This window comes from Diadema setosum, chromosome 18, assembly GCF_964275005.1.
Source record: "Diadema setosum chromosome 18, eeDiaSeto1, whole genome shotgun sequence".
In the NCBI taxonomy this organism is placed as follows: Eukaryota; Metazoa; Echinodermata; class Echinoidea; order Diadematoida; family Diadematidae; genus Diadema; species Diadema setosum.
Genome location: NC_092702.1, coordinates 24,008,611 through 24,223,489, shown reverse-complemented (window position 1 = coordinate 24,223,489; position 214,879 = coordinate 24,008,611). Strand labels below are relative to the sequence as shown.

General features: G+C 38.8%; 3 protein-coding genes and 3 non-coding genes across 6 annotated transcripts; 2 read left to right on the top strand and 4 right to left on the bottom strand.

Annotated features, from left to right (window-relative positions):
• The first annotated feature begins 17,894 nt into the window (after positions 1-17,894).
• Positions 17,895-140,558, top strand: LOC140242075 (polycomb group RING finger protein 3-like). The gene is made up of 8 exons (XM_072321835.1): positions 17,895-17,946; positions 62,765-62,870; positions 78,471-78,567; positions 107,738-107,793; positions 111,659-111,724; positions 119,484-119,683; positions 120,639-120,719; positions 140,461-140,558. Exons 2-8 carry the CDS (start codon positions 62,765-62,767, stop codon positions 140,503-140,505), a joined length of 651 nt encoding a protein of 216 aa, XP_072177936.1. The 5' UTR covers positions 17,895-17,946; the 3' UTR covers positions 140,506-140,558.
• A 10,870-nt stretch (positions 140,559-151,428) lies between these two features.
• LOC140241598 (nucleolar protein 56-like) lies at positions 151,429-166,302 on the bottom strand. The gene is made up of 10 exons (XM_072321333.1): positions 166,198-166,302; positions 162,650-162,851; positions 161,504-161,674; positions 160,462-160,660; positions 157,966-158,153; positions 156,576-156,727; positions 155,466-155,566; positions 154,375-154,523; positions 153,061-153,182; positions 151,429-152,330 (listed from the first exon to the last, which is right to left on the bottom strand). Exons 1-10 carry the CDS (start codon positions 166,198-166,200, stop codon positions 151,857-151,859), a joined length of 1,761 nt encoding a protein of 586 aa, XP_072177434.1. The 5' UTR covers positions 166,201-166,302; the 3' UTR covers positions 151,429-151,856.
• LOC140242195 (small nucleolar RNA SNORA57) lies at positions 155,202-155,336 on the bottom strand. The gene has a single exon (XR_011902135.1). It is a non-coding gene; the product is annotated as a small nucleolar RNA SNORA57 (small nucleolar RNA).
• LOC140242193 (small nucleolar RNA SNORA57) lies at positions 157,409-157,547 on the bottom strand. The gene has a single exon (XR_011902134.1). It is a non-coding gene; the product is annotated as a small nucleolar RNA SNORA57 (small nucleolar RNA).
• LOC140242192 (small nucleolar RNA SNORA57) lies at positions 158,670-158,808 on the bottom strand. Its single transcript, XR_011902133.1, has one exon. It is a non-coding gene; the product is annotated as a small nucleolar RNA SNORA57 (small nucleolar RNA).
• Positions 166,303-166,555: 253 nt separating the features above from the next.
• On the top strand, positions 166,556-186,071 carry LOC140241536 (rab9 effector protein with kelch motifs-like). The gene is made up of 8 exons (XM_072321271.1): positions 166,556-166,591; positions 167,887-168,109; positions 169,379-169,531; positions 170,177-170,335; positions 171,021-171,170; positions 172,397-172,546; positions 174,519-174,773; positions 183,061-186,071. Exons 2-8 carry the CDS (start codon positions 167,896-167,898, stop codon positions 183,210-183,212), a joined length of 1,233 nt encoding a protein of 410 aa, XP_072177372.1. The 5' UTR covers positions 166,556-166,591; positions 167,887-167,895; the 3' UTR covers positions 183,213-186,071.
• Positions 186,072-214,879: the final 28,808 nt, after the last annotated feature.

Here is a 214,879-nt window from a genome sequence, read left to right as displayed (position 1 = left end):
ATGTGAAACTGACATCTCATACTGTCAAGATGTACTACAGACCAATTGAGAGAATAATGCGATATGGCAGAGGCATGCATTTATACCAGTTGCCAAAGTGACATTTCTAGTTTCTCCACTTTGATTTATGTGCTGGTATCTATTAGGATGTAAAAATATAGCTCCACCCTTGATTAGAGATCATGTTCAAAGGCAAAAGAAACAATCATATTGCAATATTCTTGGAAGGACAACTACAGAATGGACATAAATGTGAATATCTGATGATATGTTCATGACCAAACCACTGAAGTCTAGATGAAACAATTTCTTGTTTGTTTGGGATTTTTTTCAAATGTCATCAAACAAGTTTGTCAATGTTTGGGCTGCTCTTTGCTCACAATGTGAACATGCATCCCAGTTGATAGTGTGGCGTTGTTCCGAAATATTGACTGCTCTGAGTCACATGGCAACATCAATGACATAGATACACTTGTTAGGTGAGTGGCCACATTTCTACAAGCTTGTCTTTTACGTGGGCCTCTCTTTTCCAATAACACAATTATTTTGAACATTAGTTTCACATGTATATGTATATAATTATATCGTAATACATTGTACTTTTCTCTCTTTTAACTTGTATCAACAAAAATGTGCTATTGGAAATAAAACCTCATTTGCTTGGAACTGAAGTGAATTGAATTGAATTGAAATGAATTGAATTGAATTGAATTGAATTGAATTGAATTGAATTGAACTGAATTGAATTGAATTGAATTGAATTGAATTGCATTGAATTGAATTGAATTGAATTGAATTGAATTAAATTGAATTTAACTGAATTGAATTGAATTGAGTTGAATTGAATTGAGTTGAATTGAATTGAATTGAATTGAATTGAATTGAATTGAATTGAATTGAACTGAATTGATGGGCTCTGACTCCAGTTCAGCTGTACTCAAAATTTACACAATTGGGGGGGGGGGGGGGAAGGGGAGGCTATGACATCTCTCCCCATATTCTTACCATGCAAAGACATGAAAAAAAAAAACTCATTCCAACCTGAAGACACCCTCTTTCTATGGCATTCAAATATATGGAAAGCCAGTCACCTCAGGAACTAGTCACAAGCCATGAAACAAATCTGCACATCCTGAAATGCAGCATACTTGCATCAGTAACTGCTGTTGCCATATCAGGCAAGGCACAAGACCAGACTCATTGCTGACACTTATGGTTATTACAGTATCAATTTGAGATCAGTTATCAGTTCTGAGTGACCACGCTGATTACACAAATTGAGTGGCAGATCCAGAGGGGGACGCACCAGGCGCGCGCCCCCTCTTTAAGTTTTTGTTAAAACAAAAGAAATAAACAGAAAAAAAAATGGGGGGGGGCGTGCACACCACCCCCCCCCCCTTCTTTAATTTTGTAAAGGCGCCTCCCCTTTCAGGAATTCCTGGATCTGCCCCTGCTTTAATCATAATGTAGATAATAATGTGAAAGGTAAACCTAAACAAAACTTTTGTGTCCATCAAATAATAGCTGGTTGGTTACAAGTACAGTTTAGCATACTAGTATTTGCTGGTACACTGTAGTGTAGTATGGTAAGTATGTGGTATGTATAGTAAGTTTAATGGTGTGTGTATCCAACTTTTGTCTCCATTATCAAGTTTTATTTCTTTTCATTTTCTTTCCCAGCATTCTTGTTATTCTCTTCTTCGTCATATTTCTTTTCTTATTCCTATTACCTCTATACTGCTGTTCTTATGATTAGTGCTATCATTTCATCGTTGCGCCAGTAAATAAGGAGAAACATCAGACGATCTTGGTATATGATGTTCAAGAGTTTAATGGCCGTGACCGAGTCAACTGCACACACGTAACACATAGCGTGCACAACACGTGGAAACCGATCAGAGTATGGAAAGCCACTTGATACAACATAACTATAATTATAATCATAATGGCGTGATCCCTTTCTTCTTTCCTCTCATTACTTAAATGATGATACAATGTACTACCTTGTACCAAATCTACTCGAAACTACTGTTTCTGAAACAGCCTTGATCAACAATACGGTGTCAGGCTATGCATGAGTAAAACAACAATCACAAGCACTATCCTTCACACCACATAGGGCCTAACTTTGAACAATGTAACATATACAATGTATAAACAAAACAACTATCAATATCCTTCTCACTGAAGAACTTATAGCTGTTACACAACTATTATCTATAGCGGCCAACTCTAAAAATAGATGTTGGTCACATATATAGAACAAAACAATCGACAACATAACATTAAACCAATTAAGATTGATTATGCAACTAGCACATACATACACTATCACAAACACATTACATAATCAAGCCTACCTTACTCACATAGTATTTAGCTTGTATAACATCACTCAAAACACGATTACCATACATGTACTAAAATTATTCTGATTAAAACACCTCCATTAATAAATAATCACTCTTTACCAAACATCAAAATAATTGACACATTTATAACTGCTTTAGCACACAGCGTAACGCATAAATAGGTTACACTAAACCCCAAACTTTAACAGAGTAAAATCAATGAACGAAATGTTGAGAACAGGTTGGTACTTTGCATAACAAGCAATGGAAGTACATATACCTACCTACCTCAATACTTACCCCTATAAAGAATACTCAAGGAACACTTCCATCACGCCTAATGGAAGTACATACATGTGTAACTACAACTGTACCTATCTTACTACATACACTGTACATCTATCATAAACACTCAACACTTACGGCACGCCTCACTCCTATTTTCCTTCTTAAGCCAAACGCATACTTACAATGAATCAGCTTATGCAATAAGAGGAATAGCGTGTAACAAAAACAGCAAAAATTAACAATATTATTGTAACAACAATTAATGGGTATAAGATACTAGAAAAAGGGCCATAAACATACACTGTATGTGTATACATGGGAGAAGTGGGGAAAAAAAACCCTAACCTATAGTCCAAGACTATAATGAACAATAAACATAACCACATGCAGTACAGAAGTCCATAAAACAAAACATTATCCGATACACACCAAGGCCGAGTGTGAAATCTATAAAGAATAAAAATTGTCCTGAAGTATGGCTGTACAAGCAAACTACATTGTACTGTGATATACAAAAAAAAAAAAAAAAAAACATTAACATTCATGAAACAGTGTGTTACGGATATCCGCATAGGATACTACGAAAGGTGAACAGAGGGTCAGGCCGGGAGAATGGGTACATGTACCTGCCCCTCAGAAAAGCTGCGTTTGTAAGCAAAATTTTCATATATCAGGTACAGATATTATGAAAATGATTGGCAGGTATAAGAAGCAATGATCCGGTATACAATATGAAAACTGTGCCTAAAGATGACACCTCTTACAAATTACACTGTACATTGAAAAAAAAAATGCAACAAGATGTAATGAAAATTCAAGGCATACAGGCACCACCATGGGAGAAGCTAATATACAAATTAAAGTCATTGTGATAATCCAGAAATAAAATACAGTACAACCTACGAGTACATCACAATGTGAATTTACCAGCAGCGAGTACCAACAGGTATGAAACTTGGTACATATTGAAAACCAGCACAGACATGTACACTGTAAAAGACTTCATCACCCAGTAGAAAGAGGAGAATGTGCGGTCCCTTCCGGAGAGCAAAATACGCGTACAGCTGATGTCACATCTGAGGAAAAAATACACCCTTGGACTTGATACTAAGGTAAGTATGGAAATAATGGGAGGTATTTGACTCTTCAATACATGTATAAAACATGCAGACACAAGATATGCTGCAAGGAGCTGGCAAATAAAAAAATGTACCCGGTAACAAAGTTTTATGTTCATAACTTACTATTGACACTGAGCTGCAATAAGACAATGATAAAACACTTAAACATATAACTTGACATATTCCCCTCATCTGTAAAAAGGAAAGAGTCATAAATTTTAAGGAAAAAAATGGCACATTTGTGACAATAGTGAACACAATTAACATAACCTTAATGCCACTTTGAGAAACAAAATATCCTGCAATGCAGAAAATATGAAGTAATAGTCCACCAACATGGACCTGTCAGAATTATGTCTACAATTATACTAACCATGGTTTAAGGAAAAGTAAAAAACAAAACAACATATAGAGTAATACACTGCTTTAAGCAGTAGAAGATGACAAGGGGGTAAAATACCCTAATTAAGTCCTTCAACCTGGAGTGACTGGGGACAAGGGAGCGTGGGACGGCACTGCGAGGCCAGTAAAGGCTGGGGGTGCTGGGGGATGCGCGATCCAAGGCACAGGAGAGCAGTTGACGTCCGCGATCAACCAGTCGGTGATTTCATTGGAAGGAGCTTGGTGAACAGGATCGCTCTTGGTGGTCATCATCCAGCTGGCAAGATGCAGATCACCATCAATGGGGTGAAGGGAAGGACCTCCTTCAACAGGGATTGAAGGCAGGCGGTGGCCAAAGGTCCAGGGGAACGAACTCCAGGTTGGGCTAGCGTCAAAGCAGGCAGGGCCAGCACTATCCAAGGACAGGTGGAGGCCCAGGGTGTCATCATCGGCATTGGGGGTTCGTGACTGGTCAGCAGCGAGGATAGAAACCGCAGTCTGACTGGTTGATGGACAGACGTATGGTGATGGAGTATGGCAATCCAGCTGATGGACAGGATCACGAGGCTCTCCAGCAACAACCAGGGCTGACAGCTGGTCACTCCGGTCAAGGGCAGACCGACACTGGTAGCTAAATGCTGCCATGTCACGATTGGCGTTGTGATGTAGCGGAGGCGAGACAGCCACACCATCTCTGTTGTGGGGAACTCCTGGCGTCTCTCCATCAGAGCTGATGATGGGCCACTTCTGATGATCATCAGGAGGGGTGATGTACTCGGGATACAAGGGGGGAAATGTCTCACCAGCACTGGGAAGACCAACACTCTCAGGAGATGGGTGGAGTCCCATCAGTGTATGACCTATGGGATTCCCAGAGCGAGGCTCAGTGATGAACACAAGCATATCAGGACTAACCTCAGAAGTACATGCAGGGGGATCAGAGCTAGGCTCAGTGATGGAAGTATCACACGTGATATCAACGACTGGGGATTTAGTGTGTGTACATTCATTTAGGGAGGACCCAGAACTATCCATGGAAACTAAGGAACAGATGCTATGTTCACTAGAAGAGGGAGCAGCACCAGTCCCACGAGAGTCACACTCAGAGGTACGCTCAGTAACCATGGTAACACTACTGGCCTCCGTACAGGGAAAAGCAGAGCTGGGCTCAGTGACAGGAGTAGCAGTGGGACGGTCAACCTCAGATCCACTGCATGGAATGGTCAAAATACCAGAGGACTTACTCCTATGTGTAACTGGAAAATCGTCCAACCCATCACCCTTATCAACAAGGTCAAAGCCAGGATTGTCACCCTCAGACTGGGTACTAATGCCACATTCATCTTCCCTCTCATTCTCAGGAAAGCATTCACATGTAACAGACTGACATACTCCAGACTGACCACCAGTGTCACTTTCTTTCTCCATACTTTCGAGAAACCACTCACAACTACCATCGGGCTGATCCCCAACACATTGCTCATGTGCCTCACTCTCTTTGCACTTCCGGGCAGACATAGTAATCTGAGCATTGTCATGTTCAGACTCGATCGACTCAGGCTCATGTGACCGCTCATACCCACATGCACTAGTACTTGTTGCAGTCTTATTCATCTGCACAGGGATATCACACTCCCCATAACCTGTATGTTCAGATGTAGCCTCACATACACACTCACACTCTGTCTCCATCTTCACTACATGGACAGTATCACTCATCACTGTGTGCACAGGCATATCAACACAACCTACGGTTACCGTCGAATCAGTGTATGTGAACACAATCTCGTCACCAAACATGATCTTGTGTTTCAATGGCCTAATAGACAAATCGTTGTGTTCCATGAATGGAGCACCTGCTGCGACCGCAGCATTCATATACCCATCCTCAACCACAAAGCCGTCAAACCACATCTCATAACCACTGTGGACCAGTCGGAAAGAAGTGAAACCAACAAGGCATGGTGGGAGGGCAAACGATTCAGCAAAATCAACGTAGTCGTCATAGCCAAAATCGTCAACAACGATATCCAAACCACACGCTTCAGCAGTTGACTCACTCACCAAATTAATGGGAGAACCAGAATGCATTTCTACCTGTAAAATCTCGTCATCACCTCCCCGAAGGGTAGCAGGGAAATGAGGGACCTTATCGTCAGGCTTGCGTGTCACTTCGAAGTCCGAAGAGGCATTGTCAACCGGGAGCCAGGGCTTGGCTTTCTCCACCTACCTCCGGCTTCGCGGAGGCGGCAGCGCAACGCCGCTCGCGCTCGGATGCCGTGCCGTTACGAGTGGGCTCGGCCACAGCCGCGCATCGCTGCGTCGATGCTGCGGGCATTGCAGTGCGTAAAGCTGCGGCAACTCAATAAACTCGAACTGTAGTGTCTTTAACCTCGATTGTCACACCAAATTATCTGGTGAGCGTCTGACCCCTATTGATTGGGCTGGATTCACCTTAAACTAGGATCCTGGTAGCGTCTATTGATGATTCACGGATTCGAATCAGCGCTGTCACCACGCCAGTAAATAAGGAGAAACATCAGACGATCTTGGTATATGATGTTCAAGAGTTTAATGGCCGTGACCGAGTCAACTGCACACACGTAACACATAGCGTGCACAACACGTGGAAACCGATCAGAGTATGGAAAGCCACTTGATACAACATAACTATAATTATAATCATAATGGCGTTGCCATCATCAGTCATCATCATCATCATTATCATCATCATCATCATCATCATCATCATCATCATCATCATCATCCCCAACTATAGCATTATCAATCTTTGCTGAATATTGCAAATCACCATAGGGGTGGCTTTCTACCAGTACAGTCACTGGTGTGTACCATCAACACTCCCTCCTCCCCCCCCCCCCCAACTTTTATGGACATGGACTTTGTCAAGGTTTGAGATGATTGATGGGGCTTTTAGCATCAAAATTTACTCAACATTGTTAGAAAGTCCAAAAGCAAACCATCAAGTTCATGGGGGGGGGGGGGAAAAGGTTTCCTTGAGATCTAGGCCTCGAAGAACAAAATCTAGTCTATGCATAAGACCAAAGTCTAAGCAATGTCCTGTCACAGAAGCATTATTATTATATACAGGGTGCAAGCCTGATTCAGGATTGAATGTATGTCTGTCTCCAGCAATCATATAAAGGGATAATTCAATTTCGGTTGAGATAGGGCTTGAGGTCTCCTTTTTTTATGATGAATTTTTGGAGATAATGAGAAACTTCTACTGAAATATGAAAGAGCATATAATTCTAAGAGGAATTCAAAGTTTATTTGATGAAAATTGGTTATGAAATGGCTGAAATATCCAGAACAAAGCAATCCTAATAAGAGATGGGGCCCACCTTTTATTATGATCACTTTTTTTTTACTTTGTTTTTGGATATATCAGACATTTCAAGATCAATTTTCATCAAATTAACTTTGAATTCCTCTCAGAATTGTATGCTTTTCAACACTTCATAAAGTGTTTTTTTTTTCTAAGTATCTCGCCAAAGATTAAAAGCTGAATTCTCACCTCAACCAAAACTACATATCCCTTTAAAGGTAGGGAATCCCATTTGCATGCCTTAAAGGAAGAGTTGTTTAAACACAGTGGTATGTTGAAGAGAGTATCATTTTAGAAACTCCCATAAAGTATTGAAAGTGGAAGGTAACATTTAGTACATTCTTATTGACCGTTAGATTTTGAATTGAATTCTTTTGGGGGCTCACCGTAAATTCCATACATTACTAGGCTACCTTTGCAGACTCATGCACTGCATGTGTGTCCATCATGTATATTTTGTGAATAAAGTTCATCAAAACTTACAAACATTTCTATATACATGCTTGCCACACACTCTATATGTTATTACATCAGCTCTTATACTTTTAGATTTGTGTTTATAGATTAAAAAAATACAGAAGACTGCAACAAAAAGGCTTAAGTGTGGCTGCCACATAGAACTACTGAGTAGTTGAGTTTTGTGCATTATTCAAACTGTAGATAACTGTTGACTTCCAAATTTCTAATCAGTGGCCTAAACAAGTCCCCTGAGGTTCATATTTAATGTTTTGCTGCATTTTGGGAGTTCTGTAAAAGGTATCCCCTACCTTTAAGTCATCAAATTGAAGGAGCAGTTACATGCAGATAGTTAACATTGTCCATTACCTTGCCTACATTTAATCAGGACTTCAAAATGATGGAGGTGTGGCGTGATGCAGCGATCACTTACTGACGATCTCAAAGTGTGACGGTTTTTCAGTGTATCCTTTAAGTTCACACATACTGTAAAAAGAGGGAGAGAGGGAGAGAGAGTTGGAAATCTGTATAATATACATATTTAAGTAGTGTTATATATGTGTATTTATCTTATGTCTATTCATTTATATATATATATATATATTTATATTATGGTATTATTATCCATGTGTTGGAATAAGAGCATGAAGACAATGAAGACAAACAAGTGGACATAATGCATTAGATTCCAACTTCATTTATTTGTAAACCCAATTTTACAAATGTTACCCTGAGGAAGATCCGTGAAAGGGTCGAAAATTTGGTTTACAAATAAATGAAGTTGGAATCTAATGCATTATGTAAACTTGTTTGTCTTCATCGTCCTTATATTTATATTATATATATATATATATATATATATATATATATATATATATATATATATATATATATATATATTCATTTATTTATCTATCTATCGATCTATCTATGTATGTATCCATCTATTTGTTTGACTTATTTGTTAGTTTGTTTATTTACTTACTTATTTACTTACTTACTTGTGCAAATACACATTCATACATACATGACTGTATTAAGCATATTAGAAACACATATCAATGGGGCTAATGTTTTGATGAGTAACTTAAAAGCTGCAACTATTAACAATCTCTTCAGCCAATCAGTTTATGGAGAACCCAAACCACTCTAGACACCTCCCATGTTGCCCTCTGTGACCCACTTTTCAATTGTGATGTCGGCGATATGTCATTTCACACCTTCACAAATAATTTGTGTGTAGTATAGCCAGCAGGTGCAACTGTGTGTTGGCATGGATACGAGTGGGAATGATGCTGGTGTGAAATTCCATGCTAATGTGCGGTGTGATCGTGATGGTATGATGATTTTGAGGCCAACAGATCACTTGAAACCTTGTAAATTCGGTCCATTTAAAGGGGATTTCCAGATCAGTTAAAAGTTGGTTTGATAAAAGCAAGTTAAGTGTTATTTATTATATGAATGCATCAGTGAAAAATTGATCAAAATTGGAAAAAAAAAATCAAGGAAGTTATAAAATAAGTAAGTTTCACCCCTTTTAACCAAGCATGTCTTGGGCAATCAAAAATGAATATTGGTATGTAAATGAGTAGGCCCTGTAAGTTAATGATTTTTTGTATCATCGCCTGACAAATTTGCCATATAGATTGTATTCAAAATCTTGAAATTTCCGCCGGGATGTTTTGTTTTGTTTATGTAAAAATAATAATGCTCCAGTCTCAATTCTGATATATCTGACTAATCATTATTTTGAAGTTATTCAGGCAGAAATCGTGTTATGTTTATGTTTATGTTACCCGACATCTACTAACCCTAACCACACCCCTTCCTCTTCTTAAAAGGTTAAACTTTACTTAATAGCCATCTTTACATGGCTACGATAGAGTGACTTCTGTGAATCTTCAGCCACACATTCCTTAGAATAAAATAAATGAAGCAAAGATTTGACGGCAAATTTGTGTCCACAAGTGATTTGTGACAAATATAATTATAAACATCATACCATGGATCTATGATGGTTTAGAATCTACAACCTCGTACCCTGTCTTCCTCCCCACCTCCTCCTCCTCCTGAAGGTAATCATTGCTACGTTATTGCAGTACAACAACAATGTGAGAGCTATACGTTTTCTGTGTTTTTTAAATCTCAGAGTAACAAGTTTTGATGAAGACTTGCCTGAAGGTAAGTGGGAGATTTTGTGGGGCAAGAATGCCATCATCCTTTCATCAGATTGCTTATGTGGTTGCTACTAATATCACTGTTTGCCGATAGCATATATTTATGACACTTTAAGATTTAAAGGGATGGTACAGTATTGGTGGAGATAAGAATTGGGCTTTTAACTTTTTGCGAGATACCAAGAAAACACTTACGATATAGTACAGAGCATACCATTTTAAGAGGAATTCAAAGTTTATTTGATGAAAATCGGGTATGGAATGACTGAAACGTCCAAAAACAAAGTAAAACAAAGCGATCGTAATAAAGTGTGGGTCCCACACTTTATTAGAATCACTCTTTTTGGGATATCTCAGCCATTTCAAAACCAATTTTCATCAAATAAACGTTCAATTCCTCATAGAATTACATGCTCTTTCATATTTAATAAGAGGTTTCTCAATATTTCATCAAAAAATGTTAGAAACCTGAAATTAGGTCTCAACCAAAACTGTACGATCCCTTTAAACAAAAAGATTTTTTTTTTAATCATATTTGGAGTCCGATTTTTATGAGACCTCTTCTATTCTGTTTGCTTCATTTGAGTCTTGTGCACCAAAGCCCATGCCGACTTGACTTGATCAGGGAGGTGCCACCTCCACCTGCACCGCAGGCTGTCACCGAAACATCGTACACATGGACTCAATCACGGCAAGGGGGTCAAAACTGCTATGTCTCCCTCTATCGTCTGAATGATTACACGCAAGCGGGCGCGGTTGATTTATTACTGGTACTCTTTTGTCCTTTCTTTTCTGGTTGTTCTTTTCGCTCGTCCCCCCACCTCCGCCCCCGTTCGACTTATTCTTGCTCTCGTTCCTCTTGCCTTCTTTTAAGATATTTTTTCCCTTTTGTATTATATCTCTTTCTCACATTTCCCTAACCTATGTCTTTATTTCGTCTTTCTTTCCTCTTTCTTTCTCTGCGCGATCAATCACGAAAGATATGATTTCAAAGAAATACAGAATGAATAAAAAAAGAGTTTAAACAAAACATAAAACGGAAACGCTGATTTTGTCACCAAGACGGTCGAAATGACTTTATACTTTGAATGATTTTCATGTCTACATTCCAAACAGAATTCTGTGATGATGATATTTATGTGAGTATCCATAATTTGATGTTTTTACGACCTTGTGGTAAATAACGAAAGCTGAAGTAGTAGTAGTTGTTGTTGTTGTTGCTTTTTCTGAACGATGCCTTGATTAATTAAACAAAAGCATTTCTTAGTGACTCTAACGCCATAAACACTTGAAAGAATTACATTGTAAAGCCATAAGCACTGCTGCTGATTAATTGATATAACTGGATGCGATCAGAAAGGATTATTTAACTTCTGTCACAAGATGGCGTACTTTACGATTCGTCGTCACTGTGACGGCTTCTTGTCGCCTACCGACAAGAATTAATGTTGAATTAACGTTCTTGTGTGTGGGATCATTTTTTAGCTTGTTCGTTGTTAAATAACTTGTCTCGGTGCATAATTCACTTGAAAGACCAAACAAGAACTACATGATACTCTAAACACACACAATGATATAAATTCTAACGCGAAATGAAAGCTAACTCACGACACTTTTTTTAATCTATTGTTGTTGTTTTTCGATCAATTCTGAAAGAAATGTTGAAAAGCTCTTTACTTTCCCTTTGTTCACTGAATACCTCTTTCCTACGTCCTAGTGGAAATGTCCATTACTCAGTAATCTTTAATATTACAATTGATGTAAAGAGTCTATCGCACTGGTAAGAGATATGTCGCCGGAACAGACAAGGACGGTATAGGCTTACTATTTTTGTTGCACTTATGTCATACTGATAAACAGCTTTAATGTACATTACTATTTACAATGGATAGCATCATTTTTCTCGGGGCATATTGAGCAATGAGCTTTTCAATGAGCAAGGTGCAGAGAATGTGTTCACGCATATGAGAATCTCGTATGAGCATGTACAGTCGATGGTGCATTATCATGCCCTTAATCCCTTTCGTCTTCATTGTCGGATACAGTTTAATTGTTATACCATAATTCTTCTTGACTCCAGTAATGGTGAATTCTCCCGGATATAGATAGTGTATTTCAAAACCTGTTCCAACGAAAAAAAAAGAGCATCTATTCCAGTCGCTGACCTATTTTACAGCCGTCTTATTAGTTCTCATTGAAGATCGGAGAGAATGTACACTGAATCATAGATGATTGGATGTACATTCCATAAATCACTTTAAGTTTCTGAGAAATCTAGCGGTTCTAATCATCGAGTATAATCTTTGAGATAGCTATATCAACTTTCGAGTGCGTCTACACTGTGCAAAGGTACGAGGTAATCATCGAAATTCAAAACTTTGAGCTAAATTTAAAATGTATGAGGACAGTTGTGTGAACGTAACTTTTGAAAGTATGCCGTCCATAATAAGAGATGGATATCAAGATCATCGCCAAGAGTTCATATTTAGATCACCCCAGTCTTTGACCTCGATCATCCTCTCTTAATTATGATTATCTCCCAAACGAGCGATAACCGACGGACCCGTCGAGTTCCTCTAGAGCTTTTTTTTTTCTACTTCATTCCACCTTTGCACAATAAAATGTAATAAGAAAAAATGAACAGCTTTCCTGAACATCCTTTGCACAAAATCAATGTACGATAGAAGATTATTCTTTTTGTTGTGGTGTATGTGAAATTAATCATTGCAAAGACATTTTGAAGCAACCATTGCACAATAGAACTTTCAAGTTTTCTGTGCTGCGATTTGTTTTCGTCTTTGTGTGTGTGCTGGGGCGGATCCAGTGTAATTCCGTAAAGGGAAGGTGCCTTTACAAAATTAAAGGGTGCGCACGCCCCCCCCCCCCATTTTTCTTTTTCTTTCTTTTGTTTTAACAGAAAAATGTAAAGGGGGCGCCTGGTGCGCTCCTCCAAGGATCCGCCACTGCGTGTGTATGTGTGTGTGTGTGTGTGTGTGTGTGTGTGTGTGTGTGTGTGTGTGTATGTGTGTGTGTGTGTGTGTGTGTGTGTGTGTGTGTGGACTCCCTTACACTCTTACAATATGTACACTAACAAGCGTAATGTGACACTAAATATACGGAGAGTTTCGGACATGCAGGAAGTATAAAGACAGTCAGAACACTTATTAAATTAGTTTGAAGTCAGTGTGCAGGCTTGTAATACGTAAGTATCATAAGTATTATCCTAGGTTTTTTTCCCCATTTTCTTTTAAACAGCTATTATGTACCCATGCACGTAAATGGTGTTTGTTAGTTTACTTTTTCATGAGCGTGCATCATTCTAAACGGACTTGTTTTCCTTTCTGGTTTCCATAACTTTCACAGGTTTTAAACTGCAATTCCTCTGAAAAAAAAAAAAAGTTATTCTAACACGTATTTCCTCTATACTGTAAAGAATAATATATCATTTGAGTTCATTAAACTTTGATGATTTGCTTGCAACAAATCCATCACTGGATGCTTTTCAATAGTTTTGTTTCACATTATAATGTTGTTAACGACCTCTCATTTTTTGATAGTGTATATAAATCTTGGAATGACGTATATACGAAATTACGAAGTGTATAAATCTCTTGAATGTAAAGTGTAATCATTTTCTCCTTCATCGTGTCTATAATAACGTCCATTAAGTAGATGTATATAATTCATGTTGGATGGCTCCATATAATAAACAACACGTTGTTCTCCTTCCTTCAGAATTGCTTTTTTCGTTTTTATCGAAAAAAGCAATTCCATTTTGTTCAAGCAAACTAAATGATCTTATTATAGTTTCATTAAAATCGGACATGAAATAATATTATTGTAACAGATGTTATGAGACTTTAAAGTTCATAATCATTTTTGTCATTAATGTTATGAAATCAAAAAGACAAAATTTACAATGCCTACCGACTCTTTAAATAAATTCCCTATCTTATACGAAGAATATTATCGCTGAGGCCTTTCATACCTGAAATGAAGTTTAACAACAGCAACAAAAATGAAATAAATCTATTGACAATAATGACAATCATTCATATTTTCTCAACTTGCATGTGTTTATTGAGATCAGCAGGTTGTGATAATGAGGATGATGATTCACACTATTTTGTTCTCGTCATCATCATCACCAAGTATGCAACATTAACACTATACCGTATAGATGACCCATTGCAATGAGACCTTCCACAATGATAACTTAAATATAGTGAATCAATCCAAATACAATATAGGGTATGAAAGTATAGCTTATTACCCACATCTTATAGAAAACCCCATCCGATTCGCTCCAGTGGTCAAAGAGAAATGAGGAGTTTTGTAGAGCATGTCAGGAATCCCTTCCCTCCAAGTTCTGTCATTTGTATTCACACATTTATTTTTTTATGCAATTCCAGGAGTGCCCATGCACTAAATTTGGAAGAATCAACCGCATAACATGCTTTACAAAGATCCACATTTCTCTGTGACCACTTGACCAAATTGAATGGGGTTTTCTGCAAAATATAGCCAAGACGTTATATTTTAATACCCTGCTATGAAGTAGCTTCCTAGCTGATCATATTGGAAGTTTTCAATGCGAAAATCTGGTTGTATTTTTTTTTTTTTTTGGGGGGGGGGGGCATACTGTACCATCACCACTAGGAATTCACTTTGGCCACTTCATGAAATGCAGTTCATTGCACTGAAATAAATTCACTGGACAACAACAACAACAACAACAACAACAAATACGTACCGGGGTGGTCCACATGCTGGTTTCAGCATGTCGCTGCAACATGCTCACATTCGTGTACAACATCCTCAAAAGCCAGCAATATGCTATGCTACATCCTCAAGAAAAAAAAAATGCAAGAAGCTCAAAATAAAATGTACTCAAAGATGTGAAAAACTCGCGCAAAACATTAGAAAAACCAACTACCTGGTATTTGGACATTATTTTTGTGTGCAATCATGAGAGAACACTGAATGTGAGCAGCAAAAAGAGAGATATAAAAGCTGCGAAATATTGCGTACTATCATACGTGCTTTATAACGTGATGTGCGCTCGCTCACATACATTTTTTTGCAATATTCTCAGATTCTGAGCTTGCAAAATGCTCAAATTTTAAGTTGTGGACCACCATGCGTGCGTACAGAGGGAAATGGCATTAGAATGATAATTGCAGCTATCTTATAGATGATGACATCATTTTACCACTTTTGACGGATAATAAATGACGTAATATTGATCATGAATACTGAACCGTCTTGTATGATTGAAAAGCGAGACTAATAATTGGATGACATGATATTATGGCCAACGAAAGCATCATCAGTCTGCAGAATAACTATTTTTAACCGATTAGTCTTCTTACACGTGAGCTGCAATTATAGTTTCTCACGCCCCCATTTAAATGCCGTCTCATGCGCTGGATGGGAAGCTCCATGGCCGGTATAGTTTCAATGTGTAGTGCAAAAACCACAAGACATTTTGATTACTACATGTATGTCTAGAAAGGTCCAGAAAAAAGCATCAATATGTACCTTTGGAAGGAGCATACAATGGTAAGCATAAAATGTTTGCACCGTCATATTTCAGTGCAAAATACATTGTATACAAAGAATGGCTTATGTTTCGTTTCCTGAATCAAAACAGAAAGAGAGAGAGAGTGGGAGGGGGGGGGGGGGATGGATGCATAGGAGACAGGTATGAATGAATAAAGCTGCCTGACGTGTTTTACTCTCTCATCTACTTCACTGGTTGGAAAACAACTGGGATAGGTTTCGATGATCAGTTACAGGAAGCATAGTTAGCAGATGTAAATCAAACATTAACGATAATCATCCAGATGAGTATATATAACATATATATATATATATATATATATATATATATATATACATATATATATGTATATGTGTGTGTGTGTGTGTGTGTGTGTGTGTGTTTCTGTGAGAGAGAGAGGGGGGGAGAGTTATGAGTGAGGGAGGCAGCAAGGGAAATAAAAGTATGACTATCAGCGAAATGTCATTGTCTGCCGTTTATGTCCATGATGTTCTTTATGTGTATGTGCGTGTGTGTGTGTGTGTGTGGGGGGGGGGTGTTTATCTACTGATTTTATTTACGAGCGTTCTACATGAAAGAGTTCGAATTTTTTCAATCATGGTGTCAATTCTATCATTATCATTATCATTATTTTTAGTACAACGTTGGTCGTTGTGTCATTTTCTTGTCTGGATTTTGCCTGTTCGTTTTATTTCTGGTATCTTGCCTAATTTTCACAATAATGTAGCAACTGATTTACAACCATGTCCCATTATTGACGTAGGCCCACTGACAAAAAGAGCAATTTTCAAAAGACAATTAGAAAGAGTTTAACCCTGGCAAGGGTTGAGAAGTGTTGATAAATGACTGACACAATACTCATTTATATTCATTAAAATCGTACTCCTGCGAATCACATGGTTCAGGTTGACAAAAGAGTCATTTAAAAGCCTGTTAGCTACAATGACACGAAGCACGATAGTCCCGCGGGAATGAATGACCGCTCGAAGTGCCCCCAATCCTTTCCTTCGTGCAGTAATTATAAAACTCTTTTCCTTGCTTGTTCCGATTTGGTCTGACCCGACCAAACTCGCCATTCCACAGAAATTTTCTCTCATCGGTCACTCATTGGAATCAAAGTTTGTTGCTTCCGGCCACCCACCCACCGAAGTGTATTGGATCGCAGTCTGATTGATCCGACCTGGTTGGTCCACTATGAGTGTCAGACGTGTCGCGCGTGATCCTCATTTGATGATCTCCCATTGCCTCATCGGATCATCGCCCGACGTGTCTGACACTCACCCGATAGTCGACCAACGCAAGTCGGATTCATGGGACTGCGATCCAACACTTCGGTGGGTGGCCGAAAGCGATTGACTTCACTTCCGATGTGTGACCGATGAGAGGAAATCTCTGTGGAATGGGGGTATAAATCCTTGGTCCGACTTAGTCGAAATCAGCAGCCCGGAACCACATCTCACGCCCATCCTCACCAATTTTAACGAGTCACCTTTTCCTCCTAAAGCTAACATGTTTATGAACACATCTGCGCATACTTACTGTAGATAGACAGACAAACAAACAGACAGAAAGAAAAACAGAAAGAAATGGAAAGATAATGAAAGGAACCGGTGAGAAAAGGAAAGGGAAGAGATGGAGAGAGAGAAAGAAAGGAAAGAGAAACAAGGATGGGGGGGGGGGGGGATGGGGAGGGGGGGGGAGAAAAAGACCAATGTTCAACAGGTGCTCTAATCGTCACTTATCACTTCATCCCAATCAGGCCTTTCCTGCCACGAGTCTATTCAACTTGTTCTTTGTTATGGTACAGCGTACGAGTTGATAAACACTTTTTGTTACTAAATGATTTCGAAATCTGAACTCTTCCTTTGAGCAAAGACACAACGATATCTAATCGCCTAGATACAGGCACAAAATGGCCTTAGTTTCACGAAGGAGCAGTCTATTCCTGAGCAGTGGTCTGAAAAAGAGATAAAGGAGGTAAAGAATAATAATTTCAGAAATCGCGCTTTCGGCTTTACTTTCTCTCCAAAAACCACTCCTCCACGGTCCAATGATTGACAAGTAGCAGTGTCGGCTGTGTGGCCATATTCTGCGTGCATTGTGTGTGTGTGCATGCCCTATATACCCACCACCAGCCTTCGCTTTGCGCCGTGCGTTTGCGAAGTCGACATCGGGAAACAATTCCCTCTCCTTTCTCTTTGGATTTTTAAACGGAAATCAGGTCAAGCTGGCGTATTATTCAGATGAAGACGATGAAAAGGTATGTGAATCTTCATATTTGTAAACGTTGTGTCGTTTGTGCTGTTATTGCATAGAAAACGCGAGTTGAAAGTTGGCGATCGACTTAGATTTTGGAGCGGCTCGCCGGCAAGTTTCGCAGGCGGAGCGTGCGGGGCAATGGTTAGTGTACAAGCGTATGGTGTGTGTGGGATCTACTTTCAGGCTCGTGGATAGTGGGTACGTGCAGCGATCACTATAGAGAAACTGGGAGTTGTGTGCTGCTGGAGCGATGTGTTTACCACGCATAGCGGGCAAATGATGTTTAACATCATGATTTAAAGTTTAAAGGGACGCATCACAAGCGATCGGGCATGACCGTGAATGAAATGTTTGGTCTTTGTTCATGCTTTAATAACACATGGTGCTCACAGGGCAAGTGTCCTAGAGTCTAGTTATCACAATATCAGAATAGATGTCAAATAATGTGATTGTGAGACTGCTTGCAAGTTGCAGACGATGCCAAATCTCACATTCTGCTGGCAGTCAATTAGTGATACTAGTGTCAATTCACAGTTTATACTGCAGCAAACTACTATAAAAGTGGATATTTTTGCACAAGTAATTTTTCATGCTTGGCCTGGTAAGATGAATTTTTTTCGTGTTGTTAATTAGCGGAATCAGGACATTAACTATTCATTGGAACATATAATATGGCAAGCAGTAATATCCGCATGTTTTTATTTTCCCGCTAGCTTCTGATTGCGCGAAATGTGCAAAAATTTCCACTTTTACAGTACCCGGTATTAGGCCTATCCACGTACAAGCTTGAGGACTGGTCACTCAAATTCAATCATGGAAGATGTCATGTTATGCATTATGGTCATAAAAACCTCCGCATCAATACCAGTAAACCAGTTGACAGAAAAATCTGTTTGTCAAGAGGATTTGTTGTTTTTTTTTTAATTATTTTTCTACTCTTACGGCTCTTCTCTGTATGAGTGTATACATGTACAATGTAGGAGGGATTTCTGTGCTGTGAAGCCAGACGTATAGTCTCCGGGGAACATACTTCCGACGACAAGATACAGACTAATCTTTTTGTCGAAATATGCATTCAGGTGATGAGAATGATAATCTTAAGGTTATTTAGACAGTCACAGAGGAATAGGATTCTCCTAACCTCAGTTTTGCTCTTCATGTACGTGCACTCTCAAAGTCGCTGCCAAAGCAAATAAAGTACAGTGTACTTGGTCTGATCAAAAGGACTTTTACTCAACTGACTAAGGAAGTGTTTGCCTTTATTATGGTATAGCTTTAGTCTGCTCTTGGAACATTGTTCTTGTGTCTGGAATGAACTTGCTATTAAATCCAAAGAGATGCAAAAAAGCTTAAATCAGTTTTTAGGAGAGTGACCAAGTTGGTATCTGAAGTTAATCATATATCATTGTCATATTCTGAGAGACACAAGTCTTGGGGGTTCCATCTCTAGAGTATAGATGTGAATATGTAGATCTATAATATATGATTCAAGTCTTCAAGATTTTGCATGATCAGAAAGATTTTGATCCAGCTGTTCTCTTTGTTATCGATGATAAAGTTACACATAGTAAAGTTAAGATGTATAAAATGGAATGTGTTGCACTAGTAAGAGGTCAAACTCTTTTGGGCAGAGAGCAATGAATTCTTGGATAGCCTTTGTGCTGATACTAGCTGTCAAGGCAATGTCAGGTAACACCTTCAAGTCTAAGCTCAATGATCACTGGAAACAGTAATAAATTTCATCCAGATTGCACAAATCAACTACCCCTTGGATACATCACATTGAACTCTTCAGGCTCAGGAGTGGATCTGTTGAATGGATCTGTTGGAGGTGATCAGATATAAACTTTGCATTTGTGGATGTTTCAAGAGATGTTTATTTTGTGAATATCAGTCCCTTAATAGAAATGCATCATGAAATACATGTACTTGTAATATTTATGGTCTAGGCTCTACTACATAGGTACAAAACGGTATCTTTTGTCTGCATACTGTACATCTATATTGATTCCTTCTTAATTATGATTATCATTTCCTTTTCATCAGATGATTACGGTTCATTTTACATTGTAACTTTGCTTGTTTGAGGATGTGCATGTTGTTATAGCAGCATTGCATTAGGCCAACTTGTCATCTCAGTCTGACAAGAGCATGCCCATAGATGCTGGACTTGGTGGCAAGAAACTCAATGGGAAACAAAAAGGTTTCATTTTCCTTTCAAATGAAAAGCAATACAAGAGCATTCTAAGTACATTGTATTTTGGCTAGTATTGTTTGTCTTGTCAGCTATACTACAGGGAGATGATGTCAGATGCTGTATGGTACCAGTGATGGTGTTCCTCAATTACACAAAAAATTGGGCTGGGGGATGTACTGTTCACCTATATACAATATGCCAAAACGTCGTGTACATTGTATTTAACGAGTCCAATATTTCATGAATCGTGACTTCCTGACGATATTGTGAGTTACTGTAGTTTATATGGTCGTGATCAGGGAGTTTTGTACAGCAGTGGACAGAGAAATGTACACTTGCATGTCACATTCATGTTGGGATCAGAGTTCATATTTTTGCGTGTTTTGAGATCTGCGAAAAGCAAACAACTCATGAAATTTGCATGATAAACCCAGCAAAATATACAATATGATGCAGTACTCTACTGCTCACCTGTTTTCATATTAGTGTGAGGTATTGGTACATATCTTATTTTTATAGACCTGTGCATTGGTGAGGCTAAGGCTGGGTTCACACAGAAGTATACGATATACGGTATTCGCTATTCGTTATTCGCTATTCGCTATACGCTATTCGGGCATGGTGGGTCACATAAGGTAGCACGCATACGTGTCCTACTTTAATATTCTTTTGGCGCCATCAAGTCGACCCAGTACACCATCGCCCACACCATCAACAACCAATCCCATGCAGGGAGGATTTCTTCCTCCAACACGACCATCCCCGCTATGTCATTAACAGTTTCTAAACTGAGATTACATTTGAACGTACCATTTTTGTTACAAGATAGCTATGAATTGAGTATATGAATAAAAAACTGACCCAACTCTACTGGGGGTCGTTTTGGGTAAATCAGTTAAAACTGATTATTTTTAATTTGTTTAATAACATATTATTTGATGATGATACACTACACTGCATCACATTATCAGTCTGCATGCCTATTTTTGCTAAAGGGCAAATCCAGACCAAAATTGTCATCATTTCGTAAACGAGAGATGGTATACGCTGCACGAAAATCGAACAAGCATGATTCCCACTATATGCTATACTGTACGCAGCTATACGGCATTTTCAAATGGTGCCCTCGTATGTGACCCGGTATTAGGAAATCCTATCGTTCGATTCAAGATATTCGCGTGCCCTCGAAAACGTGCTCCGTATACCCGAATAGTATACTCCTATGTGAACCCAGCCTTACTGACTCCATACACAGGGTTGGATCCAGGAATTCTGTAAGGGGGGGGGGGGGGGGCGCAACTAATATTTCTGGTATTCCAGGTTTCATTTCATTTTTTCTTTTTATTTCTCTTGTTTTTAATGAAAAATAAAGGGGGGTGTGTGCCGGTTGCACCCCCCTCTGGATCCGCCACTGATACTGTATGTAGGTCTTATACATTGTACGTACAAAAAAAATGTGTACATGTATAGTCAAACCTGTCTATAACGACCATCATCTCTGCTGTATGCGACCACTAAACACAGGGTTTCACCCCTAGAGAAAAGCCATGTTAATGGCCCTGTCAAAAGCGGCCACCTGTCTACAATACTTGCTTTTTTCGTCTCCCTTGGGTGGCTGCTATAGACAGGTTTGACTGTACTTCCAACAGGGGATCTCATTGGGAGGTATAATGTACACGTGTACATACAAGTATGTACATGTACAATTTGTATATGATTGTACACCTACAATGTACATACTACACAAGAAAGTCTTCAGGTTTCATGGCTATTCAAGTTGGATTGGTGATGTGAGGGATGAGTGTTCGATCGTACTACATGTAAGTTTGCCCGTCTAGCCATGGTCAAACAGATGAGGCTAATTAAATGATGTGACAGGGTGTGAATTAGGCTGGTGCTTACACATGTACTGTATATCATACGGGCTATATTGGAGGAAGAATTGGAGGTATTTTTGAGTTGGTCTTTGGACAGCGAAAGGCAGAAATAGGAGTGATCGACTGAGTAGGTTGTACCTTGTACATCATCACTAGTATGAAGTGTATGATAAAGGTTCAGTCACAGTACACATGGCCCTTGTGTATCAACCTAAAACCTTACTTCTCAACTTCTTGATGGTTTCCCTTGTCTAAAGTTTTGCACAAGAATTGTGTATTCAATGCATTTAAGTACCTGTACATGTAGGTATTGTATGTGACAGAATGAGTTGTAACAGGAAAGACAGAGAAAGATATAGATAGTCTAGATAGATACATGTAGATAGATAGAAAGAGAGAGAGTATACAGTGCATAATGAGAAGACAGTAAGATAGAGAGTGACAGGTAGAAAGTGATTTTAAAGGGATCGTATAGTTTTGGTTGAGACCTAATTTCAGGTTTCTAACATTTTTTGGTGAGAAAATGAGAAACCTCTCATGAAATATGAAAGAGCATGTAATTCCATGAGGAATTCAACGTTTATTTGATGAAAATTGGTTTTGAAATGGATATATCCAAAACAGAGCGACTCTAATAAATTGTGGGACCCACATTTTATTATGATCGCTTTGTTTTACTTTGTTTTTGGATGTTTCAGTCATTCCAAACCCGATTTTCATCAAATAAACTTTAAATTCCTCATAAAATGGTGTACTGTGTACTACTGTTTTCTTGGTATCTCGCAAAAAGTTAAATGCCCAATTCTCATCTCCACCAATACCACTGTACTATCCCTTTAAAGATACTTACAAATGTACGATGTGTTGGTGGAGATATATATATTGTAATGTGTACCTATAAGTACCTAGACTGACATAGATATTTAATAACATTTTGTCAGAAAAAGAAATGTAGGCAGTACCTGTAGATGATAGGAAAAAAGTTAAGACAAAATGGTAGATATTGAAAAAGAGTGAGAGAAAGAGAGAAACGAAGGAGACCTACAGGTGTATAGCTGTAGAGCTCCCAAATATTATTCATATTATGACCTCATTCATGTGTATCTTTTCATGTGCACTGTGCTGGGCAATCCTCAGGATTCAGTGAGCGTTATGTTTGAACAAAGGATGATCAATTCCAAGACGGTCCCTTTCAGTGGAAAAAGAGACAGACTGTGACAAATTTTCCATTCAGCCACCATAATGAGGCCAGCAGCTGGCATAACTCTTTAGTATTATTACAAATGATAGCTTTATGGCACAAAAAAAATCCACAAAAACCCATAAATGTAGTGTACGTGTACACTGTACTGATCAGTATATAAAGTGCATTTTGTCATGTTGTCCAAGTCGATAGGGGTATAACAAAAGAGTTTTGATAACATGCCTGAAAGAGAAAGTCACATAAAGCTATTGATGGATACAGTAAAAATGAAACCAACAGAGCAGAAGTAATTCATGGGAACAGGACATGTACTGAGAATGTCATGACTATTTGCTGTAGTTTATAGTGAGCCAGCCACTGTAGCATGGTGTCCGGTTTATGTCTCAAAAAGAGTGGCTGGGGGCGTTTGATAAGAGTGCTACTGGCATAGTGAATCCTCACTCTAGCAGGTCAGTGCCCTGAACATACTGTAAAACATGATATATTCACGGCATGAATTTTTCGCGAATTGGAGCTGACGGCCTTTTTTGCGGCATGAAATTTTCGCGAACTGCCACTGGCATTCAATGCATATAGTGTAAACAAAAACTTTCGCGTGCATTTTAATTTCGCGAATCTTGGTGCTCACGAAATTCGCGAAATTAAAATGCACACGAAAATTCCTCGTTTTACAGTACAAAACAAATAAACCTACCATGTTTTAGGCAAAGTGTGCACAAATTGTGCACAAAAACAATTGTGCTATTAAGATCGAACAGTTCTATTGACCAAACTTGCTACAGTAGCTGTACCTACTGTTGTACACTGTACACTGCACATACGATGTACTACACCCTGTACAAATGTAGAGACACCACGCTCAATCACATGCAGTCAGTGAAAGGATCAGATTTCCCCTAAATATTTTCAGTTTTTGCTGAGCTTTGAAAATTAATTGCTGATTTGTTTGTGATGACAGTAGAATTAAGCATTGCCTCTGAATCAAATTCTTCCATCAATGTTTTGATTTTTGGTATTCATTAATGTGCTAATCACACCCTGTTTTATTTTGAATCACTGTACATACAATGTAGGCTGTATGCATTAATCATGCTCAATTTGATGTATTCTGTGAACATGAGCTAATGTCGACCCTTTAATAAATGTACAGGTACATGTAGCACAGTAATGTTAGTGTAGTTCTGATACAATGATCACTTACAATGTTCTTGTAATCAGATTGAAACTTTGGAATACCAGTAACACAGAGGTTGTGTGAATCATAAAACAATTGTACTTTGACAGGTGGAGTAACAACAGTATCATAGAATATGATTCTACATAATTAATTTTGAGTGAGGTATTTCTGTATTATAGGCCTACATCTTGTTTTGTTTGCAATTTGTTGACTTTTTGGTCATTGCTCTACAACATTTGTACATGTATGTGTACAGTACGTAATGTACATGTAGGCCTACATCAATTACAAGCATAAAAACTGTAAATGTGAGATTTTTTGTGAAGTAAAAATATTTACAGGGGGTAGGCCTACATGTACGATGTACATTTTGCACTCCACTGAATTATCAATGAAATAATAAGCATCCAGTATTTTTTAGATGCAATGTCATTGTAGTTACAGTACAATTGTACATTGTACATTTTGTATCATGTCACACACACGCTCATCCTTGAAACCGTAAGCAAGCATATAAGAAGTTCACTGAAATAATATTAATCCAGCGTGAAAATTTCTCACTTCTACAGCATACTACATAATCATGAAACGGCTCTGAAATGTAGATCCACTTGTACAACTGTATAATGCCGTTGACATGTCATTCAATACTGGGGTAAGCAGGTTGCATTCTAACATGGTAATGGTAACATACCAGGGAATCTATCTTTTTTTTTCTTTTCTTTTCTTGTGCATACCACCTGCATTCAGGGAAGATACTGGTGTGCATTTCAGGCATACATAATGTAGGTCCTGCATTGTACTCAATCAACAGGTGTGTTGACAATATCAACAGCCATACTTTATAAAGAATGCATGTTAACCAGAGGATTGTTATCCTTTCAGATATTCTGTATTTCATGTGTCATCTAGTTTTTGTGTGATACAAGTACAAGTACATGACTGTTTCATGCACCCTGTAGTGCACCACATTGTGCACCGTATGATGCAGGTTTTACACAGAGACCATACCGGTACTGGATATCTACCCATGCATGGTGCACCGATAGATTGTCTTTGTTGGGATCAACCCACTCAGTGTGAAATTACTTGACTGGCTGCGCTGCGGTTCCGTCTCCAGTAGAAGTTGCGGCTGTGAAAGGTTTAAACCTGACTCCCCCACCCCCTCCCCATCAATGCGAGCATCAATCATCGTCTTGAGCTGGCTGGCAGCGACCTTGCCGTCACCTTGTCACCGAGCACCTGGTGAAATGTTGGACTCTTGCTACATTACATACACGTTTTACATGCGTCACAGTGCAGAGAGCGCTTTAATTGAGAGTTACAGTCCCCCCCCCCCCCCCCACACAACAAGTTCACTGTGATGTCGTCACAGGATTAATGTTTTATTTCTGTGGAAAAGTTTTAAGACTTCGTTAAGAATCGTGAGAAAAAAAAAGTCTAGCATATTTGTGCATTCCCTGCAGACACATATGAATTGATTTATTTTTTCATCATTTCTTTTCACACTTTTGTTTCTCTCGTACAGGGCGATTTGATTTGATGTGGCAGCTGTTCTAAAGTGAATGGCACTCCTCTTTTTTCATCTTATCGATCTTGCATTCAACTACTTGTATAAATTATGTTTCTGGAATAATCATCGCATAGTTACACTAATGTAGTAGGTCCTATACCGGTACTGAACAGGTGAACTTGTTTTTATAGTATCCCTCCCAAACACATGGTGTTGAATCACGTTTGGCTGATTGCCATCTGAAGATGACTTCTGATTGAGCTTTGTGCGATCTGAGTGTGCGTTAGCAGTCTGAAAGGTCTGGCCTCTACAATATACAACTGTACATTGATTTTAAATCCAGACTCTGAAACCAAACATAATCATACATTGTATGTGACCCTGCATTACAAAATGAACATATGGTCACCAGAAATGAATTTTTATTTAAGGTCAGATTCTGAAAGGGCAGATGTATAACTCAACTCAACTGGACTCTCCTAACTTGTTTGGATTTTGAAAAGAAAGCACATACAGGTGTATGCTGCAAAAGTGTGTACTGAGAAAACAGGCTCTGAAGTAGGGCTCTGCTACATTGTATGTGCATTGAATGAAACAAAAACCAGGATGTAAAACTCCATAGCAACAACAATTAAGAGATTATCAGATTAAGTTGAAATTGAGCATGCTCTATCTACCCATTCTAATCATGGCTAATATTCAAAAGAATAAGACAAACACCAACTTTCAAAGCAGGAGCAATTAACCTTTCAGAAGTGTCTAGAGCTGAAAGTGAAGAGTGTGCACAGGGTTATAAGAAATTAAAAGGGGTCTAAAGACATACCTAATCACACTATTCCACAAAATAGTGTTCTAGAAAAACTGCTATAAACACAATTTCCCCATTCGTTTTATGATCCCAAACTTTAGCATGTAAAAGAAAAATTGCTTTTTCAGAAAACATGAAAAACTCAAGATTGACTACATGTACCAGTACAATAGATTGACCCATTTCACCTACAAAATTGAGTCCTAATGATGAAAAATCAGGGAGTGCGACTTTATAGAACTTTTTGTGATGCACAGTCACATATGTACATAACATATACATTGTATGAAAAAATGTAGATCACTCTTTAGGTGGCTTTATCCTTGTTCTCTGCTTGAAAAATAATGTAATTATTTGTATCAATGACATCCACATCAGATTCCATGTTGGAAATAACCACCATGTACTGTTACGGGTTTGAAAATACCTCAGAGAGTACTATTGATTGTGCCATCCCATCCCTTTGCAGCCGAGATAGCGATCAAGGTCGGCAAACGTCCGTTGAGGATGAACGTGCACAGCACATTTTCAAACGGCATTGATCAACTTGGCTGTAATAGCCTAGTGTGTGTTGGGATGAATGATTGTGCCTAACCCTTCAGCTTTTGGACGATGTCATCCGCACCGCACCTGTTGGTCAAAGTCTGGTGAACACCAGATGCCTTCTCTGTCGAAAACAAGGCAATGAGTAATTGATGTCAAAGCAGATAGAATACATACGGGTGTAGTTGCATGTCATGCTAAAAAGCTGAGCATATGCATTGCGTGAAAGTTAGCTCATTTAGCCTCATGTACAGTGGTACAAGTGTTCAAGTGTATGTTATTTGTGAGCCTGTGTATACTTGTGTACCTGTGCAAATTGTAAAACCTACATTGTAAATTCTAAACATCTTGATTTTACTTAGCCACCACAGATCATTTCTATTTTTGTTTAGGAAGATTTCTGCTCATCTCATGGCTTTACATCATTATGTACAAAGCTGGGTCATTGTAGCCAAAGATACAAAAGTATTAGGCCTATTGGACAGAAATCATACCACATTCCCACTTACAACGTGACATTAGTAGTGGTACATGTACAAACCACGTAATCGTCAGGACATCAATACTTCATTTGCTAACGTGCAATGTAATGTGGAATTGATGACAATCAATTCATTTTTTAAGATGACCTGTGACGTGTACTATAAAACACGATATTTTCACGGCATTAAATTTTAATGAATTGGAGGCGACGGCCTTTTTTGCGGCATGAAATATTCACGAGTTGCCTCTAACATTCAATGCATGTAGACAAGAACTTTCATGTGCATTTTAATTTCGCAAATCTGGGCTCTCACAAAATTTGCGAAATTAAAATGCACATAATATGTGAATATTCCTCGTTTTACAGTATGTTTCCAGTAAATATGCTACCTTCTGTTTATAAAATGCAAGTGATGCCTTTTTGTCTTAGTGCCCTTGACATTAAACTACTGGTACTCCTTTTGGACTGAGAGCAGACAGGATGGAAAACTGTATTGATGTCAAATGATGACACTGTGGTTTGATGATGCTTTGCCTTGCTTTATAAGAGGCTGAGCATTTTTTTTTTTTTTTTCATTTTCATGGCAAGGAAAGATACTGTGAGGAGAACTGTCCTGTGCTCAGCCTGGCAATAAGGGCTTTTTGATTTTCATGACCACATACATTTGTAGTGGACTGCAAAATGATGACATACATGGTTTTATGAAATTGCACTCATGCTCCCTCTTCTCTGGCAATTCAGTACCAGAATAACAAAGGTGTGTTTGAAGCATTTCGCTGGGTGCGTTTATCAACTCACTTGTGGCACAGAATTTAAGAATACCAAACAACTTCAGGAAGTTTTAGGCAGTTGATAAATGCAAAGCTGTTTTGATTATGGGGTAAGAAATGAATTTCTGAAAGGCTAGAAAAAGTGTGATTGCAAACGCATTTGAGCCAGAAACCTGTTTATAATGTCGAGTTGATAAACACAAAGTACAATGTACATTTAGTTTTAAAACATGTTTGTAGCTCAGACCTGCCCACCCCAACCACTGCCAACTACATTGTACAAATCTCCGCTCCTCGGGTCAAACTGCACAATGAAGCTGCGCAGTGACAACTCATGACAGAGTTGATAAGCACAACAACTCAAGAAAAGTGATCCAGAAGGTGTTTGCAAACACGTTTTGATAGTGGTAATGGTACTGAAATGGTTTCGAACATGGAAAAGTTCATAAACATAGCCACAGTCTCTGGGACTGTAGGATGAATTCTGTTGCTGTTGTTGTTATTCAAGCTGTCATCTGATTAGGCATGACCAGCCACAGCTTATCAACAAATCTGCAATTCCAGTATTTTCCTTGCTGTAAGGAAAACATAATTTCTGCATGAACGATTTTCGTCGAATTGCATCTTGTGTTTCTGCTTTGCACGTGTACAACATAGTACATGCTTTCAAGCTGGAACAGTTATGAAATTGAAGTAGAGGGTTGTCTCATCCGGGGCTGTACATCATCATGTCTTCTTAGTAAAGAGGAAACCACTGAGCAATCAGCGAAATGCGTCCCTTTTGAGCACAGAGAACTGAAGCATTGTCTTAGGACATCCTAGTACAAGTAGCATTGAGGTGGCGCCGCCTTATTTACATCCCTCCATCTCCCCCACCCCCTTTTTCCCTCCTTCTCCTCCTCCTCCTCCTCCTCTTCTTCCTCCTCTTCTACATTATAGTCCTCTTCCTCTCTATCTTCCTTGCTTCCACCTTTCCCACCCATCACTGCGAAACAAGCTGCAGCAAGACCGGTCTTGTCTGCGAGCGCTGGTCTTTTGTGCAAGGGGGTTTTCTTATCGTCAGATGCCCTGCATCGCTCCGGCTTCAATCAAATCAGCTTGAGAGCCTTCCGTGAATCAATAAAGCGTGCATTGTGCAGTCACGCGTGCCTCTCGCCCATTGTCGCTGTGTGCCGCACTGGCTGGAAAGCATGCGTAAGAACTGCCTCTCAGCCACCTCCCCCTCCTCTTCTTTTCTACCCAGACCTCACCACAGATCTTGTACGGACCTGAAGACGAAGATAAAGAAAAGGAAGGGGGGAGGGGTTTGTTGGTGGGAGTCCTTAATTTATAGCGCAATTGTGTGCTTCTTGGGTAGGTACATAGGGCTGACGTTGTAAGTAGTTCTCTGTGAGAGACCCTTGAGTGGGATGTGACAACTCTCTCTGTTTGTCGGGATTTACCTTACTGACTGAAGATGTACAAGTGGCACACATGTATCCTCCCGAAAGTGCTGTCCTATTGATACTGTATATATCATATGATCAGTGTCAGGAGTAATGCACCCAAATACGATGTTCAAATAGGTGTATGTACATGCATACAACACACTCTACATTTATATTTCACTTTAAAGGGACTGTACAGTACTGGTTGAGGTGGGGATTCATGTTTTGAACATTCCTAAGTGAGATAATGAGAAACCTCTAATGAAATATGAAAGAGCATGTAATTTTAAGAAGGATTCAACGTTTATTTAATGAAAATCGGTTTTCAAATGGCCGAGATATCCAAAAAAAAATGATGATAAAAGGCGACAGGCCACGCCATTTATTAGGATCTCTTTGTTTTACCTTGTTTTTGGATATCTCGGCCATTTCAAAACCGATTTTCATCAAATAAACTTTTGATACCCCTTAGAAATGCATGCTCTTTGACATCTCATAGAGTGGTTTCTGAATATCTCACAAAATGTTAAAAGCTAAATCCTCACCTCAACCAGAACTGTACACACCCTTTAAGTGTGAATGGCCCTATGCAAGATATTTCCGTGAAAAAACAACAATAACATAAAATCGAAGTAGTGACTTTCCTGTCTGATCAACAGAATGTAATGAGTGACATTGGAAGTGGAAAAAAATAAATATGACTCAAATGTGTACTTAGTTTGTGTGCTACAAACCACTTGCCTGCTCCTACACCTTGTACCTGTTGCCATAGCACCTATACTCAATGTTACGCTGTAAAAGGAAAAGATACTTTAAACCCCGCATGTATGCACTTCAGAGTTTTGGCTCTTGCCCAAATGCTCATTGAGGCAAGTGGGATCTTGTTTTGTTAATACCCTGCTTTAGTTAGAATGTAAACTTCTCTTCACAACTTTTTGATATTGCAAAGGTACATGTACAACCTGTACATCATATTACCAAATGGACTGGACTACAATGTGCTTCAAAAAGTATTAGTCAGCTATGAAGAGAAAAGACTGCTCGTGCCAGTGGTGTTACTGGGCTAAATGTGTAAGGACACCCAGAGACCGAGGGTGTGTTTTTAAAAGTGGTCAATTTGCGAAGGCATAATCATCGTTTTGAAGTGCTGATTTCAAAACAACGTTCGTTGGAGTTCTTTTTATGCTATTTTTTTTTTTTTTTTTAGCTCGAGAAGGAGCTGATTTCACGAACATGCTCTGCACATTGTTTAAAATCCTAACATGTGGGTGGATTCCACCCGTGCTTTATACAGTGTACATGTAGGATAATGATAAATGATATCAATAAAGCAGTAGGTATACAGTGTAAAACTAGAAATTTTTGCATGCATTCAATTTTTGTGAATTTCGTAATGAGCCAAGTTTTGGAAGATTAAAATGCACGCAAAAAGTTCTTGTCTACAGTATAATATGCATGGAATGCCAGTGGCAATTCATGAAAATTTCATGCTGTGAAAAAGGCTGTGGGCTCCACTTCATGAAGATTTCTGGTTTTATTGTAGGCTGCTGTAGCCTCATTATTGGGGGGGGGGGGGGGAGAACAGTGAGTTGGCCTAATATTTGCTTTGATAATATTTGATGCACGTGATGATAATATACTGTAGGTATGTAAATCCTTGGAAGTGTGCAGCTATGCCATCCCTGGAAATATCAATACAAGTATCTTTGGAGATTCCGACAATTAATGTCTGATTTTGTATTTCCATAGTGTAGGACCCTCCTACACATCTACAGGATTGTACCTCATTTTGATAGATCAAGTTGAATCTTAGGAAGTACTCCACCCACTCTTAATTTCTTTTTCTTTTCTTTTTTTTATAAGAAGGATACCAAATATGTTCATTTTCTTTTACTTCTTTGTTTATGTCATTTGAAGGAATCCTGAAGAGACACTATGCACAAAATCCAAAGTTACATTTTATGACAGTGTTCATGATATTAATGATTGGCAAAATGTATCATGTACATGTAGCAAGGCTGTGGAATCAATTTTCAATTCAAATACACAGAGGACACACATATCTTAAGCCTCGTTTTAGGCTGCGTTTATCTAACTTGAGAGAGAGAATTACGTTTCAAAATGTGTTTGGAATGGTGTTTGCGAATGTGGTTTGAAGTGTGATTCTCAGGGTGCTGCGTTTATCTAACCATCATCAATAGCGATTCAAAGTGTTGTCACTGCGCAGCTGCTTTGCGCCTTGCGATTAAAACGCGTTTCAAAAAGGCATTGCGTTTCAACTACTTGCAGAAAGGCGATTGTGGTCTCAAACGCGTTTCAAAATGCCCTTTAAACGGCATTCCAAATGGCATTTCTTAACGGGTTTGAAAACACGGTTGTGTTTATCTAACCCCGGAAGTTTAATGCCTCAAACGCGTTTAGGATGGTGATTCTGCCTCAGAAAATTTTTCAGATAAAGGCACCCTTTAGTAGAACCTTTCAAACTAGAGTTAAAATTTGTATCGCAACAATGTCTGGGTAGTGTCCAGGTACTTTAACTGCCTGTTAAAATGGTCCCTTAAAAATGTTGCTCAGACGTTGTTGCGCTAACTTTTGCCAAAATCTACCCTTATTGCCAGCTAGGGTTATTATCTGACATTACCCTGACGACCCTTCTATTAGAACGTTCCTATGGTAGCATTCCTTTGATACACTCAGCATGCATGTGCAACATTGCAGACTGAGAATGATTGACATGCTGAGAGTGCGGATTACATGCATGGAATGTAAAAACTGATCTCCGTGTAATTGAGATCACTGATTATAACCATGTTTTGTTTACTAACATGATTGCCTACCTACACTGTAGATGTGCACAATCTACTTGCCGTAAACAATAGGCGACACTGGCTGTTGGGCGGGGTATTCGCATCAGTGGACACACCCCCTTTGTGGAAACCTACTTGGAGAATTTTTTTGGTGTGTGTCTGTTAAAACGGTACCCCTCGCTCGCTCGTTCGATTTTATTGCCAGAGGTGAGGAATTTTATTCTCCGGACATTGTCTGGACGTTGTCAGAGTATGGTCTATTGATGGTTTTAAAAAACACGATGCATACATGTGTACATTCTACTATGCATTACATGTGTGTATATAATGTGTCATGCCCATTTGCAGTTCATGCATCTGGGGGTTGGAGCTACATGTGTATGCAGTGAAGAGAGCTAGAACACATGCCAAAATTCATTCATAAACCCCTCCTAGAGTCAGTCGGTTGGTATCCATCGTATTTCTCGCACAGGTTGGAACAGAACACATATGATCATAAATGCAATGTACATGTTCAACAACGACAACTGTGAGCCAATATTTTGATGTCTCCATACAATGAAGCTCTGTCTGCATACTGGGGTGGCTCTTTGTGTGCAAACAGCAGCCAGCCTTATTTTTAAAGGTGCACACCTTGAGGATGAGCAGCCCATGTTGAAAGGAAACTGCGATGATATAGCACGAGGACTTATTGATTGCCCCTTGCCGTGAAATGCCTGCAGTCGGCTAATTTTCTCATACCAGTACTGTGCTTGTAATGAAAAATTGCCCAGAGCCACTGTTCACGTACTTGTAGCAAGTATATGGCAAAGATGCCCATCCAGCTATGAGGTAACTCTCCCAGTATAGCCGAGCTTTCATTTCTTAAAGGCATTATCTGCAATATGCAGATGAAACAAAAACCCAGTTTTAGTTCTTCAAAATGGTTCCAAGATGCGAGTTAGGGATAGAAACAACCGATGTAAAAATGCTAATCTGTATAATCAGTATTAAGTATTGTTGAATATACGAAATGTGAACAATGGTTATGATAAAATTGTTTCTAGAATAAACTGGCTACAGTTATTGTCTATTGAAAAACAATTGTGATATCTCCTCGTATTTTAGGCTTTATTGCAAAAATTTTATATGATACGTGTAGGATGTTTTGATACAACTGACCTACACATACACTGTATGGATCAAATGTGATAACTCTAGCATATTTGATTCACTGCTCCCAATGGTAAACAATACCTTTAAAATACCATGAAAACATGGCTATTTTATAGTTTCATGTTTAAATGTTTTATGCATGTATCCTATACAACTGTAGCAGTAAAAGCTCACAAATACATTTAGAGTTTGTATGTTTTATCCCACTTATAAATGTGATGGGAAAGCTTGATGCATTGCATCGATGAAGTCTACACATCCTAGAGCAGAGGTTGGTTCACATTACCAAAGTGCTGTAAATGAACCTCACCTATTACACGTACATTGTACACTCCTTACCAAGTCTGTGTACAGTGTATCGGCATGGTAATGTGATGCAAGGGATTCACATAAATTCTTTGCAAATCAAATCCAAGAAAATATTTTTAGGGGACGTCAATAGTAACCTAGTCAGGCAATAACGTCATCACTTCAAAATTTGCCTTGTTGCGGTGACAGTGACCAAATTATATTTGCTGGGTTGTGAAAACCTGTGAAATTCCATGACTTTGACTATTTCATTGCCAATGGTAATGAAACTCCCATTATTTGTGCTTCTGTGTTTGCTCTGCTGAGATGTGTACTTGTACAAATGCATTTTGAAAGTCGACTTTAATCTGGAGATCGTGGTCTTTTTCTTGTGAACCTATGAACAGGTGTGCATCCACGAGTAGGTTCTTCAGTTGTTTGTACATGTATGGGAGCATTCGGCATTTCACAGATGGAGAGAGAAATACAATACATTGTACGTACACACATACAATACGGCTGTATGAGGCAAAAATTTAGCTCACACTTGGACAGGAGATGGGATGACCCTGGGCATGTGAAATGGGTAATTACTGGATCCCATTTAGTCCCGTGGATCAAATTTCCTTTGTATGGGAAGTAAAGTTTTATCATGAGGTCAGGTAGAGTTGACTCGCCATGCAAGTCATGTCAGTCTAATTGGAATTCTCTCACCACCCGTTTACATCATGTAGGCATGACAGAGCTCTGCATCACACTGTATGAGTCTGAGAGGAAATGAGTCTTTATACTTTATATTTAAAATTCATTTTCTTTTAGAATACAAATATCTCAGCAGTACTGTACTATTTTCTTCTTGTGAGTTTTAGTTGGGTAGGAAATACAATGTATGCCTTTATTGGCCATACCACATATTACTATATGAGATGGTAGGCCTTGTACACGTACATACTTTTGAAAACATTTATTCAGTTCGTGTGTCATATATAATGAGGTTGCTCTGTTGCATCAGGTCTTGTAGTTGTACTACATGTTGTACCAATTGTCACCTTGAATTAATGTAGAGTAATTTCACTGTGAGTTTATTTCATGGGAAAAGATGCTCAGAAAACAGGCAGGGTACATATGTAGATACAATGTAGATGAGTGAAAATTCCAGCAATAATGGAAAAAGGGGGTGAGATACATGTACTGTAAGGGCAACTTGATGGCTTATTATCCTCTGAAATAACAGCATCCCACTATTAAAGAAACAGTCATTACTGCCACATGCTGGCATTAGTGGCAAGTTTGTTCACTCATGCATGGTTTTATCGTATTAAAAGCTTCATTATGACTGGAAAGACTTTGAAATCTATAGTAGATATATTTGTAATTGTCGTTCAGTTCATGAGGGGTATCACTGTAGTGATCTGGTTGATAATGTATGTGATGTGTATTCATCAGATATTTGGATGCTTCTCCAAGAATAATCATCATATGGACATAAAATCATCTTCAATGCACAAATCATGGGACCAGTCTGATGCTATTTATAGCACAGTCATGTGACGTGGATGGCTCCTTTGTGATGTCATGATGTCGTGGTGCAGTTGTAGATGACATCATGAAATACAAGTGATTGTAGATGTATGTTGCTTCAGTATTTCAGGTATCGAGGATGATTGCCACAATATTTCACACATTGATCAATCACTTCGTGCATTTATCATGCATGATTGCATCATTGTTTAAGACATCAAACATAATTGCTTCATTTATTTCACACAATCTTCATGATTGCTTCCTTGTTTTACACATCATTCATTGCTTCGGTTCTATCAAACATCATGATTGCTTCAGGATTTCACATGATCGTCATGATTGCTTCATTGTTTCACAGATCATTCATAATTACTTCCCCATTTCACACAGCATTTAGTAGTATAATACATCATTGTTTTACCCAACCCTCATGATTGCTTCATAACTTCAGACATCATTTATGGTTGCTTCTTAATTATTTCACATATCATTCATGTACTTCATCATTGCAGAGAGCATTTTTTATCGCATTATTATTTTCACACAACCTTCATGATTGTTTCATTTTTTCACTTGATCTTCATGGTTGCATGATTATTTCACATAATCATTCAAGATTGCTTTACCATTTCACAGAACGTTTGTTATTGCGTCATTATTTCAGTCTTGATGATTGCTTCATTATTTTGCACCATCTGCATCATTGCTTCATTGTTTCACACATCATTCATGATTGCTTCATTCTTTCAAACATTTATGATTACTTCATTAAATCACACAATTATGAAATGATTGCTTCATCGATTTGCACTTGTCTTTATGATTGCTTCATTATTTCATACACCCTTCATGATTGCTTCATTGTCTCACACATCATTCATGATTGCTATACCATTTTGCACAGGATTGTTATGGCATCATCTAATTCACCAAGCCTTCATAAGTGCTTCATAACTTCAGACATGATTCATGACTGCTTCATTATTTCAATGTTGTATCTTAAATGATTTCTCCACCATTTCACACAGCATTTGTTATTGTATCATTATTTAATACACAACCTTCATGCTTGCTTTATTAGTTCACACAATCTTCATGGTTTCTTGATTATTTCATGCCATTCATGATAATTTCACACCATTTTACACATTTAAATAGTGCTTCCTTTTGTTCACACAATCTGCTGAATCTGTTTTTTAAAGTCTTTGTATATTAATTATTCATGTTAAATAAATCAGTGCTCATAAATGTGATTGTTTGATTGGACACAAGACTGGTTAAAGATTGAGTTCAAAATGTAACCTTGAAGTATTATGTGTGTGATTAGCACTATAGGTGGGTGGAAAACGTGAAGTATACATTGTACCTGGTACCAACTGTTGTCATACATCACAAGAATGTTATTTGGTAATGGTATATTGCAGTAGCGGCACATCTCTTGAGCCCACACAGTGTGGCAACGTGACTTTCTGCTGTAAATGTACACGAATGTTTCATGGCTGCAGCCTGCATCATTGATGGATGAGTTGAATCAGTGGCCGTGTGGAGGATTTTATGTCTGCTCTAAAACGTGAAAAATTTGGGAAATGAAAGACATCCATTATCGACCACAGGAGTGATATTAGAAGGGATTACCCGAGAAACAATCAGTCCCCTGTAGCTTGGGTTTCATGAGCTCTCTGGCCATGTATAACACAGTCTAATATATGTGCAGTTTTTGTGTTCTTTCTGTGGTATGCAGTACTATCGGGTAAGTAGTGGACACAACCCACTGCATTCATGTGCCCTGCTTCAGTCATATTTTGTCCTTTGTTGCAACTTGTGCAATTGCTGGTAAAAGACGGCCGTCTACCTGAATAAACAGCCAGTGGATAATGCCAGGGGTCATGGTTTGGTCTTGGTCTGTGGTGTCTGACGTTGCCCTGTCAAGGATATCAGTCGCCTGTTTTTCGAAGAATAGTCAATGGTGCCGCACTGCGATTTACTGACAGTAAACTGACAAAAGGACTGTTTTCTCAATTGATTTGGCATGTTTCCATACACAGGATAAGCTAAAGGACTTTAAATGTGCTACATAAATATGGCTGCAATCACTTTTCACCAAATTTAGTGTACTTTTCATGACATGAACCCTCTTTTGAACTGTGGTTAGCTACATTTTCTTGGTAGTTTCCTGAATAATACAATCCACATACATCTCTGCGTGCCATCATTTTCATGCAAAATCATGCCTCGTACACGATGTGTCTAAATCTTTGGTAATTACATTATGTACTTTCATTCTTGGAGAGTGTGAAGTGACTATTGCATTCGGTGCTCGTGGGAAATGAGCAAAAAAAAAAAAAAAAAGATAAAAAAAAGGTTTATTTACGCAAATCACATCAGTATTGCATGGTTGATACATGTTGATGTGCTTTTAGTTCAGATGACCTTGTATTTCTCCTGCACAAAGTGTCACAAGCTTTTGCTTAACGGGGTATTAATAATTTGTGTATGTATTTAAGAAGTCTATGAGCTAGACATTTTTGAGTGAGGTTTGTAGAAGTGTAGACATTTTAGGATGCCTGAGCCTCATCCTAGCTTTACTCAGAATCTGCCTTTGATGGATGTCTATCGAATAAGAAACCTATTATATGGCTGGCTGGAGAGTGAATGATTACCCAGTCTAGTTTTGGCAAGTCTGTTCATTGATATGAGATATCAGTAATCATCATTTAGTGTCAGGTTGGCACATTGGAGATTTTTGTTTTAAACTGCTTGGTACACGAAGGAGTGCAATCAGATATCACATTATCTTTTGAGCACTATACATGATACTGTGTGTGATTAATTGACATTAGTCGCATTCAAACAGACAAAATAGTGGGGCAATGTTTATGATCCAAATACATTTGGATCCAAAGACATTTTGGGCCCGTTGAAATGAACAGAAATACAAATGTATAGTATGTGTATCTTGTTGATTGAAAATGACAATAATTTGTTGACCAAACTGCACATGCCTGAAATCTACTATACTGGTGACCCTTCACTTGTTTAAATGCACTGTCATAATTGATGTGTGTTTTGAATGATGGGACAGAAAAAAGCGGTGAAATTTTTTGCCCCAGCAAAGATTTTTTGCCCCGGTGCTCATATAGGCCTACACGTAGGATACTTGCCGTGGTGCAAATTATCATGCTATTTCTCAAATTATTGCGATGATTCCAGAATAATCATGAGATTTTGTGGGATTTGGATTCGGCTATTACAATGGAAATTGCTCTGTATTTAGTGGGATTTTTATGTCCACATGGGCAAAAATCTTGAGATTTAGGGTACCATGCAAATCTCAAGATTCGTATCAGCTGATTCGCGTCAGTATGAATCCCACTAGTGTATGCAATGTATGTCACAAGGAAACAGTCCCAATTCCGTAACAATGATGACATCAACCTTGATCTCTTTGGCATTTTGTGATGTGGAGCATAGACAAACAAATGATAAAACTAGAAAAGCACTCTGAGAGCGCAGACCTCATTTCCACCACTGTTCTCGTACTTCCATAGAGATATCAGTGATTTCCACCCATACGTAGGCCTACTTTACATAGCGTTAAGCCGTGTGCTGAAAGTCGACGATTTTCCAATATAGAAGTCTTTGTTACGTCATAAACCCTCAGCTACATGGCGCGCCTCGCCCTAGCAGAAACTAGAGCATGCACTTTAGTGCACGCATGCAAACCTCAAATACGCGCAGCCTGACCTCCCAAGTTCATTGACCCTACCTGCCAAAATATCAAAAATCCTTTATAAATTCCCCCAAAATTCTCTGATCACTACCAAGATTTAATCATCTGTTACTTGTATCATTCTAAACCTTTCCTGCAAGTTTCATCCAAATCTGTTAACCCGTTGAGGACGGTTTGATTTTGCTACAACACGCATTTCCCATAGACACCTGCCCGAGTATATTCGGGACTCGTTCTCAACGGGTTAACTACTTTTTGAGTTATTTTGCACACGGACAAACAAACAAACAAACGAACGAACAAACAAACCAACGGTAACGAAAACATAACCTCCTCCCTTGGCGGAGGTAATAACTACCAATTCCTTAAGAGCCCTTTGTTTTAAAGATTATATCATCACCACTGTTTGGGTTATAAATGACAAATTTCCCCATTGTAGTTTCTGTGAGGGCTGTCCACTTGCTTACTTAAAGTCCAAGGTTGATGCCACATTGTAATATTTAAGAAATTGTGTGTGTATATCATAGCATGGACAGAAGTAACTTTGTGCTGTAAGAAGCCAAGAAAAGTCTTATTACTTGAGCATCTATATAGGAATAGAAATTAAGATATTTTTTTTTAAAGTACCCAAAGCATCTCAAATCCATTTTTGCAAAATGCTGCCATTCCCCCCCCCCAAAAAAAAAATGGTTTTACTTTTTATCTCAATCCTAAGAATGCTATTGAGCTACATATACATCTCTGGATGAAAAGTGTTGGATGTATTGTACTGCTACTTCTGGCCAGAATAGGCCATTTGATCAAAGTAATTAACATCCATACAGAGAAATTACCTCTCCCTCAGCCAGCACTGTGTGCTAATCTGTAAAAGAGCATGACATAGGAGCAAGGGCATTGATGTTCGGTTGTTACAGACTGGACTGAAGACAATAGGCCTGTGCACACAACGAAAATCGAAATTACAATCGCGATCCAAATTTCGTTTTTTCGACCATTCATACGCAAGGAAAAATCACACTTCGCAGCAAGGAAAGAACGATCAGTGGCCAGACTGCGCATGCGCGAAACTTGCATGACCGAAGACTGACCCTGCGGTCCCAATAATGTTGATGTTCACGCGCTACGAACGATGGGATTAAAAATACAGATTTCTGAATCTCGATCGCGCCCACACACACAATGCTTGGCAAAATAATTGCGATTATTCTGAAAAATCGCACCGAGTTGGATCGCGATTAGGATCGCGAAAATTAGTGAAATTTTTCTGTCCACACAGGAAAAAATTTCGAAATTTTGATCGCGATAAGAAAATCAATTTTTGAATTTCACTTTTTCCCTTGTGTGTGAACGGGCCTAATGTCCTTGCACTGTGCTAACTGCAGTTCATGTTAGTATGGACCGATTTTTTTTTGGTTATTTTTTTTTTTTTTAATTCCACACTAGCTGCTGAGAAGGCTGTGAAATCAGGAAGAACCATGCTGAGTGCGGCAGGAAGTTCTGATAATGGGCTGTTAACTCTCCCTGACAGTCACAGCAGCTTGCTGCCTTCCGCACTGGAGACAATGATGTGCAAAGTTTTCCTCGTCCTCTGATTCCTCAGTCAGATATTATCTGGAAGAGATACATGTTTTATGTTGTATACAAGTGTGCAAAAGCACAATGTCTTATAATGCTCTTGACTGTCACAGTTGTGTGACAGAAAAATCACTCTATATTAGTCTGCGTAAAAAGTATTTGATGCATCTGTATCATGTATGTCAGTATACTGATATCATACAAATTGTAGATCTGTATACATGTGTAGAGTAATTTTGTTTGATAAGAACTGAAAGGACTAATGTTTATAGAAGTTGAATTATTACCAAAACATTGTTTCTCATGTTATTCTTTGTTTGCTGTAGGGGACAGTAAAAAAGAATCTCTGTAGGCTTTTAATAGATGAAGTTTTAAAGGGAAATGTTACCTAAATGTACATGTGGATTGAGTGAATGCAGTGCTCGAGATTAGTAGAATACATCAGCAAAGTTTGTTTGTTTGTTTGTTTGTGTTTTTTTTTTTTTTTTTTGGGGGGGGGGGGGGGAGTACACATCCCTCAACTTGTTACTGACATATAGTATGTAATGGGTATCATTCCCCCTGCTTTCTGAAAGTGGTAGTCAAATGCTGTTTTAAGTGAAAATATGTTGAATTTAATGTATATTTTCTTTGTATTGTCCTACAAATACATGACACCACAAACTGTTGTAGTCTTCTCATCCAGTGATGTCTGCACCAAAACTTTTGGTGACCCAAATGCTGCTCACTGTCGGCTCGCCGAGCTTTGTTTTAATGCGTAGACGACATGACATATGTGCGAGTGAAATCGAAAAAGTTTTCAGTACAGTCAGCGGCGTGTGTCAGCTGGATGTCAGCACCTCTCTCACTTGATTCGTCCGGCTGCTTTTGGCAACACAATCGAGAAGTCCCTAATGCAACACTTACGTCTAGGCTTGCTAATCTACAACTATAGGTCGAGTTTGGATAAATACTGATGAAAAAGCCTGGCAGGTTTCATATATTTCAGTGCCTAATAGGCAAGCTTGGCTTTGCCTCCTCAAACAGGTCTTAAAAGTTTAACTGTTCAGATCACAAACATGTACCCAGAATCGAGCAAAACATGAATTGAAAATACTTCTGGATATTATTGTCCAAATATGATATGACAATGGTTGAAGATCTACAATCTGTAAACATGATACATGGTTCTACGTATGTAGGTCTACAAACAAGTTTTTATGCCGGTTTCTAACAGAGCTCAGACTAGCTCATTCTGCCTTCTATGGCACTTTAAACAGGGAGATATAAAAGACATGCCTTGAAGGTATTTTTATATTCCCAATAATGCTTGGAACATCCATGTTGGTTTACAGTGGTCCTATATGTATATAAGAGCCTTAAAAGCTCACCTTGTAATCAGTAATATTCTTCTTTACTTTATCACCCCTGATGAATAATTTTCCACATATAGATATGCACTTGTCAGAAAAGAATGATATACAGTCCTGTACTGACAAACAAAGATACATGTACATGAACATTTTGTGTAGTTCTGGGGCATTTCATGAAGCGTTTTGTCAGATTTTTTTGTTTTGTTTTGTGTGTGATATACTGTAAGCTACTGAAATCCTTGCTTCTTTTTGGCTGATAGTAAGAGACAAATTTGTTTAAAAATGCTTCATGAAATCCCTCCCCCCACCCCCGGGGCATTTTGGGGGTCCAACAAATTTGTCAGACAAATTGATTTGCTCTCAGCCAATCAGATGCGTGGATTTCCGTAGCTTATAACAGTTTGTCAAAAAAAGTATCTGACAAAATGCTTCATGAACAGCCCCCTGGTCTTCCTCTTACCTGTGCAGTGTGCAATAGGAATCGCATAGAAACAAGAAAGAGGTACATACTCTGTACTTAGAGCATGTACCCCTGGTAGATGTTCCTTTTTCTCAATAGTGAAAGCAACAAGAGGACAACAACATTCTTGTGGTTTTGGCTTGGTATGCGTATTTATCCTGGACTCTGGACATTTGGCTCCCTTGGCCATTCATTTGATCACTGATGGGATCCCAAATTAGTTTCTGTGGTTTTCCTTTGTTCTACTCTGTGTATAGTCAAAAAGGCTTTCGTGACTTGAATGCTCTATTTGGGAAGGGGAGAACCATTATCTTGATGCAGAATTGCAGGTAGATGTGATGTTTTTCAAACACCACTTTTAAGGCACTCTTCATAGGACCCTATGTGCTGCAGATAGAGGTTCTTCATTAAAGGACAAGTTCACCTTCATTAACATAAGGATTGAGAGAATGCAGCAATATTAGTAGAACACATCATTGAAAGTTTGAGGAAAAACGGACAATCCGTTCAAAAGTTATGAATTTTTGAAGTTTTTGTGCAGTCACCGCTGGATGAGAAGACTACTGCAGTGTATGATGTCACATGCGTACAACAATATAAGGAAAATATAAAGAGAATTTCACAAAATTTCATCTTCTGAAAAAAGTACACATCCCCATGACTCGTTACTGACATATGTTATAGGTAATATTGTTCCCATTGCCTTTAGAAAGAGGCAAGTCAAGTGCTCTTTTACTATGCGAAAAAAGTGAAAATATGTTGAATTTTCTTTACATTTTCTTTATACTGTTGTACTCATATGACATCACGAGCCTAAGTAGTCTCCTCATCCAGCAGTTCCAACACAAAAGTTTTAAAAATTCATAACTTTTGCATCGATTGTCCAATTTTCCTCAAACTTTCACTGATGTGTTCTACTAATATTGCTGCATTCTCTTAATCCTTATGTTAATGAAGGTGAACTTGTCCTTTAACAGGGATATGGGAAATAAAAGAGAGAACACCACCCCCACACAGAAGTGTAAAATGTACAGAGACATTGTGGTTATTGAAATCTTGTGGTGAAGTGCTGTCCATGACAATTCACCAAATATTTGATACATTATTTAGATGCCTATGAATTGTTCAGCCATTGAATCAAAAAAACGAGCAGTAAAACAAGTCAGATTGAATATGAACACTCGAGTCCTTTATCACCAGCAGTGCACAAAATCAGGTGTAAACAACTGATTTAACTACTCCCTTGAGTTGATGTAGCAAGGCTGGCAATGTGGCAGTAGGTAATTAACATCATGGTGGCCCATTGTTGAATTTTGCTTTTAATGAGCCACATGATGAAGTAAAAAAAAAAAAAAAAATCACACAAAATGCTCCTTTACTGTGTACAAATATTTTGAGAATTATGATGATGCTATCAAGAGATCTATCATCCTAATGAAAAAAAAATCACCATGTTAACAAATTTTTCACATTTAATGGTTTATAAATTCGAACACTCCTGTCTATGAGAATATTCAGAGTATAGGAAATCTGTTGCTCACACATTTTCTTTTCAAGTATTTACTACTTTCAGACCTAATTTTTAATAGCTTCATGTTTTATCCAGTATGAGACACTCTGACAGTATGGGGGACAGTAGATCTCAGACTTCCAAAAATTGGAACCATTGTTAAAAAGTACCTTTTAAACTGGGATTTCATGGAGCCTACATGTATATATTGACTGTGATTGACACAGGCAGTTAAAAGACACCTTCAAGAGATGCGAGAGTGACTGATGTGCCCCTTTAAGCTCTCTGCTCGTCAACCCTCCCCGTCAGCGAGCCTGGCTGAGGCTTGCCCGTGCGGAATTGAAATCAATATTTCACAGAGTTTAGGGAGATTTTATGACGAATTGGGCACGTACGGAGAGCGAGTGCGGAGCTCATTAGCGAAGGAGCACCAATAACCTGGCTTTGTTGTGAGTTCTGCTGTTGGAGGTTTGTTCGTGGCCGATGAGTGGACTTTATTCTGACCGAATATGTGGGAGGGACATGCACCTTAATATTTATACAATACATGGATGTATTGAATGTGGACTGTGTGTGTACAAATTTGTATGTGTGTGTGTGTGTGTGTGAGCAAGCTCGGGAAACAGTACACACACATCCCCACACACACACACACACACACACACACTCACACAATCTCTGATAAGTTGGAATTTTGACAATATTTAACCCGTTGAGGACGGACTGATTTTGCTACAACACGCATTTCCCATAGACACCTGCCCGAGTATACTCGGGACTCGTCCTCAACGGGTTAATGAGTGATATCAAGTGGTTTGTTTTGGAAGGAACATCAAAAACTTTGGTATTACACTTTGAGACTGATTAAAGATATATAATGATATAGTCCCTACACTTAACTGGTATACATAAAAGAGAAAGAGTTAGTCGAAAATTCATTTTTTTTTTCTGACTGCATAGACTATGACCCAAATTCACAAAGGTACCAATAGTTTTATTGAAATCTATGTTGTAATGTTACTACCCCAAGGACTATAACACAAGCATGAAATACATTGTAGGCATTCCTCTGACAAGCTTGTGTCAACTTGCATTCATTGTTGGATGCCTGCTGTTGTATGAGATATTTCATGCACATTTACGTGTGCTGTTGAAATTTGCAAAATCCATGGACTTAATTTATCCCACTTTTGTGAATTTGGGCCATCCCTTTAGTACTGACTTTCATTATAGGTTAGGCTTCACTATAGCTCAAGGAAATATCCGATCAGGATGAAGCAGTGCTTGTCCCAGAATTTGTACACCAGTCATCATTAGCTCGATAGGGATAATATCCGAACATTTCAAGCAAAGCCACTACAGTTAATATTGGCCCTTGTTGATCTATTGAAACACGTAACTTGCAAAAGTTGCATGTCTACTAATATGAGTGTACTGTGTGGTTGTGCTGTGCGACCATCTAATGATTCTATAGTCACAAGCACCAGCTTCAGAATCCACTTTCCCATACCAGCATGCATGCAAGGCAAATACAAGCACTGCCTTGGCTGTGCGCATCCTACTTGTACCACCTTGCACCTCTAGTGTACCATCTGCTGTTACAGTTTACTCAGCACTTCATTTGTGTCCAAAAAACTGGCTCAAATTTCTTCCAAAGTGACTCATAATAATTTTTAGTTGAATACATTATGCTAGTGAATAAGATTATAAAACAGAATCAATAGTTCAAAACAGAACAGTTAAAACACTCTGCTCACAGTGCATGCATACTTAATGAAATTTTCGCACATGTAGTGGTATAATTTTGGTATATAAGTTATGTCTTGAAGCACAGTGGTGTGTGCACAAAGCATGATGGGATATGTCATCTCGATCAGATCAATCCAAGTTGGTCTTCACTGGTAAATTATCCCAGTTGGATCGCAAAGATTTGAAAATATCCCAAAAAGGGTGTATTAATAAGAGACAGAACATCAGTATTTCAATCAGGATAATTTCGGACAACATTGCCAGTTTATCGTGAAAGTTATCTTTAGATCATTGATCTTGAAATAGATCTCTAGCTAGTGATGCCTACCATCATGTTGGCCTGTCTTCATCAGACCGATGTTTCAAAATAGTGCGCTAATTTGCGGTTAGAAAATTTGTCCAATGTCAGATTAGCCCGCTATTTGTGCAATGAAGATGTACATGTAAATGGCACACTAATTGATCAGGAGATTTTCCCAAGTTTGTGAAATGGCGCGCTATCTAGGTTGCGTCTCCAACAGCCCAAAATTTTCTCTAACCCATCATTTGAACCATGCGCTGAGCCCACAGAACTCTACATACAGTTCTGTGGCTGTGTGATGAGTACGCATGTGTCAACTTCAGGCTATAATTTCCCAAGCGAGCTGTTTTCAAGCTGATGAAGGCACACATTCGTAATAGTGAGCTATTTTCCTAAACCGCAAAATAGCCTGCTGGTTTGAATTTCGGTCTGATGAAGACACGCCTTATGTCCAGTTTCGTGCATGCCTCCATCACCGAGGATTACTGGGACAACGTTGGTTTTGAGCGTGTCTGATATTCCTCTGGTGCTTTATGCATCGGACAAGTTGTGATAATTGATTTTGCAATCTCGTATTTAGTATTTTATCTAAAGAAGATCTCTATTGTTGCCATGAAGTATGAATAGTGCACAGAAAAGAAAAGTTCTCTTGATTTGAACTATTGCTCAAAAGACAATTCGACAAAAAGCCCAAAGTGATGTTTTAGTGTTACTGAGTTGAGAATAATGATTTATTGGAATACTGCATTAGTCGTTGTGGTGCCAAATGAACAGTTTTCATGAGATTTATAATGACATTGATTTATATTGGATTTACAATATGTGGCGGATGTTCGATCTATGATATGCCTTCTCTTTATCTTGTTGGCAGCAACACATAGCGGGAATCTAACCTCCATATACCTTTGTCATAGATATTATTTATATTAGCTTTGGATGTGTATGCCCTCAGCTGATGAATTATTGCTCTATGGATGAGAGGGAAGCTCTCGGAATGTAAACATGGCTGCATGCTGGATTGTGCAGTATGTGGAGGCCAAGGTATTGACAAGCCACATTCAGTAGACTTGTAGAGAGGCCTGGATTTGTTTTGATAATATGTCAGTCATTTCTAAAGTGCCAGATTTTTTTGTGTGTGTTTGCATCTCTCCACCCCCCCCCCCCAAAAAAAAGAGAAAAAAGAGTTTGATCAAGCAGGTTGCCAGCATGGCCATATGTTTTGTTTAAATGAGAAAATGTTGAAAAAGATTAGAACAAATAATCAGTGTCTGTCTCTTTCATTGTGCTTTGGGCAGAGAAATGTTCTGCTAAGTTTTTGTTTGCTATTTCTGTGCAGATTGTTGGAAACGGCGTGTTTCTTATTCAAAATGGATACATAGTTGTTAGTTAGGACATCATGCTGGAATGCAAAGTCATGTAAAGACCAAAGCCAGCTCTTGAAATCCTCATTAAATACAGCAAAGTTACTGTAAAGCAAGATTATTTTCGCGGCATGAATTTTTTTTTTTTTTTCGAATTGCCGCTTGCATCCAATGCTTATTGTAGACAAAAACTTTGGTGTGCATTTTAATTTTGCAAATCTTGGCTCGCAAAAATTTGCAGAATTAAAATGCACATGAGCATTTCTGGTTTTACATTAGTGGACACTTGATATCACAAAGCCTTTATAGCCTGGAACATTGATATAAAGTAGGTCGACATTTTACTTCAATGATATGAAATGATTTCATTTCTCATTCTTTTTGCAAGCACTTTGGTGGTTGTATATGTTTGTTTTGTTTGTTTGTTAATTTTTGTTGATTTCACAGTGAAATCCACATCTGTCCAGTTTGTTCATATGAATGTTAAAGCATTTATTATTCATAAAGACAATGAATCAAATGTGATGTAGTATTAACCAGACTGGTGAGAATTACAGGTGTAATGGCATGTTGAGACTACCTGGTAAGCAAAAATATTCACTACCTGGTAAACAAAAATATTTGCGTGCTTTTATTTTCGCACTAGTTTCTGGTTGCGCGAAATGTGCGAAAATTTCAACACCGCGAAAATTTCCACTTTTACAGTATTTATTCCACAGTGTATATTGATGCAAATAAGAGCACCTTTTTCTAATCATCAATTGAACTACACAGTGTACATATATGTGTTTGTGTATGTGGACCTATATATCCCTACATTTGTTTTCAGACTGTATGATGAAGGACACAAAAGTGTACTGCGGATGCCCCGTGAAGTGCCAATTTGCTGCTGGAGAATATTGTTTTCTGGTGATCACCTGGGATAGTGGATCTAACTAATAAAGGAATACACAAAATTTATTGGGAAGTGCAGTAAGAGTGTTGTTAAATTTTGGAGGCACTCCACTGAGTAAAGATGAGAGGGATCATTGAGAGAAATGGTAAATTCACAAAATCGTGATATTTAGCCTCTATTCAAGTATTTTTAACATATTATGATCACGGAAAGAGTGGAGGAACCAGCAACATTGACCACAAGGGAGAAAATAAAGGTTTTTAAAAAATTAATTGAAAGTTTGAAAAAAAAAGAAAAGAATGGCGACAAGGGCTCGTGGGGACTTTCGATCAATCAGGAGAACAAGGCCATTAAATCCCACCAAATGAATACAGGAATGTTTGTGAGTGAGAGGCTAAGAGTAAGAGGGAGCATAGCCGCAGCCTTTTGTCTGTCTGCTGAACAAGTCAATAGAATGCCACTACTTGAGATCAGGGCAAACAACCCACATGCTTCGCTATTTTATTGACACATGACACCCGTTCACACCTGAAAAGTGATATTGTGGGGTTGTACTTAAAGTTGTTGTTTCTTTTTTTCAACACCTCTGTCGTGTAGGTCTAATGCAGTGTTTGATGCTTTCAAATTTTTTTATATGGTGAGGGATTCTTATGGTCTTTTGATAAGAGCATGAATTGAATATGAGAGTATTTTTCCTTTATACTGTACTGTAGGTGCTTGTATAATTAAAACTACTGATGTTTATCTATTTTTCCTTTATGCTGTACAGTGTAGGTGCTTGTATAATTAAAACTACTGATATTTATCTGGTAAGTTGTGTCAAAGTTTGCAGGAGTCTCAATGTGCAAATAACTCTGAATGTATGAATACCAACCAAATCTTGTTCTTATGATGAATGGTCTGTGATAACAATGCAATCTTTGATATCTAGCTGCTACTGTATAAAAGACTCCCAACGGGAACAATTTTTTTTTCTTTTTAATTTTTTTTCTATTCCATTATATGGAGTGATCCACATAAATTGTCAATGTAAAGTTTACTGAAAAAAAGTAATCAAAAGTATGTATTCTTGTCCACATGTGTCCACCAAAAACGATATGATATAATCAATTTCAATTAATAATGACATTCTAAACACACTTGTTTTAGCTACTGCATACTTCTCAGACACAAAATACAGACATAATTCCTGTCTTCTGGACATGTATCAGACAAGTTCTGAGCAAATACAATTGTCCAAAAGTCAAATTACTGTACTTTTATTCTTTCTTGTGCTGTAATTCAAATAACACTCAAAAGTACCCACTTGGACAGTGTAAAAACCTGTCTTTAATACACTTCTAAAAGTTGTTGTGTATGAATGGAAATGTATAAAATGTCCATGATTAAGAAAATAGATAAAGACTCAAGAAAATGATTTGAATTTCCATTACATGTTCAAGTTGATACAGAGAACAGAGTAAAATGAGTCCCATGGGTCTTCCATTGACTAGCTAGTAGAATTCTTCACAATCATTTTTTATATCCTATGAAAAATGAGAAAAAAAAACTGAGTTATTTTGCATTGAAGCATTCTTTTGAGTTATAATGATTTGAGTAATGACAAATTGCTTTGAAAGGAAAATTAATTGTTGCTGAGTTGTATAAGTTCAAAATTGCAAAATTGTGTTTTATATGCTTTTGTACTATGAAAGCTGTTGAGAGGCTTTAAAGAAACCAGGGAAAAAATTACATGGAAGTCAACACTATCAGAAAATAAATCTTTGTACTGTTTAGCACTGATAATGATTGTTCTTATTTTTCATTTCTAGAGCTTCTTTGTGAATCAAACCAGGACTTCACATGTTTGTGAAATCAACAAATTCTAGGAGTGATTATCTCAATAAATAGCAACTTAACTGTGGGTCCAGAATTTATGAGAGTCAATATTTACCGAAGCTTGGCTCCTTATGTTTACCCACGAGGGTGTATTTGGAAGTTAGGTGTTGTTCACAGCATAGGGTATTGTAGGAAGATGAAAAGAAAAAAAAGTAAATCTATTGTATGATGCCCTGTGGATGTCTTTATGTGATGAGATAAAACTTTGAGCTCTTGATTTCATTCTGCTTCAGAGTGGCTTGATCTTGAGAAACCATAGAGGGAGACAATTGTACTGGGAATTTCCATCCTGATTTTATGTTGCTTTGTGTAAAAACATAAACATGAGAGAAGTATAGATCAGTGAAAATTTTGGGAAGAGAAGTCAATCACATACAATGGTTCTGTCTGTGCCCAAATATTTGAGACAGCTGAAAATTAGTGAATTCTTTTTTGATACAAAACAAATGAAGAGCTGCTCAACACCTGCACTACACATAGGTGCCAATTTTTCTTTTACTCTCCAAACTTTTATATTTCATAACTTTTTTTTGAAAAATTTTCCCACAAATATTCACTGATTTACTTCTCTGATTTTTCTGTATTCATAGAAAGCAACAAAATATCAGGGTGGAATTCCCTCTTACTGGAGAACAAAGCCACTGTAACCTTCCCTATAAACTGCATTGGTCTTGTTGTCATGTGAGATTGGGTATAGTTTCTGAAGTCATGCATGCTTGTCTATTCTTCAGACCTGTGCCATTTGAAACCCACACTGAAGAGCAAAGAGGAGTGTTGTAATTAATGCTCATCTCTTTCATACTCTAAGAGATTAACAGGCATATTGCAAAGTGCATATTTTTTCCTCATTATTTCTCCACATGGGTAATAGCACAAGTGCAAAGTGCTTGAAGAGTTATACAAAGATTCTGATTAAGTTTGCTAGATAGGTTTGTTACTGTAAGTTAGATAATTGATTATTTTTTGGTGATGATCCAAATTACAATCTAGATCCAGGGATTTGCTAAGACCCCGTTTACAGTGCGGGGCTGGGCCAAGCCGTGGCTGAGCCGCGGCCGAGCCCAGCCTCAATTGCGAGGCCGGGCCCGCAATTTTGTCTGTTTACATTACCGGGCTCGGTCGCGCTTTTGATTCAAACCTTTCAATATTTTGTCGTAGTGGCGCTCTGCTTGTAAACAATGCAATTTGGTATTGTCTGGTTTTCAGACCCTTTGCCAAATGAATTCTGTGGCGACGAAGTCACCGTTCGGGCAAAGGCCTTTGCCGAAGGAAAAAAATCCTTTGCAGGACAAAACCACCTTAAACTATACTAGTTTTCGACGTTGAAGGGGTTAATGTCCTGAATAGCGAAATAGTACAGGCAGAGGGTTTGGAAGCCAGACTAAAATTGGCCGCGCATATATTGGCGCAGTTTGCGTTTACACTGACAAAAGGCCGGGCTCGGCCGCGGCCGAGACCACCTACAGAGCATGGCCAAATGCGAGGCCCCTTTTTGCCTCGCATTTGGCCTTTTGCGCGTTTACACTGAAATGAAGCCTTGCACTGTAAACGGGGTCTAAGATGCATGCAAAGTTCTATGGCATTAATGACCTATGGACTAGGCTGAGGTTTGCAATCTCAAAGTACTTCAAGTTATGATTGTGGATAGTCTCTCACATGGCTTGAATATCTAAATGGCTGCAACCGGTCACCTGCGTTCAACAATGGCAGAGACAAGTGATTGTGACATCACAATTTTGACAGAAATGACTGGAATATGGAGGATTTACAATGGCTGTAGTCTCTTGCCAAGGCTCATTTGAGAAATGTAATCTGAGCTTCATGATGCTGAGTTGACAACTTACATTGTACATGTTGATACATGTCTGCCTAATGCAACATTCCACACACATGTGGGATTTTTGTTGGCCTACTGAGTATATACTGGCTATAGTATGTTCTCCATGTTGTGAGAGAGATAAGTTTAAAGTGTATTTTGAAGTGCTGGGTTATCTCAGCACTAGAAAGATATAAGAAAAAAAGTGATTCTCTTGAGACAAATTGCCTTGAAAAAGGTCAAATAAGTTTGCAGGATCTTGTCTTATCAGCATTACAGGCAGAAGTAGTTTGTGGGGGGAAAAGGTCCCTGTGGGGATAAAGTCAGTATTGAGGAGTGGTACCTGTGTCAACTGTTTTGTTTGTGTGTGTGTTCATATTAGTGTTTAAACACGTACATATGTATAATGTATGAGTAAACATGTGTGACTATTTGTGTACATGTGCGTGTCTGTGGGCTGAGCATGTGAATATTTGATCATGTTGAGAGCAAGGGGGAAGTGTGTGTTGTGCAGGATGAAGTGGCAATCAGTTATGGGATTAAATCACTTGTGATACCATAAAATGGCATTTAGGGCCTATGCACATTCTTACTGACCACTGTCTGTCTATAGATTGAGTGTGATCATACACGTGTATAAATGCCCTTGTGAGCATGCAGCCCCTTGTATAAGTACCAGTAGAATACGTAGGGTGGTAACCCAAAGCAAATCTTTCGTCTTTTTATCGTTTCAGCCGTCTCAATTGAACGCAGTGCATTTACATTGTGATGATCACATTACCCATTTGTGCTGGTCAGCATCTCCATTTAGTAGTACTCCATGATAGATTAAAACTGCAAATTAAACCACTCAAAAATTGTCGGGAAGTCCCGATTCATGAAAAATTAAAGTTGCTAAATATAAGGCGTATACAACATACGGTATACCCATACATGGGAAAACATCTGGAGGTGGCACTGTCCCAACCTGTCTCTGTTGTCAGTATGAATGGTAGCATGCTTGTGGAAAGCTTTCACACTTGCAAAAGTACTTACAGTGTATTTATATCAACATAATTATATTATATGTTTAGAACAAAAAGTATGTTTTACACTGTAAGCTAATTTTGTAAGACTAAGACAATTGTGAATCATGTTTCTCTCAAACTTAAAAAAAAAAAAAATTCTCTCATTAGGTTCTATGTGGAGTCGGTCATGTTCTGAAAGTATTTTTCCTATTTATGTTTGGCTCGAGTCTGAGTACATTTAATTGTGATCTGAATGGTTTGATTTCTAAAGCATGATTTTGAGGAGACAAGAGTTTAGCTGAACCTGCAGTCACTACTATACAAATGTAGCTATAGCTACTAGCTATAGCTACCTACAATGTAAACTGTGTGCGCTTTGAATGGTGCATGTGTGTATATACACAAACATTGCATGCACGCGTTGAGTTGGAGTGAGTGTTGGAGTGAGTGTTTGATTGACATGCAGACCAGGGCGTTTACAACACAGCTGTCGAATGGAGTGCCTTTCTCGCAGTAAACAGTTGGTGTTAAAGAGACTATTTAGGTGTCTGTACAGTCCATAACTGCAACACATGATTGAAAATCCTTTCCAGAGATGTCATTTCATACTGGAAACCTACATGTATGCAGTTTGAAAAACATACCGATGTCTGGTTGATGAGATACAGTTGATAGACATGCAGCTGAATGTGGGGGATATCCATCCTATGAAAACGTCTTCAAGTGGGGGAATTGTACATGCTGTGGGTTCTACCAACACATGAGAAGCAAAAGATCAACTCAGTAGACTTTGCACCATAAGATGCAGTAGCATGGGGATTCATGGATGACCCGATGGAATACTGTATACGCTATATATTTCGCGGGGGTTTTATTTTCGCGAATTTCGCGAGTCGGGAGCTATTCGCGAAATTAACAACACGCGAAAATATTACCTTCCAAAATGAATCCCTTGCCTTGATGATACGAACGTTTCAGTACTAGTATGCCATGTCACGGCTTTCCGAACAGACCATACTGGCTAAGCTTTTTTACATACATACGTGTATAGCACGTCCACGTCTACTTACGAATACTGTAGAGAGCCAATCCATTATCGCAAGGGGACCACTCGTAATAGCGCGATGGACTTAACCACTTCAAAAATGTTGAATTCTAACTTACTAGTTCGGAGAGTTTGGTAAGTTTTTTTTTTTCATGCAGTGTATAACTAGTATCATTCTTATTTGCTAGTAAGTTGAAAATTCACACTTTCTTTGCCACTTCATATTTTCTCTGGTCCCCCAATCGCGAATTTAACCATTCGCGAAAATGTGTGACAGCGGCAATTCGCGAAAATTTATGTACGCGAAAATTATAGCGTATACAGTAGATCTTCATTCGCTGCGCAAAAAAAAAAAATGAGCGCCCATTAGTAAATACATGTACATCAAAGCATATGAATGCTCATCGGTAATGATCAACTCAAGTTTAGATTCTTCAGCTGTGTGTATAGTATATACATAGAGATCAGTGATAGTGCTGTATACAATTCGATACTAAGGGGATTCTCAAATATATCCCGGGTCAGCAGGCCAGCCTTCCCCACTCCGTTGTATCCCCATGTCTTAAGGGCTTTTTACACTTGTAAATTTTTGCTTAGTCCCGTACCAACGGTGGGACTAAGGGGGGGCCTTAGCCCCACTGTTGGTACGGGACTATCCTTAGCCCACTTTCTGTTTACACTCGTTTTTGCCAAAGTGGGCTAGCCCCACCGATAATCCCGTACTATCTGGCCCTGCCAAATAGCAGGGTTAGCACCGCAATTGCGGTGCCAAGCAAGTGAGTGTAAACAGAACGAAAAAATAATCCAGGGCTAAGCGACGGAGACGAAGTCCGACCCCCACTGACCAATCAGAAACAAGGTAATCAAGTGCTGCCGGTGCGTGCGTGTACGTGTACAGTGCACAGCATAATCATTAATATTCATGTGGTTTGGAAAGTCCGGGGCTAAGAAATACGAGTGTAAAAAGGTCAGTTTTCTCCTTAGCCCCGGACAAGAGATAGTACGGGACTAATTGGCCAGTGTAAAAAGCTGAAAAAATTGGTAGGGGACTAACGATAGTCCTGGGTCAGAGAAAGTCCGGGGTTAAGAAACACAAGTGTAAAAAGGGCTCTAGATTTACCCTCCTGACTCTCAAACAGACAAGGTGAGGTACAATGTGAGAAAGTCTGAATTCTTGATGCGATTTGAGTCATACACTGTATGTGGATTTTTGTTTAAAGTAAAAACATTATAGTTTTCATATATCTGCCTCTGCACAAATATAAGAAATGTTTGAAATGATGCTGTAATAGCATGATCTCAGTTGGGTTACCTAATGATGAAAATGGGAAATATTAGCTGAAAAAGGTTCAATGGAAGTACTACAGTCTTATTACAATATTATTATCATATTCAGTTACATCAATAACAATATATTGGGCCATATGGCAAGATCCATTGCATGAGATAAGATACTACTGCAAGGGCACGATTCGATAGATACTGGTAGCATTCTACATCACTACTGAACTACATATTATGTTGGAAGGTGCTTGGGGAATAAAAGTCATGTGCACTGACTTTATCATTTCACACTTTTGATCTCGAAATACTCCAAAACAACTCGTTATTTCAGCAAAATGCGCCGGGCAGACAAGTTTCTCAGTAGTGCTCTTTTATATACTGCAAGTAACTTCTAAATGGTGGAAGATAAATTTTTAGCCCTTCTGAGAACTTTATTCTATCTCTCAGTAGAGAGCAGTACATGTTCAGTTTCAACGGTATCATTCTCTTTCGTTCTTTCTCCCTGTCTACCCTTCTATTTCTCTTTAATCAAAGTATGCTCTGAAGAGTGTATTGCCTTAGTGGTTTGCTTCATCACACATATGATTTTTTTTTCTTTTTAATTGTTTTTTTGAAAGCTTTCTGACTGCCAGGTTGAAATCTGAGAATCCGAGATCGGTTTCGGCCGATTCAGTGATGAACTGTTTGGGGAGAGCTCCAGTCATGCTAGTCTACAGAGGCAAAAAATAGCAACTTGTGCTCACAATGACAATAGTGATGGGAGTATAATTAGCACCCGTGTGATTCCTACTGAGGGGCCTTGGAGTGCATGCAGAGCCTCTGCCACATACGTAGCTGCCATAAGGGCAGAATTTTTTAGCTCGGTTATTTCAGGGAAGAAAGGGTGAACATTGGACGTACCAAAGATGTTATGTGTTGTTTGCTCATCATGATTGTTCGTGGGGTTAACAAGGTGACACAGCTAGGAATCAATGACACATTCATGTTAAAACACGGTAGTTCTCAGGAGGGCTTAAATTTCATCTTCCATCATTTGGAATTTGTTGGCAATATATCAAAAGGGTCAACCAAGAAACCTGTCTGGCTGATGTGATTTGCCAGGATAATGAGCTGTTTTTGAGAATTTTAAGATCAAAGAATAAAATGAGTTGATCGGAGTACCCGTCTTTTATTCCTGAAGCACCCTCCCCATTTAGTATTGGCATTACATGTTGATAGATCGTGCCCATCACAACTGCATGCATTTCACTCTCGCTCAGAAAACTGAGTGGATTAATAATATCTTGAGCTAGCTTCATGGTTTGTGTAACGGTCCTATAGCATTGTCATGAGATATGACATGCTTAAAACTAATTTCTAAGACCACTACATACAGCTGTAAGGCACACTGTGATGACAACACACTGTCTTGTCACCCAAGTTAAGTGAATGAACTAAAAAATGAGTACTGGAATCATTTTTTTTTTCATTACAATTTCCTGGACCATTTCCTGTTCAAATCTGAGAAAACAAAACTTATTTCCGGTGTGAAACTGTATTTAAAGGCATTATTTACAGTTGGCAGATGAAACAAAAACCCAGCTTTAGTGCTTCAAAATAGTTCTAAAATGTGAGTTAGGGATAAAGACAATCGGGTGGTGTTAGAATTTGAATCAGAATAATCAATGGTATGTATTGTTAAATGTACAAAATGTGAACAATAGTCATAATAAAAATGTTTCAAGGCTGAACCATCTACATTTATGGTTTATTGAGAAAAATAGTGATATCTCCTTATATTTTAGGGTTTATTGCGAATGTTTTTATGGTAGGATGTTTTGTGTCACAACTGACCTACACATTATGCATCAAATGTAATATCTCGCACATTTTTTTTTCAATCACTGCTCCTAATGGTAAACAGTACCTTTATTTATTCAGGGGAAATGTCAATGAATAAAACACAGCATATGCAATGTCTGGAGAGTGAAAAATATTTTTGGCGAGTCTCTGAATAGATGGTAAGCTAAATCTGTTTCCTCAAATTGCTCCAGTGCAGAAAGAGAGAGAGAGAAAAAAAAAATCCAAACTTGATCTTCGGCAGATATGGCATGTTGATATCATTAGATCTCCCCATGGGAAGTTTCGGATAAGCAAAGGCATACCCTAGGACTTTTCAAATGTGATACAGAATCCCACAAACAAATTTGCAGACATGTGCGCTCTGTTTGTTAAAGGTCAGCTGTGTCGCTAACAGTACTCTTCAGTCGGCTATAGTCTTGTCTCTAACAATGTGTGGAATATATTGTTGTGCATGCAGGTAATTCAAGTAAATCAAGGCCCTTGGTTTGATGTTACATAAAGCATGTTGTGTCGCAGATTAGAAGTCTTTTTTTGTTTGTTCATTTTTTTTTTCTTTTTTCATTTGACAATTAGTACAATGATAGTATTCAAAGGCATATTTATCAAATCAATTCTGGCATGCCATTAAGGTTTCCAAACAACTTTCAGGGATATTTGGGCAGATGATATTAGAAAAGGCAAAGCTGTTTTGAGTATGGGGGTTAGACATGTCTTTCTGAAACAAGGAAAAAAGTGTGATCATAAATGCATTTGAGCCAGAAAGGCGTTGCTGTGGAGATGATGAATGCAAAGTCATTTGGGGAAAATGTTTTACGCTATCAATTATCACATTATTTCTTATGTTATTGGGATAATCCTACAGTAGTTACAGAATTTCTTGGGATTAGGATGATGATGTTGATTGCACTATGTAGAGAGATTTTAATGTCCACACAGGCAAAAATCATTTGGACTGCGATGCAAATCTTGTGATTTGTATTCCACTAATCATTAATGTGAATCCCACTCACTAATGAGGAGTGTTCTTTGCATTCTTGGTGAATGTAAAAGCATACACCCTTCGTCTATACAGTAAATTTTTCAATGTCGTCTACTTGTGCAAATTTGGTAACTGGACTGATATTTGCAAAACTAGCAAGAAAATGACTAACTCCCTTCTCATGAAAAGTAGAATACTTGTTTCTCACTTACATGTAGTTACTGTAGTGCTTGATCTCAATTTTAGCCACTTGCCAAATTGTCTCATAGATGTCCAGATTTGCAAAATATCATACACTCCAGCCATATATGACATAATTATATGATATTGATATATGACAGTACATGGATTGAACTGAAAGTGGAAATTCATTTGAAAAGAACAAAACATTTTGAGAATTGCTAGACTAAACACAATCTTTGTTTATTCATGTTTAAATGTGTGCAACAAAATATCAGTTTGTTCGTATCAGTCTAAACCTGATGATTTATGGTAGCAGAAATTGTATGTGGAAAATGATCTGTGGTGCCTTTATCCAATTGCAATTTGAGGAAACTGAAAGTGATCCCTTAATTGCAGAAAGAGTGTGACCACATTATGTGTTGTGTATTCCTCTTTTGAACAGCATAAAACAAGATTTGTAGAATGTCATCAAGTTACGGTTGATCGTGTAAAAATGTCCAGTCACAACTTAGTTTGGATGTATTTAGTTTCGCTGTACATGTAGTTGAGTTGGAGGTTTTTGACACATCAGGTGTGCAGCAGGTAATGATTTATGTTTGTTTATCATTCAGTATTTTCACCAGACAGAGGTCCCATTCGAAAGCAACTGATGCATTGGCAGAGCTATCCGATAGTCTGTTCGTGTATGAAGTCATTGGATAATTACTCTAACGATTATAAGGCTGCATTTATCTAACTTGAGAGAGAGAATCACGTTTCTAAACGCGTTTGGAACGGTGTTTGCAAACGTGTTTTGAAACGCGATTCTCCGGGTGCCGCGTTTATCTAACCATCATACAATCGCGATTCAAGTGGTGTCACTGCGCAGCTGCTTTGCGCCGTTTGATCCGGGAAGCAAAGGTCAACTGCATACCACCAAACAAGCCTCATCAGTCACACACAAATAATAGGCAGAGAACACAACCGGAAACATCTGGAATTTGACCTTGAGATATAAACGCGTTTCAAAACGGCATTGCGTTTATCTACTCACAGAACGGCGATCGTGGTCTCAAACGTGTTTCAAAACGCCCTTTGAAAGGCGTTTCAAAACGGCGTTTCTAAACGTGTTTGAAAACACGGTTGCATTTATCTAACCCCTGGAAATGCCTCAAACGTGTTTAGGATCGTGATTCTGCCTCAGAAATTTTTTAGATAAACGCAGCCTAAATCCCACCACCTGCTTGATTCACACTTATATGATGGTATGATAGGCGCGGTCTTATCCAATCCAGTCTTAACCATACAGTGTGCATTTTCCATTGTATTGGCAACATCATTTGTATCATTGAATAACCCCACGCTCTTTACACCTCCCTGCTCTTTATAAGCTGTGTGTAATTCTCATCAATGAACAAATTTAGCCGTCTTGGACATTTAGATCTAAGTCACATGCTTCCTTCAGAGATCATCTTCAAAGCATTATCAACCCCTTTAAAGTTAAATCCCTCCTGTAATACAAGACGATTCTTCTCCCCTGTAATGCTGATCCCAAGTCCATCCTCCGCAGCAGATTTGCGAAGATAAGCGCTGGAAGGATGTGAAAGGTGTAATGGCCCATAAAGCACAAAGTTAAACACTCCGGGTAGCTATTTCACGCCCCGCTGCCTCCGGACTGTGAGTCTAGATTTGCAACTATTCTTACCGCTGAATGGTGAGGGGGGAGAGCAGCCGACACATGTCGCTGCCTGCGTGAAATTGAAAGCTTGCTCCTTCTGAAAAGAAAGGCGTGCCATCGGACGGAGTCACCCCTGAGTTCAGCATTGATCCAAATCGGGGACGTCTTGTTCTTTGTCCTCAACTGCTGCCAAGGTGTGGAGCAGCAACAAGGGGACACAACTTGTTTGAAGCGGCGAATCAATGGTCTCATGGTCGTAGAAGACTTTGAGGGCCAGTTGAAGAGGGATAATGTCCAATGTTGTTGTCGAACAATGTGCCCGTCCAATGCTTACAGAAATAGTAGTGGTACTCCAACACGTCTTTACAATGGTATGAGGGCCGTTCTCAATGACATATACTGCAAAATTTAAAACTTGGCAGATTTTATTCCTCTGTCCATGCTTATTCAAAATGCAGTGTTGCCTCACTCTGGAAACTCAATGTTTGCTTGGTTTTGCAAGTTGACAAGATGTGTCAGATCCCACGTGAAAGAAAACTTGCAAGATTTTTCACTCTTGAATTCACACCAATAAAACTAATAAGTGCGAACTCAAAATATTTTGAACGATTGCAAGTCAGTCCCCACGAAAGAAAGACTCTTTGAGCGTTTCTGTGGAAAGCTTCTATGAGCTTCAATGCTTGTGTTTATTTCATAAAGTAAATGTGAATGACCCAACAATAAATGATTGCTTGGCAAAGTGGGCAGAGACATGGTAGTGCACACTTGACATTTATGGTTTGGCTGACAAGATTTGTTGTAAAAGTTCCGTGACATTTATTGCTATGCACGTATCTGAACGGCTGCATCAAAATCCCTCGAGTTGCAGCCATCGCATCAGCCGAAATGTTAAATAACATTCAAAACATGCAGCATCCTCGTGGCTTCGCCAATCAAGAAGGGGGCGGAGCATCTGAACGTCACACAGTGTATTGTGTGTAATACCTCCTGAACCCCCACCAGCTCTGCGAACATTGGCTTTCAAAGTGTGTGTGTGTGTGTGTGTGTGTGTGTGTGTGTGTGTGTGTATGTTTGCATATAGTGGGGGGGGGGCACGAGGGAGGGATTGATTTATAGAAGAAAGAGAACAGGGGATAACATTTGGAAATGGAAAGCTCTGTGTGTTGGATCTCGAGATGACATGTGAAGAAGTGATGGGATGAGATTTCCGTGGGAGGAGCAGAAACTTGCAATTTATAGATAAGATTGAGATTCAGGGTGGAATATCAGCACAAAATAAAAGAAATATATCCATCATCTCATCCTCTGGCCTCTACTCAGAAGAGAATTGAGGCCATATGTTTTTGCTATGTTTTTGTATTGATGGTAAGCATTCATATAAATTGTAAGCAATCAGTCAGTAAGAGTGACATACATGTGGTTATTTCCCACCCCAACAAAAAGAAAGAAAAAAAAAAGAAGAAGAAAGTGATTGGATTTGTTGAAGTGAATTAATGTTGATCACCAAGCTGGCTTTTGATTTATAGAAAAATTATACACCACAAGTGAAGAGCTCTGTTGCGGTATATCAATCTACCTTGATTTGTATCAATACGTATTGATATGTGTCAATATTTAATATTGATATGTTATGCATTCAATATGCTACCCAGCCAGTATTATACAAAAAAAGAAGAAAGGAATACATTGTAGGTACTGACATCATGCAAGCTGAATGGAAAGATGCATTGTAGATCTGTCAGCTATTGCACATACTGCACATACTGCACATATGATGCATCACGCGTTACCCCGGGGTACCGTAGTACCCCGGGTAACCGCGTTGTGTAGCGCCACCTTACGTCCACTCGAGGACAGCCAGAGAAAAATGCATGCACTGTGTGTGCGTGTACATAGCATTCCCATGCCACTGCATGTTATACTATGCGTGCATGGCACGCTGTGATACCACTAGCGTGTGCTTTAGTGCCAGTGCAGTGCAGTGGCTAGCGCGCTCCAGCACCAAAATAATTTCTTCTTTTTGGCCCCTAGGGTACAACCTTTTAAAAAAAATAAATAATTCAACAAAATGGCTGATTTTTATTTGGTACCCCGGGATACCATTTATGACATCATATGCATAACTTACCCAAAACCTGAAAAAATCTGGTTTTTCTCCTACCAAAACGCTGAAAGTGTCCGGTGTTTCTGGCAGTGTAACTAGTACATTGAAAAACTCTGGGTTTTTTTTTTTTCCATTCTGTGTCTTTGGGGTGCTAATAGCTCCACTGTTGCATACATGCATGTCGCTAAAAACAACCGAGTTAACCTTATTTTTGCTGTGCAAGTGATTGGCCTCTCGCCTTTATGCTGCATGATGTGGGTGAGGGTGACGATCATGTCTTAACGATTTCCCTCTCCTTCGTCTACCTCTGATCACAGATGGACAGGCAGGTATTCCTGTACGAGATCAACGAGAACATCACCTGCAAGCTGTGCCATGGATACCTCATCGACGCCACCACCATCATAGAATGCCTCCACACATGTGAGTAAAAAAAAGAAAACAGAGAACGCAAGATTCTTTCTGTACTGTAGCTATTATCAACCTATGCTTCTTCTCCCAGCCCACAATGTTAAAGGGGAAATCCAGTCCAAATATAAGTTAGCCTGATAAAAGAGGGTACAATCTTACGAGTTCAACAGTAAAAATTTGACTGAAATCAGATGAACAATGAAGAAGTTATGACATTTTGAAGTTTTGCTAATTTCTGCAAAACAGTTCTTGTACAGTGGATATGAATATGCAAATGAGTGAGCTAACCATGTCATAACCTCACAATTTTCCATTGATCATGCACAAAAAAATGGCGAAAATTCAATATTTCGTCATTGAAGTCTGAAACATAATGTTATTCCTGGTTGAATAGCTTCAGAATAGTGATCAGTGAGATATACCAGGATTTGAGCCTCGGGCTTACTTGCATTTGAATGAAAAACTGGAAAGGTCAAATATATGGCAAGTTGTGAGGGGGTGACATGCTCACTTTGCCCTTTGCATATATTGACCATTCAAGAACTGTTTCCTGAAAAATTAGTGAAACTCCAAAATGTCATAGCTTACTCGTTTTTCACCCCATTTCGATCAAAATTTTACCGTTGAACTTGCAATATTTTATTCTTTCTATAAGACTAACTTATATTTGGACTGGAGTCTTTGCCTCAGATGAGCTATGTGATCATTCATCATCGTCCAGCATTCATCGTGTGTCATTCATCAAACATTTTTTTTTTTTTGGGGGGGGGGGCAATGGGAAGAATAATAAGAAAGTGCTTGAAATTCAAAGTATCACATATTTCAAGAAGGTGTTTTAGTGTCACAATATATGCATTACAAAATAGATTAGGGAAAATGTAATCTCTTCTGTTGGTTTGTACATTGAAATGTTAGAGTTATCATTTTGAAGTCAGTAATTATGCATCTACAATTTGTATAAATCCCCTTACCCACAAGTTATCTTGCTGTTGAAAATTGCCAGAACCTCTAGATTGATATGATGTAATCATGTATCTTTTTTTTTAACAGTGGAATTTTTGTGAACTTTAATATTGAAACAAAAATGTAAGACTCCTAAGATCCATGATTTTCTTATCCTTTTTTTACAGAATTCATAAGAAACTTTCACCATTTTGAGTGGATTGTTATTTTTTTCTGTAAATTTTCATACAACAGTCTGTTCTGAGTTAAAAAAAAAAAAAAATCTCTGAAGTTTACCTTGCTTGGAAACTCTGTGTTATTATACAACTCTACAATTCATTATGAACATGGAACTAAGAGGTGTGAACAAGTGCCTTTGAAACATGAATTTCAGTGGCACACCTATTTCTCGCACGTTTCACAATTCATTGCTCTGCAAAAACATCCACAGCATTTGGGAGTGACTTTCTGGAGGAAAAAAAAAAATGCCAGTCGGAGACCAGTTGCAAATCTTGCTGGCTTGATAATGTTTGCAGTGCCTTGGAGCATGTTTGCGAAGAGCTTTTATGCCTCAACTTTTGACTTCACACTCTCTTTCTCTCTCACTGGTGCAGCCTAAATGTTGGTGATTTGTCCTGTTCATGGGTATGCATGATCCTGAGTGGAAAGGGAGGGAGGGAGGTGGGTGAGGTGGGTGGGGGGGGGGGGGGGGGGGGCAAGAGAATACGGCTCAAGATTTCTGCTGAATCTGCCTATGACAAGTAGCAGCCTAGAATTTATAGACTGTGTATGTGTGTAAGCGTTCATGGAGTGTAATTTTTATTTCCACTATTTTAGAACAAACAACAGTAGCCTGAAATACACAGATTGTGTGTTTAGGTGTGTGTGTGTTTACATGATTTGTGATTCTTTTTTCTAATAATACGACAGAAAACAGTGTAGATTTTATACATTAACTCTAAAAAAAAAAAAAAATATGAATGATATCAGTTTCACTTTCAAGAGAGATGTGTTTGGCCACCATTTTGTATGTATAATTGTACAGACAGTGACAGTGGGTAGCGTAGAGTTCGGTTTTATTGTACACAATGTATACACATTATAATTCTTGAAAATGCCCAATTATCATGCATGAGTGAAGTCACCTCAGCTAGATGCTTGTGAAGAATGCAATGCACAAACTACAGAGGTTCTCTGTGGAGTTCGGTCATCACGAGCGTAAGGGAAAATGTAAGCCGTCTATCCATAGGGAGACATACTAAGGGATTGCTGGTAAACAAATCCCACAAACAGATCTATTATCAGTGTTATTTGGGGCATCCCAAGTCTCCCGCTGTCCGATGGATTTCTTGATGACGAGCCCAGCCAGCAAATTGCCGAACCCTGGGCCTACTGTGTGCCCTGCAGAGGCGAAGATCCTCTGTCTTCTTCCCCCGTAGCCTTATTACTTGTCTGGCTGCGACATCTTGATATTCCATCAGGGTTCGTAACACGGAGGAGTTTTTTTTTTTCTCTCTATCTTTAACCAAAGTAGGTTGGACTGCGCAGAAGAGTCTCGCTGAAATTTGCTTGGAGCACTGCTCTGCCCTTGAACTGTTAAAGATACCACAAGAGTGCCTCTGCATTGCAGGCCTGCCAACGACTCTGACCAATATTCAACTTTGTTTTTCTCATTTTGCTTTATTATCTCTTTTGCTTTTCAGTATTGTGGTACATATGAGCTGGGGATTTGTGCTGAGAAGCGTGTTAGTTGATATCTAGGACTCCTTCAGTTAGAGATGTGAGTGGAATTGATTTTGTCTGAGACCAATGATCGATGTCGGGTTTGAGCTGAAATCTACCACATGGCCGGCTGCGTGACTTCCCAAGTGATAATGATATCGTACAAATAATGCAGTCAGGTTTTCTGATTTTACATCAGTTTGTTTCATCCTCTTTGGGGGGGGGGGGGGGGGGATGGGGGAGGAAAGGGGAGGGGATTTTTCTGAAACATATGAGACTGGTAATTTTGTTTTGTTATCCAGCCAGACATTTAACATAACCCCCCCCCCCCCCCCCCGAACAACCCAAATAAACAAGTAAAGCATGAAATTATTTTGCATAAAGTTGTTGCATGAAAGTATTTTAAGCTGGAGTGATTTCTATCCAGAATGACAATCTGTTGGAGTTGAGCAGTGAGATAAGAATACATTTTTTCTTCTTCTTAGGGGCTCAAAATGGGTTCAAGAGGAACCATTGTGGGTGTAAAATGTTTTTGGAGGTTGACTCTGAGGAGAGAAATGGAGCATGTAAACAAGCCGTATTAACACACAGTCACAGCCAAGGCTGCTGGTATCACTGTATGCCTGCCATTGTGTTCCTCGTACTATCCTGGAAAAGGTTAGCCATGTTGTGTTCACAGGTGTTTCTGATCATCGCTGCGATTGACAGCTGGCCAAGTTTCCATAACTTGACACCCTTTGAACAATATTGACTCGTATATATACCCAGCTCAGAGCTCGGGAGATATTTTCGTATCGCTGCAGAGGATAAGGCGTGTAGGCTGAAAATCTGGCTTCCTACCAGGCTGCCGAGATAAGAAATGCTGGTCAAATTTTGTCTTGCTGTTGGAAAGAGCTTTTGAAGTATACATGGTGTATTTATGTGTGTCTTTTTGTGCATACATGTATATGATGTAGTAACGAAGAACGAAGTAACAGTGAAATAAAATTGTTTTGATTATAGTGCATTATGAGCAGCATTTAACATGCTGGTATAAATGTGAGCAAGTTGATACCATTACGTGTCATTAGGAAAAATATTAAATTCAAAACAAACCTGAAGAAAATACAAAACAGAAAGGTCACAACAGTACGCCCTGCATGGGGAATTAAAGATGGCAGATCAGCTGTACACTACATGTAATTGGAAAACATGCATGCTTCCTCGATAAATATGTTAAAAAATTAAAAATCCTGTTAATTTTCTGGATTGTGAAATTGTCTGTAGATTAGTTATGGTATATAGGTTTGGGTGATTCCGTGAAGTTGGGGCACAAAGTGTGACATTTTAGCATAACTCAATACTAATTATGCTATACATATATATTGTTTATAGGCTTTACATTTGTATTGAGACCATACATTTTCCTGGAAATTTTGTGCCATTCAGACTCAATTTTGATGAAGTTATTAAAACAATATGTAACGGTGTCCTGTAGCATCGTGATGTGTCCATGTAGCATCGTGATAGTTAAAATCTGGTCCTAAAAGACAAATTAATGCAATTAGCTTGACCAAAATTTGATATAATATGCATACATGTAATTACTAGATTAGTCAGATAGCTAAACTCTCCTTTCCACAGTTTTACTTTTACAAGAAAATTACACAATGTGTCACTATGCTACTGTAGGCGGTGTCCACCAAATGTCACAAAAAAGGACACCGCATAGCATCGTGATACATTTTGTAATTTTCTTTTAAGATTAAAACTGTGTTCAGGAAATTTGAGATACTTAGCTATCTCATTCATATCTTGTAAATATGCATATTGCATCAAATTTTGGTCAAGCTAGTTGCCATAATTTGTCTCTTAATGCGTGACCAAATTTTAAAATATCACGATGCTGCATGGACACATCACGATGCTACAGGACACTGTTACATATTGTTTAATAACTTCATCAAAATTGAGTCTGAATGGCACAAAATTTCCAGGAAAATGTGTGGCCTCGATGCAAATGTAAAGCCTACAAACAATAAATGTATAGCATAATTAATATTGAGTTATGCTGAAATGTATTTTTTAAATATCACGATGCTACATGGACACTGCCCCAACTTCATGGAATTACCCGTTTGCAAAGCAAAACTGCCGTGTCAGATAATACATTATGACATATCTAATGTAAAACAAATGAGGGATGCAAGTAATGCAATCCATTAGACTGTTGGAAGACCAAGAGCAGTTCTTCTCAGCAGTGATTTATGTTTATAGACCTCAAGAGACCACTTCGTGTTAAAGATTGAAAAATTCCAATAAACAAGCAAACAAATAAACATACAAAATCATTGGCATTCAACCTTAACATTAAACCTAAAAAGTAATAATTTTCATGTATTTTTTTCCTGTCAATGATATCGATGTCAAAATTACACTAAACCTAAAATCTGATCACTGTCATCTATTTGTCTGTCAATTATTTTATTGTCACACTAGCATTCTACTTCCTGGAAAAAAAAAAAAACAAACAAACCCAGACCTATTCACACTGAGGTAAAAAATGCAACATTTGAAAAATGGTAGCATATGAAAACTGGCCACATTTTCCTAGCCGTGTAACTGCTTATAAAAACCACCCGGAACAGTGCAAGAAATATCATGCACATGGAGCATGCAGTGAGGTTTACAGAGACAGTTTGCAATGAGAATGCACACTGCAGAAATATGATTTTTGTCCTACAACATCCACTCCCTGCTAACTGCTGAGCCAATCCCCCATGTGCATAGTTAAACATTCACAGTTTTTCTAACTTTGCAGTCTTTTTGGTGCAGTGATTATGAATCTTAAAGTTCAAACGTCATGATTCTTAAAGGACAAGTCCACCTTCATATACATACATTGTAAGGATTGAGAGAATGCAGCAATATTAGTAGAACACATCATTGAAAGTTTAAGGAAAATTGGACAATCCGTTCAAAAGTTACGAATATTTAAAGTATCTGCGCAGTCACTGCTGGAAGAGAAGACTACTACAGTGTATGATGTCACATGCGTATAACTATATAAGGAAAATAAAAAGAGAATTTCACAAAACTTTACTTTTCGAATAAAGTGCACATTTCTTCGTCTTGCTGCCGACGTATATTAAGGATAATATTATTCCCCCTGCCTTCTGAAAGAGAGAAGTCGAGTGTTCTTTTGTTATGCGAGAAAAATGGAAATATGTTGAATTTTCTTTATTCTTTCTTTATATCGTTGTACTCATGTGACATCACAAGCTATAGTAGTCTTTTCATCCAGCCGTGACTGAGCAGAAACTTCAAAAATTCATAACTTTTTAACGGATTGTCCGATTTTGCTCAAACTCTCACTGATGTGTTTTACTAATATTTCTGCATTTACTCAACCCACATGTCTATGAAGGTGAACATGTCCTTTAATGCTGCAATATTTGACAAAGAGATACAATGGGCCTAATGTCATCGGAGTCTTCGCTGTTGTTGATGTCATTGGCTCTAAATGCTTGTAGTCAGACCGAAATGCAATGCTACCAAAGAAGATGGGTCAAATTTTCTTCCAACCACAGAAGCCATACTCTGTAAGATGATATGAAAACCTGTAAGTTGTAATAAGGCGTAAGAGAAAATGAGATAGAATGGGCCTAATCATATGAGCTTTTGCTGTTGTTGATGTCATTGGTTCTTATGTTTGCAGTCAGACTGAAATGCAATGCTACCAATTATTATGTTTCAGTTCTCTTCAATACCAAAGAAGAAAGACAGTATTTTTGTAAAAAAGTAAAGTAGATGTGAATGTTTGTACACGTAGTGGTAGAGTAGCTAAACGTCCTTTACGCCTTGTTTTGTAAACATATTTATTCATATATCTGTTATTTTCACATGTACATGTACATTATCACTTATATTTTTGTATTCATATATTGTAAATCCGTTTATATGTTTGTACTCTCATACCCCGAGAGGGGGTCGATAGAGTCAATAAAATCTTACAAATCTTACAAAACCAAAGAAGATGGGTCAAATTTTCTTCCAACTTCAGAAGCCATACTCTGTAAGATGATATGAAAACCTGTAAGTTGTAATAAGGCGTAAGAAGACTGAGTCTTTTTGAAAGGACAGGTTCACCTTATATACATAAGGATTGAGTGAATGCAGCAATATCAGAAGAATACATACTGTAATGGAAAGTTTGAGGAAAATTGGACAATCCATTCAAAGTTATGAATTTTTGTCTGATTTTCCTCAAAATTTCACTGATGTGTTCTACTGATATTGCTGCATTCTCTCAATCCTTATGTTCATGAAGGTGGACGTGTCCTTTGAATATCAACTTCACAATGTTCAGTGACATCATCTTTGCTACAGGAACTCACTGTCTGTGCAGAACAGAGGTGTGAGTCCCTTGGATACTCATAGGATTCTCAGAGCTCTGTATTACTTTGCTGGTGTGAGTTTGCAGCACTCTCTTGCTTTCTTTTCATGTTAAAGTCTTGATAACTCTTTTACTAGCCAGCTATTGGTTGAATAACCTCAAGAAGAAGGCCTTTTCAAATCTTGTACCAGGCAATAATTGATTGACACTTCAGTTGCACTAGAGTTCAAAACAAAAAATACAGGACGGGGAAAATCGCTGTATAAAACCAGAAATGTTCATGTGCATAATTACTTTTAATTTTGAGAGTTTTGCGAGAGCCAAGATTTGCAAAATTACAAAGTTCATGCTACGAAAAAGGCTATCTGCTCTAATTTGCGAAAATTTCATGCTGCAAAAATATCTTGCTTTACAGTAACCTGTGCATTCTAGGTCTGGAATGCAAGCCTAGCCATCTCAATAGGCGTTTTCACATCAGCCCGATGTTTCCAAATAGCGTGCTATTTTCTGACTTGGGAAATTAACCCGAACACGAAATAGCGCGCTATTTGATAACGTGAACATAAATTAGCGCGCTAATTGTATCGCTCTGATCGAGAAAATTTCTCGAGTCCAACTCGGGAAATTTCTGAAATAGCGGGATAGTAGTGCACTATTCGATAATGTGAAAAACAACTCGAGAAATAAGCGTGATGCATCCCATCATGCCTAGCGTGTGTGACCCAATCGATCGAGGCAAACTGCACACAAATCATGAGGAATTTTTGAGAGGGCACACACATTACTGATGCTGTTTGCACATACTCAGCTGTCGAATTAGCTCGAAAAAAATTCGGGCTAATTCTCTTCGAGCTGATGTGAATAAGAAATGAAATAGTGCTCTAATTCGCAATTGCGAAAAATATCTTGAGCTTGGATTTTTATCGGGCTGATGTGAAAACGCCTAGTGTGGTGGAACCAGTCATGGATGTAGGCTAATTATAACATCATTTATGATGTGGATTATTTGCGAGCCACAAAGGTACAGCTGTAGTTCACAATTTTCAAACTTTTTAGGGGATGATATATGTGATACCACACTTTTTATGTTGTGGAGTGTGCTGATTATCAACTGGCATTTCACTGAAGCCTGTTGAAGTTTTGGTACCACCTTCCAAACACTGCCCCCCCCCCCCCCCAGCAAAAGAATACTGTATGACCTGAAATTTTCGCATACAGATATTTTCGCGAATTGCTACTAGGAGAACATTTTCACGTGTTGTTAATTTCGCGGTTGCGAGGTCTAACTGTGCTTATCTGTTCGCAAGTTGTTATTTTCGCGGTTCAAAGGCGATTCGCGAAATTCGCGAAAATAAAACCACTGCGAAAATTTCAGCTCGTACAATATCTGGAGATGAACTGTCTATAGTTTTGGTGTGAATGGTGAAGTCTGACAAAGTTGCCAGGTATTTATGATCACACATGTGGAAGGAAGCAGTATAAGCCTACATGATCACATATGATACTATCACAAAATAACCAAAATACAGTTGTAGGCCAAGTTGTATGCGTGGACTTCAGTGACTCATCCCAATATTCCTGCTCACAATCTGCATTCCTAGCTGTGAAGATCAGTATTAAATTGAATTCCATACTCCAATTTGTTTTCATGCTCTAAACGTCGTTACCTGAAGCTTTATACCTGGGTGCATGTAGAATGAAATTTCCATCAAGTGATACTGAGTGCAGGGGTTACAGTATACACATTGTAGTGTGTACATATTTATGTACATGTATACACCAAAAAATTAAATGTAGAAAAAAACCCTTACCTTACTTATGCCTGCATGCTCCCATTTTTCATCATACAAGTGTAGATATTAAGAATACAAAGCTGTTCAATGTAGAATTTGAGATGCGCCGTTGTTTTGCTCTGCTTTGCTGCACATTAAAGGATGAGTTCACCTTCATTAACATAAGGATTGAGAGAATGTAGCAATATTAGTAGAACACATCATTGAAAGTTTGAGGAAAATCGGACAATCCGTTCAAAAGTTATGAATTTTTGAAGTTTTTGTGCAGTCACCGCTGGATGAGAAGACTACTGCAGTGTATGATGTCACATGCGTACAACAATATAAGGAAAATATAAAGAGAATTTCACAAAATTTCATCTTTTGAAAAAATTACACATTCCCTTGACTCGTTACTGACCTATGTTATGGGTGATATTATTCCCATTGCCTTTAGAAAGAAGCAAGTGAAGTGCTCTTTTATTATGCGAAAAAAATGAAAATATGTTGAATTTTCTTTATATTTTCTTTATACTGTTGTACTCATATGACATCACAGGCCTTAGTAGTCTCCTCATCCAGCGGTTCCAACACAAAAATTTTAACAATTCATAACTTTTGCATCAATTGTCCAATTTTCCTCAAACTTTCACTGAATGTGTTCTACCAATATTGCTGCATTCTCTCAATCCTTATGTTTATGAAGGTGAACTTGACGATCCTTTGACGATCCTTGTAGATAATACATTGTAAAGCATGCTTGAAAAAAAAATATCAGGCTTTGGGTATTGAGGCAACAAAGTTACATTTACTGTGTGTGTGTGTGTGTGTGTGTGTGTGTGTGTGTTTCTGCAATGTGTGTGAGTGTGTGTCTGTTTGAAAAAGAATGGTCTGCCATTGTTATATTTCACAGTGTGATAAGATACAATGTATGTACATCAATGTTATCTCTCAAGAATCTAGTGTCGCTCCTGTGCTGCAGAATGCAGATGGAATATTATCTCCATGTTGAAATGCCAAAATGTATGAGCTGTTCCCACCTGTTACAAGTGCATCTTGGCAGAACAATTTTCATCACAGACCACAGATTTCTCTGGTATATTGTTACAGCTAGAGCCTCCTTATAGGCCCTGCACCTAAACAAATGTTTAAGAACCAATTTGTTGGCATGTTTTGTTTGTTTGTTTGTTTGTTTGTTTGTTGTTGTTGTTGTTGTTTTGGTTTTTTTTGGAGGGGGAGGTGGGGGAAGGGATAACAGTATGTGAAGGGTTCGCGATAATATTCCATACAGGGAAGGCCATTCCCATTCTCCAACACTTGTTCACAGGTGATACATATCAAACATGACCTTTGAATCATGGCAAATCCACAAGAAGTCATCTTGAGAGTCACAGTAAAAATGTGTGAGAATTGAAAGTCTCCATCTCCTGTAATCAATTACCACTGAGTGTAGGAGTCCCAAGTTGAAATGGATAGCAATTCTAGATGTTGAGATATCATGTAATGACAAGACTGACAAGATCTAGTGGAGTCATTATGGCATAGAAATAGGAGCCAGGAGGGGCTTTTTTGTGATGGGATACTGTAAAAGTGGATATTTTCGCACAACTAATTTTTTGCGCTTGGCCCGGTAAGAAGAGTTTCGCATGCTTTTAATTCCGCGGAATCAAGACATCACGCACAGGAACATATGGCAAGAAAAAAATATTCGCATGCTTTTATTTTCGCGCTAGTTTTTGGTTGCGCGAAATGCGCGAAAATTTCAACACCGCGAAAATTTCCACTTTTACAGTACCACTGAGTGTAGGAGTCCCAAGTTGAAATGGATAGCAATTCTAGATTTTGAGATATCATGTAATGACAAGACTGACAAGATCTAGTGTAGTCATTATGGCATAGAAATAGGAGCCAGGAGGGGCTTTTAGAGATAGGATACTGTAAAAGTGGATATTTTCACACAACTAATTTTTCGTGCTTGGCCCGGTAAGAAGAGTTTCGCATGTTTTTAATTCCGCGGAATCAAGACATCACGCACAGGAACATATGGCAAGAAAAATATTTGCATGCTTTTATTTTTTGCGCTAGTTTTTGGTTGCGCAAAATGCGTGAAAATTACAACACCACGAAAATTTCCGCTTTTACAGTAGATGTTAGTGGTTTTGTGTAGACCAATGTGATATGAAGGGCAGTGTGAACATACATGTCATCATGGCATACTGTAAAACACAATATTTTCGCGGCATGAAATTTTTGCGAATTGGAGCCGACAGCCTTTTTCGCGGCATGAAATTTTTGTGAGTTGCCTTTAACATTCAATGCGTAGGGTCTATCTATAGTGCAAGCAAGAACTCTCGCAGGCCTGCATTTTAACTTTGTGAATCTTGGCTCTCGTGAAATTCATGAAATTAAAATGCATGCGAACATTTCTCGGTTTACTGTACGTGTACTGTATACTAGAGTTGCCTCACATAATTAAAGTCACTATGTATTTAGTGTGTGCTTGGTGAATAAAAGTGTTAATGACATACTGGCTGTGCATGCATGCATCGCTCCTATCAAGTATAAGAAGGGATGAATAATTACAATTGTATGTTGGGGAGGGGGAGGGGAGGGAGATGACAACAGGGTTCATACGGGTCATGGAAAACCTGGAAAGTCATGGAATTTGGCTAAGTCTTTTTCCAGGCCTTGAAAGTCATGAAAAACTGATATTTTCATCAAAAGGTCATGGAAAGTCATGGAATTGCAAAAATTATAAAAGTTTAAGTTTGTCTGTTGTTTGTGTGAGATGTGTAGGTACCCCCTTTGCTTTGCTTTGATTTGAGATAAAATTTTCAGTCTAATATGTAAAAAAAAAAAAATTGTATAAAAGTCATGGAAAGGTCATGGAATTCTGTCTAAAAAGGTCATGGAAAGTCATGGAATTCAATTCATGAGAGAGAGTATGAACCCTGGACAAGAGAGTAAAAGGACTTTGACCCTGTGCATACCATATAAATTACCTGTCCATAGGTTTGTGTGTAAAATTTATGCACATTCAACTCATTGGCACAGAACGGATAAATAGACCATCTCGAACTCCTCTGTTTCGTTAAGCATTAAAAAAAAAAAAAACAACTAACCTGCTGGAACACTATAGTACCTAAAATATGCCTGATTGAATAATAGTAATGACCTTAATTGCAATTCTCTGTTGAATTGAAAAGGGTATGAAAACACAGACTAATGGAAGGCTAACTGGAGACAGGATGTGCTGTGTTTAGCCGAGATTAAAGGGGAAGGTCAAATTCAAGAATTCCAGATAATGCAGGCTGGAGAGAAAATGAATCTGGAATTTGGTTTGTGTGAAGGGATCTTTTGCTGTCATACTTGAGCTGCTTTTTGTGCTTGTACCATATGAACAGACATATGTGCGAACAAATTTGTGCTCATTTAAAGGGGAAACTCAGTCATGTTATGCGTTAAAATAATCAGCAACCGTGACATATTCTGAATTTGCAAATTTCGTCAGCCCAGTTCAAATTTGATTAAAGTGAAATGCCTCTCCTCATCCAAGTCAGCAGTAATGATTATTATTCAATCAAGCAAACGGTAGGGCATATTAAAAGTAATGTTAACCTGTTACGGATGAGTCCCAAGTATACTTGGGCAGGTGTCTATGGGAAATGCGTGTTAGCAAAATCAGCCCGTCCTCAATGGCTTAAAACAGACCTAAGGATTTTTTTTTTTTCAAATTTCAGAGTTTTATGCATTCTCATCAGTTCCATGACATTTGCTCATGCGACAGTTGCTCCATGAAATATCTGCACGCTAAGCCAAACATAAATCAAAATCAAAATCAAATTCAAAGACGCAAGTTTGATAAAAGGTGATGATGTCGTTGCCTCACAGGTGTTCAGTTGACCTACATGTGTACAGTGTAAAGACAAATCTTAACATAATTTCCTTTATAAAAAAAAAATTGAATAAAGGAGAGCAAATTGTATCCTTCACACCAAGTCACAGTAGAGTTCATATAATTTCATGATGATGACTTTACAGGGGTTGCAGTTGCTAATTAATTGACCAGGGCCCCGTTTTATCAACAGATAAAATCGATTTTAAATTTCCTTACCACACAGGCTGCCATAGACTTACAGTTGAAATCAACTATATAATCAATTTTAACTCTTCATAAAACAAGGCCCAGAACATTATATCAATGAATCTTGATGCTTGTGTGCAAATACATGTTTGCATGTGCAAACCAACAGGGCAATCGTAAATGGTTGTATCAGTTTATTCAAGTATTACCAAAACGCAAAGCAAATGTCTTGCCCGTTATGATCACCATGAATATATCATCATGGGAAAGCTTATCACGTTGTTTACTGTGAAGTGGCAAGTGTTTGATAATGATAACAATTATAGTAACAACAACAACAATAATGAATAACAATAATGATGATAATAACAATGATGATAATGCTATACAACTACTACTACTTAATAATACAGCACTTGTAGTGCGTAATTGATCTAGTGACCTATCAGGAGGTGCAGAGGGATACACATAGAGCAAATTACATACAGCTGTACAAGTTAAAGAGAAAAGGACAAAACATAGAAATACATGTACAGTTTAACCTCTCTTATCCGGCCTCCCTTTATTCGGATGAATTACATATTACTTCCAACATGATTAATATACATTACATCAAATTTCCTTCCAAATTGCTTACCTCCAGACATTTCAACATCCCCAAATATCCCCAAATGTAACAATGAAAAGGTTGCAGTATATACATTACTACATGTGGTACTACAATGGGCTACATCAGTACATGTGTATGTATATGTAAATTTACATGTATAAAGCATTGAGTCTCCCGTATCCGGCCAAATCCCTTATCCAGATGAGCCCCGGTCCCGACTTGTCCGGATACGAGAGGTTCAACTGTATAAACAAATCCAACAAATATCCAGCCAAAGCAAGATACAAACATATAAAAAGGATCAATAAGCCACAGAGCAACACATACATATGATTTAATTCATGGTGATGGCATGGTTTGTTTGAGGTCTGTGTAATGTTTGTGTGTGTGTGTGTAGGGGGGGGGGGTGGAATACAAAATTTCTCTCTTTTTTGCCATATTAACTGTCTGTGGCCTGTACCCTGCAGAAAATAACAAAACTACTTGTATTCAAGTTGACTGAGAGACACATGCTAATCAACATGGGACGTCAGTAGATGCTTTTTTTCGATTATCTCACTGCAGACAAGAAATGTATCCTTGAAACTGAGATCGTATCACAATTTTCTGTATAAATAGTACTTTGCTGTTGGTGCCAAGAATTCCTTATCACGCCCAGAGCTGTATCGGGCACTAGGGAAGTCCAGAAACATCCAAGTTCAGAAGAAAAGGGGCGAGTTGCCTTGAGCTCCAGAACCCATTACCATAGCAACAGAGATGATGACAAATAGATGAAGCCAGTGGCCCCATCTGTTCTGTACGATCCTGTAAATTCCGAAGATGCATCATGCCCCCTGGAATTATTCATAGACTCCCCTCAATTCGGCCGTGGATTACTGGGGAGACATAGAAATCATCAATCTTGCAGTTTGTGTTTGAACACGCCACTGGATGCACATGATGTCAAATGGGCTAATCCTTTCGTTGTGTGCCAAGATCTATTGGCTTTTAATGGGAATGGGAAGCACCCATAATTGTTACAATTTCTATATTGAATGCGATCTGACAAAGAACCCTGCTTCACGAAGCGGTAAGATGCGAAGTTAGATTATTAAGCAGAATAACAAGTGATGTACATATCTTAGCCCTCAAGTAAAAATGCTTGTTCAGTTTACTTGGAGCCTCCTTAATCATTTCATTCTTTGAATAAAATTATGTGCCTGAGCTCTAAATGTGCATAATATGTTTTGAAACACATTTGATCCCCAACAGTAAATTCCAGGGTCCCTATTTATTTCGGTCCGTGAGCCAACTTATCTTAACCCATTGAGGACGGACTGATTTTGCTACAACACACATTTCCCATAGACCCCTGCCCAAGTATACTCGGCACTCATCCTCAGTGGGAATCCGTGTGTAAAATTGCTGTAACCATCATACACATATTGCTGTGGTAATGATAGAATTAAATCCCCATGGGCTGTTCCCATTCAGTTGAATTTTTATAGATAGGGGGGGGGGGAGAAAGAGATAAGGAATGAGAGAGAGAGAGAGGGTTCACTACTTGAGATTGTATACCACACAACTGCAACAGGAGAGCTGTGGTATACAGAGTCATTTATGATAGACCTTTTACAGCAGCCACATCCATCACTGCAATCTTCGTGATTCTTTGGTTTTGGGGGTGTCAATTTTGAGTAATCATGCCTCTGAGCAATGTGTGGAGAAAATGGATGTGAACGCTTCCTTAACAACCCTGGGCATATGAGCAGAGTCAATGACAGGTACCGTAAATGCGTCACTGCACATAGTGAATATATGCATATATATGTTATGATGATCTTTCAGTACTTTATATTTCTTTTGAGTCTTTATTATTTCTTCTGCCTTTGTTAGTTATGTACTACTCATGCAAGAAGTTAATGACAAACCTGAAAGTCATGAATAAGTTATTCATATTTGTTTTAATTGCACTGTGATATTGAATTCAAATCACATTACATTTTGTTATTGTTATTTTATGTTGATGTTCTGAAATAAAGGATGTGATGTGAACAGTGCCAGGTGATTTATGCTATTCTCATACAATCTCCACCTCTCTGCCCCTGTTTCTCTCTTATTTGGCCAGTCTGTAAAAGCTGCCTGGTGAAGTACCTGGAGGAGAACAACACCTGTCCGACATGTAGAATTCTCATTCACCAGAGTCATCCTCTCAACTACGTTGGGTAAGTTGGAAGAGACAAGTTTATCTTTCGATCCGAGAACTGCCTTGCTCAACCGCAGCGTGCCTTCAGATTGCTTGAAAGTGCATTCAGGTGGTGAAAAAAGATGTGGTCAGGATATTAATTCCGTGGCAGTTTTATGATTCTGCATGCGTTGTCATTGTCTGAATGGTGCATGTATGTGCCCTGAAACAAGCCAAGTTTGGTTGTCACTCATTTTGTCCGACAAACGGAGCAGTTTTTGTATAGATACATTCCATGATATGGAACATGCATGTATGCACATAACTATTCATGTGTGCCTGTGTCAAGAGTTGTGTGTTGTTGTTGTGTTTTTTTTTTTTTCATGTTAATGCCATGCAGTTTATGACAACTACATGTACACTCTGAAATGTGCTGTTTGTAGTCCTCCCGACATTGCAGCATCTTAATGACCTGTGATTGTACCCATGATCAGAAAAGCATCGAATATCAACACAGCAGATTTTGCAGTTTGAAAATGGGGTGGGCTCACCAGACTAGTAGGGGCGTATTATCTAGGTTATCACTCCCGGCATCAATCCTCTCTTTAGACTCTTAAGGTCTTTTCTAACCCCCTTCTCATTATTCTTCCAGCTTCCTTGGTTGTACCCCTTATTTCTTTTATATACTCCCTTACCATCTCCTACTCACAACCCCTTCATTTCCATTTCTTCATCTATTCCTTGCTCCCTTTACTTTGGTCTCTCTTCCTGCTCCAGACTTTCATCCTTCTGACTTATAACTTCCTTCCCTTCCTCTGTTGTGTGTCACACTCTCTCATCTTGTTTATCTTCTGCATATCCCCTTTGCTATCATTTCCTTCTCCTTTACTTCTCTCCATCATCTTTCATTTCCTCATCTTCCTTTTCTTCCTCCTCCTCATCTTTCCTTCATCCTCTTTCCTGTCCTCGTCTTCTCCTCTTCTCTCCACCTTCTTCTCTGTTTTGATCTTTCTTCCTCATCCTTATTTTTCTCATCCTCTTCTTCTCTTCCTCTTGTTTTCTTCATCCTTTTCCATATCCTCATCTTCTTCCTTTTCCTTTTCCTTCTCTTTCCTTCATCATTTTTCCTGTCCTCTTCTTCCTCTTCCTTTTCTTGTCTTCTCCCACTTTTCTTCATCCCTTTCAATACCTTCATCTGCCTCCTCTTCCTCCTTTTTCTTTTCTTCCTCTTCTTTTCTTCTAACTTTCTTTATCTTCTTCCATGTCCTCATCTTTCTGTTTTTCCTTCTCCTTTTTTCCTCTTCCACTTCTTCTCCTTCACATCTCATCATCCTCTCCCTGTCTACATCTTCCTCCTCCTTCTTCTCATCTTCTCTTCATCCTCCTCCATGTCTTCATCTACCTCCTCTTCGTTCTCTTCCTCTTTCCTTCATCCTACTCTCTGTCTTCATCTCTCATCTTCTTCCTCCATTTCCTCCTCCTCTTCTTCCTCTCCTCCTCCACTTCTCCTCCCCCCCCTGCATCCTCCTCCCCATCCTCATCCTGCTCTTCTGCCTCCTCCCTCTCCTTCTACTCCTCTTCTTCTCCTCCTCCACTTTTCCTCATCCTCTTCCCTGTCCTCATCTCTCTCCTGTTCATCCCCTCCAGCTCCTGTCTTCTCATTGTCCTGCACTTTTTCTCTTTCATCCTCCTCCTCCATCTGACGCCTTTAGCTCCCAGGAGACAGCATTTGACTCATCGCTCTTTAGACAAAAACTCCATCACCCCACTCCCCTCACCCCTCTCTCTCTCTCCTGGTGCACCAGAGAGTGAGGAGGTTAGGGAATGATGGCCCATGACATTGTCAGTGTGGCGTTTGATTTGTTTTGTCTGAATCATCTGGTGTGGCAGCGGATTAGAGTCAAATTATCTGGTTGGTGTAATGAGTTGAACTGTGTTTGGTAGCTAAGAACTAATTTGCCTGGTATTATTTGTGCGGAAGCAAGGAGAGAAGGGGGGGGGGGGAGGGGGTGTGATCATATGTAATCTATTGTACTTCCTAATAAAACTGATACTCCGAATTATGCAAATAGAATGACTATACAGGCCAAAGCCATTTTCAGTACAAGGCTTATTTTTAAGATCGACTTCACATCCTACTGGCAATAATGTGTTTGCTTTGTAGCTGATTATGTCTGAGGATTGATTGAGCAGTAATGTCTTAAAGGGCATCGCTGGGTTTAATGACTTTGTTTTGGCTTTATGACAGTTACACCACCCATAAGCATATATCGCAACTATTTTCATCCCCAGCATTCCTACAGACTCCATAAAGGGACAATATTTGTCTAGTTGATGCTCTGTAACAATATATCACTCGCTGTAAATGGTGTAATGTGGAGAGATATATTGCTGGCCCCCTGAACACAGAACCCTACTCTGCAAGATGATATCAGTGTTTCATATACATCGTACATGTAGTGTTTGTTAAACATGATGATCACTGTGCTGTACTGTATGTCACCAACAACAATGTGTGCTATAGGGGAAAAAGTACTTGGCATGCGCGCTCTCAAACTTTGCAGTCACATGGTAGTCCATTTTATTTTCTTCTTCCTGTAACAGGTGCAATCAAATGTTTGTGTGTGTGTGTGTGTTTTTTTTTTCAAGCTATGAAATGCAGCTCGACATAGCAGTTATTTTGTTTTAGCCAATCTTGTTGAGAGAGTCTTTTAATACATTGACAAGTACAAATGTGTGTGGAAGCAATTTCGATACTGCAGAATATCCATCTAACAACTGATAGCATGTAATGTCAGTGCTTGTGACATTTTCCTCCATTTTTTGTGAAGTTCAGTATATATGCAAGTTTTTTTCAAAGGGTTGCCCGACCTAGCAACTTAGCTGTGATGTGCACAAAGTGAGAGCTGGCTCTGTAGATCAAATGTGACTCTTGGTTACCAACATGGAATTGAGGAGTACAAGGGAACTGTGAACTGCTCAGTATTGAGGGTTTAGGCCTCAAATAATCCTTGTGTTTGATGACATAAGTACAGAAGTGTAGTGGATGCACAGAGCTCTTTCCAAAACCACCTGTAGCCAAGGCTTGGTATAAACCCCCTCCCCCACCCCAAAATCATAATGAAACAAAACAAAAATAAAAGCCATAAAGTTGATCTTCTTGTCTGATCCTTTATTTTCAAAGTATCAAAATCCCAGTTTTATTCTAAAGTCATCATATCACATGACTACGATGAAGTGAGAAGTTGTAACATCGAACACGTCAGTACAATGATAGAAATCACCAGGATTATAATGAACACATAGATCTGCAACAATGTAACATCACCTGATGATATTTGAGTAAAGGGGGGGGGGGGTTAATAGCAAAACAAGAGTCGAGAGAACATGGGTCGATTAAACTAAGGCCCAAGGCAAATCAGAGATGTTCATGAACAGGCTTGACAAACTTGGCATAAACCTCTTTAGTCAGTTAAATAGCAACTGGCCTATAAAAGCCTCTGTAGGTTACTGTAGAAGTGGAAATTTTCACGCATTTCGCGCAACCAGAAACTAGCTTAAACACACACCAAACTCTTCATGACCGGCTGAGCACGAAAATATCCACTTTTACAGTAGCTCTATTCTAGCCTTACATGTCATGGCAGGGACTGCTCTGAGAATCTCCATCATATAGATTTTTATTCTTTGCAGGTGAAATAACTAAATCTGCTAATTTAGCCACAGTGGTATACGAAGGCCTCTTGTGAGCAGACTGTAAGCCAAGTCATACCTCATCCAGGCAGAGAGGGCTTTGAGAAGCTTGTTGTTTGTTGCTACAGCTGTGAAAAATGAATATATTAGCAATATGCTGTCAAAGAGGGCACCGTTCCGCCATTCATTCAGTACCGAACGTATTCAAATCTTACCCCCATGCATATTAACCCTTAGAGAGGTTACCATGGCAATCCGAGAGCTGACTTGACTCCAATTCTCTGTATTGCATATAATATTTAATGTAAACATTTCGTCGCAGCAGTTCAGTCTGCATTCTGGCTGTATGCTATAAATGAATGAGGTGATCTTACGCACCCACGTGCAACATGCTTTGGTCAAGCAGGGTCACACTTTCAGTGTTCACCTGTTCACTTCCAGTAATGTGGAGTTATTGTGCAGTATGCATAGGCAGAACACATGTGGTAATCGCATCTAATTTTTTCGTTTCTATCATGAATAAATCATTGTCATTTCACAATATGCATTTTCATTGTCCTGTTTTATCAAAAGATATAATCGATTATATATTTCCTTAACACACAGGCTGCCATAGATTTATGATAGAATTCAACTGTATAATCAATTATAACTCTTCATAAAACGGGGCCCAGAGCTTATAGATTAATATTTCTTTTCCCAACACGTAACAATTGCTGCTAAAATCTACAAAACTATGGTACTTTGGAGATAGACATAGTGCTCTATGTTTTTCATGTATGACAGTAGAGCTCACACAGTGGGCTGTCACACCATTGTCAACACATTGTTATGGAAACTAAATAGCAGCAACTACTTGAGCAACTGACTGTAAATTTGACATTCATCTTAGAACATGTGTGGGTGTATTAAGTGGGAATGTAATTGCATGTTAACGTGGATGGATATTATTTTGGAAGTGCAGCCCACTGAATCTTTCTATTTATGTCTGACTATAAATATAACATGCTCATATGACATTAGAATTGATCAAATATGAATACTTTCTATTCAGCACCAGTTGCAAAAAAGTAAGTGAGTGTGTGCATATGTGTGTGTGTGTGTGTGTGTGTGTGTGTGTGTGTGTTAGTGCAGTGGATGACAGTGATATGATGGTTTGGGCAGCATCATTAGGGACTTTTCGATTTGCACGTTGAGCCAGGCGTCACCCTGTTATGACGTAGTTTTTACGTACTGCGCATGCGCGAGTGTCGACCCTCGGCTCATCGCACAAATTTCGAACGCGTTAACCCCGGTTATCACCGTCCACCCAAATCGGTTGCGCCGCGCTCAACCCACTCTTGCTATGACGTCACACTCCTCTCGGGTATCGTGCGAAAGAGCACGATGACTCTCGGGAAATCCGTGCTCAGTTCACCAGTTTTCCTTTTTCTTTCGAGAGAATATTTATATTCTAATTACATGAAAGCTTATGATCTTGATACGTCACAGCAGCAGCGCTGACACACAAACTACAGCCTCTGGTACCTACTTTATTTGTCCGTTTTCACTGTTTCGCACTTTCAACTGCCTACCGTAGTCCCACACATGCATTCACACGTAATGCTTTACGCAAACAGATCTTGGTGCTTTTGGCCTAGCTAGTGCAGCAGTGCATTTGCCTAGTAGTCTTACCATGCATCATGTTTTAAAATCCACATAATTCCTCCCAGGATACGCATCTAGTCAAAGACAAAATAAATATTACAAGTACAGAAACGAGTCACAAATTCCGCATACTAGTATATGCACGCAAGGCACAGGTTGCCTCCTGCACACGCCACGCACGAGACGTGACGCCGGTGCCCGAAATCGAAATGTGTTTTAGCAGCGGGTCAACGTACGGACGTGACGCCTTGACGTACGGTTGCGCTCGGCGGCACGTCCTTCTCGTTCACCCAATCGAAAACTCCCTATTTTTGTTGCTAGGTGTGCATGAATGGTTCCACTTCCTCCCCCCCCCCCTCCTCCTCCTCTTCTGCCACAAACTACTGAAGGCAAGGATGAATTGTTGTTGACAGTGGTGGAGGAGACAGTGAACAAGCCATGATGGGGGGAGGGGGGCGAGTTAGGGAGATGGGGGAGGCATGGGGGCGGGATGAGATGGGCCGGGATGATTTATGAATGGAAGGAACAGGCTGGGGGGATGAAATACGAGATAGAAGAGATGGGCTGATCATGAATGTGTCCGAGGGGCGAAGGGAGGGAGATGTAAGATATGTATGTGTTAAAAGAGGACACACTAGGGAACAGGCAGATCCAGGGAGAGAGAGAGAATGATTGTGTTGTATGACACGTCATTCATTGAAAGAAGATGAGTAATTAGATTTGTGCATGATATAGCTACAAGACATGTGCAATTTCATGCCTGAAAAACATAGTCTTTAAGATTTGCCAGGTGAGGTAACATCATCAGTGGATGAGACTGCTGTCACTGACAAGGTACTGCATGGCTTACCACAATAGGCCCGTTCACACACAAGGGAAAAAGTGCGATTTAAAAATCGATTTTCTTATCGCGATCAAAATTTCGAAATTTTTTCCAGTGTACTGTGGACAGAAAAATTTCACTAATTACCGCGATAGCGATCCTTATCGCGATCCAACTCGCACTATTAGTGCGATTTTTCAGAATAATCGCGATTATTTTGCCAAGCGTCGTGTGTGTGAGCGCGATCGAGATTCGGAAATCGGTATTTTTAATCCCATCGTTCGTAGCGCGTGCGAAACTCTATTGGGACTGCGGCGGGGTCAGTCTTCGGTCATGCAAGATTCGCGCATGCGCAGTTTGGCCACTGATCGTTCTTTCCTTGCTGCGAAGTACGATTTTTCCCTGTGTATGAACGGTTGAAAAAAAAATCGAAATTTGGATCGCGATTGAAATTTCGATTTTCGTTGTTTGTGAACGGGCCTACAGAAAGGTGTTTAAGCAAGGTAGAATGTTTTGACTCCCATTACAGTGGGTGTCTAACAGGGCATTCAGAAGCCAAAAATTTATACTTGAACGGTACCAAAACGGTATAGTTATACGATGAATTCATACGTCTGAACGCTGACTAACGAAACGACGTATAACGAAACGACGTTTAGCAAAACAACGGTCAGAGCATCGTTTCGAACTAGAACTCGAATCAGCATTCCATTGTGTGCATTGTGCGTCTGAACGTATGGCAACCATAGAACGATATAACTGGGCGGGGCTTAATGGGAGCGAGCACGAAAGGTGACCTTGTACCTGTCACTCATGACCATAACAACATGCGCAGTGAGAAACTACACATCTATACAACGTTTCGGAATGGTTGAAATTAGCGTCTGAACGGTCTATCGGCTATACGATGATTCTTTATACGTCGTTTCTTTATCGAGTTTTGGTATAAACTGGCTTGTGTCTGATTCGTAGGGGGTAAGTTGAATATTGATAACATAAAATGTCCAACATTCAAATCCTTCTGTGACACTTAACCCGTTGAGGACGAGTTCCCACCCCCCCCCCTTTTACTCAGGCAAGTGTGTGTGGGAAATGCATGTTGTAGCAAAATCAGTGCATTAATAAGAAACATACAAAATACAGCAACATGTTCAGGCTTATGAATGCTTAATCAAAGGTCATGAACTCTTTGAAACAGGAAGTTCACAAAAGAGGTTTTTTTTTTTAATGATAGAGAAAGTCTGAAATGACTTTTGCATTTTAAATCAGAGGACAGATTTTCCAGACAGAGAGATTAGCATCTATAGGGATAAGCTTACCAGTAAAAGATAAGTGCAATGCTCATGTGGCTTGAGAGAATGCAGCAATGTTAGTAGAACACATCAGTGAAAGTTTGAGGAAAATATAACAATCCGTTCAAAAGTTATGAATTTTTTGAAGTTTCATTGCTACCATTGCTGGACGAGAACTCTACTACAGCATGTGATGTAATTGCTTAGAAAGATATAAAGAAAATATCAAGAAAATTCAATATATTTTCACTTATCTCACATAGTAAAAGAGCACTTGGCTTGCCTCTTTCAGAAGGCAGGGGGAATAATATTACCCCTTACTTATGTCATACGTCAAGGGAATGTTTACTTTTTTTTAATATTAAATTTCATGGAATTCTCTGTATAATTTCCTTATATCGTTCTACACATGCAACATCATGAACTGTAGTCTTCTCATCCAGCAGTGACTGCACACAAACATGAAAATTTCATGAGTTTTTGAACACATTGTCCAATTTTTCTCAAACTTTCACTGATGTGTTTTACAGATATTGCTGCCTTCACTCAATCCATATGAAGGTGAACTTGTCCTTTAACACTCCTTTCTTGCAGGAATTTTTATCCTAGAATGACATTTGAAAACCTGTATCACATATCACCTCTGAGATCAAAATAACCCAAAGGGTTTCTAGCGGTATGAAGTGAAAGTACAGTGAAACCCTGTGTGCAGCAATCACTGGATAGAGACAAAAGAGATGGCCTTTAGATAGGACAGGTGGCCATCAGGGACAGGTTGGTAGCTATTTATGATTTAACCCTGTCACTACCATGGTGGCACTCTCTTTATACACAGTGTCTATGGCCTTTTGAGTTGGCAGTCCTGAAAGGGTTAATTATGATAGTCTTCTTTTACCCAGGGTAGCCTCTTCAGTAGGTACATTTGTACATTCACACTGATGATGAAATGCCGTGGTGGTATCTTGCATAGTATTTCAACAATGTGAATGCAAATACACTTCGAAAAAGATTAGAAAATATTGTGGTATCTATATGGGGGGTAATTCACACTCTGAACGAAATACGCATGTGAGACTTGCGTGTGGATTGTTTCACAAAATACCACCGATCTTACAGCGATATATTTCTCGCATGACCTGACGCACTTTGTGTCTTTTCCCCGTTGGAGATATGCGCATGCACAATGCTGAAGCAGAATGAGAACCTTTACCAATTGAATACCATGGTATTCATTACCATAGTATTTTGTCAGTGTGAACATTGCCAACAAATTACTGTGATATTTGATGCCTAGATAATTTCAGTGTGAATGCGCCTATTGTTGCCTCTGCTCTACTGTAGGGCCCTGCCATTATTATTACCCTTGTGTTGACAGGTACCCATTTTTACACCTGGGTTGAGGGAGACATCTTCAAAAGGAAAAAACATTTCGTCCAAGGATGTGGGTACTTGACCGGATCTGAACTAGGGACCTCTGATGGAAAATCCTGGTTGTCATTCACTGTACCACAGTGCCCTTACAAGGGATAACCACATACTATCTGTGATACATACGTCATACATATTTCCTGTGTACAAATAGATGTAAAAGGTTGTGAAGCATAGCTTAAAATGTCAATCTGAAATACATTAATGTGAAACTTAGATTTCATGTTCAGCTTTTAATCATAATTTCAAAGCAACTTGACTGCCTCTTTAATGAAAAAAGGGGGAAATGATGTTTTGATGTTTTGATAGTGTTTTCTTGTAATTCTATTTACAGTCTGCATCAAAGATGATTATTACCACTTAGTTTGATGGTCGAAAATGTGGAAAGTCCTAAAATTACTGCAAATTTGCTCCAGTGATTGATTTGATTATTTGGGACGTCATCTTGGTTGCCTTGAAATTAAAAAAAAAAAAATGTTTGATGGAAATGAGGGCATCAGCAATTTATGTGATCGATCAGTTCGGGTCATGCATGAGTGGTTCAGCCAATGCTGGGTTCAGCCATAATTCGGTAGCAATTACACAGTCCTGGGAAAAGCCAACGTAGTGTGGGTGTGTACGTAACTATTTGTCAGTGCTATGTGATTGATATGTGTTGAATATAACATACAGCAGTACATGTACTAGCTAGTGAGGATTTACATACCTTCATGCATACTAAAAAAAAAAAAAAAAAAAATGTTTCCATTGCACTCTCTTTCCAGACAGCATTGATATCTCATTTGCAATTACATTTGTAAAGAGCATGTCTAATCATGTTTTGAGAACTTTACAAACTGTGCAGACATTCCTTGCTGACTGTGAACCATAAGCAACATCTTACACAGCAGCTGTGTCACAAAATTCTTCAGCTGTCAATCAAATGCTAAGTTCTCTTTACATGTGCTTGCCAAGGCATCTGTACGTTCATTCACGCACCACTCACATTTATGTAAAAGAGCACAAAAATTGTTGCTAAAGTGAATACAATGTCAAGCTAAGTTCTACCTCACCCAGAACCATTTCGAGACAGACACACATCTTGAATCCAGTGAAACTCGGATCGCAAAATGTTCCCAGAAAATTGACCAAAAATAATTTGAGAAATGTGATTTTTTTTCCTTTATTGCCTTCAGTCACCAAACATAGGTTAATTTGCATTGATTGTTTTGTAACATGTTTGCAAGTGGGTCATTCCACAGTCTAAAAGAGCTCACTGATAGTTTGGAGTATGTCGAGTACAAAATCCAGACGTACATTCATTCTCTTTTGTGTCATACATGTTTGTGATCATTATCACATATGATAACAAGCATGGAAACCGCACAGTTAGTTTCCTGACGTACATAATATGAACCAAGTATGCCCTATTAAAGCTGACTACGTGTATATTAGTTTTGTGACGTCCAAACCAAGTATTTATGCCCTATTAATGCCGACTTTCATTTCATTCTGTCGTATGTCACTTCCTATTTTTGTCCAAACACGAGTGCTGATGACTGACGTTTTGTTTTTAGGGAATCATGCTTTGCTGACATACTATACGCATACAATACATAAAACAGCTCGACTTGGTGTCACATGGCTGTCTAGTATTTTTGTGGGCGAGCCAGTGCCATTCAGGCTTCCTTCTTCCATCGTTATGACAGCAAAGGGAAAGTCGAGCTTTTCTGTTGACGCTGTCATTTGAGCCAGAAATGGCATCACGATGAGGAATGGTTGTTTTTAAAAACAAACAAGTCTCAGTTCCTGTGGGGATATACAGCTTCCACAGCTGGTGCTTCCCCTGACAGCAATTTTTTTTTTTTTTTTTGTAATATATAGATATGATATATATATTTTCAGTGCAGGATATGATTTTTTTTTGCAAATTTCATGCGCAATACATGAACTTCCCCAAATCATAAAAATATTTTTGTGACATTGGCTCATACTTCCTGTCAAAAGCAAAAACTACAGAACATCATAAATGACAGAAAGTGTACTTCCCTGTTGACATAATGTGTATGTTCACTGCAACTCCTGCATATAGGAGTAGAAGATATGAAATCAAAAGTGGGAAAAATTCCATTCTCTCAAAAAGTTTCTGTGTTTGTAGCATTCCTTCCTTTGCACCTGGGGGTCATGGATAACTAGCATAAACCTCTATTGAGACGTATGCTGAAAAGGACATTTCAGGAAATTTCTGTCAAATACATAAAGCAGTCAATGTCTTTGCTGTTTCATAGCCAAGCAAACCAACTTGTTTCACTCACTCCTGAAATTTAATGGAAGAAAGATTCCTGTTCCAATTTCACCCACACAAATAAAACATTCAAAGTTTCCTAGATGTTTTACCATAGCGAATTTTAAAATTTCCTATAGAAAGTACATTCCCTTTACTGGTCAACTTATGTGTAGAAGAAATATCATTTACCATACCTTTTGGAGCAGTTAGGTCAAGGGCTCTTTAGATGGCTTTAAAAAAGTAAAAATGTGTTTTGTATGTTTTCTTATGTTGTGACATCAGGATTTATTGACAAATCCCCATTTAGAAAGGATTGCACAATTTGTAATTACCAAAGCTCTAGAAATCCTTGACTTTAGGGCATATTGTCTACCTTGCTTTTAAACTCTCACTGAATGCACCACTAATCTCTATGTGCATGTGCAGAACCCATGTGTATGCTTAGGGGTCACTTCCCCTTAAATGCTAAGATTACACTCTATGAATTGACTTTTTTTCTAATTGAATGAAGGATTTCTTCTTTTTTTTCAAGAACAGTTAATTTGTGTTGTGTCAGTACATCTCTGTATCATATTCAATGAGAGATTCAAGGAATTTGATAAGAAGCCAATCATGTGAAACCAAAAATGACCCCCTGAAAGGATTCCTAACAGGCATAATTAGCAATAAACTCAGAAAGTGCAAGTAATGGCTGATGTTGTGTAGCTTTTTTTTTTTTTTTTTTTTTTTTTTTTTTGGGGGGGGGGGAGGTATCAATTGGTTTCTATCATAATCATTTTATTACCATGTTCAATACAATATATGTATACAATAGATACATATTGATAAAGGAATTATTGTTTGCTATTTTCTTGTCATAGTGGATAAAGATTATTATTAACAGATTATGTGGTATGGTTATCACTGACATTTTATGATCAATGGGATAAGAGCTACCTGAAAGTTTTTCAGAAGTAACTTGCATCCTGTTATCATTTTACTTACTATCTTGGAAAACAGAACATGGTTTTGGTCGAGACAAACTCCCCCCCCCCCCCCCACACACACACTCACATTCAAAGAAAAACCACTCCAAAAGAGAAATGCCTTGAACTGTAGATAGTGCATCAAAATCACTGTGAAAATGGAAAGTTATTGAATGGCCTTGTTGCTGTTTTGTTGTTTTACATGTAAAGTTCACATATAACATTCCATAATGTACAATTTTATTTCAAGATGAGTCAGTGTCCATAGACTGGTTCAAGATATGACATGATGATTACAGTTGATAATTTCATTTCTATAACTTCAATGAACTTGTAGAGAAGTGCATATAGCTGATATTGATGTCATTTCACATGAAATTCACTTTCTGTTTGAGCATCAGCGTGATCAGTTTATACCGTTGAGGATGAGTCCCGAGTATACTCGGGCAGGTGTCTATGGGAAATGCATGTTGTAGCAAAATCAGCCCATCCTCAATGGGTTAAAACAATGTGTTTTAGCTCTGTTCACTGCATTACTATAGAGTTTTGTTCTACCATCAGTTCTTGTTGCTTTTCGAGCTGGCTCAAGACATCAGCATTTATTAATAAAAATCTGTGAGGTGACAGTGTATATTTGTTTCTTGATACAGTTCGACCTCGATTGTCCGGCCTCCTTTTATCCGGAAATCTCTACTATTTGGAACGCGTTCACGCAGTGAAGGACTTTTTTTTTCATCCAAAAATTGAGAAGAAACAGTGACTTTCATGGATCTATTTCACTAATTTCATAAGATGTGCATGATAGGTTTTTCTCAATATCTAATGAGGTAAAACATGTATGATTTTCACATAAAGATATACTTTATTTTTGTGAAGAAGGGACTACAATTTTGCGCAGGCTAGCATAGATTACACCACTGTTGCGGGGTACGCTACCTGCCTACCTGCCAGTGCTCTGGGACGGCAGCTTGGACGGCAGCTATATACATTAACATTGTGTCTCCCATATCCGGCCAATTCGCTTATCCAGATGAGCGCCGGTCCCGACATGGCCGGATAATCAAGGTCGAACTGTTTATGTTTTAGCTGATAAGAATACATGCTGACAAAAACAAAGTGCACAAGCTTACTTGGCGATGCAGCATAGTTTCCACACTTTATGTATAACACATTTGATAACCTAGTAGAGAACTGCTCTGTTGCAATTGATCTATCATAAATCTCTCAGTTCTATCGCTCAATGTCCATGGTTTGTACAGCCAATAGATTAAGAACTCATTGTGTAAAGAGGTGGAGTTACAGTCAGTTGGGTATTGTATCATCTGAAAAAAAAATCCAGAAAAATACTTCCACAAAAAACAAATGTGAAAATATGCTGTTTCACCTGTAGAAATCCACCATACAGAACAGCCCTTGGGGAAGTCATAAAAAGCTTACAAATGTCAAGGGTTCATTTATGCAGTAAGTGTGCCTATCCAACACTTGTTACTTACGGTACAGATACTCCTATCCCCCTAGTCTGTTATACGTGCATGCTGTTCTAGCCACCCATGCATCATATCACCGATTTGCAGACCTGTCGTCATTAACCCGTTGCAGGCGCGGTGGAGCACCCCAATTTGCATCTCATTATCGCCCCGTTCTATTTGAATTTCCAACGGGCATCCACGGCTGCCCGAAACTGTGTGCATGAAAAAGTCAAATCTTTACCTTCTCCTTGTGCCGCTATGCGTGCCGCTAGTAAACTCAAACTTCCCACACTATCTAAGTTTTTAAAAACCTTCCTTTTGATGAAGAAATTATGAAATTTGCTGCACTAGAACTTGAGATATTAAAGCGTTTTGAAAATCACCTCTCGCAAAACATGCTCTCTGTTTTTTTACGACTGGACTATGGCCGGGCTCCAATGTGTGCGAAATTGTCGACATAAGTTCATCAGGCCTCAATCCATATATGGTGAAAGTTTTCGCTTGATTCCACCTGTACTTTTTGAGAAATCAACTTGTTTCTACAGGGTTTGGAATAGAAAATTGTAGTGAGCGAAACAATTGAAAATGACGTCATTTCTTTTCCCGTAATATTGGGCATGCGTGGTACGTGAGATTCAGGATTTCGTGCTCATTGTTGGTTTGCATGTGACGCAGTCAATTTGCTGAGTGTCTCACGGCGGTGACTGCTGAGCTGCTGCCGCGCACGCTGCATGCAGCAATGCGTTGTGTGTGCTGTGACATGCAACGCTACAGCAGGGAGGTGAGACTCACCGCCCTGGCTACAGTGACGCGATTATATATACATGGGACCGACCTGTACGCTTTGCGTTCGTGTCATTTTTGACACCACCTTCTGGTTTTTTTCCGACACAACCATGGCCGGGAATATTACGGTATGAAATTTAAAATGCAAGCAGATAAATAAATTTCGGTGTACTTTGTTGGAATGGCGCTTTGGTTCCGTAATCCCACGTCGTGAATTTTAGGATGATTTTCGAGGCATATTTTTGGTAATTTTGCTCGCCAGGTTTTCGCTAAAATTTCACATTTTATCATTGTCAAATCCTTTAATATGTTATATGTGCATATTCGGACATGTTTTCAAATTCAAACTAACTCTATTTTAATCCGAAAATAGGTTTCCTTAAATTGTTATTAGCTTGAGAAGTTGTTTACTTTTTCTCAACTACGCGAGTACATGTTGTTTACTTTATGCAAATGAGGCTCGGCTGCCGATGGATTTCTGCGAGATAATTGGGGTGCTCCACCGCGCCTGGTTGAGGACGAGTCCCGAGTATACTCGGGCAGGTATCTTTGGGAAATGCGTGTTGTAGCAAAATCAAACCGTCCTCAACAGGTTAAAGAGTGGTTAAAAGATGACCCAAAAGCAGAGATGTGATACTATTTCATGAATTTCCCTTTGTCCATTTGCTTTTTTGGGTATTTTCATGGTTTTTATTAATGGGTTAGGGGTAGGGGCTACCTAAATGGATATATTGCAGGAAGATGATAATGTGGATGAGGAATGCTTGTGTGCTTATATAGCCACTATTTGCAATTTGCAGATGAAAAAAACATAAAAAAAATTAGTGCTTCAACACAGTTCTAAAATGTGAATTAGGGAAAATACCAATCAACATAAAAATGTTAATCAGTATTATCAGTATTGTTAAATATAAACATACAAAATGTGAACAATAGTTTTATTTGAATTGTTTCTGGAATACTGTACGAGCTGAAATTTTTGCGGTGGTTTTATTTTCGCGAATTTCGCGAATCGCCTTTGAACCGCGAAAATAACAACACGCGAAAATAACAACGCCCAATAGTTACGTTCAGTTAGACCGTCGCAACCGCGCAAATGTCCTCCAAGTAGCAATTCGCGAAAATATCTGTACGCGAAAATTTCAGCTCATACAGTAAACTGTCTGTAGTTTTGGTTTATTGAGAAAATTACTGATATCTCCTTCTATTTGCAGCTTTATTGCGAAATTTTTATACGGTAGGATGTTTTGTGATACACCTGAAAAATACATATGCATCAAGTGTGATAACTCAAGCATATCTTTAATCACTGCTCCCAATGGTAATTAAATTTCACAAAAAACTATAAACTTGTGTTGCAAAGAAAACTGAATTAGCTTTATGCAGCTGTCATTTGTATGACGCACCTCTTGACCCCCGGGATAGGTGCGTCAAAGTACCAATGTGCGTCATACCTTTTAGGTACCATGACGTACCCTCCGTCACAAAAAATGACCCACCTCTATGAGACATTGACGCATTAACCAGTCAAAATGGTGACGCACCTCTTCGTGAAAATGACTGACCCTTGACGCACATGTTATTCGCAGTACGTGCCAGACTGGAATGCTGCAGAGCTCTGTGTGCGCTCACGCAATTCGCTGCCTGCGAACTGTGTACACCGAACGGAACTTCGCCCGCGTGAATCCCTGTCGCCTACGGACCTTGGATGTTTACTACGATCGCCGTGGTACTGTATCCCCATGTTGTGGGCGGCTGGGGAGCGTTAGTGTAGTAGCTTAGCTGCACACTGTAGCCAGCTGCTACTACTTCCAGTACCCTGTTTCGATTCGAATCGGGGTAGAAGCGTTCCGTTGTGCAATGTCTGCTTCTTTTTCTCTTCTTCTTCATCCGCTTGTCCCTTGCCTCCCAAGTATGAAATGATTTTTAGAGTGTTGTGTGTGTTTTTTGTAACGTTATTGCATCATTTTTCTGCAAGGAAGAGGTGAGTTTCTGTTCGTGTATTGATGTGCACTGCAGTATGTGCAGGTGAAAAGCGTTCGAACTGTCTTTCCCGAGTATCGTGGAAGCTCAATGTATTTCTCGGCCTATCAAAGGAGATCTCATACAACAGAATACTTATAACAAACTATTTTCCGGTCAAAATGAATTGATTTACTTTGTTTTGTATCGTTTATTGACTTGATCCTAAGGATCTTGTCGCAGTACCGAGTTTCCAATGTGTATTTATTTTCACCTTATTTTCGCGTAGCTTTCGGTGCTGTAAACTGTTGCTAGGGCCTAAGCCTACTACTAAACTTACCGTTCTCCACTGTCGTTTCTCACACATCGTTTGGTACGATTTCTTCCATTTTATATCACTTTATCCGTTCCCTTTATACTTTGAAGTATTTGACGTAATTCTTTCAAGTGTCTCGCACTGCTATTTTCGTAACGGCGATTTCTCCGCTTTGCTACAATACTTTTTCGAATCGAAGCGACGAAGTTTGATACCAGCCGCTGTAGTGTGCCGTGTGTTGTCTTTTCTAAATATTTGTGTTGTTGGGAGGTGTTGATACATTGTATTTGTTATTTATTTTTCTTAATGTTGATAGGAAAAATCTAAAATGGTCTGAGTGATGTCTGATGGTGATGATGATAACTATGCTGGTGTAAAAAGACGGCTTACTGTGAATGCTGAGCGTACGTGCCGTTCGTTCCATTTTACTTTCCCTCTTATTCTTCTTTCCCCCTTACTCTTCTTTTCCTTTCCAAGAATGATCAAAAAAAAGAAATTACATACACCTCACAACAAAATAGAACCACGTGCTACCAACCTTCGTAAAGTTAAATCTAAATGTTCAATATCAGCAAAGAATAAGGGGAAAGCATGAATGACAATAAATTAGAGCGAAGAGATTGTTTTACATGCAGTCTCTTCGACTCGAAGAAACTTGACACCCCACCCCTCTCCCCTTGTGGAAATTTCCACAAAAGCATGTGCCACACCCAGGTGCGTGCCAGATGGAAGAATGCGCGCACTGGAATAAACAGCGTGTAAATATCATGGAAATATCGATCGAAGAACCAGCTCATTAGTTGAATTAAAGGAATCATTGCAAAGATATCGTGATTCTATAGCCTTTCTTTTGGCGCATAGTAGGAAACATCAAACAGTCGAATATAATGTACTTGATCGAATATCTTATGTTCCCTGAACAATAAAAAAAAGATCGATTAATCAGTCAATTAAAAATGCAACTGAGCCAGAAATACTTAAAAGGTCTCGTATGCCCAGAGAAATTCACTACGAGTAGGTTCAATGAGATGCAGTCATCAGCACCTGGTTAGACAACAAAATCATGACAATTAATTTCAGTTCACGCTCATGATAACTGCTTATTACTTATCAAAGTTTTGCCTATCAACATTCGTTCGTAGGTGTTTTTTGTTTGTTTTGTATGTTTTTCCTCGTGAAAGACGTAATGATTTCTTCGTATCGAACGTAGACTGCATGTTTACCGTTTATCCAAACAGTAGGCGCCTAGGCGTACTTTCTGAATATATTCAGAAATTTCTATCAACATTTTAAATGTATTACAAGACTCCCAAATACCAGTTGAAAAAAATTAAGAAATCGAATTTTTTAGATATGAACAACAACAACAAAAAAAAAAAATGCGTAGGAAAAAACCACTTCAACCTCGAATGACTTCGAATTTCTCTAAACCGTTCCCTAGTTCATGGACATCCCATAGAAACGCGTGTTCTGATATACACGTTGCTATGGCAAACTATCTAGTTTCGCGAAACTACGGCCTGGCCACAGTAATTTTTTCCATAACCTCCCGCCTCCCCTTCCCCGATTCGAAAACAGCTTGATTGAAGCCCCTGCCTATTTAAACACGAACCTTATTAAACCCAAGTTCGGTACATGGTTTATATGGCTAGTGTTTAAATAGAATTTACTATTTTAAGTTAATGCAGGTTTTAATAGACTCTCAGTAATGTTAGTTCCATAATCGTTTGTATGTGTTTTGGGGCCTGGCCTCTGCCATGCCTCGCCTTCTGTATACGTATGTACGCGTGTACTGTATGTATACATGTACCACATGGTCGACATCACGCACGTGGTTTTGCTGCAGGTTCCACGGTCGATGCTACACTACAGTGAATGCGATTGAAGGATAGCGAGCTTCGCGATGCCGCGGGCTGTATGTGATGATTTTAATCACAAATCGTGTTTGGTAGTGTGGTTTTGGAGCAAATTTGTACTCAAACTTTCTGAAAAGACCTTTAGTCTGACATCAGATAGAAAAAGAAGACATACGAGAATGAAGTGAGTATCAGTATGTTATAATAAAAGGCAGTGTATACAACCACACGCGTGTGTCTTTACCATCCAGCCACACGAGTGTGGTTGTAGCCATGGCCAAAGTTGCTGGATACAGCCACACTCGTGTGTATAATGTACTGTACTATGTACATATCCACAAACGCGTAGCGGGAATGTGTGTGTGGCCGGCCACATCAACACGCGATCATGCACCACTGCAAAGCAATGAACATGAACCTGCCTCCTAGATTAATCCCATTTAATATTATCACACCATCTAGACAAATTTACTTTTTTTTAATTTTTAACTTTATTCTCATTTTCTTGATTTGATGAGGTAAATTCAAAGTTATAATTGATTTTGATACATCGTGTCGTTATTGAGACTTCGCCTTCGTATCGTTCGTTCGGGTACTCGCAAATCGCGCATCCACGATCCAGCGTACACAGGCAGCCGGCGCGCGAGTCCGGGTCCCTCCTGGGGCAGGTGGCACAACTGCGCTGGCTAGGCTGCAGCTGCACTGAGCGATCGCTAGCACACCACCAGCAGTTTAGCGATGCCAATCCAAAGTCCCCCAATTTAGCGGCAGCTGTAACTTTGCTATTAATTCTAAACCCATCATATCAAGCAAACAAGATGAGAATGGAGCGGAAAATGTATTTGTAAATAACAATATTAAAAGGTATGAAAATGAGGTTACTTTCATCACTTTGTGAGCAAGCTGATTGTGTTGCGTTTACGTGTTTGACATGCACGCACGGCGATCATCTTCTCCGTACCGTGTGTGTACATTATATCCCTATGTACATGTACATTACACACAAGTGTGGCTGTATCCAGCGACTCGGGCCATGGCTACAACCACACTCGTGTGGCTGGATGGTAAAGACACACGCGTGTGGTTGTATACACTGCCATAATAAAACTGATTGAAAATTGTGTCATTTTCGCGTTTCCAGGAGCCGGTGAATTCGGCCGACTCGCGATCGCGAGTTTGTTTTATTCTGTAAACGGAGGGATACCATGCCCCATGCAAGAAGCCTCGCAAAATTACATGACGGTCCCATTAACGAACCTTTTGACACACTCTGGTTAAATGACCGACTATGACGCACATAATGGGTCAGTATTGTGACGGACATTTTGCTCCCGTGACGGCACCACGCGTCATCAAATTGGTGGTACTTGACGCGACCATGACGCACATTTTCCGGGGGTCAAGAGGTGCGTCATACAAATGACAGCTGCATTATAGTATAATCTGTATGATAGGTAAAAGGTACAAATTCCTCATAAGTTCCCAGGAAGATAAAACACAAGCAAGGCCAATTCAAATATATATAAATGGCCATGAATAGTCGAGAGTCGTATGCTGCATTAATGCAATGTGTCATTCTGCAGAGGGCCTATTATATTTGAAGACCTACACTATCATTTGTGAAGCAGCAGCAAGGGCCGCTCTCCTACCCCTAATTCTTTGCTTTACACTGCTGAATCACTGCTAACAAGTGCTGCCAATAAAACTACCAATGACATGCAGTGTGGTACAAATTGTCAATGGCAGTGAAAGAGTTAATCCTGCAAGTTAAAGGCAAGAAGCAAATTTAATTTGGGTAGAATTCTTGTTGTGTTTTGTGCCTTTTATATTTCTCGGCCTGGAAAAGTGCCCTGTCAGATCTACAGGAAGACAAACAGCATTAGTCTGATGAATATATTCATGTCTCTTGATTTAGAATTCTCTGCAGAGATTTCCAACTAGTTTCAGGCAATTTTGTGTGTGTGTGTGTGTGTGTGTGTTTGTGTTTTGCTCAGCATGGCAAAAGTCATATCAGACAAAAGGGGGAAATATGAAGGAAAAATGACCTTAACCAAAGTTTTGCGGTGACTTTATTTCATTCAATGACATTGAATCAATGTTTTTACTAAGTATTGGAAGTATTAGTCTCCCTGTAAATATATATCCATCTATCAATTTACGTCAATTGAGAATCTATACATCTAACTGTGTCTGTTTTGTCATAAGCTCTAATCACTCATCATCAAGACATCCACACAGACAGTCTACGCGTATTCTTGATCGATGACCATGAAGACTCTCCGACACGATAAACTTCTTTCATGTCCAAACAGATTACTTGTTCCATCTTTCTTCACCAAGAAGTTATCTTCATCTGCCTCCTTTTTATGCCTCTGCCACTAAGCGTTTTGAATTCCAACTAAGCTGATGATACAGTTATCCATCTGTAAAAGAGTTGAGTTTTTTCCCCATTTTTTAAAAAGTCATTTGGTTTAGCGTGGTATTTCATTTATGTTGTTTCCATTATACTACATGAAGTTATCTTTCCTTTTCTTTTTTCTTTTTTTGAGTGGAGTTCATCTGCCAACCTGGTTTTACAACCTTTGATCGTCTCTCTCCCTCTCTTTCCTTATTTCTCTATCTCTCTCTCTCTCTCCTCCTCTTCCTTGATATACATCCTCTTGTTACCCACCCCCCTTCCTTTACTCCTCCCTCGTTCTCTTGTCCCCGTTTCATCGTATGTATCTCATGTTCTGTCTGTGGGCATAACACCACCGGATGGGGGAAACTCTCGATTTTTTGCGCCTGCTGCCTCGCAAATGAGTAGAGTTAAGCGGCAGGCAGGCAGACGAGGGAAGGGAGGGAGGTGAGCAGGGTAAAACGATGACGCAGTCCTCAGTGCCAGAGGCATGATAGTCTTTGTAAGAGCCGCAAGAGAGCTTCTTGTTGTCCCGTTGCAGGGCAAGGCATCAAAGTCTTCACTGCCAGACCTTCAAACCATTATTTACCATTTGCAGATGAAACAGAAAGCCAGCTTTAGTGCTTTAAAATAGTTCTAAGATGTGAGTTAGAGATAGAAACAACCAATGTAAATATGTTCATTATTATAATCAATGTTAAAGGAGAAGTTCACCTTCATAGACATGCGGGTTGAGTGAATGCAGCAATATTAGAAGAACACATCAGTGAGAGTTTGAGGAAAATCGGACAATCCGTTCAAAAGTTATGAATTTTTGAAGTTTCTGCTCAGTCTCGGCTGGATGAAAAGAGTACTCTAGCTTGTGATGTCACATGTGTACAACGTTAGAAAGAAAGAATAAAGAAAATTTAACATATTTCAATTTTTTTCGCGTAACAAAATAGCACTCGACTTCTCTCTTTCAGAAGGCAGGGGGAATAATATTACCCTTAACATACATCAGTTACAAGTCAAAGAAATTTGCACTTTATTCAAAAAGTAAAGTTTTGTGAAATTCTCTTCTTATTTTCCTTATATCGTTGTACGCATGTGACATCATACACTGTAGTAGTCTTCTTATCCAGCAGTGACTGCGCAGATACTTTAAAAATTCATAACTTTTGAACGGATTGTTCAATTTTCCTCAAACCTTCACTGATGTGTTCTACTAATATTGCTGCATTCTCTCAATCCTTATGTATATGAAGGTGGACTTGTCCTTTAAGTATTGTTAAATATACAAATATGTGAACAATAGTTATAGTAAATTCGTTTCTAGAATAAATCATGTACACTTACAGTTTATTGAGAAAAATAGTGATAATTATTTCCTTATATTTTAGGCTTCATAGCAAAATTCTTATAAGGTTGGATGTTTTGTGATACACCTGATTTTTTATATGCATCAAATGTGATAACTTGAACATTTTCTAAGTCTGTGCTCCTGATGGTAAACAATACCTTTAAAGTGAAACCTTCGGTGATTGTAGCAAGTTCAGCTTCTCTTTGTAGTCTCTGCAAGTGATTTAATCCGTACAGTGTACGTGACAATATTCAAGTACAAGAAGGCATAACAAACCAGTTGATGGCACAGTCATTTCAGTTACAAAAGTCATGATAACGCCCGAAAAGCAAAGCTATGTATATATTTTCTTTTTTATATTAATGTACTTAAGACTTTAGAAAATGACTGACCCAATTTTTTTCGGGGGGGGGGGAAGAGGGAGGGGAGAGGGGTCAATTTTATGTAATATTGCAGGGCGAAACATTCTAGTAGATTTTAGATATTAAAGGTACTGTTTACCATTGGGAGCAGTGATTTTAAAAAAAAATTTCAAGTTATCACATTTGATGCATATGTGTAGGTCAGATGTATCACAAAACATCCTTCATGTACTGTATAAAAAATTCCCAATAAAGTGTTAGATAAGGAGATATCACAATTTCTTTTCCAAATAAACCATTTTAATATAACTAGGCATATTTAATGATGATAGCAAAGTTGTGAACAGGTGCACAGAATCAAGTTACCTTCATTTTTCCTCTTTTAGAGCCCCAAAATATGATTGGCAATCACCATTGAATGGTGGGAAATGACTGACCGATCTGTGCTTTAATAGCCTTTCAATTACCCTTGTATTAGTAAATCCCCTAAGAAACAGTGTGAGCAAACAGTATAAAAGCTCCGACTGCACGTTTGTGGGCGGAGCAGGTAGTGGCAGTGTCAATAGCCATTAATCCACTGGCTATGATTGACAGCCACCGCCTGTCCAATAGCATCATTTGCTCTGCCGTAGGCCACACCCACATGTATGATCTCTCTCTCTTTTTTTTTTTTTTTTTTTTCATGACATGTCAGCCACTGACAATCTGATGGATTGTGGAGTTTACGATGTCTGTCTGAGGGAAAATCTATCTCACGTTGCATTTACAACTTTCAGGTTTTAGTATAGCATTTTTAACACCCTATGTGACATGTTAATAGGCAGGCATTAATGTTTCAGAAAATTACTACACTGGATTTTTTGTTTTGATTCTGTATGAAATTGGCCTTCGCCATGAGCGAAAGTGACAATTAAAGGACAAGTTCACCTTCATTAACATAAGGATTGAGAGAATGCAGCAATATTAGTAGAACACATCAGTGAAAGTTTGAGGAAAATTGGACAATCGATGCAAAGTTATGAATTTTTAAAATTTTTGTGTTAGAACAGCTGGGTGAGGAAAGGGTGAGGAGTACAACAGTATAAAGAAGATGTAAAGAAAATTCAACATATTTTCACTTTTTTTCACATAATAAAAGAGCACTTGACTTGCCTCTTTCTAAAGGCAATGGGAATAATATTACCCATAACATATACCAGTAACGAGTCAAGGGAATATGTACTTTTTTCAAAAAATGAAATTTTGTGAAATTCTCTTTATATTTTCCTTATGCTGTTGTACGCATGTGACATCATACACTGCAGTAGTCTTCTCATCCAGCGGTAACTGCACAAAAACTTCAAAAATTCATAACTTTTGAACGGATTGTCCGATTTTCCTCAAACTTTCAATGATGTGTTCTACTAATATTGCTACATTCTCTCAATCCCTATGTTAATGAAGGTGAACTTGTCCTTTAAAGGGAAGATAAACCCCAAGAGCAATGTGGATTGAGTGAAAGCAGCAACATTAGTAGAACACATCAGTGAAAGTTTGAAGAAAATCGGACAATCGATGCAAAAGTAATGAATTTTTAAAGTTTTGGTATTGGAACCGCTGGATGAGGAGACTACTAGAGGTTATGACGTATGAGTGGACAACAATACCAAGCAAATATAAAGAAAATTCTACAAAAATCCATTTTTCATGAAAATTACAAATTCCATCAACTTGATATTGACATATGTTAAGGGTAGCAATTATTCCCCCTGCTTTCTGAAAGAGGTTAGTCCATTGCTCTTTCACGATTCTAGAAAAGTGAATTTTTGTTGAATTTCCTTTATATTTTCTTTGTATTGTTGTCCACTCATACGTCATATCCTCTAGTAGTCTCCTCATCCAGCGGTTCCAAGACCAAACTTTAAAAATTCATAACTTTTGCATCGATTGTCCGATTTTCTTCAAACTTTCACTGATGTGTTCCACTAATGTTGCTGCTTTCACTCAATCCACATTGCTCTTGGGGTTTATCTTCCCTTTAATAGGATACTTGTGTAGTGCTTCTCTGGAGTGACAGAAACAAAATGAATGTAAACAAATCAAAACTTTTCTTGTGGAGATCATCCAGATGATCTGCGGCTAGGAAGAGAATGAATTAAACTGTCCTGTTCTCTCTAGCAGAAGATGAGGAAAGCTGGAGATGATAAACCCCATATCCTACCCGACCTCCAACCCTCTGATGTGATGGCCACCTCGACCACCCTGAGAAATAAAGTCATATAAAAAAAATAATAAAATAAAAGTGAAAAAAAAGCATCTGTTTAAAGGGTATGTACAGTTCTGGTCGAGGTGAGGATTTAGCTTTTAACGTTTTGCGAGATATTCAGAAACCACTCTATGAGATGTCAAAGAGCATGCAGTTCTAAGGGGTATCAAAAGTTTATTCGATGAAAATCGGTTTTGAAATGGCTGAGATATCCAAAAACAAGGTGAAACAAAGAGATCCTAATAAAGTTGTGGCATGTCGCCTTTTATTATTAGCACTTTTTTTGGATATCTCAGCCATTTGAAAACCAATTTTCATCAAATAAACGTTGAATCCTTCTTAAAATTACATGCTCTTTCATATTTCATGAGAGGTTTTTCATTATCTCACTAAGGAATGTTCAAAACATGAATCCCCACCTCAACCAGTGCTGTACAGTCACTTTAACAAATGATATTTGTTTGTGCAGACTCCATGATGGAAAGAAAGGCTGCCATGAGAAGTGATTTCCTTGTAGAGGAAGATGTTATCAGTTGCAGCCAGAGGAAATGGTGTTCCTATTGGAAAAGGAGTAGTGTCCTCACAATATATCAAAATCAAAATGCGCAAATTCATACATGACATATAGCTTTGTGCTAGTGCTACTTTCAAATTCTGTGATCTTAAAGTCAATACCATGTGTGGCATATGTGTACAGTTGTATGTACAGTATTTGTGTATGAACAGTACGTGTAATTACACTGCACATGCATGTTAAGAGATATGTATACAAGTGCATTTGAATTATTTTCTGTTTATAACATTTTGTGTGAGTTTGTGTACAATTTCTGTGCATGTGTTTGTGTGTGTGTGTGTTTATGTGCATGTTATTATATGTATTGCTGCATGTTCACTGTGTGAGCAGCACCTATTTTTACTTGGAATGTTGACTATCCGGAGGCATGTGTGTGTGTGTGTGTGGGGGGGGGGGGGGGGTGGTGAAAGGAAAATAACATTCGGTTTGGCAGCTAAGTGCAGCGGAGTGTCTGCAAAGCTACTGCTGCTGCAGCCCGCCCCTGTGAACTCTCGTTGCACCTCTGATCTGCGTCACTTCTGTCAATATTTCCACTGGGTTCCTCAGCCCTTGGGGGAAAACAAGGGGTCAGTTTCTGTCGTTCTCAACATAGCAGGTGCAATCGAGTTGGAAAAGACACAATTCTTCCTTGTGATATGCTTATTAAATGAGTATTAAGTATTCACAGTGGTACTGGTGTGTATTAATACCCTTATCAAAATTTCAGGTTCATTTCCTAAGGTTAGGCATGTGTATTTAAAGAGTAGGTCCTACATGTGGTAGAATAGGTGAGCTCTGAAACTCCCATTAATTAAATCAATACATATTGCGTAGGTTTTGTTGTCAGGAAATATTAACGTTCATAGGTTGATAGTAATGGACATCACTGTGCCAGAAACCTACTCGCCCACTTGCCTCTAAAGGGACTGTACAGTGCTGGTTGAGATGGGGATTCATGTTTTGAACATTCCTAAGTGAGATAATGAGAAACCTCATATGAAATATGAAAGAGCATGCAATTTTAAGAAGGATTCAACATTTATTTGATGAAAATTGGTTTTCAAATGGCTGACATATCCAAAAAAGTTATAACTTGAGAAGCACTCTGAGAGCGCAGACCTCCGCCAAGCATGCAGCTCATTTCCACCATTGATCTTGTTATTCCATAGAGATATCAGTGATTTCCACCCATACGTACATACTTATAGCATGCTGAAAGTGTTTATAGTGTGCTGAAAGTCGCCCGATTTCCCAATATGAAGCCTTTGTTATGTCATAAACCCTCAGCTGCACGGCGCGCCTCGCCCTAGCAGAAATTAGAGCACGCACTTTAGTGCGCGCATGCAAACCTCAAATACGCGCAGCCTGAACTCCCAAGTTCATTGACCCTACCTGCCAAAATATCAAAAATCCTTCATAAATTCCCCAAAAATTCTTGGATCACTACCAAAAGTTAAACGTTTGTTACTTGTGTCATTCTCAACCTTACTTACAAGTTTCATCCCAATCCGTTTACTACTTTTTGAGTTATTTTGCACACGGACAAACTAACTAACTAACTAATGAACAAACACACAAACCAACGGTAACGAAAACATAACCTCCTCCCTTGGCGGAGGTAATAATAAAAGGCGACAGGCCACGCCTTTTATCAGGATCTCTTTGTTTCACCTTGTTTTTGGATATCTTAGCCATTTCAAAACCGATTTTCATCAATTAAACTTTTGATACCCCTTAGAATTGCATGCTCTTTGACATCTCATAGAGTGGTTTCTGAATATCTCGCAAAACGTTAAAAGCTAAATCCTCACCTCGACCAGAACTGTATATACCTTTTTAACAACCAAAACTTACAGTAGAGCAGGTACCATGAATGGCTGCTTACTTGTCAAAACACTCAAACAAACAAACAAGCATTCAATATGGGACAGAAGTTGAAAGCTTGGGGAAAAAATTAACTTTGACAACTATTTTGGTGTAGCATAATCTTGACATGATTGATTATTGGTTGGAATTCGGACATACCTTCATGTAACCTTTCTACACATTTGAGCATCAAGCTCATAGTATACATGCATTTTATTGTCTGTTGTCCTTCCCCAGCCCATACCATCCCAAAATTCCATTGGGCGCATACACAAGTAATACCCCTTTCATTAACTCAATAATGCGGATCCGCAACATTTGGTCGTAAAATCGGAGCGGGGATAGAATAATGCGCATTATTTCGACCCTTCTATTATCCGCATAATAGCAGCATCGGGACCAGATTTTGAGTTTATGAACGCAAACCCAAATAATGCGGATAATTGCCGGGGTGCGGTCAAACGTCACCTGTCTTTCCCGCAGGAGGGACGTGTGCAGTCACCATGACGATTATCCGCCTTTTCCAGGACGGGCGCTCGTAAAAATAATGCGGATTATTTTCAGAGTTTGTGAACGCATTTTTTATTGAATTGTCCGCATTATTCTTATGCGGATAATAGGAGGATGAGTTTATGAAAGGGGTATCAGTTGCCAATGATAATGGCAACACACAATTGGGGAGGGGAATTGTTCTTTGTTATTTTCTTCACTAAAAGCAGTAAATTTCTTTTTTGAAAGGGGGGGGGGGGAGTTGAATTCCCCACATCCTTTATTCTTGTTTATTTTTGATATCAAATCCACACAAAATCATCATGCACATGTGGTAACAGTCCTAATTTTCAAATACACCCAAAGGTTACTCAAGCATGTGCCTTGACTGCAGTAATTAAGATCGCCGTCTGGCCAGCCTGTATGTGTGAGGAGTGTATGTATTAGAGTTGGGACGAAGGTGATGGGTGAAAATGAGTCATGTTATTAGGGCGGTGACTTTAGATCAAGATTGCCATAAAGCACACCATACTGTGATATACCATGCTGTGAAGTTTGTGTGGAGTGAGGTGGTGGCAAGGTTGTTTTTGTGTTTTTTCTGTACTGTTTGACTTTATTATGTGCGTGCAGTGAAAAAAGAGAAAGATGCACAACACACAGCAGCTCTGTGACAGTTGGGACTGTGAACTGAGCTATCTGAAATCCTTTCTTTCTTTCTCAAACCGACTGTATGCGGTGTGAATACATGATTCCCATGTTGGTCCTCATGCTACAACAATCATAATGTCTGGTCTGCTCAAGCATGCCTTGCATGCAGAATTAGAAAGGGGAGAAAACGGGAAAAGTTAGCTAGAAAAAGAGGGGGGCTGGGGTAAGATGGGGTGGGGGGGGGGGGTACCCGCATTGACTACAACATTGCCCCAGCTCGCACATAACTCTTCAACAAACAGCATACTCGGTGCTGCTACAGTCCCATCATCATCGTACCCAGTATATACTCCTCTCATTTTGTATGCATCTCCCTCTCTCGTCTGTCCAATTATCTTTGGGGGTGTTTACATGCTGCATGGCATGAGTGATGAAGAGGGGGATTTCACATTAGTTAACATCTCTCAGCAATAGGTTAACATTCATTGTAATAGAAAACTTCAAAAAAAAATCATTGTTTGAAAAAGAATGAATAATTTCAAAATAACCGTATCACATTTGATTTAGTTTCTGAGTGGCAGATATATTCATGATGGTGATGTACTACTATTGTGGTTTACAATGTACATATGGAAGAAAGAATTCCTCTGTGTTTGCTCAAACTTCTAACTTGTCACTTATGTGTACAAGATATGCCCCAAGACTTTATTCTTACAAATACAGTGTATACAGTGTATTTCTAAGTGAAGTTACATTTTAACCTCTGGATGTAAACATCTTCTCCTTTCTTGTTTCCTGTTTCAGATTTGACCGGACAATGCAGGACATTGTCTACAAATTGGTTCCAAATCTACAGAAAAGTAAGTATACAGGCCTATAGATGTATATTTGTGAAAGGATCCACTTTAATGCTATCATTATTCATTAAGAGTGCATTTGAGAAGCCACAGAAGTGAAATAACCCTATATTAGCACCCACAGAAAAGCTGTTTGATCATGTGTTCTGTATGAAAAGGAATTAAGGCAAAAAAACAAACATGGGAAATGTACATACAATCATTTCAAAAAACCAGAGAAGCACTCTGAGAGCGCAGACCTCCGCCAAGCATGCAGCTCATTTCCACCACTGATCTTGTTCTTCCATAGAGATGTAGTGATTTCCACCCACACGTATATAGCATTGTGTGCTGAAAGTCGCCCGATTACTCAATATAGAAGCCTTTGTTACGTCATAAACCCTCAGCTGCACGGCGCGCCTCGTCCTAGCAGAAACTAGAGCACGCACTTTAGTGCGCGCATGCAAGCCTCAAATACGCACAGCCTGCACTCCCAAGTTCATTGACCCTACCTGCCAAAATATCAAAAATCCTCCATAAATTCCCCAAAAATTCTCGGATCACTACCAAAAGTTAACCGTTTGTTACTTGTGTCATTCTCAACCTTTCCTGCAAGTTTCATCCCAATCCGTTAACTACTTTTTGAGTTATTTTGCACACGGACAAACTAACAAACGAAAGAACGAACAAACGAACACACAAACCAACGGTAACGAAAACATAACCTCCTCCCTTGGCGGAGGTAATAAAATGTGACTGGAATGAGGGTAAATCTTACATAAATGGATGATGCCCCAGGCACATTGTCCTTGTAAGATTGAAAATCAAGTGCGACAAGACCCCAGGCCTAGTTGTCTGTGACATTTGAGGTGAGGTGTTAAAGCATCACCCAGGACAAAGAGAAGGTATTGTCAATAAAGTGTGAAGTGTCTGCAATAACATTTTGGTCTCATCCATGCATGATCAGGTATTGGAAACATTTCTTTGTTTGCCGGTTGAGATGTTCAGGTCTAAAGGGCACAAAAAGGTGTGTAGGCAGTGTGTACAGAAAGCACCAGAGCAAAAAAGGAGAGAAAAAAAAGAAGAAGATTATATTCCAAAGCTTCGCTTTATTTTGCATTTATAACAGAAAGCAAAGCAAGATATGTATGCACGGGTATACAAGGAAAAGATGCAGTTTGACACTGCCTACAGGATTTTTAATTGATTAATTAATTTATTTTTTTGATAATCAGAACAGAGAGGTGTTAGAGGAGTGGAACAATGCATACTTTTTAAAAACGGAAGTGTTGTCTTTTGTCAAAGCAATTTGATAACATCTGCAACAGAGCGGGTAACTTCTTGGCAGCACGGAGTATGGGCTCATAGGAGAGATTCTCATTTCTTTGGACACTCAGAACAAGAGTCTATTGATAATGATAGTCAATCATGCACTTAGACACCTACTATTGTATATTCATGTTGTTGTTTCCAGTAAAGGGACATTTATCCCAACTTAACTACACGCAGCCGCTGTCGCGACGTTGTCATTTTCAGCAGTGGGTGTACGTTTCCTTCATGAATATCTTTATTAATCGTGGAAAACTAGAATATAAGGAATCCCGTAATTTATGATAATCATTCAATAATCGGTATGTGTATTGTTTTTTGATTACGTCAAAAACCCACCGAAATCCGTCCTTAAAATCAGGTCTGTAAGCGTCCGCATTGCTTCACTCCTCATCTTCTGCGTGTTATTGAATAGCAATCACTCTCCTATACTACAACGTAGCTAGTCGGAGCGGAAGTGGATGAGCTAATCGGAGCGGAAGTGACGTCAAATCATGAGAGCAGCACGCGTAGCAAATGAAGAAATATTTGACTTACCTCTTTCGAAACGCTAGGACAGGAATGTGTACGTAATCATAAGAAATGAAATTTTGTGGAATTCTCTTCATATTTTCTTTGTATTGTTGTCCTACTGTGACATCACCAAGTGTTGTAGTCTTTGTAATTTATTGATGACAGCAATTAAACTTGGAAAAAATTAAAAGATATTGAACAGATCGTCTGATTTTACTGATGTATTGTACTACTATTGCTCCATTCAATCATTCCACAATATGTTTTGGGTAGATTGCCCATAGACCAAATCTTTTTATGTGATACAATTGTTTTGGTTACTGGTTTCCGAAAATTTCTGTAGAATAGCCTTTCATTTATTTCTTCAAGTGAGGTAATAGTCAGTCTGCTGCTGGTAAGGTAATACAGTCAGGTGTTGCTTTACTAAACAATATTCTTCAAGAAGGAGCTATTTGGTTCTCATATTGCATTATTACCTACTTGTATCTCTCTTGAGTATTGATGATTACTACACGGAATGAGAGTGTAGGCCGTATTTCATGATTTGTTCAGAAATCGAAAGCCCACAAATGCCAAACTAGCATACTCTATTTCGGTCTCTTATTGTATTTCATAGCATTGCATTTTTTTTTTTCTTTTAATAGAAACTGTCTTAATGTCTGTGTTTAGATAACAGTCGCCCTCTTTACAGTTTAAGCACTCTTAAATTATCTGTTATCTAGATTGTGTAGATTATTAAGTGGGGAAGATAAGTTTTAACTTGAGTTGTCTGAATTTACACATTACTAAAATCCTATTGTTGTGGCTTTCAAATACCTTTTTCCTTTTTCTGATTGAGACATGGATGATATGTTGACTTGTCGTTATTTACAGCTGGTGATTTCTGATATCAAACACTATTGTGAATTCACGTCTTTGGTATACATGTTGGTACCAGCATGTTATATTGATCACCTTACTCAAGTCAAAAAGTCATCACTCTTTGTACAGTGTGTGATGGATGGCCATGCTCAGAAAGGCATAATTCATCGGGAATATTGCACAGATCATTAACAATACAGAGAATGCTGCATGCACTGGTGAGGTTCAAAACAGCTACCGTCAATGTAAAAGGTACAATAATGCGTAGTTCTCATGAAATTACCTCATCTGGACTCAATTGTATTCTATGGTTCAAGAAACCTCAGCAAGATTTCACAAAGGGTATTTTTGACCAACAATAGAACTTTTCATCAAAATGAAGGGAAGAAGGTACTCTACATTTTTTTTTCCCCCCACGGAACACACTCAGGAGTCATTCAGGAAATGGAAAGGGTAATGGTTTCTTTATAGCGAAATAATCACTTTGAAGCTGAATTGTTTCAGAAACTATTGATTGCCGCTGACATTTGAGATTGTCTCTTCTTCATCATGTTATATTCAGAGTGGATGCTACTGAATACGTGTCCAGTGGCTTTAGACCAAAATAGACCAGTTTAGGTGAAATGCAGTTGTAGTTACACATTCTTATCTTATGCTAACTCTAAAGTTAAAGTTGTTTCTAAAAACCAGAATGTATGCCTGAGACTTGCCTGGCATGGCTATAAAAATGTACCTCACTTAGAAACAACATCTCTCTTCAAGAAGGAAAAGAAGAAAGAGACAAAAATATATGTTTCAGTGTATCATCAGGTTGCAGATATCCTTCGGAAATTGTCCAATAGTAATGTAATGACGCATAAACTTTCTACCCAGCTGTTTCTGGATGTAACGAACCTATGGCTCTCACACACCTGCTTATGTTATGTGATGAAAACATGACGTCTGCCCTTTTATGCCTACACACCATGCCATTTGTCTCCGCAAGTTTCCAATCATCTGCAAATGTTTGCCGCGTGAATTTCTCTCGTGCAGCAATGACATTCAATCATATGCACCTCCGTACCCTGTGGAGCAGGCCGTGAACAGTAATCCATTTAAGTCACATGTTGCATGTGTTTAAACAAAGGACATGAATTGCCTCATCTCAATAAAACTGCAAATCTCCTTTTCTCTTTCTCCACTGCAGGTGAAGAAACGAGGGAAAGAGAATTCTACGAATCCTTTGGGAAGACAGAACCTGAGGAGAAACCAGGTCAGCTTACAGTCCTTGGATTAACTTCTGCCTCACGCTTAAAATTTGATAACGTGGCGTTATCTACAATCGGATTCAGTTTGTCTGCAATATGCATGAAATTTACTGATGTATGTAGAATGTGTGGAATCATGTGATTGATTTTAAAGGTGCATGGTCCCAGTGGTTTAGTCAAATGTGTACGCGGGCGCACGATGCAAGTTTCCTATAGAGGCCTACGCTACCGACTCCTCTATAGCACTTACGCTGTGGCCCACTTCCCCGAGTCCAAAGAAATCCGATCCACTGTAGCCAGTGGTCCGATCACAGCTCGGCTCATGATTCGGCTGAGGGGATGACAGCTTTAGCAAACTTCTTTTGTGATGTCATAATAAGAAACACATATGCATGCACCCTGGCATTACTACAGACTGCGTGATGCGCAGAGAAGACAACAAAGGCAACGTTACTTAGCAACACCTACGCACTTTACTCTTGATGACAGCTTGACTTTGGCAATCTTCGTATCAACGCTAACAGTGATAGGCAGTATCATCAACAGCGCCCTCTACACTACCGGGACTATGCACCTTTAAAGCTTCTAAGCTAATCATGCTCTCAGCAGTGGTCAAACATTCAGAATATCTTGCAAGCAAGTGTAATCTATTTCTTTTAGCCCCAAACTTCTTTTCTCAAAACATTAAAACATGTATATATAAAATAAGTGTAACATGATCAGAGTAGAAGCTTGAAAGGAGGAAGCAATCAATGTCCCGAGAGAATATTTTTAAAGAGATCTTATGTGTGCTATCAGTATTTTAATTTTTGATTGATTACAGGTCATGCAGGCCTCGAATTTTGCCAGTTTTAGGGACAGGCAATTTTTGGTTTTAGGGGCACTCTCTCTCAAAATTTTTTAAGGGCAGCAAGGAAAAGTTGCAGTAAGCATGGTAATTTTGAGAGAGGCATTGCGGCAAATTGCCTTTTGCCTCCCGGGTAATTCGAGGCCTGTCATGCTAGGATTTCATGTAATTGTCATTTTAATTCTGCAGCATCCTCCACAAAGATTCGTAATTTTGGCTTTGATAGTCCCAATCATGATAAAACAATGGCTCTTGTCTATCCTTGTCTTATCAATATGCTCTGAATTCTGGGGATCATGTCACGATTCACCTACAAGGGATTACAAAAAAGAAAAAGAAAAAAGTTCAGATTTGTGTGATTGGCTGATAAACTCATTTGTGCTCCTGCTAGCACTACTGCATATAATGTGATGAATGATCGTAAAGATACATGTTCGAAATCTGAGTTTCAGATTATCCGTTTTCTCCTCCCAGTCTGCTAGCTTGTATCTTCTCACATTTATTGCTGGTTTTATTGACTCTTTTCACAATATGTACATAACGTCTTTGCTTCACACACTTTGGTTTGTTCTTCAAAGAGGAGCATGTGCTATGATGTGAAATGCACCTCGCTTTCACATTAGATCTACCCTGTGTCACAGGATATAGTCACCAGAGGGCAAATCGTTTTTACGACTGACTGTGCACACTGCTATCTAGACTGTCCCCGAGCTGCAGGGACAATCAGGGCTTGAGGCAAGCCCTGCCACTTGAAACCAGTCTTTGCGCATGCAATGAGCACATTTGATGAATACAGCTTAGCGCTATCAATTATGGCCCAAAGTCACTCTGACTGCCAAATTTTGTTCCTGTATGGACCCGACCTGATACGCAGGGACTGGAGGACAAGTCCCAGTGAGAGTCCACACTATGGCTTTGGAGGGGAAAGTCCTTCAGTGTGGGACTTTCCCCGTGACACGGGACCAATGTTAACGTGGGAACAGAAGCAGAAATTACCATCACACACACACACACGCACACACACACACACACACACACACATGCTTGAAATAATCGTAGTGATCATTCAAGCTATTTACAAACCCCCAAATTTTGATTCTCCAATGTGTAGTCTGTAGTGTCTCTTGTCTTTTCCATAGCTGTTATCATCATGCCATCATTTTTTCCTCATCGATTTTCCCCATGTCTTCCTTTCTTCCACTGAGGTGAACCAAGGAGGTACTAGGCGCTAGTACCTCCTTGGGTGAACCAAGTGTATTAGTGACATCAGCTGAGAGGAAAGGAAAAGAAGGGGGTGGAGGGAGTCTAATGGGAAGGGGGAGGATAATGGGAAGGAGGGGATGATCTGATCTCTTTTGGGAGGTGGGGATGGAGCAGGGATGGAGTCCCTGCTGTGTCTGGGATATCTGGGGGAAAAATGCATTCGCATGGTACTTGGATTGGATCACAGATGGGGCTTGGAAACGGATATCTGTCCAAACACTGATGATTATCTCCACCCTAGGGTGCGTTAAAACGTGCTGCCGTGCGATGTGATACAAAGAGACGTTCCATCACCTCCGAGCTCTCATCTTGCTCTCGAGAAATAAGGCGAAGGGATTCAGGAGAGCTCTCTGTTCCCATTCTCTTAACCCACTGAGGACAGAGTGATTTTGCTATATCATGCATTTCCCATATCTGCCTGAGTATTCTTGGCACTCGTCTCCAATGGGTTAAAGGAGTGGTTTGGGTATTGGAGGAACCCTGGCTCAAGTTGTCTCCCGGGCTGGTGACCATTTTGATGTACATGTTTTATTTGTGTGTGTTCAAAGGGTACATACTGTATGTATTGTCTGTGTATTCCATCACCATAGCAACAACCTGCAGCATATTGTCCCTGGGGTGACAAGATCTTATCTCATTTGACAGATATTAAAAAAAAAACAAACAAAAAAAAAAAAACTCCCTGCTCAATTTTGAATAAAAAAAAAAAAATGATTTGAGTTCTGATACATGTTTACAATGATTTTTGTAATAAAAAAAAATGTTTTGGTGTTGTTTCATGTCAGCATTGATATAATTTTGCAAAGTTTTGTCAGCCAAAAGATGATATGTGTACAACCTGTTGGTAGTAACAGCACTCCACTCATCACCTACCATCATTGTTTGAAATGACAGGTTTAATCCCATTAATACATACTGTTAAATCAGGAATTTTTATATCACAAATTTTGCGAGAGCCAAGATTTGAGAAATTAAAATGCATGCAAAAGTTTCTGTCCTTACTATAAGTGTTGAATGCCTGTGGCAACTATCTAAAATTTCATGCCACGACATAGGGTGGCAGCTTCAAATCACGAAAATTTGTGAATATTTCTGGTTTTGCAGTATACATATTTGTGCCCCATATGTTTTGCGAGTGTGAGTATAAAATGAGGTGACATCGGCCCTTTAAGCAAGGCCCAGCGTTACAGTCCCTATCGAACCGGGAGGCAAGTTTGATCTCGCACTTGCCATTTAGATACTAACCTGCATCTTTCATGTACTGATTGAATTTGATGGATTTTGTATGCCCTTCCACAAGAGAGACCCATTACAACCTTCATAGACTGCAATCCCAAGTTTTCATCCGCTGCTCCCATTACCCAGATATGTAATTGGCTCAGAGCTCGAGTGTTGTGTCAGTTGCTGTATGATCTTGTGCAGCATTTGAGGCTGATTTTTGTGCCGTGGGATGGTGACCGATGAGATGGGCAGATATTGCGCTGTGCTGAATTGAATGTAGCCCTGAACACGCGCCATTTGAAGTCAAATTTTTGCTGGATAATTGGGAGGCTCTCCGAAAGAATATTATGCATTCCCTCATTTTGTGATGAAGAGCTAACAACTTCTTCCCCATCCGATGATAGGTGGTGGGGATGGTGGATGAAGATGTTTTCCCCCCTGTTCCCGTCGCCATGACGAAGAGGTTGCGGAGGGCTGGGTCCGCATCTGTGTGCGAGTCACGTGCAGGCGTGTGGCACGATGCACTCTGATGGTATTGCCTCGCTGCCGGGGATATTGCCTTTGTTTGAGTGTCAGTGACGAGAATGATCGAGCGTCAAAATGCCAATATGAGTTGCTGGGGACGGTGCACTCGGAGTAGTGATTCAACCTGATTAGCAACCAGATAGATTCTGTTCCTTCTAATCTCAGAGTTCTTTGGCTGTCTCATGTGTGTGATGTATCCCTTTGTTGATACGAGGAAATGAGGTATTGCAAGTACTTTGAAGAGACACTGTTCAAAAACATTACAAAATATGAAAAAGAAATGCCTCTGCTACATACAGTTTTGACTTAGCTATATATAAATTGCACATATCCACAGGACTTGAATATCTATCCAAAATCCATGAAGTGTGCAAACTCAAAAGATATGTCTTCATACTACGGTGTTTCAATAAGGAGTTGTTAGTTCTTATACAATATTTTTCCATAGGCACTATAAAGACTAAAAGGTTGGCTGATTTTAGTCAATCATATGAGATTTTTCAAAAGAACTTGCTCAATCATACAGTTGTAATTATCAAATTTTCAAGGTCATCAGGAAGCACACAAGACCTGATTCAAATATGCATACACCAGAAAAATGCTTGTCGCAGCTGTGAATAGGCTTGAGACATTTATTATTGAAGAATAGTAGAACAGACCTAGGTAATTATGAGCTCCCAAATCTAGGTCACAGACTTCTTTCCCCTCCCCCACAAAAAAAAGAAGAAAAAAAAAATGAAAGAGATAAGATGAGATAAGAATGTAACACTTGAAATGTAAACCTCAGTACAGATTCTGTATCCAAAATATATGTTGAGTTTAATTGTCTAGGAAACTTTGCGATGTGTGTTAACTGGGTTTTTTTAATGCTAAATATGCATGGGCTGTCAAGAAATGTACAAGACAAAAATCTAGCATGAACTCTCTTTTTCATCAGCATTGAAATTTGAATAAAGTACTTGGCAGTAAACATGTGAAAAAAAACTAAAACAAACCTTGGCACAGTAACAAAATGACTGAATTCTGGCAGAGATCATATATTCTAACTGACGTACCTCTTTAGGACATTGTGTCAAGAGTGAAATTAGATTTTTTTTGTCTTTTAGAGTCTTTTTTAACATGAAATTTTAAGCCACTGAAAGGCGTTTGGTGCAAATGGTAGTTTGCACTTTATTTGTGCACTTCCCATGAGAATACATATGACGTTTGTATCAAATATAAGAAAAAAAATTGCAATGTGTGACTATAGATCATTTGCTGTAGATATGCAGCAGGGCTTTAATAAAGATTAAAAAAAGAGAGCCCCACCATAAACTGTCTCTTTCATCGACATCAAGATCATCTAGAGTGCTCAAATAGCTGTGAGATGCCAGATAATACATGTAGCAAAGTCATCTACAGAGAACTATAAAAGAGTTTTGGATGACACAGACTGATCTGGTGGCCTGTCACCGAGATCACTTACCAGCGAACTTCAAGTCAGCCCAGGGTTCTGAGACATTCCTTCGAACTTGGCCCGTGTCTATCAAATAGTGAAACAGTATCTGGCAGGCTTTCTGACTTCTCCCCCAAAGTCAAGTGCGGCCCATTTGTCATCGTCGTGAATATTCCGGGGCTGTTACTCCAGGAATGCTGAGTAGTTTGATACGGACTGAGACCAGCTTGTGGGGGGAAATAGACTTTTTCTCCAGACCATTTTGCTGTGTGTATCTCGTCAAAATGATATCAGGAAGTGTTCTAGAATGGCCACCCTTTTGCTAAATAGCCTTAATTTGTTGCAGAGGAAAAATTCACTCATTTGCAAATTAAGTGATGTGATACAGAACTATTAACAGAAAGTAAAAAAAGAATAGGAAATAAAAGGAGGTCGGGAAGGAGAGGTTTTCTAATGGGAGACAATGGAATGATATTTGATGAGGATAATGGTAAAGGTGGAGAATGATTCAGGGAAGATGAGATGAGGTTTTAACGGCGACCACCATGAAGGATGAAATGGGACGCCAGCTAATAAGTACTATTCACTGCTACTCATTCCTCTTTAACACTGTATCTTACTTCATTATCAAACAAACAAGTTTATCAATCCTCCTGTTACTGATGGTATTAAACTGCTTCATAAACAATTTCACAGGCATCAGATGGAAGTTTAAAGAGGGTTAATGGGTCTTTTTTTTTGAATGAATTACACTTGATAAATAAGAAATTATTGAAAAATGAGGATGAAGTTCTAGTTGGACAGGGATGTACTGCAGGATGTAATGAAAGTAAAATAATATGCCCAGAAGAATGAGAAGATTAAAGGGGTTGATGTGTAAGGAAGAAAAATTACCAGATTTGAGGGTGATGAGGCTTCTTTCTTTTGATAAATCAGACATATTAAAAATGAAATTCGATAAAAGTCTACTCTAATTTATTTCGCTGTGTTACATTGGGAAAATCATGTGAATAATGTAGAGATGTAGAGAGCAGAAAGTGAGAATGAGATGGCTCACGGGCACCCCTTTCCATCAAATCTTTCACGGCGATACCGATTTGCGATATGTAATGATGCCTGTCACACGGTTTAAGATGATGATGATGATGATGATGATGTCATTGCCAAGCCACATCAGGCTGCCCATGCACCCACAATGGCTTGCAGTATCCAAATAGGCCCGGGCATGCTTGCTTCGTCTTGAGATGGTGGTGGATGTGGAGGTGGCAAACCTCAAGGAGTTTAAACACGCTCTGCTGGTGGTGGGGTTAGAAAAAAGAAAAAGAGGAGACCCTCAAAAAAGGTGTACATGTGTGTACGGAAGCCCTACCAGACCCAGTAGTGTACTTGTCTCGGTTAGTATGCAGGCTCACACCTTGTGTCCAGCGAGTGTGACGAGGATACTTGCTCTGGAGAAGATGAGAGAGGAGATGTTAAGAGAGGATGCGAGAGAGGCAGGTAGAGAGAGAGAGAGGGGGGAGAGATGGGAGAGAATGAGGAGTGTGTAGCACTGGGGGACGAGAGAGCTCTATTACTCCTAATTTAAGACATCAATCATGCGCTGACTCGATTTATCGAGGGGTTGTCTGCTAGAGAGCACAGTGTATTCGCCATCTCTTCCCCCCCCCCCACCCCTGATACCACCCCCCACCCCCCAAAGAAAAGGGGGAAAAAAATCTGGGGAAGAGTCTCCATAGACTCATTTGTGCTTGATGGCAATTAGTGGCATGTCTGGGCTGTGGCATGTGTGGAAAATGAAGCAGTCCGCCATGCGTAAATGTTACGATATCATGTGTCTGGGATGGGAGGGGGGGGGGCTATTTGTTTGTAGAAACACATGTGTAATAACTGTTTGATTGCTAATAAAGGACAGTGCCATGTACGATAGCTTTCAAAACGGAATATTACTATCTTATGAGCACTGATGATAAATCTGTTTGAATATAAAGTACAACATTTTCTCTCTATGTATTTTGTTGTTGTTGTTGATCAGCTTTTGTAAAGAATGAGCAGTGTCATTAGAATAGGGAGTTGATTGCCATCATCACTGCCCATTCATTTCCACTGATGGCCACAAAGGGTCTATTAAAGGGAGAATCTCTCAGATACATGTTCCATCCTTTTCCACCAAGTACGACATGAGCCAGAGTCTATGAAGAGCATCTTAATGAAGTCTACAAATCCCCCCCCCCTTTTTAATGAGGGTTGCCCTTATTTGCATTTTTTCATCCCCCCAGCATGGATTCTTGTACATTGGACAAATGCTGATCATTTCTTGAAAACTGATAAAGTGGATAAACTTGACCTTTTCACTCTGGCATGCATGCCCCAATTGACATTTACCCACACATCAAAGTCACCTGTGCAGTTTGTGCCCTTTTCCGTCTAACTAAATCTAATTAATTTCAATTTGTGTACATGTATTCAACTTCAGAGGACATGCAGAACGACATCGCCAAGGACGTGGATGATGACTGCCATCGAAATGACGAGCAGGTCAAGATCGTCCTGGAGAACTGCCCCAACAAGCTGCGGCCGCTGCGCAAGAAGTTCATCCGCATCTCCTCCCAGGCGACCATCAACCACATCAAGAAATTTGTGGCCAAAAAGCTTCAAATAGACAAATTTAACGAGGTGGGTTGTGGGTTGTGGGTTGTGCTTGCATCTGCATTTTTGTAAAATTCAAATGAATGAATTTGTCTATCACTTTCAGTAAAAAACAACTTGACGCAAGAATTCATTAATTTTAAGGAATATGCCGTACCCTCACTGCTATTATAGCATAAGGGATTTATCCCTTATTATAATAAGGGATAAAAACCAGCACTGGCTGTCGGTTGAATGCTAGACACTAGACACCTGTCTAGTAAGCAGGAAATTGTTGGTTCGAGTCTGACTTGTTTTTTTGTCATGGCTACTACTAAAACACTGAATAATCAATGAAGGACAATTTATCAATCAATTGCATACCTTGCTTTTCTTTGGATATGAGTACTTTTTTGGGAGTAAGTGATTTTTAGGTGTCTTTTGGATCTTGTGTTCTACTTCAGACCAGAGTTTCTACAAATCCTGTTGAAATTCATTGTCTTTTAGGGCAAAAACAGACTAAACAAAATCAACAAAAGATTAATTTGTGCAGAAGGATTAGTAGACTCTTGGGCATTAACGGTAATCAGTTAGGGACCAGAGTGGGTGGGATATCTCCTGAACAGAGTCTTTGGTGTGAACGCAGCTCAGACTCTGAACTTAGTAATCAATACACCAGTGCAAGTTTGATTGTTGATTAATGAAATTCGCTTCTGATGTACCAAAATGTCTTCCAACAGTTTCAAGTTGCATGGAAGCAACTGAAACCAAAATTAAAAAACAAACAAACTCTAGATTGCCTGAATGTGTGGTTAAACAACATGCATCTAGAAATAAGTTTGGCACTTCCAGTCTCATTTTCTCTGATTAAGTTTGATATCTTTCCAAACATTCAATGAGGGGTTGATGCCCATATTCTTCACGAGACAGAAAGAGCCAATTCGTGCATATGATGACATCGTTCTTCTTTCTGTTTTCTTTGCCCCCACCTCACACCCTGCAGCTGGATATACTATGCAATGAAGAAATTCTAGGGAAGGACCACACGTTAAAATTTGTATGCGTGACGAGATGGCGGGCGAGGGTAAGTCTGCAGAATCTGAAGTGATCTGGTGGAACCCCGTAATAACTAAGTTGGATATAACAAAACCTTTTTATAACAAGGGGATTTCGGAGGCCTCAAATTTGTTGTTAGGCCCTTATGTAGTGAGGAACCTGGTGTGACAAGGAATTGTTATTGTTTTTAGGTCCTCCTTATAAGGAACTCCCCTGTACTTTGTGGACATTGGTCTTCACATACAGCTTTCGACCCTTCCTCACAAACAACATACACCAACACACACATAAGTGAACACTCTCACAGAAGTACTATACTAGGACCAACGGCGAAACACACACTCGTACAGACACAGAGGGCTGCACACGTGACCTTCAAACAAAGACTTGCCCAAATTTGTTTCTGCCGATGACTCTTTTTGTTGTTATTTTCTACCTCTTTCTGTACCAACCTGTAAACCAGTGTGTATACTACAAATTTTTCAGAGGATGGTTTGACATTTTACTCACTCTGAAGTGTTAGCCCCCCCCCCCCCCTCAAAAAAAAGCCCCCCCAAAAACCCAAAACAAAACAAAACAAAACAAAACAAAACAAAACCAAAACCAAAAAAAAAAAAAACACCCACCAACAACTAGAAAGTTCTGGACAGAGAGAGATGGAGATGGAGAGAGATGGAGAGAGAAAGAGGGATAAAGATGAAGATTCATAAAGAGAGAGAGAAAAAGTGGGCATTATATGTAGACTATAGTATGGTTGACCAAATAGACCTTACTTTTTCATTTTCAATAGGAACTTGCTGGAGAAGGACTTGCACTGCTTGTGAATAATGGAAAAAATAAGTTCCAAGTATTCACTGTTGTCGCCTGGTTTGTTTGCATGCTTTTGTTTATACATTAATGATGCCGAGGAGCAACTGTGCATAATTATACAGCCAGCGCTAGTTTCTTGCACATGTGTATAGGTAGTCAATCACAACATCAAACAGATACTGCATATATGTATACAGCCAGCGCTAGTTTCTTGCACATGTGTATAGGTAGTCAATCACAACATCAAACAGATACTGCATATATGCGAAATATTTTAAGTAAAATACTTTGCAAATTGGGATTGCAAAATAGGGATTTGGTGACTTCAAACTCAAAGACACTTGAACCCTTTATATGCTCGGGCACTTAATCACACCCTGCCAAGTTTTTTTTCTTTTTTAATGTTTGGAAAGCATTTCCTTTTAAAGCCAGGTCTACTTCTTATAATTTCAATTAAACAGCCCACTCAGATGCAATGATTCCTCATTCCAAATGCTAGGAAAACCATGACAGCAAAATAGGGAGTGGGGGGAATATGCAATCTAATTTTCAGATAGCTTAGCAAATCAACAAAGAGAGCACTTATACCTAATGTGACAATTGGCAAATGTGCCGATGAAGGTTAAGGTCAATATGTTTTCCTTGAGCTTACAGAGAAAAAAATATTTTTGTTCGCAGTAAATCTGTGATGTTTGGTGCTTATCATTGGCACATGTGTCCCTGGGTGAAATTGAAGGACAGGCGAGTGAGATGAATGATGTAAAATTCATGTTGAGCTGCATGGTCCTTGATGCTCACTTTGTCATCATCCTGTGCATGACATATTATGACCAGCGTCTGTCATGATCATGAAACCATTTATGAAACCAGCCATGAGTGCTTCATCGCCAATTGCCACGCTTCCACCAGGGAGATGAGAGGATCTCACCTCCCTGCTTCCACCCAGACGAATGTCAGACTGAATGAGAAGTCCCATGGTAGTGGTTGGTGGTGGTGTTGTTGGTGGTGGCGGTGGTTTGCACCGGATCAGATTCAAATCAGTTTGAACGCCTGAAATGTCACTGTTGCTATTCATGGATTCTGATCAAGGACAGGTGTGGAAAAAAAAAAAAGGAAGACAAGGCATGTGCTCCTCATTAGATACCCCTTTTATACTGCACACAACTTTAGCTTGCTTCTTAAGCGAGGTAACTTCAGCTCGGGCTAAGTCATTTTATGTTGCCATTTATGTGGCTACCCAAGTTACGTGCAAGACCAGAGTATTTGTCATGGTATCCTATCGAAGCAAGCTAACTCCCTGTATAAAAGGGGTATGAGATTGTTTCAAATTCTCTCTACCTTTGTACTGATCCTCCTGTGAGCACAATTCCCTTATATATGCGTCCTCATCTGCACATGACTCCCTTTTGACTGTGTTTGTTTGATTAGCGTACGCAACTTAAACTCCATAGGGTACCATTTGTTCATGCTGTATTTTTGCTCAGTATAGACAGGGTATAAGGTATAAAACTCATTACTCTCTCTTACCTTTCCTCATTTGAACCCAACTCTCTTCAATTTTCACTTGTCTGAACATGACTCCTCCTTTGTCCTGATCTGAAAATGATTTTCCTCGTACCTGTCCACATGATTTCCTCTTTTCTGTTCCTTATCTGAACCAAAATTTCTCCACTGTTTCCTCTTCTGAACTCAACTCCCTCCAACAGCTCCTCATCCAAACGAGGCTCCCTCCTAACTGTCCTTGTCTGAACACGATCCCATCCAACCTTTCCTCATCTGAACAGAACTCCCCTCCTACCGTCCTCTGCTTGAACCCAGGTTCCTGTAACTTTCCCTTGTTTGAACGTGGCCCCTTCTTCATGTCTTTGCCTGTCCTCATTTTTATTATAACAACCCCCTCATACCCTCAACTCCCTTCTGAATATCCCTCCTTTGTATCTGTCCTTATCAGAAAACAACTTCCTCGTACCTGTCCCCATCTGTAATTCACTCCCTTACACCCGACTCCCTTATATTAGGACCTACCTTCATATGTACATACCTTTCACCATTCGAACGACTCCCTCATTTGTGTTAGAGTTTGCTTTGCTTGCTGGGCAGCAATCTACTACCTGTCTTGAATTCCATGACTGACACACCTGCCACCCCAAAAGCGAGCCAAGTGATGGGCGAGGGAAACCGGAGACTCACCCAGTCCAGCGGCAGACTCCTGTGATGTGATTCACTGTGCCATGCCGGCGGATCGAGAGGGTGGAGGGGATTGAGGAGCAGGGGAAAAGAGGATTTATCTCGGTATCAAGGGAAATCTGGTGCTTGGTAAAAGACAGGGCTCCGCGTAAGGAGGGTGGAGTTGATGGAGAGATGATTTAGGAGGGTGGTTATTTGTCTCGAGTGTAACCATGGTGATGGGTTGAGACATAATGTGGTAGAAGCTGTTGTATGTGTTGATATGCAGTTAGCAGTACACGCTTTAACTGAAGTGGGTATTAAAGACAGTGAGAAATGGTAACATGTCTTGTGTAATGTTATGGGAACAAGGAGAGATAAGTAACAATGTTTGTGTGTGTGTGTGTGTGTGTGTGTGTGTGTGTGTGTGTAAGAGAAAAGGGGCGGGGGAGGGGAGATGTAACAATTTGTGTGCGTTATCAATAAACCAAACAGACACAACATACAGCCGTCAATCATGTTTTACATGTTTTAATGTAGACATGCCAGATCTCAATGAGATTGTCAGCCACCATGCAATGATGAGCATCTAGAAATTAGTGTGAAAGGGGCCGAGTAGCAGCACTCGAACTCGGTATGAACATAGCCCAAACTTGCTTATAGCTGTGCAAGCCACAAGAATATAATGCTGGTTTCTTGTATGAGATATTGTGTAGATTACAATGTAGTTTGTGCAGATCATTATGAGAGAAAACAGAAGCATAATTAGGAGAAGTGGCAGCTACGACAGGATTTGCCAGTCTGTTGCAACTTCCTCTACTGTTGCCAGATATGTCTCGGGATTTGCGGCCCTTCCACACTTCAATGTCACAAGTTCTCAACTGACGGCTTGTTCATTTCGCCAGATTTCCCCTGATACTCACACCTCTTCAGGTGATCATTTTAGCCAGAGTTGTTCCAGGGATGCTATACAATTTACTACACAGGGAATAGCCAAACTAGCACATCAATATCAGTGTGTGCTGGTATGTGCACCTAAAATGTAGCATTATTTCCTATTTTCATTATTGACTTTGTTGTTATTATGATTTTTATCATCACCAGTAAAATTCTTAAGAATCTAAGAAAGTTGAGACTTTAAAAAAAAGCAAAACATCACAGATGAGTACTGACATGACCTGTAATAATAGGAATATTTTGTTGCACACAAACTGCTTAACTCATGTCCCCATCAGCAAAATGATAACCCCCAAAATGCCTTACCTTTCCCATTTTCAGTGACCCTGTTACTCCAATACAACAATCCTTTTTTTTTTTGGGGGGGGGGGGCTGATTTCCTGCTGTGAAGACCGCATCTCAGGTTGTATTGCAAGCATGCAAGAAAAAGACGAGTGATGTGCATCGTGTCATCGCATTATCTCATTTTGGGGGTCACAGGAGGTGTTATTTCATCTATTTAGATACTCATTTAGAAAGGAGTCGGGTTCGGTTGTTTTTTATTGTGGTGAGGAACATTAATCTACATAGCCATCCACCTGATGGCTCTGTGTTTAGGATAACCTGCTCAGAAAAGAACTACCATCGTTAGCATTCCTCATGCAAAGGTAAATGAACCCTCAAGAAATCTTTATTCAAGGGACTTTCCCCTGGACTGGGGAAAGCAATTTGTCACCGCCATGGTTTGATAAGCAGCAGCCAGACAACGCCCTCGCTCTCATACTCAATCTTGTCACCAGCTAGTCGTCGGCGTAGACGATGATCCACACCCGACACACATGCACACGCTGTGCTGATTTGCTCTCTGCAGTGCTATAGGCTACTGCGACGACGGTAGTCCCTGTAGTAAAAATGTTTTCATTTCAAGAAAGGTCACATGTAGCCCTTGACTCCAGCAAAGGCTTTGCATCTTTATTGGATATTAGCAGTTAATGAGACAGAGAGGACAGACAAAGATGGATTCAAAAAGTTCAGTCTGGCTGAACACCCCCGCTTTGAAGGAGGATAGAGCTGCTACGGCAGCAATATGTCATTTATAGCTACCGGTATATATTCACATATATAGGCACCTTATACTCAGTGAAAATCTATCTGAATGCCAAACAAAGTTGTTTGCTTAAAGGTAAAACATAGTTCTCAGAAGGGGTCAAATTTCATCTTCTGTCATTTGGAATTTGCCTGCTATGTATTGAAAGGATCTGATCTGCCAGATCTGATGCACTTTGCTAGGATAAAGAGTTATTTTGGAGCATTTCGACATTGGAAGTGTAAAATAGTTTAGATGAGAGTGCCTGACTTTTATTCCTGAAGAGCTCTTTCCATTTTGTTACGGGTAGGCAGAATGTTACGTGATGATCGATCGTGCCCTAGCAATCATATTTTTCAAAAGCTGCGTATGATTCACTCTCACATGCAAGGTCAATGGGTACTGCTATGGCCCGATTTGTTGATTATCAGTAGTCAATTATATAACATTATGTAGAAACCATCATCGGATATGTTCTCAGATTGCAATTTTTGGCTAACATCTCACATTTTCGTCATTACCCAACTGAAATCATGTTATCACAGCGTTGCTTCACACATTTCTTATACATGTATATATGTCCATTCTGGAGCTTTAGCTTTAAATCGCTGGGGACAGGAAGGTAGATAGATTATCATTTTCGGCTGTTCTGTAATTCAGATGTTAAAGAATTTACCCAGAGCTTGCTCTTATGGAATGGTGCTAAAACAGGATATATCAGAAATATGGACTTCATAAAAAAGGTTTCGATAAATGCTTTTCTCAACCAATCACCGGGCTCCAGCTATTTCCCCCATTACCAACAGGGTTCAGCGCATCTCCACTGAAATTCGATCCCTTCAAATCTTTGCATGTTGAACAAACAAAAACCTTTGTTCCACTTCATGGAAAGAGTTTTCGAGGTGTGTAAAACAGGGAGTGGAAATCGCCCGAGTGCTCGGGGCAGCGTAATTCTACACTGACCATCTCCCCTTCCTCTGGGTTGGTAATGTGCAATGTCTGCCACGAAGGGTACTCATGGACTCCGGCTGATTTCCTGTCACTTTAGCATAACCTGATCCAGTATGCAAATCTACCTCAAGAGCTGACCGATTTCCAATTCAGCACATCTCAATTTTCTACCCCCATCTCCCTCCTCCTCCTTCTTCTTCTTCTTTTTCTTTCTTTCTTTCTTTCTTTCTTTCTTTCTTTCTTTCTTTCTTTCTTTCTTTCTTTCACTTTGATAGATGTGTAGATACTCAGAACTTTTTCACTGTCAGCCTTTGATGTAGTTGTGTGATGCTCAACCATTTCAAAATGTCAAAGCTATTAAAGGTTTAGTGCCTTTTCATTGTCTTTTTACGACACAGTGAGTTTTTTTTTAATCTAACTGTAGTTAGAGCACTGTCAGAGTAAATTAGGGTTGCTCAAACTGAATGTGGAAAAACTGTGATGAAAGAAAATTACAACATTATAGGGAAAGTTACTTGCAGGCTATTGTGGCAAAAGCAACTAGAATTGGCTGCAAAAGTGACTAGAATTTGCTGCGAAAAAAGCAACAGCCAAAATTGCAGCCTAGTATGTAATTTTTGTAAGTTTGCAAAAAGTTGCCATCACAGTTTGCAGTCAGAGCTGGCCCTCTCCTCAATGTTACGACCAAAATCACTCTGAGAATGATCGCACAAACGAAACAATCAAGTAATGTTCAGGCGGTTTATTAACAGTGATATTGTGGGTACAGACTCGTAATCGGTTTTCACATCAGTACAATAATGACCAATAAAACAATTATAAATCAGTAGTGGAATCACTTACACGTATCTGAAATCAAGTAATCCTTTGGAAAGGTCCAATTACGATGTTCGATGCACCGATGAATGATCCTTGACGCACCAATGAATGATTCCTCCGACGTAACTCCAGAGGCGCAGGTTACGATAGTCCACGGTATAGATCTGGGGTAAAATCCACGATATATGTCCACGGCGAAACGTGCAGAATCCAAACGTTATGACGACCACGTTCAGTTGATGCATTGAATGATGATTCACTTAATAATGTTCAGCTAGGAATCCAGCCCGTCACAGCTTTGCCGTAGCAATGTCCGTTGACATTAAAATATGGAGTCTATCTCCAATGAAGGCAAATTAATTCTCTGCAGGCAAAATGTCTCCCAGGCCTTATCTCCACAAACGTAACAGGTCAGCAGGTAACACAGGACTGACTATAACAAGTCGCTTCAGATCCAGAAGTGACGTAACTCTCAGAGCAGAGGTGTTGGGTACTCTGCCTACTGCAGAATTTCTCCGGCTGTTATATCCATTCACCCCTTTCTAGTACATTCTGTAATTTTCTCCAACCTGGGGCCACACACCTGAACATACTAGCAAGTCCAAATTCCAGGAATCCTGGATGACTCACTGCCTAACTATGTGCATAACATCATTGCCAAAAATAACTATCAATCACATTGGGCTACAGGGACAGTGCCTCACTCAGCCAAATATGTAAGCACTTCGTAGAATATTCTGGAATGGGTAAAATCATTCTAGATTGAGTGAGCTATAATGTATTTTCTGTCACATGCATGTACTGTAGTTACATTGTATACCACCTAGAAAATTCTCCACTGATCTGGTCAGCCTGTATGTACTAAAATCTATACCAGATAGAATGTTCTCCATTAATCTGGTCAACCTGTGTACATACACATTAACAACCATGCATACAGTCACAACATCATACTGGTACATAACTATTAGTGTACATTTGTGACGTCAAAAAAAAAACAAAAAAAAACAAAAAAAACTGGCAGGATACTTTACATGATATTTTGATCTCTCCCTGCAATGCGGCCACATGGAAAAATTTCATCAGGTAGGCCAGGCTGTTAGTTTTGTATTTGCCATATGTAGCTATATGTAGCGGACTGCTGACACCAATAGCATTTGTGCATCTCGGTAGCAAACGTTCTCAATTCTTTTTTTTTTCTCCAGAGCTGTGAGATTTTCATTTTTCGTTGCAGTGTGAATGCAAAGGTCATATGTCGCACATTTGTAATGTAATATTTTCCAAGAAAGGTTTGATTCTAATACTTATAATTCACAATACTTATATAGCACATTTTCACATTTATAAATGTCTTTTAGTGCTAGCTCTGTGAAGACTATCATGAAAATTTTGACAGTGTGTATTGAAGGCAGGTTACATGACATGTGGTAGCTAAAAGATATCTCTTTCAATGTTCATGTCTCGAATTGGAGCTAGACATGACATTGAGATGTGACAGTGTGGGTGAAATATTATGCTTTGTGGAGATGGTCCGGATGTGACAAGATAAAGAGACCCCTGTTCAGATGGAAACCAGTTTATACCAAAACTGGATAAAGAAACGACATATGATGACATAAATGGTATCCCGGGGTACCAAATAAAAATCAGTCATTTTGTTGAATTATTTATTTTTTTAAAAAGGTTGTGCCCTGGGTGCCAAAAAGAGGAAATTATTTTGGTGCTGGAGCTAGCGCGCGCTAGCCACTGCACTGCACTGCACTAAAGCACACGCTAGTGGTATCGCAGCTTCCATGCACCGCACACATAGTATAACATGCAGTGGCATGGGAATGACTACGTACGTACACGCACACACAGTGCATGCATTTTTCTCTGGCTGTCCTCGAGTGGACGTGAGGTGGCGCTACACAACGCGATTACCCGGGGTACTACGGTACCCCGGGTAACGCGTGATGCATCACATATTAAAGAATCATCATATAGCCGACAGACCATGCAGCTGATAATCCTGACCATTCTTGAAAACGTTGCATAGATGCGCGGTTTCCCACTGCGCATGTTGTTGTGGTCATGACGTCGCCCCTAGTGAGAGGAATAGGGTCACCTTTCGTGCGCGCTCACATTAAGCCCCGCCCAGTTATACTGTTCTATGGTCGCAATACGTTTTGGTTTAGACGCATATGGACATGATGGAATGCTGATTCATTATTGAGTTCTAGTTTGAAACGTTGCTCTGACCATCTTTTTGTTATATGTTGTTTCATTAGTCACTGTTCAGACGTATAAATTCATTGTATAGCTATACCATTTTGGTATAACTGTACTGTTCTAGTATTTTTTTTTTTTTTTTTTTTTCATCTGAACACCCTGTTTGTTTTAGTGGGAGTTGTCATCGTAGCATTCAACACTCAAGTCAGCTATTGCCAGTCATGAAATCAGGCTGGGATCAACATTTTCTCAGTCAGGTGGCACTGATGTATTGATGCAGCATTCCCACAATGCTACAGCTGATCCTGATCCGATGATGCCCATGCCGTCCAATGGGAATGCTTGGTGGGGCGGACTGGCGACTGGTGTAATACTATCACATGACCTCATGCTCGGTTCCCCCAGCACCCAGGGGCATTTCAATCAGGCTGTTCTGGCATATTTTTTCCCCTCCTTTAGGAAACAAGGGGGCAGAGTTGTGTCATTAGTCTCCGCTTCCAGGCAGCAGTAGGGAAATTCAATCCCTCAACAAAGACATAAAATGCCGAAAGAGAGACATTGCTAATGAAAGAAATGTTGTCATCTGATGGATTGTTTAAAGCTTATGAGTCTTCTTTTTGTAGGGATAAGCCCCCTGTTCAGATGCAAGCCAGTTTATAACAAAACTCGATAAAGATATGACGTATGAAGAATCATCGTATAGCCGACAGACTGTTCAGACTCTAATTTTGACCATTCCGGAGAAACGTCGTATAGATGTGCAGTTTCTCACTGCGCATGTTAAGCCCCGCCCAGTTATACCGTTCTACGGTCGCCATACGTTCAGACGCACAATGGACACAATGGAATGCTGATTCGTTATTGAGTTCTAGTTTGAAACGGATGCTCTGACCGTCGTTTCGCTATACATCGTTTCGTTATACGGTATTTGTTAGTCAGCGTTTAGACGTATAAATTTATCATAAAGCTACACCGTTTTGGTATAGCTATACCGTTCTAGTATGAATTTTTTGCATCTGAACTCCCTGATGGTCACCCATGGAAAGAAAAGAGCTGTAGCTAATGGTATGTCAGCCGCATTCACACACAGGAGTTATTGCTTTTGCAGTCGCGATGCAACAGTTGATTCCATTGGCAATCATTCACACAGGGCAAAGAATAATGGCTCGGCAGCAAAATAAAGCACTTTGTATCTTCACAATGTGCGGACCCAGTGTGGCAAGAAGTATTATGGCAGTTAACAAGAAAATGATAGCTTCTTCAGTTGCAGTTCGTGCACATCATACAAATTATTGTGAGAATTTAAAACAAACAAAACAAATGAAGTAAATTGAGAGTGATTTTGGCATTATGGTGCCTTTTCATGAGAGCTAGGTGACCACTTTTTGCTTCCACACACAAGAATTAACAATTTTTGCATCGCATTGAAAAATCAATTTCCAAACACCTTTAATTTCGTGCTTGCATGTGAATGGGATTAATGTGTTGCATAGCAGTGGGAATGAGATGGATAAGGCCCACAGAGTAGAATTGATTTGAGGAAGAGGGGGGGGGGTCTGCTGAATCTCTGCATTCTTAATAGCGAGATGAGCAAATGTTTGCTCCATCCTTGAGACAGCACTGCTCTGCCACAGTCTGTGGTGGTAAAAGGGGAGGAAATGACAGCACATTATTCATACAGCTACTTCTCTCTGTCCCCCAAGTCACATCAGGAGAGGTTTCATGTTGCCATAGCAACGGGAGGGAGCATGTGCCTTGAAGAAAACGCTTTATTATTCTCCCTTTGATGCATGTATAACCCTGGAGGAATATTTACCATTTCCTCTCATCTGTTGCTCCTCCTCATCCAGACATGCAAAATAGAAATGGCCCTGTGGGAGTTTCTGATGACTGGACTTCACTGATATCATCTGGTCATTAAATGGTCACTCCATCCTATCTGTAATGTCTTGTTGAAAGACTTGGTATAAAATTGTGGTCACTCCATTTGAAACTAATAGTTAACCTTTGCTGCCTGAGCTCTATATTGTTGTTTAGATAGATTAAAGGAAAAAAAAAACACTCATCAAGCTGACAAAAGTTTTGAAAATGAAGTTTTCATCACCAAGATACCTATAGACAAAATTCTGAACCTGCTCATAAGCCACATAACCAAATGGTCTGTTCTAACACAACTGTCTATGGGGGAATCATTATGGTAAATGCAGTCACTAATAGGTTAGCTTTTTTTTTTTTTTTTTTTTTTTTTTTACTTCATTTCTTTTTTCATAGCTTCATATGTGCACATTATCAGACAATCATAGCATGTAGGACCACATGAAACAGCTGAGATTTTTTCAAACAGGAAATATTGTTAATAGTGCCTTTAAAGGCATGTATAGATTTTGTTGAGATGATGCTTCAGTTTGAAGTTTCCAACTGTTTTGTGACATAATGAGAGACTACTTATACAATATGCAAGAGCTAATAATTCTAAGAGGAATTCAAAGTTAATTTGATGAATATTAGTTTTGAAATGGCTGAGAAAAAAAGAGGTCCTAATAAAAGGTAAGACCCACCTTTTATTAGGACCACTGTGTTTTAGACTATCTCAGCCATTTCTTAACCGATTTTCTTCAAATGAACTTTAAATTCCTCTTAGAATTGTATGTTCTTTACTACTTCATATGTGGTTTCTAATTATCTTGGAAAAAGTTGAAATCTTTATCTCAACTAGCATGGAGTGACCATCTCAACCAAAACTATGCCATTCCTTTAAGCTTTCTTGCCGGTAGAGTCTCTTCTGTATTCATCACTTTGAACTGAACAGAGCCAGGAGCTTGGCAATCCCATGAATTACATCTAGATATCAACATTATTTGGAGAAGAGGGAGCAATTTTGAGTGGGAATAGTTTTGAATGGAAAACTAAGAAAAAGAATCTGTGAAATTTTGACTGCAGTCAGTCCCAGTCAGCTGATCACCTGGAAAAACTTGCACCTTCTTGAATGTCCAGTCGAGAGTGAAAAGCCACCCATTGCTCTGACTGAGTGGGATGAAATAGAATAAGATTAAACAAGCAGAAAATATGGACAGCATCCATGAAATCAGACCAACACTAAGAGATTTTGGGATTTGAGACTTTCACAAGAGTGTTTGTGGGCGCACTCACAACAGTGTCATTACCTTGCCATTCTGTCAGTGGTTTGTAGAAGAAAGTATTCTTAAATCATCCCTCTCTGTCAATGATCTGACAAAATATTGAATAACAAAACACAAATCTCAAACAATTTGATTTACCAAAGTAAGATCTTCTCCTTGAATCTGTGGAAATCTTAGTATTACCAGTCACCCCAAGTTTTTCACACCTTTCGGACATTCAGTGATCAGTTTCAACCACTCTGGTTTCACATTGTACAATGTCAAGAACACTATCAAGCATGAAGGACCAAACAGCTCAGATATGTCATGAACTTTGAAAAACGATTAAATCAGAGCATATGTGTCAGTTTGTACAAGTCCTTCCAGACATTTCCTAAACCAGAAAAAAAAAAAGAATCGAGATGACAGAAGAAATGCAAGAAAGGATGGAATTGTGAGAGAGATGGAAATATGAGAATGTGCTGTTTGTTTCGTCGGTAATCCAGGCAAAATTTGACATTTGATAGGGTCTTTGCATGTCCTCTTTTTTTTTTTTTGTAAGTGCTTCCTCTGTTTACAGGAATTTAGAGCCATTAAGATGATTGACAAATAAAATGTCTGTCTTTGTCTTCCATTGCTTCTGATTTTTTTTCTTTTTTTTTTTGTGCTTGTCGTAAATCTAGACAAGGTTAGAAGATCTCGACTTTAGTGAACAACTCAATATCAGTGTTCTTTCTGTTATGAGTACAATGAGGGCAAAGGGGAAAAATGGGTTACTGTTGTGAGGATGAAATGTGATAGATTCATACAACACATGATACATATACATCTGTGCATGATGTTAGATGTTTGATAGCATGACAGCAAAGTAAAAAGAATTCGAATCCTGTTGATGTTTAAGAAAAACAAGACCATATTCATCCAAGTGAACGTTGTTGTGGAAATGCAGGATGACTTTTGACATCTTTTCGCGACAGCTTTTAATCCAACATTTTTGGTGTTTGACAAGCTCTCCTCTTTGTCCGATATCTTTTAGAACAAAAATCAAGCCTCATTTTTCATCTGCTGATAGTTGTCGTTTTGAAAGATGATACCATCGTGTAGCTACCTTGGATCAATTACACGTGGGAGTGAGCGGCGAATCACAGTCATTGAAACTACCCACCAGTCCTTTAAGAACTGCCTTACGAAAAGGGAAACCGAGCGAGAAAGGTTACGAGTAGGAGGAAAGATGCGAGGGCGGTATAAATGCGTCCTTCCGAGATGATGTCTAAAATCTCGATGTATGGGTTATTCATAGGATTTGACTGTAAGTTGATGTGGGGGAAAAAAGTAAAGAGATACAGAATGTGTTTGGGGATTAGTAAGAGATAAGAGCGGTAGGAAGACAAGAGTCAGGGAAAGTGCACAGACAACAGAGATGGAGATATATTGAAAGATATCTAACAAAGATAAAAGCGGGGTAAGGTTCATGCTGAGAGATTTCTTTAGAAAAAGAGAAAGAAAATTGTGAAAAAAAGAGAGAAGTTCGCCTCAAATAAGTAAAGGTGAATGCATATCTTGAGAGAAAGAAAGAAGCTGAGACCATGGACCTACAGTAGGTCCATGCTGAGACAGAGTAGAAGAAGAGAGGAGAAAGGGGGGGGGGGCAGGGGGGGGGGGCAGAGAGTAGACAGAGTAGAGAGAGAGGGAGAGAAGAGAGAGTAGAAATCAAGGGAGATAGGGTAACGGAGAGAAACTGGTAACATGGTTTGATAATGCCCTGGAGTCACCAAGAGGGGGTGATGATATGATGAGGAGCTTCGGTGGCTGTGGCTGTATCCAAGGCCTCCTCCTCCTCCTCCTCCTCTTTCTGGTAGAGACATTGTGAGATAACACAATGAATCCTCTTCCAGAGTGATGCTACCCTGGGAAGTAGAGAGGATAGCTGGTGATGTTGAGGGAGGAGACAGATGAGGCTGAGAGGAGGTGATGGGGAAAAGAGGATACGAGATGACATTAAAGGTAGTGCCCTCAAAAGTTCAAATTTTGCGAGGGGTAGGGGGATCTACCTGGTATACTCAAAATGGCCTCACTGGAGATAAAGGCGACTTATGGTGATTAGCGCCAGCTTCATTCCTTGCTCTGAACACACAATTATAAGATGATTTGAATGTAATCATTGCATTGAGGCGAATAGGAGATGCACTTAACACCAGAGCAGAAATTAGGGCAATTTGAAGAAGTCTACAAATTTTCTTGTAAAGCTGAGCCTGCTCAAAGCTTGCGGTAGGATGCAACTCATGCCATGCTTCTCCAGAATGTCATCATCAGACAATGTGAAAAGCATGTGAAAGATGTTTGCCGTAAAACTGTGATATATTAATTGCTGTAGGACACCTGTAAGGAACATTTAATCAGAAATTGTAGGAACTTTAGAAACATACAGACAAATTAAAGCAAGAAATGATAGGTGAAGAAAGGGCTTTTAATGCCGGAGATGAATTGTGTAGAGGGAAGGGGGTTATCTTTGGATGATAGCAGTCCCGATACAAATTTAAACGAGAAGGTGATCTGTGCCTACCATTGCTGTATGAGAGTAAGATGAAGAGGAACTATACAATCCAGACTGTGTAAGTAAACTTACCATGTCGGTAGATGGCTATAGCATGGTACAATATGAGTTCGAACAACTAAAATATTTATACAACAATGCCATGATCTTTAAAAGGAAAGAAAGAATAAAAGGCGATGGGAAGAAGAACTGTCATTATGATACGCAAAGATGAAGACCTCTTCTTCCTCAATCTCTAGGGCAAAAGTGCAACAGCTGAATGAGAGAGCTGAGCATGTACGGCGAGAGGGTTTAAGGCCATCCTGACATTTCACATGTAAATCTTCTCCAAACTCGCGCTCCCCAAGGCATACCGATAGTCTTCATCTTACAACATTGTTCAGTGGTCTCCTGCATATAATATCCATCTGCATCATCAATTTCAATCAAACTCATACAGAATGTGATTAATACAGACTCTAGAGTTGCAGCATTTATGCAGAGGGCTAGAGATCCCTTCTGCTCACTTAAAGAGGAAATCCACCCCCCTCCCAAAAAAAAAAAAAATATATATATATATATATATATATATATATATATAGCTCCAAAAGACAGAGAACAAAATTCATTCCCTGCAGAATGTTTCAAATATGCCAAAATAGGATAAGAAAGAAGGAAGATATGACATTTTGAATTTTCTTTTTTTTTTCAGAAAACATTTCTTGACCAGTCCTTATGAATATTCAAATGAGCAAGTTGATGATGTCATGTCATCATATTTTTTCATTTATATTGGGCATGAACTTTGGAAAAATTGTTATTTTTGGCTAATACTAGTAAAAGCATATTTCCATACCACAGTATATCAGAGATGACATTTGTTCTTTTTTAATGTAGGTGGTTTTAAGGCAAGTTTTATAGTCATACAGCTGAAATATGAGATTTTTGTCATTTCTGTATATGAAATGAATAAGAAATGGTGAGAGCATGACATCATCAGATTACTGATTTGAATATTCATAATGACTGGTGAAGAAGTGTTTCTGCAAAATTTGAAAAAAAAAAGAAAAACATCATATATTCCTTATTTCATATCCAATATTTATCATTTTTTGCACTGTTCTGCAGATATTTTTTTTCTCTTTCTAATGAAATTGATAAAATGTTGGAGTAGATTTCTTCTTTAAGTAACAAACAAACAATAACAAAAAAGGCAAGGTGGATCAGCCTACACGTTTGAGATCATCGTTACGTGTAGATGCAGCTGAAGAGACAAATTTCATGTAATACACCAGAATATTACTGCTCAGGGTGGTGCATCCTTGCATGCTTGCTTTGCATCGATAACTCAAACTCACACACCGGCTCACTGTAAGCGATTCTTACCTGAATGCCAATGCTGGCAAGAGGAGAATAATCATTTTCAGCATCCTGAAATTCAAGGTGACATATCCTGATTTGTTTTGCAGCTTTTTAACAATTCTAGAAGTAATGATTGTTAAGGGTAATCATCAGTGGCTGAATGAGAAATCAAGGGAGGGGGAGAGGGAAGAGAGAGAGGAAGAAAAGGACATAGGCTTCCGATAATGAGACTTGTGGGGAAAATTCTTGCAACATATTTGACCATTTGCACACTGATTTGATAACCCCGATTACAGAAAGACTCTTAAGCATTCATTTTGTTGATAAAATATGTGTACTGATAACAGTAGTCAGATAGGCATGGAGTCTAAACACTTTGAAGAAATGTGGTTGTCTGTAATGTATTGTGGGTTATGGTAACATTTTTATGTGTTCTGAGCATTAATATGCATGAAGAAATAGTAGAAATGGCCCAGTGAGTGTAGTACTGAATTATTCATTAGTGCAATTAGTTGTAGTAGGCCCACTTAACGTAATCATATTTTAATAATCTAAACCAAAATGGTAATTATGTAATGTGATGTTTCAAAGCATTTAATGATGGCATTCAGATGGACTCCAATCAAGGCTTAGTCTTTAACTAGGAGCAGGAGGGAGTGCTGTGCTCATCTATATCAATCAGCATTTGGAAGCAGAATAATAACAAAAGTCTTTTGAGTCTAGACTAGTGCACATTTCACATAAGGATAGGCAGGGGAAACACACATTGCATTTCCATCAACCTGAAACTTGGACCGCTAGGATAATCAATGCCCAGTCGTGAAATTAGACTGATATCTACATCCCCGTCAGCTCGGGCCCCGGAGGATCCCGTTTGAAAAATTACCTCGAAGTTCGGAGCATGCAGAAAATGTTTGAAACAGTGAATCATGGCGTACGTGGGCCTTTGAACACTGCTCTGCGGGGGAGTAAGTCTCCTCATTGCTCAATCTACATGCACACTGCCCTTCTTGTGTCTATGTCCATTGTGTTTGATATTGACAAATTTGTAAAAGAAAGGAGATGAACTCTTTCAGAAGGCAAGCAGAGAGTGCCCAGCTGAACATTCAAGCTGCGTAAATGAAGCTGAGTGTGTGTACTCAGTCACATTAATGTGGAAAAATGTCATAAAATGTGTAAGTCTCCAGGATTTAGGGACATTACAGAGAAGAGGGGGGTATGAAAAAGAAAAATGTGATCAATGAAAAAAAAAAAAGGTTCTCATCATGCTTGGGGAAGTGTCCTTCATTTGAATGGATTAATTAGTTAGTCCTCAATTCAGCAAATAGTGTACTATTTTAGAGTCAGAAGATAATGAATAGTGCTGTGAGGACATTATCGAATCTGCTTAAAGTGGAAACTTACCCAAAACATATCAATGTGAATTCAGTGAATGCAGAAATATGAGACGAACATTTCGGTGAAGCTTCTGGAAAATCGTATACTCCATTCAAAGTTATAAATTTGCAAACTTTTTGTCAAATCCATGTGACATTATTTCTGGATTAGACAAGTACAATACTGTAAAACACGATATATTCGTGGCATGAAAATTTTACGAATTGGAGCCAACAGCCTTTCTCGCAGCATGAAATTTTCGTGACTTGCCACTGGCATCCAATGCATAATGTGTAGGCAAGAACTTTGGCATGCATTTCAATTTCGCAAATGTTGCCGCTCACGAAATTCGTGAAATTAAAATACACGCAAACTTTCCTCGTTTTACAATAGTCTGTGATGTCACACTAGAGACTTGATACAAAGAGAATATGAGGAGAATTCTATAAATTTTTAGGTCTTTACGGTAAGCATACATTCCTTCATCTTGTTAACTGACGTAACATTAAAGGGATGGTACAGTATTGGTAGAGGTGAGAATTGGACTTTAAACTTTTTGCGAGATATCAAGAAACTGTTTGTAAAATAATACGAAATCAAAGTTTATTTGATGAAAATCGGTTTTGGAATGGCTGACACATCCAGAAGTAAAACAAAGCGATCGTAATAAAAGGTGGGTCCCACATTTTATTAGAATTGCTCTGTTTTGGATATCTCAGCCATTTAAAAAACAATTTTCATCAAATAAACGTTTAATTCCTTTTGGAATTACATGCTCTTTCATATTTCATAAGAGGTTTCTCATAATCTCACCCAAAAATGGTAAAAACCCGAGGTTAGGTGTCAACCAAAACTATACGATCCCTTTAAGGGTAATGTTGTTCCCCCGCCCTTCTGAAAGATGTCAGTCATGTGTTCTTCCAGTATGCTGGCAAAATGATATTGTGTGGAATTCTGCAAAATTTGGGTAAACGAATAGAATATGAAGGGAGCGAGTAAAAGAGAGAGAGAAAGAAACTTCAAACTTTAATAGATAGTGGGAAAGATGGAATGAAGGGAAGAGTATTATATATTGATTGATAGATAGAAGAGAGAGAGAAAGGAGGGGGGAGGGCAAGAATCAGAACAACAAGAAAAAGAGAACTTGCCACTCACCAAGAGAGTCAAGGGAGGAGATGAGAGTGTGGTGGGATGTGAGATGCAAATTGAATGTATCAGTGGGTGGGGAGAGACGATGGTATAAGGCCATTCATCTGACAGGACTCTGCTGAAAGGGCTTACGGTGAACTCCTCCTCTGGCTTCTGTCTAATGATCCACAAACATATGAACAACACACACACACCCACACACATACACACACATACGGACATACGCACACATGCTTATGTACTCATATACGCAATTATACTCCACGTGAAAGGAAGATATATCGAGCCCCCTTTTCTCCAGCTCATTGGGGAAAGAGACATTGGGGGAGGGAGGTATTAAAGTTGCAGGCATGGAAAAAGAGTACACTGAAGCCTATTCCTATAATACCCCCTTAGGCAGTCTAGCCTCTAGATTTGGCTAAATGCAGACTGCCAATGTGCTTTTATTACCATTTCAACAATCACAATATTGTTGTTGTGTATTTTTTTTTGGGGGGGGGGAGGGAAGGATGATTCCTTGGTGTTATGCGATGAATATTCTCCATCTGAGAGTTTTCAACCCCCACTTATCTTTTGAAAGAAGGATACTCATAAAGGCCTGACTGCACATGAATTAATGAAAATGATCAATGTGAAGAAGCGACCCTATCTGGTTGCCGAATTTTCACATTTCACAGCAGTTACATACAGATCAGAAACAGACCTTGTTATTGTGTGTGAATGTATATTCTTTCTTTTTTCTTTCATACCAAAGCTTTTGCCAGATGTCACCAATCGCTTTTGTTGAAATGAACAGAAATATAATCTCATTCAAATGTCGTATTTCCCATCAATGCCATGACAAATTCTCAGTCAGATTCTTGAAATGTTGGTTCCGAGAATGGAAGGCAGCTTGCAGAATGAAAATTTTTGCCTGTTGAGCATTATTCCTCAGGATGACTGTAATGTAAATGTCGATCTTCATTACCTGAAAATGTCTTCACCCACAGAGGAAATTGTACAGTGCCATTCTCTCCTTTTTTTTTTTAAAGATCTAATGCAAAGCAAGAAAGGTTACATTTTATCCAGAATGTCTGCATTCTCTAGGGCTCCAAATTCAGCAAGTAGTTTACGTATAGTGGACCATCAAATGGAGTTCCCATCCATGTACTCTGATTAGATATCTCCAGATAGAGAATCTTCTGATCAATTGTCTTCCATGGTGTTCATGCTTTGTGTTTTTCTTTTCTTCTGCATTTTCCCCCTGCAGAACGTTCCACTTCTGCTGCAGTACCGACCTCGCCTGGAGCTATGACACAACGCCAATGGGCTAGACAAGACTCTCAAAAACCGTGCTGCAAAAACGAGACTCTCTCTTCTTCTTTTTTTTTTTCTTTTCTTGTTTTGGTTTTTCCTGGAATCAGAACACAGATACACTATCAACGTCTTTTTTCTTTTGTCAGATTATATGTATGCTGGTTGTGATGATGGGATATTTTGATCATGATTTTGTTGATAATTTCTCTAACATGATGATGATGATGATGATGATGATGATGATGAAAGTGATGATGACAGAAGTGATGATGATGATGATGATGACAGAAGTGATGATGATGATGATGATGATGATGATGATGATGAAGTTGTTAATAATGATCAGATATACTTGAAGAAATCTGACACAGAGACATTTCAAAAGACAACTGTGAATATTTTTTTCTTCATCGTATGCTGTCTCGCAACACCATTTATGTGAAAGCCGGAAACCTGCCATTGTGTAAATATACATCATTAGCGTGGATGTCAGACATGTGAGAGGACATCTTCAGTTGATCTTTGACCTCGGATCATGTGATTTTTTTTTTTTTGTTTTTAAAAACAAAATGAATTTGAATCCTATAGCTTCCTTGAGTTTTTGACATGGCCAGTGAGAGGCGAGAGAAGTGCTTGTGTTCCATTGCCCTTCTACGCATTGTTTGCATCTGTGAATGTGCGCGCTCCATCGTTCCCGTGGAGAATGCATCTTATACATCACCCGTACAGCCGGATGAGTGGAATGGCCCCAGCTCGGTGTCCTCATTGGAGTTCATTCACTTGGTGAATTTCTTTGTGTCATCCATTTCATGTCGGCATGCCAGGGGAAGAGCGAATAAAGGATCATCAACTCCGCCGCTGCGTATACGGAATTCAGAATATGGAATAAAGCGTTATCCATCACAAATCTGCAAGAATTCAGCTCGAGGAGTGTGGTGGCCAAAGAAAAAAAGATAAATGGACAATCTTGTGAGCCTGTGTGATTTTGATGTCGTAAGATGAGCACAGAGAAGAAAGGGAAAAAGTGAGGAGAAAACAAGGTCCAATTGAAGGTTTGGTGGTGGTTTGTGAATGAAAGGCAGTAGGATCAAGGGAGTGATTAGGATAGACCATACAGCTTTTGAGGAGAAAGGTTCGTCAATGCTTCATTAAATGTCTGCCAACATTCTCCAGCAATTAAGAGAAATTTATTCAAAAATATTTTATTGTGCCATCTCCATATGTTATGCCTACAAAACAAGAAAAAAAAAGAAAAGTAAACAAGAGTGCTGCTTTCTGCATTTTTTTTTTCTTTTTGTAAAAAACTTGTTCGTAGTAGACTGGAAGATAATCCTGAGATCTTTGCTTCCTAGCTCGTGAACAAATTTGTTAGGTATTACAGTTTGTCAGTCTCCCATTCCATAGTGCTAATTCAAATGTGGAAGGATGACATTACCTTTGGATCAATGTCGCCTGACTTCCTCTCTGAATATCCCTCCCACTCGTTTTTGTGTGTATGGCAGAGAATTAAAAAGCCAGCTTTTTGTGCCCTCATAGAGTTGGGCGGAGAAAGGCAGGGGCAGTTTCTAAATGTCAGCATAAACCTTTCCACAATGGCATTGATTGCCATTTTCCTGCAGTGTGACAACCTAACAATGCCTCTTGCAGCCTTTTTTTTTTCCTTTCTTTTTCTTTTTTAGTAACTTCGGTACTCTAATCACTTACCCTTCCATTCATGTACTACTGCCATAAATATTCAATGTGCACGCATGTGCACTTGCATCATCGTTTGTGATGGCGTGCTGTTGATTGTGCTCATGCAGTTACAAGCACCTGCACCGTGCGTAGGTGTGCAGAACTCAAATCTGTGTGCTTTTTGGAGATTGTGAAATTTTTCTTTTCTCATGTAACCACAGAGAAGGCAAAATTCACATCAATTTGTGCTTCATGTGGTGACACACCAGTTGTTATGTTGTAGCATTTATTTAAAAGCTTTTGTGAACCGTCCTCAAACCCACAGTGATAAATTCAACAATCTTAAGATGTCAGTGCTCATAATACTGATTGGCAAAGGTTTTTTGTTTTTTGTTTTTTTTAAATCATGAACCATGTGCTCGAACGGCAGAAAGCTCATTCAAGTGCTGTAAATGTATGCATTTTTTATGATGTTGTATAAGATATGCAGATATCGATAATAAGATGTTTATTTAATTTGTCCGATATTTTTTTTACCACCTTGTTGAACAAACCTTTGTTTGAATTCCTTGATTAGAAAGATACAGTTAGCATGTGGCAATAATTGTGTGGGACTAAGGCCATGTTGCATAAAAGGCTCACCTGAAGAGTAATTCCCTTTATTCATAGTGCCATAGCAAAAGCCAATCATAGTTTGAGATTTGTGTTTCAATGTAAGCTGCTAGATTTGTACCGATGTCATTCTATGAAATCTTTTGTTCAGTAGGCCCCAAGACCCTTCCCCCATCCCACCACACCCCACCCTACCCTCGAGAAAGATGACAAAATGTTCTGTCAGTTTGACTTTTAGGGTTGTTTTTTTTTTTTCAGACTCATCTTTTCCATATTAGTCAAGCAGGATGGATCTATATATGCTTTTTACTTTATGAATATGTCATTTACTTAAATGCTTGCAACATTAAATGGTGACATGTCTGTGTTAATTCAATATGCTTATAGTAGAGAATAGAATATATATATCTCTACAAGCAGAATGGAAGAATTACAGAATTCTCAAATACAATTTCTTTGTGAATGCACTTTGCCCAAAATGTGTAGCAGGTTGTGCTATTTTCAAGTCTGCTCATTTAAAAAAAAAAAAAACAGTCTTTTATTACGCATTGATGTAGGACAGAGCTAAATGAAATTATTTTGTACACAAGGGACTCTCTGTGAGGATTCTTATGATCTGTTCTTGTGATTCTCAGCAAAATCAAACAGCAAATTAAAGATCGGAAAGGTGTAATGGTGGTACATTTGTTCTGTCATGTGACTGCATGTTTTTGTCGGCCAATAGAGTCATGTCACTATGACAGGATGATAAATGTAGTTTCACTTCCATTTTTCTGCAAGATTACAGAAATGGAAAAACCCCTGCGGATGAATTGCGACAAGAGAAGCAAAAATAAAGCTGAACTGCATGATATCAATTTTAGTTGGTACAGTTCTTGTCAGGTCCACTTATATCATTCCCGACATTAACATAATGCCACATTACACTGACACATTGATTGGCTTAGTATTGTTCCTTGTATGGACATTACAAGTTTTCTGAGCTGAAGAAGAATGTGTGCCAACTTGGGCATGTATTGTTGACCAAAAGGAGATGCCTGCACAACATATGGAGATTGAGTTTATTGCTTTGATGCAACTTTGTTGTCTATTGTGTTGAACTTTGCACTGAAAAAGAACCTTCTCTTTGCTTTTGTGAGAGCAGTGCCCAGTTATGACCAACACGTTTATTTGCTGGGGGGAGAGTGATTAATGTTGCTTCATTTCCATAAAAGTTTAAAAATGCCTCCCAGACCAAACTACTATATCAACATGTATTGAGACATATGTACCTAACTGCATGCAGCAGTCCATAGACTTCTCAGCATGCATGAAATGTTGTGGGTGCAGAAGATACTCCATGTGTATGAAAGAATCGTTGTTGCAATCTAAATGAGACTGAAATCAAGCATGGTCGACAGATCGCATTTGTATCATATATATGTGTATAAAACAGTGTATGTATGACAGATGTACTTGTGCACGAGTTTGTATGTGTATCTGGACTTGACGCAGGAAACTGGCTGGAAATCTGTAATCAGGGCAGGGCTAGATGGAATCGGCGAGGCATTGAGTATTGTATGATATGATAGATTATATGGCATGCCCAAAGCATTTTTGGAGGAGGTTGTGGAACGAAGTGACGTTGTGGTGGAAGGTGTTTGCATCTTCGTTGTTCTTTGGTTGAGTTTGCGACAAAACCGGCCGTTTCAAGCACTGTACCTGAAGCAGGCATGTACCAGCAAATGATCTCACTCACATTTCTTTAACTTTGTTCTCATAGTGTTGCGACAGTTTGAGTACCAGTACCTTTTTGATGAAATAGAGGCGGATTCCTGAAATGGTGTTTACAATTAAGAAAAAAAAAATTTCATGTCAGAATTATGGAGAATAGGACAGAGAATGCTTGCAGATGTTACAGAGCATTTCTCCTCAGAATTTCACTTGTAAAAGAAGAAGGAGAACTTCCCTGCAGCATGCAGTACTGTTGCCAATGCAGTATGCTTTGAATACAGCATGATGTCAAAACCTTTATTGCAGTCTCTCTCTCTCTCTCTCTCTCTCTTATTTCTTTTTTTTTTTTTTTTGGCTCTTTCTTAGAATCTTTTGGTAGAAATTTGTCAGCTGCATTTGCCATCTTGTTACACTTGAAGTCAGCACCGTTTCATCTCGGACAACTCCGTGCTGCCACTGCATCACGCCAGTCTCATTTTCAACGATGCTGCGATGAGCTGTGACATTCCTCTTTCAGTGTGTACAACTTGGGAGTGGATCAGTAAACTAGAGGAATGAGAGAGAGACTGTGCAATACTCAAAATTTAGCCATGATGGAGGCACTTATAGGGAAGAAGTGAATAAGTGGCTGTCATGTAAGGTGGTATGTTGTGATAGGCAGTCCTTCTGACCTGAAACAGAAAACAAAAAAACAAGAATACATGTACTTTTTTTTTATGTGGTTGTGACACAGCATCACAGACTTCCGTTCTCTGTATGAAGTGGCTGTGGATGGATAAAGATAAACTTTGAATACAGCACCAGGTGGTCATATCATTTCAACCAATCTGTTCATAAAATAAGTTTGCTATGACTTGCTGGCCTGGCCTTTCAGATGTCGAATCCTCCCGGTTTGTTCTAATAGTCTAAGTTCTTTGTGGAAGTCTTCAAGATCATGTTTAAAATAAATGGCTTTTAGCTCAGCATGCAGGTCTCATTCCAATCAAACTGCTTCTTCAGTGTTGACAAATCTAAACTTGTTAGTTTCCTATTAAGTTTATCTTTGTAAGCTTGCCTCGTCTCATAATTGTGAGGGCATCAAAGCGTAAACTTCTCGATGCTCAAATGACATCGTGAATGTAAATAGATTTTTATGACAAGTTTCTATGCCAATGGATATTTTAAGCGTAAATCCAAATAAAGGCTACTCTTTTTCAGTGATCACCATTCATCATCATTTTTTCAGAGATGGTCGTTCCAAAATAACCAATCTTCAGAATAATAAAAGTAAAAGAAAAAAAATTATAATTATCAATATTTCCATCTGAGGGCATCATGCATCAAAAGGGGGTATTGCATGAGAAAATTGTGCATGGCACACAGGTGTATGTTTGAAAGGCAGACTGCAGGCATCTGAAGCATATCACTGCATTTTCGCTGGACTCTCTTTTACTTTACTTTCATTCACCATCAACCCACTGGTCACACTGCCGTCCTTGTGTCCACCTCGGCCCTCGGCCAATTTATGACTTTGTGTGACGCTACAGGCAATGTCTTGCTATGGTGCTACTCGTTTGAACCTGACCCGTCACACCGCAGTGAAACCGATGTACATTTTTTAGTAATCGTCATTCGAATCATGGCATGTATGCTAACCTGTAATTTTCTAGGTTATGGCCCAACACAGTTTTGTTCGGAGGTCTTACAAATTACTCATTCACGCATGCTTCGAGAGAACATTGACGAGAGATGCAGAAAGAGAATGAGAGTGAGAGTGGATATTTTGTATGTATTTATAAAAGTTAGGAAAAATCATAGTGGTGTAAAGCAAATGCCATATTATTTCTGACCACATTGTCCCCGAATATAAGGATGTGTGCTGTGGAAGATGTCTCGGAAATGCATTCACCACATCTGTTTTACCAAACAAGTCACGAGGCAGTGGTGAAGACGTTTCTCGGGGGAAGAATCAACTTGGGATTAGGGTTAGACAGTCGACTGACCCACCAGAAAGTGGAGAAAGAGAAGATGGCTAATGGGCAAATGTGGAGCAGTGTGTTTATAATCATGTTGTGTCCATTGGCAGTTCAAAATTTGTCCGCACGTAGCAACACTGCTTCAGAAATCTGCACCATCATTGTTTCACTAGATATCTACCCCCACAAAATCATGCTGCAAAGATTCTTTGAAGTTATGGGCGTGTATTTCCGGTTTTGTGCGGGGTTGATGTTCGCTCATTCGTGCCATGTTTCTCCTGCCTGTGGAATGCTACAGAAATAATCTCAGCTGTAGTAGGTTGACCTTATGATTTCAATTACCGATATCCTCCTGTTTTTTTTAAAAGGTATTCATCTTTCTTCCCATTTTTTTTTTTTTAAAGAGAAAGATGGAAACATGTCCCATCAAACGTGCCCACCTCTTTTCATAGTGTCTTCCAATCGCAGTTTGGCATAAAGGCAAATTGGGGGCAGACAGTCGCTTTTCTAACAATGGCTGTAAATGGAGCTGTGCACGCCTTCCATATCATCCATGGATTCACCTCTCAAGAGATGCCCTCTCCCAAACGGGATGTTTTGTTCTGTTCTGCCTCCATCCTCTTGGGTTGTTCATCAGCAGACCTCCCAACCTTTCAATCTAAAGATTATGGATGATCTTGCTCAAAAGTAGGAAAGATGGAGCAGTTTCCATGGGAGTGGATATTAATATTATTAAGAAAACTAGGAAACTCCTATTGAAGCAAGAGTTGGGAATGGTCAAATTTCAGATTCTTTTCTCCAAATTCAGAATGGTTCAGAATGGTTGGGAGGTCTGCATCAGTCTGAACCCCCAAATATAATCATATTAAAAAAAAAACGTATGTCTTTGGTTGAGTGTCTGTGCTTTGTTGGCCACGATATGCTGCACAGGAAACATAGTGCAGATGTCCCGATTGGAGTTTTGGGCTGACTCCTTAATGTCAAGGAGCACTGAAATTGGCTCCAAATGTCATTTTCCAGCCAATACTTCAGGTAGTAATGTCTAATGGAGGAGAAGAACAGTTACGGAGACAAATATGAGATGAAATGATGAAGCTGAAAAGTAACAGGTCAGTGGCAAAGAAAGTCATTTTCTAGCCAAAATTCCAGTCAGGAAAGTCCATTTGAAACATCATTTGCTTAGAATAATGAAAATAACTGATCATGAAAGTAAGTGTCCTGTATGCAAGTGGGGGGGGGGGGGGGGGGGCAAATGTCTAGTCCTCAAGGTCAAAGGTCGAGATTAATTAACTTCCATCTGAGTGTATTATTAGTGAAAGGGTGCATACTTGGGTGGGTTGGAAGTAGTGATGCCTTAGGGAGATGGAGACATCCAAGTCACACTTGGCAAGGCCATCACAAAACTCTTCTGGCTTTTGATCCTCGGAGGAAGATTCGTGCCTCCAGATTCGGAAAAGAAATGGATGTAACACAAGCCACTGTCCATATTAGATTGGCAGCTCCAGGACTGTATGCTCCCCAACCTGCAGGTTTTCATGCTATATTCCTATATATATTCCTATATATAGGTGTGTTTGGACACCTTAAAGGGATCTTATAGTTTTGGTTGAGACCTAATTTCAGGTTTCCAAACGTGTTTGGAGAGATAATGAGAAACCTCTTATGAAATATGAAAGAGCATGTAATTCCATGAGGAATTCAACATTTATTTGATGAAAATTGGTTTAGAAATGGTCGAGATATCGAAAACAGAGCGATTCTAATAAAGTGTGGGACCCACACTTTTTTACGATTGCTTTGTTTTACTTTGTTTTTGGATGTTTCAGTCATTCCAAACCCGATTTGCACCAAATAAACTTTGAATTCCTCTTAGAATGGTGTGCTCTTTACTATTTTATAAGTGTTTTCTTTGTATCTCGCAAAAAGTTAAAAGCCCAATTCTCATCTCCACCAATACTGTACCATCCCTTTAATGTACTGCAGTGGACTCCAGTTATAACAAAGTCCTCAGGACCAGCAGTTTTCTTTCGTTATAACCAAATTTCATTATGACCGAACAAATAAACAATACAAATACATAGAGAGGATAAAATTGCGGCCGTAATTTTTACTTCGTTGTAACCGGAATTTTGTTACAACCGTGTTCGTTATAACGGGAGAGCACTGTTCACTACATTCAAAAGTGTATGATATGCCTGGAGTCGCCCACACTTCAGTCTTCTGATTTCCCCCACATGTGGGACAGATTTGCTGAAATTCACTTTCTTCCCTCGATCCTACTCATTTAAAAAACAAAACAAACAAACATGACGTACAGTATGTTGAGCGCACATCCTGCCCGAGGTAGCAGCAATTAATGTGTAATGCAAGATCCGACAAACAGCAAAATGAATTGTGACATGCTGGGTTTACTGGGGGAATGTACAATCTCCCTTTCGTTTGAGCAGACCATCCGAGTCCGAATGTTCTTCTTTGTGCAAATGTCATGTACATGTAAGCAAGATCTTTCATACTACATGTATTTCATATTTCCTTTTTTTTTTCTTTTATTTTTACTTAAAATGAAATGCTTCTTGTTTTTGTGGGTGACATTTGTTAAGGATGGTTTATCTCAGACTGCTTACTACATTGTAATGTATGTTTGCTTTATTCAAATTCATTATTTGAACTTTGAACTTCCTCTCACACATTTGTAAATGTACATGTGCTTTTCCGATGTACAACAGTTTGTCAATGGTGGATTCTCATCATGTTGTTATGTGGTCTATGAATTTCTGTATTTCAAGCCTAGGTCATTTACAAAATATGATGCATTTGACTATTTGAATATATTTTAAATTCTTTTTGTGTGACTTACACAGGATAGCTATGGAAGAAATGCATTCTGTTTTTCATTATATTATTTAACAAGTGTTGAAATATAGTCCTGCGTGACTGGATTGTAATTATGTCTGCACTTGGTGTATGATGTTGGGAAGGTGTAGTGATACATGCAAATAATAAACAGTAAAAATTCAAACAAACAAAAAAATACACGATACAAACTATGTTGTCTTGATGTCCATTTATACAAGTCAAAAGTGTATTTAAAATGAGTGGATTTAATTTATAATCTGTGTTATCAAATACAGGTTTGGATGTTTGGTGTTGAGTGAATCTATCCATCTTTTTGCCACACTTTGAATTTCACGTCCACAGCAGGGCTGCCAGCCTGTGCTGATCAAAACAACACTGATGCACAATTAAAAAAAAAAAAAAAATGCATTTACTTTGTACTAAGTTTGCTTTATCAAATGTCAGATTAAATTTTTCATTCTAGAAAAAACAAACAAACAAACTTATTTTTGATGAGGAAAAACATACTTAATATCATAAAAACGTAAATGTTGGCAGCTCTGACATCTTAGCTTACTGGCACTTAAGAAATTAAACATTCAACGACCAAGAAAAGGTTCAAACCTCTGCAACATATACTTTGTGAACAGAAATATTGTTACCAAAATGTCCATACATACATATATGAGAGTATAAATATTACAGTGAGGATCAAAAGTGTGCACCCTTCTTGTTGGGGAGGGAAAAAAAAACCGACTGAGATTACAATAAGTGCGTAATCCTGACCATGTGTGGCATCATGTATGGAATACAGATAATGATAAAACAATCTACAACACATTTCACATTGTCTGGAATTCAAATTTCCATACAGCCCATCCAAATTTAGCCCTTCACACAATTCAAGGTACATGTATCAAAAATTTGATACTCCCAGTACTAGCATACAACATACTGGCCTCCATCACTGAAAACCATGCTTACTGAGTGGAAAAGAAAGAAGAAAAAAAGAGAGCCTACAGACATACGAAACTTAATAAAACTGAAGAAAGTTGAGGAAATTGATCTTTTTCACTAATTTTTCAATGAAATTTTTCTTCCACAGTCGGATAAAAAAAATTGCAATTAATATGACAGTTCACAAAATTTGTTACGAAATACGATGGCTGTGATACCATGTATTCATTTAACGAGTAAAGCTGAAAACACAGTCAACCTTGCTAAAGTCGAATCTATATTGACTGAAGAAATAGCTTAGACTTGCAGAAAATTTTGACTTTTGAGAGATTAAAATCAATACAATATAAAGAGAAGAGGATGTGAAAAGACCTTGGACTTGCTTGACGATTATTCAGCTTACAGAATGTCGACTTAAGCAAGGTTGACTGTATCATTATCCCTTCCCCTAGTTGAGATACGCAAGTACATGATACCCATATTCATCTTAGTACACAATAGCATTCACATGTAGCCTTACACATTGAGATCCTTCAGATCAGTTCAGTAAAAATATGAATCACAGTAGTATCTCACGAGATAATTGAGTGTATCCTGCAAGCTAGACAAATTCTCTTCTGACTTACTACTGGCTTGTCTTCCGTTTCAAACTTATATCACATTATACAACACAGGGAAAGTCCAGTAAAACACAAATTGGGCATACAATTATAGCTAACTCAACATTATGGTGGCATTATGGTTTTGTCTATGTATTTCTTGGGGGCTGAGGGAGCAGTCCAGCTTGCTGCATAATCAACATTGGCCTACGATCATGATTTCCTCTCTGTTCTTACAGTAACAATGATTTTTACAAGCAATCACAAAATGTCAAAAAGTACTCTGATTTATGTACAAGCTGAGGAGAAAAAAAAAGAAAAAGAGAATAATACAAGACATGTACACTACAAATCCTTGTCTGTGAAACATGCCTTCGGAAAAATATGCTTACATGGCACAGTCCTGGGCCCATTTCATAGAGCTGTTCTTAAAGTTACGATCAACTTACGAGCGACTGGTGATCAGTTCCTGTGTTGAATTATTGAAATTCTGATAAGTATAGCACATCAGAACTGATCACCAGTCGCTCGTAAGTTGTTTGTAACTTTAAGAACAGCTTTATGAAACAGGGCCCAGCTCTCCTTGTATCATCAGAAGGGGTAACCCTTTGTGTGCTGTGTGTACAAATTGGCACAGAAAACCACACAGCATTGTACACACTGTCAAAAGACCCTGGTACAGTGAGGGTTAAATAGATCAGGTTTCCACTGGGGGATCATCAGTCCGAGTGTGAACACAACTCCATTCCACTTGTCCGTCATTCAAACATTACATACAAATGAAAGATGCATAACTGGACAGCTTCAGAGTTAGATTACCTCCTGCAGACAGTACAGTAATATCACTTTTCTGCAGTAGAATAAAAACAAGTCTCTCTTTACCACAGGAGAGATATTTACAATAGTTCTCCCAGAGAAGTCAGTTGAGATGACTAACACTGGTAAAAACCTTCATGATATCTAAAATGAGGCTCAAGGCGGAAAATATTCTTTAAACTAGGTGGCTACTCCGGAAGACTCTTCTTCTTTTTCTTCTTCTTGATGACTACCTCTGCTGCCTCCTGATTCTCATCATCATTCACCCCCTCCCCGCCCAAACTCTTCTTCTTTTTCTTCTTCTTCTTTGGTGTCTCCTCCGCCACTACCTCTTCTTCCTGCTCTTTCTCTTCATCCTCTGCCTGCTGCTCAACAGCTGCCTGCATCTTCTTTTTCTTTTTCTTCTTTGGTGTCTCTGTCTCCATGGCAACCGTCTCCTCCTCCCCCTGTACGTCCGCATCACCTGTGGGCTCCGCCGAGAGTGACTTCTTCTTCTTCTTCTTCTTCTTTGGTTCTCCCTCGGCGCTTCCATCGCCTGTTAGCTCTCCCGCGATGTCGGCAGCTTCCTCTTGAGGTGGTTCCTCCATCTCGGATGCCTTCCTCTTTTTCTTCTTCTCCTTCTTCTTTTTCTTGCGCAGTTGCTCTGCCTCCACCTCTTTGGCCTGCATCAGATGGTGAAGAAGAAAGGAGTGTTCAGAAATAGGTTAACAAAACTGTCCTGGTGTGCAAATGAGTAACAGCAATGCAAATTCATCAAAGTTGCAATATCGAAAGTCAGAGTTACAGTTACTAGATTTGGTTAGAGCCTGAGACAGATGTTTCTGTCATTCTAACCCTGACTTGCATCTCTGAGCAGATTGATGAAAGACTGCAAGAATGGCAATGCCATGGATGTGTGGCAATTCTGCATCGCAAGCATATTCATACAGTCCCCATTACAAGTATTTTGCATTTCAACACAGTAGTTTTCTTTCATCTGTGTGGCATTGAGGCTGGATCGATAAACACATATTTGCCTTCTACTGTCTGAGATAATTCTCTTTAGGAGAAGTTTGGAGATTTCTCAGATGTCAATAATAGCGAGCTTTAGATCTGCAAGGTGAGCTAAGACGACGCAGCCTCCCGGGTTGGACAATAGAATCAACTGTCTCGTGCATGCGCAGAACATTATCTTTTGCCCGATTAGTGTCGTTGTAGCATTCACATCGTGGATCTAAAGCTCCCTGTTATACAATGGTATTACACCACAGTTCAATTGAAGCACACAAAATTGCATTATCACAGCAAACTTGTGAGATTCATCATTCGATTTAAAAAGTCCAAATCTTCTTGTACTGCACATTGTTTACAACTCAACTCTTTACTACTCTTTGCAACTCTTAGTCATCTCACCTGCTGCAAGGCTTCATGCATGACATCTACGTTCTTACGGGGCGCCGTTCCTGTCTCATAGAAGGAGAGTCTCTCTTCAACCTGATCTTTCAGCTTCTCACCAAACACCGAGTTAGGGATTTCTGGAACAAGGTCACCGGCATTACCAATGATTAGTCTTGTATAGGTATCACCTACATCACTACTATCCCTTAATATTGTCTGCAGAAAAGACCTACTAGAGTAATTATCCCTGTTTGCAATAGGAGCAATTTCATTCATTGATAAAACAGCTAAAGAGCATAAAGTATGCTTAGTCCCACTTTAGAACAGAAGCAGGAGTTACGTGTAAAGTTAATGGGAAGAAAGCGTACTCTCACACCTGATTAGACCTTTTCATCAATTAATGAAACGGCCCCTGCTACAAATAGACATCCTGTCGCAAACAGGGACTCTATACATATTTGATCAGTTTTTTTGTGTGTTTTTTTTTTGTGCTCTTGCCTGGAATTTTACAAAGAAGAATGAAATAATTTATTGCGCAGTCAAGGCTGATGGAGTACAGGCCATAATTCCTCAATACCTTATCACCTGCTAATTTAGCATGATAGACAACAAGTTTACTTTATAATGATGCTTTTGGCTGTATATGACACTTTAGAGATAACTCTTCATATACGTATTCAAAAATAATAACAATGGATAATGTGTGGATGCCACTGGTGGGTACGATGGGTAAAAACAAATCTCCAGTATTGGGGTCTCCAGTATTGGGGTCCCAGGTGCTGTGGGGGCTAAACTTTGTCAACCATGCGTTAGATGAATCCATTGAAAAGGGGGTAAGTATGACAACTTCTTTTGTACTGCAGGTTGACTTCTGCACAATTAGAATCACATCTAATACACACAGCTCTATCTCCCAAGTTCAGTGTGATCACAAGAGATAACAAATCCTTCAAAAAATCATTAAAAATTCCTGGATCACTACCAAAATGTAATAATCTGTTCACTGTGTCATTATCAATTTTCCTGCAAGTTTCATTAAAATCTGTCTACAACTTTTTGAGTTATTTTGCACTCAGACAAACAAACTTACAAACCAATGGCAGCAAAAACATAACTTCCTTGGCAGAGGTAATAAGAGCACATGAATAATTGGGATTGGTACAAGCAATCACAAAAATACACTCTGAATATAGGAATGCTCTCTACACAGACAAGTTACAAGGAAAATTCAGGAGAGGAAATTGATAAATATAAAAACAGATAGCACTCTTGTGTGTCACTACAGCAAATGGTTTGTATCCACAGCTAGGAGGGAATCACTGAACTCACCTGAAAAACAGTCGATTCTCGATGCCATCGAGCACTTGTTGGCGAGGTAACGAGAGATGCGGCCCTTGTTCTTCTGACCCGCCCGACCAATGAACGTGGAGTGGAAGATGAGGCCGTATTTTGGGGTGTTTCCTCTCGTCTTCAGGGCCCTGGAAGATGAGACATTTGCCAAATAAAAACAGTGACAAGAAAGTTGCATGGACTTGGACATGGCTACATTTCCCACAAAGTCATTGCAAACAATTACTTGACATATTCTACAAAGGAATACCCTTTATCAGATTGACTGGTGCTGAAAGCACAGACACAGCTTTAATGATTTCATGAGCAAACATAAACATTGTTAACAGACTTTAATGGCTGTGTACAAAGGGGTCTCTGATTTAGTCATTTCTTTCAATGCAGTCAATATTGTTTACATCATCATGCAATTAGTCTTGTAATCAGCAGAATGAAAATTCTTCTTTACTTCTACTTTTCTTTGTTGTAATAGTACAAGAAGTAGCAGCAGCAGTAGCAGTAGAAGTAGTAGAAATAGTAGTAGTAGAAGGTACTAGTAGCAATAGTAACAGAAAGAGAAAAAGTACTAATAGTGGCAGTAATAGTAACCAAAAAAAAAAAAAAAAAAAAAAAAAAAGAGTAAAAGTACTAGTAGTAGCAGTAATAGTAGCCAAAAGAGAAAAGTGGTTAAAATCTGACCGAAATTTTGCTTTCACCATAGACCTCATTATCAATGCTTCTATTTTTGTTTTGTTTTGTTTTTGTTTTTGTTTTGTTGTTGTTGTTGTTGTTGTTGTTTGTTTGTTTGTTTTTTTGGGGGAGGGAATTATTGTCATGATGCTAGAGGATGGACCCAGAATACAGAATTCTGGCACCGAAGGTTTCATCACTTTGATCTTCCTCCTGGGTTGCATTCATCTCACAAACATGGAGGTAGAGTTTGGAGATGCCAAGAAAGGAGGATTGATTTCGCAACAAACAATGGTTCATGCACATCAAACAGCAAACATGCTTATGAAATAATCTTGAAATTTTGAACACACAGACGCAGATTTTGCAGTGATATGATATCCTGCTAAATTGCTACGCACCTGAAGAGAGCCTTCTCGGCACCGAGGATCTGCACCGTTGATGCGGGGTACTTGGCAAGGTTGGTGAGACTGCCAGCGTGGGAGATGAGGCGGGCACCGACCTGAAAAGGGACGGCAAGAAATGGAAGAGAGATGAGAACCTGCTGCTGCAGAGCTCTTCACGTAATATCATGCCCAACATGTAACAAACTCATCGCTCGAAATCATCTCGCCATACGGCTCTTTGAAGCAAAGTCACAAGCACCAATGAACAAATAGCGGTGGGAAATTGCGGGGATATTTTCTAACCCTTCCTATGCCAGCGACAATGGACGGTGTGTACAACACTGGGGTTTTCTGTGCCAATCGGAACTGAAAGTACATACCAGTAAAGGGTTAAGTGACAGCATCCGTAAAATGATATCCCCTACTCATCCCGTAATATCTCAATATTCAGTTGCTCATGACTGCAATGTATATACAGAAATAAATCCTTGCAACACCAGCACATAAGCAGTCCATTTACTCAACATACAATCTTGAGACCATGGCTTTGAATTTAATGATTGCAATAAACGTAAAAATCATCTGGAAGTTTGATTTGTGCTACTATTCCACTGCTGTTTGCAATATAGCGATATTAAAATATTGCACTGCCCTAATCTAAACTTACACACTTGCTTGTTCAAATGCTGGCACCTCTTCCAAATAGGCAAGTTTTATCAGGCTCTCTGATTGTACTTGTTGAAATTTTCAAGTTTGAAATTGGTATCTGATCAACTCCAATTGAAGTACCAATGTAACAGCAATGGATGTTGAAGCAAAGGTTACTCTCTTCAAACCCAACTCGTATTATCAAGAATTTGGCAGTGGGTCATCAGGAGACTCCAGTGTGAGAAGCTCTCCAGTGCTGCTACACTTGCTGGTGACATTAAGAATTGTGTTTTTGAGCTTGTGATTTTTATCCAACTTTATTGTTTGCTCCGAAAGGTAAGCTGGTACGAGTAACTCTATCAGTAATAACGAGAAGAAATCTTTCTATTGGATCACCGAGAGTTACTTACATGATGGGATACATATTGGTAAAATTTTTCCGAAAGGGACGTTGGGCGAGAAAAAATGCTAGCTTACCTGTTCGCCAATCAGGGCTGAGAGATTCGGTGCCACGGCATGCATCTTGTCGGTGAGGTACGTGTGGAGGCTCTTGCGATAGTCAGAGAGGGCAATGACACGGGTGGCAAATCTCTCAATGTTGATGAGGTCGATGGGAGAAATGTCCATTCCTGGATGGGATACATGCACACAAACAGAGAAATAGACAAACACGATAGTAGCTAGACGATTACAAATTCACTTCATAGACCACAAGATAGGGATTTTGCTCCATCAAGCTCCTCTTTAGCTCCAAAGGGTTTACTGTAGTCTTTACGGCACAATCCTCCGAGGGAAGATCTCATCATTTGCACATGCAAGAATTTCATTGTTGCTGAAATTCAATCATCTGTTGTATTTTAACATGTGGAAGGGCCACAATGAAAAACAGGGATGCCACCTAGAATGAAAAAGAGGGTTTGATACATGAAAGAGCCAGAACTTTGATACTACCAAATGCCTGAATTCAGGCTTTTGCCTGAAAACTGGCATCCCTGGAAAAAGTTTGCTATCAAAATCTGGGCAAGGCTTGTGGAAAAGGACAGTTCAACTCTGGGCATGCATGCAAAAAACATCACAAGGAAAGGTAATGCTGGGAGAAGTCTCTCCACAATGGAGATGTGCTAACTCTGCTGGAGTCATGAAGTTATATTTGCTGATTTCATTTCACACTACATTTGAGATTCATTGAAAAAAAGAAAAAAGAAAAAAAGAAATGTAATGTGTTGAAAGGGGACTTATGAAGGGTACTATGTAGTATTTTTACCTTAGGGATATCTGCTGAAAATAACCCTACAAAAAGACAATAAATATCTTGTCATGACGCTAGAGGATGGACCCAGAATAGAGAAAGAATTCTGGCACCGAAGGTTTCATCACTTTGATCTACCTCCTGGGTTGCATTCATCTCACAAACATGGTGGGAGAGTTTGGAGATGCCAAGAAAGGAGGATCATTTACCGTACACTCCATATCTTTTGCAGGGTTTTTATTATAACAGATTCTGCAAGTCTGGTGCTGATCGTGAATTGAACAATAACAGCTTTCATCCCTACATGAATACAACATGCATGCTTTCATTTCTCTGGTCATTTCTGTACTCCTGACGAGATCGTCAATTCAACCACTCGTGACATTGTCAGAAAGTCCTACTTCACACTGCCAAATATATGGTGTGTATGGTATATGCGCTGAACTGTTGGGGGTGGGGATTATGAAGTGAGGAACACTTCATGACATTCCAAATCAACCTCTCATTATCATCTGCATCTCTCTTTCATCACCAGTGATACCAAGACAGCTCTATGAAGGGTCTCCTGTGCCAATTACGACCCCGCGTATTATGGGATTAAACCGACTGGGTACTAACCCATGGATGACCGAGCAGCGTCCAGAATGGCCTGAGCCTTTGCGCTGTCCATCACAAGCTCCTCCAGCCCCTCCAGGGAGTCTTCACTCAGCTCCTTGCGGTTCTGGATGAAGTGGGCCACCTTGGCATAGAGGGCATTGTCCGGGACGATCTTGACCAGCTCGGGGAAGTGGTAAGAGTACCATTCCCTAGAGACAAGATTGGGGGGGAAAAAAAGACACACATTTCAATTTCCTTCTCTCACTCACACTGGCTAAGTGGCACTATTTCACACACTGGTCGGCAAATTTTCTCTCACATGAAAATTACTGAAATTACTGCTTTTTTCTTTGGCAGAACATGATTTTTGTGCATCTCACATTCTTTCATTAGTTTTAATTGTTTTGGCACAAATATTAGCCCAAAGCCATCATTCAGTTAATTTCTGATTTCTGGGGCAAAAAGAAACCAGAGTGACACCATAAATCGTGAATAAATACAAAGTTAAAGCAACTTGATCGAAACATACCATACTAAATCAAGATACAACTAGTGCATTAAAGAGTGCAATCGAGAAGGAAACCCCACATTCAAAACATCACTCAATATAAATTTCATCAAAGCATCAAACATCTAAACAAAACTCTGAAACTGAAGACATTACTTTTGCTATCACCATCAACGTCATATCATTAGCAATATTCCTTTCTATTTATCTCAGATATGATTGTCATGATGCTAGAGGATGGACCCAGAATAGAGAAAGAATTCTGGCACCGAAGGTTTCATCACTTTGATCTACCTCCTGGGTTGCATTCATCTCACAAACATGGCGGGAGAGTTTGGAGATGCCAAGAAAGGAGGACTGATTCCACAACAAACAATGGCTCGTGCACATCAAACAGCAAACATGGTTCAGAATTAATTTGGCTTGCTTTTCAGTCAACAATGGCTGAACACAGCTGGGAACAACACTGAATGAAAGAGAGACTGTGAGAAATAAACAAGAAATTTCCTTATTTCTTCTACACAGCACTGGACTTTCTCTCTTTCGCAGTGCAATGTTGTTATAACGAAAAAAATTGATCCCCTGAGAAGTTTTCTTTCAGTTTTGGTTTTGTTTAACAACATGTATGTATCTCTCACCCTTTTATGAGTGCAGTCATTTGAAAGGATAAAGTACAGTGGAAACATTTATTAATTTGAGAAATCGTGTGACAGCTGTGACTCCTTATCATGCTTTGAGAAGGGCACCATACACTTACAATTCAGACTACTGTACATAAGCTGTTATTTTCACGAGGGTTTAATTTTTGTGAATTTGCAAATCACTGTCGGACCACAAATTTAACAACACGCAAAAATGTTGCCATATGCTAGGGTAATAGTGCACTTACAATAGCCTTAGTGTCAATTCGCGAAAACGTCTTGAGAAAATGTCTGCGACCTCCTCATTCCCGAAAATATCTGTATGCAAAAATAACAGCTTGTACAGCATGTTGCTATGATGCCTCTTACATGAAACAGCGAAGAAATTAAGTTATATATTTGTGACATGAAATTGACCACTTTGTTGTAGGCATACCCAAAGTGTACAATGAAAGATTTTCATGGAGGTATATAATATTTGTTTACCCACTTGGTTTCTACTTCAGCCTGTTGAGGCAAGTGGCCCTACAGGTAAATTTTAACCCTAAAAATGCCGGGGGGGGGGGGGGGGGTTGAATCAACCCCCCCCCCTCGACATTTTTCGTGACTATTCCGCCGCGCGAAAATTTTTTTGACCGCGCCGTTCGCTGACCTTTTACTTTCAAGTGTCGCGCATCTTTTGACACCATTTCCGCGAAAATCGCGCATACCGTTGCAATGCTACACGACCTTTTATACACGCCTGTCAGACCGAAAATGGCTCAAAAACATGATTTTGTGTATAAAGTCTATGCAAATGGAGTTTTCTCACCTTGTTCATGAAGATATAATTATTTTCACTTTCATTAGCTGAATTCAATTAATTTTAGCATAATTATGCTTGAAAAAGGTTCTGTTATAAATTTTGTGGGAAAAAAATGATAAAACAAAAGGTCAAAAAAAACAAAGAAATACACAAGAAATTCATAAAACAATAAAATACATAAGAAATTAAGTTTCAAACCAGATTTTTTTTTTCAAGTACATTGTTAAGAATGCTACAAAGAATGTTATCACCAAAAATTAGGATTCTAGGAGTTTTACTCTCTGATTTAGAGCAAAATGTATGATTTTTATGCATATATTAGCATAATTAATTAGTATAATGAAAATTTCTTTTTGTAAAGTGTGGTAGATTACGCCACAGGTAATGCATGCGCCAATTTTCATGGTGATCGCGCGATCGACGGCCGAGATCTCGGGGGGGGGGGGGGGGGGGGTTGAGTCAACCCCCCCTCGGCCACAGAACACCCAAAAAAGCCCGGCCTGGATAGGGTGAACTATGATGAAATGCTTTTGCGCTGTTACTGCCAACCCAGGCATACTAACTTTATCCGCATGGAGAATGTGTTAATGTCCTTGTCCAGCTGGTCCAGAAGGCAGATGGACTGAATGATCATGTTGTCTGCCCGATTGACATTGAACTTGACCTTTGCCCTGGAGTAGCTGTGACCTAGACCCAGCTGAGCCTTGGCTTCTGACTGGGCGGTCAGTCCCTTCACGAGTCGATGGAAGTGATACCTCAATCCTGAAATTTAAAAAAAAAATTTAAAAAAAAATCTTACATTAATTTCAGATGAAGGCGGCCATGGTTACATTAAGTTATAAAATCCTTTGTAATATTTCCTGAAATAGTAATTGAATCAAATTTTATCCTCCCATTTAACCTGTGAACAGTCCCCTGTTCAGCATTGCACTGTATTGACCTTATCCATCAGGAGCTTGCAGCTGTGATTCTGTTGGTCTGCTGTTTACTCTTACAATGCACCCTGAGGTTTAATTTTCTTTGATACCCACAAGAGTGCCACATACTGTATAAGTGGTTATTTACGCAGGGTTTAATTTTCGCGAATTTCGCGAATCACAATTGGATCGCGAAGTTAACAACACGCGAAAATGTCGCCATACACTAGAGTAACAATACATGCAAGATAGCGTTGGTGTCAATTCGCGAAATCAACATCTCGCGAAAATGTCTGTCACCTTCTAATTCATGAAAATATCTGTACGCGAAAATAACAGCTTATACAGTATAAGAGACTTTGTGATAGATCTGGGAGTGTTTCATAAAGCTGTTCTTAAAGTTACAAAGGACTTATGAACAACTGGTGATCAGTTCTTGTGCTGAATTATTGAAATTCTGACAAGTATAGCACATCAGAAGTGATCACCATTCGTTCCTAAGTCCTTCGTAACTTTACAAACAGTTTTATGAAACAGGCCCTTGCACTGACAATCTCTAGAATACGGAGAGTGCCTTATTCAGGAAACTTAGAGGATTATGTGAACTGACAATTTCTACAATGAGGAGAGTTCCTTAGTCAGGAAACTTAGAAGGTATATGTTCACTGACAAGTTCTCTACAGCCCACCTCTGGCTATTTCTGAGAAGGTTCCCCCCGTCTGGCATGGGACCCCCAGTTCCTCCTGTATGGCTGCTCCGATCTTTGCATCGTTAACACCCAACGTGATCTTCTTCCTCTTCTTTGAGCTCTCTGGCAGGTTGGTGTCGAGAAACAGCTTGAGGTCCTCCGTCATGACACCTGTTTGAGGCAAGGAAAGCACTGACAGTATTAAATGCCCCAAGGTCGCTGTTGAGGAGTACAGACAGGGTTTCGCAGACTTGACAAGAATACACTGATACGTGTCTGTGACCAGACACAAAGTCCAGTCCAGGTGACATTAGACAAACAATATGCTACCTGAATTCATTGGCTTGTGACTGTAGAGCACAAACTCTGATAAATACTAATGAAGCATACTGTACAGCACATGTGAGGAACATTCCACTGAATTCTCTTTCAGAGAATGAAGCAGTATCATAATTATTTGAATGTTCCTGTATAAATACAAGCAATAAACCCCGTGACACATAAAAAGATGTTTCCGTAGTACCATGTTACCTACATAAATATACCAAACGATCATAGGTCACATACAAATTGACTCTGTGCATGCTCAAACATTACGAATTCCTTGTAGCCGATTCTTTCTGTTTTGATTAGTTTTGTATTTTGAGAAAACATCAATTCATGAAGCTGCCATTCCTCCTCTTCTGCCAGACCCCTCCATTTATCTTCCTCTCTCCAATTACTTCACTGCCCACGTCCGAAATAATTTTATGGTGACCAATCCTTCTCGTCCATTGCCACGGTCCCTTGGAAGAAACTTCCTCTTCATATTCAGAATGCCTCATCTATTCAATCATTTAAAACCCTCCCCAAAATTCATCTTTTCAAACACTTGTAATTTTTTGTGGGGGGAGGGAGAGGTCCACACAGTTAGTTCTTAATCATTGTATCACATATGTATAGTGGAAAAATACATATATGTATTTGTTGGTTTTCATCTTGTTTTGTTACTGTTACTTTAGTTTTGCACTATCCTATGTTTTCATGTTTACCAGTTTTCTCTCATAAATTGCATCAGTGCGCTTAGAAAAGCCTGTAAAAAGTGCCATAAAAATGCAACTATTATCATTATTGAATATTATGGGGAGAGTTCCATGTTTCCCAAACCTTCAGAGATGCTGTTGATGTTGTCCAGAGCATTGACACCAGACTTGAATGGCGAAAAGGCCTGGAGATTGACGAGCGAGGCAAACTTGGCAAAGTCTGTGACAGATTCCTGAACTTGGCTGTGGAGCATGGAGACCTCCTCAAATTCCTTGATGGAAAATAGGCCGTAGCCTGATGCATGCTCAAACAATGACAGCATCGCCTACAGTAGGAGAGCAAAGAAAATGCATAATGGCTTTAGAGAAATACTCTTTTAATTTGTAAATTTATACATGTACATACAAGTGTATATATTGTGCAAAAGCAAACAGTAGCTAATTTAGGTGTCCCTTCATAGGAGAGTTCTAAATTAGGTTAATCAAGCAGTTCGATGCTGCCCACAAAAGTAAGTTCTCGACAATCGTAGCTAAAAACAAACAACAAAGCCAACGAACAAGTGCTAGAGCTCTCTAAATTACATTGTATGTACAATGTATGCATCAAAATGAAGTACTGTAAAACACAATATTTTCGCAGCATGAAATTTTTTGGGAATTGGAGCCGACAGCCTTTTTTGCAGCATGAAATTTTTGCCAGTTGCCTCTAGCATTCAATCCATATAGTGTAGACACAAACTTTCATGTGCATTTTAATTTCGCTAATCTTGGCTCTCACAAAATTTGCAAAATTAAAATGCACGCAAACATTCCTCGTTTTACAGTAAGTGGAGGAAGAAATCATGGCTGGAAACTATGTACAGTAATGCCCTACCAGAAGTAAAAACAAAACAAAACACAAGGCAAGTGCCAAAATGTGTCTCGCCCATTCGCATAGAAGAAATTGTTTTTCTAAAGCCTGGAAGTTCATTGACCCCGCCTGTGACCTTTGACCTTGTGGTGACCATCAACTCCCCAAGGGACATTTACCAGCCAAGTTTGGTCACAAATGGACATATGGATCAAAAGTAATGAGCCATAATTGAAACGCGCCGTAAAAACTTAACATTGGGCCCTAAAAGTTTGTTGACCCAGTTGTGACCTTTGACCTTGTGGTGACCTTCAACTCCCCAAGGGACATCTACCAACCAAGTTTGGTAACAAACAGACATATACATCAAAAGTTATGAGCCATAATCGAAACACGCCATAAAAACTTAAAGGGAACCCAAACCCAAAGAGCAATGTGGCTTGAGTGAAAGCAGCAACATTAGTAGAACACATCAGTGAAAGTTTGAGGAAAATCGGACAATTGATGCAAAAGTTATGAAATTTTAAAGTTTTGGTGTTGGAACCGCTGGATGAGGAGACTACTAGAGATTATGACGTATTTGTGGACAACAACATAAAGAAAATATAAAGGGAATTCCACAAAAATTCATTTTTCATGAAAATGACACATTCCATCAACTTGATACTGACAAATGTTGAGGTTAGCAATTATTCCCCCGTGCACTCTGAAAGCGGTTAGTCAAGTGCTCTTTCATTATGCTAGAAAAGTGAGTTTTTATGGAATTTTCTTTATATTTTCTGTATTGTTGTCCACAAGTTCACTGATAGATGCCGGAAATTTGCAGCTATCGTCCTCAAACGCGAATGATGCATTAGTTGTGCGCTAAGGAAGGGGCCCGCAACTCGTCACCCGCGCTCCCATAGACAAAGCACGTAAAATAGAAGTTGTCGATTTTTTCATCGCGTGAACTATTCGAAATGTTCAAGATAGACATTTTACCGTAAAATACAAAATTTGAGCCTCTTTTACTGATTTTTTTCTTTGTCGTCCACTCGGTAAGAATGTGTATGGCGATTCGTGGGACGAATTGTGATTCTGGTGCAAGGACAAGGTGCGAAAGACATTGATTATTTCATTACGAAAATCGTGTCCAGAATTATAATGCAATTTTACAGAGGTAGGGATTGATTTGTTGTTGTTGTTGTTGTTGTTGTTGTTGTTGTTGTTGTTGTTCAATCACTGTTGAATGTATATTGTGTGCATACATTCAAGATGAATGTTTTGTCATAATGTGAAATGACAGAAATCAAATAAAGATTATTGAAAAACAACAGAAAAGTGTGTGTGTTTATAGATAAGGGTGTGTGTCTGAATGAAATAAGACTGTAAAAATTATTCAAAAATGTGATTATAAGACAAGGGTGAAAGAATATAAAGAAAAAGGATAGGAAGAAGGGAAAAGGAAATTGATCAAAAGATAAACCTGGAAGAAATAAAACAAAAGATTTATAAAAGAGAAAATAGACATAAAATGAAAAAAAAAAAAAGATAAACGGAAGGAAAGAAAGAAGAGAAACTTGCATCATAAATGAGTAGACTAAAAAGGAATTAAAGATTGAAAACAAAAACGAAAAGATAGAATAATAGAATGAGATATAAATCAAAACTGGATCATACAGTGGATGAAAGGAAAGATAAATAGGAAGGAAAATAAAAATATACATCAGATGGAAACATAAGAAAAAGATATTGGAAGGGAAAGAAAGGAAAGGTGCATGTAAGGGAAAGATAATCATAAGGAAACAAAAAACAGAGTGATACGCAAAATAAATGAGATTGAATACTGGAACAGGAAATTGAGAAAAGTTAGATGAGAGGAAACCCACAAAAAAAAAAAAAAAAGATTAATAGGAAGAAAAGGGAAAGTTAGGAGTTAGGAGCACCTTACATTTACAATGAAAGAAAAAGGAAAGAAGAAAAGATATTATTGCAGAGGATGCACAAACGTGTGCTTAACCACGTGGTATAGTACAGCCTCTACAGCAAGACTGAGGAAAAGCGAAAAGCAAATTTAGTTTTCAAAGACACCATAGAAAAAAGCCGCTGTCATCGCACGCTACATGCAGATCAAATGATCGACCCTTCCTGCATGCGCTGAACAAATTTGTACTGTACTGTACCGATTGCTTTGTGCAGTGTGCCAAGCAGCATTTCAACTTAAGCGATCAACTATCAAGATTTTCAGACACTTGCAAGACCAGACTGTGTTAAAATGTACGTGTACAGTTTAACATTGGTTTAACTCCTAACGCTACTTATACAACTTGAATTGTAGACTCAAGTCAGGTGTCTCAGATTGAGATGCAATTATTTTGGGTCAAAGGAAACTTATTTACTGAATGACCATGATATTAACTAGAGGAAGTCTAGTCTACATAAAAGCACTGCTTGTGTCTCTACATCTACATGTACGTCCATGTCCAAGAACATTGTAAACTCCAAGTATTAAAGTAGCTGAAGCCATTGAATAAATTTCACAGCTGTTCACACTTTACAGCACAGCATGGCAGCATCACATTCACAGCATGCAGCGGGGTCCATCATCCATTAGATAACCACCCACCTAAACCTTCTGGAGCATCCTCTACAACAAGTGACAGCCCAACAAGTAGGCCTACCCTGCAAGCACCAGTTAATACGAATGGGACTACATCCAGTCCACAATGTGTGTCGCATGCCGTCAACAATGGCACATGTGACGTCGAAATATATCATTATTCTCTCACAGTGATGGACATCTTCTGAATGAAATACGTAAATTACAAAATAAGTGAACTTACCATGACTTTTCCTTGTAAATTAGATTCCCCTACAGAATTGGTATCGACGAAGATCTGCAATCTTTGGCCTTCATCTCATGGCGAACACATGGTTGTTCGCGTTTTGCGACGTGATGATTGCCAATTTGTTATATTTTCAGTATTTTTTTGTGTATATTTACAGATTTCTGTACTGTGTGAATTTTTCGAGAATTAGAGTATTACTATTTTTTTCATTATACATTCAGATGACGATTGAATTTTTCATGGAATGTACCAAAATTTATTTTAGACAATCTTAATCAGTAAATGACATTCAAATTGTTGTTTCCATAGATCATTATAAATGTGTCGTTTCTATTATTCACGATCCAAGGACTACGAAGGAGTTCAGGAAAAATCTGTTTTCTTGGAGGTATCTTGAGTTTTGCCCCTGTAGTTACGGTCTACACTGTCTATCAATCTGTAGGAGCAATTGTACACTTGAATTGTTCCTTGTATCGGTGGGCTCTTTTGATGAATAGCTTTCAAGCGAGCGAAGGAAGCGTTCGTCGTACGTCGTAGATGAGTAGACCTCCCTAGTCCCACCAAATCAAATGGGCGTGTGAATGTGGCGTGGGCGCTTTACTGTGCTACGTAGGCCCTAGTGTTAACTCGTAGTCGTAAGACTAAGAGAAATTTCGTATCAGAGGCTCAGGTTCGTAAATTCGATGTTAATTCGTGTCTCCCTAAGATGACATTGAAATTCTAGACAGAATTATAAAAAGTAAAAATGGATCTCTAAAGGAGCAAGTAAAATTTAGTGAAAATGAAAAAGGTGCTGCTGCTAACAAGCGTGTTTACACTAGAAATTCTAACATTTTTCGTTACAGCTGTAACCGCTAGGCCAAACGTTAGGCCTAACAATATTAGATTAGGCCTACTTAGAAGTTAGAGTGTAGCCTAGAATAAATCAAAATGGTCTAAATTGCTAAAAATCTGAAGTAGAATTCTAAAAGTAAAATTAGAAGGTGAACATATGGAAGTTTTTTCATTAATTTTTCCAATTAAGTGACCATCATGACTAATTTTATGCACACTGTATTTCAAAAAACACAAGTAGGCCCTAATTCTAGATCTATTATAATGCCTGAAACAAATCTTGCAATGTTTTAACATTAATGTTTACAGTTTATAGATCATCTTACCACTAATACTAGTCTAGTCAGGTGCATGAGAGTGGAGTTGTTATTTAATATTGGGAATGAAATGGTCACCAGTCTCTTGCCTCTTGGGCCCTGAGGCCACGATATGATGATATTTCTTCCAATTACCAATATTGGCACTCAATGGTAGATGCATTTGGCTGATGTCAGAATTTACAAACTTTTGTTCAAATTGATATGATCATACAGGTACACTATGTAACTCTGTATAAGTGGATATTTAAGTTAAACGATTGATGCAGAAGCCACCATTTTATACTGTATGGTGATAACATGAGAAACTGTTGTTGCAACTGCCCTAAATGTCAAATTTTACTGCTTGTCAATCTTAAACTTTGAAGAGCTTTATTTTCCACCACGTACAAACCATTTGTCATATGCTGAGTTACAGAAATAGCTGACCTTTGAACAAAATCACTCTAGAAACTGTATGTAGAGAATCAATACCAGGTGGTATAAATGTGATAAATGAGAATTTTATGTGATTTTTGTTTTCTTTGTCTAGTCTTTCATCATGGAGCTCCACCCAATCTTGGAGAAGGGGGAATGGCTGGCCAAGCAGAACATGTGGTATGTGGTGTCAGCTAAAGGGCAGCACCCCAGTATGCGAGTTGGCCAGTGTTGCTGCCATCTCAGGGGCTCTGACACCAACAGCCTTGGTAAGCTGGCTGTGATTGGGGGAGCAAACCCCAGTGGGCCATTCGACGAGACACACCTACTTGACTTTGGTAAGAATTTGCCCCTTGCTTTGCTTTAACGCAAAGATCTGCCCAGGCAGAATGGGGAAAACATTCTTGAAATTGTTTGGTAACAAGCATTTTGTATGCACAACTTTGCAAATAATTAATGTGACTTTCATATGTATTCCATTTAGAATTATGGGCTCTCTGTCCTCGTAAGATCAACACGTTAAAGGTAGGGGATACCTTTTACAGACCTCCCAAAATGCAGCAAAACATTAAATATGAACCTCAGGGGACTTGTTTAGGCCACTGCTGAGAAATTTGAAAGTCAACAGTTATCTACAATTTGAATAATGCACAAAACTCAACTACACAGTAGTTCTGTGTGTCAGCCACACTTAAGCCTTTTTGTTGCAGTCTTCTGTATTTTTTTTTTAATCTATAAACACAAATCTAAAAGTATAAGAGCTGATGTAATAACATAGAGTGTGTGGCAAGAATGTATATAGAAATGTTTGTAAGTTTTGATGAACTTTCTTCAGAAAATATACATGATGGACACACATGCAGTGCGTGGGTCTGCAAAGATAACCTAGTAATGTACAGGTACTGAAATTTACGGTGAGCCCTGAAAAAAATTCAATTCAAAATCTGACAGTCAATAAAAATGTACTAAATGTTACCTTCCACTTTCAATACTTATGGGAGTTTCTAAAATGATACTCTCTTCAACATACCACTGTATTTATACAACTCTTCATTTAAGGCATGCAAATGGGATTCCCTACCTTTAAGTATTTTGACAGGACGCTTACTGCAGACATTCACAAGGACCTGTTGAGGGAGCTTCTGCATTTTTACGTAGAACAAATTGTGTTGTCAAAAGTTTATACACCATCTGATACCATTCATAGCGTGTGGTGTTGAAATGAAATATATGTTTGTCTATTTGGTTTTTTTTTCTTAAACGTGATTTAGCATGCTCCATGTGTGCAGTATTCCTAACTTGGACCATTATATGTTGTGGACCTTCAAAATCGAGGTTTTAGTTTTTTCGTGTGTTGGTTGGTTTGTTTCTATGTTTGTTTTCTTGTTTGTTTTATATACTCTGCAGCAGTGCAATTTTCTGTCTGTTGAGTTTGACAGTGCTGCAAAGTTAGGTTTTCAATGTTTTGTGCTGTAATGTAAGTTTGATTTGTATTTTTGTTTTATCATTCATTAAATCAATTCTATGCCTGCAAGATCTGCAGTTATTCAAAGCAGCAGTTTGTAGATAGAGTCTTGTCATACCCATACCTATTGTGATGCATTCAGACGAGTACGAGTGGGATGAGCCAGAGATGACCGGTTTCCTGGGGAGATACGAGCACGCGTCATTCATCCCCAGCAGTCGTCCAGATCAGATCACCATCTTTGGTGGGGCAGAGCGAGACAAGAATCTCAACTGCGTGCAAACACTTGATCTAGGTAGGGTTTGCCACAAAGTGATCCCTCTCCATCAAGAAAATCAATGTATCTTTGACTCCAGTATTTGTAGAGCTGTGCTTCTCAATCGTTGGGCTGTGAAGCTCTTGCAGGTGGGCCGCAATGTCAGCCAAAAATGAAATAAAAAAGATTCACATTTGGTCTAACTGGACCTAAAAAAAAAAAGGTTTGTAGGAGCTTAAGTGAGCCATAGGTTGAAAAAGGTTGAGAAGCGCAGTTGTGGAAGACTGATATGTCTTGTCCATGCTATACATACAAATCAAAATTTATCTAGGTGTACACTGTATGTCTAAAGCAGGATGATATAACCACACACTGCTCTGTGAGTCAAGAGAGAACAGTGAAGATGTCGATCTTTATGATACCAATTCAAGGATGCAGCCAAGAGCGATCATGATGCAGTGCGCATTAGGGCGCTGAAGTTGGTTGCAACATATTATATTTTAATTATTGTTCAACATATTGCATTTTAGTTATTGTATGATTTCAACATACATGTATATTACTGCATGCCAGTCATTCCATCATCATTGAGACAATGGTTTCAATGAGGAAGTTGAAGTATTTCTGCCAACATTGGTTATTGCACATGATTGGACTAACAACTTTATTCTCTTCCTTGCAAAGTTGCCAAGACATGGAGTACAGTACCCACCAGTGGTACACCTCCGTCTCCTCGCACCTGTAGAGGGAGCGTTGCCGAGGGCAACAAGCTGTACGTGTTTGCAGGTGGTCTTCAGGGACCGGATCCAGTCGGCGACACCCAGATACATGTCTATGATGCAGGTTTGTGTTCAAAGCCAGCCACGCAATTGCTTAGGGCATCCGTGCCCCAGCAAGGTATGGTATTTTCAGAATGGAAAAGAGAATGCTCTCTATGGGGGGGGGGGGGGGGGGGGGAACAAAGAGATTGGTCATCACTCACAGATTCTTTTTTTTTTTTTTAAGTATGTGATGATGTTCAGCCACATTATCTTATAGCTTTTGAGACACTAACATCTTTAAGACTTTCACAGCTTAGATTTTACCTTGTTGAACAATGCATATAAAATGAAGCCATATACCATGAGTCTGTATACGCCATATATTTTGCGAGTCTAAATTTTCGCGAATCAGGACTTCCCGACAGTTTCGCTAGTGGTTAAATTGACGAGCGTGGAGTCTTGTACCTGAATGGAGAAATTTATACGCGTACGTCACATTCACATTGGCATTAGAGTCAATATTTTCGCGTGTTTTTAATTTCGCGAATAGCAGCTGACTAGCAAAATGCGCGAAAATAAAAACCTCGTGAAATATTCGGCGTATGCAGTAATCTGATTCTCTTGGGATAATTATGTGTACATGTAATATGATTCCTCAAGGACCTTATCATGGTATTTTGGCAATCAATAGTTGTGGATTGTCTGAAAGGGTTGCTTGGTTTCCATGAGGCTGATTTTCCTTTCTTTTTTTTTTTTGCTCTTTGCAGACACCATAGAGTGGTCTCAGCTGCCATCTGCTGGGAAGGTGCCGCCAGCGAGACATGGCCACGTGATGGCGCTGTGTGAAGGAAAAATCTACGTCCACGGGGGAATGGCGGGAAGCACAATTTACAGCGACATGCATGAGTACAGCTTAGGTGAGAATGATGCAGAATAGGAAATGCCTGGCGGCAGTCCTTTTAGTTCACTACAACAGCTCAAGTGCAGTTTTATTTAACAGAGGCCAAAGACTGCTGAAAATTGGAGTTTCATGAAGGTCGATTATGCATTGGGAGTGTGTGAATCTCTGAAATGGTGTATGACTGGCCATTGGTTCTAGCAAACAAGTGAATCTATGGGATTGATTTCCATATTTATATTCACTTATATTACATGAGCATGCACTCTAATATAACCGATGGATATCGTGTTACCTTGGGTAAACCTATCACATACCATATTATGAATACATTATGTTACATGTCATGTAACATATATGATGTGATAAATGTTTTACATGAGGTAAATCCCAGAGAAATGTATGCTGTATGTGTCGGAAAGCGTATGACATGAGCAATCTCAAAGTATTTCTTTTGATACAGAAATGGAGAAAAATAGTGACAAGGCTGTGAGGTACAAGAATTAATCAATAGTCACACATGTTTACAAGATAATCAAATGTCAAAGTTTTAGTTTGTTTTTGTTTGTTTTTTCAATGGTTTCTTAGCATTATGTCCTATTTGTACCCATGCAGGGGAAAAAAAAAAAAATATGTGAAAAACATTCTTTGCAACAGGATTCCCTAATATGAAATTAGGAAACCTGATGCAAAGAATTTTTTTTTCCTGCATGGATATAAATAGGATGTAATGCGAAGAAACCATTGAAAATGAGACTTTCACAATTGATTATCTTGTAAATTATGTGTGATTTGACAGATCTACAATGTGCTGCGCCAAACAAGATTTCTCTACCTTTTGTACTTGTTTTGATACTGTTTCCTTTGACTCAATTTAATACCTTCTGTCGTGTGGCCTGTGTGGGACTGTCAAAATGGCAGCCCTATGATTTAATGCTCTCTACTTTCCTCAAAGAGTATTTTTCAAAATTTTTCTGGTCTTGGTCACAGACATGACCCCTCTGGTTATATTCTCCCCCCCCCCAACCCAACCCAGAGTAGATCTTTATTGGGTGTCTTGTGTGACATGTACCTTGAGCTGGATCTTTCAGAGTTTTCTTTTATTTGTTCTGCAAAATGCATTTCCCTTTGTGAGACTTCCTGAGTATTGTCAAATTTTTGTTTGTTTTCAGCCTTTGCTTCCCCTCCCCACCCCCTTTTGTGACAATGAAAGAGTTGAAGAATGCATTCCTTACCAATTTACAGACACTGGTACATGGAAGCTCATAAAGTGCAAAGGAGACATCCCCTCCGGTAGAGCTGCCCATGGATGTGTGTTCCACGGCAACAAGATTCTCATCTTTGGTGGTATGACACAGGAAGGAGCAAGTGATGAGTGCTTTGTCTTTGACACAAGTGAGTTATCCAACAACCCTTGTTTCTGAACTTTGAGTATGAAGTCATAGATATATTTCAAGTGGATTATACCAATCCAATGATATATCTTAAACACCTCATATCATTTTGCCCTGCATCAGCTGTCTAATCAAAATGCCACATTTTGCCTCAAAGAGGCACTGTTCATTTCCATTCAATACTGGTTGCCTTGGATGAACTAGTGTGTGGACTTCTTGCTCTTTGTGAGAAGCAAAGTGGTATCCTGGACGTGCACACGGCGCAGCTCATTTTCACATTATGGCATCAATTTGATGCCCAAGTCGAGCATCGTGAATGGTGTTTCTGTTCTGCAGGGGATGGGGAGACGGGATCATGTTCGTATGCCCAGCATATTGTCAGATTCCACAGTGGAAAGTGCTGGAGGTTGCAGCAAGTCTGAAGTAGATGGGTCATATTGCTTGCCTAGCCTCCCTTCCCCCATTGTTGATTGTTATTATTGTCTTTATCACAGGAGTATTTACAGTAAACCTCGGATAAGTCGACGTCGAGTGAGTCGAAAATCACTTTACTCGAAGCAAAATAAAAAGTCCCGATTTTTCCCTATGTATTTTCTCGAAGAAATATTTGGATAAGCCGAAGTACGAGAGTCGAATTTCGGATGTGTCGAAGTAAAACATTCAGTCCCTTTTGTACAAAATACACGTAGTTTACATCACTTGAGCCGAACTTCGAAGAGGATTTGTCTGGCATTCTCATTACATTTAGAGGAGAACAAAAAAAAAAAAAATCGGCATGTCGCAGAACGTCGAACCCCGTCCCTGACTTGCTGCAGGTAAGCATGCACACTCACCGTACCGCTCCGCACGCATGTCGAATACATACACATGTACCCTGTATACATGTATGCACACAGCACATCGATCCATACTTTATCCATACACACAGCACATCCACACTTTATCCATGTCAAGCCAGAACTCCTTGGTCAACCAATCGCTGCTTTAATATTTTAGTGACAGGCCAAGTGGGCGGAGCTTGTTTGTGCGTGCCCGGCTGGCTGTATAGTTTTGTTCAATGGAGGTGGGGTGGGCCTGGGAGAGTGTTTGTCTCGGGGAAGGTTGACAGAGATGGCTACCTATGTTGCACCATAGACATAGCACATCATACATGCACATTAGCGCAGACATTCTCAGAACTACGTTTAACTACTAGTATTGATACAAATTCCATGTTCAATTTAGAACAAAATAATAACATTATCTTCAAGAACAGACAAATTTGAACGCAAACACACACACACGCACACACACACACACACACACATGCATGCAAATGTACTATAACACATGTACATATTAAGTGAGTCGAAAAAAAAATCCGACTCTCGCGAGAGTCGAAGTTCACTTAAGTCGACGCATTTTTGTCAGTCCCTAGAACTTCGACTCATGCGAGGTTTACTGTAATTGTCTCATCATCAAAATCCTGTCAGTAATTGTAGTAGTCTTAAATTTGTTAGTACAATGTTAGCATGATGATTTAAATGATTCCATCATTGTTATCATCAACACTGTCTTTCTATTGATTTCAATCTTTGTCTCGAAACACTGAAAGTGTTTGCAGTTTTCATGTGTGGAGCACTGACAAACCTCTGGGATTATTATATTGGGCAAGGTTCTTTGTATTTGGTGGTTGCCACAAGCAACAACACTTGCCTTGTACTTTCCAGAATACAAGAAAGATATATTACAGAGCTGCAAGTTGCTAGTACGATTTTATCATATTCTGTATGATTTTCCTTGGTCAAAAATAAGAAAATATTTTTTCAAAAGAAAACTGTTTTTGCTTAGATTCAGTTTGGCATGTAAATTACGACTTCTGCATTAAAAGTATGCCTTTTTATTGTGTATCAGTATGTGTTTAGATCTGCAGAGGTTGGCAACCCTGATCTCATCTAGCTATTTTCAAATCATTTTCCCTCTGCTTTTGTCAGGGAAGTCGAGGTGGACCAAGTTTAGCCCCTCAGGGCCCCCTCCAGCCCCTCGGTTGGACCACGCCATGTGCCTGGTCACGCTGCCCTGCCCACGTGAGACGCCCCAGCTGTCATCGTCTAGGAGCTCTCAAAATGGGGCGGCACAGTCACAGGCCCCGTCTGGCGCGGTGCCCGCCGGTGACCCCGAAAGAAGTGCAGAGACATTCCTGTCATCCTGCGTGGAGGCAGTTGCCGAGCAGATGGGCAGTGCACCAGGTAGGGGAGGCAAGTTGGTACGGACTCCCCCGGGGATGGTCCTTAGCGTTACGAGATTAATTAAAGGGGAACGAAACCCAAATGTGCATGTGGATTGAGTGAATGCAGCAATATAAGTAGAACACATCAGCCCTTCCACAAAAATGTCAGTTTTAATGAAAAGCACACATTCTCTTAATTCATTACTGACATATGTTAGGGGTTATATTATTCCCCCTGCTTTCTGAAAGAGTTAAGTCAAACCCTCTTTCGTTATGCTAGAAAAAATGATAATATGTTCAATTTTCTTTATATGGGACGTCACAATGTGTTGGAGTCTTCTCATCCAGAGATGGCTGCAGCAAAATTCTTTTTTTTTTTTATATGGATTGTCCACTTTTCCTCAAACTTCGCTGACTAATTGTACTGTTAATATTGCTGTATTCCCTCAATTCACATAAATATTTGGGATTTACTCTACTTTAAAGAAAAGGCTCTGGCAGCAGTTCGTATGAATATCGTGATTGGCCTCCCAAGGCCCACCAACCTAAAGAATGCTGTAGACATTGAACACAAGTAAGTTGCCTGCAGTACTGAGAGAGATACACAGCCATAGCTGTCTAATGGGTGACTTTATCGGTTTATGTGGCAGCAAAATGGCGTACGGTGAATAGTGCTAAGGCAGATGATGAAACAGTGTGGAGCATAGAAAGAACAGATTTTGATTCATTAAATTTTCTATGTTGTTTTATCACAGACTTTTATGGTTACACCATGTGGTAAAAGTGCTTACAACGAATGTTGGGATGGACAGAGGATAGTACATGAGTTGAAAGTTGACAAGAACAAAAGAATACCCCCGATTTGATAGCTTTCTCACTTTTCTGCTCATCAACCCTCCTTCAATCCCGACAGTTCTGGCAAGGGCTAGTACCACATGGTGTACCACATGGCGCACCACATGGTGTACTCATGCAACCCTCCACCCAGAAGTAAATTTTGATGGCATGGCACCTGTTTTCTTTGCCAGTCCTTTTGTCTGTTTGCTCTTTCTTTTTTGGCCGCTCAAAATACCTCCCCTATTATTTCTCTGTGAGTGATGTAACATATGTCCATCTGATGTTGGTGCTGTCAACAATCTGGGGGGGGGGGGGGGAAAGGATGAAAATATAAACAATGTAGCATCCTTGCCAAGATGTGGTGAACAACATCACCAGGGTGACAGGACCTAAGTTTTCAGGGAAGAGAAGTAAGATGGAGGGAGAACATTAGGATATGCAATACCTTGTTCAATATAATCCTCTCTTTTTGTCCCTATGGCAGTGTCTAATCCAACTCTAGAAATGTGTTTTACAATGCAAGCAGAAATACTTTGCCCTAAAGACTTTAAAACAATATTTGGATGGGATCATGGCTGATAGAGAAATTTCAATTCTGCTAGAGTAGACTATTTATAAAATAATCACTTCCTTTAAGTGTAATTCCCCTTCATGTTCACATTGGCTTTCAAAAATAGAGTAAAATACAAAAAGAGTATAGCAGAATTTTCATCAAAGTCAGGTTTGGAAAAAGAAAGATGATTTTTTTTTAGTCATCTGACATCTATCTATGTATAATATACTAACATATGAAGGTCAAATAATGAATGTTCGTTGAAAATTTGTTTTTCAACTGAATAGGCCTAATATTGATGAGAAAAGAAATCAGCCTTTGGATTCTATCGAATAATGTGTTTTATACCATTTTTAGACTTAGTGGTGAACATACGCTAGTGGAATGAAAAAATGTGACAGTATTTTCAGTCCAGCTTCATGTGCATTCGCCAACAGATTTTCATCTCGGCACAACTCCTAATAGATTGCCTGTTTGAAGCAATTGTGAGACAGAGTTATCTCTCATTAAAGTATTCTCAAAGATCGTATTTTATTGGGGGGGCACATTAGACACAGAAAATAACTTGACATCCCTGAAAGTGATCCTTTAACCTTGGAAATACCCATTGGCAGAGATACTGGCAAAAGCATGGTTTTGGTGGTTTTGGTGGTTTTGGTGGTTGCCTAATATACAAGCCCCAAAGAGATTAAGAGAGGTAGAGAAAAGGCTCACATAGTCCAAGAGTATTAGTTTTAACCTGGACATTTTTGGTAACAAGCTGATTTTTTCAGGATAGGTCCAGAAAAATGTCTAGAATAACATACTAAAAGTCCTCATAAATCCTCCTTGAGCGTTTTCCGTAATCCAAGATGGCGTCCAAAATGGCCGCCATTTCCAGAAATTCTTATAACTTTTCAACCAGAGATCCCAAATACAAAATTTAAATGTCTAAATATATGTTTTGAAGCATGAAGAACTCAATAAAACACATATCAAGAGATGTTGATGCACGCAAGTACCGAAATCCAAGATGGCGTCCAAAATGGCCGCCATTTTCTGAAATTCTTATAGCTTTTCAGTCAGGTAACCCAAATACGAAATTTATATGTCTAAATATATGTTTTGAAGCATGAAGAACTCATTGAAACACATATCAAGAGATTTTGATGCACGCAAGTACCGTAATCCAAGATGGCGTCCAAAATGGCCGCCATTTCCAGAAATTCTTATAACTTTTCAACCAGAGATCCCAAATACAAAATTTAAATGTCTAAATATATGTTTTGAAGCATGAAGAACTCAATAAAACACATATCAAGACATGTTGATGCACGCAAGTACCGAAATCCAAGATGGCGTCCAAAATGGCTGCCATTTTCTGAAATTCTTATAGCTTTTCAGTCAGGTAACCCAAATACGAAATTTATATGTCTAAATATATGTTTTGAAGCATGAAGAACTCATTAAAACACATATCAAGAGATTTTGATGCACGCAAGTACCGTAATCCAAGATGGCGTCCAAAATGGCTGCCATTTTCTGAAATTCTTATAACTTTTCAGCCAGGTAGCCTAAATACAAAATTTAAATGTCTACATATATGTTCGGAAGGATGAAGAACTCAATAAAGTGCGTATTAAGAGTTGTTGAAGCTCACAAGTACCGTAATCCAAGATGGCGTCCAAAATGACCGCCATTTCCTGATTTTTTTTTTCCCATAATTTTGCAAGTAGATGTCAACTGTACACACTTGGATTGTCGAAATATACGTTTTGAGTCTCAAGGAACCAAATTCAGAGATTTTGAAACACAAATAAAGCACTTGAGCACTTCCAGAAATCCAAAGTGGTGTCCAAAATGGCTGCCATTTCCTGTTTTTCTCATAACCCTGCAACTACGTAATTGCGATACGCACTTAAATGTATAAATATATATTTCAAGACATAAGGAACCCAACGAAATACTTATTTAGAGATCATGAAGCACATAAGTACAAATGAAACCACGTAAGTTCTTCCCGAAAACCAAATGTTGCCCAAAATGGCCGCCGTTTGTTCATCAAAATTTGCTGTTTTTAGCCTGTTTCAAGAGACAAAGAAATTCAACATAATGTTCGAGATTCAACAACTCAGAAGGTCCAGTGGAATCTTTCCCTTAAATGTGCACAAAAACGGGTATAGGTTGGGTTGGATGCATCCCCCCCCCCCCCCCTCCTCCTTGGGGAAGGTGGTGGCCTGTACAATCATTATTTTCCAAATATTCAACCTGAAGTATTTGCACTTTGTCATTCAGTTGCAATCATAAAAATGCTAAACGTCCCTCGCTCGGCCCCTTTTTATAGACTTTGTGCACTTTTGAGATTAACAAATTTCCGAATCTGTCCTCAAAAAGTATGCACTAGATCTTTCACTTACAAAATGCAAAAGTTAGTTCCCTCATATTGAAGGGTAATTTGCCCTAACTCTTCAACCGCTCACTTCCCCCAATATATATTAAATCCCCCTTTTGATTAACAATTCCCAAATATTCCCTCAAATGTGTGTAAATGATATAATTATTTCATTTCTATTCAAGTGTAAAAGCTCCCTCTTTTCGATGGGGGATGGGGATAATGAGACTATTATTATCTACTCTTCGAGAATGGATAATTTTCTTCATATAACACCAAGGGTGCATTAGGCCGTTTAATGACGATCATCGAAATGCAAAACTCCCTCCAGTCGAAAGTGACCCCCCCCCCCCATCATCTACTAGCTCATTGCCTTGAATATAATAGTTTTTATTCTACTTACACTTTTTAATAGAAACAAAAATCTAGTATTTCATCAACAGAGCGCACCATAAAACTCGTAACCTGAAAAAAAAAAAAAAAAACAGAAAACAAATCTCCATTTTGTGGGAAGGTGCATCACCTCATACGCCTCCCCCGCATATTTCCATAAGTATTATTTTCTTACTTTTAGGACAAAAACAAATCTCAGATATTTCACCAAAGAGTGCGCTAAATCTCTGAATTTCAAATTGGAAAATACAAAAATTTCTGAGGTATGGGAAGGAGTATTCTCCTTTCACACTTCTCCCTCCCCGACACTTTCCTGAATATATATTTTTCCTCACGTTTTCAAATAGAAAACAAATATCGGGTATTTCACCAAATGGATGCAACAGCTCTGTGAAAATACGAAATTTTCCCTCGTGTGGGAGCAGGCAACCCTATAACCGCGCACTTCCATGATTGTATATCTTTTTGTTCCTTTTTTGATGGAAACAAAAATCTAATATTTCACCAATATGGTGCATCAGGATGTCTGAATATCAGGTCTGAAAATGCAAAATCTCCCTCATGTTGGGGGGGGGGGGAGGGGGAGGGGACCCCCCCCCCCCTCCCCCACACCCTTCCATAATCATATTGCCCATTTCCCTGAATACTACTTTATATCCAATTTCCTACTCTTTGATGGAAATAATTCAATATCTTACAAAATGCTTGCACTATGTATTTCACTTTCGAGTAAAAAAAAAGAAAGAAAAAAAAGTCCCTCGTGTGCTGGAGGAGTATCCCCCCTCCATGCACAAATAACTTTACTTTTCAAAGAATTGTTTTTACTTCTCAAGTGATAACTGACAGTTTCAACTGGAACTCACCTCATGGTAGACATCAAATGCATTGGTAATAAAAAGGGGCTAGCACTAAATTTTCATCTCATGTACTTAAGGTGACGAAAATAGACCATGTGGTAAAGGGATATTGCCTTCTAGTAGGCTTTCTGTTTAGCAACAAATCTGTTGGTGAAATATTTCTCTCGTAACAAGGACACACTCCTTGACGTTAACATGCAAATGCTTTTATTTGTATACTTTACACATAAGAACTATATTTTAAATAAACAGTTTCTTATAAAATATATTGACATTTATTTACATAATTGTGAGATAAAATTGGGACATATTGCACCCCATTTTCCATATAAGGAAGAGCTCGAGCGTTAAAATCAGCACATTCGTGCGTCTAATCTCTTAATATGTATTTTATTGAGTTATTCATGTTTCGAAATGTGTAAAGACACTTAAATTGTGTATTGGGTTCTCTAGTTAAAAGGTTATAAAAATTTCAGGAAATGGCGGCCATTTTGGTTGCCATATTGGATTACGGTACTTGTGTGCGTCAACATCTCTTAATATGTATTTTATTAAGTTCTTCATCCTTCAAAACATATATCTAGACACTTAAATTTTGTATTTAGGCTACCTGGCTGAAAAGCTATAACAATTTCAGAAAATGGCAGCCATTTTGGACGCCATCTTGGATTTCGGTACTTGCGTGCATCAAAATCTCTTGATATGTGTTTCAATGAGTTCTTCATGCTTCAAAACATATATTTAGACATATAAATTTCGTATTTGGGTTACCTGACTGAAAAGCTATCAGAATTTCAGAAAATGGCAGCCATTTTGGACGCCATCTTGGATTTCGGTACTTGCGTGCATCAACATCTCTTGATATGTGTTTTATTGAGTTCTTCATGCTTCAAAACATATATTTAGACATTTAAATGTTGTATTTGCGATCTCTGGTTGAAAAGTTATAAGAATTTCTGGAAATGGCGGCCATTTTGGACGCCATCTTGGATTGCGGAAAACGCTCAAGGAGGATTCATGAGGACTTTTAGTATGTTATTCTAGACATTTTTCTGGACCTATCCTGAAAAAATCAGCTTGTTACCAAAAATGTCCAGGTTTAGGCCTTTTTTGACCTAATGCTCTTGGACTAACATTGTTAAAAGACAAATCATAGCTCATTTGGCAAGATTAGCTGAAAGTGTCAAACTTTACCTACCTAGCCATTCGTTGCCTCCTTTACATTGTCCAGATTTCAGCCGACTCATTCCCAGGCATGGCTGTACAAAGTACCAAGAGTGACCAATGTGTGATTGACAAGAAGAATGTGATTATTGGTCAGTCAAACAATTAAAAGTAAATTCAATTTATGTACCTTAAGGAGTTTGCTCAAAGGCAATGCTCTGTCTGACACTTTCTGTAAGATGTCTTGTCCAAGAAATAAGGCAGTCACATAATTCAGAGAGAAAAGAAAGAAAGAAAGAAAGTTTGGTAAAGCAAACACTTGCATTGTAGTATGTCTGTCTCTGTCTCTGTCTCAAGGTAAGGGGGCTGGACAATGGGACAGTTGCATATGAATGCAACGCTTAAAGGACACCAAAGCTGGCATCTCAAGTTACTTTCTTGGTGAAAACCTCAAACATATAAGTGAAATTAAAAGCAAACGCAAACAAAGAATGAGGAGGTTGAGGCATTTTGTGGATAAAGTGACAACTAGAAGGCAATAATAAAGTCGTCATGATTGACTTTCCGTACATTGTTTATACTACATTAAATGTGTAATTTCTTCTGATTTCACTTTTGTTTGATAGTCCAACTTCATAATTTGTCAATGTCAATGTATATCTGCATGATGCATCCTGAAGGAGATTTAAGAAAAGAGCATACGTTAGGTCAGGTTAGGACAATGGCAAGGCCTCAATCCATGATTATGAAATGCCCCTGATATATCAGCATGTTGGGTTTGTTTGTTTTTTTTACAAAGAAAAAAAAAAGAGAACAAAAAGATTGACTCGTAAATGTCAGTCACTCATCCCTGTATCTTTTTTACTAGTATTTATTACCTCCGCCAAGGGAGGAGGTTATGTTTTCGTTACCGTTTGTTTGTTTGTTTGTTAGTTAGTTAGTTAGTTAGTTTGTCCGTGTGCAAAATAACTCAAAAAGTAGTTGACAGATTTGGATGAAAATTGCAGGAAAGGTTTAAAATAATACAAGTAATAGGTGGTTAAATTTTGGTAGTGATCCGAGAATTTTTATGGAATTTATGAAGGATTTTTGATATTTTGGCAGGTAGGGTCAATGAACTTGGGAGTTCAGGCTGTGCGCATTTGAGGTTTGCATGCGCGCACTAAAGTGCGTGCTCTAGTTTCTGCTGCAGCAGCAGCTGCTGCTGGGGCCAGGCGAGGCGCACCGTGCAGCTGAGGGTTTATGACATAACAAAGGCTTCTATATTGGGAAATCGGGCGACTTTCAGAACACAGTGCTATAAGTACGTATGGGTGGAAATCACTAATATCTCTATGGAAGAGCAAGATCAGTGGTGGAAATGAGCTGCATGCTTGGCGGAGGTCTGCGCTCTCAGAGTGCTTCTCTAGTTCATTATTGTATGATTAGGAGTAGGCTTCTGCACTAGTTTTTACCAATCTATGTGATTCTAAATGAAATGAAGACAGGTGTACAGTTTACAATTTCAAATGAAACAGTTACAGTGTATTCCACAAAGTTAATGCCACGTAATTATGGGAACTTTTGTGGGCCTTTAATGAAGGGCACATCAACTAGGTGATAGTTAGATCCGAAATCCAAATATTTTATCAGAGTGACTGTGGTAAATATTTCACCAACCACTTAACTCTTTGTTATGCATTGGGGAGCAGTTTGTTCTCACACAACGTGCAAAGTAACGTTTGTGTTCCCATGAACAGTGCTTATAACAAAGGTTAACTTTATGTGTTAGTCTTCCAACTAGTTAATACGATAAGAATATGGCAGGGCTGCACACTAACTCATTTTCCCTACTGGTCCAAACCTCAAACATACTGGTCCTGTGCTTATTTTTTTTTCAATTTATCCCAACAATGTTATTTTTGTTATATTACCTGTCCTCTGTCAGATCAGTAAATTTAGCAATCCATGAAAAGCTGCTGGTCCAACAGTGATTTTTACCACTCTGGGACCGTCGGACCAGTGTCAGTGTTCAGCATTGGAATTTGGGCTACATCACACAATACTCACACATATACAGTCAGGAGTATATTTTTGACTTGGAATTGACAATGAGCTATGTTTCGAATAATGTATATGTTGATTCTCGCAGAGACATCAGGCGAGGGCGCTGTTGGCGGTGCAGGAGCTGCTACGGTCATGGACAGCGACGCCACCCTCTGCTGCCTGGTCCAGGGTGGGATGGACACTCATGGAGAGATCTTTGATGACACTTTGCTGCTCCGTCTGGACAACATCTTCTGATGTCTGTCGCCCTCATCCCTGCTGTAGGAAAAGAGAGAGGCAGAGTTGTAGGATTAAATGCCTTGGATTTTTATAAGAGGATTACGTGGAGGTGATGATGGCTGCGTAGGAACCACTGCTATAGAGAGAGCTGCGCTGTTGGATGACTATCGTCCAGGTAAGAAGGCCAGACGCAGAGGGAGACATTTTTTTTTTTTTTACGGAGGTGTGTGCAACTTCACCTTGACCAGCGATCATCCTCTGACCTCAATCTGCTTTAAATCTTTCACCAACGAGGAGAGGTTGCCACAAAGTTAGTCTGGATTTTATGAGTTGCTGGAATCCACAGCACCTGGTATTGGTGAATCTGTGTGATATTCTGCAATGTCCTTCATGCAAGGAGAGAGAGAGATCTCTGACCACAGTTTGCTCCTTTGACTGGACAAAATTATCAGCTTAATCATCATCATCATCATCGTCGTTGTCATCAGTAGCGTGACAGGCAGTGGAAAATCTTGACCGACATGTGCATGAATGTCTGTATTTTTAGACATTTGTGTGTAGTATTGAGCCAATGAGATTCACAGTGCATAGCTTTGTCATTCTGGTATTGTCCCTCAATATTTTAATCAATTTTTGAATTGTAACATAGATGTTACAATTCACTGATCAATTCGGTGCTTAATTACATCGATGTTGGGCAATTTGTCAATCAGTTGCCACACACATGTTGTTATGTTTTCCGGTAGAGAAAATTACAATTTTCATGTAAGCAAATGGTAGATAACATGAAAAGATAAAGTGAGTGACACTGTTTTTAGCCCAAATGAACAAGGACTTTTTGGTGTACTATGCAGTATGGGAAATCATACGACCAAGGATTTGGAATGCAGTTGCAAAGGGAGCCATGGAGTACGGTACTATCTGAAGACTTTGTTTGGAATGCTTGCAGATAGTTACTACATCAGGCTGAGTAGGGGTTTTGTGACAAGTTATAGTGGTGGGGGACTACCGGTAATCAAAGTCCATGGCAGAATATTTGTTGAAAAGTGTTAATGGAATCCCTTTGACCAGTCCATGTTATGAAGATGTTGACTTTTGTTGTCAAAATATACCAGAATATTCTAGACTCGGGTATTGAAATTTATTCTGGGAAGGTATATTTAAGTCCCTTTAGCATTTCAAAATTTTCAGAAGGAAGAAACTTGTGTGTCCCCTCCCATCCAGTCCCTGTCTATAAAATGCCCCAAACAATGTTTTGCTGGGCAGCATATGCATATGTGCTAGGCAAAATTTGTGAGGCAGTTGCAAAGTTGGTATGTAAGTAAAGTGGCATGCCAGAAGCTGCCGCACGTCTTTATTAAGTGTGTAGGTGTAACAGGCAGTTCTGAGGTGCCATACAAATAAAAATGCACACAAAATGCTTTCGACAGTGTCTTTTCACGACTCTCATACTTAACTTGACCTCTGGATTTTAGATTTGACATCATTACCCATCTAATACTTCATTTGTGTCATTCATTGACAAAATGAAAAATAAGAGCAGGAAGGAGTGAATCAACTGAATACAAAAGGCAGAAAAAGGCTTTAAGCTTGTGACACTGGGTACAATGTAAATCTGACTGTCGCTTGCAGAATTTATTGGGGTAATCAAGAAGCCATAGCATCTTGCTGTGGTTTTGCAAACTGCATGTATGTATTCAGTGTCCGCAATCAACATTGGCACACAACAATGTGGATGTTGACAAAAGGGAACAAGGAAACAAAGCTAACTAGAGAAGCACTCTGAGAGCGCAGACCTCCGTCAAGCATGCAGCTCATTTCCACCACTGATCTTGTTCTTCCATAGAGATATCAGTGATTTCCACCCATACATACTTACAGCATTGTGTGCTGAGAGTCGCCCGATTTCCCAATATAGAAGCCTTTTTTACGTCATAAACCCTCAGCTGCACGGCGCGCCTCGCCCTAGCAGAAACTAGAGCACGCACTTTAGTGCGCGCATGCAAACCTCAAATACGCGCAGCCTGAACTCCCAAGTTCATTGACCCTACCTGCCAAAATATCAAAAATCCTTCATAAATTCCCCGAAAATTTCTCGGATCACTACCAAAAGTTAATCGTTTGTTACTTTTGTCATTCTCAACCTTTCCTGCAAGTTTAATTCCAAGCCATTAACTACTTTTTGAGTTATTTTGCACAGGGACGAACAAACAAACGAACACACAAACCAACGGTAATGAAAACATAACCTCCTCCCTTGGCGGAGGTAACAATCAGATTTAAGCAGAGGCAACTTACAATGTGATGCTCCTTCATTTCTTTGGTACATACTACCACATGCAGTACTACATTCAATTAGTTTTTCTGAATTGCTAGTAATGGGACTTCCATGTGATGTTAATAAAGTGCTGAAGATAACAGCGATAAATCAAAGTAGGTATAGAGGCACTTTCAGACAGTAGAATTAGCTGCTTTCATGCAAGGACTTAGGATGCAAATCCAAGACCATGTGAAATCATACGTGAATGTGGATGAGATTGAGGTACTGTCAAGATCTGATGAGAGAGTGGAGTCTCCTTCGATCACTCTATATCTGTGTAAACAATAGGTGACTTGGCAATTTGTGTTTACTAGTGGGTGTGTGAAGTTAAAAAGATTTATATACTTGTATATACATCTGAATATATATATACTGCTGATGAAGTATATCTATATTTTGGTTCTTTTAACACTTTCAATGGTACATATTAATATGTGTATTATCACAATTTTTTCTATTCTGCTCAGATCCTATCACCTTGATTGTACAGCATACCATAGTTTGACATCATTTTTGTGGGTTTTTTTTTTTCAATAAAGTGATATATTCCCAATTGTTCTTCAATGATCACAAATTACCTTCTTTATCCATTTGTGTGTGTGTGTGTGTGTGTTGTCTGTATCTGTGCAATGCCACAGATGGCTGTCCCATCTGTCCTTGTTTTGCAGTTAGTGTACAAAAAGATGACTCTTTCACTTTACGACCGGTGCACCCAGCTATATAGCTAGTGACCCTCTCTTTACATTATGCTGTCAATTTCCACAAGATTTCGAATTTGAGGAGTACTAATCCTTTTTTGTTTTGTTTGTTTCTTTACTACCTTTTCTGTATTTCATCTCCAAAACAGCAGTATGTTGAAAAGAAATAAGTTTTTGCAAATGATGTTATGATATCACCAAGGACAGGTAGTACTCCGAGTTTACCAGGTGAAATATATTATACAGTGGGCTCCCGCTGTAACGAAGTCCTCAGGACCGGCAGTTTTCTTTCCTTATATCGAAATTTCATTATAACCGAACATATAAACAATAAAAAACATAGAGCGGATAATGCTAGGGCCTTAATTTTCACTTTGTTGTAACCGGAATTTAGCTACAACCGTTTTCATTATAACGAGAGTGCACTGTATCCTGGTACAACAAGATGAGTCCTTCTGTCCGCCTCATTTCCAGAGCTGCCAATTACATTTAATAAGGTTTTACGATAAATGTAATTAATATGTCTTTTTCTGTTATAAAATATCAAAAAATCTATCTTTGAATTAGATAAATGTATACAGTATCTTGAAATTGTTATAAAGGGACTGTACAGTACTGGTTGAGGTGAGGATTTAGGTTTATAACATTTTTTGGTGAGATAATGAGAAACCTATAAAAAATAAAAGAGCATGTGACTTCAAGAAGGATTCAATGTTTATTTTATGAAAATTGGCCTTGAAATGGTTGAGATATCCAAAAAAGCGATCAAAATAAAATTGACATGCCACGCCTTTTATTAGGATCTCTTTGATTTACCTTGTTTTTAGATATCTCAGCCATTTCAAAACCGATTTTCATCAAATGAACTTTTGATTCCCCTTAGAATTGTAAACTTTTTAACATTTCATAGAGTGGTTTCTAAATATCTCGCAAAACATTACAAGTTGAATTCTCACCTCAACCAGTACTGTACAGTCCGTCTAACATCCATAGTGATTTTTTCATGAAAATATAATGTCTGTATGTAAAATAAGTTTGTTACTTTACAAATAGTTGCCATACATGCTGCATTTGATGAGGAAATGGGGGATCTATATGAAGAAGCAGGGACTAAGACATTAAGGTTTGGTAGTGTGTTTTGTTTTTATATCTTTGTTTGTTTGCTTATTTTGTATTTGTTTGTTTTTAGTATGTTTGTTTGTTTGCTTGTTTTGGCACCTACCATGAAACAACCATCAGATTATCTGTAGGTCTTCATTGATGTTTAATTACAATGCAACAAAGTATGTAATTGCCTGAAATTGAAAGATAAAAAGCACAGGGTAAACATGCCAACACACTTCAATTCTTTTCACGCAGAGAATCAAGTTGAGTAGGGAGAACGAAAGTACTGAAATGTTAAATTTTAATCTTGCAGTCTGACTTTATAAACATATCAAATACAAACATATGAATAATATGATTCAATCAATCACATAATTTTGTGTTAACCACATTTTAAAAGATTTGTTGTTTGTCTTTGTTTATTTGTTTAGGGTTATTTTTCATATGTGAGTAGGAGCACCGCGATCTAGTGGGTAAGGTTCTGGATTCATGAACACGAGATCCTAGGTTCAATTCTTGCTGAATGCTCACATACCTTGACCATCAAGCTTTCCACTCGCAATGTCCCTCTTTCCCCAGGTAACGAAATGATTACCTGGCAATTCTGGCCCACAATTAATAGCAGGGCCCCTGATAGATGAACAATCCCAACACTCGAGAGGCACCGCTGAGTTTGATACGGTCATGTTACTGCCAAAATCAGTTATAGAGGTGGATTTGTACTCCATTGGATGACACCTTTGCCCGCTTCCCAAATGACATTGCACTCTGCGCTATCTTGAAGGTCATCTGCTGACCGTCTTAACTAATTATACAGGGATTCATTCATTATGTAATCACGGGGATTAGTTTCTGCAAAGTGCCAGACACCTTTAATCCCCTCCTCGCTCTTCTCACTCTTCATTGAGCCTGAAATCACTTGCAAAAATCTGTACCGTTTCTCCAAGCAGCTGGTACAGCCTGATCACAATGTACGCTAGTTTCAGATTCAGATCCTGCCATGACGTGTATTGATTTTAGACATGATCGGGTACCCCATCCCTGTGTGAATGTATGTATGTATGTATGTATATATATATATATATATATATATATATATATATATATATATATATATATATATATATATATATATATATGTATGTATATATATGTATATATATATATATATATATATATATATATATATATATATATGTATGTATATATATATATATAACGCGTGTGTACTCCACGCGCATGCACACGCACGATTGCAAATTAGTAGGCCTACTGCTACCATACTACATGTACTACAGTACTACTACTATTACTACATGTACTACTACTAGTAGTAGTAGTAGTAGTAGTAGGAGTAATAGTAGCAGTAGTAGTAGTAGTAGTACTGGTAGTAGTTGTAGTAATTATATTAAATAATAATAATAATAATAATAATAATAATAATAATAATAATAATAATAATAATAATAATAATAATAATAATAATAATAACAATAATAATAATAATAATAATAATAATAATAATAATAATAATAATAGTAGAGGACATTTATATTGCACAGCTACTTCCTAATATGCTCAACTGTGCATAGCAAAGTAGTAATCATGACATACATAATTCAAACATAAAATACATGTAGCATTATTCAAAAGTTAAACTCTTAACTGTAGCTGCTTGCCTTACTAACAGAGGGAGATTATTCCATAATTTCGGTGCAGCATACAAGAACGCCCTGTCACCAAGGGTAGCTTTTGATTTCCCTGATGTATATTTCAATAGTGTTTGATCCCGTGACCTTGAGATATAGTAAAAAAATTAATGTTCGAAATGATGATTGCTAACTCTAAAAATTCCTGTCTGTTCTATATGAATACCTTTATAAACTATACTATCAACAAAATAACACCTGTTGCTTGTCCGCTATTCAAGAGAGCAGGTCTAAATTAAAAGAATTATGTTTCCCCTCTTTCCTCTACTTCAGCCACTCTCTCAGTAACCACCCCCTCCCGACCTGAAGCGCATTAGGCGAGACATCCCCATCCCAACAAAATTGCACAGAGCTGGGCAGATGACCGACAATTGGGAGCAGCTCAGTACTAAAGATCTTCCTGACTGCATCCCTAGTGGACAGGAACGGAAGAGAATGGGACTGTAGGCCTACATCCAATATCTGAGTCATGCTCGTAGTACGAGTTCAAGTACGTCAGGCACCGATGGTGACGTAAGATCATGATCCCACCCCCTGCAATGATGAGGCAAGGGTCATAGGGGTCTTTGGACAATCTCTTCAAGGTGATGCAATTCTGAGACAAAGGAATAAGCTGGGTCTGGCACACTCTTGTCACCCCACACCCCTGCGTCTGTTTGTCCAAAGGTACTGTTTACCATTGGGAGCAGTGATTTAAAAAATGTTTATAAGTTATCACATTCGATGCATATGTGTAGGTCAGTTGTATCACAAACATCCTACCTTCTAAAAATGTTGCAATAAAGCCTGAAATTAAGGAGATATCACTATTGATTAACCATAACCGTGGACGGCTTATTCTAGAAACAATTTTATTATAACTATTGTTCACATTTGTTGTATTTGACAATACAATGTACTTAACATTGATTATATTGACTATCATTTTAATTTCACATTGGATATTTCAATTCCTAACTCACATATTAGAACTACCGTACATTGAAGTACTAAATCTGGGTTTTTGTTTCATCTGCAAATAGTAGACCTTTAAAGTAAAGGAAGAAGGCCCCCGTTCGCCAACATCTGGTAATCCATGTGGAGGGTCGTGGCAGCAACCAATGAGATACCGCAGTAGCCTATACACACTAAACTGACGTAGACCTACTTTTTGTATCTGAGTCATGTGTGGCGAGCCTGACCTGTATTTCACTTTCAGTTCCTGACGTGAGATCACAGACATCAACGAACGAATTTTGTCTCATTCATTCATGTTTCCCTTTTAAAGATTAACGGAAACGTGAAAGTGAAATAGCACGAAATGAAATCATTTATTTTTTCTTCACTTTGCTTTGTTTTGCGTATACTTCCTCCTGTTGATGGTGTTTGAGGCATTTCATTTTCGGTTTGTTGGTCCGACCATCCTCCATTCATGCTGAGTATTCCATACGATGTGCGTCAATTTGATCATTCATCATATCATGTTCATTATGTTCTTGGGGACATGATACGTTACTGTTAAGTGCTAACGGCAGAACTGATTCAACTTTACTTTACAGCTGGATAAACGGCACTGAATGAATTTAACGGGCCAGGATTCAGGGTCAGTATCAAAGACAAAAGATGGTAGGCTATGAATCAACGAACGACGGAGATAAATGCAGATAAAGAAATAATGGGGTTATTGTAGGTTGATTAACAGCGAGAGAGAGGGAACAAAACATTTCAGTCCTCGCACAGACAGCGTACTTTTGCATTGTATAAAGAAAACAACTTTAAAAGGCGTAAATGAAAACTAAAGTACATTTGTTGAAGCTTGCTTACAATCAAAATAAAAAGATTTGAACATAAAGTTATATTTGGGTCATTTGTGAGCGTAAGTAGCCTGTGTACTGAAAACTAGACGACAGAAAAATAAGTTATATATTATTCCAATTCAAATAGCAAACTTAGACCGCACTAATAATTTCTTTCTGTGACTTATAGTTTGGTCATTTTTAAATATTGGTAAGTCCGGTTGTATATTGTAAGCGTGGTGTAGATGAAATAGATGTGATGCGAATACGTAAATTTTTCAATCATCATACAATAATAAAAGATAAACACATACAGTAATCAAACACATAATTTCTTTCTCGCATGTATATACGTGCAGTCGTGAGGAGCTTTGCAACCTTGACAGTGATTTCGTGAATGCGTGAAGTAAAATAAGGGCGTTTCATTGTAGCCTATCACACGTGGGTTCCACGTGTACATACCGTGACGTTTGTTTTGTTTTGTTTTGTTTTGTGGGGGGGGGGGTTGCGAACTTCGACAACTTTGTGTATCAGAACAAAGACCAAATTTGCAGAACGATCGCCGTGTGTTGACAAAAAAAAAGAAAGAAAGAAGAATGCAATTACATTCTATAAAATGTTTGCGATCGTCGGACTTAACAACATAACCATTGAAAACTAGGTCAGAGATGTCCAAGGAGTCTTTTTTTTTTAAACTACATGAATTTTAGAAGAAATCTGGCCTTCAAATTGTTCTCAATTTTTGACGATTTGACAGGGATGACTTCTTGAAGTGGGAGGAAAAGTTATAGACATTTAAGTATCAAACAATTATTGATATGATCATAAGGTCTAATTTCATATTTTATGCGCACATTCGCGAAATGTCACCAACTCGATCGTTTGTTCTGCACATTTTAACTTAAGCGAAATCATTGATTTTCATAATCAAATTAAAAGGTGCACTTCCAAGTCGTCCTTGTTTTTTTACTCAATTATGATTGAACTTTCACTCGTTTTGTTGGCTTGACTTAAAGGGATGATTGACCTGCGGTTTCGGTTGAGATGGGGCTTCAGGTTTTCAACGTTTTTTTTGACAGTGGATTTTTGAGATAATGAGAAACCACTTTGAAGTATAAAGGAGCATATAATTCTAAGAGGAATTCAAACTTTATTTGATGAAATTTGGTTTTAAAGTGGCAGAGATATCCAAAACAAAGCGATCCTAATAAAAGATGGGACCCATGCATCTTTTATTAGGATCGCTTTGTTTTACCTTGTTTTGTTGTTTGTTTGGTTTTTTTTTTTATATTTCAGCCATTTCAAAACCGATTTCCATCAAGTAACCGTTGAATTCCTGTTAGAATTATTATGATCTTTCATATTTCATAAGTATTTTGAAAAAAAAAATTAAAAGCTGAATCCAGACCTCATCCAATGCTATACTATCCCTTTAAATATTGAGAGTTTGCCATCGGTCTCCATTCATAAATTCCCATCCTGTAGTGCCAATCACGGTCGTGACGTCGGCCTTTCTATTCGCTGGGTTACATGTACATGTTGTAAGGTCGTTTATCGTTATCGACTCTGCTATAATCCATTCAGTATCAATAATTAGGCCTACATGTGATACGAAAGGCCTAAAATTGGAAGAAATGGAGTTATGTGACTGTGTACGTTTGGAATGTGTTTGTCTTCTATGGGCCAACCCATTTTTTATCCCTTTATCAAACAGCATCGGAGACTCTGATAATATTCAATCCACTTATGATGATAATGATGATGGCGATGATAACGATAATAGTAATAATCACAATCAAGTTCAAAGATCATAATCAAGGATGAATGATAATGGTAACAAAACCATCAACTATGATAGATGATGGACGGATTTTAAGATTTTGTAATTGCTAGAAAATAGAGATTTAAAAAAGAGGCAGTGCCGTGGCAGCAAAATTTTAATCACAAAATATTGTTCAGGAAGGTTCGATCTCAGCGTCGGCTTGAAGTTGAGTATGCCTACTTGTTGGCAAGTTGAAATTATTAGAAGAAAATTATTAAGAAACCAAAATGTTTTAACCTATATCTTTCATACGGCGCGACTCATGACATCAGAATCAATCGAAGATTAACGACTGAGGCAATATAATTAGCAGGATAATTATTTACATTGTGTCTGATATCGAATGATCGCCCTTTCAACTGTCGTCCGCACGACGTCTGAATAACATAATGTCCTTCCTAACTCAGTCCTGACCTCCGAGGACGTGACCCTGTCTCGTCAGTTTACACACTAAGTCCATGAATGCTTTCAGACGTATTTAGTTACAGGCTTAATCGTATTTGTTTTATTTCTGCTCTCCCGTTCCTCTCGTGCTGTCGTTTTGTGTTGGCCCTGAGAATCGCCTGACGGATTATCTTAAACAACGTCTGGACACGTGCTAAGATTTCAGTCAATGAAATGCAGACAAGTTTAACGAGGCGCAATTTAGAGCCACGAGTTGGTTACAGTCGTAACTGTCACGTCTTGACCTCGTGATACAGGTCAACAAGTCTCCGGACTAGACGTGCACATGTTTTTCATGACACTGTATTGTAAAGATTTCATCTTGAGGAACAGGGGCAAGGGAGGGGGGCCTTGGGATGGGGAGGAAGAGAGTAGATGTGTGTCAATATACAAGAGGTCATTGGATAGGAGGGGAAATGGGGGAAACTAAACAACGAGTATGAGGAGGAGAATAATTGAAGCTTTCTGTATACCTTTTGGGCCCTATTAGTGTCTAGCGGGATAATGTGTTAAAATAAACGTCAAAGTATATAATTGCAGCATATGAGCGTAAAGAAAGAAAAGCAAACTTTGTCAGAGTGAACCTTTATATTTATGGGTAAGTCATCTCATGATAGGAATCACATGCCGTAAAATAAATGAAGCATCTCAGAGAAAGTATGTTAGAGCCTTTTGGCATTTTAAGTAAGCAATGTAGTGAACTAATTCATTTGAATAAGTGGACAAGAAGATGAAAAGAAGATGAATGATCAGGGAAATATGATGAGCAAAATTGAAGAGCGAGAAGAGAATGGAGAACATTAAAACGAAGCCTAAGAAAGGACAGGGCATTTTCATGGATACAGTGATCGAAGAGCGACTGTTGGCACAGGTTGATGACGATTACACATGTGAATTTTATCGCATCATCTCATGGTTTTGACCAGGGAGGTGAGTACCTCCCTGTTTTGACGATAATGCTGTCACTTTCCTGCAATGAACAGGTTTGACCCTTGCCAATATGCCACAAACATTGTGCGCCACATGTTGGTGTGATATCACATCTTGGTAGACGTAACCCCAATTCCTTACTGTTCTCACTGTTTGCTCTGTGTCCATGGTAACTGGACGGTGCGTTGACAGCCTCCAGGGATCACCTGCACAACAGGGGAGCCAGAAGTCCGGAAACGTCTGCCCTGAGTCACACAAGGGGAATCCTCGGTCGACCGCGTCAGGTGTTTAAAGGAGAGATCCGCCGTTTCGCTAGAAATATTGCAGGGTTTTGGTGTGTCGCGGATAGAAGTAGCTGAGAAATAACCTACATCTAAAAGGGCATTTTATGCCTTTAGTTCGACGTAACATAAAAACGAGAAACAGAAAAGCATATTATCGGGGGAAATTGCCACACCAGACGGCTTGAAGCTTGGCAAGAGTCATATTATAGGGGGCCTATTCGCTCCCGTCCTGTTCGTTTCTGTTTCTTGAGCAAAACGTGCGAAAATGGAAAAAAGTGGTCAACACTACCATCAATGTCCATGATACCATGGAGGTCTCGAACAGGAAATTAAGGCTAAGGTATGTCTATGGGATTCCTAAGTCTGATGTGCCATTAAAGTTCCTTTCATGGCTCAAAATTAATGATCTGTCGTTAAATTCTTTCAGATTCAACTGACAGATATGGCAGAACTTCAAGGAAAGGAAAGGAAACTCAACGAGGGCTTATATACACTAAATCCATGTTGAGACAGAATTGAAGCGTACAGTGAAAAGAGAGCGTAAAAGATATTCAGCAAAGAATGAAGAGTGCATGCAACAGCAAGCACACTCCGAACTCAGATATGGTCTTAAAAGAAGCAAGACAATTCACTATGAATGGACACCACGCAAGACGCTAGACCCCTATCCAGATCATTTCCTTGCGTGCACCGTTTCTATATCATGAAGACATCATGGAGCCCAGGGCAACTATTATTTTGTCTCACACTTGTGAGATCCTGGCTTTAAAAATCAATTAATTTCCTCCCTTAGAAAACGAGGGTAACATTTTTCGCCCCTCTATAGTAACCTGTCTGAGGGCGCGTGACAATTCGTTGCATTCCAATCTGCACTGTCTGCGAAGAGAACCTCGCTATCACTTGCCCCTCTCCTCTGATTTCACAACGTCACTGTCGTTATCACAGCGAGGGAATAAGGAGAGATTGGGTGACCTTGACCGACTAAACGTGCCTCGTAAAGACACACAGTATTCATCCATCATCACTAGAGCTGTAAACCGAGCTTATAACAACTCACACAAGGTCCCGAAGGAAACGCAAGGTTCATCAGACGTCGGTTCTCGCGATCACACGTGCGATATTGTAATTGGTACGATAATATCGATGTCAAGACAAGGTCGCGGGGGACGATACACAGTTTCAACTGTCTTCACCTTAATTACAATATAGTTTGTAAGGATGACAACAGGTAGAATTACGTCTTGGTGTTTTGACATAATTGCTAGATTATGTCAAAACACCAAGACGTAATTGCTAGATTTTTGCCCTTTTTTCCGAGACACGTTCCACATTAACAGAATAATCGAAAGAACACCTTACGTTTGTTTACAGTTTGGTGATAATGAGCTTTCATTTTTTACAACATTATAAACCTTGGCTCACCCTGCCCTTCAACTCGTCCCCTTTTCAACAAAAATGGAATCTCCACAAAGACAAAAAAATAAATAAATAAAATCACGCCGATTTTGTATGGTATTCCTCATGAATCGAAAACGCATGCAACTAATTAGTGACTTATGAGTGTTTCACTGATTGTGTATTGCGTGCAGTTGAAAAAAGGACATAAATTGAATACAATTTGAAATAACTGAACACAATTCGATACAATCTGGTTGTAGCTTCACCTTGAAGTCATTAGACCTTCAAGCTGAAAGGATTGTCCATATTTCGTCTTTATGACCCGGATGTATCAGAAAGGTTGCCCTTATATGAATAACGATTACAAAAGACTTGACCTAGTCCGCGAGATCGGGATGGGTATACTCTCTTGGGAGAGGAAATCGTTGCCATTGACCTCATTCTATAAGCCAGTTCGGGGTTCCACTCTGAGCATGAGCAGAAAAAGGTCATTTGTATCAGCAGAGCATGTTGGTTTTTAAATTCACTGAGATAAGCATCTGTGAAACTGATGCAATGATTATTCAAGTAATCCATGTATTAAGGTGCTTGCCATCACATCCACCTGGCAGCAAAAGCAGTATTTGGCAATATCAATAGAAGAAGATTGTCATTACATTCAATGCAAAATAAATGGATGTTTTCTGAAGTGTCAATTATTGATGGATCATTCTGATCACCTGGTCTACGCGACTACATCCTTTGTTTGAACATGACTGATGAATTCCATGAATAATTGTTACGTTGGGCAAGCTAATGCATTCTGTTGCTTGAAGAGTAGTGGAGTGCCTAATCAACTGAGAAAGAAGAAAGGTCATTTGTACCCATCTGTACATGAGCTAACCCCGAACTGGCTTATTGATCAAGGTCTGAGAGGTAATGCCGATCTACATAGGCTAACAGCAAATTTAAACATCCACGTTGCCTAGCGCAAGAGAATATACCAGTAAATAAAGCTTGTCTTTGACCTGCTGGTTTGCTATTGTTTGCTATGTTCACATTTCCCTTTTGACCAAGCACAGAGCCATACTCAGAGAGTAACTGAACTCTTCAGGTACTCCTTTGACTTTTCACTTGAATACTATAGGAATGCTGACATTCAGCTGTGTCGGGAAAGCCTTGAGCAAGCTTTTTGGTTGTCATTAAAGAGAAAATCCACCAAAAATAAATAAACTTCAAAAGAAGGAGAGAAATATTTCCTACAGAACGATCAAAAAAAAAAAATGACAAAAATCGGAAAAGAAATGAGAAAGATGTGACATTTTGAAATTTCACATTTTTTCGGAAAACAATTGTGGCCCAGTCCTTGTGAATATTCGAATGAGCAAGTTGTTGATGTCATGGTACCCTTATAATTTTTCATATTTAATGTTACATTGTGAAATTCTGAAAAATTGTTATTTCTAGCTAATACAAGTATATAAGAGCATGTTCTCATACCAATATATTATATCATTGTTCTTTTTTATTTTGGGTGGTTTTAAGGCAAGTTTTACACTCACACAGCTGAAATATGAGATTTTTGTCATTTCTATATGTGAAATGAAGAAGAAATTGTGAGAGTATGATATCGTCAACTTGCTTATTGAATATTCAGAATTACTGGTCATATTGTTTTCCGAAAAATGTGAAATTTCAAAATGTCATATTTTTCTTCTTTTTTTATCCGATTTTGGTCATTTTTGCATCATTCTGTATTTGAAGAGCTTGCTTCCAAAAGGCGCTAAATCCATTGAAAAATTATGGATGTAGCGCCTTTTGGAAGCAAGCTCTTCATTTTTTATTCTGTAATATTTATCTCTTTCTTTTGAAATTTGTTCATTTTGAGGGTGGACTTTCTCTTCAACAACCTTTGTGGTAGAGGTGACGCATAGAAGTTAGATAATGTTCGTAAATCCGTCTATCGGGCGATATAGAAAGTCACCACGAAGTTCGATATCTTATTTGAAGACATTTTCTTCCACTGTACTGCATTTACCTCTAATTTGGTTGCCTCCAATAAACGATACAAAATTTGCTTTTAAAATATCGATTACGCGATACCAGAGCGATAATAGTATAATTCGAAGTGTTCTCTTAAAGATTTGCGATCCTTTTTTTTTAATGATTTTTGGAGTGACATATATCTCTAGGTGTAGTGGAAAATTGAGCAAAGAAAATATTCTGTTAGAGTGTGCGTTTGAATTCGAGTGCTTGTACACTGTCATGATTCTCAAAGTAAATATTTCTGTCCATAATATTGCCCACAGTGTGCGCAACTAAGACCCGACAGAAATTGATCGAACCAGGACCTTCCGCAGCACAGTCGAGAGCCCAACCCAGCAGGCCATGTCAGCATAACTGCGAGATGTGATACGTGGCGTCCGCACGAGGTTACACAGGGACGCCATGCCTTCGTAATCAGCCGCAGACTGGGTGTTCTCAAGTTTCATCAGCTGGTCAGTGGATTTTAAAGAGAACGTTCCCGATTTCATTATGACTGTCTGACTGTACTGTATGTTCCTCGACAAGATACACTGTAGACTTCTTCAGGCTTTCATGCGCCGCTTTTATTTATACACAATTAGTCTAGACACCACGGTGAAACGTGTGTGTGTGTGTGTGTGTATGTGTGTGGGCGTGCGTGCGTGTGTGTGTGTGTGCGCGTGTGAGTTCACGTACTATGTGACTTTCATTGGATAGAATGAACATACTGGATGCCAGAGAAACATTAACCAAATTGTTTTAAGCAAAGAGAGAAAATACGAGATACGATGAAGATTCAGGAAAGAACATACAACTGTAGTAAGGCTGCAAGGAAGGAAACATTGCATAGAGTGGATGTAATCAAGTGCAATTGACACGACTCCAGTGAACAGAAGTTACTAACAGAGAGTTTTACGCAGATATTCTAACAGCAGACCATAAAATGTATACTGCAGATAGACTAGAGGCAGGTGTCATTACCAGGGTATAATGTTGCTCTTGACTTGAGATTAAAATCCACAGGCCTGGCTTCTCCGTACTAATCTTGAGGTCGCACTGCTGTTTCCTTGATGAGCATTTGGAACGTAGATTGCTCAGCTCAACTCTGATTAGACGTTGATTCGTCTTCGGCCGGGCTACGTGCAGCCCGGCAGTAGACTGAGATCTATAGTAGTCATTAAATGTTGTCATGCTTTTAGTTTTGTTGCCCTTTTCTATAATATTTATGTCGAGTGGGAGTTTGAGAGGTATAATGGTTGCTGGATTTACCAGCCTCCTCGTTTGACGCAAGTGTTATGACCATTTTTTATTATAGTGGGAATGTTCAAGTCTTATCCATTTTGTTTGCTCAAGTGTTTTGAGCAGTTTGAGGAAAGCTCTGGCCACAAGGTATGATGCTAATTTCTACTTTCACTGATATACCACATGCAATTTATCCTAATGAATTTATAGCACATTACAAGTCCTACTTGTACGCAGGATGTATAATACTTACAATCAGGGAGGTGGGCACCTCCCTGTATACAATGGACCCTCTTATACACGCATACAGTTCTTCAGATACAAATTATCATGATTGTGATATTAAGAAAGTACCTGAAAATCTATCATCGTGAATAATGGCGTTTAAAAGACAAAATGCTTGTTGCATAAAGTAACGCTTACAGATTTTTTTTTTCCTGTAAATTGAAATTTATTGTAAGCAACATTTTGTCTATAAGCCACCTGACTTTGATGCCGCCTCAGATCATTTGATTTTTTGTTCTGAAGTCGCTTTTATAACATTAAGAATTTGTATATCTTCGATAAACATTAAATATGTTAAATTGTTAAAATTGTCAACAGCACTAACCATTGGATTATAGGGTTACTAATAAAAACTTTATGCAACTGACTGACAAATTGACCAACATCGACGTAAATATAATAAGCACTGAATTAATCAGTGTTTTAGTAGTAGCCATGATAAAAATATAATAATAGATTTAAATAATCAAACTTCTTTGCCGCTATAGATGCACTGCGACAAACCTTTGAAAAAAAAAAAGTATTGCTGATTCCCTTAATATAAGATATTTAGCAAAGGGAACACCGAAGTCAAAGGAACATGATGGAAAACACGATGGAAAACAATATGAAAAGAACAAAAAATGCAAAGAGTAGCAGTGAGGAGGTTAAAGTTCAAACAAGCATAATTGTTTCAGGACATTGGGACTCTCATTTTGCAGATAACATAAAGCAGGCATGTTGAAACAAACTGGCCGTAAAGAGCGAGTGATAATTTTCTGCACAATATACAGGGGGAAAGGTCTGATTTTTTTATTGCTTTGTACACAATCATTTGAGATGATATTGGAAGTGAACTCTTTGTTTAAATATTGTCTGTGTTTCTGCGTCAGATGATTGGGTCCTTGTACAAGTCTTTAGTTTCTCCTATATCGAAGAGGATAATTGCAGGTTATTTTGTTTAAGACAAACAGCGTTGTTTTGACTAAGACTGCGCCGAGTGGCATCGCGGGTTGTTGCATGTTTCTCTTACATCTCCACAATGCAACATCAATCCACGTTAAAGATGAATTGCAATAGCTATAGAGCAAAATTGTATACACATTTCAAAATTAAATGTAGAATGAGAGAGATTTTAATACAAGCGGACGCGACGAAGAAAGTTATGGAATTCTAAATATTGTCACACGTTTTTAAGGAAAGTGTGATATTCGTAGCAACCACCTTTGTAGATAAGATAAGATAAGATAGCTTGATGAAGTCACCGTAATACCCCATCTTATAGACCCGGGATTGATAAGCGTGGGGATAAAGGAAGTTTAATAGAAAAAAGTGCATATATCAATTCAATTTCAATTTTCAATTCAAATGAATCTATTGGGAATTTTCTGCATAGAATATATATTTACAAATGAAATACAGTCATTTCTTATTGTTTTCAAGACAATAGAACATACAGTGTGGGGTACATCCGATCAACATTAGAATGTACAACAAATAATATTTATGAGTATATGCCATTGGTAGATGTGGATATAAACATTTACAATATGTAAATGCTGGTAATGGGAAGGAATGTAAAAGGAGCAATGGTTGCATATAGGTTGCACCCCCCCCCCCATGATGATGATAATAATAAACAAATTATAATGTATTAAATGCAATAAATTGTACATTACATGCAGGATTGTTGCTATAAATCATGGACCGGAACATGAATTCTGCGGGAATGCATATGTGAGTCTTTGAGTATGTGATTAGGTCGAATGGTTGAAGTCGAATAATTAATGTCGAAAAGTCGAAAAGGAGAGAGGGTTGGTCAGGTTAAAATCTAGGTGTGTCACATTTACCTCTGTTCTACGTCATGAAAAAAAAAAAATGTCTATATATACGTATTTGATTATTTCACATTGTGCTAAAGAAGAGAATGGACCTATACCGATGAGAAAAAGTTGTTTGAAGAAGAGCACCGACATAAAATGAAATAATGTAAAGAAATTTAAAATACCTTTATGACCTTTCGACGATATTTTCCTTTAATCACTATAACCTGCGTCCATAAAAATAAATGTCTGAGCGCTACATAAAGGCTTGCGTGGTATCACTGGACAAAATGCATCTTAATCAGAGAGAAAATCGCGCAAGGGGATTCAAATCATGGAAACATTCAAAGCAAATGATATAGAAATGATAGATACACTGAATATCATGCTACTGAGATGTCAGGAAACAGAGAAGAATGATGTGATTGGGGGAATTAGAATTTTAGAAGAATATACAATGTGAAAGGACATGATTTCCATGCTGAAATTCCTGTGCAGCGGGACACGTATAATGCGCATTTAACAGTATGCTTAAAACTGAGAAAAGGGGAGTGAACTACTGTATTTCAAAACTCTTTTTTTAAACCTCATGTTCTTTTTAACATGCCATGTACCAACACAAATCCAATAGATGATAGCTTGATAATTTGCAGAAGTCTGCTGTTTGCGGAGTAACCTACAATTAAGGTGAAGATGATTAGTTCCTGAAAAAAAAAAAGAAACAAAACAAAACAAATCCACGCACGACCTGAAATCACGTTGGCCTTGTTATCTGGGTCCCGAGCGCAACAAACATAAAGGTGTTTTATGGGTCCACTCCGCCTTGTCGTGATTAGCATGCCTTGTGGATGTGATTCAGACTTACCGATTCAAGACCGATTCCATCATCTGATCAGAATGGATCCAACTTTGGTATTTGACCCATGTGGGAATCCCTGTATAGCCCCACCCCGCGGGCCGCCATCCGTGCGCACCCGTTGTTATAAATCAGTATGTCGCTATTTTGTATTATCTTGGTGGCAGATCATTATGATCCAGTGTTGATCACTTCTGATTGGACTTAAGCTCAAATTAGGTCATGTGACAATCACGGTTTATAATCATCGAGAAGCCTTCATATTATTATGTTCAAAATTGAATTGCTTACATTAAAGGTATAAGACGTGTAATTCGGGGAAAATAAATGGGAAAGTGTAACACAGCCTATTAATTCTGAAATCCGATAAAGTAAGAAGAGAAAGAAAATACCCTAATGACTATGCAGGTACATTTCGAACACACGCACACATTAGACACGCACACACACAAATGCTTTCGGACCACACATTTTTAGAATCTAATGCTGATATGAATGTTTTCGTATAACCGGTCAAATAAAGCCATCGGCAATTTCTTAAATCCACATGGGTGCACGTCACGAGCTATAATAGACACCAACGAGTCATACAGCTTATGCACGAGTCATACTGCCCTCGAGTCATGAGCCTACGAGTAAGACAGCTCACGAGTCATGAGCCTACGAGGAAGACAGCTCACGAGTCATACAGCTTACGAGCTATACAGACAAGGCTTACGAGCTTGACATTATTTATTATAGGCAAATAAAGGCCTTTATCATTATAGTGTCTTTAGCTCATGGGCCTGTTTTACTCGGTGTCTTGCTCGTGGGGTGTATGTCTGTTGGTTATATGTAAAATTTTGGTAATTTTCATACGACACTTCTCGAACAGTCAATATAAATGAATATGCAAATACATGTAAGTGAGTTTATGATGTCATCCCCTTACAACTTGCCATTTATAGGTTGTTCACAAAAATCTTGAAATTCCCAGTTTGCTGTTGTTGTTGTCGTTGATTTTTTTTTTTTTTTTTTTTTTTTTTTTTTTTTTTTTTTTGTTCTATACTCGTTAAACACTTATACCTCAGTCTGAAATTCTGGGATATCTGACTGATCATTATTCTAAAGTTATTCAGCCAGGAATTATAAGTTTTACTCTTTAATAGCAACAACAAAAACGAGTGAATTTTCGTCATTTTTTTCTGTACACGATCAAAGGTATTGTGAGGTGATGTCGACATCATTATTACTCATTATATGCATATGTATGGGTTACAGCTGTTCGAGAGATGTTTTGGAAAATTTGTGGAAACTTCACAATTTCATAACTTCCATAATTTTTGTTCGATTTTGTTTCAAATTTTCACTGTTTTGCTTATCAAATTTTACTCTTTCAATTCAGACTGTTAAGTGTTCTTGAATTCCTCTTTAAATAGAGTTGTCATGCAACTTTTAAATGATGCCCATCGTTCAGTGTTCACGATAAAAACATTCATGAGCCATCTGTCTTTATTCCGCTCATATTTAGTCTCTTATCTCTCAAAGATACTCACAGTCTGTATCATCATACTGGGTGTTTATTATCTCTGGTATTGTGATGACAAAGCATGAGAATGGAATGTGCTCAGACATAATAACAGTCATTTTATCTTTTATCTTCTCATTCTCTCTTCACGTCTTGAAACACGTGATAAGTTGTTTGTGTCTTGACATAGATCTACATTCTGTTCACAAATAATGATTATAATCAGTAGAGTACCTCATTCTTTGTGATAACCACAATAACAACAACAACAACACCAATATCATTATTATCTTCCTATCTATACCAGTCAAAACATACGACATGACTTCATGCCCCTTCATCGCAACAGGAATACCTGTCGATAAACTTTAAACAGTACGAATACATTTATGACGGACGTGAAACCAAACTAAACAAAAAACAAGCTGTTCATCTATTCTATGAAAAGTTTTGTTTTGAATATGCACCTTGATCACAAGGTGACGCGTACCACGTACATAATGCGTGGTAGGAGCAACTTTGTACCCTAACGAGTCATCGCGAGATCTTCTGGAATATACCCTCTCTCTTTTTCATATCAAGCAGAAATATCACTGAGGATACGACAGTGTCACTCTCAAGGACGATGAAAGAACAAGTGTGTAGTTATTGATTTTTTTTTTCATTATCTATATAGTCATTGCAGTGCTGTCTAGGATTAAAGACGCCTACTTTGTTATGCCTAAACCAGGAGCGTTCAAAGCTCACAGACGGGCGTGATTTTACTGAAGTGGAAAACACCACGTATCGTGACGTTTAAAAGTACATGTACATGTATAGTTTTCTGTGTGTTTGTGTGTGTGTATTACGTGTGTGAGTTGTGTTTGCTTAATGAGTCTGAAATACTACTAGTTGGGTTGTTATAATTTCACTTGCCGATATGATTTATGATGTAATACTATTTGTGTGCGAGTATTATACATAATTGTGTCGAAATATTAGCTAATGAAATACATCCAAATCATAAATGACTCCCATTTCCTTGAAATTATACCCTTTTATGTGAAAATATTGCATATAGAATAAGATAAATTGGATTCTTTGAAGAAAAAAAATCATGGCTGCTTTTCCCCTTGCACACACAACCAGGCATGTACATACTCACGTATCGCGCACTCACACACGCTCAGACAAAATCATGCAATTAAGCAATACAAGTAAAGCAGTAGCTGTAGGTCCAGAATCAGACAGCAGCTTGATGTACGCAAACAGCAAACCTGAGTTTATTATGCAGTCCCTTTTATGTGAAAATATTGCATATAAAATAAGATAAATCGGATTCTTTGAAGAAAAAAAAAATCATGGCTTCTTTTCCTCTTGCACACACAACCAGGCATGTACACACACGTATCGCGCACTCACACACGCTCAGACAAATCATGCAATTAAGCAATACAAGTAAAGCAGTAGATGTAGGTCCAGAATCAGACAGCAGCTTAGATGTACGCAAACAGCAAACCTGAGTTTATTATGCAGTCCACTTGAAACACATTAGCGATAAACAACTCCTCGCTGGCGATGTGGACATTGCTTTCTCGACCCTGCTTCTGGGCGCATATAAATTGAGTCGATTGAGACCACACGAAAACTTCGTTCCTTACTTAGGGCCCCATTTATTCATGAGGGCGTCTCGAGTTACCATCGGTTCGCAATGAAAAAAAAAATAAAGAAGAAAAAATAAGGTGTTATTTTGAATGCATCCTTGTTACATTTTAGCTGTCAACAACAGATTTAAAATATTCATATTAAACCAAATACATTAGCCCGAAGAGCAACCTCAATCAACGCAAAAACAAATCAAAAAACAAATCAGTAAATCAACAACAACATCCACATCCGCAAAAGAAAAAAAGAAGAAGAAATCAAAGACGAGAAAATTATGTAAAATCATGTATGTAAAAATATATAGACAACAGTACAATGACGGTGATAACGGTGGTGACAGCGACCAATAAAAAAAAAATGATGGAAGGTAATATTGGAAATAACTGATGATATTGGACATAATATCGGTAAAACGATGTTCGTTATTTCGAAAATGAACTATGGTTCGTTGTACCGAAGGTTTGTTATACCGGAGTTTCATTATTCCGAAACACACAAATTCCCGATGGGGCCTAGATGTAGATGTTCGTTTATCCGAAAATGAAATGTAAGGTTCGTTCATGCCGAACATTTTTTGGCGTTATTTCTGTGTTTCGTTATTCCTAAGGTTCATCAGTCCGAAAAGGAAAATAAAAAAGTTTGTTGTTCCGAAGGTTCGTTAAACCGAAAGCGAGATGAGGTTCTTTATTCAAAAGTTACGTTAATATTGGCGCACCTTTTTTCATATTCGGATTAACGAATATTATTTAATTTTCAGATTAATGAACCTTCGGAATAATGAACATCACCCGTTTAATCTCCATCTTGAATCTATACAAGAAATGGTGATAATACCTCTCTTTAATTCTCTATAAATGAGAATGTTTACGGCATATCCACCTAAGATTTCTATGATTACCTCAACCGGCGTTCCATACAGGAACCTGGTGTCCTGTTCAGAATTTAGTATGGAACGGGTTATTTCACACATGATTGTGAAGTAATGTTTATGTCAATCCATTTCTTATATCAGAAGAGGCCATATCTGGGAAAGTCGAGTTTGCACTTCAACAATCATCGCCTTTTGAACGTGCCCTATATACATGGTTGATATCTTGACCAGCCACAAACACGAAGCTTGAACAATATATGTAAAATAAGCTTTCTTTGCTCTCTGTCTTGCAGAAAGACAATAACCAGGAGTCATACTGGCGAGATCATGGGGGGGGGGGGATTCAACAACAACCCTCTCCGGAATTGGAAGAGGACTTGTGATTGCTTTTAACTGAGGGCGACGATTACTTCTCTGGACGACTCAGGCGGGATTATGATATATGGAGTGGAACTCCTGAAGGAGCCGAGTTTGGTTGTTCTTTGTGCCTTATTGTGTGTGGAGGAAGGGGGGGGGGGGCTGTGTCTGTGCTTGAGTGTGTGCGTGTCTGCGTTTGTGTGTGTGCGCGTGTGCGTGTGACAGGTTTCCTTGTTAAGACTATACAGAATCTCGAAAGACAAATTTTGAATCGCTGACGGAGATCAAAACATGCATAATTCGCCCCGAAGACTTTGAAGTGCCGTTGAGGGAGATTATTCTAAATGATACAAATAATAGTCATTCTATCATTCCTAAAGAAATATATCAGTAAGTAAATTTTAAAAAGCATAATCACAGCGTTTTATCGTAAGAAATCGTATATGTCCTTTTTAAAAGGGAACCCAAAGCAGAATTAATTGATTGTCATGATTGATTGATTGATTGATTGATTGATTGATTGATTGATTGATTGATTGATAATTGGTTGATTGATTGGTTGATTGATTGGATGATTTATTGATTGATCATTGATTGGTTGATTGATTGATTGATTAATTTCAATGTTATGCCTCATCAAATTGAATAACCTGTAAATTGACTCAGCCTGTCTATTACAGAGCATATTGAGTCTTTCAAAATGAGCCCTTGACACGAAAACGTGCTCGTCCTGATGTAAAAGGGGCCCGGTCATAACACGTAATCTACACAGGTACTTATCCTTGGATTGGCTTCTCTATTGGTTTCTTTATCATCTTGTCCATGCGTTTTCCGCGTGTAAAGTTATAAGCCGAAAAGAATGATTGGTTGATCGATGGTCCTTGCGCATCTTTTGTGCATCTCGTTTTTTTATGTTGTTTGCTAATTACAACACATATACCTCATGCGTGGAGGATGTGTACATTCGTGTACAGAACAAATTTTAGACTACCGACGAGCCGTTTTCTGTTTTTTTCCCTCTTTTAATAGATTCATTCTGTCGCCTTCATACTTATTATTCACATTTAGGCAACAGATGTGAAGAGCAAATACAGTAAGCTCCCGTCGCCTTAAAAAGTCGCGGTTAATGTCAAAGTACGATATTAGATGACACATGACAATCATTGATGAGGCGAATATCCCTTCCATCTTTCAAAAGTGAACATTAATTCAAAGTTCATGCTGAAACCAAGACTACTGAAATGATACTAATAATCAACGTACCAACAACAACATAAACACTCACATGCTCATACACTTACATGTATATGCTGTAGCTGACCTCCCCATCTGCATATAGATATAGGTCCTATTATACAGTTGTTTTATTAATTTGATAAGGAAAGGTTCACAAAGTTATAAAAGCCTTTTATGTTTGTTGTGATGTAATGCGATAATGTAAACCATGAGAGTAAAATTGATTTAACGTCATTTCCTTCGAAATTATTTTTTCAGCATCGAGAATTGAATTTTGTTGATGTTGTTGATGGGTAGGCCCCATGCCTGTTTCCACGTCCAAGCCCCCCCCCCCCCCCCCGATTACCCTATACATGTTCTCATTCCGTGACACCACTGGTGTTCAAAGTTCATGCTGAAACCAAGACTACTGAAAATGATACTAATAATCAATGTACCAACAACAACATAAACACTCACATGTATATGCTGTAGCTGACCTCCCCATCTGCATATAGATATAGGTCCTATACAGTTGTTTTATTAATTTGATAAGGAAAGGTTCACAAAATTATAAAAGCCTTTTGTGTTTGTTGTGATGTAATGCGATAATGTAAACCATTAGAGCAACGTAATTTATTGATTTAACGTCATTTCCTTCGAAATTATTTTTTCAGCATCGAGAATTGAATTTTGTTGATGTTGTTGATGGGTAGGCCCCATGCCTGTTTCCACGTCCAAGCCCCCCCCCCCCCCCCGATCACCCTATACATGTTCTCATTCCGTGACACCACTGCACATTGGCCATCTTAACACAAGCCATGGTGCCACAGACTTGATAGCAAACACTAATCATGCTAATCAGCAAAAGGAGAGCAGACAATTATGGGCGCCTTCTATCATGCGTTAGGGTCACAAACTGGCCGACAGTGCAGACTGAATTGAACGTCAAGTGTCTATCATTCCATTTGTCGTCTTCAGTTCCCTTAGTAGCAAGGTTTCCAACAGTATACCCAGTGGTGAACAGTGATTAATCCGAAGTCAACAAACTACATATACCCCCCCCCCCCAAAAAAAAAAAAATCGTTTTATCTGTGGACGCTGCATTGATAATTGAATGTTAAACCTTTATACACGGGAGATAGAACTTCTAAGTCAGCACATCATTTGAATGCAAATTCAGAGCAAATCCTAGATATCGCATGACAGCTTGTTGAAACTCGGGAGTTCATGGAAAATATAGGTCCACTATGCTTTGCTAGGTCAATATCTACTCCCCAAATAATGACAATCTGATAATAACATCTTGCCAAACATGTGCCGAATTAGCAAAGCGTAATGTGGTAATTGTGCAACTTTGTTACCAAACCATGCAAACTCATGGAGAAAAAGAGGTGAAGGTCGCTTTAGAGTATAAGAATTAAGTATCGAAGATTAACCCTATAGATTTGTCTCCTTATTTATGCCAAACTTTCGACCGACAATGTTCCCGCTAGGTAAATTCCGTCAGTGTCGCCCGATGTTTATTCCCTCTTCATCCATATTATCTTGTTGAGAGTTGTCTAAATTTATTGATGATTTCCTCATCAAATACAGTGCACTCCCGTTATAACGAACACGGTTTCAACGAAAATACATCAAAGTAGAAATCTAGGTCCCATTAATAGGCATATCTTTACGTACTTTATTGTCCGGCTATAACGAAAGTTAGATAAAACGAAAAGAAACCACCGGTCCCGAAGACTTCGTTATAATGGGAATGCACTATAATTGACCTCAGTAATAGTATTATATTAATGAGCACCATTAAGCTTTTGTCATTAAAATTTACCGAGAATTACTGGCGTCGTTTAAATTACATGTATTTTTGTTGGTCGCTTTAAAAAGGAATAATAATGCGGGGCAAACGAAAGGCAGAGGCATGCAGTCAGTTTCAGTGTGATTTGGAAGTCGTTGTTGTCACTCCATGTGAGCATTAATAAATATTGATGGCGAAATTCGATCTTTGGACGGATTATCATGCATTATTTGTTAATACATAGAATAAATCGCGATGATATTATGACGAGTATAACATGTCTCACAAACCCTCATTCAAAGATCGCAGAATCAAAGATTTTTATGCGAAAGAAAGCGACAGTGTTGTGCATCTTACACGTATTAAATTGATTCTATTGTATTAATTCCAATCATTTAGCTTTATATTACAGTATATAACGAATGCATGGGGCAAAACTATCCAAAATTTTGAAAATATTATTGCTTGATATAAACCGATCATACAGGTAAGTCATATGGTGGTGCATGATACTATACGTACGTGGAGAAAATCGTATTTTTTATTTCGAAATCTGAAGACCTTTTGTAAACTTTGGATTATCCAGTTCAGCGCATGTTTTTATGCAAAATTTGAAGTCACAGGGTTGAGGTGTTACGTTGTAGAAATCTCTTAGGAATATTGTCCAGGCCTCGGTTATCCCGGGGAGGTGGAAGAGAGAACTCTTCCACCTCCCTGGTTATCCAATGCAGGAACCGCCTTCCAATAAAGATCTTGCATACCTGCTTTGAGACTTGCTGCGAAGCATAACGAAAATTTAAAGGCTCCTTTCTTTACTCTCATTGTATGAAGAGAGAATCTACGCAAGCCTTTGACAAGAGATTCTCGAGCTTCGTCAGGGGAAACTTACCTTCCCATTCATACAAGTTTGGGAGATTATTCCTCATGACAAACGAACATTACGTAAGATTTGTACACCCTCGTCCGTTCGACGAAGGACAACAATAATCTAACCCAATCGAAAGGTCGCAGAAAATGGGCCACAGCGTGTACACGGAGATAGGAAGTCTGTACGGCCCAGGTATTCCCGATTTGAAACCGCTTTTTTGATGATGAAATCATAAGCCCATTTAATCAACAAACCTGCTAGACTAAAAGGTAATTCCACCTTTGCAAAAGTAGATACAGCTTTGGGTGGCTATTAAAGCGGGAATTGTTATCTTCCAACATTAACAGAGAATCGTGCAGTCTTGGCGTGCTATAGGCCAATAAACCTATCAAGGACAATAATCTGCATGATCTGTCCACAGCATCCGTTGGAATATGGTCATATATTTCAATAGCTTTGCATTCATTTAACTCTCATTCTTGAGGTGGCCATTCCACTGCAGTGATTTTCCTAAAGATAATGGGTCTTTATTGAATTTTGAAGTTATTCCTTTACTCTATACCTCGTACCAACTTGAGGTAGGCCTCCCATAGGATTAAACGTGATAGACAAGCTCGAGTAGTGCCCCCCCCCCCTCCATCTCGTTCCACCAGGGAGGCGAGACGAAGACAAAACCTGTGATTCGTTGATGCACATATAATTATGTATATTATAATATACACACGTATAAATTTTTAATGAAGGGATAATAATCCCGATGGAAGTACATGTACTAGCTCTAGTTGCAAGAAATGTGAAGCAGTTCAAGATTTCATCTCCGGAGAACACTCACATGGTTCCTTTGCAGCTACTGTACTTTTCTCTTTCTCCCTTTTATCTTAAATTCTTGCACAAAAATAAATGATATTTTCTCCCGACAACTTCACTTAAGTAACCTGAGCAAACCTACAACATAATGCATTGGGCTATTCCTCTTGGGCAGCTAATCCCATTGCATATTGAAACGCCATGTTTGTAATACGTAGACCCCAACCCTGGATATACATTGTGAAAGCTTTGTATACTTGTCTTTAGAACTAACAGACGTGTTTGTGCCTGAGAGTTGAGTATAAACCTTATGTTGGTCGACATTAGTGGCACTGGGATTTTACGACGGTGAAAAGGAATCCGCTTCATATATTGTATCCTCACCGCTCCTCCCTGTCAATCAACATTGCTATGTGTTACTGTGACAGTCATGTAATGCCAGTAATGGTATAACCATGTTGCTCCATGTTATAACACAAACATACATTTGGCACCTGCTGGGGCATATCAGACTTATAGTGTAATGGTCTCCTCTAATGGGGCAATTGCCCCAAGTGACATAATGATAATAACGAGAGTGCGGTTTGAAGGTCCTCACGACGAATGCGGAACGCTTATACTAATGTTCAATGAAATTTTAACGAAAATGCATTCACAAGTTATGATTCTTTTTTTTAGAAAAAAAAAGAGCTTGTTTACTCCTATGTATATCGTGCATTTAAGTTGGAAACTTGTGGTATCCGTAATACCACACTGTAGTACAAAAAAGTAAAAAAGAAAATAAAGTAAGAGGAAATTAATATGGATAATGAGTATAACAATTGTCATGAGCAAAAGGTAATTGGCATTCGATCAGTTTCCAGCTTAAAGTGGTTTTATTTATATATATATATATATATATATTGAGAGGTTGCTTTTGTATTAATGGCTTTGTACTGTGCTGGTATAATATGTGAATTTTTATAGCATCTGTTGAATATTTGGAAAGCCTCGAAAAGGTAGATACTACCACATTTCTAATTAATTATCATGGTAATATTTATGCTTTTCTTTCTGCCACTGATTATGTCTGAAAACACTCGTCTTTGGTAATATACATTTAGTAATCACTCAGAGTTAAAGTTCGTGTAAGACACTTCGGTCGGATTCTGAGGCTGCCATCACTATCAAGCACGTGCTTAAAGAAGGCAGGCTCCTGTATTTTTTTTTTCCCTGGAAACAAGTGTATCGTCGATTACACCTTTGATCTCATTTGACATTATGTTTAAATTTTAGAGACTGTGATTATCATACTATGAATGTAATACTGTTTTTTTTTCCTATTCTGTTGTCAGAATGGATGCACTTGCTGTCATTTTCATATATGATTTCCTTGAAAAAAAAAAATGCAGAAATAAAATCAAACCGAACTGAAAAAAAATAAATAAAGGCAGAGGTCTTTTATTCTCGTTCATTATACAGAAATATATTTACAAACGTTTTCGCTGCTACGTGACACGACCTACATACCCAATGTTACACCGTCCCTGTTCCATTTGTACTCTTTGTCTGTGACCGCATGCATCCCTCATGTGATTCCGCGTGATCACCATGTACAAGTACATGTATTATAAATAGCAGATCTCCCATTGCACTCACCCACAAATTACTAAGTAAGCTGACGAAAGACCCAGTCCTATGTAGCATGTTTTTCACAAGGCCACATGGCTGATTATTTTGAAGTTCATATCGCGCAATGAATTTATTCGAGACTGTAGATGGCATATTATGTCATGATGAGGAAACGACTGTATAGTTAATGATGAAATTTCTAAGATCGTAAATGAAGCTCGGGCAATATTCTCGGCCCAATGTCAACGTGTACATTACCGAAGCTTCAATCACCCTCCCACTCATACACACACACAGACACATTCAGCCTTATACAAGAAAGGCTATAGCACGGACATTGAGAATAGAGTTCTTATTCGGTGGGCTAATCCTCTGTTGCCTTTCCCGTGATTTAATATAGCTTGGTAGCAAAGTGTCATGAGATCTTTTAAATATGACTCCTTGCCTAAAGGCTAGCCCAATCCGGCCTACCCTGGATGACGCTTTCAATATTATGCTTCTTTTGTTTTCCGTCTCTCTTTTTTTTTTTTTTGGGGGGGGGGGGGGGGGGGGTAGTGGTGATTATATTTGTGTTGCTATTGTTGCTCCAGAATCCGGAGGTATGTAGTTCATTGTCTCTCATGGCAAATCCGTGAAAGCATGGAAAACAATGCGGTAACATATCCGTTATCCATATGCTATATCAATCAAGAACATCCCATTTTGCCTTCTGAACCCTTGGTCTGCCACCTGGAAACGACTGCAAAAGACCCCCCCCCCCCCACCCCCCCCCCACCCCCACAAGAAGCATTACACCGAAAGCTACTCCTTGCCACTGCACACACCAGTACCTACAAAATCGAGAGATATTATCATCTACTTGACTTTGAGTCGCTCCATTAACTGTTACAAATCACCGTCCAGGGGAACATGAATTATGTTCTATACAATCTCATACGTGCATGCTCTGCAGACTTGCATTGTATCGCTGCAACTGCTCCTAGGGGGCCCAGACAAACAGAACAGAGGCTAATAATAGGCAGCGTCGAGGGAACCAATTGGTATGTCTAGCCACGGACCTAGCATGGTCTAGCATAGTGGTGACAACGTGATCAGCAGGGACGCTCCATCTGTACTTGTCGAGTGTCTTTTGTTTGTGAAGGGGAACCCCCCACCCCCACCCCCATGTTGTTGTTGCTGCTGTTAATGTAAGGGCAGAAAAAAGAGCGGTCATGCACCTTTGAGTGACTGAGTGATTGATTGACTGATTAATTGACTGACTGATTTGAATTTATTTCCACTTTGTGTTAAAAAAACAAGAAACAAACAATTGAATTGAAATGATTATTACTATACAATAACATTTGTCTTTTTGACATAGGTCTACTTATTTTACTAACATATCGTGACTTAGGTGACAAAACCATGTACAAAATGATATGTACATCTCAAATTTTGGTGAAGATCACATATTTTTTTGATTAATTGTCAGATTATCAGAGCGATGTCCTGTCCAATTCCAAGCTGTCTTACTCCCCAAAAGAAGCCACCACGGCATCACTAAGGGAATAGGCAATCCCATGTTATTTTGCTTTGACTGCCATTTTTTGTTTTTGTTTTGTTTTGTTTTGTTTTGCTTTGTTTTTTGTTTTGTTTTTGTTTTGTTTTGTTTTGGGTTTTTATGTGTGTGTTTGTTTGTTTTTTCTCCTGAACATTTTGAAATGTTTGACATACGAGGTTTTGTTTCCCCAAAGCGATATATGGTACGGAAATGTTAACGTGTCAGTGTCTCAAGAATGTTTGTTTGGTATAGATGTGCAGACGGATGTATTAATGTCGAATCGTCTCCTGCGTTTGTGACGTGTTTGTGCATAAACTATAGCCAAGTGACTGAACCCATTATACACTATGTACTGCTACAATTATTGAACAGCTTTCTTGACATCACTGCATTTTCTACGGGCATGCAAGCATAATAATCCAGAACGATTTTGGTTTATTAGACCCCCCCCCCCCTAAAAAAAAAAAAAAAAAAAAAAGTTTCAAAGTGAGATCCACGTCCCGAAGCGAATCGAGACATCAACAGCAACGAACGTTTTTTAATTTATCCTAAACCGAAACTTAAAGGTATTATTTACTATTGGGAACGGTGATTTAAAAAGATGTTCGAGTTATCACATTAATGCATATGTGTAGGTCAGTTGTATCACAAAACATCCCATCATATACAAAATTGCAATAAAGCCTAAAATATAAGGAGATATTTCTATTTTTCTCACTAAACCATTACTGCAGACGGTTTAGTCCAGACACAATTTTATTAGGTCCTATATCTATTGTTCAAATTTTTCACAT

Bases quoted from the DNA above. Each gene is read 5' to 3' on its own strand.
- LOC140241598 (XM_072321333.1), bottom strand. The intron at 161,675-162,649 runs GTTTGGGAAACA...TGCCTCAAACAG, and splicing joins CATCAACAGCATCTCTGAAG to GTGTCATGACGGAGGACCTC. The intron at 160,661-161,503 runs GTGGGCTGTAGA...TTTAAATTTCAG, and splicing joins CTTCTCAGAAATAGCCAGAG to GATTGAGGTATCACTTCCAT.
- LOC140241536 (XM_072321271.1), top strand. From the start codon at position 167,896: ATGGAGCTCCACCCAATCTTGGAGAAGGGGGAATGGCTGGCCAAGCAG. The intron at 171,171-172,396 runs GTGAGAATGATG...ACCAATTTACAG, and splicing joins CATGCATGAGTACAGCTTAG to ACACTGGTACATGGAAGCTC. The intron at 172,547-174,518 runs GTGAGTTATCCA...TGCTTTTGTCAG, and splicing joins GTGCTTTGTCTTTGACACAA to GGAAGTCGAGGTGGACCAAG.
- LOC140242075 (XM_072321835.1), top strand. From the start codon at position 62,765: ATGGACAGGCAGGTATTCCTGTACGAGATCAACGAGAACATCACCTGC. The intron at 78,568-107,737 runs GTAAGTTGGAAG...TTCCTGTTTCAG, and splicing joins CATCCTCTCAACTACGTTGG to ATTTGACCGGACAATGCAGG. The intron at 107,794-111,658 runs GTAAGTATACAG...TCTCCACTGCAG, and splicing joins GGTTCCAAATCTACAGAAAA to GTGAAGAAACGAGGGAAAGA.